The 288,358-nt window shown below is 41.6% G+C and overlaps 4 protein-coding genes and 1 pseudogene across 10 annotated transcripts in view; 2 read left to right on the forward strand and 3 right to left on the reverse strand.

Annotated features, from left to right (window-relative positions):
- Nucleotides 1-4,070: 4,070 nt before the first annotated feature.
- On the forward strand, nucleotides 4,071-87,372 carry UTP20 (UTP20 small subunit processome component). Its single transcript, XM_054029003.1, has 62 exons — nucleotides 4,071-4,220; nucleotides 8,128-8,208; nucleotides 8,915-8,981; nucleotides 9,263-9,395; nucleotides 12,801-12,989; nucleotides 13,146-13,227; nucleotides 14,509-14,646; nucleotides 15,137-15,292; nucleotides 16,132-16,278; nucleotides 16,763-16,897; nucleotides 17,990-18,067; nucleotides 19,450-19,628; nucleotides 21,316-21,471; nucleotides 22,011-22,099; nucleotides 24,175-24,280; nucleotides 25,970-26,120; nucleotides 26,481-26,543; nucleotides 26,871-27,029; nucleotides 28,808-28,884; nucleotides 29,808-29,887; nucleotides 30,791-31,034; nucleotides 32,024-32,227; nucleotides 34,048-34,138; nucleotides 36,382-36,467; nucleotides 37,155-37,280; nucleotides 37,909-38,075; nucleotides 38,892-39,100; nucleotides 43,941-44,084; nucleotides 47,509-47,588; nucleotides 49,314-49,546; nucleotides 51,323-51,467; nucleotides 53,435-53,522; nucleotides 54,787-54,930; nucleotides 55,594-55,644; nucleotides 55,744-55,896; nucleotides 56,581-56,736; nucleotides 57,707-57,847; nucleotides 58,854-58,991; nucleotides 60,095-60,234; nucleotides 60,501-60,580; nucleotides 61,050-61,357; nucleotides 62,986-63,125; nucleotides 63,725-63,881; nucleotides 65,002-65,100; nucleotides 65,403-65,570; nucleotides 66,294-66,460; nucleotides 68,150-68,291; nucleotides 68,645-68,761; nucleotides 70,641-70,811; nucleotides 72,391-72,519; nucleotides 73,126-73,236; nucleotides 75,423-75,502; nucleotides 76,759-76,828; nucleotides 78,318-78,500; nucleotides 79,492-79,623; nucleotides 81,222-81,354; nucleotides 82,603-82,799; nucleotides 83,197-83,268; nucleotides 84,093-84,356; nucleotides 85,576-85,702; nucleotides 86,462-86,607; nucleotides 86,794-87,372. The coding sequence occupies exons 1-62, from the start codon at nucleotides 4,176-4,178 to the stop codon at nucleotides 86,947-86,949; spliced, it is 8,400 nt and encodes a 2,799-aa protein (XP_053884978.1). The 5' UTR covers nucleotides 4,071-4,175; the 3' UTR covers nucleotides 86,950-87,372.
- Nucleotides 22,874-22,976, reverse strand: LOC128830711 (small nucleolar RNA U3; annotated as a pseudogene).
- Nucleotides 87,373-88,468: 1,096 nt separating the features above from the next.
- On the reverse strand, nucleotides 88,469-99,621 carry ARL1 (ADP ribosylation factor like GTPase 1). Its single transcript, XM_054028991.1, has 6 exons — nucleotides 99,314-99,621; nucleotides 92,505-92,642; nucleotides 91,623-91,704; nucleotides 90,403-90,514; nucleotides 88,989-89,167; nucleotides 88,469-88,781 (listed from the first exon to the last, which is right to left on the reverse strand). The coding sequence occupies exons 1-6, from the start codon at nucleotides 99,315-99,317 to the stop codon at nucleotides 88,751-88,753; spliced, it is 546 nt and encodes a 181-aa protein (XP_053884966.1). The 5' UTR covers nucleotides 99,318-99,621; the 3' UTR covers nucleotides 88,469-88,750.
- A 1,716-nt stretch (nucleotides 99,622-101,337) lies between these two features.
- NUP205 (nucleoporin 205) lies at nucleotides 101,338-170,096 on the reverse strand. The gene is made up of 43 exons (XM_054029017.1): nucleotides 170,067-170,096; nucleotides 166,011-166,153; nucleotides 164,666-164,837; nucleotides 163,390-163,534; nucleotides 162,025-162,184; nucleotides 156,347-156,575; nucleotides 153,878-154,042; nucleotides 152,093-152,268; nucleotides 148,833-148,949; nucleotides 147,082-147,219; nucleotides 145,911-146,061; nucleotides 144,620-144,825; nucleotides 142,826-143,008; nucleotides 140,680-140,730; nucleotides 138,427-138,636; nucleotides 137,151-137,250; nucleotides 134,022-134,159; nucleotides 133,339-133,528; nucleotides 132,177-132,297; nucleotides 131,563-131,644; nucleotides 130,943-131,107; nucleotides 127,173-127,297; nucleotides 125,760-125,874; nucleotides 123,998-124,147; nucleotides 123,380-123,454; nucleotides 122,478-122,635; nucleotides 120,820-120,900; nucleotides 119,849-120,040; nucleotides 117,428-117,698; nucleotides 116,921-117,019; nucleotides 115,033-115,181; nucleotides 113,775-113,966; nucleotides 113,363-113,484; nucleotides 112,011-112,149; nucleotides 111,661-111,787; nucleotides 110,492-110,568; nucleotides 108,849-108,977; nucleotides 108,510-108,636; nucleotides 107,235-107,401; nucleotides 106,401-106,524; nucleotides 105,294-105,422; nucleotides 104,477-104,550; nucleotides 101,338-103,187 (listed from the first exon to the last, which is right to left on the reverse strand). Exons 1-43 carry the CDS (start codon nucleotides 170,092-170,094, stop codon nucleotides 103,035-103,037), a joined length of 6,045 nt encoding a protein of 2,014 aa, XP_053884992.1. The 5' UTR covers nucleotides 170,095-170,096; the 3' UTR covers nucleotides 101,338-103,034.
- Nucleotides 170,097-200,569: 30,473 nt separating this feature from the next.
- The window catches only part of CNOT4 (CCR4-NOT transcription complex subunit 4), a 122,255-nt gene continuing 34,466 nt past the window's right edge, over nucleotides 200,570-288,358 (forward strand). For 2 of the 7 annotated variants that reach the window (XM_054029050.1, XM_054029081.1), the window contains exons 1-10: nucleotides 200,571-200,775; nucleotides 250,617-250,883; nucleotides 266,022-266,219; nucleotides 269,764-269,850; nucleotides 270,450-270,551; nucleotides 271,144-271,269; nucleotides 274,622-274,755; nucleotides 283,288-283,345; nucleotides 283,693-283,942; nucleotides 286,309-286,806. In XM_054029050.1, the coding sequence (XP_053885025.1) occupies nucleotides 250,710-250,883; nucleotides 266,022-266,219; nucleotides 269,764-269,850; nucleotides 270,450-270,551; nucleotides 271,144-271,269; nucleotides 274,622-274,755; nucleotides 283,288-283,345; nucleotides 283,693-283,942; nucleotides 286,309-286,806 (1,627 nt within the window). In that variant the 5' untranslated portion in view covers nucleotides 200,571-200,775; nucleotides 250,617-250,709. Of the gene's footprint in view, nucleotides 200,776-250,616; nucleotides 250,884-266,021; nucleotides 266,220-269,763; nucleotides 269,851-270,449; nucleotides 270,552-271,143; nucleotides 271,270-274,621; nucleotides 274,756-279,683; nucleotides 279,840-283,287; nucleotides 283,346-283,692; nucleotides 283,943-286,308; nucleotides 286,807-288,358 lie in introns of all 7 variants that reach the window. The other 5 variants (XM_054029061.1, XM_054029090.1, XM_054029032.1 and 2 more) reach the window with 4 other exon arrangements.

A 288,358-nucleotide genomic window follows, 5' to 3' on the forward strand; every position in this document is an offset into this window, starting at 1 on the left:
AAGACAAAGGAACTGAGACAGGATAAAAAGAACTCTATAGGGAAGAGGCAGTTATTGCTGGGGGCTGTTGTCACGCAGGACATGCTGGAGTGGGTGAAGAAGTTAGGTCTGCCTGGGCCACCATCACAAATAGTGGGGCTTAGGTGAGATAGACATACACAGGCTGGTATTTTAAAATCCTTTTTTCTAGGTGCTTTGTTACCCATTGTTAAAATTAAACAATTGTTTGGTTTAAGAAAGCAGCCTGGTCACTCTATTTACCACTGGTCACAGACTCCTGAAGGCCTGTGGGTGCTGAATGCAATCAGACCTACTAGGTAAGCATGGTTGAAACACAGGGTACTGTAGCCCAGGGCCTGGTCTAACAGTGGGGGAATTGTATGATTCCTCTCCAGGAGAGGTAAATGCACAAGACCTAAGACCTGAGTGGCTGGCACTCAGAAAGGGGACAAAAGTGCAGTTCGCCCTGCAACCTGTAGCCAAGGGTTCCTGTGAAAGGAAAATCATCATTGTTGACCACATGCAACTGATCACCATATTTGGTGTCAGATTGGCGGAGACTCTGGGTTTTGGGGGTTATTTTTTTTGCCTTTCTCTGCAGCATGGTTTAAACTACTGTAAATGATGGATTCTCTGTAACTTGAGGTCTTTAAATCATTAATTAAAGACGTCAGTAACTCAGCCAGAGGTTATGGGTTTATTATAAGAAAGGGTAGGTGAAGTTCTGTGGCTGCAATGTTTAGGTCAGACTAAATGATCATGATGGTCCATTCTGATCTTAAAGTCTATGAGTCTAAATCGGTCACCATTTCCTGTTGGGTTAATATCTGACACGTGTCCAGTTACCAGCTTTAGTGTTAATTAGAGTCTCAGTTGTCAAACTGTGAGTGGGTTACAAGTTTAAAAACGTTAAAATAATATTTGTGACTTTTGAAAACATCTCTTATGTTACAGAACATCCTGCATTCTTGCTGACAGCAGCCAGCAAAGGGTTGAGTTCTTCTCCCTATTGTCTGGTGCAGGGATCGGCAACCTTTGGCATGCGGCTCGCCACTGGCGGGCCGGGCCGGTTTGTTTACCTGCCGCGTCCGCAGGTTCGGCCAGTCGCGGCTCTTACTGGCTGCGATTCATTGCCCCAGGCCAATGGGGGCTGCGGGAAACAGCATGGGCCAAGAGATGTGCTGGCCGTCACTTCCCGCAGCGCCCATTGGCCTGGGATGCCGAACCGCAACCACTGGGAGCCACGATCGGCCAAACCTGTGGACGCACCAGGTAAACAAACCGGCTCGGCCAGCCAGGGTGCTTACCCTGGCGGACCACATGACAAAGGGTCCCGATCCCTGGCCTAGCACAAAGGGGCCCCATTTTTGGTTGGTCTATAGGGTACATCTAAATGACGAACTAGGAGTACATCTCCTGTTCTTGTGCACATATTCACTCTAGCTCTCACTGAGGTAGCACGAATATAAATAGCAGTGTAGCGGCGGTAGCACTGGTAGTGGCAGCAGAGACATGGCTAAGCCTGTCAGAAGCCGATAGGTAGGTACTCAGCATGGCTAAGCTGTGTTTCTGCTGCCACTACCTTGGCTACTCTATTTACACTCGTGCTAGCTGGATGATAGCTAGTGTGAGTAGGTGTAGACAGGCAGGGGAATCACATTCAGCTCATAATGCAAATGTAATCTTAGTCATTACTGTAATAAACACGATTCATAATAATAAACCCCACCTTATATACTGGGATCTGAGGCAGACAGGAAGTCTGTGGGAAGGGAACCCATCTCTCAAATCCCAGGATTACAGTCTAACCACTGGACCATCTTTCCTCCCAGTTGGAGAGGGAGGATAAGGAAACAGAGGTACAGAGAGGTGAAGCGACTTGTACAAAGTTACACAGCAAGCCTATGGCCAAGCTGGGACTAAGAACACAGGTTCCATTGCGCTATCCACAGGACTCAATTGCTTTCCTAAATGAGTGTGTGGTGGGGTTTTTTTGTTATGTTTTGGGAGAGTAGGGGTGTTTTAGCACATCTATCTCAGCAATTTCCAAAAGTTTATTAGCATGGCACAGTGTACAAGTGCAGCCCAAGTTAACATCCCAAGTATCTAGATCTAGGAAAGGTTTCACACTGGAGGTATATGTGTGTGTGTGTGTGGGGGGGGGAATTAAATATTCAGTGTCAGTCTTGCATTACTATACATTTCTGGTTTGATGGCAGGCTGCCATATACTGTGGGTGTTTCAGTAGTGTCTTTCCTTTCTTTCAATGATACCTATAACTCTTCTCTGCTCTTTAGTGGGAAGCAAAAATGCAATGGAAATACTATTATACAAATAGCACGATAACAGTGTCAAACATGGGATACATACACATACAAAAGAGTCTTACATTGAAACACCTGCTTTTATTTGGTAACTACATTTAGCAGCGCCATTATATTATTTCAAATGATCAAGCACTAAGAGACTTATATAGAGAGGGCCAGTGGTTAGTGCACTAGTCTTAGGGAGACCTGGGTTAAGTCCCTGTTCCACCACAGACTTCCTCTACAACCGTGGGTAAGTCACTTAGCCTATCTGTAACTCAGTTCCCCATCTGTAAAATGAGGATAATAGTACTTCCCTACTTCCCAGGGGTGCTGTGAGGATCAGTATGTTAACGATTGTGAGGTATTCAAATACCATAACTATGGGGGCCATATAAGTACCTAAGATGGATAGAAATAAACATAACTTTAATTTATCTTCACTAAAACTGTACAAAGTAAATATGGTAGGTATGCTTACCAACTAACTATCCCACTAATACTTATTATGTAATAGTGGTGTATATATATTTTGAGGGTTTGAAAAATCCACCTGCCCAGGATGAATAAGAAGCTCTCAAGTGAGTACATGAACTTAATTTTTTATTTAAAACAAAACAAAAAACAACCCAAGTTTCTAGCTCGTATTGATTACAAAGATGACCTTCTATAACCAAGCATAAGCCTGTGCTGCACAGCACAACTTCAGAATTACAAACACCACAGTTATGAACTGACCAGTCCACCACATGCCTCATTTGGAACCGGAAGTTCGCAATCAGGCAGCACCAGAGGCAAAAAAAAAAAAAAAGGCAATACAGGACAGTATTGAGTTAAACGTAAACTACTAAAAAAATAAAGGGAAAGCAGCATTTTTCTCCTGCATAGTAAAGTTTCAAAGCTGTATTAAGTCAATGTTCAGTTGGAAACTTTTGGAAGAACACCCATAATGCTCTGTTCAGGATTATGAACATTTCAGAGTTAGGAACAACCCCCATTCCCGAGGTGTTCGTAACTCTGAGGTTCTACTGTATTTGTCTTTTGAAGGCCTGGTGTACACTTAAAAATTCAATTGACCCAGGTACGTTGCTCAGGGCTGTGAAAAATTTCTGTGCCCTCATCACTGTAGTTAGGTCAACGTAACCACCCATGTCGATGCAACTAGGTAGACAGAAGAATCCTGTATCAGAGGGGTAGCCGTGTTAGTCTGAATCTGTAAAAAGCAACAGAGGGTCCTGTGGCACCTTTGAGACTAACAGAAGAATCCTGTTGATTCTCGGACAAATGGTCAACTCGCACTGCAGCTATTAAGAAACTGGGAGGAACATGGAGATGTCGGGGAAAGCCAGGACACCCAGGCACTGGAGCTCAGCATGGGGGAGGCAGAGCCGGAGGCTGGCACAAGACAGGGCCGCACAGGTATTTTCAAGCTAGCTTCGATCTGGGGCTACGCCCAGTTCAAGTCCTGCCGGATTCTGGTCTTGCCAATGTGCCAGTGTATCCGGCACGAGACCAGCCGCCAGCAGCTCCAGCTCCAGCCCGGGGGAGGCCCGGACTCCGGGGCCAGAAGACGCATCAGGCTGGACTCTCCTCGGGCCAGGGAAGCAGCTTTGCAGGGTAGAGGCGGAGCTGCAGGGCCCCCTATGGCCGGCCCGCCCCCAGCGCCTCCCCCGCCCGGAGCACACGTGGCTTGGCAGCAGCAGCAGCTCCCCGCCGCCTCCAGCCCGGCCCCTCGCCAGCAGTCCCCGCCTCCCTCGGCCAAGATGGCGGCGCCCAGCAGCTAGGCCCGCACGTGTGTTTGGTTCCCGGCGCTCCGCGGAGGAGGCCCCGGCTGCTGCGCCCGGACTCGGAGCCCGCCCGCTCGGGGCCATGAAGCCCAAATCCTCCTCGCACAAGTCCGAGAACACGCACAGGGTGAGTGCCTGAGCCCCCGGCCGAGCCGCGGGGAGACGCCTGGTCATCGGACACAGTCCCGGAGAGTGGGGCCGCCCCCCCCCCCCCCCCCCCCGAGCGCTGCCCTGGCCGGGGGTTGCAGCACAACTGTCCCCGGGCTGGGAACACACGTCTCGGGGGTGATTCCTTCTCTTCCTCAAACAGTCCCCCCCTCGCTGTTTTGGGCTCCCTAGTTATTGTTTTAAGGCCCACATGCTGGGCTGGGCCCTGAAGACACAGTTGTGAAGAGGTTATAATCTAATCGCACTGTTCAAATGATTTTTCTGTTCAGAGTCCAGATATTACCCCGATCCCTCTTTGCATTTCCTGTTAGAATGAGTTTCCGTTCATTTGACCCTCTGCTATTCACAACAGGCCTTATCAGACTTCCTCCTCTCCTTTCCCCTCACTGTGTGGAGTAAAGGAAACCAAAAGCAAAAATCCTACTTTGGGGTCCTCACACTAAATGTTAGAGGACAGGAGAGCAAAAGCAGTAGCTTCCTCCCTGTTTCTGAGTTCATGGAAACTTCTTCAAATGAGCACAGTTTTGCCTACGCTAGGGAAAAGCGAGTACCACATGTTATTTGGGAATCTGCAGATTCACCTATGCTAGGGAAATTTGTGTAAAAAATTCTTACCATTGCCAATATTAGTTCGACTGGCTCCACCAGTGCTAGCAACGTTAGCTAATGCCGATGGTTGCTGGGAGCCGCCAGACACCACACGGGCCCTCCATACAGTTTCGGAACCCCGATGTGGCTCTCAGGCCAAAAAGTTTGCAGGGGTTCTCAAACTGGGAGTCGGGACTCCTCAGAGGGTCGCAAGGTTATTACATGGGGGTCGCGAGCTGTCAACCTCCACCCCAACCCCGCTTTGCCTCCAGCATTTATAATGGTGTAAATATATTAAAAAGTGTTTTTAATGTATAAAGGGGGTCACACTCAGAGGCTTGCTATGTGAAAGGGGTCACTAGTAAAAAAGTTTGAGAACCACTGCTCTAGAGGAAATCACACTGCCTGGGAATGGCTGGAGGGATTCCCTGTCTGTCTGATTTGATGTTATGAGTGTCAATGATTTCCTCCAGGGTTCTGGGATATCTGCATCATTAGAGCATCCTACCTAGATAACATATAGAACACTCTGCAAGTGCCAATAACATTTTTCTCTCCTGTATATTTTTCTGCTATAGGGCATGATTTGGCCCTATGAAACCTTTCAGATACATCTTTCTGCACTGGTATAGCAAACCTTGTATTTTGCTGAGGTTTTTTGCTGGAATATCTAATAGCCCCTATAATCTCTTTAACATGACTATCCCAAAAAAGGGTTCCTAAGTCAGTGTTTCCCAAACTTGGGACGCCGCTTGTATAGGGAAAGCCCCTGCCGGGCTGGGCCGGTTTGTTTACCTGCCCCGTCCGCAGGTTCTGCCGATCGCGGCTCCCACTGGCCACAGTTTGCTGCTCCAGGCCAATGGGGGCTGCGGGAAGCGGCGGCCAGTACGTCCCTCGGCTCACGCCGCTTGCTGGAAGCGGCGTGGGCCGAGGGACGTACTGGCTGCCGCTTCCCGCAGGATGCTCTAATCATGCAGATATTCCCGGCATCCCAAGTTTGGGAAACACTGTTCTAAGTGGTGTAACTGATGTTTAAAGAAACAGCATTAACTCAATTATTATATTTCTGTCTGAGGGTTTTGTATTTGTTATAGTTACAAGTAATACTCAACACTGGTATAACTGAAAGGAGATAGCAAAAAAAAAAAAAAAAGTTCTCCTAATTTTTTAGTTTGTTTACTTTGTGTATTGGACGACATTTCGCATGTAGTAATTTTCACTGTTTCCCAAGTCAGTCAATGTGCCTCCCTTGCTGAAAAGAGGCTAGAAACCCCTTGACAGGGTAGGACGAGAAAACCCCCAATAAAATACTTTAGAAAGGCATTTACAAAAAATGAATCGAGGGCATGTTATTTAAAGACTTCTCAATCAGAAATTGTGTTTTAAAATAAATCCAAATAGTGTCTGCTTAAAACAATGTTTAGTTGAATGATGCAAAATGTTTGCTGTAATTCTTTGTTTTGGAAAGACTCCTTATACTGAAATATAACTAGTGTTCTGTCAGTCATTAATATTTTTATAGACACCTGTAGATGAGCAATGCTCTGATAATTGAAGACAATTAGGAACATGAAGATAATACATCTTTTTTTAAAAGTTCTTGTGTTACTTATAAAACTTCAGACTGTTAATAATCAATCTTCCATTGTGATCATGCAAGCTAACTGGCACTTGTGTGCACATCCCCTTTCTTCCCCCTATCCTTTACCTACCCTATTTCTACCCATCCATTGAAGACGATGGGGCGCTGAATGGGCATTACTTAAAGCCAGGATCAAGCTCTATGGCAGGGGTGGCCAAATGTACTGATCCTCTGAGCTGCATACGATAAACTTCAGAAGTTCAAGAGCTGGGCGCACCTGCCAGGATGGTGGGGCTAGGGGCTTCAGCCCCACGGGAGGCGCAGTTCGGGGCTTCAGCAAGAGCAGGGCTCAAGCGCCTGCGGGTGCCTCCTGTGGGGCTGATGTCCCTAGACCCTCCCCTCCCCTCTGGGTAGAAGCCCCTAGCACCACCCCACCACAGGGGAGAAGGCCCAAGCTTTCCCGCCGGTCTGGTAGGTGGAAAATGGGGGGGCATGTGGGTTTCGTGAGCCGCACGGGGGTTTCATGAGCCGCACTTTAACAGTAAAAGAGCTGCATGTGGATCGCAAGCCACGGTTTGGCCACCCCGCTCTGTGGTATGTGTTAGAACAGCTATGCACTGAAAACTGTAATCATTTTAAAAATCTAATATTTACCTTCTTTCCCACCCTCCATTTATGCTCTTAGCTTACTTAAGTGTGCTTCACCCCACTTAGGCTTTGTCTACACTGGCACTTGGTCGGCAAAACTTTTGTTGTTCAGGTGTTAAAAAAACACGCACACCCGAACGACAAAAGTATTACTGATGAAAAACGCTGGTGAGTGCTTTGTCGGAGAGCTCCTGACGACAAAACTGCTGCCGCTTGTGCGGGGTGGAAGTTTTTTGTCGACAGGCGAGCTCTCTCCTGCCGACAAACAGCAGCTACACTGCCTTCCTTTTAGTGGCACAGCTGTAGCGGCACAGCCGTGTCGCTAAAAGCCTTGTAGTGTAGCCATAGCCTTAGAAAATAAAACTCAAGTGTCTGCTTTAGATCTTTGTTTTTGTTCTCCTGCATTAACAGGTGCTGCAGTGTTTGGCTGTAAACACCCCAGGCGGACATTTCTATCCACTCCCCCAATTAACTAAAAAACAAACAAAGAAAAAGACTGATTTCATTGACATAAAACCAGAAAATCTCTCTCTCTGTATGAACAGCTTTATTTACACAATCTGAACTATTTGACAATGTTTCCTTTAAAAGCAACGTCTGCAGTTATATAGTGCATGTCATTTGGGCCTTGGCTACACTTGGCAATTCACAGAGCTGCACGCTCACTCGCAGCGCTGCACGCTACTCCCTTCAGAGAGGTGGAGTACTTACAGCACTGCAAGAGAGCTCTCGCAGCTGCGGCAGCGCTGTGAAGCGCGAGTGTAGTCGCGCCGCCAGCGCTGCGAGAGCTCTCTCGCAGTGCTGTGAGTACTCCACCTCTCCGAAGGGAGTAGCGTGCAGCGCTGCGAGCGAGCGTGCAGCCCTGCAGGCGCTGATTACACTGGTGCTTTACAGCGCTGCGCTTGGGGGGGCGTTTTCACACCCCTGAGCACAGCAAGTTGCAGCGCTGTACAGCGCCAGTGTAGCCAAGGCCTGAGTCTCATTTAAAAGGGATAATTCTGAAATAAACAGCAAAGGAAACATTTGACTTTAGTTTTTGTTTTTACAGTTTCTCACCTTCTCTGAACGCTTAGGCAATGTTAATATCGATATTATTCATCGGATTGACAGGACTGGGAGCTACGCTGAGGTGAGAAGAATGTAATAATTTGGCAATTCTATAACATCTTTCGACCAAGGATCTCAGAGCACTTTAGAAATGTATATTCACCAAGGTTCAGATTTTTCTAAAGGTATTTAGGCATTGCTCCATTTAGACAGCTAAGTCCCATTTTCAAAAGTGACTTAAGATTTAGGAGCCTAAGTCTCATTGAAAGTCAGTGGTCAGATTTGTTTGTAAGGAAAGAAAAACAATGGATCAAGTGAGGTCCCGATCCTGCAAAGCCATACACACATGCTTAACTTTATGCACAGCGTATAGCCCCATTGATTTTAATGGGACTAACTCCCAGTGTTTACATGTAAGCACTTATGTAAGTCTGTGCGGGATCATGGATTTAATTAGTTAATACATTGAGAAATTGCAGTAAAATCTCGAAGTATGTTTTGCACATATCAGTAGTGTTACTTTTTAAAGATACTGTCTGATAACAAAACATTCAGGAGCTTATATGGCTTTGCACTTCGCATTATCTGGCCATATATTTTAAGCATTAAATGTGTTTCAGTAACTCAAGCTGTTTTAAAGTGAAGTCATCAGCATTTCTTTAAATTGAGGCATGGCATGAGGCATTTGATCGTACTTCATCTATTGAGCCTTCTACCTAATCTTTACATTGAAAGAATAGTTTTTATTTAGGGCTGTTTGGCTAATGCATGATCTTTATTTCTGACAGGAGGTTGAAACCTATTTTTATGAAGGACTGCAGAAATGGAGAGAACTGAACCTCACACAGCACTTTGGTATCTCGTTATAGTAAATAGTTTATAATTCATTTGCACAATTTGGGGCTTGCATAATGAGGTCAAGCTTTACAAGGTGGAATTTGTTTACCTAGAATACCATCCTGACACAGGGGGATTAGGGTCCTGATTCAAAGCTCATTGAAATCACTGGGAGTCTTTCCATCAACTTCAGTGGGTTTTGGATTGGGCTGTAGAGGAGCTGTTGTTCTCTTGAAAGTCCTTTATGTTTACCAATAACTGGGACACAGTTCTTATGTGTTCCTTTGTTTTTTAAACAGTGAAATTCTACAAAGAAGTGGCTGGCAAATGCCAGTCATTCAACCAGTTGGTGTATTATCAAGATGCCATAGTGCAGAGCTTGAAGACTCATCTGCAAGTCAAAAACAGTCTTGCGTATCAGCCCCTTTTGGAGTGAGTACACACTGTAAAATAAACTCAGTGCCTTTGTGTCAATGTAGGGTGAAAAGTGTGTAAATCACGTCAAAAACATTGTGTATGTATCCTTGTTGTCACTGAAGAAAGAATTGCACTGAACGCATGTTACTGAGGCCTGGGCTACGCTGGGGGGGGAAGCAAGCTAAGTCGGTCTAAATTACGCAACTTCAGTTAGGAAAATAGCGTAGCTGAAGTCGATGTACTCAGAGCTACTTACTGCGGTGTCTTCACTGCGGTAGGTAGACTGCTGACGCTCCCCCATCGACTCCGCCTACACTTCTCACTCCGGTGGAGTACCGGAGTCAACAGGAGAGCGTTCAGCGGTCGATTTATTGCGTCTTCACTAGACGCGATAAATCGACCACCGCTGGATCAATTGCTCTGCGGGTAAGTGTAGACGTGCCCTGAGAGAGAGCCATACCAGTGATATTTCTAGGTCTTTTATAACACTGCTCTACAGCCAAAATGCTTCTGAAATAAATGTAGTCAAACTTTACTAATTCTGGGTCACTGAAAACGAAAATAATGCTTAAAATTGTTGATTGGCTCTAGTTTTCAGGATATGCTATTGGGTCAGATATGCAACCCTTGACTTGGGAATGGCAGAGGATAAGTGAGTTATAAAGGGAAGGGATCTCAGTTTAAACCAGAAATGACTAAAATACATCTTGACTGGATCTATGAATAAATCTATGACTGGGATTGGACAGTACTTGCTTTTTAGGGAAAACAATGAATGATGCAATCTGAAGCTGGTATTGCATCATACCTGATATGAATTGCGTCATGTTATTCCTAGAATTCATGGATGATGCAATCATAACGAAGCTTACATCACTCTGCTGAACAAATTGCCCTGTATCAGCTCTAGAAATCATACAGTGTCGTGCTCTCTTATTTGTCAGTGTTTGATTTTGCAAAGGGACACATTTCTGTTTAGCCAAAGTGAGCAGAGATGCCTCATACTTGTGTGAACAGTGCAGATAACTTCTGCTATGTTTGTGGTGAAGTGACTTTTGCATCCCAAAAGCGCAGTATAACCACTATGGTTAAGAAAGCCTATCACCTTTATTTTGGCTGCAAAATTGGAGATCAGGACAAGAGGTGGGCCCCACACATACGCTGCAACACTTGTGCAACAAATCTTCGCCAGTGGTTGAACAGGAAAAGGAAATCTATGCCTTTTGCAGTGCCAATGATTTGGAGAGAGCCAACAGATCATACCAGCAATTGTTACTTCTGCATGGTGCCTCCAGTTGGGAAAGGTGGGTCAAAGAAGAAAAAGTGGACTGTGCATTATCCAAACATTCCATCAGCTAGACGCCCAGTACCCCATGGAGAAGGACTGCCGGTTCCTGATGCACCAGAATCATTCTCACTTGAGTCAGACAAGGAAGAGGATGAAACTTCTGGTCCTGAACCATCAATGTCACGGAACCCACATTTTCTCCCATCCTCCTCCTCTGAACCACACCTCATAACACAAGGTGAACTGAATGACCTTGTCAGGGATTTGGAACTACCCAAGAGTAAGGCAGAGCTGTTGGGCTCCAGACTACAGCAGTGGAATCTCCTGGCAGGTGATGTTAGGGTTTCCATGTTCCGTGACCGTCAAAAGGATCTTGTCCCATTCTTCTTCATGGAGCCTGCAACAACGTCGATGGTATGATAGCAGCCCTCAACATCGTTCACGATCCAGATGAGTGGAGACTGTTCATTGATTCATCGAAGATGAGTCTTAAAGCTGTTTTACTGCATAATGGCAATGTTTTGCCATCAATTCCAGTTGGTCATGCAGTCCATAGGAAGGAAACCTATGACAGCATGAAACAACTTTTGAGGTGCATAAACTATGACAAACATCAGTGGCAGCTTTGTGGCAATTTGAAGGTTGTTGCTCTCTTGCTTGGTCTGCAGACTGGATACACAAAGTACTGCTGTTTTCTCTGCGAATGGGACAGTCGTGCAAGAGATTCCCACTACATCAAGAAAGATTGGCCACTGCGACAGTCATTGGAGCCTGGGAGGAAAAGTGTTCAGCATCCACCACTTGTTGAATCAAGGAAGATTTTGTTACCACCCTTACACATCAAGCTGGGTCTGATGAAGAACTTTGTCAAGGCCATTGACAAAACACAAGCAGCTTTCAAGTACCTTCGTGGAAAATTTCCAAGGTTAAGTGAAGCTAAGATAAAGGAAGGTGTCTTTGTTGGTCCTCAGATTCGTGAATTTCTTCGAGATGATGCATTTGACCATGCACTGCGTGGCAAGGAAAAGACGGCATGGAAAGCCTTCCAGTTAGTGGCAATAAATTTTCTCGGAAACAACAAGGCAGACAACTACAGTTTGTTGGTGGAAAACCTCCTCAAGGCATACAAGGCAACATGTCACTAAAGATACATTTTTTGCACTCTTCTAGATTTTTTTCCACCGAACTGCGGAGCAGTGAGCAATGAGCACGGCAAGCGATTTCACCAGGACATTGCAACAATGGAGAAACGCTATCAGGGCAAATGGAGCCCATCAATGCTTGCAGACTATTGCTGGACAGTGACAAGAGATGCTCCATTTAATGAATACAAGAGACAAGCCAAGAAGCGCCGAGTAGACCCTGAATAGGACTAAACTATGTACATAGTAGTTTTTTGCCTTTTGTTTCATAATAAATTTTATTGATATAACCCTTTTGCTGATTTTTAAAGTGTTACATAAACAGGACAGGTGAAATATTATCATGTAAAGCAACCATAAACACATGAAAAGACCTAGGTTTACAATTTATGATTAAAACTCTACTATCTACACAATATATGTAGACATAAAATGTAAAAACTTAAATATCTTAGAAACAGTAACCAATCAGTTGTTTTAATTGTCATATTTGAATTCAGCACATCAAAATACATAATAAATAGCACATTTTATCTCTGAAGCAGACAGCTTCTCAAAAATTGTAGACCAGTGTAATAGCATTCTAATTCTAAGGTTTACTTTTAAAAATACTCCTAGAATATAACCAAACAAATCTCTACCACAACCCAAGAAGCATGTTGGTGTGAGCTCATATGGTGTCATTGATGTGTTCATGACTGCTCTTGGTTTTGAGTCTCACTCTTAATGTTACCTAAACGTAAAATTATTTGAGGTTGTTTGGTTGGTTTGTTTTCATTTCAGAAACCCCTTTCATCCAAGGTAACATCATGTGTGGTGTTCACATAAGAGACAGTGACAGCTTTATGTCCAATGAATCTGCATACTGTACACCCACTAGAGCCATTTTAATTTGCAGTGTAGTTGCACAATCAGGCAGTGAGCTATAGTTTATTTAGGTATTTGGCATTTTAAACATACGAACATTGACATTTTTTGTCTGAAATCTAGCCTAGTGGTACAGCTGGCTCGAGATCTCCAGACAGACTTCTACCCTCACTTTCAAGACTTTTTTCTGACCATTACCATGTTATTGGATACCCAAGACACAGAGCTGCTAGAATGGGCTTTTACCGCTCTTTCCTACCTTTACAAATACCTGTGGAGACTGATGGTGAAGGATATGGCCAATATATATAGGTAAGATTTATTGGTCTGCAGTCACTAGATTATATTTTAATATAAATGCCTCTCTAACTCTTCAGAATTAATTGTCTTTTTAACAAAGTAATTATTGATGAGTTCTTTCTGGCTGAGTGTGAGTTGAATGGTTTTAATTGCCTGTTGTATTTGTAGTTTATACAGTACCTTGTTGGCACACAACAAACCACACATCAGAAACTTTGCCGCAGAAAGCTTCACCTTTCTAATGAGGAAGGTAGGTGATGTGTTACTAACATGACTTTAACAACTTTCCACCGGGGCCTTGGCTTCAAGCTAACCAATACTGAACAAAGTTGTAATGTGTAATGACAGTGGGTGCCCTCTAGAGAATAAAGGAGCTAACAAAACACAAACTAGCATTCTATCCATTTTGAGGGGTTTGGTTTGGATTGTGCAGTGACAAAGGTTTTATAGGAGACTTTATATGTAGAACAGCCAGAACAGAATGTGTTCATCACCTCACAGGATCAGGCCCTGACTATATATGTACTATGGATGTGGGTTTTTTTTAAGAGCAATGAAACTGAAGTGCCCATGGTCATCTTTCCAATATTTCTACAGAATCCCTGATAAGGAGAAAGGAGCTCTGTTGGACCTGGCTGGATTGGGCCCTTAGTTTTTATACTTCATGTTGGGTCAATGCATTTTTGAAATAATGGTTTGAGACTTTTTGCTGCATTGTTTACAATTTCTTGTGCATCTTCATTTGAGCGCAGAAAATCTGAGTACATAATTTTTCTAGCCAAATTAATCAACACTAAACTGCAATCATTTTGGTGGAGTAGGAAATGGAATGTATAGCCATTTGGTGTTGATTAAGCCAATACGTGCAGAAGCCAGGTTCTCTAAAGTGACTGGTGAATTTGGCTGCCTTGAATTTTGGACGTCCAACCTGAGATACTTTAATGGAGCCTGATTTTCAGAAAGTGCTGATCCCTAATCCCTACAGTTCAGGCCCCTTTAAGGAGCCACAGGTTGGGCACCCAAAAACAGGATTTTGAAAATCTTGGGCAGAAATTCAAGCCACGTTCTCCCATCTGTTTGCAGCATCAGAGTACTTAATTACTGAATTCTGACTTAAAATGGGCCAGTCCTTTTCTTAGATCCTAGTACAGTCCTTAGTGGTGTTCCAGTGACTAGGTTACTACCCCTTATTCAGTGTGACATCTCATTATGGTCCCAGTTCAGCAAAGCACTTAGCATGTACTTAACGTTAAGCATGTGAGTAATCCCATCCTTGTTCTTCAGCATGTGCTTACGTCCCATTGATCTGAATGGGCATTGTTAGTGAAACCACACGGAGCGACACCAGCTGAGGATCCGACTCTTCCTTTCCATTCTATTGACATGCCTTACTGTAGAGAGAACAAGTTTGAATTGTTGGAGGGTGGAGTAGAGGAGTAAGATGGCACTGTCTGGAGTCATTGAATGATTTCTTTCCATTTGATAGGTTTGAACGGACGATTACTTTTTCTCTGTGGATTTTGTTTTGTAGGTTTCTGATAAAAATGCACTCTTCAATTTAATGTTTCTTGACCTGGGGGAGCACCCAGAAAAAGTAGAAGGCGTGGGACAATTACTCTTTGAGATGTGCAAGGGGGTTCGGAATATGTTTCACTCCTGTGCAGAGAAGGTAAATAGCCTGAGCATATAAACCAAGTGGAGAATGACAACGTTTTAAAGTTCCTAATACAGGACATCGCTATAATAGAGCCTGATATCACACTCCTTGAAGGCAATCGGTGTCTTTCTGTTTGCTTCAGTGGATTTTGGATGTAAAATTGTGCTGTTTATTGTAAGGTAATACATGTAATGATATCTCTTTAAAGGTGGCTTTTCAAGCTTTTTGCTTTTAGTAATTCCAGAGCAATATTTATGTGTTTCGAAATTATTGCGTTGGGTGATAACCTGTATTTCTGTGGATTTATTTAGAGGCTATAAAACAATTTTGGATTTAAATATTAACTTCAGTACGGGGCAAAAAAAGATAATTTTATAGGGGATTGAAATCCCCATAATATTTTTAAAAAGCATCACATTGTCATTTTAAAAAAAAAATTCTAAAGCTAAAGGGTTTTAGAATTTTTTGGTCTCTTTTCTAAGCTGGCCTTTTCCTTCCACAGGCTATAAAGTTCATTCTGCTAAAGCTGGGGCCCATTACCGAGATTGAAGCTAAACTCCCATGGATTATTGTTGGAGAAGCTTTCAAACATATGGTAAAATCGGCTGCAGTGCATATCTACAAGGAGCATTTTGAGGTTCTTTTCAAATGTTTGGAAGTAAGTTTTCATTGCCAAGAAGCTGAAAAAAAGACGATCTCCCCCCAAGAATAACATTTTGTGTGTGTTAAAGGAAAGGTGTGTAGTGTGTGTTTTTTCTGCAGTGGGAACATTAAAATAAATGTCGCACTAAGGAGGAAAGCCTGGCCTTTCATCTGTAGGGACAGAGGGCCTGATGGTTGTTGAACTGGTGTAGTTATGCTGTGCAGTTTGGGGTGGGATTTGGGGAAGGTAACCACTGCTTTCCTGCCATGGTTTTAGCTGCCAGTGAAAATCCTTCTCATCCTCTCTTCCCACCCAGGCCAGTATAATAGCAATTCTTCGCCTTCTGCTATTAGGAGTTGTTTTATGTAATTAGTTCTTTTGCATTCCCTGGACTAGATTCTGATCTCACACTAGTATACAACAGGGGTGAAGTCATGGCCCCACTGAAATCAATTACAAAACATGGACTTCAATAGGACCATGATTTCACCACAGGAGTCAGTGGAGTTACTGAGATCAGTTGTGGTCAGAATCTGGCTCCAAGTGTTCACGTAAAGCTAAGCACAAAGTATTTGTTTCTTCTCCTGTTTTTTGCTATGCAATCTGTAAACCTTCTGTGAAGGAGCACTTCACCTTGCAAGACATTTGTTTTTCCATCCAAGAGATGTGAGATGTTCATTATTGGAACCATTTGGCTACATTTTTTCCTTTCCTGGAAGGGTTAATTTGTTGGATCAGAATAAGAAAGCTGGCAATAGTTTATCAGGCCAGTGGAACGTGCAGTTACCAGAATTGCTTCAGTTTAGCGTAATCCATGACAGATCTGATCATTCATGTGAAACTGTCTCTTGCAGGAATCAGTGTTAGAATTGCAGGAGAAAATAACGAAGGCCAACTGTTGCGAAAGCTCAGAACAGATTGAAAAGATATTGCAAGTGTATTTGATTCTAGCAGAACATGCAAATGGGTCCAAAATCCCTCAACCTGAAGCAGTTTGTAAGGTGGGTCAGACCATCCTTTTGGCTACTGTGCACACAGGTGGAGGGTGGGAAACCAGAGCATCTGCAGTGTGCTCACCTGTTTTCTCTGGTTGTGGGTGTGTGCTGAGGTCTAGAAGTTGGGTCGGGGAAAGTCAGTTTGGCAACCTTTAGGAGCCACCCCAGCAAATCTATGGGAATTCCCCTGTGAAATATAATGATCACTCTGTCATCGTGATCTTATGGGTGTCCTTCTCTAAATGAATCCTCAGCTGAGAGCAGGGGAGGAGGAGAAGTGGTCATGGACAATTGCTGCTGGGGACCATGTGAGGGTATGATTCCTGAAGGAACTGTGCTGCTGTGGGGAAGGCAGCAGCCTGAGCAGCTGTGAAAGAGCATTTCCATGGGGGTCCTCATCCCCTCTGGCATGGCTGGGACGAGTCATTGTCCTGCGGTGCATGTGACATTGCCTTTCTCTCTCTCTCTCTCTCTCTCTCTCATTCCTCAGACGTTAGCAAAAATGTTACAAACACCTGATCTCTCAGCGCCTTGCTGTAAGACCCTGCTTAAAACGATTTCTGTTTTGCTGCTTGCTGAGAATGTTTTCCTGCCAGATGCTGTGACCAAGGAAACCATTGAGAAGGTAATGCAGTTCATTTTGCAACAGAAGAACCACGGATCAGTCTCTTTTGAATGAGTGGATTGCCACACACCGCACTTCTGTTCTAGGAAATGTGTTACTCAGGGCTACTCTCATCCTTTTTGTGCAGACAAAGTACAAGCCAATCCCTGCCTCAGGATATGGTGAATTTAGGGGCTGATGCAAAGCCCAAGTCTGTTTGTTTATTTGTATGACAGTCGTGCCTTAGAAGTCCCATTATGCCAGTCCCTGTACAAACATACTCTGAGCATCAGTCCCTGTCTAAGCAGACAAGGAGCGGGAAAGGAAATGGAAGTGAAGTGATTTGCCCAAGGTTGTACAGCAGGTCAGTGGTAGAGCTGAGATTAGAGCCCAGGTCCCCTGACTGCAAGTCTAGTGACTGTCCAGTAGACTGTGCTGCCTCTTGACCTCCAGGACCTTTTTATCAGGCCCTTTGGCAAGCCTGGCAGTATTTTCTAAAGCAGGTTACAGGTCTATTTTAACACCCTTGCTGCTGCTGCTGGACCCAAACACAATGCTGCTTTGCTAGTGTTTGCTTATTTTTAATCTGTTCTGTTGATTGAGGTGTATGTGGGATGGTAGTATTTATTTTGGACATTTCAGTTTTCACGTGTTACTGAACATATTTATAATATAATTAATATGGGCAACTAGTGCTGTAGGAAAAATAGATTTGCAGAGCTAAACTAAGCAATGGAAGTACATCTCTTGTATTTCTTGCAAAAGATGAAACCAAAAAATGTTTTCACAATAATTAAATAAGGCTGGAGGAGTTATTAATTCTGTCCGGTCTTTAGTGTTGATCTCTGGCTTAGTAGTATTAATTCTCTGCTTATCTACTTGAGTAATCCCATTAAACTCGATGGGGCTACTCATGTACATTGGAGTTATCTATGTGTGTAAGTGTTTGCAGGGTCAGGAAGGGGGTCGGTATTTATATGTAACTCCTTTTAGCACAAAGGAAACACGGTGTGCTCTGAAGGAACATAGCTCATATGTCTTGATTCCCTTCATGAACAAATAAAGCTCTTGTTGCTTATATGCCCCTCCTAACCCTTCATTTGCACTTGACAGGCATTTGGAAGTGGGTTTGAAAGGTGCCTCCTTCTGGATTTCTCCCAAACAGTGTTTTCAATGAACCAGTTTGAGCAGGTAGGTGAAGTTTTCATTCATTTATTTATTTTATAGTCAGATGAGCAATGGAGGAATTGTGTTTCTGGGTGGGGAAAATGAGTCTGATTGTTTTGAGTGCTGACCATAGAAATGCCATTACACTTGGCAAATTCATAATATATCTATTTCCTACGATGAGTGATTTTTATTTGACATATATTTGAACTATCCATCTTCTGTGTCTTCAATGTGACCTGATGGGAGTGAAAGGGGCTGTTAGTCAATATCAAAAGAATGAAAATGGCAATGCAAAAAATGTCTTTTCTTTACAATTTCATAGATTTTTAAGAGTCAGAAGGGACCATTGTAGTTATCTAATTTGAACTCCCACATAACACAGCTCAGGGGATTCCTGCTGGGTTACTGAAGGGGCAGACATTGTCCAGGAGTCAAGGAGATGTCAGTGGTCTGTAGTTAGTGTTGTGTTGCAGCTTTGCATCTGACAGGGGCTGAACGCCCATTGTGGCTGCACACCTTCAATCCCTACCCCCCAACACATGCTCGCCAATATCTTGTCTCTGGTATTAGTGACTTTTTCATGGTAGATTGGTTAACAGGGGATGTGTCTCAATGGAGGTATCAGTAGTCTGGGGATTTCAGGGTGTCTCTCTCACCTCTTCCCAGATCCTTTTTACACCCATAGCACAGCCCCGAGAGAGATGGGAAAATTGCAAGGAGTGTGCAGAAAGGCTCTCGGTTTGAGCCAGTTCCCCTTTTGAATGTGTAAAAGACAGTAAATGGGGAGGATAAAAGAGGGTTCCTACCATAACGAGTCATATCTCCTCCAAAAGCTGCTGGCCAGCTTCCTCAGCTGAGGTCTGGTCTCTGATACCATGATGCAGAAGCAGTGAAGAGGCCAGCAGATCTCTGTGTTGATGGAAGGAAAGTGGGGAGAGGGAACAAGTGTGAAGATGTTTGGATTTGTATTGAAGGGGGGGGGGGGGGGGCGGAAGAGATGAATTTCTGTTGGGGGGTGGCGAAGGCTGAAATGGAGAACCAGGGATGTCTGGTGGGTGGGACCTGAGCATGGTGGCCCAGGGCTCTGAGGAAAGGCATGGAGTTGAGGGAAGTAGGTTCTCTGCATGCTGTGAGGGGCTGTGCTTGGGGATCCTCAGCTCTGTTGGGAGCCTGGAGTTGGGATAGGCCAGGGTCTTTGTGTCAAATCACTGGCTCTTCAAGGGCTCCCTGGTACTGATGCCTCATGTCTTGGTGATCTGATGCATCAGGACTGGAGGAAACCTCGGTACTGCAACAGCTCACCCCAAAGAGCTTGGCTTCCCTGGCACCAGTGTCTTGGATCCCTGATTTGCTTGGTCAGAATTGGAGAGGCATGTTAAATCTCGATTTCTTTTTCCTTTCAGCATTTTCTTCCGTGCTTTCTAGAGTACATTGAGGACTGCTTCTCTGAAGAAGACGTTCTAGCTAGGGATGAGGCCATGGCAATTTTGGCTAAACTCATTCTGGAGAAAGCAGAACCTCCCACTGTTGGCTCAATGGCTTTTGAAAAATATCCCCTTGTTTTTACAGAACCACCGATAGGGTAAGTCTCCTCACGCTCCACAGACACTGTTACCTCAGAGCTCTCTTTCGAAAGGTTTGGAGATGGCGTCAGAATTGCCACTTCACCTAGTGTTCACTTTTTCTTTGAGGACTTGGAATAATCTCTGCAGAGCTTGGCATTTAAATACTTGCTGCGTTTCGGTCATAGAAGGGGTGAATATTTGTCCCTTGTATAGGATTTTGTCTCATCTCAAAACAACATAGAAATACTTTTGCTTCCTAGCATTCTTTGCTCCTGAGAATATGGACATCAAGGGCAAGAGAATAGGAAGAAGCAAATCAAATTGTATCTGATTGTATCTCTCTCTCCTCAGCTTGTCTTTCATATGTCACACTTTTAGTCTTTAAGCTCTTTGGGTTTAGAGACCATGTCTTCCTAAACGTTTTGTTCAGCACAGGCGGGCCCCCATCCCGATTTGGATGTCTGGGTGGCACTGCAATATAAATACCCAAAAATGATTAGGAAGGAACAGCAGCAGCAGTCAAAATAAATATTCTGCTGGGATGAATTCCACGTGCTCCTACAGTCTATTTTTGTTTTAATCACGTTTCTATTTAGATGGTATCCAAGTGTAAGCAGGATTCTCCCAGTCAGGAGCTATTTTTGTACAATTCATCATTTCTCATAATAATAGCAGGGGAGTGCTGATTTTTACCTGTGGAGAGAGGAGGGAATTATTCCCCTTCTACACCCCCCAAGCTTCATTTCCCTGAAATTTCATAAACATTTATTCTTCTCTACAGTAATAGTGAACTCTTTCTCCATTGGCCTTTGTGATTATTAAGGATTCAGTTATGAGTACGCTCCCCTGCACAGGCTACCCACATCACGGATGATCAAAGAAGGGGCAAGAGGAGAGCACCACCCACTCGGTCACAAACTACTTCCTTGTCTGGTGCAGATTGGTGGGGAGTGGGAAGAACCAAGGGCCTCCCTGTCCCAATGCACTTACCAGTACAGCTGAGTCAGCAACATAGGGGAAGTAATTTGCACCAGAAAACAGGCTGCTGCAGTCACATACTCCCTATGGAGCAAGGGGGAGGTAGTCAGTTGAGTCCTAGCTCTGCATCTGGGATAACACAGCTACATACTGCTCTCCAATTGGGGCAAATGGCAGGGCCCTTAGGTATCAAAAGGAAAACTTTCCTTATGACTAACTTCATCTTGAGCATTAGATTGATTTGTAGATGATTGCAAAGTCAGATGTATATGCAGTTGTTTTGGAGGAAAGTTAGTTTATTTTCCAGGAGCTGCATCAGTTTGCTTGAGAACCACTTGCTGTAGAGCAGGTCTGACAGCGGTGTTGGAAATGTGGAGGAATCCCTTTGATGAACACAGAGCAGCATCAAGAAAGACACCATTCTTTTATACTTGAAAATCAATGGAATAACAATGTTTACAGTACAGGAACAGATTCTGCTGGACTGCTGAATGCTGAGATGTAACCTTTTATGGACCATTTTCTGCCTTCCACATTAGAAATGACTGCGTGGTACTTTGTGCCGGGGAAATAGTGAAGATCCCATCAGAAAGTGTACTATCCAAGTCAATGTGAAGCTTAGCCTTTTCTTAAAAGGAGCCAACTTAATTTTAAATGTCATAGGAAGGAAAGGTTCAACTGCTGTTGTTAAACTAGGTTACTGATTAAGCTTGATTTTATTTTTAGATCCAATACAAGACAGAAAATGAGTAAGAGAAATGGAGAAAGGAAACAAATGCCAGTGTTGGATCATATTCTGTCTCTAATCCACTTACCAGAAAATGAAGACATTATTGATCTTTCACACCCCTGGGCTGCCCTTGTTGTACTTCCGCATGTTAGGTGAGGTTGCTAACCATTCTGTTACTGTTGTCTTGTGTCTGAATAGTAATGCTACTTCGCTCATGTCTGATGTTTTTCACATATCGCTCTCCGTTCAGAGTGTTTGCAAAGGAAAAGGAAAGTATCGTTACCCCCATTGTACAGATGGGGAAACTGAAGCACAGAGCCATGATGAGACTTGCCCATGGTTGCCCAGCAGGTCTGTGGCAGAGTTGGTAACAAAATGCAGGTTTCCTGCTTTCCTGTTCCGAAGGTCACATTTGCTGGCATGAAACGGAGCCCTTAGAATTTTGTTGTTTCAGTCCCTAGGAGGAGAGCATGCTCAGTCAGTGCAGTGACATTTTGTTGAAGAAAGGGCTTAGAACGTAATCATTGGTGATATGATTTAGGTTGTGAAATTGACTTAGCAAAAGAGTTTACTAATCATCAATTTGTGTGAAATCTATATTTAACATAAGAGAAATATGAGAGAAAACCCAATGTTATCGAGTGTCTGACTTTAACAAAGAAGTAAACATTTGTACCTTTATTTTTGGCAGACCAATAGACAAAGAAAAAATCCTGCTACCAGTTACAAGTTTTATAGAATCTCTCTTCCTGGGTATTGACAGAGGAAGGCTCCGCAAAGGTCAGTTACAGTCATCTATTGTTCATTAACTTTTTACTGGCACATAAAAAGACATAACTCTGCAATTATACTAGAGACACAAGACATAACAATGAATAATAACTGCATTGTATCCTGATTTAATAAGCAGCACAATGAAACATGAAAGGCAAGATGGAAAAAATAACATGCAGGAAATAATATACCAAACACCATCTATAGTAATAATGGAATGGTGAAGTAAATGTCATGCCAGGGATACGTAATTGGACAAGAAGCCCACAAAAGTATAGACTCAAAATCTGACTGACTGAGATGTTTAGAAAGATAGAATTTGAGAGAGAGATTGTGAAGAAAAGGAAGGGGGAGTAAAAGAAATGAAAACTAAACCAAGCTGGGTTATCAAAGTCAAGCTTATAGCAAAAAGATAGTGATACATTTTTACATGTGTTCTTTGACTGCATTGTTCACAATCTTTGGCTCCAGGTCTGGAATTTTTCTCTCGACATCCTGGGTCTTGGCAGTAATTCTAAAACTAAATAGCTTGCCTACATGTACAGCTTCACATATTAACAAATTGGTAGCTCTCTCTATAACCATTGCCCAGAGGAATTTTATGATTTAATTGGGAGTATGCATCAAAATTATAACACCGAGCGGCTTAAAAAATTCAGCTTCTTAGAGAAGTGTGAAAAAGTATCCAAACTTCCCTTAGAAAAGGGCTTTGAGGTCTATGGATGAAAAGGACTATATAAGAGGTAGGAATTCTTATTGGTTATTAAATCCATTATAATTACTATCAATCTGCATAGAAATAGCCAAAGTAGTAAGGTCAGACACTTTCAGCTACAATTCTCTAGTTACAAACTGTAGAAATGATCCCTGAAAGTACAGTCTTAGAAATATCCAAAGTAGTATACTACATTCTGCTTTTCTTCTCTAATATTGCTTAGTCTGTGTCAGGAACAGCCCCTGTCCTTCCTAACCTCTTTTTTTTCTATGTGGCATCCAGCTGTTTTAATCTATTGTAATTTAAGGGGGGGAAAACAACCAACTTTCTAAATGGATATGTAAAGCCTAGTTCTGCCATCAGTTTCTGGTTTTAAATGGAGAGCTTCCCATTTATTTCAGCAGGGAATTCCCTACACGCACTAATGGTAAGAAAGAATCCCCAAGTAGCTGGGGAATCAAAGCAAATCAAAATGTGGGAGACCGAGATTCCTCAACTCCCATTCATTTTCGGTGAGAGTTGGGTGTTTAACTGTGCTTTGTGCCATTGTAAGTCTCCCATGATGTCCCTGGCATCGGGACAGTGACTCTTCTGTAAGGGAAGAAGGAAGGGAGTGAACGTTGTGGCCAATTTAGGAGTGGCATTGGCAGGAACAGCGCTTCCCCATTCTTGGCTGAGAGGATTTTGGCTGCAGTTTGGTGTTGATTGTGATGGGATTGGACCTGCGAGAGGTAGAGAAACTCTCTAACGCTAAAGAAGGGGCGCAGAAAGGAAACTAATTTCAGAGTTATCTTGGTAAATGAAAGCCCTGTCCCATAAATGTTTAATGGGAATTGAGCCTCTGAATCATGTAGATGGGTTTGCAAATCCCACCCTGCATTTCCAAGGTGTTAAGGATATATGGATGCTTGTGCAATTATCGGGTCCCCCTTCTGCCCCCCTTTCCTTTCAGTAATGCATTTGACAGCTCTTTCTGGTTTCCCAAGCACCATTTGTTGAGCAAAATTCTCTGAGACCCACACAGCAGAGTTTAATGTCAGTACTGTGCTCTCCCCGTGTGCCCAGACTTCTCATAGACACGAACTGAGCATTCTGCATGTTCAGGGACAGCAGCGTTTCAAGATGGAGATCTACCACGATGATCAGAGTAGAATTCTCCTCTGAACTTTCATCGTCGGTGGTGATAAATGTTGAATTGCTGCAGTTAGCCCACAAATGACATTTTTATTTCTATAGCATGTGAAATTACATTATAATCCTGTACACCTCTGTGGCACCTCTCATTTGAGGATCCCAAAGCACTTTACAAACAGGAATTCAATGTGAATGAATAATTACAGTTTGTTCCCATTCCCTCTGTCCCTAGGAAGCTTGTTTGTGGCCTGTCAAGCTGTGAGCACGCTACTTAGTTTAGCAGAATCTTCTGAAATTCTCCATTTGTTACCTGTGGAACGTGTGAAGAACTTGGTGACGTAAGTGAACTCTTGACTCTCTGGTGTTCCACTTAATGTAGTGAAGAGATAACTTTGCCTTTATTTAAAGGCTATTAAGCAAAACAAACATGCTTGCTTTGTTTGTTTCCTGTTGTCTTACACCAGCATGTTTCTTCAGGTTTTTAGCCATCCGGGGTAGGGATGTTGTCAGGCACTGCCAGCTTACTGTACTGTATGGCGTACGCTTTATAGCCCTGTCTCCATAATAACAATCTGCTCCTTTGAATTTTGTGAAAACTGCAGATTAACTTTTGTTGCTGTTGAATGTGTGAATGCAACAATGCTGGTTTTATCTTGCGGGATTGCAGCCAGGAATCTTGTATTTTGTTTTATTTACAAATAAAAAGTAAAGTGAAAATAGTCTCGGCTAAACATAAATATCACATTTTAATTCTTGTTGTGGTCTAGAGGATTCTCCTACAGTATTAGGAGGATTCCATTCCCCCATTAGATACTGATTTTAGGCATTATTTTGTACTCTTCCGCAGTAAGAGGGAGCACCTCGCTTTTGATCTCCGCATTTTAATAAACACTTATGAAAACTGACTATTCCATTAACCCTCTTCAACTAATAATTAACATATATAATAACTAGGGGCCTACCAAATTCACAGTCCATTTTGGTCAATTTTATGGTCATAGGATTTTAAAAATAGTAAATTTCATGATTTCAGCTATTTAAATCTGAAATTTCACAGTGTTGTAATTGTAGGGGTCCTGACCCAAAAAGGAGTTGATGGGGGAGGTGCCCAAAGTTATTGTAGGGGGGGTTGCGGTACTGCTACCCTTACTTCTGCGCTGCTGTTGGCACTGGCGCTGCCTTCAGAGCTGGGCAGCTGCAGAGCAGCTGCTGTTGGCCAGGAGCCCAACTCTGAAGGCAGAGCCGTCGCCAGCAGCAGTGCAGAAGTAAGGGTGGCATGGTATGGTATTGCCACCCTTATTTCTGCAATGCTGCTGGCGGGGCGCTGCCTTCAGAGCTGGGCGTCTGGCCAACAGCCGCCACTCTCCGGCCGCCCAGCTCTGGAAGGCAGTGGAGAAGTAAGGGTAACAATACCGTGATCCTCCTAAAATAACTTGTGACCCTCCTGCAACTCTCTTTTTGGTCAGAACTCCCAATTTGAGAAATGCTGGTCTCCCCCATGAAATTTGTATAGTATAGGGTAAAAGCACACACAAGATCAGATTTCACGGTCCGTGATGTGTTTTTCATGGCCATGAATTTGGTAGGGCCCTAATAATAACTGAGCAATTACAGAAAGTGTTTAAGATCTGTATGATCTCCCAACATAGTTCTCCCAATCCAGCCAGAGAAAACAAATTGGGACTTGCAGCATTACTACTTATATGGGCCTCCATCACCACTGTATCTGAGTGCTTGACAATCATTAATGGATTTTATCCTCATAGCACCCCTGTGCAGGTCCCTGCTCATTCAGGATCTCTGCATGCACACGCTTAACCTTCCAGCCACAGAGCTGCAGATCCAGTTACAGGCAGAGAGGGAAATGAAAGACCCTCACATGTCTCATTTGCCCTGCGTAATTTAGACCTTACTGGTGTATAATGTGCTAGCAGAATCCTGATTTGGGGGAAGAGGGTTCCACCATATGAGATTTTTTTTTTATCGTGGTTCACCTTGTACAATAATAAACAAATATTTTGTTTCAGCACCTTTCCTTCAGACCCATCGGTCTTGCTACTGGCTGATCTCTATTATACGAGGTTGGCTTTGTGTGGTTGCCAGGATCCTCTTTCCCATGAGAACTTAATGGATTTGTTTGATAAACTGAAAACAAATATTTCCTCCAGCACCTCTAAGGTAATCTTCTTTTCTAACGGTTTCCAGTATGTGCAAGATGATTTGTGTTTTAATGGAAAAAAGTTTTTAGAGTAGCAGCCGTGTTAGTCTGTATCCGCAAAAAGAACAGGAGTACTTGTGGCAACTTAGAGACTAACAAATGTTTGTCTCTAAGGTGCCACAAGTACTCCTGTTCTTTTTAATGGAAAAATGAATTCTTAACTAGCGGTGTTGGAAATAAGCTAAATAAAAAAGGCCTAAAGGTGAAATGTGCAATTATGTGCAAGAGTGAATGCCCTTCATCTCTTTAAAATTGTGCCATTTTCAATGGCCTTTCACCATTTGCAGTACGCCTCTAAAACATGCTTTCACTTTTAATAGGTCCGACTCTTGACAATAAGGATTTTAAATCATTTTGAGGCTCAGCTTCCTACATCAACCAAGGTAGTATTACAATTTCTGCTTTAACATTTCAAAACCACGGGGGTGTTGTTTTTAATATAAGCGGTTTTCTTGACACTGACTTTATTTGCCAGTTACACATGCTAGTCTCTGTTCTTTAGCTAAAGTGGGCTCCCTTTATACTTGTTTTTTCAGACTGTAATTTTATGGGCCCGATCCTCAGCCGGTGGAAATCTCTGTAGCTCCATCAAATTCAGTGGAGCTATGCCAGTTTACAGCAGCTGAGCCTGTGCCTTTAAATAGTGAATTATGACAAAACAATTGTCTAGAGGAATCCTCTAACAAAAGGCATTTCACTGGTTTGTTCAGGATGATGGAACAGGAGAGCGTCAGTCCGTGTTTGCCATATTACTTCAAGCTGAACTCGTGCCAGCCAGTGTGAATGATTATAGAGAAAAACTTCTTCATTTAAGGAAACTGAGGCATGATGTGGTGCAGTCTACAGTACCAGATGGACCTTTACATGAGGTGAGAAGTTACTGCCGAAAGGTACAATGGATTGTTTCCTTTTTATAAGGCAAGAAAATTTTGCATTTTACTTCATCATGAGTTTTTTCAGTGACTTGTGAAGGCTTCAGTAAATGCAGGCTGGAAAGAAACTAATCATCATGAGTGAGTTAGGAGCTCAACTTTCATTACTAGTCACTGGGACTTTGCTGCTCCCGACTCCCTTTAGTTTGCAGCACCAGAGCTCAAAGACGTGGGGCTTTCCCCTGAAGATTAATGGTGAGTAAGGTGGAAAGACATCAGCATCCCGAACAAACACCTCATCAAGCACCCAACCAAAGACCCATACGGGTTTTCGCTCCCATGGAAAATATGGTTCACTTTAAATCACATCCGCACATTGCATGGTATTACGCGCCTGACTTCTCCATAGGTGGGGGCATACAAATGTATGTCGGTATAACTACATCACTCCGGTGTGGAAAATCCACACCCCTGAGTGACATAGTTATATTGATGTGACTCCCAGTGTAGACAATGCTGTGTTGACAGGAGGACTTCTCCCGTTGCCATAGCTACCACCTCTTGGGAGTTGGAGAAGCTCTCCCTTTAGCGTAGGTAGCATCTTCATTAAGATCTGCAGCGCTGTAAGTGTAAACAAGCCCTCAGGCACAGTCCTATTTGTGACTGCCAAAAACAGAGGTCAAACTCTAGAACAGTGCCCAAAACCACCGTATTCCAGTGGTATCTCTGCTATCCACTCCACATCACTGGAAGCAATCAATTGGATTGCCAGCCTAGGCTTGGACAGCTGACATTGCTGTTTTTAAGCCAAAAGAAGACAATGGCTTGAGTGCTTTTGAAAGTCCCACCTGAGCAATCGTCTCTCTAGCCTTTCTCCAATGGCCCAGTGCTCGATGCTTCAGAGGAAAGGATAAGGTGCCATAATGCATTTAAATGTGCAGTATTGCACTAAGTTGGGAAATATCTTTGATTCCAATTGGTGATCAGCATGTCTTGTTGTTGGGTGTTTTTATCCTGAACTGACTAAACTATATTTGCCTCAATATCTAGCAGGGGCAAAAACCGAAAAAAAGTGATGGTATTTCGATAAACGTTCTAAACACATCTGTAAAGAGTAATGAGAGGAAAGCAGGTGGAGGTGATGCGAAGGGCTGGGGTGAGCTGTTAGCAATTTATCCCCTGACCTGGCAACAAACTCTGTGTCATTGGACCTCAGTGGAGCTCTGCATGGGCTCAGGGGTCTGCCTACTTGGAGCTCATTGCAGGATTGAGGCCTTATAGATTGCAGGGACATCCCTCTATGGTTGCTGAATCTGACCATGCTGCTGTGGGCTGTCAAGGCTGCTAGGATCAGGATTTTTCCTGTACTAGCTAAATATTAACTTATTACTACTGATACTTAAGTGCTTTTATAACGTTCCTTCTTGAGTTGTAAACTCCTTGGGGCAGGGATTGTGTGTGTGTCTATGTCACTTAGCTCAATGAGGAGCCGAATCCAGATGGGCCCTGGGTCTAATGCAATGTAAGCACTTCAGGGCAGGGAATACTCTCCTTGTTTATATGTTTGTGTAGTGCCTAGCACAATGTGGCCTTGGCACTACCAGAGTACACATAATAATCTAAATGTCTTAATTATGGGTGTTGATTCTGAGAGATTTTAACTTGACTTTATTGCTTTTTCTTGCAGTTCATCAATCAGTGAAGCTGTTTTTATACTTACTTTAAATATCATTGTTAGCTTTTTAAAACAAAAGTTTTCTTGTGTGTCACTGTAGGTGCCTCTTCAGTATTTACTGGGAATGCTCTATATTAACTTCAGCCCTCTCTGGGATCCTGTTGTTGAGCTCATAACGTAAGTATGTGCTAGTGGATGGTGGGAGCCTCAGTTGTATTGTTGCAGCTGCTCCCAGGCCTTTAAAAAACTAAATAAAAATGTGTCGCATCCCTAAAAATAAATGTAAATACACACAAGCAAGACGTACGTTTACATGAGGTACCATAGAAATGCCTCTGATCTGTCAAGTAAATCTTGCTCTTTATAGACTGCTACTTTTTAACTTGTTTTTGTGATGCACAAATATTAAAGACGACTCATAGGCAAAAGTATTGTTAAATTACATCTAGGGTTGGGACGTAAAGGTAACAGGCTCGAATCCAAGATAGCCAACTCCTGATCTCACACTATTATGACCATCATATGATAGGTGTTATAGAAATAACAAATCAGTCCATCTCTCCTTCCTCCCCTCACTAAGGGTCTGGTGCAAAACCTACTTGCGTCAATGGAAGAGCTCCCGTTGATTTGAATGGGCACTGGATTGAGCCCTAAGTTTGGAATGTCAGCTTTCAGGGTGAATTGCCTGGCTTGTGACCACTTAGCTTTTTCTCTGTACATTCTGTGATATAATGTGTCATTTTCCCTATCGGAGAAGAGAAATCATGAAAATGTTAAACTACATCTTCAGTGGGTGAATCCTCGCTGACTCTTTGTGTTGGTTTTAAGTGCTATGTTATTGCATAGGCAATATTGAAAGACTTGAAAACATCTGTACCAAAGAGTCCCTTTGTATTCACAAGCTATAACCAGGATATTCTGATAACAATGAACCTTTGGGATCTTCAGATGAAGGCAAAGAAATGTTATAACTGCACACAGCAAATGTCTTGCCTTCATGCTGCGTGGGGCTGGACACCAAGTCTTTGAACATACTAGCAGTATAACTGGCTAATATCACATGGAATTTTTTACTTAATTACTGTCTTGTTTATTGTTAGGTCTCATGCAAATGAAATGGAGAATAAACAGTTTTGGAAAGTCTATTATGAGCACTTGGAGAAAGCGGCTGTCTATGCTGGTAATTCATGTTTTGTAGATGTTTAGACACTAGCTTAGCTATGGTCCAGGTGGTTCATGAACAGGGCTGGTTTTATGCTCTGGTGTGCTCCAAACTGGCAAAAGGGGAAAAATCAGGACATAAGTTTTTCCCCTCCCTTCTGGCCTCATTTCTCGAGGGAGAGAGCGGAGATCTGTCAGAATTGTTGCCTTCCCATGGTTTGAGCATTGGCCTGCTAAACCCAGGGTTGTGAGCTCAATCCTTGAGGGGACCACTTAGGGTTCTGGGGCAAAATCAGTACTTGGTCCTGCTAGTGAAGGCAGGGGGCTGGACTCGATGACCTTTCAGGGTCCCTTCCATTTCTATGAGATAGGTATATCTCCATATATTATTTCTACTTCCCATGAGGTAAATAGGGGCAATCCATGGGTTGCAGAGTCATCCTAGCATATGGGGCACCAGGCAGTGCTTGCTTTGTGCCGAAACTGGTTCTTCCCATGATGATGATGAGGGACTGTAGGAGTCTGTGAGGATTTTCAGTAATGTCTAGTCTCTAGAGAATCTTTCTTCGCCACCCTGTTCAACATGGAATCAGTAGAATTTCTGCCAAATGTATCTGTTTTCCTTGACCCTGCTCTTGAATGTGAATACTGGGTTCACTGTATGGCACAAGGACAGCCATTTATTGGGGCTACTTGTGCTTAAAGTTAGGCCCCTTGCTGAAGTTCTGACATCCCAGGTACCTTCTAACCTGTATTGCAGTCAGATCAATATTAAGTAGAATTTGCTAGATAGATGGCAAACATTAATATAAACGGTTGCTGTTATTTATCCCAGGGCACTGACCCCACCACCAGTAATTACTGAATAAGCTCTTTGAAGTTTTCTTGAAGTAATGAGGACCATGGTTTGTTTCCTATATAGAGAGGGAGCTGCAAGACGAGCTGAGTGAAGAGCAGGCAGGCACTACAGATGCTGAGAGTGAGAAGATCCGAGAAGGAAATGTGGGAAGCCTGTATCTTGAGCAGCTGAGGTTTAGAACGGATTGCAGTGAGCGGATAGATTACGCAAACTTCCGGTTTCTGCTTTGGAAGGCGTTGGCCAAGTTTCCAGACAGAGTGGAGCCCAGGTCAAGGGAGCTTTCCCCACTTCTCTTGAGATTCATTAGGTAAGTGACATGTTCGGCGATGAGACATGTTGCTTGGAAATGTCATAAATGAAGGCAGAGTTACTAGGGTCCCTATAAGACAACTGATGGGTGGTTTGTTTTTTTTTAATGGATTTTATTTCCTGAGACCTGAATTTTATATTGAAGTTGGTCCTTCGTTTCGGTTAAACATGGCTCATGCTAGAGAGAGTGGAAAAAATAAAGCAACCTGAAATGTAAGCTGTCAGTTGTCTGCTGTGTTGAGCCCCAGTTTACTAATGAGTTCTGGTGAGACAGCCTCGCTACTGCTACGGAGGGTGTAGTTTCAATGGAAGTAAAGTGTCTTGGAAATAGACTTGACGATGAGGCTCCTCCTTGTCTCCCCTGTTGTAAAATGAAAGCATGTATTTTTATTCAGCCAGAAATAGGAAAATACCTTTTAGTGTATCTAGGGCCTGGTTCGGTGCCCACTAAAATCACTTTCTATTCACTCCAGCAGGCTGTGAATTAGGCCCTCACTCTATTTCCCCTGCCAGCCCTTGACTCTTCTTTACAGTGTATTTCCTACAGTGCTTTGTCTAGATTGCTTTTAACTGTTTTCAAGTAAGAGGGCTTCTACTATGTAATACATCATCGATTCCTACACTTCCTAACTTACATTTTCACACATCCCTGCCAACTTTTTAAAAAAATTCTCCCATTCTACTTAGATTCACTTTCTCTTCTTTTTCCTCACCACATTTTTCTGATCTTAGTCCTTTAATTTTTTTTCCCTTTCATTGTCTTTTTCCTTTCCATTTGCTCACTTCCTTTAATATCTCTGCCATTCCCAATAGAAGAAATGCCCATCTGCATGCTGAAATGAACCGCTTTTGGGGATCTTGAACTGTACAGCGTCACCAGGCACAACTCTGTGGATAATTGGAACTTCCAATTGTGAACAGCTTCAAACAAACCTCACACCAGCAGATACTGTTCTATTGATTTGATTTGATTTATTTTTAATATAGCAATGAGTATTACCCAGCAGATTCTCTGGTGGCTCCAATCCAGGATCTTAGAAAGAAAAACAGAGGTGCAGTAGAAGAGGAAGAAAAACCCACTGAAGAGATGCACCAAGCTACCCAGGAGGTGGAGAAAGAGGAGGTGGAGGGAATGGTAGAACCGGTGGTTGAAGGGTTGCAAAAAAAGAAAACGAGAAGAGCTGCAGCAAAGTGAGTTTTGCTTTTGTTTGATTGGGCAGGGAGCAAGTGAAATGCAAACATTAACCGTTTGGTGTTTTAAAAGGCTTCAGAGGAATGGGGTGACTCACTTGGTTATGATCACTGGGCTTATGTGCATCCCTTTCCCCTTCCTTCATCTGTTCCAGTCTTTTGTGAGCTCTTTGGGGGGGGGGAGGGAGGAGATCCTGTCCCCATGCGACACCTAGCACTAGTGGGGGACCCTGACCGGAGCCTCTGGGCACTACCGTAAGATGGGTAGTAGGCCATAGCTTTGCATAATTTGAAGCAAAAATAGTGTGGGGTCTAGGGATCCCAATTTTGGTTGGATGTATTCCTGGAGGTTTCATCACTAACCTTTAATTCCTGGAGACTCAGGACAGTCCTGTGGGGGTTGGCAGCCCAAGCAGGATTCCAAAGTTACTGTTTGTGGGGGGGGAATAACTGTTGCCTCTGTGTGTGTCTGCTTTTCTTTTAAAGTCAGTGGGAGCTGATGGGCATGCAGGCCTTTTGAAAATCATTGTAGGCACCCAATTACAGATTTCAGAGTCTAGCTTTAGACACCCATTTTTGAAAATCTTGGCCCTGATGTCCTTGTTCTGGACAGGTTTTCTGGTATTTCTTGCTATAAATATATGCTATTGTGACATCATTGTTCAACAATATCAAGTTATTTTGTGAGTAAATTGTCTATGGCTTGTGTCTTAAAACACAGTTTTGAAACTTCTTGATTATGGCCTTTTTACCCTGCTGATATCTGTCAAATACACATTTTAGGTGATTCAAATGAACTATTTTTGCCTGTTTAAGAATGACATTTGTAGCAACAAAGAACTTTAAAAATGTCATCTTGCACATTAAGATGCAATAAATTCTAGTCTATATTCTGGCTTAGTTGTAGGTGTTCTATCAGTTCTATTATTTTATTCTGTTCCCTGAGCTGAGTGGTTCAGATCTGTGAATTAGTAATAATTACAAGAATCAGATTGTCACCAGATTTGAACTTCTGCTTCAAAATGTTCTTGTTCCTAAATGGAAACTTTTAAAATGCTGGTAGCAATAACTAAGGTGCAAAAGGTTTACTGGCTTGTTGTTAATGAATTCTTTAGTGAACACTTTTCCTCTTGACCCTGGACGACTCATTATACTGTCAGATTTGCACCACTGTAGTTTAGGTTCTTACAAAATGTGTATTACAAACTCCTCCTTGAAAATGATGGGGAAAAAAAGAGCTAGGCGTGACCTGAGAGACTAGTGTGTGCCTGGTAACGCGTATTGTGCACAACTCCATCATGAGTCCTCATTCAGCGGAGACCATATTACAGTACTGTCTGTGGAGGGTAGGTAATGGTTACAGCACCTCCCTTTGCTAGGGTTAGACAGGGTGGAGGAAATTCAAATCACGTGGCAGATTCAGTAGAAATTTTTTGGTGTGAACCTCTGCAGGTAGCTGCTGAATCAGTGTAGACTCGTGCTGTTCTGCACGTGTACCTTTTTGACCAGTCCTGATCATTTTTGGCACGGTTGATTTCCCTTCTCCTCCCCTTCCCCCCACTTCTCCCTTTCCCCAGCAAGTGGAGATGTGTCTGTTCTTGGGTGGTGCAGTCCTGTCCCCAGGTCCAGTTTATCCCTACCACTCTTTTGCACTGGTATACATCAAATCCTTCCACTGCCATTTGAGCCTGTTGGTAAGTGTAGCCCTACATACTGACGTTCAGAAACTCAGAATCTTGGTGCCATTCTCCTGCCCGTTGGCAATAACACAGGGTGTGTATCTGTTTCATTGTTAAAAGCGTGTTTTGTTTTTGTTTCAGGCAGCTAATAGCCCATTTGCAAGTTTTCTCCAAGTTTTTGAATCCACGTGCGCTGTATCTGGAATCAAAGTTAAATGAGTTGTACAATCAGGTAATAATACTTAACATTTTTGTATTGCTTAATAAACAAATATATTCCTGTCTTATCTGAACACCACGCCAAAGGGTCCTTCTTTGTAAAGAGAATGACTGACTGTTGCAGTGCAGTGTACAGCAGTTATGTCTTAAAGGGACACAGTCAACTTGAATATCAATATCTGAAAATTTTGCACTGTGTTAAAAGTGACTCCTAACATTACCATAGCTCAGCAGTTCTTGACCTTTTCTGTATTGTAGCCCCATGGTACAAAGGAAAGTTTCAGGATCCCCTTTCCATCTAGCCATGGAGAAAGAAAACTTGGTCATGACCATCAGTCTAAGCCCTGGTCTACACCTAAAATTCAGATTGACCTAGTATGTCACTCAGGGGTGTGAGAAATTCACACTCTTCGAGTGCTGTAGTTAAGCCAGCCTCACTGCCTCTTGGGGAAGTGGATTACCTGCATTGACAGGAAAATCTCTTCCATCAGTGTTGGGAAGCGTCAATGGGCGCTACAGTGGCATAGCTGTGCTTCTGTAGTGTACACGTGCCCTGAGAAACCATGCCAGATAGCTGAGAGAGATTGGAGAGAAAAATGCCTTTCTCTTTATTTTTCTGTTTCTTCCCTTTTGTTCTTTGATAGTGTCCATCCTTCCCCAGGCTCTGCATAGGGGTTTTACCAGTAACAGCAGGCTGCAACGCTGAAACTGAATGTAAACAGGCAGCAAGCGGTAGCCAGAGGTGTGAAGAGAGGTGTGGTTTGTCTCTGCCTAAAAGTCCCCGTCTAAACATAAATGGGGAGAAGGGGAAAAAGTAATTTTTAAGGGAAATTATAAATCCAAGATATGCTATTTAAAGGGTGCTCCCTCAGGAAACCGGACTGAGTTTATCAACTTGAATTTTTTGGAAATAAGTCCCTGTAAAAGTGTTGTGCCAAAAGGAATTGCCAAAATCTTGTCGTCTTTAACAACACGTGTTGAATGATCATCCATGAGACATGAACTTAACTTTGATCATTCAAGACATACATTCATACATCCTTTGGCATATACCAGCTAACCATTCATTCTGTGTTACTGCTTTAGTTCCCCAGTGTTCAGTCCATCTCAGATCACCAGCTTCTGCTCTAATGGAATGCTTCAGCATTCATTGTACTCCTGTAAACCTCTGAACTTTGCTTAGGAAAGAGCTGCTCTCTGTGGGTTCGATTGCTTGTCTGTGTTTTTTAGGAAAATATTGACCAGACTTGTAAATTTTAAAAACGTTTTATTTAACCAACATTTTTAAAGAGTGCAGAACAACCAAATATGGCAAAACGGATGTGCTATTTGTTAGCTCCGTGCTGCAGCACAACTGCTGGATTGATACCATGCCTTCCGAATGCTGGGTGGGTTAAAACAGATCCCATCAAAAATGGGGATTTTGCTATGTGCTGTTTACCATGGAACTGAAGAACTAGGTGGGGGAAAGGTGAGGTTTTTGGTAATGTTCCGTATTCCTCTTAGCCTGGCCATTGGCAGGATTCACCCCTTAATGCTATTGTTGATGGGTTTTTGATTATTCCCCTTGTATTTCTCTTTTTAACAAGTCTAATGTTCTATGTGCGTTTTCGTAACTTGGATGTATGTGGCGCAAACATTTTGGAATGGTTTGGCTGATACATTATTTTACCCAGTGTGACACAAATACAATGCTGGCCCGAAAGTGATCTTGCAAAAGACACTCTATAAAAATAACTTGTTAAAACACAAGTTGATGATTGCGTTGTTTAATTGCTGTACCCATCAAACGGGCTTTGGAACAATTTGTGTAGTGGGGGTGCTGAGAGCCATTGAACCAAACTGTAAACCCTGGATATGATGGAAACCACTTCAAGCCCGGGGGTGCGGCAGCACCCCAGCACCTCTAGTTCCAGCAGCTATGCCATCAAATACCAGTAATGATGTCCTGGATTTTTGTTTTTGTTTTTTCTTTTTAGAAACAAGTAACTAATGTGTTCTGTAACTATCTCTCTTAGATGTATAGTGGTAGGAAATATTTGCTGCTTGGTGTCTTTTAAATGACTGTTCTAAAATGAAATTCCCTTTATTGTGGATCCCTTTAGGTTAGATAATTACTCTCTATTTCCCCCGCCCCCCATTTAAGGGCTGAATTCTCTCTTGAGTAAATCATCTTGATCTAGTGGTATAAGGAGAAGTGTATATATTATTTGGGCTTTCTCCTAATTTTCATTTCTTGTAAAATGTTACCTTCAGCTGTTGTCCCATCAAGACCAGAATGTGCAAAAAGTAGCCCTTGACTGCATCATGACTTACAAGCATCCGCACCTACTGCCATACAAGTAAGAGCTTTAAAATTCTTCCAACACAGATAAATCATTAGGTAGCACATCAAACATGTATTTATGATATTTGGCATCATCTGCTTCTAAGAGAAATATCCACAACTTTCTGAACCCAAGAAAAATTAATATTCCTATTCCAAATCTGAATTTGGAAATGGACAGAATTAAAAAAAAGCTTCTCCTATTTATATTTAAATTAAAATGGAAAAAGCTTTTGTAGACGATAAAGAAGAAAAGAGGTTGTCACCTACATGCCATTGTGCCTGAGATCTAGCTACAGTCACAGAAGGTAACCTAGACTAGTCTTGAAAAGCAGATATCTGAGAAGAGGAATTGCTGATTTTGTTTTAGAGAAGGCAGAGGAGTGCAGCAGGGTCATGTTCATTCAGAAATGGAAAAACTGAAATCTTATATCTATCAGATTTGAACTCTTTCTCAAAACAAAACAAACCTTTTCCCTCGTCCAGACCCACCATGGTATGTAGTGGCCAATTGCGTTCTTTTCATTAAAGGATTTTTGTAGTTCTTTATAACCATTATGCACCCACTTGGATAGCCTTTACAGAACTCTGTATGAAAAGTAGCAGTCTATGTAATGAAGTTGAGCTAGTTGATTTACTTACCCTTTTGTTAAAAGGGTAAGGATGTGATCCTTTAATAAATAACTGTGTTTAATATTTGCAGGGAGAACTTGCAAAGGTTACTGGAAGATAAGAGCTTTAAAGAAGAAATAGTTCATTTCAGCATATCCGAGGAGAACACTATAGTTAAAATGCAACACCGACCAGATCTTGTTCCTGTTCTTATGAGGTGTGTGGATGAAACACTGCATAAACTCTGCATATTAAAATAAAACGATGGCTATAGAAGAAACATAATGCAGCCTCTGGTTGATATTTTAAAGAGACGATACAAACATATGGCTCTCACAGCAACTAAGGCCTCCTTGTTCATTACTGTACATGGTATTCTCCTGTGTGTGTGTGTGTGTGTAGTATTGTTGAATGCATTAGTTAAGCTCATATTTTCCAAACAATATGCTTAAGAAGAAATCTGAGAGATTTTCACCCTCAGGGTATTACATTTATTTGATAAATACATGGAAATAGCATTTTACAATGAAAGTGCTTCCTCAGTTATAACTCTGTCTTCATACTAGCATGATGCTTTGCTAATTCATACTTAAGCTGTGCTCCCATTCAGATCACTAGCAAAATTTCCAGTGACCTTGTTGGGAGCAAGAGCACACCCTTTCTGGTAGTGTTACTGGGTGTCAAGCAGCAATAGAGGTAATCGCGGGGAGTATTAGTTAAGCCATGTAGTTCAGATTAAACTTTCTGAACAAAGATTGTGAACCAGCCAAACTGCTCCTGCAATGCTTCAGAAACAGGCAGCTAGTGGAGAACTCACGAATACTATTTCTTTTTGGCTTTTGAAGAATTCTCTATGGGCGGATGAGAAACAAAACTGGAAGCAGAACTCAGGGCAGATCTGCTGCGGGCACTCGTATGTCAATTGTTCTGAGATTCCTTGCTGGCTCGCTGCCTGAAGAGATTAGAATGTTCCTGGACCTGCTCTTTGAACCTGTGAAGCACTTCAGTGTTGGTATGCTTCTGCCATTAGAAACTGGGGATAATAGTTCTTCCCTACTTCATGGATGTGGGGAGGATAAATATTTTGAGGACTGTGAGGGGCTTAGATATGGAAATGGGGGCCGTGTAAATTAAAGCACCCATGGCACTGGTTTTGGGGGTTTTTTTTGTTTTTAAATAAGAGTCAAGGTTTCCCCTGAGCCCTTGGCCACAGTTTCCCTTCTGTGCTGTACAATATACTATTATTCCTGTACCGTTATTACAGAACTGAGGCACAGAGACACTGAGTGACTTACCCAGGGTCACAGGAAGTCTGTGGCAGAGCAGGGAATCATACCCAGAACGCCAGAGTCCCAGGTTGGCATCCTAACTAGGGTGACCAGTCAGCAAGTGTGAAAAATCAGGACAGTGGGTGGGGAGTAATAGGAGCCTATATAAGAAAAGGACCCAAAAATCGGGACTATACCTATAAAATCAGGACATCTGGTCAGCCTAATCCTAACTACTGTGTTGTCCTTCCTTTCTGAAGGGCTGGTGAGCACAGTGCCACATTGGCATTATGAGGATAAGTTGATTGTGAGGCACTCCGACACTACAGCAATGAGGGCTATATAAAAACCATGATAGACAGCTGGAGCTGTTAGTTAATTTTACGTAAGAAGCTGAATTAGGAGCATTTAAAGGGCTTATAATTTAGGACCAGATTTGCCACCCTTTCTCACATTGAGAGGAACCTCAGACCTTGACATTTGGCCTATTGAAATCAAGTCCTTACTTACCAAGGTAAAGATGAACTGATATATTTTCACTGTCCTCCTTCCTTCTGTAGGACCTTGCCAGGTTGCAGTACTCCAAACAATATCAGAACTGGATTTATCTAAAGTCCTGCCTCTAGGCCGCCAACACAGTCTGTTCAACAGCCTTGAGGTTGTACTGAAAAACATGGGCCATCTGATCACTCAGTACTTACCTGAGATTTTACAGATTTTACTTTGTATGACAGCAACAGTATCCCACATCCTTCAACAAAGAGAGAAGGTAAGGAACATGAGAGAGTGTGAGTGTGTGTGTGTTTCAACTCTTGGTTCAAACTACGCTTAGTGCCAATAAGGAGTAAAGCTTTAGAAACCAGTGAATAATAGAAAGATGGATAAAAGTATAGGCCAGCAACATTGGTCTTAAAATGCCCTAGTGTTTATATAGAACTAGTATATTGCTGTTAAATAGTTGTTTAAAATGCTGTTAAATTGTTGGCATTTCAGTCAGTCACAGTGTTGAATTTATTTAATAAAATATGCATTTTAAAACATTGCGTGTAACAATTCATACAAACAAGAATTTGAATGGCAAATACATTTTTTTAAAAACACTGCATTTCATTAAGCCAAAGTGCACACACTAACTAGAAGTTTGGGGCAACTAGAGTCCTTTCTGGACTTGAATCAAACAGGGAAAGAAAAATTCTGTCTTTCTTTTTTTTGGTTTTAATATCATGGTTTCCCTTGTGCTCCTCTAAGTGCTGTAGCAGTGGCCAGCAACAAGGGAAGGGTAATTTTAGGATGGTTACAGTCCATAATCCAGTTTACAGTAGTGCAAAAGTAATTTTATTTATCTCTAGAGTAATCACTTTTGTACTGCAAAGTTATTCAAGTAATGCCGTCTCTCACCATCAGTTGTGACTGAGTAACTCTTGGAGAGGTATTTGTGGTGCCATGCTGTCACTTGTTAAACTTAATTTAACACTTCATTAGCTAGTGAGGTGTTGAGAGTTCAGAGAAGGATATGAGAAATCTGTTTATCTTGGATAATTATTACAAGAAATTCCTGTGGGTTTGAGAGTCATTTATTGCAAGATGATATTGCCCAAAGAGTTAAATATCTACTTTTGTTCTGAGCTCAGTTACAGTTTTACTGTTTCCTACTGTTCACTTTCAATATGGAATCTGTCCATGTCCATAAAGCATGCCCCTTGAGAAGAGGCCTATGTACCTCCTTCCTCTCGCTTGAGTAGATGGGGAATCTGATTCAGTTTATTTGGTGTAAAAATTATCATCTGTCATTCTGATTTTTAGTAGCAAAAATCATGTCTCTTGTGATAAAGATTGCGGTTGAACATTGGGACAAGGAGGGAACTAAGCTCAAAAGAAACAAGATTAAAGCACGGGCCCTTAAGGGGAAGGACAGCAGAGAAGTTTGTACAAGCAGTGAGTAAGTGCCTGGAAACAGGTTTGGTATCGGCTGGGGAAGAGTGGAACCACATCAAAAGAGTGAAGATTGCAGCATCAAAAGAGGTGTATGGACAGTACAGCTGTGGGAAATCTAGGGAAAGAGAGGAGTTGTGGTGGACTGACGAAGTGAAGGTAGCGATCTGAAATAAGAAAATGGTGCATAAAGAAAAAGACACAAGCCCATCGAGTGTGAATGAAAGCAAATACAAAGAAGCAAAGTATGCTGCTAAGTAGGCAGTGAAGAAGGCCAAAGACAGTGCCATAGATGACCTGTATGCTGAGCTTGTAAACCACCCACATCTGGCTGGCCAAAAGATCTATAGCATTGCAAAAATCAGATACAAAGGGAAGGAGGATGGTATTGCAGCACCATTTCTAAATGATGACCAGGAGAAACTGCTAGTAACACCTAAAAAAATGAAGGTGAGATGGAAACAATAATTTGAGAGTCTCTTAAATGAGGCAAACCCCTTTTTGGAAGAGTTGCCAGTATCCTAATGACCTGGTGCCTGACTCTGACACAATGGAGGAAGGTGAGAAATGCAGTCCGGATAATGAAGAACAGTGAGGTGGTAGGACTGATGAAGTGACAGCGGACCTGGAGAAAGTCCTGTGTGAGAGAGGCATAAAATGGATGAACAGAGTGGGTCAGCAAGCTTCAGCACACAGCCCATCAGGGTAATCGGCTGGCAGGCCATGAGATGTTTTGTTTACATTGACCGTCCATAGGCATGGCCCCCCGCAGCTCCCAGTGGCCGCGGTTCGCCGTTCCTGGCCAATGGGAGTTGCGGGAAGCGGCGTGGGCTGCAGAGACGTGCTGGCCGCCGCTTCCTGCAGTTCCCATTGGTTGGGAACAGCGAACTGCGGCAACTGGGAGCTGCAGGGGGCTAGGCCTGTAGATGGTCAACATAAAATGTCTTGTGGCCTGCCAGTGGGTTACCCTGATGGGCCACGTGTCGAAGGTTGCTGACCCCTGGTTAAAGCCATATGGCAAGATATGTGAATATCCAAAGATTTCTGCTGGTCTATCTTGGTCTAAGTACATAAACAGGGGAGCGTCCACGAATGTGGAAACTGTTGAAGGATAAAGTTACTGTTACGTTGAATGAAAGTACTGGAACACGTCTTGGATGCTAGAATTAGGAGAATGCTGGAACCCGTCCTCAGACAAAAACAACTCAGCTTTAGGAGAGGATGAGGAACCACAGATGCCGTGTTTGTAATTCAGCAAGTGATCGAGAGGCAGTTAAGTACCAACAGGATCACTTCTGGGCACTTAGAGCCCTAGAAAAGGCATAGTATAGCATGGACAGAAAGATGCTCACACTAGTGCTGAGGAAATATGGCGTGTCTGAGGATTTAATATCACCTAAAACAGCGATCTGAACATGTTTTGGAATGACCAGCCCTTTTGACGTGAAAGTCTGACTGCACCTGGGGCCCTTAGTCTGCTGCTGTTTATCATGTTGATGGAAGATCTCAATGGGAAAGGTGAGAAGCTGCTATATGCAGATGACATAGCTATAAGTGTGTCCTCAGAAAAAGAGCTAGAGTAAAGAGTAAATCAGTGGTATGGCCAGATAAGCTGGCATGGGAAGAAAATGGATATGACTAAGACCGAGGTAATATGAGTCGGTAGATGTGCCTCGGGGAAACTGAATATAGAGATTAATGGAGTATGACTAAACCAGACTGAGCAGTTCAGGTATCTGGACAGCTGGGTTGCGGATGACAGTGAGCATGAATGCGAGATACAGTCCAGACCGGGGAATTCTGGAAGACAGTGGAATAACATCTCACTGACACTGAAAGCCCAACTGTATGTAACAATGGTGTGCCCCGCAGTGCTGTATTGTGCAGAAGCATGGGCAGTAAAGAGACGGCAAGTTCAACGCCTGAAGATGTTCGAGATGAGATGTCTTTGTGCAATATAGTCCCACGAAGGGATGGATTGTGATATGAAAGCGGTAGGATGGAAGTCTCAGTCCGTGATGTGTCTGACAAAATCCAGGAAGTGCAACTTTGCTAGTTCAGACATACAGAGTGAATGAAGAGGACCTGGGGAAGATGGTGTGGCGGGAGAGGGTGGTAGGAAAGAAACCCCGAGGAAGCGATGGTGGATTGCATCAAAGAAGATGGTAAGCTGATGGACCTTAGTGCTGCCTCGGACAGACGAAGATGGCAGATGTTTGCATGGTGAGCCGACCCTAGATGGTGGGATAAGAGGAAGTAGTAGTAGTTTCTAAGTCACTTAGGAGCTTTTGAAAGTGTTACCTAGAGGCCTTGTCTACGCTTTGTGGCGTGTAGGGTACATGTAGCTACACACCGCAGCAAAAGGCAGGCTGCAGCCACACTCGTTGCAGTGTGTAGCTACGTGTGACAGTGAAAGGCTCTGGCAGGGGGAAGCAGCGGGATGCTACACTGGTAAAAATAGCATTGTAGACAGGGGAGGCACTGCGTGGGTGTGCAGAGAGCCGTGTAGGGTACGTATCCACAGGGTCCTGGTGTGTCTATATTCCACTCACCTAAGCAGAGCCTTGCCATCTGCCCTGCTGTTTATACCCATGCTAGGGAGGCATGCAGTGTCTGTACTCCTCATGTCGCCGTAAGTGTAGCCCTCCCAGAGGAGCCCAGCAGAAAAGGCTGTAATATTATAAACAGATGCCTGATTAGCCTGTTGAATATCTTCCCTAAGGAAAGCTAGAGAATGTAACGTGGTTAACGTTAAATGCATGGGTAGCGTAAGTCTTGTTACTACATTCTAGCCCTCCCCTCACTCTGTCTTTGCCGGATTCCTCTCTCTCCTCTAAGCACGTTTTCATGTGCTAAGAGGAAACTCACCTTTGGTCACTGGTTTTGGTTGTGCTTTTTGGGGGGTGGGGGGGGTAATTTATTTAATATATTTTCATACAGAAACAGACAAAGAAAAGTACCAAAAAAATGTATGTGAGCTCCAATAGAATTATGCAATTGCAAGATTTTACAGTTTGTCAACACTGCAAGACCAGGCAATGCTACATAGACATGGCATGTTAGGGTGGGGTAACCGATGTAAAGAAGGAGGGAAGGAGGGGACATGGGAAAAAGAGGAGGGGTTAGGCGGCATGGAGGTTTGGCATTCCTTGAACCATCTCAATATTTTTTTATTCAAATGTATCTAGAAATGGGGTCCCCATTTCTCTGACTTCATATAATTGCTCTCTGTAGCAATAAGTTATTCTGTACTTGGCTGCTAATTGAGACAGGGTCAAATACCACTGCTTTTGAAGATGTGTAAAGTGGTACTGTTTGAATATTGGGATTGGGGTATTAGATCTATTAAGGGCAGTGCTAAGAGCTGTAGTATCCGCTTACAGCAGTTTTGGCCCCAGTCCTTCAGCGAGCTATGTGCGAGTAGGCTCTCGTGCCCGTGCAGAGTCCCTGTTAAGCCTTGTGACTCGGTGCAGGATTGGGACCTTAGTCAGAAAGTTAAAATCATCTTTACAAGATAACGGTAACTTGTTCACGGTAGAAAACAGGAGGAAACAGTGCAGTAGTTCAAGCAAGAGTCCCTCATATCCATATTGATTAAATACAGTATTTCATTGCAGGGTAACTAGCTTGTTGTGTATTGCAGCAAGAATAGGTATTTTTGTCTTTATTTTTTCCAGATCCAGCTAAGGTTTATTAACCCACTGAAAAATTTGAGGCGTCTTGGGATCAAACTTGTAGCTGAGTTTTTTTCTGATTTTGAGACCTACCGCTTTACAGTGGACGAGATTGATGCCATTTTTGAGGCAGTGATATGGCCCCAGGTAATGTTGACAGAATAATACATTTTATTCTGAGTTATCTAGTATGTAAAGATAAGCAAAGTCTGGAAAGAGATTGAAATACTTCTCTGATTAATTGTATATACGTGGGACAGTCTATCCTAAATTCTCAATTATTGTGGGACAATCTACACTCATCGCTATACACCTCTACCATGATATAACGCGACCTGATATAACACGAATTTGGATATAACACGGTAAAGCAGCGCTCTGGGGGGGCAGGGCTATGCACTCCGGCGGATCAAAGCAAGTTCGATATAATGCGGTTTCACCTATAACGCGGTAAGATTTTTTTGGCTCCCGAGGACAGCGTTCTATCGGGGTAGAGGTGTACTTGCTTTCCACAAACTATTCTTAGTATAACTTTTTATGAGTGATGCATCCGAATATTTGGATGCTGGTATTTAAACTATATCATTAAATGTATTAACCTTAATTTGGGATACTGCAGATTATGTACTATATGTTTTGTATGGTTTTTTAAACCAAACGTTGTACTTTTGGATAATTTAAGCATTATATCCAGATGTATAGAAACTCTTTTTTTTTAACCTGAATACTAGATAATTTTAACACTTTTTCTGCCTAGAAATCTCTAATTTCATTTGCTTGTATTACGTGTGTGAAGGGCCGATCTTGGGTCTTAATAAGAGGGTCAAGCATCTGATTAATGCTGGGGCTGCTTCTACATTCAAGCCATAATCAAAAATACTTACAGATTAATCTGAATCAAGTTAAAACTGTATCTCTCTTCTTTTACCATTGAAGGCTCTGTTCTGATGCTTCTTGGGGAACAAAATTGTACTGTTGGTATCTGTTATGTGCCTAATCTGTCTAATCTAAAATGCCTGAGTATTTACACTTGAAAAACATCTAAATAGTATCAAACAGTACCTTGGTGGGCTAGCTGTTCTTGTTCTGTGGTCAGTCTTAACCTATAATATTCCCCCTTCATCCATTTTTGTTCTTTTGCTTATTTATTCCTTCCATGTTTCTTTCATCTACCTGTATGGCACCTTACATGTGGCCAAATGACAGATGAACTAGCTGTATGCAAAGCACATAACTTTGCACCTCAGTTGATTAGGTAGAAGAGAATTTTGGTTTATTGTCTCTCTTAGCCTTTCAGCTCTCTCTTTCTATGCCCCCAACTATCCCAGCATTGGGAAACGAAGACTCCGGTTCAGCAAAGTTCCATAGAAGTCAAAGCACGTGCCTCAATTCAGGATGTGATTAAATGCTTTGCTGAATCAGTGTCTCGGAGCATTGTGTTTGGAAAGCACTGTGTACATAAGAATGGCCATAACTGGGTCAGACCAGAGGTCCATCTAGCCCAGTATCCTGTCTTCCGATAGTGGCCAGTGCCAGGTGCCCCAGAGGGAATTAACAGAACATTCCCAGCTTCTGGCAAACAGAGGCTAGGGACACCATCCCTGCCCATCCTGTCTATTAGCCATTGAGGGACCTATCCTCCATGAATTTATCTAGTTCTTTTTTGACGCCTGTTACAGTCTTGGCCTTCACAACATCCCCAGGCAAAGGGTTTCACAGGTTGACTGTGCCTTGTGTTGTCCTTGTCTGAACCTTTTCCAATTCCATTATATCTTTTTTGAGATGGGGAGACCACCTCTTCACGCAGTATTCAGGATGTGGGTGTACCATGGATTTATATAGAGGCAATATGGTATTTTCAGTCTTATTATCTATCTTAATGATAGTCTTAATGATTCCCAACATTCTGTTCGCTTTTTTGACTGCTGCTGCACATTGAGTAGATGTTTTCAGAGAACTATCCACAATGACTCCTAAGATCTCTTTCTTGAGCAGTAACAGCTAATTTAGACCCCATCATTTTATATGTACAGTTGGGATTATGTTTTCCAATGTGCATTACTTTGCATTTATCAGCATTGAATTTCATCTGCCATTTTGTTGCCCAGTCACCCAGTTTTGTGAGAACCTTTTGTAGCTCTTCGCAGTCTGCTTTGGACTTAACGATCTTGAGTAGTTTTGTATCATCTGCAGATTTTGCCACCTCCCTGTTTACCCTTTTTTTCCTGATCATTTATGAATATGTTGAATAAGACTGGTCCCATTTGACAATGCTGTATAATTTCTGTAAATAGGAATGATAACTGGTTTAAAGAAATAATGCTCATTTCCTGCATGACCTAGTGTATCCCAGGGATGTCCACACTGTAATTAAAAACCCACAGCTGGCCTGTGCTAGTTGACTCAGGCTCATGGGGCTCAGGCTAAGAGGCTGTTTAACTGCAGTGTAGACATTCAGGCTCAGACTGGAGCCTGGGGTCTGGGACCCTGAGAGGTGGGAGGGACCCAGAGCTTGGGCTAGGCCTTAATGCCTGCACTGCAATTAAACAGCCTCTTAGCCTGAATCCTGTGAGCCTGAGTCAGCTGGCACGGGCCTCTGTCAGTGTCTAACTGCAGTGTAGACCTACCTCCAGAGAGCAGCACTATACGATAGGATACCGGCTCCAAAAATAATCCAGTAGCTCCCTCTAGGGGAATTTCAGCCATTGATCCTCTCTCGGAGATATTTTTTGCAGAAGACTCATTTGATTTTGTGCATTATTTTAAAGGCTGTGAAACACCATGAGGCTTGTGAGATGATGCGGGAGGAGGGAGAATTCTAATCCTTTTGTGCTTGGAATTGGAGTTTCCTAATGTTAACTGCACAAAAATCTACTACTGGGACTTGGTGGTAGTAGTCAGCATAGCAGACTTGCTTGCCATAGGATTGCATTAAAGATGCCTTTGTTTCTGATATGTTCAGAAAAGCGCTGGTTTATACAGAGCCGTGGGGCACTCAATCATTTTGGGCAACTGAACAAGCTTTCTGAGACTTATCGGTAGATCTGTTCCCCACCATTGCCTCAATTTCAGTTTTGCACAGTCCAATCTGCAGTGCAGACTGAGCAACCCTAAACCCCACTCTTACCATCCTGGTGCATTAAACCGAAAGAACGTGGACGATCTCCTGGCTGCTCAGTAGCAGCCAACACGTAACAGAGGCGTTCTCAGTCAGATTGATGCTGCTGATCCTGCTGCAGACAGGAATATAAGTGTGAGACCGTCACTTTGGCTGCAGCTGTGTGCAAAGCACAAGGGGAGGGAAAATAACACCCAAGTGAAGGACAAAAATAGTAGGTGGGATAATTTTGTTTCCAAGCTTTTAAGGTGTAACAAAAGATGCTCCATTAGTAGCTATCAGCAGTATTGAAGGGATTAGAAAGTGAGCAGTGATTTTTTATTTATTTATTTTAGATAATTTATCATTCACAGAGAATTCTTTAAACTTTGTTTTCTGTCAAATTTGATGTTTTAAATAGTGATGCGTGGTCACACTGTTTGTTTTATGATTTATCCTCTCTTTGTCTTCTAGATCAGCAGGCTCGCTTCTGAGAGCCAGTATTCTCCTACTCTGTTACTCAAACTCATTCACATCTGGAGCAAGAATCCCAGGTAAACTTTTCCTTTGGGGAGAAGCAAGATGAATGCACAGTGTCTGCTGTGAATAACACACACCACGGAAAGACAGATAGTCACACATTATTCCTCCTTGCATCCTCAAAGAAGTTATAGGATACAAAAAGGCTGCAAAGAGCAGTATTTTTATCAGCATGTAAACTTCATAGATCCCAAGGCCAGAAAGGATCATTATGATCACTTAGTCTGACCTCCTGTATAATCCGGGCCAGAGAACTTCCTCAAGATAATTCCTAGAGCAGATCTTTTAGAAAAACATCCAATCTTGATTTTAAAATGGTCAGCGATGGAGAATCCACCGCAACCCTGGGTAAATTGTTCGATTGGTTAATTACTCTCACCATTAAAGAAGGTGATTGTGCACTTCATTTAATGTTATTTAGATCTTTTTCATCGTAGCTCACAAAGCCATGACAAAGGACGGTGTCGTTATTCCTTTGGTACATATGGGGAAATAGAATCTCAGAGTGGGGAATTGATTTGCACAAGGTCTAAAACAGGTCAGTGAGAGCACCTGGACTAGAATCCAGGTCTCCAGGCTCCCCAGTCTAGGGCTGTATCCACTGGACCAAGCAGCTGTGCTTGTTTGCTTTTTTTTTTTTTTTTAAAGGAGTGTAATACTATACTTTCATGTTATTGCTTAACAGTATTTTACATAGGGTATTGAGCCTGAGGGGAAGAAGTGTACAATAGGAAATGTATCAAATACCTGAGTTCCAGCCACTCTATTTTAAGTGGTGGACTTCGATTTTCAGTTATGTTTTCTGACAATATAAGTAGAAACTTGGGCCTCAACTGTGCAGACGCATATGCATGTGCTTAACTTCAAATGCATGAGTAGTCCTATTACCAATTGTCTTGTCAATGGGATGATTTGCATGCTCAAAAGTTAAACGTTTACCTAAGTGTTCGCAGGACTGGGGTCTTAATTCTGATTTATTTCCCCAAGGAATAAACAGGGTATAAAATAACTATAGCTATGTTGTGTCAAGACCCCTCTGTCCCCAGACTATGACTCTAATAATCCAAATGCAACTCCCGATCTTTCCAATTTTTGGAGATTATTCTCCGTAAATATCAGGCCATTTTCCCCACACATGAACAGCCAGGCAGGTTTGTAGCCAACATCTAGCTCAGATTTTGAGGGGAGAGGGATGAGTTAATGGAAAGTGGTAGCCAATCCAGTTTTAAATAAAAATCTTGTGTCCTTCCCCTTTGAACTGTATTGGTTTGTTAATGTTCTATAGTGTCCGCTAGATCCCTGTTTACTATTCATTTACAGAATAACGTGTGTAAATTGGATGCAGCTCAGATATATTATAAAACGAGTCAGAAGGAGTTGGCCTTTAGATATCTGGGGTGAAATCCTGGCTCTACTGAAGTCAATAGGGCCCGGATTTCACCGTGGACATTTAACTCCCCACCTACTCTCATTTGGTCCCATCACCATAGTATTTCAGTGCTTACCTCAAGATTTACCGTTGTCAGAAATGAAGAATGTATTTTCTGTTTATGTACTAAACTGGTCTTGACTCATAAGAATTTTTCCTTTTTAATGGTATCCCCCAGAAGGTGGAAGAACATCTCTTTACCTTCAGTCTTTTTGTATGTGACTTTATGGAGAAAATGTTTGTAAAAGTTTTAATTAAAAAAAAAAAAAAGTGAACTGTGAATTTTTCTTGTTCTGTGTCTGTTACGCAGGTATTTCCCTTTGCTGGCCAAGCAGAGACCAGGGCACCCAGAATACGATACACTGTTGAATGTCTTTGCTCTGCTGTCCGCCAAGAATCTCTGCGAGGCAACAGCTGGTGTTGTGATGGATGTGGCTGACAACCTCCTCAACAGTCCCGATTTTGAACCCACAGACCTGGTTTCCAGCTTGACAGTGGCTGACTGCGTTTGTATAGAATCTGACACCGATGGAATGACAGAAGGTATGAATGAATAGTAATCCAAAGAGGGAGGAACTCAACTGTAAGCATGAGTGGAGGTTTTTGGATCCTGATGGGATGTTCTGCGCCTTTGGCAAGAATGCCTTTTTAGAAGGAAAATCCCCTGCTAAGGCTTGTCTTCCCTTAGCACGTTCATTCATCCGCGTGCAGACAAGTTCCATATTTGTGTGCCAGGGCCCAGAAAGGTTTATTCTCTGTTAAAGGGGATGGGGAGAACGTTCATAGTAATGGGTGCACACCCTTGGTTAAGTTATAACCCAGAGGGCAGCCTTGGCAATTAGGACAAGTGATTTGCACAAACGTCCACTTAATTTTTTTCTTGAAAAATAAATTCACCCAGCCATAATCTCCTGGCCATTCATTTTAATTGGCACTCCCTTGCAATAAAGACTTGCGGTTCATCACCTTTACCCTTCACCTGCAGTAACAGGCAGAAGGTGACCGTGCACTTCCTTTAACATTGGGTAGCTCTTTTTCAGCAGTTGCTCTCAAAGCCATGACAAAGGAAGGCAGGGATTGTTATCCCCTTGGTACAGATGGGGAAACTGAGGCTCAGAGTGGGGAATTGATTTGCACAAGATCACACAACAGGTCACTGTCAGAACTGGGACTAGAACCCAGTCTCTAGACTTCCCAGTCTAGGGCTCTGTCCACTGGACCACAATGCAAGAGACTGGCTAAGCCAGAGGTAGGCAAACTATAGTCCGTGGGCCACATCTGGCCCAGCTCCTGCTCTGGGAGGCTAGCTCCTGGCCCCTCCCCTGCTGTTCCTCCTCCCCCACAGCCTCAGCGCACTGTGCTGCTGGCGCAGTGCTTTGGGCAGCAGGGTGGCAAGCTCCTGTCAGGCAGCGCAGCTGCAGAGCCCAGCCTGACCCATGCAGCACAGAGCACCGGTGGCATGGCTGGCTCCAACTGGGTGGCGCGGCTGCCTGTCCTGGTGCTCTGGGTGGCACAGCTGTATCACTGCCAGCCACTGGTGCTCCAGGCAGCACGGTAAGGGGGCAGGGAGCAGAGGAGGTAGGATATTGGGCAGGGGAGTTCGGGGTGGTGGGCAGGGGTGTGGATAGGGGTCGGGGCGGTCAGAGGGCAGGGAACGGGGGTTGAATGAGGGCAGCAGTCCTGGGAAGGGGAGGGGCAGTCAGGAAGGAGAGAGGGGGTTGGATGGAGCGGTGGGGGGCAGTTAAGGGGAGGGGGTTCTGGGGGTGGTTAGGGAGCAGGGGATGTGGATGGGGTAGGGGTTTGGGGAGGGCATCAGTGAACAGGGGGGGTTGGATGGGGCAGGAGTCCCGGGGGGGCCATCAGGGGGTGAGAAGCGGGGGGGGTCGGATAGGGGGCAGGGGCTGGGCCATGCCTGGCTGTTCGGGGGAGGGGCAGCCTCTGCTAACTGTCCCTCCATACAACTTGGGAAACCCGATGCGGCCCTCAGGCCAAAAAGTTTGCCCGCCCCTGGGCTAAGCCCTCGTGTCACAGACTTGTTAGTGAACTAATGAGGAGGGGAGCTCTTGAGGTTTTTGTTTTTTTGGGGGTGGGGGGGGCAGTTGTAATAGCCTTCAGTCACATAGAATTTTAAACTCCTGCAGAGCTGGTTTTCAGAGGCGTTGAGTGCTGCAGCTCCCGTTGACTTCCTTTGGAGTGGAGGATGCTCAGCACTTCTGAACATCAGGCCTCCGAGTTCATCGTTTTCCCCATGTTTGTGTAGAATTGGATCTCTCCTTTTTGCTATAAAACGCCCTGGTAACCGCCTTGTATCCATTACAGAGTCCCCCAGCTTGGGTGCACGGTTAATTCTGCCTCACGTTCCTGCAGTACTTCAGTATCTCAGCAAAACCATGTTAAATATAGAAAAGGTGAAAAAGAAAAAGTTTAGAGCGCAAGTCAGCAAAGAGCTCAACATTCTTTCCAAGTAAGTGATTCCTCAGGGTTCAAAAGAGATAAGCTTTGAAACAATGATCCCTCAGGATGGACTGCAAATATAGAAGCAGTTGCTTTGAATTTAAATTAGTTGTGACCAAGTCATTTAAAACGTGTGAACTTGTCACTCGACTTCCAGGTCACTGGTGGTCAATTCCCATCACTGCTGACTGAATTTTAAAAGCGTCCGTAAGCGAAACTGGCACTGTGACAGTGGTGAGACAGCCTTAGGCTACACACACTATCTGTGCATTGGTGAGTGTCCCCATGAGGAGATAATTGGTTAAGGACTGGATGATTAACGAATTAACAAAGTGAATCAGCTCCTCAGCTGAGGAGAAAAAAAGAGGGGCCTGGAGAAGTCAGGAAGGAAGAGCTGGCGAAGCCCAGGAGCTCAGAGGGTATGTCTATGCTGCAGTTAAAAAACGTGACAGGGCCGAGTCAGAAGATTCAGGCTCGCGAGACTGTTTAATTGCTGTGTAGACATTCGGGCTTGGGTTGGAGCCCAGGCTGTAGGATCCTGTGAGGTGAGAGGGTCCCAGAACTCGGGCTGCAACCCGAGCCCAAATGTCTACACGTAAATGGTCCCTTAGCTTGAACTCAATTCAGCTGGCACGGGCCAGCCGCGAGTGTCTCACTGCAGTGTAGACATACCCTGAGCGCTGAGATTTCTCCCCCCCCCTTGCCTTGTGCCTTGGGAGAAGGTAAAAGCCTTATGTGGTGGGGAAACAAGTACTTGTATAGCACACTAAGTAAAGCAGTTGGCGTTGAACTTGTTGCTGGTTTGCATGAGGACTGTTTGCGGTAAGAATCCAGGGTGAGGGAACCCCGTCCTGTGACAGGCACTCTAGATATTAATACTAGGAGCAATATGAGACTGCTCCCCTTGGGGCTATAAAAATATTGAAGTGGTCAAAAGTTGCTGCAGCAGTCTGGCTTGCATGGATACAGTAAACTTATATGTCGGGTTCTTTGTAACTCTCTTCCCAAAGTAGGAGACAAATCATGAATTCACAGGGCAAACAGTTATACTGTGTTTCCAGCAAAGGAGAAATACAGAGTACATATCCACACAGGCACAGAGTGGATCCAGTTGCCAGATCAAGGCCTTTGTTCCCAGACGTAGAAAATTCAAAATCATAGTCTGAGTGCAGATGTCAGCCTTGACTTTGAATTTCTTGCCTTTCACCAATTTGTGTCTCAAACTTCAGGTTTAAATGTACTTTTAAATGACGAAGAACAATCAGTGAGGGCTGTAAAACAAGGGAGTCGTTGGACTTTTTAATCCAGGCAGATAACTTACCCAGGACTGATTGATTGTCTGTTACACAACTTTGTGTTGAGGACGTTATTTAAATGTATTAAAATGATCAGAAAAAATCTTTATGGAAAATAGTTTAACAAATCCACATTGTTTAGTTTTTTATTCTTTTTAAAATTCAAAATACTAACGACTGTTTTACAGGAGACATATTCTGCCCTCGTATGGCAACTCCTACCTGACTGAAGGCAGAATTTGGCCCTCAGTGACATGTTAGGGATTAGTTTTAAAATTGACCCTTGTGCAATTTAAAATGGGCTGGTCCCATTTGATATTTGAATATTCTCTTTAAAAAATCTTCTCTTCACCCGATTCATCCTAAAAGCTAAATTGCATCCTACTGTTAATGTAAATGTTCGAGGCCCTGATCCTGCCTCTGAGTGTATGGGCCTTATGCCCAGAGAGTCCTTTTGAAGTCAGTGGCTCTATGTGACTTCAAGGATGCATTCACATGGATCCAATGGCAGCATCAGGGCCTGAGCTTGTAACAGGTTCAGAATGGATGTGCTGACATAATTTTCTATTCTAGCACCAAAGTTTCACAGCCTTTATTGCAGCCTATGAAATCCCTGTTCACTTTGTATGGGTGAGTATGCGGATGCAAGATTAACAAATTAACCTTTTTTTAAATAATGTAGGATCAGCAAGTTTATACAGGACAAAGGTCAGAGTTCTGTACTCATCAGCCTCCTCCTCCCTTTCCTTCACCAGAGTAGCATTGTGCAGGTAGGTGTTAATTCTTTCAGTGAAACACATATATTTTCTTTAGTAAATGGGATTATTTTTATGATGCAGTTAAAAATCTAGTAATTACATGCGAGTTCTTGCAGTCATTCTTAACCATTTGAACCTGTGTAATAATAAAATCTGTAGCATATTTCTAGAATGCAACTCTTGGTGCCATGTGCAAGACTACGATAACACCATGTTTGTCCCGGAAAGGCCTTCTGTTTAATCCCCCTTCTATTCCCCACACAGGCTAGTCCGTCATATTAAGCTGCCTTCCCCAACAGAATCTGTCTCGGTGGTTGTCTTGCAAGAGAAAACATAGCTGAGGTGGTTGTGCCCCCTCTTTTGCTAAGGGAAGATTTGCCGAAGTACTTCTGTGATTTCTAATGCTTTGACCATTCTCACCACTGAGATGTAGTTTATTTCCCAAGTAGCAGGAGCCCATGAAACACTCACACTTCTTATTGTGACAATATTAGAGCTGCTGTGATCCATCAGTTGCAGCCACTGAAGAGCAATATAAACACACACCTGAGTAGGTCTGACATTCCTTCAGGTATCCACCAATGGTGCATAAGTACATTGTGAGAGGACAGATAAAGGTAACATAGTATTATACACAGGGTCCCGCTTGTTTGCTAAGCCTCATTTTTCAAAGCAAAACTCCATCCCCGGTGAATGAAGTTCACAGGCCATCCAGCTGCGGGCCCAAGTCATTAAATCAAGCTATGGATGCCTTTCTAAAGGGTGTGCTGGAGTTCAGTTAGAAATTATGGGCTTGATGTAGGAATTACTTGGTGAAATTCTATAGCCTGTGCTATACAGGAGGTCAGACTAGATTTATGATAATAGTCCCTCTGGCCTGAAAATCTACAAATCTATAAGGAAATGTATAAAGTTTCGTTAGGAAGACAGTATAACTACATGCTGCTGTTTGACTAGCAGATTAACAAAGACTTCATTGCTAGGCTCTGCCAGTCCTACTTGCCTTTCATTCGAGAAAGGATCCAAAAGAAATCACCATAGGCATGATTAGTCTTACCTGCTCACACTGTGTGATTAATAGCTAATTAAAACACAGTTATTTCTCCAAGTGCTTATAGGAAATCTGTAATGAGGGAGTTGATTGTATGCTTCCAGTCACTAATTCTCATTTAATATTTGTAATGTGCATAAATCAAATCAAAAGCTTAAGATCACACTATGGCATGAGACACTTGTCAAGGAAACTAAATGATCTAACAACTGTCTCTTTCTTCAGGATACAGAGATTGACATCCTGGTGACAGTGCAGAACTTGCTGAGGCATTGCTTAAACCCCACAAGCTTCCTTAAGCCTCTGGCAAAACTGTTTTCGGTTATCCAGAACAAATTATCTCGACAGACACTCTGTGTGGTTTTTCAGGTATTACATTTTTAAGTGCCTTTCTGTGATTTTCTTATCCTTCTAGTTCTGACAGATAAGGAACAATCATAAGCAAATTCATCTGCATTGTTCCATATAGACTTATAGATCTTTAAACCTACATCAAGTTATTTAGTATAATAAAAATAATTGTGCCTGACAGCTGTTTTGGCCTGCTGCATTCCGATTGATGTGCGAATCTATTTAGATCTATTGCATTTTAAACCAATCAAAGAGCACCTTATCTATAACGAATCCTCTACATGTATGAGCAAAGCTGGATTTTGACTGCTGAAGTAGATATTATTTTTACTCCCCCACCCCAGCTTGACAGGAATCACCCAAGCTGTTGTCCCTGGAATGGCACACATTACATTTGTTTTCAGCAGGAAATCTGTGAAAGATTCAGCATAGATCCAGAAATTAGAAATGTGCACCTTTGATATCCGAGGAGGAGAGGCACTGGTGTTAAAATGACAAAATGTCAGTTACTCTCCTTCACACTCTCCTGTAATTTTTTAACCTACTTTCTAAAGGAGCCAAAATTAAGAGCCTGATTCTGCTCCAAATTATAGCAGGAAGAGACTCTAAGGTTCTAGTATTTATTTGCTGCATATGATTTAACTAATTTTGGTTTTAACTTTGCTTTTTTTTTTTTTTTAGACTTTATCTGATCTGGAAGGTGAATTGAAATACATTACTGAGGTAGTTAAGGTATGTACATTTTTTCGTTTACTTTTTTATTCAATGTTTGTGTGGAATCGTTTTTTAAAAATTCTTTTAAATTGATGATTTATTGTTCGTCTCTGTTAGTTGAATGCCTTTGATCAACGACATCTCGATGATATCAATTTTGATGTTCGCTTGTCAGCGTTCCAAGCAATCACTTCTCAGATCAAAGCAATGCAAAGAGTGGACATCAACTTTCTTATTCCAGTTATGCATAACTGTTTCTACACCATACAGGTTAGTGGAAAGTTTCTCCTCTTGTGTTAGCATAGGGTTTGTGTAATTAATGTTACTTTCCAGTTCTTTTGCTAGTTTTTGGTGCCAAGAAATAGCCTCTGTAAAATGGTTTCCTTTTCACAAAAGCCAAGATTTGACTCTTCCCTAGCGATGTCCGTGCTGCGTTTTCTATGAATGTTCTGACAGGCAAGCACAGTGCAGCAAGAGGAATACGAAGAGCCTAACACTGGCCGAAGGTGCCTCTTCAGGACAGAGCCAAGGACCTCTGTGATGAGTCTGGGCTGCACAGCCACAGAGGCACACTGGGAATCTTGAAAAGCGATTTTTCCCTCAGTGGCAGCTACATGGGTCCCATTCTAACACTCAATGAAGTCCAATGAGAGTCTTTCCATTGAGTTCAACGGGCCATTGGATCTGGTCCATAGCTTCTCCTGGGAAGGGGATAGGAAGTTTTGTATAACTTCTGGATCCATGGTGGGCATCGTTATAATATTTCAAATGGTACCACCCAGTCTAGACTTGTGGAGAGTAGATGTTCTTTCTGAAACAGGTGTGTTGGGGTGGAGGAGGGGGAGAATGGTAATCAAGTTTTGAAGCTGTAGCTCATGGTGCAATATGGAGATTTAGTCATCCATTGTGGTGTTGTTTCTAGACTTATGTGATATGATCTTTTTACCATCTCAGTTAGGGGACATGTCTTTAAGTGACAGTGCCAGCCTGTGCTTGACCAGTATTATCCATCGAATAGCAGAAATAAGCCACACAGAAGATGAATACAAAGAAATAATCCAGCACACTCTCCTGCTGTCTTTGAGAAAAGGACTGAAGAGCAAGACTGAGGTAAGCACTTGAGGTCATAATGATTATCCTCTGGTTATGCTGATGATTAGGGCCCTACCAAATTTATGGTCCATTTTGATCAATTTCATGGCCAGAGGGTTTTAAAATGGGCCAGTTTCACATTTTCAGGTGTTTACATCTGAAATTTCAGGGTGTTGTAACCCTGGGGGTCCCAACCCAAAAGGTACGTGGAGGTGGGTCTCATCTCCCTCCCCTCCCACCCCCAGCAGCCCTGCCAGGGAAGAACAAGACCTGTCCCTCCCCAGCCCAGCAGGGACTCGGGCTTTGGAGCCTGCTGGCTGGGGCTCTTGCAGCAGCAGGGGGAGATTGGACCCACCTCCACAAGCCTCTTCCAGCTACAGGAACCTCCAGAGCTGCTGCCCAGCACTGGAGCTTCCTGTAGCAGTGGGTGGCACTCGGAGGTGGGCCTCATCTCCCTCCAAGAGTGGCTGTGCAAGGAAAGGACAAGTCCTGTCCTTCCCCAGCCCGGCAGGGACATGCAGTTAGGATCCCCCTGCTGGGGCGCTCCCAGCAACAAGGGAGAGATCAGATTTCACGAGGAAGGGCTTATGCCGTGAAATTGATAGGGTCGCGGTGCTGATATTAGAATCCATGAGACGTTTGATTATCTTTACCATTGTAATGGCAATCAGGAGTGGTTTAATGCACAGAAAATGTATTCTTGGATTTAAATCTTAAAAAAATAAAAACACCCCACCCTCTTTTCTGTATTTCCCTGCATAGCTTAACTTGCCTCTAGGTAGCCCTTTGGGGCAGGGATTTTCTTTGTTTAGCTTTGTGCAGTGTACACAAAAATAATCTAAACTAAAACAATCTGTACTAAACAAATAATAAAAGGCATGACTGTGTCAAACTTGTTTGTAAGTAGCATTGACGTGATTAGCTGTTCTACACCAGGGATTACTGCATTTCCTATCAACGCTAACCTCTGGTCACTTGCTGTTTGTAGAGCATTCAACAAGACTATACTTCATTACTTTCCTGCTTGATTCGAACTTTTCCAAAGCACCCAGAGTTTCAAGACTTGGTCCAGCTAACTGACTGTCATGATCCTGAGATGGATTTCTTTGAGAACATGAAACATATTCAGGTAAAACACAGTGTGCTCCTTTTCCATTGTAAAACATTAGCATTTGTTCAAGAGTTAAATTTTCAAAACTGACTTAGGCTTATAAGACTCTTTGAAAGTAAATGGGACTTAGATTCGTAACTACTTCCGAAAATGGGACGGGGTGCCTTATTACTTCAGTGATTAATTATTTTTTTTATCTCAACTCTCTTTTATAAATCTAAGTAAAGTTTGAATTTACATAAAATTGTTCATACTTTAGTTACAGTATCTTGTATTGTCTGTATTTATATTCTCCATCATTTGGCTGAAAGGTGTGATCTGTTCAGTATTCATTAGTAAAATGTCATAGATTCTAATGTTCTCATTTCTTAGCAGCCCCATATAGGGCTTTGTCTTGCTTTGTCCCTTCTTAACCGTATGAATAAAACTAGCAAGGGTTTGTTGTACAAACACTATCCATGTATGTTGGTATTGAATAAATTGATTAATAGTCTTTGAAAATATTTTAGCATGTAGGGCCTGACCTGGATGGGCATTGGATCAGGTCTTGAATTTCATCATCTCTGCTGCCTCTCTTCTTCCTTTTTAAATACACCCATCTGAATGTTTCAATTTCCCCTTTGTGCTTAGAGTAAATATGTGACATACAGCATTCCTTTTCAGAGAGAGCATTTCTTACATCCCTAGCTACATGCTGCCTATGTTTTTTCTAAATTTCCTTTCTCACTTATAATTTCTCATCCACTTTTCCCCCATTATAATCAATTACCTTCTCCTGTCTGATGCCTTGAGGATACCGTAAGCCACTGTTTGTGATTTATTTACTGAATCGTGACATTTATAAAGGAGCAAAGCTAGAGAAGGTTCAGAGATGGAGGGGGGGAAATGTGACCCTTCGATAGAAATGACACGTATTTATTTCATTGTGTTTAAGCTTTGGGCACTCTTACAATTGCTACATCAAAAATTATTAAACGCAAATGTTCTGTTGTTAAATGTTCATGAATTTGCCAATCTCTCCCAGATCCACAGAAGAGCTCGAGCCTTAAAGAAATTGGCGAAGCAGCTGACTGAAGACAAAATCATACTGTCCTCCAAATCTTTGCAGAACTACATCATGCCTTATGCAACTACTACTATTTTTGATGAGAAAATGCTTAAAGTAGGTTTTTAACATAAAGCTAATTTAATACTAAGGTATCCATCTTTGTCACAGTGTTCTACCTGCAGTGCTTGTCACCTTAAAAGGGTGACAGATGTGGAGTATTTTGCTTTTTAGATGACAGTACTGTGCCTCTTTCCATTGGTGAAGGAGGATTAAGAAGGCACAGATGTAGCTAGGATCCAGTCCTGTCAGAGGCAAAGCACTTCCTGTGTCTGAGAGAATTTGGTCCCTTTATTACTTTCCATGCTGCTAATTTCCCATCATACAGATGATTCATTTATGAAGTGTCTTGGGTGGAAATTTTTCCCTCTGTCTCCAAAATTCCCAGAAGCTCCATTGCAGAGAGTTTGTCAGATTAGCTTCTCGAGGAGGCAGTATGCACCTGGTATGGAGTGTGTACAGAGAGAGATGGGTATGACATCAATAAAAAACTCAGATCCTCCAAAGTCAGCAGCGATTTTGTAATTGAAATAGACAACTTGAAACATGATGACATCTAGTCTGTCATTCTTGTTTAAAAGATTATTTCTTGTACAAAATATATGAAACAAAACTACTTTTTGGGCCAGGGTTACATCATCTCACAACACTATGTCTGGTTGGTATTTAGAAAGCCAGAGGTGGGTTTTTTGCTTGCTTGTTTGTTTTTTGTATGAAGAGCTGTTCTGTACTGCCTGACAGATTTCAATGTTTTAGAGATAAACAGGAAAGGATCCAGCAGGGAATCACAACAAGTAAATAGGATCTGTTCAATTTTTGTAATGTGAGAAATCCTTTTAGGCCTGGACGCTGAAAATGCTTACGTCTGTTTATCTTTACACAAGTGGTCCCATTGACTCTGATGGGATTACTCATGTGAGCAAAGTTTAATATGTGGATAAGTATTTGCAGGATTGGCACCTTAGAAATCGATTTCTTAGTCCATTCTGTGACTATTTGATTCATTTTCAGGGACTTGGGAAAATCTGAAAGAGTTAAAAAGAAATCCCCCATGTATTGACTTAGTTTATTTTAGTCCTGTGTTTCATTGATTTAAATATGTTTATATCTTTATTTAAAATATATTAATAGTGATGATTTTTTTGTTTGTGTTTTGGCAGCATGAAAATATGATAACTGCTTCAGTTGAAGTTGTAGGTGCTGTTTGCAGGCGTCTCTCTTGGTCAGCATATATGTACCATTTAAAACATTTCATACATGTTTTGCAAACTGGACAGATCAATCAAAAACTGGCTGTCAGGTACAGTAATGCTTGTTTTCAGTGCTCACTGTCATGCTACAAATAAAAGATTCAGCAAGTTAATGGATGGTTTTAGGATTTTAGTGTTGTCACTGTTTTGGGGGCAATTGCTCTCTGAGTTGGAGTTCTGTAATTGAAAATCAGTTGGAAAAAAAAAATAATCCCAGAAAATGGTGGCTTCAAGTTTTTTTGACCAACGATCAGTCTAAACACTCTTTTCCGTATATGAAAAGAACTGACCTTTTATTCAATCTGTTGTTTGACAGCTTGTTAGTGACTGTGCTAGAAGCTTTTCATTTTGACCATGAAACCCTTGAAAAGCAACTCGAGACTCTTCAGAATGAAGGTGAGTTTTCAGATTCCTAATGATGGAACCTCACGTGCTAGTTGCTCAGTCTAGATGCTTAAAGTTTTCTATCGTTTTACACTTCAGGTTAGCTCCTTCAGGCTTTTAAGATGTACTAATTGGAAGGCCTGTTTTGACTAATCAACTCTGTCTATCTTCATAATTAGCACTGGTCCTGGTGCTTCCACAGACCAAAATAGCCTTGGCATAACTTAGACTGGGCTAAGGAATGGTCTAACTTTCACTGGCTGGAGCAGCCGTCTTGCAGGGATTTCTTTGCTAGCCAAAGATTGGGTAGAGTGCTGTGTGCTCCACCCTGCCCCACTGCAGCTACAATGAAGGAACTTGTGTCTGTGGCATATTCACATTTGTGATTATCTGTTTAGTGACTTTGGGCTTTTCTGGAAGTGGTGTGGGGACATCTCACATGCTGCCTCCACGTGGTCTGTAATTTGATTTTGCCCAACAGATGCAGAGGCCATGGATGCTGAGGAAGCAGCAGAGAACGAAGCCATGGAATTGGAGCAGAGTGAGGAGGAGGACGCTGAGGGAGAGAAAAGGAAGAACCTGCTGGAGGACAGTGAGAAGCAGAGGGATCCTGCACTGATTCAGCATGAACAGGCAGGCACCGGAGAATCTGAGGAGACCCAGAAAGCCACAAAATCCATTTCTTCCCTTCCCAGAAATAAGGAGGAACTGGAGTGTCTGATTGAACACATTCAAGGAACAGTAACTGGCAGCATCTTGCCCAAATTACACAGGTGTCTTGCCGCAAAGGTGCGTGTTCAGCACTGAAAAGATGGTTTGTAAATGTACGTGGCTGTAAGTGACTCTTGTGCTGGTACCAAGAGTCAGGCTGAAGGGTTCTATCCAGAGAACAGGTACAACATGTGCAGGAGAATTGCAAATTGCCTAGACTCATGATTTCAACCCTGACCTGGAGAGAGGCCACCTCGAAGCATGAGAGGGAGCTCACTCTCCTTTGCATGTCATTGGGATTGCTGACAAGCCCTCCAATTCACCTCAGTTGTGCATTCATCTGCCTGCTATGAATGGGTTTGGAACCACTTATTTCATGCAGGCCTCTCAACGGCCCTCGGCTGATTATAAACACCCAGTTTAGTTTCAGTGTTACAGATGCAGAAAAAAGATGGTCCAGTGTTTAGGGTGCTCGCCAGAGACCTGGGTTCAGTTCCCTGCTCTGTCAGACTTCTAGTATGGCCTTGGGAAAGTCACTTAGTTTCTCCATGCCTCAGGTCTGTAAAATGGGGATTCCCTGCCTCATGGGGGAGTTTGGAGGATCAGTATATTTCATACCGTGAGGTGCTTGGTAAAGGGCACTATATAGGAACCTAAGACAGATGGGTTTAGCTCAGTGGTTCTCAACGCGCAGCCCGTGGGCTGCATGCGACCCAGTTAGCACACAGCTGCAGCCCTGCTGTGTGCTAAAGGCCACAGGGCCTACGAGGCTGGGGTCCGGGCTGCCCCGCTCGCATGGCGGGGTCCGGAATCGCCAGGGTTGTCCTGCCCTTCCCTGTCCCGCATGGTGGGATCTGGGGCCGCCAGGGCTGCCCTGCCCCGTGTGGCGGGGTCTGGTGTTGCTGGGTGCGGTGGTGGCCGGGGCTGCCCTGCCCTTTCCTGACCCGCGCATCTGAGTCTGGGGCTGCCCTGCCACCCCGCCCTGCAGTGGGGTCTGCTCCTGGCCCCACTCTATGGAGGGGTCTCTTCCCTGGGCAGGTGCTGGGCATAGGCGGCATGTGGTGGGGGTAGTTCTCAACCCGTAGCCCAGATAACACATTGTGGGCCGCATATGTGGCCCACAATGATAAGTAGGTTGAGAACCATTGGTTTAGCTAAGCACTACGTTCTATTGAAAAAACAGTTGTGATGTTTAACACTGAAGTATACAGTTGAAGTTCTCTAGTGTGTACTTGTACAGCACTTGCTCTCCATATCATGCATATTCTCCCTATTTCCCTTTTGTCCCACTCTGCTGCATTTGGGAAATTGGGTGAACCCAGGAGCTAGGGATTCTTCTCAGCGGGAACACAGGGAAAGGAGTGCAAGTTCATTCAGATGCACTGAATCAGTTTGTGAGGGAAACTCCACTCTAAGCAGTGTGTCACTGTAACAGAGTCCCCTGATAAACAGCTTCCACAGGACATAGTCTATGAAGTGCTCTGGGGTCCTTCAGGATGGATAAGGTGTTAGGCTCATATACAATAATGTTTGTTAAAAGGTAGTTACTGGACTGTCCAGTTTACTAAAGATTTTAAAATACAGACTGCTGGCTGAGCATGTCAGCCTACTCTTCATGGGGTTAAGAACTGGGTATTTGAAAAAGTTGTTCATTTGCGTCACCAGTGTAGTTGTTAAAAGGGATTTGTGTCTGCCCCATGTTCCAGGTGAAAAGAGATGAGGAACACAAGCTTGTGAAATCCAAAGCTGTGAACGATGAAGAGGTGGTTCGGGTGCCATTGGCGTTTGCCATGGTCAAGGTGATGCAGTCTCTCCCACAAGAGGTCATGGAAGCTAACCTGCCAAGGTACGGGGGCAAAGTCGCTCCTCAAATATCAGTTATTGCACTAAAAAGATTAAGGGACAGATTTTTAAAAGCCTGCAGTTTTGCATCTGGCTAAAACCAGGCTGGAGGAGAAAAGGGCCCTTAAAACACCTTGCAATTTTTTTTAGAAACATATGTTTTTGCAATGTCTTTGGCTTTAATGTTGATGCCCTTTTGCCCTTGACTTTTTCCTTATATAGGGCCCAGCTACATGTGAAAAGTGCTTGATAAATCCTTAAGTAGTAATCAGAACTACGGGGTGAAGCGCCCAGAGGTTAAGAGGTGACAGAGCTGGGGTTAGAATCCGGACTCTCGGTCCTGTAATTTAACCACCTTTCCTGTCTGTACAGTAGCACCATTTGAGGATGATACATTTGTGTATGATAAACACATGGTCTTAAGGCCATATATGAAAACAAGAGGGCCTCAGTGCCTGGTTTTGAGGCTAGCTCAACTATTCCCTATGTAAAGCTATCAGAGAAAATCCATGAAATTGCCCTGGAAAGCAGCCAGGGCATTACTGTAGTGTTTGGTTCTGTGCTGGTTTGTGGCTGTGCTGAGCTGTTGATCTCTGGTTCCAGCATTCTTCTCAAAGTCTGCTCGCTTCTGAGGAATCGGGCGCAGGAAATCCGGGACATCGCACGGAACACCCTGACCAAAATAATGGAGGCTTTGGGAGCACGGTACCTGCAGTACGTCTTAAGAGAGATGCAGTCGACTCTCGTCCATGGCTACCAGGTAATCCCATGGTTCTTCCTCTCGTTCTCTATAGCTTTTTATAATTAAGAACATAAGAATGGCCATAGTGGGTCAGTCCAAAGGTCCATCTAGCCCAGTATCCTGTCTTCCGACAGTGGCCAATGCCAGGTGCCCCAGAGGGAATGAACAGAACAGGTAATCATCAAGTGATCCATCCCCTGTCGCCCATTCCCAGCTTCTGGCAAACAGAGGCTAGGGATACTGTGGCATGGTTTTGCTGGGAATAGACTTCAATGGGAAATTAGAATCAGGATTTACTTTGCTTTGTGCTGTGGAAAAATAACTTGGCATTAATTTGTAGTACAGTAGTGGCTGCGGGCCCCAACTGAGAATCAGTCCTCATTGTGCTAGGCACTATGCAGACATAAAGGCAGTCCTGAAAGATAGACAAGATAGGGAAAGGAAGTGATATTGTCCCCAATTTACAGAAGGGTTAAGGGTGAAATCCTGTCCCAACTGAAGTTTTCCCTGGGCCAGGATTTCACCCTCAATTACTTGCCCAAGGTCACACAGTGAGTGTGTGACAGAGCTGGGAGAATAGAAACCCAATTTCTTGAGTCCCAGTCCAGTGCCTTAACCACAAGGTCATTGTACCTCTCACTGTAACCTATGATAAGAATGGCTTTTCAGATGAGCTGTCCTAGTGGAGAGATGCTCGCTTTCTGCTACTGGACTCTGGCAGATGAAAAGTGCTGGTCTTAGATGTGAGAAGAGAACAATCTCTAAGAGCTCTATCTGTGTGTATCACCGTCTGCCCAGAACAGTGCTGGTATGGTTCTGGACATGCTGGTGTACCATTCCAGCTGTCTGAAATGTGCTGCTGGCCAAACAGGCATCTTGGGATATGCTGAAATGGGTAAAAAATACACATTTTGAAAAAAGTGACTCATTTTGAATTGAGTTGTGGGAGAGCGGGTAAATCCTTTCCAGCTGTGGGTTTTTGGACAGTTCTCAGTAGTTTTCCTGTTGAGAGTATTCGAGTATATTGTTTGAGAAATGTGAGAGCTCTGCTGTGGGAATCCTCAAGTCTGATTATTTCCAAAACAACAAAAATCCCAGCTTGGGAATGGTAAATGTAATGCTGATTGTTTGTCTCTAGGTCCACGTGCTGACATTCACTGTGCACCTGTTACTGAAAGGTCTGACCAGCAGGCTTAGCCCTGGCGAGTTGGACACCTGCTTAGACATTATGATTGAGGTAGGAGTTAATTGCAATGGAAGTCAAGACACTTGTCAAATGCCAAGGGAACGTGCTTGGATAAAGAGACGTGTTGCAAGAGATGACGCTGGCAACCCCAGCCTTCTGAAAGGGGGATCTTTGACTTCAGTATACGTTGATTGTAAACTACAGAAATCCTGTTCTTAGCACAAGTAACTGGCTGTGTGTGTGGTGGGGGGAGAGGGGAGATAACTCTCCACACATAGCTTGTGCTCTTCTACTGCAGAATCTATTAGTGATTCTGCTGTTCTCATTCGTTTCTCTCCACTGCATTTCAAAAGATTTTCAATCAGGAGCTGTTTGGGGATGTTGCTGAGGAAAAGGAAGTGAAGGGGATAGTCTCCAAGGTCATGGAGGCTCGCAGAAGCAAGAGTTACGATTCTTACGAAATTCTTGGCAAGTACGTAGGGAAGGACCAAGTGACGAAGCTCATTCTTCCGTTGAAAGAGGTAAGCACATCCAGTAGGAGCCCTGCCTTTAACACTGAATGCGATCAAATGGGCCGCGTGAAAGGAAGAGCTCTGAGGGGATAAGATGGCATAGCTGCACAGGTGGGATCTGACTGTTCGTTTTTCCCTTGCTGGAAATCAGTATTCTTGCAGAGGATAAAATAGGGATTTACTATTTATATCTATAGCAAGAGGTAACTTACCTGTTCTTCTCCCCATCCTGTGCAAAGGAAGTATCCACTCTGGATGTTTTCTGCTCCACCTCTCAGATGTGATTTGCCTCTGATTACATTATTTATACCAGAGCTCATAAAGGCCCCGATCCTGCAAGCTCTTCTGCCTGGGTGGAAACCTGTGTGTGCATGGAACCCTGCTGAAATCAGGGACTCCAGACATGGGGAAATACCCACCCATGCAGCACTCTAGTGACTTGAGTGGAGCTCTCCACATGAGTGGACCTCTGCCCATGTAGAACACTGTCAGGAATGGAGTCCCATAAGCTCTGAGGCCCCACTGTACTTTTAGATCCTTCATTTGCTGATTAATGTGGAGGTGGGTGGGGAGAATGTGAAGGGACTTCTCTGTCCTGGTGAGGCGGGTGGGCAGCAGGATTCTGCTTGTGCTGGAGGCAATTTGGATTGGCCGTTCTTGTAACTTCCTCCTGCTGCCCACAGAGAGCTGCCCTGCTGTGTTACAGCTTAACGTGACTCTTGTGCTGTCTAGGTTTTAGAGAGCACCATGAGCCTGAAAATATCCCGCAAGGTGCACGAAACATTACGTCGCATCATGTCAGGGTTGATCCTAAATCCGGAAATGAGCGCGGAATCCATTCTCGTGCTCAGCCACGGCCTGATCAGTGAAAATCTGCCTCTGCTAACGGAAAAAGCCAAGTAAGTTACAGAGAATGACTCAGTCCATATGCTATTGATTGGTCTTTGCTGTCTGAGAGTCCTGGTTTCTTGAGATTTTGCTCTTGGAGTGATTCTATGAAATCTGCGAAGTGAACTGTTAGAGTGGAGGAGGGAGGTCTCCTATGTTTAAGAAAGTTGAATTCAGACTGGAATAAGTGCAGAGAAGGGCTGCTAGGATGATCCGAGGAATGGAAAAACCTACCTTAGGAGAGGAGACTCAAAGTGCTTTGCTTGTTTTGCCTAACCAAACGAAGGCTAAGGGGAGATATGATTGCTGTCTATAAATACATCAGAGGGATAAATACCAGGGAGGGAGAGGAGTTATTTAAGATAAGCGCCAGTGTGGACACAAGAACAAATGGCTATAAACTGGCCGTCAACAAGTTTAGGCTTGAAATTAGACAAACGTTTCTAACCCCCAGAGCAGTAAAGTTCTGGAACAGCCTTCCATGGGGAGCAGTGGGGGGGCAAAAAACCTAGCTGGCTTCAAGACTGAGCTTGATAAGTTTTTTTTTTTTTTATGGAGTGTATGGATGATGAGACTGCCTACAATGGCTTGTAGCCGATCTGTGACTGGCATCCGCAAATCTCTAATGGCCAGTGATAGGACACTAGATGGGGAGGGCTCTGAGTTACTACAGAGAATTCTTTCCTAGGTATCTGCCTGGTGAGTCTTGCCCACATGCTCAGGGTCTAACTTATCACCAGATTTGGGTTTGGGAAGGAATTTTCTCCCAAGTCAGATTGGCAGAGACCCTGGGGGTTTTCGCCTTCCTCTGCAGCATGGGGCATGGATCACTTGCAGGTTTAAACTAGTGTAAATGGTCGATTCTCTGTAACTTGAAGTCTTTAAACCATGCTTTGTAGACTTCAGTAACTCAGCCAGAGGTGAGGGATCTATTATGGGAGTGGCTGAGGTTCTGTGGCCTGCAACTTGCAGGAGGTCAGATTAAATGATCACGATGGTTCCTTCTGGCTTTAAAGTCTTAAGAGTTTCCCCAAACACATTAGGGTTTCTCCCTCATGCTCCTCACAGCCTTAAATTTACACTTCATCCCTGGTTTGAACAGATTATACTGAGCCTCTGAAAGCAGGGCTGCCAAAGTCTGAAGATGCAGGGTTAGGAGATGGTAGATTCCCTCAGGAGTCTGTACTTGTATCCCGTGGGCTGCTCTCCTGTTGGAACAGTGTTTGATTTCGATGGCTTCCCTAATTACGTTTTTGTTCCAGGTGTTTTAGTTTTCTCATTTTAGCTAGACGTTTCTCCAATACAGGGAAGGGCCGTTTATAAATGAGATGAAAGCTGCGATTATTGTGGATCAGGTGTGGAAATTGAAATGCCTTTCCATCTGGACAGTTTTTGAAAAGAAATTTCAAATTTGCATTGCGCTAACTGTTGGATTTTTGCCTGCCTTGGAGGGTGTTTATCAATGATAAACTTAAACGTGAGAAAACAGCAGAAATGTTACATGAAGCAAAACACACTTGTTAGTCTTCGTAGAAGTAAAAATGCTCTTCAGTTTGTTCCATTGACTCTTTCACTGCCAGGACCTGGATGTGCTCCATGCAGTGTCTGTTGTCAGCAGTAGAGGCAGTGAAATTCTCTCCACTGCCAGCAGTGAGTCTCCAATTACATCAAAGTCTAAATGTACCTTTCGCCTCATGCAGAACAAAAGCCCCAGCTCCTCCAGATCCTCGTCTGCAACCAGAAAGCTGCCTGTTACTCCCACCAGTTCCAGCGCGAGGCGGGCAGAAAGCACCTGTTAGCAGCAAGACTAACATGCATATCTTGGTTGAATCGGGACTTAGGGTAAGGGTCTCCCCAGATGTGAAACAAGTGCTGTGGGGTCAATTGTTCTGCTTTCCTTAAAAAAAAAAAAAAAAAAAAAAAAAAAAAAAAAAAAAGAAATATTCCCTCTGTTCCTGTCTGGTATTAATGACAATCCCTGATCCTGGGCGTCTGGCTGCCCATAGTAACTTCAGGGCGGGGCTTCCAGGGTGTTGCTAAGAGCACTTCCATTTGTTAAAGACTTAACATGCTGTTGCATGGTTTCTACTGTGTCTTGAAATTGTGTTTTGGGATTTTTTTACCCCTTTGAGTTACATGATAATGTCCTCGTCCTCTCTTTGTGACTAATGAAAAATGTGTTTTCAACACTGTAGCTACTGCACATGAGCCTGAAGAGATCCAAAATAAATTCCTCAGATGAGCATGTTTTAGAAATGTTGGATCCTTTTGTTCAGCTACTTATAGACTGTCTGCAATCCACGGATGTTAAGGTAGGGGGTCTAAGCTCAATATACCACTTGCCTCTTCTACCCAGCTCCATTGCAGAATACAAGCTAACCATGGATTCCAAAGACTTCCCTTCATTGTCCTTGAACTATAAAGCATAGTTTTCAAACCTGATTTCTTAGCTGTTAAGGTAAATAGTTGGGGGTCTGATACCTTGGGAGGTTTGTAATCCAGGGGATATTGAATGTTTTGCCTCTGAATTGCTGGTTGAAACATGGCCAAAGTCAGCAGTGAGAGGTTCTTACCATGCAGGTGCTGCTAGACAGCTGCGAAACACATGGCTGCTCTTGATCTGGTTCTAGCAATTGTCACTGTCCCCATCATAACTAGCCTCCTTGTTGGGAATCTCAGCAGAGTCCAAGGATCGAATGGGCCTAGAAACAGAACCTGCCCAGTTGCTCCTAGATGAGAGGGTCCCTTCAGGTTCAAGTTGAAGGGCAGTGTAGGGAGCTGACACGGTCTCTGCACACCTTGTGCTGTGGCTGTTCTGTAGATCGGGCTGTTTGCATCTAGTGGTATTACTATGACACCTTTGTGACTGTAGTTCACTTACAATAATAATATTAAAAGGGAAACTCTAAATTTTTCTTCCCCTGTAGAGAAAAGATAACAAGATCCCTCTGTGAAACTTTTCCTTTCGTTTCCTTTTCTTCCCCCTCCCCTTCTTTGTTCCTGTTCAGATTGTAGAAACTACCTAGGAGCAGAACCTGCTCTTGATGGTGCTGCAGTGGCGCTCTTCTGCCTGTGGGACAGCCGCACTCAGTACTGGCTTACCCGGCCCTGGGAGGGGAGCCTCCCGAAGTTTTCTTGTGCTGCCTTGGGCCCACCCTAATTGGCTAAACTTGGGTTCTTTGGGATTTCCCTAACTCCTTAGCTTGATTTCTCCCCTCTCACTACCAGCCACTCTGTTCCCTTTGCAGTGCATAGGTATAAAATCCTGGATTCCCAGTGCCAAGGGATCAACCTGCATCCCTTTCCTTCACCTGAATGCACTGCTGACTGAGTAATGTAGTCTGACAAAAGCCTTATGCGGTGCTTCATAACTGGCTTAATCTCGCTAAGTGCTGGGCATGCCTATCTCACTAAATCCATGGGATTTGAGGGCACTCAGCACCTCTCACAGGATCAGGCCCAATAGGACATTTAAAGCTTCAGAAGCAGAATGGTCTCGTAGCAAAGTACCAATGTTTTGTGCTCAGTAGCAGGGAGGTTCTAAGCGAGGTGAGAGCCGTGAGGTTCTCGTGTGTATGCCAATGTGCGGGGCAGACATCAGGTTAATTGTTGCCTTCTCGCCAGTCACCAGCCAGCCCAGCAGTACTGTATACAAGTGAGCAAAGTGGCCACATAAACCCCTCCCTCTGCAGATTTTGGTGTGTTCAGGAATGCAGCGTCTGACCTGGGCACTCTTTTCACCACAACAGAAGGCACCTGAGACACTGGCTCTGGTGGCTTGACTAATTTGGCAACAAACACTGGGGCCAAGATTTTCACGTGACTGGTGATTTTTGGGAGACAAAAATGGGAGTCCTTAACAGAGCCTGGTTTTCAGAAAATGCTGAGCACCCACCCTCTGAAAATCAGACCCTTTAGAGGTGTCTCAGGCTAGACACCAGAAATCAGTAGCCCCATCTGAAAATCTTGGCCATAGATTGGTTTGTGTGTGTGTGTATTACCTTTCCCATCAGGTTGACTAGCCATTTCTATTTCACGTAAAAGGTTTGGGAAAGCTTATCTTCCATGTTAATTCCAGCTGTAGATAGTCACCCGAGCCTGCTAGTAATTATAAACTCGGGGGGGGGGGGGGGGCAAATGCTCTTTAAATCCTGTTAATCCCACATGCTGTTCTTTGGCTCCTATTCCCAGGTGATCACTGGCGCTCTGCAGTCTTTGGTGTGGATTTTAAAGTTCCCTTTGCCTTCTATTGAAAAGAATACAGAGCAACTAACCAAGCAGCTTTTCCTGCTGCTGAAGGACTTTGCCAAGCCAGGAGCAGCCAAGGGCCAGAACTTCCATTTGGTGGTGAACTGTTTCAAAGTAAGCGGAGCCAAATAGAACAGTTCATAGGTGACTCATGGGGAAGGAAGGGTCGAATGCTCCCCACCCCCGCAACAGCCAGCCCGGGCAGGGGAGTGGAAGGGGTGGGGCCAGAGCTGGAAGAGATGAGATGGGGCCAGAGCCTCTTCCAGCCACACTGCCTGAGATGCTGCCCGGTGCAGCGTAGTGGCTGACTGTGACTGGGAGAGCAGCAGGTTGTCCCCTGCCCAGGCTCAGCTTTCAGGGACAGAGGCCGAGGCAGTCGGAACCTCCTCCTGGCATGCTCAAAGTCGGCTTCTGGGCACGGAGCGGGCTGCTGCTTCACCCCTCCCCTGCAAGGCCCTTGCTGCTACGCGCAGAGCATGGTGAGTGGGCTCCAGTTTGCTCAGCTGCTGTCCCAGAAGCCACGCCTGGGCGATAGGCAGACAGCTGCTGCTGCTGCAGCCAGGCATTCTCCCAGGCAGCTGTTGGGCTGCACCAGGCAGTGTCCGGGAGTGGCTCGGTCCCGCTCTCTGCCTGGGTCTTGCTGCCAGGAAGAGCAGACGAATGTGCCCAAGGGGGGAAGGGGAACCGGCGCAGTGGGAGGACAGAGACATCTCCCTCCTCCTCCCAGGTAACATGGGCTGGGGAGAGCGTGAGGGCCCGGCTGGGTGGGGAGGAGACACATAGGGAGGTCCTGTGTCCTCTTTAGGTGGTGGAATCAGGAAAGTCCAGTTATAGATCCCTCAACCCTGCAGTCTGTGCCTGCACAGAACCTCTTATGCCCGTCTGCATGATTTAGGACGCTAGGGAGGGAAAGAAATTGTCTTGCTATTGGTGTCTTCACTGAAAACCTAGTAAAAGTCACCTGAGTGAACACAGGTCTCTGTGTTAGCAAAGTGTTTTACAGAAGCATGTTTGTTGGACACTTTTGTTTCACTGACAGTTTTTTTGTTCTCATTGTCTCACTTGATAGATGTCACTTCTGTTTGAGCAGTTGGTTTGCTTTTAAATTAAATGGGTTTAAAAAAACAGCAGCTGAAATGAGCTTAGGAAAACAGGTCAATTAATAGCAATAATAATAATAGCTTTATTTTGTGTAGTGTCCTTCTGACAGATATATATCCAAAATGCTTTATCAAATTATGGTTACCTTATCCTGGGGGTAGTTGCAGGATAAATAACGCTAAATAGAAGTGTGGAAGGATTTTTTTCTCAATGTGGTTCCCATTCCACAAACCTTTTTGTTCCCGTGAATAGCCCCATTGGATTCAGGGGCCGATGTTTTGTTGAATGTGTTGGCATATATTTGGTCTCCAACCTTGGTTATGCTTTTTGTCTCGAATTTGCCAGCTGTAAACATGCTAATGTTTGCTTTCTATGGGAAGAAGGCTAGCTTGTAAGCTCCAGGGTTAAAATTTGTGTATTACCACACCAGTGCTATCCACTGAATCAGGCTTCTGACAGATTTTAGATTTTTAGGAAGAGTGTGGGTTGCTGAATGTAGCAGTTATTGATTTTATCACAGTATGGAAGTGCAAGTTGATCTGCTGGAACATGCCGTTCTAGTCCTGTTACAATACCTGATTTTAATTTGCAGTGCGTAACTAGACTTGTGAGGAACACAAACAGTCACATAACAGAGAAACAGCTCCAAGTGTTGCTAGGATATGCTGAAGAAGATATCTATGATTCCTCGCGTCAAGCCACTGCCTTCGGCCTTTTAAAGGTATTACTAAAGAGCATGTGTCTGGTTTACAATTTCCGAATTGTAGAAATGAAAGTGCTTATATTTTCTACCTGTTACTACAAATCAGGTGAAAGATTACAGAATGTCTGTTAAAAGTGTCCTTGCTATAAAGAAGGCCATGAAGCTTTTCTGCTTGACCTTAACATTAGAAGTTCAGGTTCTTTCAAGGTTACACCAATCTACAATGACCGGAGAACTAGTGAAATGATGAGATCACAGGAGTTCTTAGAGTAACAGTAGAGCAATCTGGAGTTTAAAACTGTTTCTTGGAGTTGTTTTGTTACCACATTTAACTTCAAAGACTAATGAATGTTTTGGATAAGTGATGCCTGTGTTAAAGACTTGTCAATTCCCGCCCCTTCAACTGAGCTGTGAGAGCTCACCATGAACATGCTGCAGGTTCTCCAGCAAAAGCAGACCTGACTTTGCAGGCCACCTCCTTTAAAAGGAGTTACTCTACCAATAAAGACATTCAAAGGCGGATGTTAAAATTAACACCAAAGTTGTTTTGTGGTGCTGTTGTATCTGACAATGCGCAAGCAGAATGAGAATGACTCGGGTTGTACTTTTACATGTTTTTTTAAGGCTATTTTATCCAGAAAGCTAATTGTTCCTGAAATCGATGCCGTCATGCAGAAGGTTGCCAAGTTTGCCATCACAGGCCAGAGTGAGCCAGTGCGAGTCCAGTGCAGGCAGGTTAGTAGAAGGTGGTTTCTTTCCTTAAGCTCTGTGCTCTATTTTAATAAAACCCTCTTAACAGAATTTTTTATTAACGACGATAAGCATGTTTAACAGCCCAGCTTCTAGCACGCAACCCAAAACTGGCCTCATGTCTTAGGAGTTGCCGGACTGGATCAGACTTCAAGTCCATCTAGTCCAGTATCCTGTCTCAGATAGTGGTCAGTACCAGATGCTTCAGAAGAAGATGTAAGTGAAGAGGATCCTATGAACATAGTTCCAAAGGTTAATTACCTTTACTGTTAAAAAAGGATGCCTTAGCCTTGGTTTAAGTTTATATGGGTGGTGTTGTAAAGGTCGCAGTAGGCATCAGACGCATCACATTACAGAAAATAAATAAAAATATCCAAGTGGTCAGCCTGGATGCAAATGATTTCTTAAGAAAACATTTTCATTTCTTGAGAGCCAGATAAAGTAGGGCAAACCCACATCATCCCAGGTGGCAAATTTCTTTGCTGTGTCTTGATGCTCCAGTGATTTCAAAAGGGCTCATGTGCAGAGCATGGTGGTTTTTTTTTAATTCTATTTTCAGCCCCACAATCTGGAACCATGTTCCCCTGATAATGATTGCCATCCAATTCTACCTCTTAAATACTACCCCTTCCTTTTCCAAACACAACTTGGGAACCCTTCCAGATACTGCAGAGAGCCAACCAGTTTGATCTCTGAGAGGAAGTAGATTCACCTTGCACTTTAAGATATTTATTCCTTCTTTCCTCTGTAACTCAGGTCCTAATTCAGCAAAGCATTGAAGGATGTACGGTCTTTAAGCATGTTAGAAATAACGTCCTGGGACTGTTCTTGTGCTTCAGGTTAAGCACATAATTGGGCATTTAGCTGAGTCAGGGCTGTAATGCTGTTCCTTATCAGACAGTAAATATCCTAAATGTGAGAGGGAGTTCAGAGAAGGGAAACAAGAATAACTGAGAGATTGGGCTTCTTTACCGTAGAAAGGAGATGAATAAGAGGGGACAAGTATATAAAATAATGAATGGCTTAGAGAAGGTAGGTTGGAAGCTTCTGCTCTCCCTATCTCATACAACTAGAAAAAGGGGGCATGCAGCAAAATTAAATGTGGGAAATTCAAAAGGAAATACTTTTCATACAACATGTAATGAGACTGTGGAACTCTCTGTATCATGAACTCATCAAGGCTGAGAAATAAGAGATTCAAAAAGGGACTCAACATTTATAGCGATAGCAAGACTATCTAGAGTTATAAACAGATATTGCTAACAAAAAAAGTTGTAAAAGATCTTAAACATCCTGCTCAGCACTTAAACTGATCTTGAACTATTAGCGATCAAGAGGAGACTTAATGGTGGAGGGGGCAGATTATCCTATATTTGCCTGCTGCAGGATGTCTTTACATCAAGACTGGATGAGTTTCTACAAATTCTGCTCTAGCTGATATAGGAATTACTGTGGGAAATTCTAAGGCCTGTGTTGTGAAGGTGGTGAGGCTAGATGTTCACAATGGTCCCTTCTGAGTCTGTTACTATAAATGGGGCAGATTTATAATGGAAGCAGCTGATGATTTTAGCATTAGGGACCATATTAAAATGAGCTTTAGTTTAATATTTTGAGGTTTGTTGAGCCTGTCATTTTAAACAGAGACATCATAAATTCATAAGTGCTAGCTACATAGTCATTGCCAAGACTAAAGGCTTGTCTACACTGTGGGGGCCATAGCAGCGTAGCTATGCCATTATAACCCCACAATGTAGACACATCCTACAGCAGTGGAAGGGGTTCCATTGCTCTAGGAACTCCACCTCCCAGAGCGACACTAGCTAGGCTGACTGAAGCATTCTTCCAGTGACTTACTGCATCTACAGGGGGGGCTAGGTTGGCCTAGCAACACGTTCAGAGGTGTGGATTTTTCACACCACTGAGGGCCTTAGCTATGTTGACTTTAAGTTTTTAAGGGGCTAATTTTGTAAGGTGCTGAGTGCCTGTAACTCCTATCCAAGTCAATGGACATTGAGACAGCTTGGCCCTTTGCAAGATAAGGCTTTACGTACACATGAAAGGGAGGTGTGTATCTTGTTCATAGTTTGTTGCAAAAAGCTTTGCTCTCACCATTACATTTTCACAAGCTGATCCCATTGTTTCTGGTAATTCTTGCTTCTCTATTTTTTCAGATTTACCTGAAATACATTCTCGACTATCCCCTTGGTGACAAGCTGAAACCCAATTTGGAGTTCATATTTGCTCAGCTCAAGTGAGTTTGTAATCCTTGTTGTGTGCGTGGCTTTTCAAAAAGAGCAGTGTTCTAAATCCTTTCTCATGCAAGTGTTCCATTGATCCCAGTGGCGCTGCTCATGAGAATAAGGGTATGCAGGGTCTGCACCACATTTTCCTAGCTGTAAAAGTAAAATGTTCACTTTGTTAGAAGCAAATGAAAGAACATTTATGGCAAATAGATACTGCACCTATCCATCTTTTCTTAATTTCTGTACTGTTTTTGCCTGTTGCTGTTATATAACCAAAATATGGTTTTAATTGTTTGCTGTTAATGGTTAGTCAGCTGCGCTGCCGACTTGTATACACAACACTGTCAGCCGCACTGTGACAGTGAATTACAGAGCACACCAGAGTGTTGTGTGCTAACTGCCCCTTGTGGACCCTGGTAACGTAGCTCTCTTCACCGGATTATGTTAACACAGACTTAGGTACCTTTTAGTTTGCGTCAGCAGCATCTGCCTAGGGCAGTTACAACACATTCTGGTGCATTCTGCAAATATCCCTGTATAATTTACTCACGGTGCCAGTTGCATATTCCAATACCTGCCATGCTGACTCGGTGGCGTTGGGGGGGTAGAGCCAACAGACTGCCCATTCCTGTCCCTGTACATGTGCTCTGGGAGGTGGAGTAAGTGGTCACCATAGTTGCTTACTCCTAATGCCAAGACCCAAGTCCCAGATAGCCTGCACTGGGGTGCAAGGGAGGTTTTTGTCCCCCCTCCCTCCCTTGCATGGATAGGTAACATAAGTCGTTCTAACCCCAACTAGTTTATTTTTTGTAAGATTCCATTCATCTTTCCACTTGGGCAGTGGTCCTTTGGGCCAGGATGTGCATGCAGTCTCCATTGACACTGCATTCATCAGTGGGTCCTCTTGTATACTGTGAATTCTGCCGATAGAACCCATAACATGGAGGGCTGAATCCTGCTACCCTACCCCACTCAGAAGTATCTTACTCCTCCAGTAGTCTGTGGGGTGCCAGAAGAGAAAGGTACTTCTGTAGGTGAGTAAGGCTGGCTCTTAGTTACAGTTCAAATGTGTTAGTCTTTTGTTAAGCAAGTTGAGCACATTGTTTGTCTCCACTACGGAACAGGCATTGATTATAAAGATCTGTTTGTTCTAAGATCCGTGGTGCATATATTTGGAGAAACCCAAAATGTTTACAGTTTTCTGAATTTCTTGCAATTTTGGAAGATACTAACCCACTCCATCTTGTTAATTATTTTCTTTCAGTTATGACTATGAGACTGGAAGAGAGTCTGCGTTGGAGATGATTGCTTACCTCTTTGAAATGTTCCCTCAGGTAACATGTCTTAGTTTCAATCATCAAATAATCAGTGCTTTTCAGTTATATCCAGTAACTTGATTTGCAGATTTATTAGAACTGGATGCACTTGGCTGTTCACATCCTCTCCTATCACAAACGTATGGCACAGTTCTCAGAGCATTAGTGTTGGTTCTGCTCTAAAAAGTGACAGTTGAAATGACAGACTGGAGTTTCACACGGATTGTCTTTCCATGGTTCCATGTCAGATTTGCTTATTTTACAAACAAAATGGTGTTGCTGCATGCGCTAGAACCTGTTTAAACCAACTTGGAGACGTTTGAGTTAGTGAGAAATGCTAAAAGAGCAGAAATGAAACACCGCAGGATTGGGGAGTGCATTCAGATGCAGTCACTGTATAATGGAGTAGCAGTAGCTGTTCCATAGTTAAGGTGCAAGTAGCCTTCTATGAGCTTCCTTTTCCCTTCAACTTTGGGGAACATTTTCCAGAACTGTTAGGAAAAAAGTCAGCATTGGAATTTTAAAGCTAGGTTGTTTCAAGAATTTCCCTGTTCTTTAGATTTTCTTAACTTTTTTTGGACTTCCCATCTCTAAACTGATTTGGCCAACAATCTCCAGACTTGTGTCTTGGCTTTTCTGGGGAGAGATTGTGCTTTAGACGAGGTCTAAAGAACTGGTCTCGGGTCTGTACAGAGCAAACATTTATGCAGATGGGCAGGAGGGGGAATGGGAAGAAAGAGACCATCATGCATAATGAGATGTGAATTTCCGTCTATCACAGTGGTGCCCAAGCTTTTGCTAACACGCCCCATTTTACCAATAATGGAATCTGTCACAACCCCCTTCCATTACTGCACAGTTGGCTCAGCAAAGGAACTTGGGCTGAAGGCGGAGCTGGGGGCAGAACTAGGGATGGGGGAGGAGCTAGCCTGGGGGCAGAGAAGGAATGAGGGCAGAGCTGGGCTGGGGACAGGACGGGGTGGAGTGAAACTGCGGCTGGAGTCAGAACTGATCTGGGGGCAGAGTGGGGCTGGGTGGTGCTCCCTCCCCACTCCCCATGAGGGTTGGCCTGGGCCCCGCCATGCCTGCCTCCTCCCCCAAATGTTCCTCTGCACCCCTCTAGGTTTGGGGACCACAGTTTGGGCACCACTGATCTATTGTTTGTAGATTGCTCCCATTCCAACAATGTCCAAGCACCTCACAATCTTTACTATATTTATCACCCCAACATCCCTGTGAGGTAGGGATTAAATAGGGAAGCAAAGCACGAGGCCAAGGTTGCATGAAAAGTCTGTGGCAGACCAGCAGGTACAGGTCTCCGAAGTCCAAACCTTGTTCGCCAACAACTGGATCACCCGTCCTCTGTCTGGCTTCCTCTGTTTGGGCCCAGAGTTGGGTCTCGGGAATCCTCCTGTTTGCATGTGGGGTAAAATAAAACCTCTTTTTTTTTTTTTAAATGCGGAAAGCCTTCTGGAGATTGCCAAGTGATTGATTTGTTTCCTTTCAGGGATTACTTCATCAATACTGCGGGCTGTTCTTTGTCCCTCTCTGTATGATGATGGTAAATGATGACTCTGCCAAGTGCAAGAAAATGGCAGCCATGGCAAACAAATCTCTGCTCATTAAAGTAAACTCTGCAAACCGAGATCTGATGTTCTCACTAGTCACCACGTGGTTTAACAGCGAGAAGGTATTGTTCGTTTCAGTGCACCCCAGCTCTTTTCATTGGGAGAATGGAATTGGAGCAAATCAGGGGGTTATAAATGTTTAATCTCGGTGGGTAGGTGGTGTGTTTAGTTAAACTTGTGTGGTGGTGCAGGGATGAGATTGTGGAGCATACCAGTCCTAGAGTCGCAGCTTCTTAAAACTCCACTGTCCTGCACAGTCCTCCCTTGCAAGGAGAGGAAGAAGCTATGTAGATTCATTCTTGAATAGGTCCAGCAAAAGTGGCTGCTGTAGCTAAGGTTATAAAACAATTTCCATTAGAGCCTGCCTTGTTTTACATGCTTATGGTTTTCTGAAAGTTCACCATTTGGGTTGAACAATGTTCAGTGTTTGCCCAAAGCTAAATGTTTTGGTGGTGAAATTTGAGCAAAATCCCTTTGAACTTGAGCTTAGTAACTGGCTGATGGTGCTATTTTTGTTCATCTGCTGCTTAGTCCATCCTCTCTATTACTGGGATCTAGCAGATTTAAGACCTTTTGGGTCCAGTCCTGATTTGAATGGTTCTGTTGACTTTTTGAATAGGCAAAGTGTGTCTCCATTTGAGCTCTCTCATCTACAATATGCTAACCAAAAAAATGGTCTGAAACTATGGGCAACATTGTGTGGTGCTTCAAAACCCTGTAGTTTTGGAAACTTGCTAAAAATTAGCATTCTTGAAAGTTCAGCTTTATGATGTGAGAAATCGTAGGCTCACATGACGAGGGATACTGTGTGTCTTAGGCTCCCAATCTTAGGCCTAAAAAGGTCTGATTTTCAGAGTTTGGATTGGTACCACACACTCTGGAAATAAATTTCCTTTAAAATTGTCCCAGTTTGGGTACGCAGAAGAGGCACCCAAAACCACTAGTGACGTCTGAAAATGTAGTGCCTTATTCACTGAGTTGTATTACAGAGTGATGGGTTCTTCATATTAAATCAAGAAATAATGATTGCTCTGTCCTCCTCTCTGTTGGCAGAGCTCACACAAGCGGCTAGCCGCCCAGGCCTGTGGTTTGTTCGTTGAAGCCGAGGGAGTGGCGTTTGAAAGACAACTTGGAGCCATTCTCCCACTGATCGAAAAAGAAATTGAACCTCTGAAATTTGAAGATGTAAGTCATTAGTCCAGGGATGAAACTTCGGGAAAGAGACAGGTTTAGCTGGGGAAATTGCAATAAATAAGTGAGACGGGGGAAAGAAAAGGAGAATGCGGGCAAGAATAAAAGCGGGAAAGATTAAACCCTTTGGGCCTATTACTTGACCAGGATGACTAATGAGACATGTGCTGAATACATAAGTTCTTAAAGGGACACTGTCAACTTAAAAATCACACTGTGTCTGTAAATGAAAACCTTCTCATGCGACATGTCACAGTCTACATGGGGGTTGGTCTGCGTATGTGTGTGAGAATCTAATAGAACCACCAAAATATACGCATACCTATGCTGAGTGACCAAATGATCTTCTTGCCCCAGCCTCTCTCCAACTTTTGTCACCCTTGCTCATTGTCACATCTGAAATTTCTATTGTTAGCTCATCAGGACAGGTCTGCTCCGAGGTGCCCAGCCTGCTCTTGGGGACTATAAAATAATGGTAGTAAGATGACTGGAACCGAAAGAGATAAGAGAGAAAGCATCTGACCTTCTCTTTTTTGACTTTGTTGACTTTGTGCATTTGAGAACACTTGATGTGTAGCATGTCAGCTCTCCCTGTCTGGATGAGGCTTTCCCACAGCAGTAGGAGAGAAGAAACACTTCTTTAAACAAAATGGTGATTGTAAAACCACAACAATGGGCAGGGGGCTGATGTCACATCTGACACTTCTTGGGATCCATTTATTTAAAAACAGACTAAGTATCAAGTTGATGGTGTCCTTGTAACTAAGAAATCCATAGGTTTACATGGATATGAAAGGACAGAAATACATCACTATGATTCTTAGTTTAACATATAGAAAATATTAAAGTATTCAATACAATTCCCTTCCTGTAATTCAGTCACTGGTTTATTTGATGAAAGTCAGTTCAGTGCACGTTTTGGCTTCAGATTACATGGCTTCTACTAATTCTGATAAGTTGGTGAGCACTCTGTGATATGAATCGCTGGTCATAAAGAAGCTGCCATGTATTTAATAAGCAATACCAAAAGACTGAACAAGATAGAAGAGCTCAAGGAAGGCACAGGTGATGTGAGACGACTATAGCTGCAACTGGCATCATTCTGACGTGGTTGCTGACACTGTAATCACTACATGTACATCCCTAATGATCCTGTGGATAAACAGGCTGACTACAGTCGAGCTTATCAAAAGCAGGAAGCAGTTTAATACTATGCAGTTTACACTGTGTCACTCTAACAGTAACACGGTGCTTCACAGCTACTATCGATAAAGTCAAACCTCATTCATGAGAAGATTTAAGTACTAGTTATAAATGATATAGTGTGTGTGTGTACAAATGCCTGCATGTACATATATACAGAGACAAGTGACATGGCACTCTTCCTTTGGAAACTATGAATCCTTGTGAAACAGTTTTAATGGACTCATTTCCCTTACACTAAATTCATATAGTAAATATAAAGTGGTCATAGGGGTCGATGTGGAAGACTTCAGCTATCAGTTAGATATTAAACATACAAAATAAGCCCTTCTGTACAATTCTAGCCAGCCATTGTAATTGTCTCTTTGTTGATTTATGGTTCTTTTTAGATAACAGAAGAGACTGAAGAAAAGGCAGCAGATAGATTGTTGTTCAGTTTTCTTACTCTGATAACAAAATTAATCAAGGAATGCAACATTATTCTGTTAACCAAACATAATGAGATTTTGAGCAATATCTGGCGTAAGTATGAATAGTATTTTCTACTGTATTAGAACTAAGATGATTGGTAATTTGTGTAGTTGTGATTGCCCTAATGCAAACAGACAAAGATCTGTGCAGGAAGATTTGCACTTGGAAGAGGCATCTATAATATAAGGCAGTTCCTACTGAAAGCACAGATGCTAATAGAAAAGGTTAGACCATCAGTGAAAACGATCTCCCTCTCTGTTCTGGTTGCTGGGAACTATTTTGGGTAACCCAAAGGCTGCAAACTGGTGCCTGTGTGGCTTTAATTAAATCCCTTTAGATTACAGCTTTCAGTTCTCTGAGTGATCATAAATAGCAGCCAGTGAACAGGTGACACATGGCAAAGCAGCTCTTAAACAGGGTGCTTGTTTAGAAGGTCCATCTCAAAACCATTTTATTGATTGGCTATAAGTGATGCAGTCACATGTTAAGCTAACTCATTTGGGTGTGCAGTGTTGGTGGGTTGTATTTTTTTTTTAATTGCTTCTCTTGCTGTCTGCAAAGGGCTTGCATCTGATTGATTGTGTCTTTAAAGAACAGCAGGCTTCCCAAGTGTCTTTTTAAAAATCCCAGCAGGTGTCAGATTGACAGGACTGGAGGTCCTGAATTCATCCCTGGAACAGATGCAGCATGGGCAGAGGTGATACAAACTTCCCCATGCTGCGCCGCTGTTGTCCCTCAATGTGTAGCTGGAGATACAAGCTCTAGGGAAGAGAGGGCAACTCACTCTGCTTACTGGGGCAATCACTGGCTTCTTTGCTGAGCTTGTCTATAAGATTGCCAGTGGTGATGGGTTTTAGAACATGGGTACCTGTCCCCTGAGAACCGGACTGAGACCTTCAACACAGCTCACAGGAGGAGTCACTGAACAGCCCCTTGTTTAAAAAAATACTCAACACCAGTGTTCCAAACCATAGCACTTAGACTAATGTAGGCAATCATGTATGGGAGCATTGCTGTAGCCTACTGGAGTGTTGTTTTTATGTAGGGAAGGGGGCTCTCAGATGGCCACAGCTTTTGTTCCCTGCCAACCTGGGCTGGATTGGAATTGCTGGTGGCCCAGAAGCCTGCAGTCAAACTCAAAACAAATCTGCCATTTACCGTACTCTCCTCCTGACTGTAGAATGAATAGTGATGACTCCAGTCCCCATAACTGTATAACCTTGCTGAGGTGCCTGGGTACGTTCCCCTCTCGTATGGAAAGGGTTATGTTGGTTGAAAAGCTTTTTCTTTCCCCTGAAGGTCACGTTCAGTCCCATTTGTGGTACCCGCACAGCTGGGTGTGGCTGACTGCTGCTCAGATTTTTGGCTTGTTGTTTGCTTCTCACAAGCCAGAGGAACTTGTTAGCAAATGGAATGAGAGCAAGGCAGGCAAGAAGAAAAAGACCACGTTGGAGCCAGCAGCAACCAGGTTCTTCACAGATGAGCTGGACAAAAAGGTAAGGATGTTCCTGCTAGTTCCCCCCCGTGCCAGTGTCTGTTGCCTTGTTTGGGGTTTGTGGTTGTCGCAATGCAAAGTAGCATTAGTTGCTGGTCTCTCCATTTGTCTTTAATATTCGGACGTCCTCCACTGCTCTGTGCTGATTGTTGGCAGGCTTCTCCCATAGGATTGCAGACTGCCTCCCTTGAGTCTCGCCCTCATCAGCAAAAAGGCTCCCCATGGCTCCTATGAAGATCAGTATCTCTAAGCAAGAATTCTAGCCCCATCTAAGTGTTTGGGCCTCCTTTTAGCCTTTGGGAACTGTCTCTGTAGGATGAAAAAATAACCCCTTGGGCTACATCATCCTGCATGTTCCCTGTTGTGTAAAGAATTCCAACTCCCTTTTCTCTCCACAGATGAAGGAACTTGCTTTAGCGTTCTGCCACCAGCTGCAGTCCAAGTTCCTGGATCAGTCTCTGGGAGAGCAGGTATGAGGTTTCATACTGCTGGGGGTATAGACCAAACTATGGGATAATCCACTATCCCTACAGAGCGTGCACGAGTGCTCTTGGCTAGAAAGTGGAACATGTGGCAAGTGCGATACCAGATCCTTCATCGGCAGAACGTTCCTGAGCGCTCCCATGGCTGTCCTGTGCAGCCCTCACATGGTGGGCTGGGTAACTCTGAATCGTGGAGTCACAGCTAGCTTCCCTGCAGCCAGCTCACCTCACTCCCCCCCCTTGCAAGTACAGCTCAGAGAGTGTGGAGAATCGAAGCCTGACTGCTTGCTGTGAACCGATCCTTCTGCACTCAGCTCGGGTTATAGGGCTGAGCTGGAGTTCTGATGTCAGTTGGAATTGGCTTAGATCCACCCAGTGCGAGCCAGATTCTGTTCCAGGTTGGGCAGGCCACAAGGAGCACTCCTACTGCAGGCCCTGGCTAGACATAGAGCCTGCATCCCCACCAGCTCCCGGGGCAGCCTCGGTAACGGCGGTGGAGTTAACTCTGGGCTGTGCTATGGCATAATTCTGAACTATAGGGCCTTAATACATTTTCCTCTCAAAGGGCCTGATCCCAAAACCCACTGAAGTCCATGGGAATTTTCCATTGGCTTCCATGGTCTTTGGATTGGGCCCAAAGGGGGGTGTCCATATTCTACGTGCAAAACTTGCTTCGCCGTGTGCGGCGGTCTACGTGAATTGCACTCCCTTGGGTTTGATAATCCTGACCTGTTTAAAACCTCTCACCTGCCTCCTTCATGCCCCAGGGTCCGTACTGGCAGCTTAATTGGTTTTTCTTTATGCTGTTGAAGGTTATAAAGAACTTGTTGTTTGTGGCCAGAGTTCTCTACCTTCTGGTCCCGGATTCAGAGGAGGGGGAGGAGACCAAAGATCATGAAATGGGAGGTCAGGAGGATGCTTCTGAAGACGAAGGTGAAAAGGCAGCATCTGCTCAGGAAGAGAAGGAAGGCGAAGCAGAAGAGAAAAGCAGTCCAGCCACAGTGTTGTGGGTGATGAAAAGACTTTCTCTGATGGCAAAGCGAGAAGCAGCATATTCCCCTAAAAACCCTGTGAAGGTAAGAACTGTGTTGTCCCTCCCTCCCTTTGGCAGCACTGGGAGCTGCACAATGGGAAAGCCCACACATGCTGTCCTTTAGCCCCTCAGGAACTAGCTTGGGGTGCCTGCTGGGAGGCAGGTGCTGGAGATGGAGGTTGGTGCTAGGCTAAGGAGGAATAAAAGTTTCATTAGTGAGAGATGGAGCTTGCTGCTGTAGAGAGTCTCAGCCTGTTTCTCAGCCCTGCCTTCCCTCCCCTCTGCTTCCTGCTCCTTTCACTCTCAGGCCTCCACCTTCTCTATATTAGTGTTTTTTAACTTTGAGTGAATTGGCCAGTCAGGATGCTCCACAAATGTTTGTTCTTTATGCTGGAAGCAATGCTCAGTGTCCAGACAGGCATATAGGGGAAAGTGCTATCTTCCTCTTTCTGCCTGGGGCACTAGGCTCTTCCCTCCTCTCTCACATGCATTCTCCACTCCCATGAAGCACCAGAACACACCCCCTCTCTTAGCAAGGGTCACAAGCGTTACCTTCCCCACTGGTCTGCTGCCACACAGCTCATGGTGACAGTTCAGTAGGGCTCTCAAACTGTGGCCCACGAGCTCCATTCAGGTGGTCCGCCGGTAGTTCCCTTTAAGGTGCGCACCTGGGCGGTCGCACACAAGAGAATGAAGGGCCACCCACCTGCGTGGCTCTACTAATTAGGTGCCTGGACTGTGGAGAAGATGCTGAGGAATAAGGGGTTAGATGGGAGGGGGCAGTAGGGTGAGAAGAGGGGGTGGGTGGAATTTGGGACGTGCAGGGCTGCGGTGGCGACTTTTCCCCAGCTCCAGGAGAGAGACTACCCCTCCTTCCCCGCCCCAGCTCTGTGGCATGGTAGAGACCCCCTTCTTCCCCGCCCCAGCTCTGGGGGCTGCTTCAGCGAGGGAAAGAGGGCACATCCATTGCATTAGAAAGGTAAGACTACTGATATCAAAATGAGCTGTATGCTTTTATTTGTAGAACAAAAAATGTTTATTATTAAGGTTTTTTATATATAGCGCTTTTATCCAAAGCGCTTTACAATAGTTAACTAGCGGTACAAACAACATTTGAAAAGATTAAGTGGTCGGCCGAGACCCTCACCAATTTTCAGGTGGTCCGTGGGGGGGAAAAAAAAAAATTGAGAACCACTGCTGTACGTTTTTTTCCCCTTCCAGTCTCTCTCTCTCATATATTTCTGGCATGTCTGTACTTTCAGAGAACTTGCATCTTTAAGTTCCTTGGAGCTGTAGCAGTGGATCTTGGGAAAGACAGGATCAAGCCATACCTTCCAACAATCATCACCCCTCTGTACAGAGAGCTGAGTAGCACCTATGCAGAACAAGGTAACTGCCAAACCCCACTAAGGAAATGGAGCTGGATCTGTTCTGGTTTGTGCTGTCCATACAGACAGCCCCAATCCAGTCATTCACATTGTCTCCTCAGACCCAGCTGCCTTCATTCAGGGAGTGACAGCTAATTAAAATATAGTCAGCATATATGACTAGTGCCTCAGTGGTGATTTAGATGGGGAGGGCAGTGATGCAAGCCTTTGAAGGTGAGAACATGTGATGGAGGAAGGGTGATAGAACCAGACAAAGAAGGTGACCAAGAGGCATGAGACACAAAGTGCTAAGATGGTGAGTTGGGAATAGGCAAGCTTATTACAAGTGTGAAGTGGTAAGATCTGGAGGCAGGTAGAATGGGGAGGAGTACACATCTTGAAGTGTATGAAACATTCCTTGTTTATGCTCTTGTTAGCTGTTTCTCCCTCTCTCCCATGACATTCCTGAATGAGTACTGTCCATTGTGGCCCACTGATAATGGCCATGAAAAGACATTAGTGCAACTCCTGTTTAAGCAGTGTTCAGGAAGGCGTTAATGTGCATGTGTGCAATTCATTTCTACAGAAAACATGCTGTCTGGGGGTGTTCCAATGTTACATGCAGGTTAGGCCATTGGAAAATAAGCACCAGAGACACATCTTTGCTTTTAAGAGTTTGTGTTTTCATGCAAATGGAAGAGAAATCAGTAATATACAAGCAGAGTCCTCTAAGTAGACTGTTTCAGAGTGAGGACTTAAAGTCATCTCTTTATTTTACTAGATCCAACACTGAAGAACCTATCCCAGGAAATCATAGAACTGCTCAAGAAACTAGTTGGGCTGGAGATTTTTTCACTTGCCTTTGCTTCTGTGCAGAAACAGGCTAGTCAGAAGAGGGCTATCAGAAAAAAACAGAGAGCCCTGCAGGTAAGACTTTATTCTCAACTGTGATTGTTTTTAGTATTGTTTTCTACTGAAAGGGCAACATTAAAGGTAGGACACATTACTTCAGAGGTACTTGATCAGATTTTTTTTTTTAATTAAAGGGACAATGTCAGCTTTAAACATCACCATATTCTTGAAAAGCAAAAATTAATTTCTGCTTTTTATTAGACTGTAGCAAACCCTGACATTGCTGCCAGGAAGAAGCTGAAGAAACACAAGAATAAAATAGAAGCAAGGAAGAGAAAAATAGAATTCCTGCGCCCTGGCTACAAGGCCAAGAAACCAAGGAGCCATGCACTAAAAGACTTAGCAATGGTGGAATGAAACATACTTAGAAACAGCTGTATGGTCATGTGTATATTTGATGCATAAACCTGATTGTGCAGTACTAGAAGCCAAGAGGACTCTACTTGCTGAGAAATTCAGTGCTCTGAATATCTTTCCAACATTAACATAGGGTAGAGAGCTACATTTGTCACTCCTGATGCAGTAGCCTGACTAAACTCAGTATCTCTTTTTTTACAAAATGTATTTATTTGTAATTAATTTTAAAGTCTGCACAGATCCTATCGGTTACCTAGGATTTTATGTAAAACCATCAAGCCGTTTGCTCTCCTTTCATGCAGAGAATGTAACAAGCCAACTTGCTCTGCATGAGTAAAATATGGAACCTATGAATGTACAGTTTAATGTATTAAGACATTGCATTTTTCTAATTAAATGTGCTTGAAAGCACACTGATGTTCAGTGTTCCTCCCTATTTTATGAAAGATATGATTAAAAAAGGTCTGTGCCCTGATGTTAAGCACATGAAATCTACCATAAACAGCTGTGCAAGTCCCTTAAGTATTCCATGGGTTAAGGATAAATAACTCTGCTGTTATCTCTGTTCTCTATAGTTTTCCATTTTCTTACCAGCATGTTCCACTTATGAGTACTGGATGCAGCTGCTGTGCTTAACTACCACATTTAACTCTGAGGGTACGTCTACACTTACCTCTGGATCCAGCAGCAGGCAATCGATGTTCTGGGATCGATTTATCGTGTCTGGTCTAGACGCGATAAATTGATCCCGGAAGTGCTTGCTGTTGACGCTGGTTCTCCAGCTCGGCGAGAGGAGTACGCGGCATCGACGGGGAAGCCTGCCTGCCGCGTCTGGACCCGCGGTAAGTTCGGACTAAGGTACTTCGAATTCAGCTACGTTATTAACGTAGCTGAATTTGCGTACTTTAGTTCGAAGTGGGGGGTTAGTGTGGACCAGGCCTGAGTGGTAGGGGAGGGGGAGAAGTACTCCTGAACACAGAGAACTGAAGGGGGATGGGTGAAGTAGCTTCCAACTTGAAATGGTATACAGTAGGGTAATGACTCCTATAGTATGGACATCACATTAAATACTTAAACTCCCTATAGCTGTGCACACTATCACTTACCCAAGGTGACATTCAATCCTAGCCCCTAGAACTGAGCAATAGTAACATTTCTGGGAAAGCATCTTTAGAAAATACTTTATCTGCTCAAACAAAACTTGTTACCATCATGTGTTAAAATATGAACCCTGCACTGGCTTCAAATCTGCTAGATATATCCTGCAGCTGTGTTTCTAGTTTTGAAATTAGTATCAAGGTGTTCAGAGCTGGGCTTTTCAACTCATGATTAAGAATTGGGCATGTTTTGTGAGTGAGCACTAATGCTCAGTTGAGTTTCCAACCAATAGCACTTTAGGGTAGCTCAAAACCAGTGACAGGCTTCTAGTGTGGGATATGCACATAACAGAAATATTTAGACAAGTGACATTTCAAAGATTTTAGTGTTTACATGAATAAAATAGGTGATGCCACTAAAATTCAAAACAAAAAGATTTATTCTAGCCTGTCTCGGTCTATTTTCAATTAAGTCTTCCATACAAATTAACATAAGTACATACCTTGATACAGGAGAGCAAGGAAGGAGTATTTTAATATAATACAGACACATTCAGTTGCTTCAGTGTATGTTTACAAGACAAGTCAGCCCCCTTTACAAGAGTCAGTTCCATCAGTCCTATTTACAGTGTGTGGCATTAACTTGCTTGACTGTAAAGAAAGGGATGCTTGGATGTGTTTGACCATCATGTGGCAAGGTTGATTTACTGCCTGTTCTTCAAGGCCTCCACCAACCTAAGGAAAAAATTAAGCAAGTTTATTTACTGCAGACTCCATTTCCAAGATGCATAGTGCACTGGAATAATCATGTAGCCTATAGGCCCATGCTTTGTTCATTTGGAAAAAAGCTAAAATTAGCACCAAAAATATCAAATGTTAGATCCTTTTGAGGAACATAATAACAGCATTAGTTATCAAGACTTGAGTTAAACAGTTACTTACCATTCCATTGCCTCATCAAGCCCAGTGCCTTTGGTTGCAGAGGTTTTGAAAATCTGCCACTTTTTGTCCTTCAAAGCTGGTAGGCCCAGTGAGTTTGCCATTTCTGTGGGCGTCATGGCCTGCTCCATGTCCTGTTTGTTTGCAAACACCACTAAAATGGCTTTTTTCAGCTCTTCTTCCTAAAAAAGAAATCTATGCAAGTAACACTGTTCTTCCCCTGACCTGAGAATTTAAAGCAAACTACAGGTTTATTTATGTAGAGAAAACATTGGTTTTCAAAAACAACAAGGAGTCTGGTGGCACCTTAAAGACTAACAGATTTATTTGGGCATGAGCTTTCGTGAGTAAAAACCTGGTTTTCAGTCTTTTCTATACAGTAAATCCTTCAAAAGTAAGGAGCTAGGCTTACTGGTAAACCTAAACTAAAATTTGATGCCAGTTCGTTTGAAACTGCTTCCTAAGGGAAACTGACCAAGAGCAGACGGATTTAAAGTATTCTGTAAAACTTTTATCATTCATTGGGCCAATAAAGGTATTCAAAGTTTATTAAATTCAATTACTTAGGGCACAATTCTGCCACCCTTGCATTGTAAGATACTAAACTTTATAATAGGATTACTTACAATCACAGATATTACTCAGCTTAAGGCTGGCAGAACTGGACCCTGAATAATGACAAAGCACTAAGAAGCTATGCTAGTAACAGATTATATTCAGTCTGGTGCCCACACAAAGGCTTATCTGAACTGACATGAAACATGAAAGATTGACAAAAGCATTAAACATATTGCAAATATTCTGCAGTCAAAAGCTTTGTACAGTATCTCCTCAGTTTGTCATCCCGTTGCTGATCAATTAGAGAACATGCTTGTTTAAAGTTGCGCAATGCTCCCTTATAAAGTTGTTGGGCAGCTCCCTGCTTTGTCCACTGCTTGCAGAAAGAGCAGCCCATTGGAGCTAGCTGGTGGGGGCTTGGAACCAGCGTGGACCAGTTTCCCTAAGTTGCCTGTGCAGCAGCTACCCAGCAGCTGGGCTACCAATTGCCTGGCAGTTCAGCTGTCCCTCCCTCCCACTGCTGTGTGTGTGTGGGGAGGGGGGTTCAAGTGTCAGGAGGCCTGCTGCCCCCCCACTTGTTTAAAACTTATGCTGTGTGTGTGTACAGTCTTTTGTCTGGCAAAAAAAATTCCCTGGACCCTAACCCCTCATTTACATTAATTCTTATGGGGAAATTGGATTCACTTAAAGTAGCATTTTTCAGGAACAAATCTACATTAAGTAAGGAGTTACTGTAATACGATACTTGATTCCAAGCAGAGTTCATTGTGGTAGGTGCTGGTTTGTTTTAGATTTACTTTAAGAGGAAAGATCTGCAATTAGTATTTTGATTATCTAAACAGTATCTTTGTTTTCTTACCTCCAACATAGCAACAAGTTCTGATTTTGAAATGCCAATTCTGTCTCGATCACAGCTGTCTACTACATAAATGACTGCATCTGTATTTGAATAGTAACACCGCCAATATGGCCTAGAAAAGAAGAACAAGCTAGTTGAGTTCATATGAAGTTAAGTTTAATTTTATTAAGTGAAAGGAACCAAACACAATGGCAATTATAACTGTGATGGCCAGTGCTTGAAAAAACCACTTGCTCAGGGAAAGTAGAGTTGTCCCCCTCCAGGTAATTGGCCTAAAGGCAACTGGTGTCTTAAAAGGGGAGGAAAGGAGCAGACCACTCCAAACACTATTGCTCAAAAAAGAAGTGAGTAAAACTACCTGGGGACAACTATTTATTGGGGGAATTAAGATGTGCCAAAGTTAAATTCATGGATTTGAGGGGCAGTGCTGCAGCTATTTCAGTTAAGTGTTTCTTAGCCATATCTTTTACCATAAAACTCTAGTTAAAGCTTAATTTAAGTTTCACAAAACTGGTTGTGTGAAAAGCATCTGCCATGGATTTTACTATTAAGGCAAAAAAATTAATCAAGCAAAAAATAAGACCTGATTTGATTCTTTAAACTGACTAGTAAGTAACAATTAAATCTTCATTTTAGAAGAATTGTGCCTGCTGAAGTATTTTATTCAGAATCAAAAGTGAGGTTTGCACCTGAGGAAAGTAGTTCTTGATCTTTAGCAACGAAAGTTTGTAAAAATCTATTTTCGAAAAACATGGCAAACAAGAGAAGATATACTGCAAGAGGTGACCATATTCCCACTGTTGTACTATATCATTACTCATTAAAATTTTCAAAGGAATTTGTTACCCATTCCTAAATTTAAGATTAGGGCTGTCAAAAAGTAATTGTGTGATTAATCGCACCGTTAAACAATAATACCACCATTTATTTAAATATTTGTGGATGTTTTCTACATTTTCAATTACAACATAGAATACGAAGTGTACGCTGCTCACTTTATATTTTTTTTATTACAAGTATTTGCACTGTAAAAAAACGATAGTATTTTTCAATTCATTTATCACAAGTACTGTAGTGCAATCTGTCCCTAATGAAAGTTGAACCCACAAATGTAGAATTATGTACAAAAAACTGCATTCAAAAACAAGACAGTGCAAAACCTCAGAGCCAAATCAACCTTCTGCTGGTGACATCTGACTCAGTAATCTGAAATTTCTTACCTGATACTTGTCTGTCCTCCCAAGTCCCAGACTTGAAACTTTAGATTCTTGTACGTTACTGTCTCAACATTGAAACCAATTGCTGAAATATATAAAGAGAGACTACCTTAGAGCTGCTCTCAGGGAAGAACATTCCAGCAAGAGAGGAGCTGTAATACATTCTAACTTCAGTTAGAATCTTTAATCCTCACAAGTGTAATTAAACCCTACACAGCTAGTTAAGTCCATACTTCTTCATAGATCATCTTACTAGCTGCTTTTTTGATGATCAAATAAATGCACTATGCTTTGACTGAAAGACAAGATGCAGTATTTTAAATGAAATAAAAGCAACTTTAAAATTTTTTTTGGAGTTACAAAAGTATATATATGGTTGTTTTAAATAGGAGTGTTGTTTATAACAAAGGCTTAGGCCCAGAGACCCCTGACTTCCCTGTGAGAATGAACATAAACAGAGCAAAAATGAATTTAGCATTGACTTACTCTTTCCTGTCTAGAGTCTGATGTGTAGACAAACAGAGCCTTCACAGAGTTCATGTTAAAGATACATTTGAGACCCTGACTTTGCTGCACTGCCATCATTAGTGCACATTAACACCATAATAAGAACCTACCAAACTCATGGTAACAAAATTCAAATGTGTGGCTACACACTTCTAGTGTGTAGTTAGCAGCATTAAATACTTTCTTTCCCAGTACTTCTACAGCACACAATAGTAGCTGCATATGGGAAGACACACAAACAAGGATGCATGAGGTTCCAGCAACTTCTAAAGACTGCAGATTAACTAAACCAAACTTTGTGTGCACACACTTCATAAACAAAGGAAGTGTATGTATTAGATCTTCACTGGATCAGTTATTCTTTAGAGAAGCACTTACTGGGGATGGTGGTAACAACTTCACCAACTTGTAGCCTGTACAGAATTGTTGTTTTTCCTGCCCCATCTAGTCCCAATATTAAGATTCTCATCTCCCGAGTGCCAAACAAACTGGAAAAGATAGTGGAAAAAAAGCCACCTGAAAAACAGAACAGAAACAAAATTTCAGTACCATGTTGCAGTAGCACCTACACTAAGAAGTAAGAGAGCAATAGGACACGTTGTCAAAGAACACCAGGAAGTATATCTGCTTTAAAAATATCCACTAGTCTGAACAACTGGATTGTTCCCTTCAGTGGAACTAAAAATAGCTCAAGCTGTTGATTATTAACATACCTGCCCCTTCCTGTTCTCCAAAAGTTTGACCTCAGTCAGCAAGATCAGGTGGCAGAAGCAATCTTTCCTGCTGTTTGCATTTGCTTCTCTATCAGCAGATAGTGAACTAATTCATTTTTCTATTGCCCTCTATGTTTCTGGTGCATTAAATTACACAGGGACCTTCAAAACCTGATGATGTTAGAAAGGAAATTAAGTTGTCCTTCAGTATGACTACATGTACATTTATTGGTTTAATAGGGTACATGCTGTAGAGGAGAGGCAGGCAAACTTTTTGGCCTGAGGGCCACATCAGGTTTCCAAAATTGTATGGAGGCCCGGTTAGCGGAGGCTGTGCCTCCCCGAACAGCCAGGCGTGGCCTGGCCCAGGCCCCTATCCGACCCCTCCTGCTTCTCGCCTCCTGACAGCCCCCACCCCGGGACTCCTGCCCCATCCAATCCCTTCTGTTACCTGTCCCCTGACCGCCCCCTGGGGATCCCTGCCCCATCCAACCGCCCCTTCTCCCTATCCCCTGACTGCCCCCAAAACCCTTGCCCACCCCCTGCCGCCCCATCCAACCCCTCCTCTCATTCCTGACCGCCCCGACCCCTATCCACACCCCCACCCCCTGACCACCATCCCGAACTCCCCTGCCCTCTATCCAACCCCCCCGCCCCTCCTTACCACGCTGCCTGGAGCGCCGGTGGCTGGACACTCAGACCACCAGGACAGGCAGCTGCGCCGCCTGGCTGGAGCCAGCCACGCCACTGCGCAGCACAGAGCACCGAGTCAGGCCCAGGCTCTGCAGCCCTGCCACCCAGAGCATTGCACCAGCGGCACAGTGAGCTGAAGCTGCAGGGGAGGGGCCGGGGGCTAGCCTCCTGGGGCAGGAGCTCAGGGGCCGGGCAGGAGGGTCCTGCGGGCCATAGTTTGCCCACCTCTGCTGTAGAGTCTGATACATGCTAACTGAGGCCAGGTCTACCTATTAGGTCTACACTATAATCTTACAGCAGTATAACTGCGTCACCCGGGTGTGAAATAACTGCATCACTAGAGTGTGGGTTTTACCGACCTAACCTCCTGCTGTAGACAGTGCTATGTTGACAGGAGAGGCTCAACAGATGTAGACAATGCTGTCAACAGGACGTAGCTATTGCCTCTTGCAGAGGTGGATTAACTACACCGATGGAAGCAGCTCTCCTGTCAGCCTAATAGCATCTTCACTGAAGCATTACAGTGGTGCAGCTGCACTGCTGCAGTGTTTTAAGTGTAGTCACGTCTTTAAGTTTAAAGATTATGAAAGTGCACTGACAAATGTAAACAAACAGGTGTCTAGCCCACCTTCAGAAATGTTCACCGAGGCTGGGACAGGAATAGGAAAAGGGTGGCTGAACAGTCAGATTGTTAAGCAACAGCTTCAACTATCTTCATTGCCACTGTAGAGGAAGACAGTAGAATTCTGAAAACTAGTGGAGACGTTAATTACCTGACTTCCTTTTGGAGACGAGTTTTTTAATCCATGTGGAGTACATTCTAGTCAGTCATTAGTTTAAATTCAGAGCTTTAAAGAGATGGGCTAGGTTCAAAATTTGACCTTATCTGATAGGAGACACCTCCAAATCAAATTAATGAGAAAACTTTACATCAAACTGTTATGATTAGAATAGGCATGCTTGTAGGACTAAAGAGTCCACCCCCAGGCCAAGTTTTGTTACACAAGCAATAAAATTATTTTTGAAGTGAGTCCTTAGTTCATGACACCATTCCAGTTAACTTTGTGTCAATCGTCTAATATGCAACATCCTTATTTGGTATTCCACAGCCAATCCGTCCAGCACACTGTTTGCTGCTAGCTATATAACAAGCATATCTGTGAGAGAACTGTCCCAGTTCAATGCTGTAGGAGCAGCAGACCTGAAACAGTCTCCTACTTAAATAGGGTTTGTCCCAACATCTCATTCTGGTGCACATTAAGGAAATGTACCTGTGGTCAGACACTGCTTTTATATTCATTGCACACTAAGCAAACAAGAACATAATGTATTAAAATTTTAGACTAGTAGGGGAAAGACTGACAGATATGGCAACTTCCTGCCATATGCTCAGGTGACCATATTGAAATAAGTTAAATATCTTTGTGGTTCATTATTTTAAATGAATGATTGTGGTCTACTCCATGAGGGTGGGCTACCACAGTTCCTACACCAATAGGAAACAGTGGGTGGTGACTAAGGCAAATCACGTAGTTGTAATACCCGCAGAGAAGTACCATCTCCTGGGAAGGCTCGCAATACTTGTTCAACCTGGATTCTCCAAAGACCAACAGACAAAGAAAGGATTTTTGGATAAATAGCGTAAGTTTAAAATGACTTGGGGCTTTTCTACTTAATCTAGCAGACACACAGGATCTTCTGTGCCATGGAGGTCACCAACCCTTGCAGAAGGGTTGGTAAGATATTAGCCTGCCAGGGCTCCACAAGACTGATGGGTAATCTCTTGTGAGATTGTTGCATGTGCACAGGAATGTTTATTGTTTTTGTATACATTTTCTCTGTAATGTTTTTAGCCAAGGAATAAATGTGTTTGTTTAACTTGTAACTTGTTGTCAATACATTAGTCAGAGCCCTTGGAAAGAAAGCAAAACACAGGTGCTGCCTTTTAAGCAGAATGGCTTTCTGGAGATAACACAGTGTAAATCAGGGAGCTAGGCAACCTTAAAACCCCCCAGTCAACAGGGAATGAGACACGAGTCTCCAACCAGGAGAGAGGTATGGCAGGGCATTTAAGTGGGTGCCCTCGTCGGACCAGTGGGGAAATACAGTTACAGTTACTTGGAAATTGTGACAGGGTCATTTAAAACAAAACAAAACGTGACACCGTACAATATTACATCCCGACCCACAAATGTTAACAGCCAAACATGTAAAAGGTAAACCATACTGGACAAATATCAGTTAGGATCCTAAATACCTGACAGAACCCAAGTTGGCAGTTACATAGTAAAAATATCCTATTCAAATAGCTTGTTTGTTATAAATGTGTGTTTGTGTTATGTTTTTCTACGGAGGGGAGAGGAATAGTGTACTTATGTAGAAAAGGGATGGAAACTACGTGCCAGTCTCACTTTTTCCTCTCTAAGCCTGCTCCATTAAAAAGTGGAGCACATCACTGACTTTGGAAATACAGGAGCAGGTATGGGGCTGGCCTCTAAAATCCCTGGGGCAGGAACCATTGCTATTATATTTGTACAACTCCTAGCTCAATGGACTTACGGCACTATTGTAGTACAAATAATAATAGTAATAGGACATGGCTGATCTGAATGAAGTGTAACGGCAAAGTGGCAAATGGCACAACGTGAAAAAGGTATTTCAGGAGACACGCTTTGACAGAAAATCTTACATGAAAAGCTCAGAGGATTTTCTCTCATCTTAATCCATAAAACTGGTTAGTGGAATTAGCCTCCTGATTCTCCCACTCCCTTTTCAAAAAGATGTGCCCCCATCTAAAGAGAGAACCCTAGTAAATTGATGTGCTCTGCAGACTTTCAGCTGCAGTAATTTGTTCTACCCTCACCCTCTGCAGGTGTTTTACATTATTTACCTGCTAGATTTATGCCTCTCTTCACCTCCCCCTACTATCTACCTTATCTCATTATCTTAATTCTCTTCAACAGCCCATTTATATAATTACATTTGTGTTATATCATTGCAATTTGCCAGTGGAAAGAATGCTGAATACCTAATGTTTCTGAGTGACTTTTCGTAAATAAAAGTGGATTATAATCTTTGGCTAGTTATGGATTTCTGGGTGTAGTGGTTGTACAATTTGCAGTTTTGGAAAATTTATAAACTGTTGAAAAATAGGTGTCACCTTTGAGAGACCTCAACATTGTTAACACAGAGTAACTTCCAAAATACATGGAACATGTGACAGTCAGATGTGTTGATATAATTGATATCAAAGCATATGAAGTCACTATTGAAGTTTTGCATTCTGAATGCAAGGTTGATGATACTGGGTTCTTTTGCATCTGTTGGAGATGTAAGTGAAAGCCCTACAGAGCACTGGAGTGTGTTATTGACAGTGTCACAGGCAATGTGAAGGTGGACAGGAATGCACAACTCTTTTCCCTTAACTTTAAAAGCCCAACAATAAGAAGTTTTGGGTGCATGGGACATGTCCTCCTGCAACCTCAACTGTCAACAATTTTGCAAATATCCTGCCTAAAAAGACATCAGAATTACACACAATATTCTAGATGTGGTACAGCTTTAAATCTAATTTTATTTCCAGTTGATATTTCTTAAGTGTCCAGCCCAAAATGATTTCATAGACTCCAAGGCCAGAAGTGGCCACTGGTGTCACATGATCTGACCTTAGGGTGACCAGACAGCAAATGTGAAAAATTGGGATGGGGGTGGGGGGTTATAGGAGCCTATATAAGAAAAAGACCCAAAAATCGTGACTGTCCCTCGAAAATCGGGACATCTGGTCACCTTATCTGACCTCTTGTACAACACAGACCACAGAACTTCCCCAATATAATTCCTCGAGCAGCTCTTTCAGTGAAAACATTCAATCTGGATTTAAAAATTGTCAGTGATGGAGAAACCACCACAACCCTTGGTAAATTGGTCCAGTGGTTAATTACCCTCACTGTTAAAAATCTACACCTTCTAATTTCAAATTTACCTAGTTTCAATTTCCAGCTGGTCCTGCTATACCTTTCTCTGCTAGATTGAAGATCACATTATCAAATATTTGTTCCCCATGTAGGTACTTATAGACTGTAATCAAGTCACCACTTAATCTTTTCTTTGTTAAACTAAATAGATTGAGCTCGAGTTTCTCACTTTAATCATTCTTGTGGCTCTTCCCTGAATCCTCTCCAATTTCATTCTTCTTGAATTGTGGACATCAGATCTAGACACAATATTCCAGCAGTAGTCACACCCCAGTGCCAAATGCAGAGGTAAAATAACCTGTCCACTCCTGAGACTCCTGTTCATGCATCCAAGGATTACATTAGCCCTTTTGGCCACCAAGATGCATTGCAAGCTCATGTTCAGCTGATTATCCACTAGAACACCCAAATCTTCAGAGTCATTACTTCCAGGACAGGTCCCCATCCTGTAAATACAGCCTACATTCTTTGTTCCTAGAGGTGTACATTTGCATTTAGCTGTATTAAAACACATACTGATTGCTTGTGCCCAACTTACCAAGCTGTCTAGATCATTCTGTATAGTGACCTGTCCTCTTCAATATTTACCACTCCCCCAATTTGTGTATCATCTAAAAACTTTATCAACTAAGATTTTGTTTTCTTCCAGATCACTGATAAAATTAAATAGCATAGGGCCAAGAGCCAATCCCTGGAGGACCCCACTAGAAACACACCCACTTTGAGGAAGTGTGATCAACAGAAAAGTAAGATTGATTGGAAACTGCTTCACAACCAGAGCTATAGCAATAACTAACCACAAAAAGTAGTGTCTGCATAAATCCTACCAGATTCTACTTCAGTCCAATATATCCATCTCAGATTCTCTTTGTATTTTTACACCCATAGTATTAAGTACTGAGTTCACAGCTCTAATAAAGTCATCAACACTTTGAAGAACATTCCTGGTGGTTAGCTGTACAGAGTAGAACATATAAAGCTGCATTTAACTTTGTTTTCCTTCAAATAGATGCTGTATTGCATTAGGTAAATGGCAATGTCTCAAGTATGGTTTAAGAGAACACATCAGATGAAGTTATTTGAGAGATCAGGGGAGACTGTGGCACTGGGACCAGACGGAGATTACAGCGCTTTACACCCATAGCTCTAAGTGCTTTACAAAGGAGATCTGTATCATTATCCTCATTTTAACGGATAGGGAAATGGAGGCACAGGTAAGGAACTGACTTGGCCAGGTCACCCTGTAAAGTGGTGGTAGAGCTGGGAACTGAACCCATGGCTCCGGGCCCCAGTCCAGTCAGTGCCTCACCCACTGGGCTTCTCTAACCAACTCCTAACCGCCTCTGCCCTAGCTTTACCTTTGTAGGGTGCTTTCATCGGTTTAACAAAGGCCTTTGTAAAGACACGACTGGTGTTTACACTGGCGTGTCCCCCGCTGCTGGGGGGCTCCGGGGAGGGCAGCGTTGCCTGCTCCCACCTGATCCTGGCCAGGGACCGCGCCCTGAAGTGGCGACAATGGCACAATCTGCCACAGGACCGACCCACGCACAGCCGCCCTCGCCTCAGGCCGGGACTTCCCACTCTCTCCCCACCGCGCGGCTGCTGCGGCTCCGCCCCCGCCCCCGGAGAACAGGCCGCCCGTGTGCCGCTCCCCTAGGGGCGCTGCTGCCGGGGCCGGGGTGCCGGCTCCCCGCCCCCGAGCAGCAGCACGGCCCGGGCCCGGGCCCGGTACGTCGGGGCCGAGTCTCGCGCTGCCCCCGCCGGCAAAGCGCCAGCCGGACCCGTCCCCGCAGCCCCCGGTCCTCACCCATGGTGCCGCCGCTACCCGGTCCTCACTGCCCCAGGCCGCCGCCGCCACCAGCTTCCACGTCGACTCAGTCGCTTCTACCGGGGGAAGTAAATGAGGCGCCGCCCGCAGCCTCCCACTTTCGGCACGGAGCCGAGATTTAGGCCGTTGGAGCCGGGGGGAGGGGCCGCGTGCCCCCGCCACCGACGGGTGCAGGGGCCGAGCGCGCGCAGGGTTCCCGAATCCCGCGGGCCGGAGACGCTCCCCCCCTCCTCCGCCGGGACTTCTTCCCACCAATGCGAAGCGACGAATCTGCGGCCGCGGACCCAGGCGCTAGAGCCGCTACGACGCAGCGGATGGGGCGAAGTGCCGAAGAGGTGAGGGGTGACTCAGCGGGAAATGGGGCGGGGCCTGTTAGCGCGAAGGGGCGGAGCTACCCGCGTTCCTCCTCCTCCACTTGCCCCTGCCCCGTGGCCGGCGCAGAGGGCTGCAGCTACCCGAGCAGGGGAGGAGGGATGCAAGGGCAGAGTAGCACCTTCTTCCACAGAGGCACTCCTTCCCTTAATTATCCTGTCAGAACAACAGAGCACGGGGACAAAAGGATTGAAAGATAAAACATTAAGCAGCAAAGGCCCCACTCTAAATTTGGTCTACCGCCTTTAAAGCCCTGGAAGGGCGCAACAAAAACATGGAGAGGGTTGTTGGTGGTTGTTTTTTTTTTTAAGAAGTGTAATTTTGCAAACAGTATTTCTACTACAGTGTATCTTGCCAGGATTGTAGTTTTATCCTCCAAGGTACACCTCTACCAGTTGCAAAGCAGGAGAGAATCTATTCTCCCCTCCCTCAGCTCATTATATAAACAGTGCCATGTGCCTTGTCTCCTCTCAACAACCGTTACTAGGCTACTGTTAGAGGTCCAATACCAAATGAGATTAATCAAAATTGCTGAGGACAGATTCACCTCTCTTCTTGAGCAGATATTCCTCTGTACACAAGCATCCATGTCAGCAAGAATGTATAACCTAATGGAACAGTGAGGAAGTTATATAATAGATACAGAATAGTAGGGTACAATAACACGGGCTGCCTAGAGGGGAGGCAAGTGGGGCAATTTGCCCCAGGCCCCGCAGGGGCCCCCAAAAGAATATAGTATTCTACAGTATTGCAACTTTTTGTAATGGAAGGGGCCCCTGAAATTGCTTTGGCCCGGGCCCCCTGAATCCTCTGGGCAGCCCTGACAATAACTGTACAAGACCAAAAGAAAGCTTTAAAGAAGTTATTTTTCAGAGGAGTTGCATCACCCTATTGCAATAAATTTATTCAACAAATGATCCATTAGAAGAATAAAAATCTAAAGAATACTGTGTAACCCACGTAAACATCCCCTCATTTAACCATTCTTAAGGGGCATTGAACCATTCAATACCAGAATCTTCACTAATATTAAATTAGGTTATTAATAGCAGTTATTGCTACTTACATTTATTTCCCTCATTTATTAGCAGCAAGAATTCCAGTTAATTAAACTGAAATGTTTATTGCAGTGGAGTATATGAACAATACTTTTACAGCTTAATAAACATCATAGAAAAGCTTAGATATTAACTAATTACAAGCCATGTTTTTTTTTTCCACAGCTATTCATATTATTCTTTTTTTAACAGGACAAAACTAAAGCATATAGCAAACAAAAAGTAAAACAAAACCCACTGCTTTTCTGCCCCTGCGTGGGTTTTAAAAGATGTCTCAGTAGTGTAAACATGGAAGTTTAACTAATATGATTAAATAACTATGGACACAGATTAAAATGAATTGTTCATTTTTTCCATGTAGGTCATTCCTGAAATCACTATGACCGGTCAGTATAGTGTTAGGCTTGCAGCCCAGAAAAAGCTACTATATATTTGTACAGCATTAACAGTATGGTAGGTGCTCTACAAACACCTATCTTCATAAGGTTCCCTGACCTATTTCTAATCTAAATAACATAATTACTGTTGATTTGGTACATAAGAATATTAATAATATAGGTGCATTTATCAGGATTTTTAAATACATGCAGGGTGGCCAGATATAAAACAGGAAAAATGGATGCATGCCTCTGTTTTTTAATTGAGAGAACAAAGAGGAATGGTTTCAGATAATGCATACTATAGGTCCTTGGGCAACAGGGTCTAATATTTTATAAAACATGGTAAAAATGTGGCAGATTATTACAAAATTTATTATCCAAAGAGTAAATCAGAATTTGAAAAGTTACAGCACCACCTATTTATGTTGGTATAGTAGAAAGTTAATTTCCTTGGCATTCAGGAGTCCTGACCCAATAGGGAATTATTATTGGCAAAAATTAAAGAATTCCCTTAATCTGTTCTTGAAGTACTGAACAAATACTAGTCAGTTACCATATCACAGTTTTCCAAGGTGCAGTAAAGTACATTAAACCAGCAGATTTCCAGAATTATATTTTTGAATTCTCTTCATAGGGAGTCCTGTCCACTTACTTCCTTCATTTTGTGGGATAGGATAGATGTGTGTATGAGGAAGGGAAGGGAAAGTGGTTGAGAATCACCAAGACTTCACTAAAGAATAAACCATTTGTATCTAACATATTCTTTCAAAACCACTAATAACCACAAATTGAAAGACTGGACCATAAAATAATCCCAGCCAGACAAATATACCAATCTCCTATACAACACAAACTGATGACAAAGTGAGAAATTATTAATTGTGAATAAAAAAAATATACTAGGCAGTGGACATTTAGAAAAGACAGAACTCACCTGCAAATATGAACAGTCTGTGTAAAAGACAATATATGGAAAGTATTAAAAAGTTCCAATGGCAACGTAGACCAGAGTTGATTTACTACTCTTCTCTGTGTAAAAGAAGATTTTGGTATCTCTCTTTTTCCTCTTACGGGCCAAACCCAATGTTCAAGTGTGTTTCCTCTTTTGTCACAAATTTCATTCTGTCCCTTATGTATCTTTAAGCCCAATGCCTGGCACGCTAGCAAATAGTAATGAACCCAAAAGGAGGCCTAACACGTACAACAGACCACATAGGAGAAGCAAGTGAATAGACCTCAGCTTTTCTGATCACATTTCCCAGCACGGGTCAGCCTCCCCCCACGTTCTTCACCATTTCCTCAGCACCTAGAATTGTACAAATGCATATATACACATTCATGTCTGTTGGAAGGGAACAAGACAAGAAGTGAACAGAAGCAGGCTAGACATGGATGGAATAATGGCCTTCCACCAAGCAATCCATTTTGAGAAGGACACGCACATCTTGTCCTCAAGAACCGGACCAAGAAATCAGCATTTCCATTAAGCGTGTGATCCACAGCGAGGAGGCAGCATCAGTGAGAACACCATAAATGGGGCCTGGCAGTTCGCATTTCTTTCAAATCATCACATGGATGTGTGCAGATTTCCCAAATACAAAGCTCAAGATTCTTGTTAAATTTTCCGCTGTATTTCCAGTGTTTTCTGTCTATTCTCTTACAGTGACCATAACGCACCTTTAAAAAAATCCTTTATTTTTCCTGTGAGGATGGCAGTAGGCAAGAAAGAATACACAAACTGATTAATTAGTGATAAGAAAAAAAAAAAAAAAAAGGTAACAAAATATTTTTGGCCATAATTTAGAAAAGGTAAGTTCTATAAAATCTGAGTTTAAGGCAGTTTGCCCAGGTTCGTTACTTGTGGAGGCAAGCAGCATGAGGAGGAATCCTTTAAGTCCTTGATACCCTTAGTAGACCACGGATACGTCTGACAAGTGCTTGGATGAAAGTATAGCGTGACCGGACTTTCGAGTATAACCCTTCAATGTCAAGGAGCTTCTTCTGCAGAGATTCACCAAAGCTGTTGGTGGCTTCAATCTGAAGCTGAGGAAGAGAAGAAATTTGGTGAAACGGACAGTGGTGTCTGGTCCTCTTGTTAAAGGAGGTCTTTTCATCACTAATCACCACCAATCGCCCTTACCCACACCGCACCCACTTCCATTGCTTCAAGCCCCCTCTTAGAAGAATATAAATATTGGGGGGGAGGGGAAATCTCGTTTGGCAAATATTAAACAGGTCCTTATGTTTATCTATCTAAATCATACACTGGAAAGTATTTCTGTGAGGGTTTTTTGGTGAAGTACTTAACATTTTAAACACGTATATGTTTTGACTTTAAAAATACTACTTGTGTGCTGTAATCTAAGCACATGCATGTTTGGCAAATCAGAGCCTTACTGTTATATAACATGACTTCTTAAATTAAGGAATTGTAGAAGAGAGTTGCCCTTATAGGCAAGATTCTCAATATATGTTATAGGCTATATAACAAAAATCCATGTATTGAAAAACATGTTTTGTTATTACTGATGGAAAAGGCTATTTAAAAAAAGAGCTGAATTCTAGACATTATTATAGGATGTTATTGTATATATTCTCTTGAGTGGTTGGCTATAGTCACAAAAGTGTATGCTCCTTATTTTACAACTCTGTATACTGTTAATCATGATTGAAACGAAAAGTTTTTATTTTCTTATTTGCATACAAACATCAAGGATACATGTTCGCATAGTTCTGAGAACAGATCATTAATTAACCTGTGCTGGTTTTGCTGGCTGTACCTCCAAGCAGCACAAATTATTTTAGGTTCTACATAAGCAGTGGCAATTTCTTAGCTACGTCACAGTCAGCTCCCCTTCCTCTCTCTTTACTATGGTCCATCTGCAGCTGACCAAAAATGAACAGCTGCAGCATCACACAAAACTAGGAACCCTGTCTTCAATTCACCAAACTAGCCATCCCCAAGGATCACTGACAATTTATTTCAGAAGCAAATTATTAAACAGCTGCAGCTTATTAGTCTAATTTACAAGACAATAAGAAAAAATATTTTTTTCAGTAATTTGGACCTTGGTATTTCATTTGCAATGTTCTAGATTTTGTGCATTAACATGGTTGTGTGCACGATTCAAAAATACATGTATAGCAGTGCAACTGATACATGATTTTTCAAAAGGTTACACCCTATTTGTAGTTCAACTAAGCATTTAGCAGCAAGGTTTCGCAGATCACTTCTAAACATGGAAACTATAGACAGACTGCTGACAATAACTTCATGTTAGCAACACATCAGGTATGCTGTAATTAAGAATATTTTATCTGCTGCATCTCACCTGATCTATGTCATGCTGGCTCACTCGATTCTTCCCATTTCTGAAATCCAAGTTAGGCTCCGAACTGAAGGAATCTTGGAATAATATGCACAAATTTAAATTCTACATTCCACCTGCTGGTGAATACCATATATGTGCAGGTATAAAGCAAGGTTAACACACCAAATGCCTATTTTGTACACAACAAAAAGTTAAACAAGGATGAAGAGAAAATCACAATTGAACTTTCTTGACCTATTGATGAATTCTCTCTCAACCATTAGTATAGCAACTTCATATAGCCCTGGATTACACAACATGGCATGGTCAACAACAATAACCTCCCCGTATTATCTTTCCTTCCCTCTCCAAATCCACTGGTGAGTTAATACTGTATCAAGTTAAAAATATTTTTAGAAAACAAATGTCCTTACATCTGTTCTTAATATCACCTTCAATTATTACATTTGAAAACTTTTTAAAAATATATAATTTACTTTTCACATTACTTGTTTACTTTTTCCAATTTCACTCAGTTTGACCAACAGAAAAAAAGACTAGTCGGTTTCACTTGTTTCTAGACAAACTCACTTTTTACTTCTCATCCACTACTACAATGCTGCAATATTTGGGCTGCAAATACTGCATGGGTATGTTAAAAGTTTTGGTTTGGATTTATATTACAAACAAATTAGTAAAACATTATTAATGTTAAGTTTTGTAAAAATCTATTTTAGAAAAACTAAATTTTGATGTTCAATCTCTTGATATTGTCAGATATTTTTATGTTTAATTTACAAACTAATGAAAAGGCACCTTGGGGGTTGAGAAATATTACCTTGTAGCCTTCTGCTCTTAAATGAAGTCCTGGAGGCCAGCAGCGAATCTTGGGAATCAGTAGGGGTGCAATGCAATAGATAGTATTCCAGGTGACGCCAAAGAATAAAGAGGCATGTTTCTATGATATCTGTAGACATGCTTAGTGAAGGAGACTAAAGTTAATTTATGCTGATTTTAGATTGTAGCCCTATTAGAGGTTTCAAAAGAAAGCTCTGATGTTGCAAAAAGCTCCATGCATGTTTAACTCGGTGCATATGATAGTGATTGCAATGAGCCTACTCATATGGGTAAAGTTAAGCATGTATTTGCAAGACTGGGGACCAAGGTCTCTGTTTCTTGGGGACCAAAATGACTCTGATAGACAGCTCCTACCCTGTTTCCCCGAAAATAAGACATCCTCCGAAAATAAGGCCTACTTACAGTTTTGCCTCTCGTTGTAATATAAGGCATCCCCCCGATAATAAGACCTCCCCGATAATAAGGCATCCACCGATAATAAGGCATTTTTCATTTCTGAAAAATAAGACATCCCCTGAAAATAAGACCTAGCGCATCTTTGGGAGCAAAAATTAATATAAGACACTGTCTTATTTTCGGGGAAACAGGGTAGTTGCCACGGCCCTCCATTTTTTTCCACAACAGTAGTTCCAAGTTACTTGCATGGCTTGTACATCCTGACAGCATGCTTGGTGGACCTATACACTTGATTCTTTTTACTGTTGCCTGCTTCCAGCTCTAAGGGCTTTGTTGTTCAGCTGTATTTCCACTTCACCACAATGGAGGAGAATCACCATCCTAATCAGGTCAATTAACTTTATTTGTTGTTGACTTCTATGGAGAGCATGCTATGTTACTATTGACTTTCCTTCAGAGCTGCTATCACAACTAGAAAATAAATGTTTAAATGCTGAGTGTAGAGGAACATGTGCCTCCTATCAACTGATTTAATTATCAATATCTTCTTTCCTAGGATTGGTGTTGTTTAAAGTGGTCTGAAACCCAATTGATGGCTAGGCAATAAAACAAACTACTCCCATTTCTCAGCTGACTTTTTCAATTTTTCTGGAGTGTCACCATTGGAGCGGTCATAAATCCAAAAGGATACAGGAACATAGGGAAAGCAACTTGGCCCGATTGTTTATCAGCTTCACCAGACGCCGTCTTGCCAAAACATATTTTTGGGCAGTGGAAATTTTGTCTACCCCAGCTGGCATCACTGACTGACACAGCTATGGCAAGAAGAAAAGATGCACAAAGATTCAACATTATGCAGCAAACCAGAACAAAGTGTTAAATGTCAAGAAAATATCCATAACAGCCTTGTAGAATTTTGTCTCCTGGGGAAGTTCTCTCTCTCTTCTTATCTCCCCCCCCCTCCCCCCAGTCACCACAAAAACAAAGAAACCAAGTCCTACCTCACACCTTTCTGGCAAAATCTGGTGTTCCTTCAGGATCAAAACTTATTTTATCAGTTCATGTTGGTGAAACAACGGTCACTTATCTTCAGTTCAATTATCCCTCCCCTCTGTAACCCAATCATCGCTGCAGAAACTGATGGGAAACTCACTCCTGTTTAATGTCTACTTATTTTGTCTGGCTGGCCAGTCATGAGATATGTGGTGACCAGTCTCATAATGTATGTCATGCTGATCTTTAGGAGTGCCAGTAGTAATGGTTTCCAATATAATTTGCAGTAAATATCCATTCAGTACCCTCCCCAAAACTTAACCTGACATTTTTTTATCTCAATATAAAGGACCACTTCCATGGCCATTTAATTCCCCCTTCGTCAACTCCAACACTACCCCACTCCCCAACAGTAAAAAGGAACAAGTACAAGATTGTCACAGCTCAATACTACAGATGCTTCTACATCTAGTTTATTTACAGGCAACAGATACTTCTGACTGTTCATAATAAAGCCTACAGAATCGGTTACCTCCTTTATCTCATCTGGTGGGAGTTGCTCCACATTCTGTAGCTTGTTAACATTCTGACGGTGGCTATCATAGTAACTGAAGAAATCATTAGCATTCTGTTTCAGCAGATAGACAATGATGCCCAAGCCAGGCAGGCGCCAATACGGGACCACTGGTGCTTGTGTATCTAGGGGAGATCACCATCGAAGTTAAAACAAGTTCTCTGAAGCCCCACAGCTATGCAGCTTATCCTCTACTATTTGTCACCACCATAGTGTCAAGGATATGTAAGTACTGGTAAACTTTATTTTGGATATGTGGGCCACACTTATTACACATGAGATCCTAGGACAAAACTCGGTGATTTCATTTCTTGCTGACACATGGCAGGCAAGCAGACAGCTGTTAGCATTCAATGCCCCACATTTTCTTTTGTGATGAAACCTTATAATTTTTGCTTTGTGCAGAGCTCACATCCAGTCTCCCTTCCTGTTAATCAGTGGCAACAAAAAGAGCTTAACGCTGTATGCCCTACAAGGGGAAATTTCAGCTGTGGTGCAGATCATTATTCCAAGCCATAGTAGGAGCACTGGGCCTATACATTAGCCACAAAAGATTACTTCCATGCTTTGCACAACAGCTCAGGGTGATTAAACCCTAGAATTCTGAGTGTCCTCTGACACTCATTCTGGGATGCTGAAAGGATAAAAAACAAATGACTTCACAGAAACCCAATCCATTTATCACTCCGGCTTTCCACCATAGATCACTCTCAATAGTGAACATGCCACCTATAATTTTTCACTGAACTAACTCAGGCTTCAAAGATCTCAAAAAGCTAATTTCTATAGTAATAGTAATTCTACACCTTTTAAGATGTCTGCTCTAACAGGAGAAGAGGAGAATTCTTGAAAAACATGTTCTCACACATATAAGATAATCAAATGGAAAATAAAAGTCACTGGTTGGATCAAGGCATATGTATCACAATGACAACTTAGAGATAACACAGTACCATTTCTTTCTAAAAACACTGCAAAATATTTACTGCCAAGAAAAACATTAATTTCCACTGTTGGGATTGGTGGTGTATTGTTTTAATACACTAAATTTTCCGCCAGTCAATCTCATGCCACCCCCATCCTCCAATTTGTTGCAATTTGGCACAATTAACATCTCCAATAAGTTAGAAAAGGCACGTTGCACACGTCATGAATGAGGTGTATTACCTGCTATCAGTCCAACTTTCACAATTCAGTCTCGGATACATACAAAGAAGTCAACCACAAACTCACCTTGGCGGGGTCCATCTCGGTTGGTTGACTCTGACAGACTAGGAGTGAACAGACAAACTGTGTGCTGAAAGGTGGGGGCACACTGTAACATAAGTGACTGGCAGTATTCCATTACATTTGCACAGATCTATAGAAGAGGAATCACAACAAGTCAATACAATTAAGACTGATGAAATATTGGGCAGACAATTAATACTATTTTCAGAACTCTTCAAATTGAATACATCAGTAGGATGACTAGAAATGGCTACAAATCAACCAGGCCAGGTATCTTACAATTCTCAATTGATGATTTTAGCAGTGCTGTGAAGATGCAACTTTGTTCCCCAATTTCCTCACCTGTTGCATGGCCAACTCAATCTCATCCCTCTTGCTCACTCTGTCTCCCTCAGCATTATCATCTTGCAGTTTAAACTGATGCAGTCTGTCTGAACCTCCAAACCGACTTAGAAGTCCTAAGCACTGGCGCTGCGACAGGAAGCAAACTTAGGTTAGTGTCTTAGCCAAAGAGTTAAAAAATTCCTTTGATATTTACAGGCAATAAAAATGATACATTTTCATTAATAATAATCATCTTACAGCTCTCATTAACCCTTTACTATCTATTTTATCACACAAGAAGCAGTAATACAAATTAAGCATTTCACATCACAGGAGTAATTTTGTAAGCTAAATTTAAACTCATATTTACCTTAAAATGTTTAAATCAAAGAATATAAATTTACTTTTTGTCTGTCCTTAAATCAATTTGAAAGCAAATGGTACTTTTAAAGGACCCCAATGGGACCCAATCTTAAATTTTGAGAAATTACCACAGTTCAAAAATGTTCAATTTTGTTAGACTATATCCAGTATGTCATCTGAAAACACATTGGAGAGAAATGTCTTCAAACCCTTCTCATGTTTTCAGTTTCCTGAAAAAGGCCCAATGTTACCACAATGGATTGTGATTAGCACCAATCATTTTAAAATTCTAAAACTAAGATTAGAGAAGAAGATACTAAACTGTGTAAATTTGAAGTAAACAAACCATTTCCAAGTCAAATACATTGTATACTGCATGGTTTGACAGGACGGCAGTAACAACTACCTACCAGGATGGTTGTGTTCTTAGTTTAAGTAGGGCCATTATGCTCACCAAATATACCTCAAACACTGAACCAGTTCCACATGGCAATTATTAAAATACTCCTTAGAAATAATTATTGCTAAATACTTTTGGGGGGAGGGAGGTGTAGAGAGAAAATTAAATCAAATCATCTTTTTTTACTTGATGACCACAATGGCATATGGACTAGAATACATAAGCATATTATTCAGGCCACCCAATTTTCAAATTAATAAAGAAATTAAATTGCACAAAACAGGAACCCTTCCTTTGGTTTTCCAGGGGGACTCATGCTGAGGGATGCAGAAGTTGAGCATTCAGTCCCATCAGTACTACAGCAGCTACTTACTGCTTGCAAGCCCACTTTTGGCTCATCTATGGATTAGCAATAATCAGGGGTTCAAGAGAACATATTATCTTACTCTCTGGTACTGCTCTGCACCGTATATCTGGTTTCTCCTTAAAAGGGACAAAGAAAGAAATAAGACTTTGGAGTGTGTCAGATACATCAACAAGTGGAGCTGAGGATGTCCCTATGATAACAGAGTGGTAGCGGAATACTTCTAAATTACTTCATTTTGGTGTTGGCCTCAAAATTCCTCCCCCTTCTTCACAACTAGTAGATGAATCCTACAGATCTCTGCTGGCTCGACTGTAAAATGAAAGTCTCTAACCTAATTTTCCTTTTGCCAAAGACTTCAATTCTTTTTTTTTTGGGGGGGGGGGGGAAGGAGGGAGGAGATAAGATTTTCAATTCTTAGTTAGAGAGAAACAGTTGCATGTTCTATGAGAACTGGTACAAAATTAGGATGCAATTCTCATTTCAATATGAAATTCCAAACAGACATGGGACTAAAAGATAAAACTCAGTTACCTGAAATCGTCCTATATGTCCTTGTAGCTCCATTTGCGTCCCTTCGTTAAGATCAATATCGAATTCACCTAACACACCTAACAAAACAGACATGAGAGGATACAATACCTGGGGGTGGGGGTGGGGGGGGCTAAAATTAAAAACACTTATGGTTTAGTATTTTACATTTAACTAATAGAGCTGGTCAGAAAATTTCCATCAAAATGAAATTTTGACAAAAAACTTTTGCACAAACATTTTTGTGAAGAATGTGTTCTGATCTAGCTGTAGCTACTAGGAGATATAGGATTATGGAATTACATTATTTATTGAGTAATACTATATGCATTTTTTTAAATAAAGTTTTGGGGTGAATTTCAGCACTTATGAAAAAAATGAAGCTGTGGCACAGAACTGGCAGTGTTGTGCAAGTTTTTCCACATAGCTAAACCAATAAACTTCAGTCACGACCTACAGCACTGTACGGCCATTGTTATTCTAGTCATAGGCCCCTTGTGAGGAAATACTGCCAGTCATGACAAAACATAGTATGGTGAATTTGGGAGGAGCCCAACTATGTCCACAAGGATCTAGAGCAGATCACCAAACCCAGCACAATAGTGAATAGATACTTTCATGAAGGTAGATCCCCAGAGAGAGGAGATTAGTGCACTAACCTACAGTATCTCCCCCAAAAAACTTTTTAATATATAAAAATGTACGAAACATTAAATATTACCAATTAGGAAATAAACTAGATTATTTTAGGCAAATAATTTACTGTGCCTCAGTTTTCTCAGTTGTAAAGTGGCTGGCTGAACAATCCCCTTGTATCTACCTCAGAGTTGCACTGTGAAGATGAATTGTAGTAGACTAATATTAGAAGACTGAAAACACTGTATAAGTATTAGGTATTATTATGCAAATGCAGCAGGCAAGTCGAGCCTACATCAACATATTGTGGATTCCACATCCACTGCCCCCTACCATTCTTTGCCTCAATAACAATTATTTATTATTTCCCATGTCTCTTTCCAAAGCTATACATTCTAATAAGATACAATTTTTAACAGATTTTCCATGGTGCATTTTATTCCTTTGACAGTATATCAAAAAGAATCAAGCTTATGTGACTAAGTCAGACAAGTGTAACAAAATTGGAATTTTTGCAATCTAAGATATAACCCTACCAGGCAGAGCTGCTTTGCTGATTATTCCAGTCAGAAAGGCTAGTTCCTGAAGTGATCCTGCACTGACATCTTGACACCGCAGGATCGTCTGGATAGTATCTGAATGGGATATTAGAAACTGCAAAACCTGAACCACAGAAAGGAGGAAGGAAAACATGAGTGATGAAAAAATTGAATAGTAATTAATAAATAAAATCAGAATTATTACTATAAGAACTTTAGTGCAATTTCTCATATGGGTGAAGACATTATAAAGAAAATGTTACTGACAGAACAAATATTACACATAATCTGGCAACAAACAGTATCATCAGCCAATGTTGGACACCGGAAGATAATTCTTAGTTTACCTGTCCAGCTGCCTGCAGATGTTGTGCCATGCTGGATGTGAGGATCACCTGGCACAGCTGGAGGGCTGGGAGAAGAATCTGGCGATAGCGCTCCACAGGAGCAGGAATGAAGACAGGGGGATCTCTCATTCCAAACATTCTGAAGAGGTTTAAGATGAAAAGTATCAATAGTTGAAGGAAACTGGAGGCTACAAAAACAGACACTTTACAAGTACCCTAAAGAACATGGAAACATCACAATAGTCAATAATAGCTCCTTATTTAAGGCAGTTATAAGGCTCCAGTATGAGGCCAATTTCACACAGATCCCTTTTTAACTTCCTCAGAAAGCTGCTTTAGATCTGAAGTTTCCCATCCATTCTCTAGCTAGAACACAAGGTTTCTTTGTCCTCATTGAAAACAAATGGCTTCTAAAACACTCCTTTCAGGTTCCAACAGGGCTTGTAAACTCCAGCTGATATATTTAGACCTCAGTGCTTATTGAAGCCCACCCACCCCCTTTTTAAAAAAAAAAATTTAGCTCTTGTTGCAAAGATTGCTTGGAAATCTAAAGTGAGTATTAGGGTTGGAAATTAGTCAAGATGATTTTTTCCTAAACACACAAGTTATTCCTTTTCTTCCCCCAGCCACCTCACAACCAAAAGTTGCACATTGTGTCCCCACCCCCAAAAGACACTGGCCATCTGAGCTCCTGCTCCTGGTTGCTAGCACCTTAAAAATAATTAGACACATTAGCTTCCTGCTAGGAAAGTTAGACAGTGTCTAGGTTACTCTAACTAACCAATTTAACAATACTGTACAACTCCATGGAGTTGCTGTGCCACATATAATTACAAATATCATGAAACAACTTGGAAATTAAATGTTACTTTAATATTATATGTTCCGTGTGTTATTACAGGAAGGAAGGAAGGACGGAATGCATCAAATATGGGCTCTAAACACACCCTTCAAACCACCTCCAATCCCTCAAAAATTAAGTCTACAATATATAGAAAAATGGTTTAAACAACACTAATTTTCGCTGCTGTAGATTTCAGCAACTTCAGCTCTAAACTAGAAGAACCTAATTTATGTTTAAAAAATTATGGACTACTTTCCACAGCATCAGATAAGCTAGACGGCTTTATATCCTGGAGCCAACTGGAAAGTACCATAATTTACCCTTTTATGCCTGGTAAACCGGGATTTTCTATGCCAACAAGACAGCTTGAATTTAGCTACTGAAAAGTTAAGCAGAGCAAACATTTTTGACACAAGGATGAAAGACTTCAGAAATCAGTGATTTTTGCCTCCTCCAAGAATGGGTTTTATAGCATTCAGTTAAAAGAACCAACTCTATGGACACCTACCCCTGACGATCTGTCTCTGGTCGCATGTCATATACCTGACACTGTGCAAGCCTCACAATCACTCCAGACCTCAGCAACTCTAATGCCCCCTGTTGGATTTTAGCCACTCTGGTCAAGAATGCCTAGAGTATAGAAGAGAACAGGGAAAAAAAGAGTCATGCAAACTTACAGTGAGACTCCATTTATATTCATGTTCTCACCCTCCTTGCTTTCAACACTATCCCAAAACATATCTACTTTATGCAGAACAACTTTTGCTGTTGTTGAAAAACCATATATTGAAGAAACAGAAAGGCCCATATGGTTTTTAAAATGTGTAATATGTTAACTGGACATGCGCACTTATTAAGAATGTGAAGCTCAAGAAAGTAACTTTAGTTTGTGAAGAAAACAGTCCCAGGTGAACTCTTACCATTTTGGATTCATAGGTGTAAAGAGCTTTAAGTAAAGGAGGCTGAGGTGTGAGTAAGCTCTGAAGAGTGAAGTCATCATCTGCCAGGCTATCCACAAGCACCTTCAGGTAGCCACTGTTGGAGAGATACAAGAGCCATTGCTGCTGCTTGTCTACTGAGACAATGCGATCAAGTAAAGCCAGTGCTAGCATCTAAAAATAATAAACAAACAAAAAAATAATTAAATCAATTAGCCAGAATGCTGAGCTTTCTAATACATGCCTAGAGACAGGTAACATGTTTATACATTGAAATTCAGACCTTATTTTGGTCCATTGTTTGTAGAAACCTCTTAACAAAACTGAATTTTTTTTTCCTCCATACACTAACATGTTCTTTTATTTGGAAGTTATTGCACCATCTAGTTTGTGGGGGTTTATTGACTCCTTTTGTTGTTTATTGCTATATCTAGCAAAACTTATACTTAGAATATCTTCAAAATGCTTCCAAACAGTGCAGGGACACTTATCTACTTGAAAATAAAAAATAAAAAATAAAAAAAATAAAAATTAAGAGTCTTCTCTTGTTACAAGTAGCATGTAACCTCACTATATCTGAAAAATAAGTGAAAACATTATTCTCTCTCTTCAGTTTGTTTACTGGCGCATCTGACAAAACTACCTGTCTTGTCAATTTCACTCCTTCCCCTGGAAGAGAGGATCTTTCATACAGCAAGAGGAGAAAGAGAAATGTTTTTAAAAATTGAAAATATGATGGTATAAATCACAAAAGTTAGGACAGTGAAATACCTGAAACTATCTTTAAACACAGGTTTGAAAACAATGATGTCGCTGTGAGGATTTTATTCACATTTTACAAGTAAGGAAAGGGTCGCAAGGAAATCAAGAGATTTGCCCAAGATCAAACAGCAGGTCAATATCAGATCCAGACATTGGATTCAGCAAGTTCTAGCTTCCAGTCCTATGCTTTGTCCTCTAGACCATACTACCTCTGCAACAGCATTAACAATGGCCCTGCTTCTGCACAGCTAGCAGGGTGAGTTCACACATTACTTTTCAATGGAACATACCAAAATAATGGTTTTAAAAATATATACATCTAAATTGTCAAGTGTTTTTTTTTTTATTTCAGTAGATATTTGTAATACTCACCAAATTAGAATAAAAAAATTATCAAATGTTTACCGAAATAGTTGAAAAGCATCCCTTTTAAAACAACAGCAACAACTTTAGGCTACAAGGGAATAGACTCATTTACCCGGCCTATTTCATGACCATCACAGGCATCTCTGCAGACCACCTCCATGAGGGCAGCTCCGTAGCTTTCAATAATTGCCATGTTTTCTCGCTGCAGTTTACTGAACGCATCTTCTGGAGCTGTCAGACGTTCCCACATTGTTTTCTTGGCTATAAAAAGTGAGAAAAATAGAATTAAAGGAGATGCAGAAGGATGAAGTGGTTTGATGCAGCAAAACAGCAACCTAGATGCAGCAAAACAGCCGCCACTTCTTTCAGGACATTAAAGTAGTCACAATCCATATATAATCTCAGTAAGCGTTGGGAGGGGGGGGGGGTAGGAAAGAGAGAGGTTATGTTGGTTATGTTGAAGTGAAAAGGTTCCGGTACAAATATGTTTGGTCCAAAAATCAGTTACGCTGGCCAGAACATCCAAGTGGGGTGCGTGTGTATACATGTATGTATATATCCCCTCCCCTCAGATGGTCTGGTCAGGAAAATTTACTGTAGGATAAAATATATATAACATGCATAGGTGCTGGAACTAGAGATGTGGGGGGGTGCTGCTGCTGCATCCCACCCTGGCTTGAAGTGGTTTCTATTATATCAGGGGTGGCCAACCTGTGGCTCTGGAGCTGCATGCAGCTCTTCAGAAGTTAATATGCGTCTCCTTACCTAGGCACTGATTCCAGGGCTGGAGCTATAAATGCTAACTTTCCAATGGGCTGGGGGGTGCTCACTGCTCAACCCCCTGCTCTGCCCCAAGCCCTGCCCCCACTCCACCCCTTCCCCCAAGGCTTCTGCCCCTTCCCCAGAGCCTTGCATGCCCTTGTTCCATCCCCTCTCCCCCTCATAGCCTCCCGCACACGTGAAACAGCTAACTGCGGTGAGCAGGGGGAGTAGGCGCTGATTGTTGGGGGCTGGCAGGAGGCGCTGGGGAGTAGATGAGGGGCTGCTGACGTATTACTGTGGCTCTTTGGCGATGTACATTGGTAAATTCTGGCTCCTTCTCAGGCTCAGGTTGGCCACCCCTGCGTTATATACAGGATTTACAGTTTTGTTCAATGGCTCACAGCATCCCCACTACAAAAATTGTTCCAGCACCCCTGTATATATGCAAACTCTTTCAATTGAACCTAACAAACTTCCACTGAGATCAAAGCAATCAATCCTAAGGGAAGCAAACAAGATGAATCCAGTGGAAAAGAGTTATTTCCAAATCAATGAATAAATTGTAAAGGAATTGTAACCATTTTACTGACACTTCCAATCACTGCAATTCCCAGCACTAATAAAATCATAGTGGTGGTAGTCTGAATGACCATACATGAGACCCAAGTTTGATTTCTGATCCTGATCCCTTGCTCTGAGATTCAGCAGTGGCTAGGAATACTGACGAGGCAAAGAATTCAGCTCTTAAACAGAAAGAGTGTGGCTGGCAACAGTAGCCCTGCTGGTTGCTTAAGGAGCAGTCTCGACTAGCTTTGAAAACTAGTTCCCTTCAAGTCATCTTCCGCTAGACGAATAGTAGCAGTGCAAAAAAGCATTAAGAGGTTCTGTAGTTCCAAATGAAACGTAGAGAGTGCATAAGCAGGAGTGCAAAGAATGTTTTCCAACAGCTTCCAACAATTTTAACAGATTTAATAATTTCCAACTGGCCCTGAGCCCTTTAACAGATTTGTAATTATGGTTCCTACTTATTAAATGGACACTGAATAACAGATCACACATTTTAGTCCTTGATATCAGGAAATCCTATGCTCATGGCACATAATACATTTTGAATTAACACTTAGAAATGGCCGTTGACAATTCTCTGACCTGACTTAATTCTGACAGTGAGATAACAAACAGCACTGAGTTTGTTACCCAACTGGCCTTCTTTTTCTCAAAACACAATTGTATCCTACCTGCTTCTAAGGTGTCTGGTTCATCTGGTCTTTGGGCAATCTGTAAGTAATAAAGCAGTGATCCATACAGGTGTGTTCTCACTCGTTGGAATCCACCACCTGGCCATAGGAAACAGTTATTTGTAATGGAACAAAATGATACAAGTCATATCATTATTCTATTAATACCATCTGTGCCTCCCACTTAATTTATCTTCACACTGCTAATGCTGGCAGTAGCAAAACAAATGAAAAATTATGTTTTCTTATACGAGAGCTTTGCCTTTGGTGTACCAATCCAGAGTTATGAGAATGAGTTTGGCAAAGCAAGGTCTTGTCTGATAAGCTATAACCATTTCAATATTCAATCCCCTTATATATATATACTCTGAAAGGTGCACCTGTATTAATGTCATAAAGAAGTTCAATCCAGTGATTTAAGGGGGGTTCACGGTGCATTTATGCAGTCTCGGCATGTTAGAATCCATTCACAGACAGTGCAATTGTTTTATGCTTTTAACTGCATACCTGTTTTCAAAATGAAATCCAGTAGTTTTTTTAAGATGATATGGAGGGAAGAGTCACCAATGGAAGCAAAACCCACAGATATGCCCTCTGAACCAGGTGATGAGGTGAAAGAACCATCCAGCATCAAGAAATACTGGGAGTGTCCAGGTACAGGGACTGCAAGTGGCCGCTTTTGCTCAGTGCGCACAGACTGACTCAGGTGGGCAGTAAGGGTAAACACAGCCCCTGCCACCACTGGCATTAACTCCTGAGCTGCATCATCATCCAGGATCTTAAGAGGACGGGGGGGAAAAAAAGAGCAAATGTATGATTTCAGGAGGTAACAGACCACTTATTCAGCTGCCCACATCTACATAATTTCTGCAAGCAAAAGGAACACATCTTAATGTTACATTATTTGACATTTTTATTTCATGAAATTAGAAATAGAATATTTTCTATACAAAATAAATCAATATCTGAACACAGTGTCTCTTTTCAGAAATAGTGTAATATAATATTTTGGACTAGACTATTAGCCTTTTGGTTCTCACTTCCCCAAACTACAAACATAATGACACTTGTATTTGGGTAGGGAAACAGAAGGAGAAGAGTGTAGTGGATGTATTAAAGCCTGATTTTAAATAGTTCACATATAAACAAACAAGTTAGAGAAAGAACAATTCAGCCATGTTACATTTAAATATTTAAAAAAAAATTCATATTAGAAAAAGGAAAAAAAAGTTAAACAAGACACAATTTAGAAAAACTTGGCACCAATCTGAGAGCAGCCATAAGAATTCTTCAGGAAGGGGACAAAGTCAGTACAGCTCTATCTCGATATAACAGTGTCCTCGAGAGCCAAAAAATCTTACTGCGTTATAGGTGCGCAGCCCCCCCAGAGCACTGCTTTTACCACGTTATATCCGAATTCATGTTATGTCGGGTCGCATTATATCGGGGTAGAGGTGTATGTCATTAGTCTCGTTTCATCTGACTATTTAAATGGTAAAATTACCTTCTCAGTTACCTGTTTATATAAATACCCTTTGCAACCAAAGTTCTTTTCCTAACTTGCCTTTGTATACCTATAAAATGATTTGGCACAATTATTTCTTTGTCTTTACAAACTGGTAAAAATTATTCATTTGCCAAAGTTAATAAAAGCGTTAGTTAAAAAAAAAAATTGCTCTTCACAAGACCAATAATATTTACATTTCAAAGAAGCAGATAGTTTAGCTGTTGATCTCCAAAAACTCTGGAAATTCACAAAAAGAACAGGAGTACTTGTGGCACCTTAGAGACTAACAAATTTATCAGAGCATAAATTTATTAGATGCATCTGAAGAAGTGGGCTGTAGCCCACGAAAGCTTATGCTCTAATAAATTTGTTAGTCTCTAAGGTGCCACAAGTACTCCTGTTCTTTTTGCGGATACAGACTAACACGGCTGCTACTCTGAAATCTGGAAATTCAGTGTGCTTTGGCCATGGGAGGCCTCACTTATGTTTCCTTTACTGTAACAAACATATTGGGAATTTAAAAAAAAAAACAAAAAAAAAAAAACCTCATACAATTTTTCTTTAAAATAATTCCTACCAAACTAACACAGATGGATAAATGTAATAAAATCAGACAATTTGTATTTTTACCTGGACAAAAATTAGAATAATATTTTTTCTAAAATTCTGCTATAAATTTCTCCATAAATAGGACACCTAATAAAATGATTGTGTATGACATGTCAGAAATTAGGTCTCTGCAAGAAAACCAAAAATAAAGTTCTAATACTTCAATGCTCTGACAACCACAATATTCCTCATCAAACACTGTCCTGGATAGACAGTAATGGTAGTGGCTCGTTGTCCAGCTAGTCACAAATTACTGAAACAATTCAGTGGTAAAACATCCCAAGAGATTTTAGTTACAAAACAATCCACGTTTTTAAAAGTCACTCCCTACTGTAAAATCAAATTTTTGCATTTGCATGTGACATTTTTTTTCTCCCCAAGAAACCAAAAATGGAATATGCAGCTAATCATCCAAATGGACTGAATTAACATCTGAGGTGTTTATTTTTCCCTGCTGGGGGTCCACTATGTCCCTGAGGATTCTCCCTTCCCAAAACATTATTTTTCCTTTTATCACATTCCTAACAGTCACTGTCTTTCTAGCTTTCATAATCAGATTGGAACCTCTTTGGTGTTTGTCAACAAGTTGTTCTATCGTCAACATAGTTCTTAATGAATGATACAAAGCATTCCCTCTCTCTATAGCACATGCAATTTTTGCTAGCATAGTGATAGTAATGGAGGAAAACAGGAATATGAACATAGCCCAGTAGGTGTTTTGTAAAATAGTAAAAAGATGAAATTTTACCTTTAATGCAAAATCAAGTACCATCACAGTTCAAAAAGATGGTTGGTTTCCAAAAGACCATTACCTTGTCATGCACATCGTGTAAGAGGTCCCGGATAATCAGCTGTCTGTCTTCAGCCTGTATGAGGTCTTGAGGGCAGGCAGTCAGTATAATTTCCACCAGCTGTCTCCAGGACTCCAGTGCATGCCGCTTTGCGTGGAGACACTGCAGCAGCTTGTTCCGCTCTACCACATACTGCAGAATTGTGTTGATCTCCTGGACTCCCAAGAAAAGGAAATTTTAGTTAGATTATATAGCACAAGAAAATGATGACAGACTGCTGGTGGCGTGTCTTATTTTTTGGTCATAGTCTTTGAAAAAAATAAACCACTTAAATATCTTTAGTTGATCAGAAAAAGCAATGGAATTGTTCATTCAATTCAATGGGACTAGGGACTTTTCCAAGCAGGGTGTAAATCTACAGTGCTCTAGAGTGCCGTACACTAACTGGCCATATGGACCCTCCTACCAAGCATTAAAAGTTCCCTCATGTGCTTTGACCGTCTCCCATTTCAAACATCAGTAAGTCAAAGCACACAAGGGAACTTTTAGTGCATAGAGGCAGGTTCCACACAATTAGTGCACAGCAATCTAGTGTGCTGTAGATTTACACCCCGGTTTGCCGCATACTAACTCTCTACCTAGACATGCCCTAGGTCAGGAGTAGGCAACCTATGGCACGCGTGCCAAAGGCGGCACACGAGCTGATTTTCAGTGGCACTCACACTGCCCGTGTCCTGGCCACCGGTCCAGGGGGCTTTACATTTTAATTTAATTTTAAATGAAGCTTCTTAAACATTTTAAAAACCTTATTTACTTTACATACAGCAATAGTTTAGTTATATATTATAGACTTGTAGAAAGAGACCTTCTAAAAACATTAAAATGTATTACTGGCATGTGAAACCTTAAATTAGAGTGAATAAATGAAGACTTGGCCCACCACTTCTGAAAGGTTGTCAACCCTTGCCCTAGGTTATTTTGACTAGGCTTACCTCCATAAGTAAAGGTCTCTGTCCTATGGCTGCCATTCCTGGAAGGGCATTAACTTCTGCAACCAGAACTCTATGAAGATACTGGAATTGAAAGAGCAGGGGAAAAAAAAAATAAAAATCAAACTAATAGAATGAAAGGGGGTACCAGTACGCCTAAATACTGCCGTGTCTAGATTGTGAACTTCCCTGCTGTCTGGAAATGTTTGCAAACACATAAGCATAGTGGATTCAGCCTAGGAAACAGCTGCACACTTAGGCCTTGTCTACACTACCAGGGTAAGTCGACCTAAGTTATGTTACTCCAGCTATGAGAATAACATAGTTGGAGTCAACGGAGCTTAGTGTCTATACCACGCTGCGTCGACAGGAGATGCTCTCCCGTTGATTTACCTTACTCCTCTCGTTCCGGTGGAGTACCGGAGTTGACAGGAGAGCGCTTTGCGGTCGATTTAGCAGGTCTTCACTAGACCCACTAACTAAATCAACCCCCCACTGCATCGATCACAGCAGCAGCAATTCCCAGTAAGCGTAGACATGGCCTTAGTTTCCTTGATTTTGCACGTTCCCCGCTTATCTCACCCCTCTCCTATTACTGCAGCCCTTCAACTGCCCAATTCACTCTGCTTCACACCCTCCTCTCATCACTTCCCGCTTTGCTTTTCCCAAACAGTTTTCCTCTTCCTTTATCCACCCCGTCTTAGTCCCACAATCCCTTCCTCTTCCCACTTCAATTTCAACTGCTCCACACTCCAAAAAAAGTATAAAGATTTTTAAAACAATTATATTTTAAAAAGACATGGAACAACTTTGTATCAACATGGCCAAGTTCTTACCATCACCCAGATAACTGCTTATATGTTGTATCCTTTCCCCAACCCTTTATCTGCTCTTTGACTTACAGACTTTAAAGTCTTTAAGGCAGGGATTGGGTCTTCCTATATGTTCATACAGCACCCTGCACAATGAACCATGATCCTGACTGCAGCCTTTGCATGCTACTCCATTACATATGTATATAAATAAGTGACAATTTAAGTCACATTATTAATAAAATTTGGGGGGGGAGAGAGTTTAAAATGGAAAAACATTGCAGAGCACAAAAACTCTCCTGAGAGCATCCATCATCAGTAGAACACAGATGGAGTACCAATAGCTCTTATACAATATATGGACATTAAAAAGAAAATCAGGTTTAAGTTTAAGTAGCTCACACGATGAAACATCTTCAGAACTTTCTACTCTACAATAAAAGGGGAACAACAATAGCAGATGAAGTTGCTCAGAAGGTCCATAGGTAATCAAGACTCTGGAGCACTTGGTAGAGGTGGTGGTTCTGCTCCTGGCCCTACTGTAACTGATCACAGCTCAGAGTAGTTGGGGGTGATAGACAATACCTTAATTGCCAATTGTTGCATGCTTGTAACATGCTACTGAGCTGGATCAGTCTTAAACTAAAAATATCTTTATTAGTTCAAAGTGTCCACTATCTGAACCTCATTGGGAAGGTAAATCCCAACATGGGGGCCAGGGCACTATCAGTGTGTACAATGACCAGTAATAACAGAACCTAAACCCCAACAGCCATTTTTTTTAAATTACAAAATCAAATTTTAGACACCTTGCCTAGCTTGAGACAGCACTCTCCAAACACTGCTTACCTTGACGTTGCAGATAACTTGCCCACGTGCATTCTTGTGCTCACAGTTAGCAATGACCAGTTCAATCTGAGCACGGTCAAAAAAATCCAGTTGCAAAGGTTCAGGGATCTCCTGGCTGAAGTCAATGGAATCCAGAATACTCAAGATCTTCCTGCGTACTGTGAAAGAAAATGAACTATTATCCTATTCAGAAATACCAAGGACCTACTGGGACCTTAACTGACATTTATAAAGTACAATTCTTCACTTTAACATGCCTCACAGTAACAGCTTTCTGACCAGATAAGGCTATGAATCTGTTAACAGAATAGATTTTTGGTTTTTATGATTTAGATTAGATTAACTCATTTCTACAATGTTATTTCTCATTTTATATATGCACATGGGCCAAAATTTTCAGGTGTCTAAAATTCAGCTCCTAAATAAAAAACAGCCTGATTTTCAGAGGCGAAGAGAACTTGAGGCAACTTTTGAGTGCCTGACATGGATTTAGGAGTTCAACTTTAGTCACCTAAGTTCTAAAAAAAACAAAAACAAAAAAACTAACACAAATACAAATATTTTCAGTCACAGAAACTTAATGATACTATTTAGGGGTGTGTGTCACAGTAAGTCTCAAAATGGTTACTGTGCCGGTTCACTTACGGACTGCCTTTTGCCCTCCCTCGTGCATTACTCTTTTACCTCTTCTCCTATTGCAGTATTTTTCCCTCATTATAAAACTCACTTTGCTTTCTAAAATCCATTATTTCATGCTAGATAATAGTGTTCTGCATACTGTAGTTGTTGCTGTTGCTTATGTCTGCCATTTTTCATGCTGAAATCGATCTGCTAGAGGCAGCCTTTCCTGTTCATCAGTAGAAAATCCTTATTAAGAAATAATGAATCTCCAGAGCATTTACCTTTGGAGGCGGTGTCAACGTGAAGAAATGCACTGATTGATCGACTTTCATCTTCCATTCCTCCTTCACCATCAGCTAAGAGTATTGAAATACAATAAAACAGAAAACTAAGATAGAGAAAAATGTAAACGATTTGACCAAGCCTGAAAGGGCACATGACACGACTGCCGACCAGTCAATTTCTCACTTTTAGGTCACTGGTTCAAATCCAGACCAGGATGGTAGAAAGTGAAAACAATTATTGTCTGTTCACTGGTGGCTAATGATTCTATCCAGGTTGGAGAGGTAATGTCTGTAGAATATTTTACAGAGACATTTCAAACAAACCAACAGGCAAACAAAAAAGAATGAAAGGAAGAAAGAGTATAATCCTGTGTTCCATACATTGCAGTCCACATTCCTCACTCCTGCAGTGCCAATACCAAACTAAATACCAGAAAGGTTTTCAAATGTTAAACAAGAATTAAAGTGTGTGTGTGTGTGTGTGTGTGTGTGTGTGTGTGTGTGTGTGTGTGTGTGTGAGAGAAAAAGAGGAGTAATTTAAGTAAGGAAAGAGGACTTTCTCACTAGTTCAAATCTTGGTTTCCCTATTCTCCCCCAAAACATACCCCATTTTACCTAAGTAAGGTTTTACAGGCATGTCATCCAGCAGCAGATGCAAGAGTCTCTGTGTGTGGGAACGCTGGCGGTTCAGTGATGTCACACGCAGTTCTATAGATGCTGTTTTCATCAGCCAAGACATCTGGTTTAGTGCTGAAATCTCATGTTCTAGATAAGGGAAAGAATCACACAGCTGAGTAAAAATAATGCTTCGTATTACAATAAAATTGTTTTTTGTTTGGGTGGGGTTTTTTTGGATGATGCGTGTGAGAGAAGTGATTTTCAACTTAATTGAACCTGGCTAAATTGTTTCCTTACTTCTTGCTCATGAAAGCTAAGGACTGACAGAACTGTCCAATGCCAGGAATAGTTGCAGTGTGCAGTGGTCACACATGTATGTACCAACTACACTGCACAGTACTCTGCCTTTTCTGAGCAAAGATGGTCAATTCTGATCAATTATGGTGCCTTTATGATCTGAATGAATATCAACTAGGCACTCAGCTGAGATAGAATGTACTCAGCCTAAGTCTACACTTGCAGCAGCATGTAGAGCAGACACTAGACACCCAGTTAGCATGGGTGTAAACAGCAGTGTAGATGGTGAGGCATGTCTTAAATGAGTAGAGGAGTACAGCAGACCACCCTACATGCCTGAACCCCATAGATATATACCCTACATGGGCTCTCTACAAGCCCAAGCAGTGCCTCCCACATCTGCAGTGTCCCACTGCCTCCGGATTGCCAGAGCCTTTCCCTGTCACAATGTGAAAGACTCTGGAAGCAGGGATAGGCTCCGACAAGGGGGAAACAGTAGGGAAAGGCTCTAGCAGAGAGAAGCTGTCGGAGCCTTTCCCCACAGCCTCCCCGCTGCTGGAACCTTTCATTCTGGCATGCAGCTACACATGTAATGCCTCTACTCTACACACTGCCATTAGTCAAACTTAACCAGGCTTGAACTGTCGCCTCCAGAAATCTTCATGTTCTATGTTCATCTAATTTAGGATTGTAAAATCTTTGAGGTAGACACTGTTTTTAATCTCTGTAAAGGATTATCCAAAGTCATGGCACTATATAGTCATTTACTAACAAATAGTAAGTTAATACATTGCATCACCTAGACCAGCCTTTGTTACATCCAATTAATTTTTAAACTTATTCTCATTATTACAACTGAAAAATATCTTTAGAAACATTAAAATGCACCTATTAATTATTCAAAAATTAATGCCAGCATTAGAAATAATCTCAGGCAATTATTCATAACAAGGATATGACATTTCATACTATTCGCATACAATTCTTCACTTCCCTGGCTCTACCTGGATCCAAAAGCCTTCCCCACTTTTCAAAATGTAGAATTCCACAGTAGCATCTAACAAATTTGTAATGGAAGTGAAACTTACAAATACTCTAGACTTTTGTGGGATTCGCAAATTAAACAGGGATGAATTGCAAACCACAATAATAAAGTATTTTGAGAAAAAAAAATGTATCTTGAAATGTATCTCTCTCTTCCATGTCCCCTCTTACCCATGCCTACTCAGTCTGCAAATTCGATATGATGGTATACAACAGCTTTCACAATTACAGTTTGGATTTCAGACTAGTAAATCCAAGGAGATTACTTTGCTAAAATCAACAAATTAGCTGACAGACTGGATTTAATCCATTCAATCAAGAACTCACCTAGAACCTTGACACCTCCCAGTATCAAAGGGATAAGCAATTTTAAATTAACATGAATTTTTCTTCTAAATATTTTTTTTTTTTTTTTTACCTTTGATAGAAAATGGCAAATGCTGCAACTGAGAGAATAAGAAATCCTGGCTGGTCCTCAAATATCTCATAGTTGGACCTGATGTATCTGAGCACGCACACAACTGATAGATCACCTGATAATTGGAACAAAAATAAGGTTTTAATTTCTGTTCCAAATTTAAAAGACACCAATTCAAAAGAAAAATAAGATACACACAAAAATATATGACTTAACTAATACCGTGTCTGTGTTTAAAACAAACATCCCATTGGTCTACTCCAAGGCTGAATAAATCACTTATATCAGATTGTCACACCACTGAAGGACTAGATGAATAGGTAGATGATTAGCTTCTATTCATACATGCTGTGGCACCATCCTGTTCTCTTAGCTGGAAAGGTATGGAGCTTTCTCAATCCTTGGATGCACCATAGGAAGGAAATATACTCCATGTCACTTTCCTTCTGTGGCATGTCTTCCTTCCTGACTTTAGAACCAATTTGAATGAATTCCATTTGAAGTCATTTTTATTTCGAAAGGCTTTTAGCATGACATGATGACTTATTTATATTTTTATCTGATTTGATTTTATATGCAAGGCGCCTAGCTCATCAATGATGCATACATGCCTAATTAAATTATGTCCATTTAGAATATAATTATTTGTCATTGCTGCAAAGTTAAGGGGAGACACTCCACACTAGATTTTGAGAGTTCTTTACAAGTACGGATTATTCATATTTTTTATTCTCTAGGCCAGTGGTTCTCAAACTAGGGCCACCACCTGTTCAGGGAAAGCCCCTGGTGGGCCAGGCCGGTTTGTTTACCTGCCGCGTCCGCAGGTGCGGCCGATCGCAGCTCCCAGTGGCCGCGGTTCGCCGCTTCAGGCCAATGGGGGCTGCAGGAAGCGGTGCAGGACGTGCTAGCCGCCCTTCCTGCAGCCCCCATTGGCCTGGAGCGGCGAACCACGGCCAGTGGGAGCCGCGATCGGCCGAACCTGCGGACGCGGCAGGTAAACAAACCGGCCCGGCCTGGCCCACCAGGGGCTTTCCCTGAACAAGCGGCGGCCCTAGTTTGAGAACCACTGCTCTAGGCAAACAATGGATGGTGCAAAAATAGAACAACACACTCCTTGTTTAATTAACAAGCCACACATTAGTAGGAGAAACACAAAGCAAAGGTTGCTTTATAAAGAGTATCCATTTACTAACTTTGGCGTGATTGCAGATTCTTTATATTGTAAATGCGCAGTAATCCATTTTTACATAAGGGAAGGATAGAGGAGTAAAAGTTTTAGTATGTAAAAAAATGTAGCATAAACATATGGAACAAAAAACTATCCAATCACAACCACCTCTGTGCTCATTACTAACCAAGAAGTGGAAACCCTGTTTCAGATTCTGCCAACAGGAAATATTCTGTATACAATACCTGATAACACAGTTCTGCAAGATGGGGAGATTCTTGCACTGCTGTAGGGCCCGTCCTTGTTTCAGTACCTTTCTCCAGTATATTCAAAATAGCATGAAGGCAAGTTCGTGGGCAACCCAAGACACCTTAAAAGAAGATTAATTATTTTTGTTTAGCACTGGTTGACTTTCATAAATATCATTAACATGCATAGCTTACATATACACCATTATAGAAACCAGATCCCTCACACAGATCGTGCACTGTACACACAGCTGTGTTCCACGTATCAGCTTCACAAAATCTGGCAGAGATTTCGGTATGGTGGGAATTGCACCTTATTAAAATTCATAAGAAAGTGTTTGACACACTTTTTTTTGCATTAGTAAAGAGAGAGAACAAATAGTCCCGTATCTGTCACAGTTTATTTAGGACCCTTTTTCTTCAATTCTATTAAAAAACAACAGTGAATTCAATAAGTTTTTTTCATATTCTTGATAAACTGCATAACAATTTTGGATTCCTGCTCTCTACTAAGCTTTGAAATTATTGTCAATACTCCATTAAAAGGAGAGATTAATACTCTTGTCTTCCAATGATTATATCATGAAATTTACATGGTTAAACTTGCACACTAACCAAGAAAAAATGATTCAATGTGAAAATGGAGCCCTTTCTTTTTATTCTTTTTTTAATCATTATCTCCTTCAAATGATGAACAGAACAAGTTCCATGCTTGTAGTGTTTCAGAATCTGGTTGAAGAGTAGGATGGCCAGAAATCATCAATAATTATATTTGTTAATCTATGGCATGATAATCACCCAACTTGTAAAATGATGAATAATATTTAAATAATAATAAACGCTCTATGGAGAGATAAGAAATTAATTCCTGCAAGGATTTCACATGGCAACATAAGCCATGAGAGCAAAGCATCATAAGAATCCCAATGTGAAATGTTTTGTTTAACTGCCGCACACAGATATGCGCTTCTACCACTTCCTACCAGAAGAACTGAAATAAAACAAACCTAAAGATCCGAAATATATTCAAGTATTCTCTTGAAAACCATTCTTTCAATATCTCCATTCATCAGAACACACAGAAAAAATTGTTTTCCATCCTAGAGTCAGATTCAACACAATTTACTTAAATCATTAAACCAAAAATATAATGTTCACCTGGACTGAAATCTCCATATCTGTTTTCAATGATAAACGAGTTTTAGAAAGTCAAACATATAAATACTTGTGTAGTGTCATAATAAATTGAAGATCTACTTAATGTCATAATGATGTAAAGTACTTTGCAGCTAGGTCAGAATGGAGACATTCAAGATTACTATATTAAGTGCCTCTAGCTTTCCTGGTAAGGCTACCTGTGGATAAGAGCAAGTAGTTTACATACTTGCCACTGTTAAGCTATTACATAGTGGATGCTTGTTTGCAGAGCCGCCACCACATACAAGCAACAATTCGCTTGGAATACTTTCCGTACTATGTCAATGCTCCCCGTAACAGCAACAGCCGCTTAGGAGCAACATAGCAAAAGGGCACCAATATGTTGCTACTAATGAGAGTCTACTGTATTTTGAAACTGCCAAACCACTATCAGCAAGTAAAAGTGATCTGTAAGTGGGGAAAAAAGGACTCGTTTCCTTTTGTATGTCTTTTTGGTGCATAAAGGCAGCCTGAATTTTTTTTTTTTTTTAATTATTATTTTTTCACATTATAAATTCAGGTTCCATCCACCTCACTCTTCCTGGAAGGTTATGGACAACTGGAAATTTGCTGGGATTATATCCAATATCAAGCAATTGTAAGCTGATTGGGAGGGGTATTCGGTTTTGTTCAGAGTATTTAAAACAGGCATTTATATTTGTTTCTTCTTCAAGGCTTTGTCCCATCTATCTGGGGTTGGTTCTTCGAGTCTTTCTCCATTCCAGTCTGTCTTAAAACAGTTCCTTGGAAACTCTGCAGCTAATCAAATATTTTTGTACATCTCTCTATCTAGTTTTGGGTCTTCCAACATCTCTTTTAAACTTACAAGTGGAGGGTAACACTCTATTTCCTATATATTCTTCTGATTTTTTTTTTCACCTAATCACTTAAACCTGAATTCCTTCAGCTTTTCTATAATTAGTACCACCACACTTCCCTAATGCCTTTGTTCTGAACATAGTCCTTCCTTCTAACTCTAATCATCTATCTTAACATTTTCATTTTCACTGTATTCAATATCTGCTCCTATTTCTTCCTCTGTGCCCAGCATTCAGTGCCATGCAAAAGTACAGGCTCAATTACCATTGTGTAGATCTTACTTTCAATTTGATAGGCATTCTCCTATTGCAGATAATGAAAACAACTAAAAACATGTTTGGAGTTAACACCTATATATCTAAAACATTCTATAAAAGAGGTGGAAGAAAAAGTCTGTTTCAGAAATATACCTCACAACTAGGGCTGTCAAGCGATTAAAAAAAATAATCGTGATTAATCGTGTGATTAAAAAAATTAATCACGATTAAATCACACTGTTAATAAGAATACCATTTATTTAAATATTTTTGGGTGTTTTCTAAATTTTCAAAGATATTATTTCAATTACAACACAGAATACAAAGTGTACAGTGCTCACTTTATATTTATTTTTGATTACAAGTACTTGCACTGTAAAAAAAATAGTATTTCTGAATTCACCTAATACAAGTATGAAGAATGAAGGGGCATATGAATGTTTAGCATATCTGACACGTAAATACCTTGCAACGCTGGCTACAAAAGTGCCATGCGAACGCCTGTTCTCACTTTCAGGTGACATTGTAAACAAGAAGCGGGCAGCATTATCTCCCACAAATTATAACCAAACTTGTTTGTCTGAGTGATTGGCTGAAGTAGGACTGAGTGGACTTGAAGGCTCTAAAATTTTACATTGTTTTATTTTTGAATGCAGTTTTTTTGTACATAATTCTACATTTGTAAGTTCAACTTTCATGATAAAGAGATTGCACTACAGTACTTGTATTAGGTGAATTGAAAAATACTATTTCTTTTGTTTTTTTACAGTGCAAATTTTTGTAATCAAAAATAATATAGTGAGCACTGTACACTTAGTATTCTGTGCTGTAATTGAAATCAATATATTTGAAAATGTAGAAAACATCCAAAAATATTTAATAAATTTCAATTGGCATTCTATTGTTTAACAGTGCGATTAATCACGATTGATTTTTTTTTAGTTAATCATATGAGTTAACTGCGATTGACAGCCCTACTCACAACCCTTTCAACTAAGAGTTGAGAAAGCTAACAAATTCAGACAAACCCGCACCCAGTTTTCCAGCAAAGTCAAGTAACACCAGAGACTTGCCATTCTTGACACTTCTAAAAGGTTTCTAAGAAACAAAAATAAAAGAAAATCCACCCATGCACAAACACACTTTACAGGCCTTCTTTACACACCTTACAAGGCTAAAATTCACTTTCTTCTTCCAAAGATCACCTTGAGGAAAGAAAGGCGAACTTCTACATGATATAACTGGTTCAAACCAGATTAGCATCTGTGTATCTCCAGGTTCTCCTTACTGTGTAAAAGAATGTGTCCTGTGGTAGCTTACACTTCGTAAGTGAGTATCAATATACTTTTAAAATCCAATTCTTCAAGGTTAAGGCCATTTCCCTTGATGTCATGAACGAGGAATCAGGATTTTTTCCACTAAGCTTTCCAATACATTTTCTCAACATTGATACAAAAGCTAGATAAACACTAGATCCCCTTTTCATCCATGTACCTGGGTCTTGCAGATTTGTGGTGCTGACAGGTTTCTTCAGTTCAAACCCCAAAAAGTACAGGGCCAGATTGGGTGGACTGCACTCCAGAGAGGTGATGAGAAGATTCAGGATGTGGATTTTTGTTTCATGGTGGATCCGAGACTGCTTCTTTTCAGATTCCAGATCTTATTAAAAAGTGAAAAAAGGTCAGATGAAAACTGAAACGAAGATAATGTAACTACTGCATGGCCTTCCCTAGCCACAACATACAAACCAAATAAAAGAAAGCTACGGGTAAAACTCAGATCACTCTAGAAATTTCCAGGAATTAATTCCAAATAACTATTGAATATAATCCTGCAGTTTGTCCAGAGCAATTTATAATTTTTCTCTTAAGAACTGGTTCGATTTTGAATAGGTTGTTCTTACAGTATCTTCTTAATTTAAAATAAATGAAGAATACTCTTCATCCAACCATGGGGCCCTCTGTGCAACTGCGGTGCCAAAACCATAACGGTTTCAGGGTTTACTTGCTCAGTAATTTGAAAGCTGTTCTTGCATGTATTTCCTTAGCTCGCTTTCAGCAATTTGAATCTACACAAAAGATAATCATGTAAATAAAATGTGACCAGCCACATACCATCTTCTGGATTAATTAATTCCTCTGCATCTTCATTGTCCAAACACTCCACAAACCCAGCCATCAGCTTCTGGCTTATACTCTGGATTCAGAAATGGAAGGTTGGGAATGAAAAACAGAGAGAAGTTTGGTGAAGATAAAACACTGATTTAAGTACAAGATGATTTTAAAAAATGAAATTTTATAGTTTCACACACAGGTGTAAATTTCACTGACAAAAATGTGATCAAACTAGTGAGCATTAATTATTGGGGTCTTAACTGTTCTAAGCATAGGTCAACTGGTAAGCCACATGATAAATAATATTTTAAACTCTAGTGTCTTAAAAATATGCTACATTAACCTCTCATACGGAGGACAGTCTAACCAAAGAAAAGGGTTAGTATGTCATACAAAACTGTCCTGTTCTTATCGTGGTAACTGTTTCATTAAAAATGTAATGCCATGAATAAGTAGCCAATCTTTATGGTGCTATGGAAAAATAATCTGTTCTTTTGTAGAGACAAGGCACTATGTAGCCTTACCACATATAATCTAGGTTTGTTTTAAGTAGTAAAAATACTGTTTTCCCATCACTACTTTCTTTCCCCAAATTCAAACAGAATGGTGGTTACCTGATCATGTGTGAAATCTCCTACTAGCTTTATCTGAATGTTGGAATTACAAGAAATGCAACAGAGGATCTTGGCACTTTCAAAAGCCAGTTCAGGATTGCTGTTGCCATGATAAAGATACCTGTAAAAAATTTCAAGAATAATGTAATTAAATTGTTGATCACTCCAGAGTCTCCAGAGAATACTACCCAGAGGAAAAAAGAACATTTGTAAACTAAAAAATTTAAAATAAAATCTGAATAATCCAGTATATATAGAAAACTTTTTAAATTATAGATTTAAATTTTTGTCTACAGAGGTACACAGCAGCTAAACCCTCTCACCGCCAGTAATAAAGACTGACCAGGAGAGAGATCACTCCCAGAAATTTTTCTGTTGTTTCCTCTACCCTATATCCAACCTAAAGGGGTCAATATAAATGAAAGAAGGCATTGGGACACACCCTCAGGAAATAAGTGGACAAAGAGCAATGGTCTGAAAGACTTCTATCTGAAACTGTACACTTACTATTGTTATATGTAACATCTGATATAACAACTAAAGGATTAGAGAAAAAACTATTTACACACTTTGTTTTTACAGGGCTGTGTGTGTAATGATTTCACTGTTTCTCCTATGTAGTCCGTTTTCCAGTTGTTTGTATTGGCCTGCCTATAGTAAAATGTCATTGTAAACCACAAACATTGGCAGAGGGACTCAAGTGTTGTACCTGAAACTGCATTGCTCTCTGTTTGAAAATCAAGTTGACAGTGTCCCTTTAATGGGAATAATTAACGGTCAGTTCTGCAAAAGGCTAGGGTAGCAGATTGGGTCAAAGGAACTTTTACTGGCCCAATCTACAGCTATCATGAAAAAGTCCAGGTTGGAGAAATGAAGGTTATACACAGGTAAGCAATGAATTTAAAAGTTCTGAATTTCACAGAAAGGATGTGTAACTTTGAAATTTCCGTTCTGAGGAATTCTTCTAAGGAGAAAATACAAACATAGGCCCCACTCTTGCAATCGGATGTATGCAGGTGGACTCTTCGGGCTGTGCAGAGTTCACTGTTCAGCGAGGCTCTGAGCAAGCAGAAGAGCCTGCTGTGTGACGCCAATTGAAGAATTGCCTCTCCACTTTCCAACACAGCCAAAGTGCCTGCTCCCCAAAGTAATTTGTGCCTACCTGGCAATGTTTACCACATTGTCTGCCTTTTTAGTGCGGGGGTTGATTCCTTGCAGCAGCTGTTCCAGAGGTGTGACAATTAGGGATAGGTGACTCTCACGTAAGAGATCCATAAAGAGGTTCTCCTTCTGTAGGGTCAGATTAAGAAGTGCAAGGCAATATTGCACTGCTTTCTCCAAATGCATCTTCCCTACAGAACATAGGCAAAAAAGCAAACATATACAACAGTTACACAGCAAGCCACAATTCCTGGAGCCTCTACAAAAAGGTAATACTTGAACAGCTCATCAAAATACTCCGTCAGAAAAGTACCTTGAGATCTGAACTTTTTTCAGTTAACTTCCCTCAAAACATAACTTTATATATTTGAGAAACAAAAGATATATAAAAAGCAACAGAGGGTCCTGTGGCACCTTTAAGACTAACAGAAGTATTGGGAGCATAAGCTTTGGTGGGTAAGAACCTCACTTCTTCAGATGCAAGAAGTGAGGTTCTTACCCACCAAAGCTTATGCTCCCAATACGTCAGTTAGTCTTAAAGGTGCCACAGGACCCTCTGTTGCTTTTTACAGATTCAGACTAACACGGCTACCCCTCTGATAAAAGATATATAGAAATATCAGTGTCACATTGCTGTTGGTAAACTCTTCACTAATATCTTAAAAATAAACGAATGGTACATACCAGGAAAGGGGGCATATGTATCAAGCTGTTTAACCCCTTCTTCCAGCAGACTAAGGGACAGTTCCAACATCGGTGACTCATTCAACAAATGATACATCAGACTGAATCCAGGTGGTTTATGTGCTATTATTTCTTCTCCTAAAAAAGAAAAAAAAAAATGGGGGAAATTACTTACTAGTAACGGTTTGTCAGAGGAATCCTCTTACTCCATTCCATACCGGAAAACATCTCAATGACAGCTGCTGTAGCAAGCAACACCTCAATGCAATGTGAGATATCACAGGAAAATTCCTTGGAGCACTCTCCAGCCAAAAGCCATGTAAGCAGATGGCAGCTCATAAAAGCTAGGAAAAAATAGTGGTGGTGACTGCCACAAGACAGCCTTTGAAATATAAAAGCTGAATTTTAGCTTTCACCAGGTGTACTCTTCCTGGAAATATCCAACCTTTACATTTAAATCAGTAAAGGATGTCCAAGCCACAATCTCTTCAGAATCACCTACTCTGGGTTTTTCAGAATGTTTTTAGATCACAGAAACAAATTTGCATGACTTTAGATTCCTCTGAAGACCTTGTGTGAGGAAAAAAGAAAACTGAAGATGGACTAAATGTTTGATATACATATTATAAATATCTGCTGCAATGAACTAGAGCAGTGGTTCTCAAACTAGGGCTGCCGCTTGTTCAGGGAAAGCCCCTAGCAGGCCGAGCCAGTTTGTTTACCTGCCGTGTCCACAGGTTCGGCTGATCGCGGCTCCACTGGACGCGGTTCGCCGCTCCAGGCGGATGGGGGCTTCAGGAAGCGGCGCAGGGCAAGGGACATGCTGGCCACCCTTCCTGCAGCCCCCATTGGCCTGGATTGGGAAACCGCGGCCAGTGGGAGCGATCGGCCGAACCTGCGGACGCGGCAGGTAAACCAACCGGCCCGGCCCGCCAGGGGCTTTCCCTGAACAAGCGGCAGCCCTAGTTTGAGAACCACTGAACCAGAGCATAGAAGAAAACTATTGTTGGTATAATACTCAAACATCATCAGAAAACAAAATCAGGAGGCAAAAGAAAAAACTTTTCAAATAAGAAAAAGTCTATATTAACATTCGTAGTTTACTTATCCTCCTAAACAAGACAAAGGAAGATGATGTAGGACACAAATACTGGAGCTGAAAGGATCCTTTTTACTGTGTGATCTAGAGGCCTTCCAGACTGTGCCAAACTTACTAGAAAGACATTTCTGCCTGGCTCTCCACTTAAGCATGGTTTCTAAAGGCTCTTTGAGCCTGTTGCAAATTAACAAGCATCACTTAGTGAGAAACTTTAAGAGGAAGCCTCACATTAAAAAATGTGCAGTACAAGACACCAAGAAACAAAACTAAGATGAATAAATTCAACCGTAGCCTCAAACTCACTATAATGCATCAACTGCCTTCTTAGTGGGCCTCAGAAGAGTAGTATCCCTCATTAAACCAGAGTTCAGCAAGTACTCATCTTAACTTCCTAGAATGAATCATTTCTAAACTTTAGGTAAGCTTCTCTGTTCAGTAACATCAATCGAAAATTGACTAGAGAACACATCAAGTAAGCATCCTTAACTGGCTGTGTGATTACAATGGAGCTTTAGATATAAGCCATAGAAACAGAAATTCAGGCCCAAGAATAAGATATTTACAATCTCTAAATAAAAATAAATTGTTAAACGCTGCTTTTTAATGAGACAATTATAGTTACTAGAAAATCTAATGAAAGTCACAATAAATATAATGCATTCTTCTCATGAAGTAGCAATGCCTATGTTCTAAGGCCGAAAGATTCCCCTCAAACCAGCTGCCAACTGGATATTGGTAAACCACAGAAGACAGTAAGCAAATGACTGATGTCTGCCCATATATCCAGTAATTAATAAATTAAGATCCAGTCCTAAAAGGTGCACCAATTACCATTTCCCCAATCTGGCTGCCATGTCATGGAGACAAGACATAAAGGTTTAAAGCCTAGACCCATAAGTTCAAGGTTGGCATTTCCACCAACTCCCACCTTTTCAAATATGTGGCTCCTTTAAGGACTATAAGCACCTATTTTCAGTCAGGCCCATACCCCACCTGTGAGAGCAAGCAGTTGGACTAGAAGAAAAGATCATCTCTCACAAAAGGACAGGATCATGCCATAGTAAGTCTGCAATACAAAGGAAACAGCACCTACTAATTAGGATCAGCAAAGGGCAAGAACTGAGTCCTGTAAAGTTGGTTTGGCGCTTTTGATGCACAGGGTAAGCTTTACCCTGATGCCTCTTCCTTCTACAACTAAGAAGCCTGTTCTTTTCCCTACTGCCTTTCTGCCTGTCTCATTTCTTTCTTCATTCTTTTCTTCTACCTTCTATAGAGAAAGAGCTAGAAGAAAACACAAAGACTCAAACTAAAGGAATCTGGATGCTAGTATGCAAGGAGGAAAAGACTGAGTAAATGAGTGGGTGGTGCCTTTCTACCAATCTTGATAGACAGTTCATTTGCCTCCTTGGGTCCTGGTAACTGCTGATTTATTGCTGTATGGCAGGATGTTTTCTGCTGTGATATGCGGGGGCAAGGGAGTAGAAAATATACAACAAAAAAAGTGCTCAAACATCTTATATTATACAGTCTTTCTGAAGGAATGCAAAGTGCTTCACAAATTATACATATGGAGAAAATCACTTCACCCACCATCCAGAGTGAAAGGAAGCAGCTGTTTAACAGTATAGAACATGCATACTACAATATCTAAATGAAACTGCAGGACAAGTTCTGGTCAACAAAACGTAGCTTCCTAACTCGATTTGGCCAGGATGCTCCTAATCTTCCGAGTGTGCTATGGGATCTTCAATGACCACAAATGTGCAGGATGTCCGTTTTATATCTCATCTGAAAGACAGCACCTCCTGAAGCACATTGCATTCTAGTCCCATGCTGGAGCATTGATTCATTATTGATTCAGAAAAGAGTGCAGCCTACTGAATCAGCAGCACATTAGAGTTCCTTGGATATTTCCTATCTAAGCATTGACTCAGGTTGCTTGAAAAATGTGATAAGATCACATTACAGAGGTATGGAAGCAGAGTGAAAGTAATAATCTTGTTTGACAGTAAATAAATGAACAAGTTAACCTTGTAACTCCACATATTGATCCGCAAAGTCTTCAAGTTGAGGTTCGTAGTCTCTCAGCAACTTGTAAAAAACCTCTAGAACCACCTCAGCTACCTCCCACTGTGGACAACCATAAAAACAAAACAAACAAAATCACAAAAATCATACACAGGATATTATTAATACTATAATACAAAACCAGGATGACAGAACAATATAAACTAGAAGGGAAAGTGAAGCAATTCAACAATGGATTGGGCAAGACTTCAAGAAAAATGTGTCTGCTTTTAAAATTACCGTCCCACAGCACTAGGAAATTGCTAAAGTCAGAGAATTTGAAATACTCTCAGTGTCATTTTTTGAACTAAAAAGAACATCTGCAAACATAACGATAGTGTATTTTTTGTATATTCAAAGCCAGATGCTAACATTCTGAAATGTATAAAAGAATGAATATGCTGGTAAACTTGACTGTTTGCCCTGCCTGGGTCACTCCACTTTCAATGTAAATGCATTTTCATCAAAAAGAATCATATCGAGGAACTCAAATTCCATGTTTCAAGAAGCTAAAATACTATATTAACACTATTTTTGGTTAAATAATCTTCTGAAATGGTCATGATGAAAGAACTCTAACTGGTGGATGAAGGTTCTAATTATTCAGGTTTATGAAAGCTACTTAGGTTTAGCAATCATTAGCCAAACTGGTAAAATTATGATAAAGCAATTTATAAAATATCATAATATAACAACTACAGATAGCTAACTCCATGTATTTCTCATGTGGCTGGAGACACTTTGCCTTCAGAAATAGAGTTCTTATCATACCAGAGGAGTATGGAAGCCCAATACAACTCTGATCCCTACTGTTTACTATTTTAGCCTGCTTTTGACAATGCAAACAGTGGTGTTTAAAAATGCTCTTTCCAGTCTACATTCTGTGCTCCACATTTTGAACGTGGAAGGTGCTCATGCACACATCAGTGGCAAACTTCAATGTCTCCTTGCTGGCTGTTGAAAGGCTATCACATCCTGTCCATTTAAATGTGTTAGTATCAATAAGCTCAGTGCTTCTAGCCCTTTAAGGACAACCTTCATTGAACAATGAAGATATATACTGTAAATCTCTCCGCAATCTGCTTTTCAGGAGTGGAGGATATCATTTGGCTACAGCTTTGATTTAAAGAATCCATGGACTTATCACGGCTGCATCAAACTTGCACGTCACAGCTCTTCCAAGGCCAGGGACTAAAGTGCTTTAGTCCCAAAAGAACTATTTTCACAACTAAAAATTACCTTTTCAGCAGCAATCCGGTAAGCTCTGGTGCGAAATCGGAGAAACACAGTGTCCCTGAGGAACTGCAGATAGGGGTCAAAGCCTGGTGGGCGCAGTCCTGCCCCCAAGTTAGAAGGGAATGAACTCTCCACCAGCGTGCTGATTAGCCGACAGAAGGCACGGGTTAAAGGGTACTCCTCACACCGAGATTCAACCTCATTCAGTTCAACCTTCCCAAGAGGGGAAAAAAACATCAAGGACTCAACTTAAGAAATAACACTAAAGAAACAGACAACAGTAACAAGATTCCACCTCAGTAGATTTGTAATTAAAATCAAAATACATTCAAAATAATAAGGCTGAAATACAACCAACAAAAAGGAGGGGAATGTTGATTGAAGGTTGAAATGACGGAAATTCATTCTCATTGACTTCAGTGGGAGTCAGGGTGCACAAGGAAAGTAAGATGGGGCCCAATTTTTTTTTTTTTTTAATTTAAGAAGTTACCTACTTTGACAAGTCATTATTTGAAAAGCAATTAGCATAATAATGTGGTGATTGCTCACACTCTTATTAAATTCAACTGTTGCTTTATCTACCATTCTTTTTAATAGCAATACCATTTTCTTCGCCACCTCCCACCACAAAAACAAGCAAACAAACAAGTTAGGCCCGAACCTACAATATGATGCACGTGTGCTGGCTCCAACATCACATCCAATTCACTTCAGTGGGGCTCTGCACAGGCACAGAAGTCCTCTTACATGCATCACATTTCAGGATTGTAGCCTAAAATATATTCTAAGCTGCCACCAGTTTTCAGTTGACCATTAGGTGTTTTTAAAAACCATGTTGGAAAGGAGGACAGATAATAGTTTATAATACATTCACTGCTTAAAATTGTTGTTTACACAGAATTAAGATTGACTGGCAGTGCCTCATACCATTCTAAGATGTTAAATGCACCTGTACTTAAACCACTGAAAACCAGCAAATACAGAACTACAGTACACAACTGCCCAGCCCTACAACATCTACTCTGCCCTCTGGAAGTGGCAATGGACATTGGGGATATACGGTAAGTACGAATCAGTCTGGGCTGATGAGCAGACATGAGGAACGACTCAGTGTTCTGGGAGGACACAAGGCTTTCAAACTGCACAAAGCTCTTTGTCAGGTCTGGGACACGCTTGTCAGTTTGGCTCAAGCCACACTGTAAATTCAGCTTTAACTCCAAATAACTTTTTAAATATTGTTTTTCCCAAGAAAAAAAAATGAGTGTTAGACACTAGCTAAAAATCAATTCTGAGTGGGTGAGATCAGTTTGGGGAGGATCAGAACTAGAATAAGAATCACAGATGGGTCCAAAAAAAGTTATAAGAACTTAAGAACTGCAAAAAAATTGATGTGGTATTTATTTGGGGGACACCCCTCTGAGTGATGCAAGTTACATCACATTAAAGCGGTGTCCACACTGCACTATGTCGGCAGGAGACACTCTCCTGTGGCCATAGCTTCCACCTCTTGTAGAGGTGGAATAATTATGCTGACGGGAGAACGCTCTCCTGTCGGAATAGCACATCTACACCAGATGGGCTAGAGCAGCGCAGATGCATCGGTGTAGTTGTGCCGATGTAGCAGGGTAGTGTAGACTTGCCCTTAAACCACCTGTTAAACAGTAAACAAGTTTCAACCTTAGCTATAGTGGAACTACTGCCCCACTATAATGATATACATTGCATGTCTGATTAGAATGTAACCTTTATGCGTGTTTTGTTTAAAGGGGGGCGGGGAGAGAGGAAAAGTCTGAAAACAAATAAGAGAACACTTATAAAACTCTGATGCACTAAGACATACTAGTAAGCGTAAATAAGTGACTCCTTTTTCTAGCTAAATCACAACGGATTTATGTGACTTAAACTGAGTGATAACGCAGAAAAAAATGAAATACAGGAAACAATAAGCAGTCAAGTAATTCTAGGGAAAAAATGTACATAACATGCAAGCAGTGAGGAAAGAAGGGCAAAGACATCCATTCCATACATAGTAGAAAGCTGCTAGGCATGACCAAACAAATTTTAAGAACTCCATTAGATTTACAAAGCAAGAAAAAACAAACTTCTAGGAGCCATGAGCAGGTATGGGAATAATAGATGCAAAGCAAAGAGGGATTTTATTCCAAGACTCAATAGCAGGCACAGCCTCTACATTTTCCCCCTTGCACTCATCTGTATATAAATCAAAGTGGCTTCCTAAAGGAGAAGAACCCTTACCTCAATGCCAGCTGCTTGCCTCTGACCTGGAGCTCTTACAGTCTGTAATATCTTAAAAAACAGAAAGTGAAAACAATGCGTTTCTACACAGCTACTGACAGAAATAAGAACATAAGAATTGCCCTACTGGGTCAGACCAAGGGTCCATCTAGCCCAATATCCTGTCTTCCGGCCCAGTGCAAGATGCCCCAGAGGGAATGAACAGAACAGGTAATCATCAAATGATCCATCCCCTGTTGCTCATTCCCAGCTTCTGGCAAACAGAGGATAGGGACACCATTCCTGCCCATCCTGGCTAGTAGCCACTGATGGACCTATTCTCCATGAATTTATCTAGTTCTTTTTTGAAACCTGTTATGGTCTTGGCCTTCACAACATCCTCTGGCAAGAAGTTCCACAGGTTGACTGTGTGCTGTGTGAAGAAATACTTCTTTTTGTTTGTTTTAAACCTGCTGCCTATTAATTTCATTTGGTGACCCCTAGTTCTTGTGTTATAAGTAGTAAACACTTCCTTATCTACTTTCTCTATACCAGTAATGATTTTATAGACCTCAATCATATCTCCCTTTAGCCATCTCTTTTCCAAGCTAAAAAGTCCCAGTCTTATTAATCCGTTCCATACCCCTAATCATTTTTGTTGCCCTTTTCTGAACCTTTTCCAATTCCAATATATCTTTTTTGAGATGGGGCAACCACATGTGCACACATTATTCAAGATGTGGGCGTAGCATGGATTTATATAGAGGCAACAGGATATTTTCTGTCCTATTATCTATCCTTTTCTTAATGATTCCCAGCATTCTGTTAGCTTTTTTGACAGCCACTGCACATTGAATGGATGTTTTCAGAGAAACATCCACAATGACTCCAAGATCTCTTTCTTGAGTTGTAACAGCAAATTTAGACCCCATCATTTTATATGTATAGTTGGGATTATGCTTTCCAATGTGCATTACTTTGCATTAATCAACATTAAATTTCATCTTCCATTTTGTTGCCTAGTTGCCCAGTTTTGAGAGATCCTTTTGTAGCTTTTCGCAGTCTGCCTGGGTCTTAACCATCTTTAGTAATTTTGTATCATTTGCAAATTTTGCCACCTTGCTGTTTACCCCTTTTTCCAGATAATTTATGATTATGTTGAATTGGACTGGTCCCAGAACAGACCCCTGGGGGACACCCTTATTTACCTCTCTCCATTCTGAAAACTGACCATTTATACCTACCATTTGTTTCCTATCTTTTAGCCAGTTACCAATTCATGAGAGCACCTTCCCTTTTATCCCGTGGCAGCTTACTTTGCTTAAGAGCCTTTGGTGAGGGACCTTGTCAAAGGCTTTCTGAAAATCTAAGTGCACTATATCCAATGGATCCCCTTGGTCTACATGATTGTTGACCCCCTCAAAGAATTCTAATAGATTGGTGAGGCATGATTTCCCTTTACTAAAACCACGTTGACTCTTCCTCAACAAATTATGTTCATCTGTATGTCTGACAATATTTTTCTTTATTATAGTTTCAACCAGTTTGCCCGGTACTGAAGTGATGTTTACTGAAGTAATGGCTGATGTTACATTGTACTAAAAATGCTTACTGTATTCCCTACCCATCATTTCTTGCAGATTTTTTTTTAAAAAATCTCTTATCTGCCGACAGAATAATGGACTGCACATCTCCGAGAGCCATACAAATCCTCCACATTCACTTTTACCCCGCCAACCCTCAAAGGGCTACATCATGTTGCTTCTTCATTTCAGCGAAGGACTGTACAGAACTCCTTCCAGTGCAGTGATGTCACTCCTATATTGTCTAGAGAAGTAAAACTCGATCTTGTGATCTCTTACAGTAGCATTACTTAGGGGTTCACAGATCTTTAGGTCTCCCATAGTATGTGAGCAAAGGACCGGTTTCTCCCCATTCCCTTTCCTTGAGCAATAAGAACACACCACTATTATCAGTGCACAGGCCCTTTTTACAGTAAGAAACTGTGAATTTGATAATCAGCAATGGAAATAAGTGATTAAAAGAATATTTAGGAAAAGTGTGTCATATTACCACTAAGATTTAAGTATGTAATGTTAAAATATATTACAATTCAGCCAGGACTCAGATATTACAGTTCTAAGCAGTATACAAAATCCTAAAATACCTGTGCGTATTCCAGTGATTGCCAGAGTGAAGCCGCTATCTCAGGAGATTTTCCAAAGGCAGTAAGAGTCTCTAATAGTTCTGCTTTCAAAATGGGAGGGATGCTACATTGCAGGAGTCCCAAAATGACTATTACTGGAGTCCACTGGGGGTGCTCACAGAGGGCCAAACGAGCATTCTCACTCTGCAAAATGATACACAACAAAATGATACACAAAACAAGGGAGGGGGTGGGAGGAGTACACATTGTCACTCTGAAAGGTCTTGGAGTTTTGAAACACCTAACTCAAATGATTCAAAGTCTAAGCAATGGTGATGCCATTTTCTAGTCCAACACACCTTTGAGATGGGAAGAATGGAAGACTGCCCAACTTAAAGCATCAGTTTTAACTGATTTAAAACATTTTTGATTAAAAAGCTTATTTTTAAAAATAATTGAATACAATTACCAAGTATTTCACCCTCTTTTTTCTTCTTTCAACATGTATTAAAGGAACTGTGCATATATACGTTGGAAGCTCAAGTCTCTTCTGTAACTCCAAAGTATATACTAGCAGGGAACAGACTCACACAACTGTCTCTAGAGCAGTGGTTGGCAATCTTTCAGAAGTTGTGCGCCGAGTCTTCATTTATTCACTCTAATTTAAGGTTTCGCGTGCCAGTCATACATTTTAATGTTTTTAGAAGGTCTCTTTCTATAAGTCTATAATATATAACTAAACTATTGCTGTATGTGAAGTAAATAAGGTTATTAAAATGTTTAAGAAGCTTCATTTAAAATTAAAGTAAAATGCAGAGCCCCCGGGACCGGTGGCCAGGACCCGGGCAGTGAGAGTGCCACTGAAAATCAGCTCACGTGCCGCCGTCGGCACGCGTACCATAGGTTGCTTACCTCTGCTCTAGAGAAATCAAGTGCTTATACTTCAACAGCCCCTTCACACCAGAGTAGATAAGGGCTCTGTCACTATTTCTATTACAAGCCTGTATTATCTATTTTTAACATTCACTAAGTTGAAATTAAACTTGTTAAGATCTAAAAGCTGGGTAGGGCTAGTTAAAGCATATCTGAGACCTCTTGCTAAGCTATTCAACTGGCATACAGTTCTAGTATAGCTAGATAATTCTAAGAATACTTAATACAGAATTACCCTCTCCTCAGGTGGGTATTCAGTAACTGAACTAAAGCTGTACCACCTATGTAAAGCCTGCACTGAAGCATTATTTTTATAACCATTGCTTAGGGTTCCCACCCCTTTAACTCAAGGTGCCTTTTCAGCTATAGGACTGGCAGCCATTTAAATCCAGCCTGGAGGCAAGTTTCACTGGCAGTTTGTTTCCCCTGCCCATTTTCTCTCTTACTTTAGTTTACTTCTTCTGGATTTTCCCCTCTCAAATTATTAAATGTAAATGCTCAGAGTTCTTCAGCTCTGACTTGATTTCTTTTAAACTTGTCATAGCTGTGAAAGAAAGAGACAACAACTCCACAACAGGGAAGGAAGAGAGTCATGAAAGTTAAAAATCAGCAATTTGCAATACCAATAACAGACCCTGCCCCTTCTTGCTTTATCATGTGCTTGTCCAACTCAGTCATTCCTGCTATCACTTATGAAGTCCAGAAATCAAATCACAGCAACTGCTAGCTGACTCTGCCCAGCATGCCATTTTGGTCAAATGTGGCATAGGTCACCACTACTGACTTGTGTGCAAACTCAAATCTATAAGTCAGTTCAAATGTCATCTTGCAAGAGATTCAGAAATGTATTAGCGAGACACAAGAGAGAAAAGTGTTACCTACCCACTTCACTATAGTAGTTGTAAGCTGTAAAAAGGAAATCAATCCATCCTGTTCTTTCTGGGTGATTCCTCGGAGAGGGAGGGGACGGTATTGGACACTATCTGCACTTGGCAAGTCCTTCCTTAAGTGCTCATGATACAGCATCAAGGAGCGGAAGAAATGCTCCCAGGAGACAGGGCTGCCACCGGTCCCTTGGATGTTTTCAGCTAGAAAAGAAAAATGATTAAACTGATTACAAAGTAATTTTGCTCTTTTACAGAGTGGCAAAGGGGATACCAAACTTTAAAAAACGGCCCTAACTTGTACTCAGCACATTATTCTAGAAGCTGAAGTAGTAAGAAATTCTTCTCACCATGTATGAGAGGTTGTGCGCTTTTATTATTATTTATGTTCATGCCCACAACATGCGAGTTGCTTTCCAAACATTCAAAACATTCTCACTGAGAGTTGAGGAGGGAAAGTGCCTATTGGCATCTGTAAAACAAACACACACACACACACACTTCTCCTTAACTGTCAGTACTCTGCAATGGCAAACCAGAATTAAAGAGATAATCAGTGAGCTCAACTTTCAGTTCAGATTCAAAGTGGGACAGAGAGGAAAATAAAGTTTATGACAAAAGCCTGGTGTTGGTGACCTTTGTGCTCTTATGGTCTTTTTGAAGAGCTATGACATTACTAATATGATAATCAGGTGTAAAATAGGTTTACTGTTTTAATCATGCTCTCATATGGGTTTATGAATCAGAACCTTTGTAATGCTGAATGTGTAAAGACAATGTTAATCTAGTAATTTTTTCCCCCTGACAAGTTAGTATGAAAATAAGACAGAAACTAGTCTATTATATTACCTGTGTTACAAATGATGGCACTTTCTCAGGACGCCTCTAAAAGCAAGCTCAGAAATGCCAGCCATCATTTAAAAATGTATTTGCAAATACATAGCCTGGCTATTTTATGCTAAGAAGTGACTCTTCAACATGCTGTACTGAGCAAAAGTGATATACTGAAGCGCTCATTGATTCTAAAATAGGTTATAGCTTCTGTTAAACACATTAGGAATTCAGCCACTCCCATAATCAGGACACTCAAATATTTAAATTAACATATATAAACCAGTATCTTTATGCAGCTGAAAGTGAAAATGAGTTACCTCTGTACTAAAGGTGTAAGACTAATAGTAGCTAACTAAGTAATAAACTATAATTAATCTCATCTAGATCTAAATTCTTGTCCACCTTGTCTAGGAGAAGAGTTGGGAGGTGAGCCTACTGTCAATCACCGTTCTTACCATGACTGCTGCCATTGACCTTCAGCAAACTGAAGCAATAATGAGCACACTGGGGCCCACTGGCCAATCCCTGAAGCATTTTCAAATATGGGATGTAAATTGTGGAGGGGAGTAGGTCTCCCATTTGTCTAACAAACTTTGACAAGACGACCTGCAACAAAAAAAGGTAAATGTTTAAAAAGAAATCTAACCTTATTTTGGGGTGACAAGAGACACCAAAATGATAAAGTATATACAAAACCCCCATAACTCCAAAATAAATATATTTGTGAACTGCTTGTTCTGTTTCATTGAACAGAAAATATCTACATTTTGAAGTGAAAAAGGATATACAAAATACTCAGAATATTGCAAAGGAACACGTTAATCAATAAGGGCGCAATAATCTTTCCTAACATTAGCTGCAGTGATGCCAAAAGGGCAAAACTGTGAAGAAAATCTAATATATGTCTTTAAAAATAAATCTAATCTGAAACCAAAAACTCTAAATAATTGCATGGTAATTACATGTTACTACAGGGCACAGCTAAGGTTGTTTGGATGCCTTAACTGTGCATTTCTTACCTTAACATATTTGGATTGTTTTTAATCCTAATCTTATATCCTTGGGTTTTAGATAATTACAACATCCTTGTAATGTTTTCTACCCTTAAGAAACTTTAACTGCACCTTAACAGAGTTTTTCCTCTGGGAATATCAATAAAACACTTTGTACCTTCTGTCTGATTATATCAATGTAAGTGCAAAGCATTATTATTAGTAATGTTTACTGAGAAAATGTAGCCGCTTGTGTAGAAGTCTTCGATTAGGTAGCTCAAGCACAAACAAGAGTTTTGAAAGAGGTTAGATTCTGTCCCATTAATACCCACCGAAACCCCAGAGAACAATCTACAGCCAAGGACAACTGGTAAAAGTTCCCTTCAATGGTGCCCGTATAACACAGGGTGGGAGCACTGCACTAATATCTTGGCAATGGATAACAGGTTCTTAAGACCATATGAGAGTGGCTCTACCAGTTCCTCAAAAAAACATCTTTACTCCTCTCGATTCCAGGAGCTATTGCTGCTCCAGCCTGCAGCTTTTAATACCATGACACTAAGGTAAATGACAAGTTTAACAAAAAAAAATTTCCACTGCAAACAATGGAGGAAAAAAGTTGAATTTGGCTAACCTGGCGCTGAGGAGGTCGCTGATGGGCTACTCCAAGATAAGATCCCATAATGGTGGAGCTTTGCAGAGGTTCTGAAGGACACCAATACTCAAGAGCAAGTTCCAGATTAAAGGGATCCTTCCTGTACAACTCAGCAATCTGTAGGGGGACAGAAAATAAGTTTCTAGATGGAAAAATGTCAATGCAAATAAAAAGGCCAAGATTTTAACAATGAACACTACTTCAGCACAACCTGGAAATACAGGGAAAAAAATAAATCTCATTGTTAATACATAAATTTTTAAATATTCCCTTCCTGAAAATGGCAGCTTCTATGCAGTAATGTGAGAACAATCCATAGCTAAAAAACCCTGAAATTTCCAGATTTTTAAAATAATTTTTATTTGTAAATTTCAATGGTATTCTCCCTCTGTTGCCTATACAACCCTGGATATCAACACACTGGGTATTTCCTTTAAATGAGCATTTGGGTATTTGTGCCGCAATTAGTTTAAAATAAATGAGACAGTGTTGGGATTGAAAGCTTTTAACTGTTCTTTGACTGCTCAAATTTCCTTCAGAATAATTTCTGTTTCAAGTTCTTCATTTTATAGGTGTGTTATAGCTTTGTATGAGAGCCATAACAAGTTTTGGTTAAGAAGGTTTTTCATTTTGAGCCCCTTTTTCAGTGGTTTATAAAATTGTCTAATTGTTTTTGTGGATAAAAATATTTTTAATGTGTCTCTAGCTTTAAAATGGTTAGAATTTAAAATTTCAAACTTGCCTTGTACACTGTATTTAAGGAGAAATTTGTATACTTCACCAAATTCTTTTTATTATAACATTTATTTCCTAACAATGATGGAAAAAATGTACACTACCCACATGCAATATTTGAATACGTTATCTAACTTTAAAAATCACAAATTGAAATAAACACACAGGACCAACTTTATTTCTTTCAAAACAAAGAAATAGAATGGAAAAAGACCCTTTTATATAGAGGCAACATTATGGTTGAAATTTTACACTAATGAAACACAGGAAATGTAGTTATAATTCCCATATCAGCTGTAACTTGGTCTTTTTGCATTTAGTATCTCAACACCTTGTATATAGCAGCCTTGAAAAACTGTCATGAAAAATTAGAAGATCAGATGCAATAATCTACACCCACACCCTTTACCATAATGGGTAACGATCATGTAAAAATTAATGATATTTTATTCACCAAGGTGAGTAGATAGAATTTTGCTAGGATGATGCAGAAACACAAACACACTACATAAGCACAAAGTGGCTGAAATACTGTTAGATAGGAACCATAGTTTTGTAAACTTGGAATTTCAATTTTAAAGTTGTGTTAACATGGGGGGAGGAGGGGGAAGAGTTACATTTAAAATACTGCAAAAATGTATGTACAGTCATATGTCAAAAGATATTCAGGTATCTAAACTGTAGCACCACTGTACTTTAAATGCAACAAATGGTGCAATATTTATATGTTGAACAAAAATAAACTGACATTTATTAGCAGGGGGAAGTCAGGTCAGCAAATGATTTCAACTACATGACTAGTTAATGAAAATGTCTACATCTAATTTAACCAAAAATATGAAGATTTCCACTTACAAATAAAAATAGGTAAGATATGCCCCACACAGTATCTTATTATTCAAATAATGTGTTTTACTGTTAAGGTATCAGAAGTTTTCAATCGGAAAACCTCCAAACAATCCCTTTTTACAAACATAATTAAAAGCAGGGCTTACTAAAAGCATAAGATGTTCCAGATCCCGCCGAAGGGAAACAGGTGGCTCATTACCCATCTGCATACTCATGTGGATCATACGAGCGTCTTCATCTGCACGGTTTCTTAGCTGTTTCACCTACACAATTTATGAAGTGGAGAAGAATGTTGGTCTATTTTTAGCCAACAAAAAAATTATCTTAAAGATTACAAAGAGCAACCTAGTCTTATCTATTTTTATAAAACAGATTTTAACACTCCTGAGCATGTCCTTAATAAAGAATTTCAATCTATTACAATAGCATTTTTGTTTATCAAATTGCAGGGTTTTATTTTAAATTTGCTGTTTAAATTGTTACCATATCATCCAATAGTAGAAAGAAATTCTCAGCGGTTCAAGATATAAATCAAATAACTGATAACCAAGAATATGATAACATTGTGATTATGTCTACATGGATCCCTTCTTCCCTGCTACTATGGAGTCTCTCTCCTCTAGGACAGTGGTTCTCAACCAGGGGTTCGCAGAGGTCTTCCAGGGGGTACATCAACTCATCTAAATATTTGCCTAGTTTTACAACAGGCTACATAAAAGCACTAGCAAAGTCAGTACAAACTAAAATTTCATATTGCACACAATGACTTGTTTATACTACTCTATATACTATACACTGAAATATTTATATTCCAATTGATTTATTTTACAATTATATGGTAAAAACGAGAAAGTAAGCAATTTGTCAGTAACAGTGTGCTGTGATACCTTTGTATTTTTATGTTTGATTTTGTAAGGAAGTAGTTTTTAAGTGAGGTGAAACTTGGGGATACACAAGACAAATCCGACTTCTGAAAGGGGTACAGTAGTCTGGAAAGGTTGAGAGCCACTGCTCTAGGATTCTGTATTGGTGAAGGAACTGAGGGATGATTGGACCTGCCCCGCCCATTATGCCCTCAGGTGAAGGGGCACACGGTTCAGGCACGATTCCAACAGATACTGCCAGGCAAAAGAATTCCATCGTGTGTGCATGGAGAGCATGTACACCAAGAGCTGGATCCATGTGGACAAATACCTGAAGAACCACCAATAATTCGTGGAGCCAATAATCAAGAAAGAAATATTTAACCACTTCCTTTCTCTCAAGGCTCTTAGCACCTGCAACGAGAGCCTGATCCAAGTCAATGGGAGTATTTCCATTGACTTCAGTGTGATTTGGATCAGCCCCAAAACTACATCCTCTAATATTTTCAATTTGGATAGATTAAATGAACTTTTGTACCAAAATCAAAAATTTAAGTTAATTATACTAGTTTGTGTATGTGGAGTGTAGAGAGAGAAAACAGAGGTAGCATTATAGGATAGTGCCTTGTATGAACAGAATTGAGAAGAACTAAATTCCTCAAGGAATCAGCTACTATACTGAATGGTAGCAAATGTCTTCTTTATCTTTTTGAAGAGTTCTGGGGTGACCTAGGGAATTACATGCCAGTTAGCATTGCTTCAATATCAAGAAAATTGTTTGCTATAATTAAAGTATTAAAATGGCTAGATGAATGCAATATGATGGGGGAAAGAAAAAAACAAATTCTGGAAAATTGTGCCTCTCTAATCTACTAGAATTCTCTGAATCTGTCAACAAATTATTGGATAAAAGAAAACCAGCTGACAATTTTTTTGAATTTCAAAAAGCCTTTGACAAAATACCTCACCAGTGACAACCACTGTTATCAGTGCACTGGCCCAAAACATAATTAACCTGCAGAACTCTCTACCAAAATATATAATTGAGGAAAAGAGTTTAGTAGGATTAAAAAATAAGACGGATCATTTATGTGGATAATAAGAACATTCAAAGTTCTATAATGTAACAAGGCATATAAATTCCATGATCCAACCATTAACTAACAGGGATTGGAAAAGATTCTTTTACAAGCAGGAATTCTCCAACTGTCTGCTACAAGGTTTTTTCCTCTGAAGCAACTGTTACTGGCCACCGACAGAAACGGGATACCAGAATAGATGGAGACCATTGTTCTGATCCTATATGACAATATTCTGTTCCTAAATAGAATCCCTTTGCACCTCTACGTCATCACTTTAATCCAATCCAGGGCTGTAGCTAATGGAAAGACATTACTATACTATGACTATTCAATGGATTACATGAAATGAGCCTATTTTCTAAGGGAATACGTCTGCATCAGATAAACCACTTTTGTTCTCAGCCTTAGCAGAAAGGCCAAAGCCTGTTACAGCATGTTACTCTCCTCTAAGTGTTTGTTGTGGTCCCTACAGAAGTGGACTGATGCACACTGGTGAGGCTGTGTACACAGGATACTTGCATTGACATTGTTAGTGTTGTACCTGCTGTGAATTCAGAAAAGCTTTTAAATCAGTTCAGCAATTAACATAATAAACAAGAGAATTTTAATTAAACAGTTTACAATATGTTTATATGTGCACTCAAAAAGATTCTTAAAGCTGAAGGAATGATTTTTTTCCCCAGACGTTCTCATGCCAGTCTAAAATGAATAGAGATACCTTTAAGGTATGCACATAAGAAAGAATTAAAATTATGACTGCGCAGTCATTATTTGGCAACTCAAATGTACACACAACTGCTCGACACTACACAAAATAAAGCTTTCGCCAATTATTAAAAAAGAAACTACACTTTCCCAGAGCTGTTGCTTTCAATGCATGGATACAAGTTCTTGCACAAATGAAATAGCTCACACTGCTACAAACATATCCTTTTCATTTTTGCAGCACAAGTGTTTCAATTCCTGGTAAATCAAATTGTTATTTCCATAAGAACAGTATTCTGCTGAAAGGAAGGATAGCACCCCTCCCCGACACATATGCAAAAGTCTATTCCTGGCAAAAAATTAAGAAGTACTGACAGTACGGTGGGATTACTGATCTTTTCCCATTCACAAATGACTTCAGTTGCAATACTATATCTATAGAAAAAACTGGCATTTACTAAAATTGTAAGTACTACCAAATGAACAGTTTGCTTTTAAAATTTCACTATACTCATGTAAACTTTGATTTTTAGAGCATCGTTATTTGGAAACTAAACTGAAAACTGTATTAATTCCATAAATCAAATACATAATTAATTGGTAGTTTTCTGAATCCTAGCACTTCAAGACCATGGTGATAGATGCCTTATCTGGATCTCCATATTATCCAAAATTGCTATCTTGTCCTGTACATGAAATTTGGATTATACATCCAAAATGCTCATCAACTGCCGGTCCACATGTTTAACAACTTACTTTCATCGGCATGAGTGCAAGAAAGTCTGTGACAAGGTTATGAATTTTGCGGATGTAAAATTCTTCCTGGTAGAAGTTTTCAGACCCCACCACAGATTCAGTAAGGAACAGGAAGACGTCATCAGCAATTGCTAGCTCTGCCATTGCCTCATCTGCCTCAGTGAATTCTGCAAGAGCTAGAAAGAATGAAGAAGGGGGAAAGGAAGAAAGAATGCAATTATCTCACTTACCAAAGTACGCATCTTTCAAAGTTCCTGGCTTACTTGCAAATCAACATAAATGTATATCACCTAAGTCTTTTGGATGTTCAAAAGAACAGTGGACTGTAAAGGTTATGCCAATACAGTGGGATAGCCAGTACTTGAACTCTGACCAAAGAGGAAAGAAGTGCATAATCCACTTAGTTCTCTGAATAAGTGTGACCAAATCCAGTTATGCAGGGCTGTAAGCCCCTATTATTTATAACAATCGAAAACTATCCTTTAAAGACTGTTAGTACTGTGAAGTTTAATTATGATTTAACTTCACAGAAAGGATATTCTGAAACTGATCTGAGGGCTTGGCTACACTTGCGAGTTAGAGCGCATTAAAGCAGCTCCAGGCGCCCTAGCTCACTACCCATCCACACTGGCAAGGCACGGAGAGTGCTCTGACTCCACGGCTAGAGCGCTCCTGGTACTCCACCTCGGCGAGAAGATTAACGCTTGGTGTGCCTTGGCTGAAACGCCCGGGAGTCAGTGTGAACGAGGTGTTGCATTACTGCGCTCTGATCAGCCTCTGGAAACGTCCCATAATCCCCTTAAATCAAGTGGCCACTCTTGTCATTGTTTTTGAATCACTGCAGGAATGCGGATATGCCCTTTGACAGCTCCATTTCTGACAGCTGGCTGCTTATCTGCTCCGAGACAAAACAACCATTAGTATGAAATGCTGTGTGAGAGAGAGAGAGAGAGAGAGAGAGAGAGAGAGGCGGGTCTGCTGCTGTCTGAGCTTACAAGACAGCATGCGGACATGCTCTCAGTCCCCCAAAAACCCACTCTCTCTCCCCCCACATACACAAAACACACTCCCTGTCACACTCCACCCCACCCCCATTTGAAAAGCACGTTGCAGTCACTTGCATGCTGGGATAGCTGCCCAGAATGCACTGCTCCCAATGCCACTGCAAGTGCCGAAAATGTGGCCACGCCAGTGCACTTGAAGCTGTCAGTGTGGACAGACTGCAGCGCTTTCCCTACTGCGCTCTCCGAAGGCTGGTTTAACTCAAAGCGCTCTACATCTGCAAGTGTAGCCATGCCCTAATTCTAATCCACTACAGCACTTCAGAAGTCCACATCTTTTGGAAGAAAACTATCCACTGTTCTCAAATATCCTTTCAGCAGACAATGTGTGTTACAATACCCAGCTACAATGGAGCTGCCTTTAAATCAAAGGCTTTTGCACAAATTGGAATCTATTTTTTGTTTTTTATTGGTAGAGTTACCAGCATAGGGCACCAACTAGTATTAAATGAAATTTTACGCATTTTTTCAGCACAATATTAATTTGTTATTGAAATGAAGGGATATTATGGAGTTTATATCATGAAACAGTAAGCATTTCTAAACCTGTGAATTTTTCAGACTAATATAATTCTCAGTCAAACTCTCAAATACAAGTTATCAGTGGCACAGTTCTGTGATAGAGGGCAGTTACTGTACCCCTAAAAAGTAACAGCTGCTCTGACTTGTAATATTAAGGAGCCCTGAAGACTTAGCATAGCAGTTCCACTTTGGATTCATTTACCTGTCACATCAGACAGTTGGGATATTCCTCGCAATGCTAGTGCCCATGCTAATCTAACAGTAGCTTGCAGCCCTGGTAGTTTCCATGGTTGAGAATCCTGAAGGCGAGTGTGGATTGTTGCTATGTACTGTCTCTCTGTTAACAGAGGCAGCTGGTGCATCAAATCTGGAAAAACAAAGTGACTCATCATTATATAAAAAAGTGAAATAGTAAATTTTCATTTCCATTAAAACAAATATGAACGATTCCTGAAACGTATAACCTTGGAGAACAAATGTAGCTTCCTTCTCCAAATAGCTATTACAATAATTGTCACTTTTTGTATCTCTTTAAACTGATCAGTTGATTCTTTCAAATAGTCTGAAGCCCAAACAGTATACAATAACTCCTCATTTAAGATTGTAGTTATGTTCCTGAAAAATGCTACTTTAAGCAAAACAATGTTAAGCGAATCCAATTTCCCCATAAGAATTAATGTAAATGGGGGGGAGGGGTTAGGTTCCACGGAAATTTTTTTCAATCAGACAAAAGACTATATTTTATATATACATATATACGCACATACATATATATAGACACACACACACACACAGAGTATAAGTTTTAAACAATTTAATACTGTTAACAGCAATGATGATTGTGAAGCTTGGTTGAGGTGGTAAAGTCAGAGGGTGGAAGAGGGTGGGATATTTCCCAGGGAATGCCTTACTGCTAAATGATGAACTAGCACTCGGATGATTCCTCAAGGGTTAACACATTGTTGTTAATGTAGCCTCACACTCTACAAGGCAGCATGAATGGAGGGAGGGGAGACAGCATGGCAGAGAGAGACAGACACACACACACCGTATGTGTGTGTGTGTGTGAGAGAGAGAGACGCGCATTGCCCCTTTAAGTACGCTGACCCCACTCTAAGTACACTGCCCTTTTAAGTAGGTCAGCAAGTTGAGACAGCAGCTGCTGCCAGCAAGCTCCCTCCATCCTGAGCCCTGTCATGTCCTCCCCCCCACCCCACTGTGGAGATGGGGTAAAGAAGCGGGGGACGGAGGGAGGGGGACTCCCTGACATTAGCACCCCTCTCCCGCCCCCGCACAGCAAGCAGGAGGCTCCCAGGAGCAGCTCCAAAGCAGAGGGCAGGAGCAGCACACGGCAGCTGGGGGAGGTACAGCTGAACTGCCCGACAATTGATAGCCTGCTGGGCAGCTGCAGCACAGGGAACTTAGGGGAGCAGGGAGCTGATAGGGGGGCTGCCGGTCCACCCTGGTTCCAAGCCCCCACCAGCTAGCTCCAATGGGCTGCTTTTTCTGCAAGCAGTGAACAAAGCAGGCAGCTGCCAAATGATGTTATAAGGGAGCATTGAGCAACTTTAAACGAGCATGTTCTCTAATTGATCAGCAACGCAACAATGAAACAATGTTAACCAGGATGACATAAAGTGAGGAGTTACTATACCATATGCATTCATTTAAAAGTTTTTTGACTCAACATACATTTTATACTATTTCTTTCTCTATGTAATAAAAAAAAACAGCCATCATTCTCTGGATGCATTTACAAAGCTATGAAAAAGACCACTACCACCACCAAATTCAACCTAAATGACTCCCTTCCAAAAACCAAAATTTCACTCTGTCAATCTCCCTTCCTCAAGCAGAAGCCCGCATAAATCAATAGGCCTTGCAACAAACTCTGAAACTTAAAAATGTCAGACTCCATCAATATAAAAGGGAAACAGAATCTCGCACCTTCCCCAGCTTAAAAAAAAAAGACTGTCCCATTGCACATTGAAATAAATACACTAATGTGCAATTACTTACTCCTCCCTTATTTAAAAAAGGAGAGAAATTCCATACAATTACTTTACTGCACTGTTAGAGGTGAAAATTTACATGAACAAGTCAGAAAAGTTGAGTCAACTGTAACTGCACCATTTTGTGTGTGCGTGTGTGTATATGTAAACAGCATAATGAATCTTAGAACATTACAGTTGTTCATCTTCAAAACTCTTTCAACATGAATGAATTAAACCTCAACATCCCTGTCAGGGTATTCTCAGCCCCATTTTACATGAGGAAATTGAGCCATAAATAATTTAATTGATTTACCCAAAGCCACAAAGGAAATCAGTGTAAAAATTCAGGATTACAACTCAAGAAGATTCAGGATTAAAACTCCAGCCCCATACTCAGACCAGGCCCTTCCTCTATTACCCACATAACTGAACCCAGTTTTTTTTCATCTAGTATCAAGTACAGCACTATAAGTAGGTTTCAAGTCAACCTTTACCCCACTGAAGTATTTTCACTGTATCAAGAAATTTTCTACTTAAAATGTATACCCCACTCAAGTATGATGCCTTACTGTAGTAAACAATTATTAAAATGTTAGTGATAGTAAAAATTAAAGCTAATATATTTTGTGGAATAATAAAATACTTATCTCCACAACTTAAGAAAACTCTCCCATTACCTTCCCGATCCTCTGTGCTCTGTTCTAGAAAGCTGACATCAAAGCAGTAAAGAAGAGCCATGAGGAGGGACAAGTTCACACAGTCCAATAAGCCATCAGCTTCAACTGTCACTTTCTCCAGATAACTAATAAGGATTAAAGTATCATCCTTGCTCAGTGGAGACTGGCAGGTCCAGACAAACAGGCTTTCAGCCAATGACTGTCGGCATTCTTTGATAAGATCAGAAACCTAGTTTTAAAAAAGAATTAAAAAAAAAATAATCAAGTTTACAGTTATTTTCATACAATTATCTTCAAATTGTTCAAGCTTGTCTTGCTCAGTCAGTCAACATGACTCGGACCGATTATATAAGCTTATTTGGAATCCCAAATGAACTTGTGAAACTGCTGTTCTTTAAAACATGATTGAATCAATTAGGATTTATTCTTGGCTTGATCGCCATTAACATGAATAGGATTTACACATGCATATAGATAGGGCCTTACCAAATTCACGATTCATTTTGGTCAATTTCATGGCCAGGAGGGTTTAAAATTAGTTAACTTCATGTTTTCAGATCTCTACATATGAAACTTCACAGTGTTGTAACCGTGGGGGTCCTGACCCAAAAGGCAGACAGGTTGGGAGAGTTGCAAGGCTATTGTAGCGGTGTCATGGGATTGTCACCCTTACTTCTGCCCTGCTACTGGCAGAGGCACTGTCTTCAGAGCTGGGCAGCCAGAGAGGAAGGCTGCTGGCCGGGCACCCAGCTCTAAAGCTATCACCACCACCAGCAGCAGTGCAGAAGTGAGAGTTGTAGGCTATGGGGCTGAGAGGGGACTTTGCCATATGTCTGGTTTTCCCAGCAGTCTCCCGCCTATGTAGGGAGTTAACAGCTGGCGCCACCATCTCCCCGAGCAAGGAGGTGACAGCTGGCACCGAGGAGCTTCCTGCAGCTGGGGTTGATCCCCGAGGTGGGTCTGTCTCACCCCAGAAGCAGCCCTTGCAGGGGAACAGGAAGTCTGGTCCCTTCAAATCTCTGGCCAGAGCTAGCAGCTGGACTCCTGTATAGGGTAGGAGCCCCTGGCTGGGCACCAGATTTCACAGGGAAGATCAGATTCCACGTCCATGACACATTTTTCACGACCATGAATTAGTCCACGAATAGGGCCCTACATATAGGCAACCCTGAGAGTCTGAATCTGTGTACTTTTTCAGTCTCCATTAATGTATGGAATAAAGTGTGTAAACCCATTTTTTCTTTCTAACGCACACAGTCATTTTCTAAGCATGTTCTAAACCTATATTAGTATTCAAAGCCTTGGTAAAATCTCAAACTAAAAAGACCCCTCTCACAAAGCCAATACTTTAATTTATCCTAACACTAAACTCATAAATAAGATTGTTCAAGGACCTAAGATATGTAAAATGGTTGCTATTTATCATAAATTAATTTTTAACATATTATAGATGGAGCAAGCAGCATGGCCTATATAAAGGTTGACCAAGCATTTCCATGCTAAAGGCATGATTTTCAGTTTATTATTTTCCAAAAATGTATTTGTTAGACTGAAATTGTATATCTTGCTCTCTGACAGGGATCAGTTTGTTTGTTTTTCCTGAAAGTTCCAACAAAAGTAAGTACAAAGTGATAAAATCCTACTGAGGAAAACAGAAAGGAGCGTAAACTCTGGCAAGTCAAGTGTAAAAATATAATTAGGCAGGCCAAAAAAGAATTTGAAGAGCAACTAGCAAAAGACACAAAAACTAAACCAGAAAAACTTTTTAAAAGTAGGCTCAAAGCAGGAAGCCTTCCAAAAAAAAAATCACTACGGCCACTGGACAATCAAGACGCTGAAGAAGCACCCAAGGCTGTTGTGTTGAAGATAAGTGAATTCTTTCCATTGCACAGAATGTGAGGGAATTTTCCACACCTGAGCCATTCTTTTTAGCTGACAAATCTGAGGAACTGTCTCAGATTGAGGTGTCAATACAGGTGGTTTTGGAACAAAGTGATAAATTAAACAGTAGTAAGTCACCAGGACCAGAAGGTATTCACCCAGAGTTCTGAAGGAATACAAAATTACTAATAACTATGGTGTGTAACCTATCACTTACACCAGCTCTGTACCAAATGACTGGTAACTAAGTGGGGATATATAGAGATCTATAAAATCATGACTGGTGTGGAGAAAGTGAATAAAGTGTTATTTACTCCTTCACATAACACAAGAACCAGGGGTCAAATAAAATTAATAGGCAGCAAGTTTAAAACAAACATAAGGAAGTCTTTCACACAATGTAATCCACCTGTGGAACTTGTTGCCAGGGGATGTTGTTAAGGGCAAAAATATAACCAGGTTAAAAAAATTATACAAGTTCATAGAGGATAGGTCAGCAATAGCTAAGATGGTCTGGGACGCAACCCCACGCTCTGGGTATCCCTAAATCTCTGACTACCAGAAGCTGGGACTGGACAACGGAGGATGGATCACTCTGTAATTTCCCTGTTCTGTTCATTCGCTCTGAAGCATCTGGCACTGGCCACTGTGGAAAGACAGGATACTGGGCTAGATGGACCATTGGTCTGACCCTGTATGGCCATTCTTTATGTTCTTATGCATTTCATCTGTTAACAGATTCTCTTCCTTTCCCGTTCTCCACTCCTCCAAAGTCCATCCTGTATTTGAACAGCTTTTGTATATCAGCTAAAGGGGACATAGTTCAAACCTGGAATATTCCCCCTACATCACTGATTTGGTGCCTTTGGGTGACTCAGTAAAAAGCAGATGTCATTTGGCTGTATTTTAAGTTTCTAAACTGTACTTGACACATGCTCACCATTTCTGATAAAATATAAAAACTAACCATCTGCCAACGTCCCATTTCTATTGTGCATGTTTTTTTATTAATAGAGTGAAAAACTGATTAGATAATCTTTCAATCTTCCAATGGATTTGTACGTGTATGCATATTACAGTTGAGTATAGTATCAGTTTTAATTAATATGTAGAATATTCTGGAGTATCATCTGTAAAATTGCATATGGAAGGAAGCAAAGGTCTGAAATAAATTTTCTAATCTGCTTTAATGTTGGTTTAACATTCATACACAAAAATGTAATGTAAATACACCTCTACCCCGATATAACACGAATTCGGATATAACGCTGTGACGTTGTGCAGTCTACATGGTTTTATAAAAACTTGATAATAAGTCAATATAATGTAACTGAGATGGTTTTAGAGAAAATACGGTAATAAGTGAATGTAACGTAACTGGGATATGCTTCATGCAAAAGGTCTCTTGTAAGGTATCATTACAAAGCTTATAACCTACTGAGTATGATCATCTGATTTGTATAAATGTACCACTCTTGTATCCAAAACTAGAAATATAAAATGTAACTCTGAGGGCCTATTGTAATTGTGTAAAGTGTGGACCATTAATGATGGTTTGGAATCTTGATGACTCCCATTGTCTGCAGATGGCTGTATTTACCTGTGAGTCTTCCTGTATATGTGTGTGCTGGCAAGTGAGTAATGAAGTCTTGCAGTGACATGTGATCATGTCACCTGAACTGGAATCCATCTTTAACCTGGTGCTTTTCCAGTGAGGTGGGGGTGGAAACCCAGAGAGACAAAGAGTTCCCGCCTTATGCAAAAGATATATAAAGGGGAGAAGAGAACAGAGAGGGAGAGAAGCCATCATGAAGAATCCCCTAGCTATCACCTGAGCTGCAACAAGAGCTGCACCAGGGGAAAGAATTGTGCCCAGGCCTGGAAGGTGTCCAGCCTGAGAAAAACTTACTGAAGCATCTCTGAGGGTGAGATTATCTGTATTCAGTTTGATTAGGCATAGATTTGCGCATTTTATTTTATTTTGCTTGTGACTTACTTTGTTCTGTCTGTTACTACTTTGAACCACTTAAATCCTACTGTCTGTATTTAATAAAATCGCTTTCTATTTAGTAATTCACTCAGAGTATGTATTAATACCTGGGGGAGCAAACAACTGTGCATATCTCTCTATCAGTGTTATAGAGGGCGAACAATTTATGAGTTTGCCCTGCATAAACTTTATGCAGGGTAAAACGGATTTATCTGGGTTTAGACCCCATTGGGAGTTGGGCATCTGAGTGCTAAAGACAAGCACTCTACTGTGAGCTGTTTTCAGGTAAACTTGCAGCTTTGGGACAAGTGATTCAGACCCTGGATCTGTGTCTGGAGCCAAACGGGAGTGTCTGGCTCAGCAAGACAGGGTGCTGGAGTCCTGAGCTGGCAGGGAAAACAGAAGCAGGGGTAGTCTTTGCACATCTGGTGGCAGCTCCCAAGGGGGTTTCTGTGATCCAACCCGTCACAGTAACGCGATAAAGCAACACTCGGGGGGGGGGGGGGGGGGGAGGCTGCGCGCAAGTTCGACATAACGTGGTTTCACCTATAACGCGATAAGATATTTTGGCTCCCGAGGACAGCGTTATATCGGGGTAGAGGTGTATCATTGTTCTTTACATGATTCCTGGAGTAACATCAAAGTAGTTGAGAGACTAGCTCCTCACTATGAGCTGTAAGCACAGAAAAAAAATTGTGATGTTAAAGTTTGGGTCTGACCTACTTCCCATTGCAGACAGTGGCTACATGCACAATCACTTTAAAGGGTGCAGAAATTAGCACTCTATTTTCAAGTACTTTTCAGTATTTACTATTTATTAGAGGTATGTCTTGCCATATTAAATTTAACACAGATGGATATACAAAATATGCTTAAGTGACTGGACCCTACTTTGTCCTGTTTTGTTTATTTTTGAAATTTAGTTCTCCATTTTTAATCCCCCTCCTTTTTATTTGTAGTTCTTAAAGTAAAATAAAAATTACTTTGTGTTTTAGATTTTACGCTATATCTTTATATTTAATTTGCTCTTCTGTTGTCCTTGCTTCTGTTTCTTTGCTGAAGGCAGAGAGGGGCTGCTCTGGTAAAGAGTTGGGGAATTCAAGCAGAACAAGCATGCAGAAACTCACCCCCTGAACTGGGGAAGAGAAGTTAATCATAATATTTCATCCAGTGACAAAAGATGCAGAAGTAGAGAGGAGGAAAATAAAAATAATCTCATGGGTAATTTTGGAGACGGGGAAAGATGCCACTACAACCCACCAGCAGATCTGAAGGAAGGAAAGAAGTCAGAATCACAAGCAAGGGAAGGAGATGACAAGAGTATCAATAGTGGATCAGCAGGCTGAGAGAGAGCTTTTGATTTACCTGAGCAGTCCCTGTCTGAAACTACTATCAGAAACCAGAATTTTATTTTTTACTCCTGAAAGGTGCAGCATACAGCCTTCATTGGTTCTTTCCTCACCATCCAAACACAACTACGGGCACAAGTTCTTGCTTCCTCAAACTGAATCCTCTCTTTTATTTGATGAACTGTCCCAGCCTAAAAGCTGGAACCGTCTGGTTGATACATTTCTGCTCACTATCTAATACACAGAATGTCCTGGACCCTGCCCTCAATCAGTATGTGGAAGAAATAGCAGATGAGGAGAAAATTATCTAAAACCAGAGTATAACTTAAAAAGAAATAAACAAACGGCCGATGACATTTTATTCCAGAGAAGAGAGTCACATTTGAAACAAAATATTCTCCAGGAGATTATAACCACATTTTAATCTTTGCAGTAATTTGGCAAAGTGATTTTCTTACCTCTTTGCGATGTTTCTCACTGCCCAGACCTCGCTCCCTCTGTAGTTTCTCAAACTCATTGTTCACATCAATATGAGATACCAGAGTTAGGATCTTCTGAGTCAAACCCTGCTCCATCAGCTCATCTGTAAAGCGTGTTGTCATGGACACCAACTCTGTGCTGTAATGAAGAGACAAAACGTATTAACAACTGAAACAACAAATAATGCTATTCCTGATCACAGTAGAAGAAATGTGATGAATAAGGCTACGATTTAGTCAACGGAAGTCACAGCAGTAATGGATTCCGTGCCTTTACCAGACCTCCATGACTTCTACGCTTCAGGAGGCAGAGGCGGGACTGTGCGCCCCTGCCTGCAACTGGGGCTGGCAGGAACCAGGACCCTGCAGTCCCAGCCCCGGGGCTTCCACCGGGGACATGCACCCCAGCCCCACGTCATCCCGGGCCTGGCGGGGGCTGCAACCGCGGCCGTATGCCTCAGCCCCCCAGTTTCCGCCGGGGCTGCAACCGGGGCCATGAGCTATAGCCCCCCAGCATAACAGGCTTGGTGGAGGCTGCAGCCAGGGCTGCGTGCCCCACTTGCAGCTTCCCAGGGCCGTGCACCTTTCTAATTCCTCCATTACCTTCACTGTAAGTAACAATGCCCACACTCACATTCTAGAGACTTCTCTTCCTCAACAATCCTTGCAACTGGGCAAATTTCCATAGCTCCACCACTCCAGTGAGATATCCATAAATTGATCATCCCTATTACACTAGGGTATTTGTGATTACACTATATCCCAACTCAATACAAACTATATTAGTATAATCTATTTACATGGAGTCAACCAGCCAAGGTATGCTTCTACTGTATACTGTGTTTGTTTTGTATTTTACCAAGAGCACCTCACATGCACATATACATTTCTACAGTAAAATTTGCATTTAAATAAAAATAAGTTAAAACTTCTCAGCTTCCCAGATTGTAAGAGCTAGGAGTCTTGCAAAGGCAGAGAACTCAGTCTCTGTAGTGGACACAAGCACTTCACATCATGCTTGAGTGACTACTGCTTGTCAGTGCTTGGAGCAGCATTAACTGGCTCTGCAGGGAGCAGCACCTGCCACAACACAGAGCCAGACAGTGAAGGGGTATGCAGGAGCAGAAGAAAAGGGGACTCCCAGGTAAACAATAAAATGTATTTAAAATATGGAAGGATACTGTGCTGAAAAGACAAGAAAGCAACACCATCAAGTTATAGTGAACGAATCTGAAAATTCTTACATCCCCCAAAACTAACCCACCTAGAATCCATCAGTGGCCAACACAGGGAGCGATTTAGCGTGCCTCATATCCAAGTCCCAAACGTAACTAAAAGACAGACCTGAGTTCCAATGTCCATGTCTTGCCCCGTCGTGACTGGATGAGGGCTCGAAGTGAATTGGCAATGCATCTCTTTCCATCCCAATACAAAAGAACTGCCACTAAACCCCTTGTAAGGCCAGGAAAATGAGGTTGCTGGTGCTCCCCTACAGAATGAAAAATACAGAAGCACAAAAAACAAACAAACAGAAAAAAAAACACAACCCTCAACATACATAATCAATCATATCTTTGCATTTGATCATATTTTTTTTAAAAAAGAGAAGTACAACAAGCCTATAACAAAGCTCTGAGTCCAAATTATATTTACCAACAAATGTTTATCTTAGCCTCATACACTGCACAAGCAAAGGCCAATAACAATTTAATTGTACTTAAAAGTCAGTTTTTCAGTGCTCATTCAGACAGAAAACCTTAATTTCCAATTTTGTTTAACTTGCTTCAGGACGACCAACATGGTCATATCCACATTTAATAAAAATAGGCATATTCCAAAAACTCATATCAGATGTGACAAAGTAGCTGATAATGATTCCTAATGGAATATCTTTTTTAAAAGACAGACTTTAAAGTCAGAAGGGACTATCATGATCATCTAGTCTGCCTTCCTGCACATTGCAAGCCACAGAACCCTCACCCACTCTCTCATATAATAGACCCATAACCTCTGGCTGAATTACTGACATCCTCAAATCATGATTTAAAGACTTCAAGTTACAGAGAATTCACAAACATCATCACTTTTCTGCCTGCCAGATAATGTGGATTACTTGCAATCACATTATTCATATCCTGAGCATCAGTTTCTATGTCATGGCACATAGTACAGCCATAAGCTCATAGTACAATTAATACATACTTCACAAAATGAATCACTACTACATTGTTTTATGAAGAAATTAATAATCAGCTATAAAAAAAATAATCAATTTATTTCTTGAATCCAGTGATAAATTACTTGTTCAAAGTAACTAACAATATTGTCAGCTCCCTACAGAATATTCCCCCTTTTACAATGACTGACTAAAATAATTTAATGGAATCAAAATAATATTTTTCTACTGTATTACAGTACCAGGAATAATTTTAGATCTTTATGAACATCTTACAGAGTTGGATACTAAAGCCCTAGTCTAACAGAGCATTTAAACATGTGATTAGCTCTAAGTAAATGACTAGGTCCAATAAGAAGCCTATAAGAATTAAATTTCCCCAACTCTCAGGACGCATTTAGTGTTCAATGAAACTATTGTCCCCACAGTTCAGTGTCTCCTTACCAGCTAGAAGGAGTTCAACAGCTGCCAGCTCTCCAATATCAAAGAGGTCACTCAGGATAAAGGCTTCTCTGATGAGCTGCTCTGGCAAAAGTCTGGTACCCTGCTGACCCTGGATGGCAACCCCTTCAGTACTTGCCTTCTGAATCTTCTCGTGCTGTTGCACATTCTTTGGCTATAAAAAAAATAAGTAACAGAAGTTCCCAAAAGGGCAAGATGCTGAACAATTATTCATTTCTGTCAAAGCTGATCAAAGAGCAAGAAAAGCTGGTCACATTAATTCTTATTTACAACTACCACTCTGGCATGTTAGGCTTTCATCACAAGCATTGCCTATATTTTTTACATGTAGATAGTAAAGGTGTCCTCAAAGTTATTTCACAGTGTAATGCAGAACAGGGCTTCTTGTGAGGCTATACCAAAAATGATCTTATATCATCAGGGCTGGAGCTTACTTTACTTAGAATAATTTAAGGTCTCAAAATAGCTTTTGATATATTCCCAACAGGAATTTTCCAATCAGAAACGGATCTAACCTTGATGAAAGACATCATGAATGTTGATGAGAAACTGTTAAAGAATAAATTGTTTTACAAATAATACATTATTCCTTTTTTGGATGTCGGTCAACTGCTAAAATGTAGAGAAACAAGATCCTATACGTGCCTGAAGCCTTCAACCTATCAACTTTACAAATAAAAATGAAAACTTCTACTATAAATGTTGCAGGAACGGTATTTTTTCCTTACTGTAATGTTATTTCTAAACGGATATCTACTCCTCCATCAGTCAAGTGCTAAATGGGTTTTTCCCCCTCATCCCACAATCTTCAGAAAGAGCATCCTGGATGCTTTTTGTTTTCAGATGCTTACCTGCTTTGCCTGCTGGCATGCTTAAATAACTGCATCATAAGCATGGAAAAAACACAAGCAGAAATAATTATGTGCTCTAGCTCAGAAGCCTGGATCAAGTAGAAAAACCCATCAGCACTTGATTGACTGAGCAGAGGGTATCATGATGGATAAATAAATTATTCCTCTCCAAACAGTCTGTGTGAAAACCAATGAGGCAAAATTCTGATCAACATCAAATTATTTAAGTGTTCAATTGCAAAAGAAGCCAGATAAATAATAAAACTCTTTCAAGTAATTTTTATTCTTATAGCACCTAAGGGTTCCAACCAAAATTGCGACCTCATTTTGCGAGGCACTGGATAAACATAAAACATAAGATTATAACTCTGTAAGGTAGGGGCTAATTTTAAAAATGAAAAAAAAAATGTCAAGACAAACAAAACACACTAGTCTCTCCCCAACCCATTACAGAAGAGAAAAAGTTAGTTAATTACCGGATTTCTGTACAGTGAGATAAAGTCAGGCTTGTGTTTCTTTAAAACCTGGTCCAGGAGATGAATGGCTTCAGGTTGCCTTTTCCAGATAGCATTTACCACTGTTTGCCAAATGTCCTTGTATGGACCCCACAAACTGGCAGCTAAAAAGAAAAATTTGAAAAAAAAAAAAAAAAAAAAAAAAAATCATATTGAAAGTGGGAAGAGTAAAGGAAAGATTATTTCTCCACAAATTACATTCTAGAAACAGATTACTATTTAGATTTACTGCATAGTCTCAATGTGAAAACACAGGAAGTTATGCACACAAATCTTTTACATCCAAAATGAGAATATGCCACTGAATAAAGACAATGCTTTTCTTATTTTGGGAGGTGGAAATCTCCTTGGATTGGGCAGGGAGGAAGCAGGGAGTGGAGAAGAGATGAAGGTGATAGCTGATAAATTCTGGAACCATATTTTCTTTACACAGACATATTTGTTACAAATATAGGCCTCATCCTGCATCCTATCAACTTCAGTAGGACTACTGGGATAAGTAAGAGTTGAAGAGTGTACCAGAATCAGGTGAGGCAAGGCAAGCTTCCTGATTTCAGCTGTTGATATAACAGACCAAAATGGAACAAAATCAACAATATCAGAAACTATACGTGAACAACAATGCTCTGTCATACTTGATTTATCATTACATCTGTCTATGTACAACATTTTGTTAAGCTACTAAGTTATATATCAAAGCAACAGAGTCTCCTGTGGCACCTTTAAGACTAACAGATGTATACATCTCTGTTGCTTTTTACAGATCCAGACTAACACGGCTACCCCTCTGATACTTAAGTTATATATATATATATACCTTTCAAATGTAATCATCCTTTTCTGATTTTAACAGAAGTACAGTTTAAAAGGTGATTTTTATTCACCAGATCGTACTATATTAATAAGATTTTCCCCCATGTTTGTTGCTGCCATACCACATAATGACAGGAGAGTGAGAAATACAGTAAACAAAAACAAAGAATACTGAATAAAGCATTGCATTGATAAACATCTTACAGAAGTGCAAATTCTGGCTATTAATATTTTATACATAGATTCATAATACATGTTCATCCTCTACAGCAATAAAAGTCAGTTATAGAAATATGAATTTGTTTTACAATACAAAAAAATTAATGAACCAGCATGAAATTAGTACACTGAGATGCTTTTCACAAGGATTATTTTTGGAAGCTACCCAGCGTCACCAATTGTTATTTAAGCCAAGTCTCAGACCCTACTCTATAATCCAACTCTCCTCCTTCACTTGTCGCCACTGGCACAAGTTTTTGCTTGGAAATGCTATATTTGAATTTAGCTCTGAGGATGAACAATCTCTCCACATTAAAAAGGATATCATTCTGGATCAAAGTTTCTTTGCCCAGGAAGGAATTTAGGGAAGCTTACACTAAAAGTTTACAGAGTAGCAGCCATGTTAGTCTGTATCCGCAAAAAGAAGAACAGGATGCATCCGAAGAAGTGGGCTGTAGTCCACGAAAGCTTATGCTCTAATAAATTTGTTAGTCTCTAAGGTGCCACAAGTACTCCTGTTCTTCTTTTTACTAAAAGTTTACTTATTTTCTTTCACCAGCACATACACAAGAACAGCATCCTACATTATCAACAGCAACCTTAATATTCAAACACTGATACCGTAATGCAGAATCATTCTTCAATCTAGATAGTATAACTGACAAAAGTATGAAGGCATGATATTTGGTAAATAATTCCTGCCTACAGAGTATAATCTAGTATTCTGATGGTTTACAAAAAAACTCTCCAAATAACCAGCCACCAATCTAACACAGAAATGCCAAAGTTTTGTTTGCTGGATATGTCTGATATTACTGAAACAACTTTCATATTCTTCCCAAAACAAATCACCACCAAGAGTACCTACTGTATTATTATTTGTATTGCAGTATGCCTAGAGACCACCAAATCAAGGATCAGGGCCCCACTATGCTAGGTACTGCACAACACATATAACATAAAGATGGTCTCTGCCCCAAAGAGCTTTCAATCTAAGGCCTTGTCTACACACACAACTTGAAATACTTTAACTAAAACTGGGTTAGGCTTAGTTAAACTTTTTTGCAGTGAAAACAATCTCAGGATAAACTCATAGTGGAGACAAGGCACAGATAGTTTTTAAACTCAGTGTTACTAGTAGAGGTCAACTTTATATTGGCAACCTGGGGTTTACCTCGACTAACTGCTCGAGGAATGAACTACCCTTGCCTTGTCTCCACCATGAGTTTACACTGAGATAGTCATACTTCTCTGCAGTGAAGACATAGCTTTAGTTAAATCAATGCAACCTCTATATACATGTTCATAAGTCAGTTTACACAAGGCCTATATCAATTTAGTTTAAGTCCAACTAGCAATTCCCCCTAGCCAACCAGTGAAAATAGTAGCAGAGTGAAACTGACAATTCTGGATCTGTTTCATTGTTTCTAAACAGTCTTGGAAACAGCAGCAAATGGAGCAGCAATCATGTCTATTTCACTCAGCCAGAGGAAGACACCAACATTTGTGAAAATGGGAAAGAAACTGGGGAAGACAAAAAAGAGAAGCTCAAAAAAGAGGGAAGACAAAAAAGGGGAAGGGAACAAAAAACCTTTGGAGAGTGAAGCGCTTTCCACTCTATAGCATCTAAAAGATGAAAGAGACTGGACACATTTCCACCATTTATTAGCTAAGCCTGGATTCTCTGAGCAGGGTCCAACAATATTACCCTGGTGGGAATTACAGCACATCCTCCCACCAAGCTGGATTGAAGATAGTATTGTATGCACATGTTCATGTGCATGCAGCACTCAATTACCAAAAGTTCATTTGGCTCCAGCTGCAGCCCCATCATTCTCTCCCATAATCTCAAGGGTGTTTTAGTAGTTTATTTCAAGCCACAGCAAAGATTCTTCCTCATGAAGAATAAGCCACATGCTATGGCCTCAATTCTCAAAACACATACATGCTTCATTTTATGTGGGGGAGTACTGCCATTGGCTTCAAGTGTTCATAGGATGGGGCTAAATCTGGTTCCGCTATTTCCAATTTATGAGCAGGGCTGTTTCTAAAAGGTTAGGGTTTAGATGTTGGAAATATAGGGGCTGGAAGGAAACTCGCTGCACCCACTAGGCAGGCATGAACACACCAGATGGCACCACAGAGCAAGGAGTTCTGCCTCCCAAAGCCTTATCTTCCTCATGTTACCTAGGTTGCCAACACTCACAATTTCATTATTTATATTGCTGTAGTGGCTAGGAGCCCTAGTCTTGGACCAAAACCTAAATGTGCCAGGCACTGTGCAAAAGAACAAAGAGTCCCTGCACCAAGCAATTTACAGGCCAAGAGTGAGACAAGAAATGAGAGATGGATTCAGCAGACGGGGGACTATAGGGAAATAAGACAGCATTGATCAGCACCATAAGCTGTGGGCTCAGCTCACCAGCAGCCTAACTGTTGTCATAGGATTTGCTGACTCGGAACACATTTTGTTTTTCTTAGAGCTCCAGCTCCTGGACTCCTGTGACTACACGAGACTCGGAGTTTTCATTCCCATGTTGGGGATGCGTTTCTAGCCTTGGCGGCTGCAGACAACAACTAGGGAGGGGGGGGGACGAGAGCCCCTAGGGGCTCAGAAACCAAAAGGCAAAGAACAAGCCCCCATTTATTCCTTTGACTTCCTCGGGGGGCCGCTGGCGCACGCGCTTTACCAGCTGGGGCCACGGCGCCCGGCAGCCGCCGCCGCACCCAGACTCCGAGAAACGGGCGGGGCAGGAACAGCCGGGGCCTCCAACACGCCCGTCGGGCCCGGGCCGGAGCCGAGGGGCCCCGCGCGGGAACAGGGGCCGCAGACGGCGCCTGTTCCACTCCCCCCTGGAGCTCCTGGCCCCGCGCGCTGGGAGAGGGGCCGACGGGGCGCCCCCACCTGCCGATAGAGGCGAGGGGCGCACGAGCCGGTGCCGCTCCGCCCCCCGAATACTGGCCTCGCTCTCAGGCTCATTTTACCTGAATTTACCGCCAACAGCGCCGCCATCTTGGAAATCAACGAACAGGCAGGCGCCGCTGCCGCAGAGAGGCCCGGAAAGAGTTGGGGGCGACGGAGGCGCTGCCTGCCTAGAAATATCGCTCTCCTCGCCGCCTACAGGGTACGCTACTCCCCATAAAACCCTAGTGGGAAGGTCCCTAATATGTTTGTAAACTATACGCCCCCTCCCAGGTAGTGAGTCTCTTTGAAACAGGCAGGGCTGCCTTTGGCAAGCCGGGGTCTTCATGGGCAGAGCGCGATGCATGCTGGGAATTGTAGTTCATTTCTGGATCGTATGAAGTTATGTAAACGACTGAACTAAAATTCCCACGTAGCCCATCTGCCCCACATTCTTTATCCAGGGTGAAACAGGATGGATGGATGTGTTCAGGAACTTTATTCTGCTCAATACAAAACCACATTACTAGTGAGCCCACTGTCGTGTGCAAAAAAATTCATATGCACCAGGACCACACTAGAGACAAACTCTACTCACCCACCCACACTTGAATGGGGGGAAAAGTGTGATCTTACTGTCCTGCTTAATAAATAAATAAACTATTTGCTTAAAAAAAACTAGAATTTCCAAAGGTTATATTAATATAACCTATTTAAGTAGTCACAATGACCAACCTTGCCTTCTCTATGTGACCCTTTATCATTTTCTCAGGAAAGTTCTTTTTTTACTAGAATGTATATTAATAAGCTGAATTGCAATGTGTTACATACTAGATTAATGTCTGAAAGGGAAACAGACCTCATGTCCCCCGACTCCTGGTTTTCCTACTGGAAGCCGGTGGAGATACATTTACAAAAATGACACAACTGTAATAAAAACAAGTATTAACAGTGTCCAACTTAGTTTATATTATAGTCTGTGAAGTGAGTTCTATAGCAATTATAGTCTTAATAGGAGAAGTTATTTGGAAGCGTTAGTTAGGGTGACCAGATATCCCGATTTTATAGGGACAGTCCCAATTTTTGGGTCTTTTTCTTATATAGGCTCCTATTACTCCCCATCCCCACTTGCTGTCTGGCCTTTGTTCTGGAAAAAAATTCATGTACCAAAACCCCCCCCCAAATTTTAATTTTAACAAATCCTAAAATTTTTGACCAATTCTAAAAACAGTTGTATTGGATTTGGAATTATATGTCTTGTAGTCTTTGATTATGGGGCAAGGAACATTTAAATTGTAACAAGATCAGTAGTCTCAAAAGAAAGTTGAGGAAAGGACTGTCCGATATTAAGAGGAGAAGAGACTTGAACATCTATCTAGAGCTAAGGAAGGTGTACTAATGTCTGACAAGTCTCCCACATCTGAATATCACCTACTGCCTTCCTGCTTTGAAATAATATCTTTTGCAAGGCTCTTCCAGCCATTATAATGATTGCAACTTTTCTTCAGCATATTCCCATAGAGATAGGAGATGCCTTCAAGAGACACATTTATGTCAGTGGCCAATAGCCTAACACTTTCACACTTGAACTTTATTAAAATTAAGTTTCTCTTGCTGCAAAACCATGTTGTACAAACTATATCCATGAAGAGCAGACAGCAAATACTAACGAAGAAAGACAACAGGATAGGAGAGGAAAGAAAAGAGACAATACAGAGAAAGCAGAAACTCTGGAGAGTCAGGATGAATTAGGGAGAGACAAAAGCCAGAAGAAAGGGAATTACAGTGGAGAGTAGTCAAAGCAGAAAGAGGAGAGATGGAAAGAAAGGAAAAGAAAGCAAGAACGAGAAAATCCATCCTGCCAGAATGAATTCCTCTCACAGAGCTTGAAGAGTAAATATTTGAGAAAGGGATATCTTTTTTTTTAGACCATTGCTTATATTAAACTAATTTGTTTATTTTAATGAAAGGAATTGTATTCCCCTAAACTCTTTCTCATTCTGGTCCTGGCCATTTGTCAATCATAGATCTAGCCCATTCAGAGGTCAGAAATGACAGAGGTAACAGGAGACTCAAATTGTTTGATCTCAGGTAGGAAAAAATGGAGCAAGAGAGGGAGTGGAAATTGAAAGTAAAAAAGATAAAGGAGAAAACAAAAATAGGAAACAGATCTCTTTTGGCAGAAGGGAAAGTTGTCATATTTCTTTTGGCATTAAGATGTTTCCAGATTGTATACATTTAAAAAAAATCCCATTGGAAGAGGAGATCCTGTGTAACCCGCACAGATCAAACATTTAAAACTTCCAGATAATTCATCGACTTGCTCTGCCAATAGCTTAGATAGCAGCAGCAACAACAAAATACAATGAAAAATGGGTAGGAGAGGAGGTCCTTGAGGAAGAACAAACGGATTGGCCGGATCTATTTACAGTTTTTATACCAGTTCAACTTTGTGTGTGGGTATGATTTTTTTACCAAAATAATTATATCAATACAACTCCTTGGGTGAATTCAGTTATACTGGTAGAGTAGTGCCTAATAGCACTATAGCTTATTCCCTTTCACGTATGCAAATAAGTTATATTGGTATAAGCACCGTTGTAGAGTTCAAACTAGGGAAATTGTAACGCTTTATCTATACTGATATAGTCCACACCAGGGAGGTTGTACTGCTTTAACTATACTAATATAGTTAAAGTAGTACAACTTTTGGTGTAGACAAGCCCTTAGGCAATGATCCTCTGCTTATTCCTATTTTATTTGTTATCTTGTAATTTATGATCCCATTGTTCATCCAGAATCACAGAAAGGTGGAATATGTCTTAGGGTATGTCTACACTACAAAATTAGGTCAAATTTATAGAAGCCGGTTTTATAGAAATCGGTTTTATACAGTTGATTGTGTGTGTCTCCACATAAAATGCTCTAAGTGCACTAAGTCGGCGGACCGCGTCCACAGTACCGAGGCTAGCGTCGACTTCCGGAGCGTTGCACTGTGAGTAGCCATCCCACAGTTTCCGCAGTCTAGACATAGCCTAAGACTCATTGATCCTGCTGTCTTGGAGGGCTCAAGTCATCCCTGGTTTAGCCAGTGGAGCATGACCAGAGATGGATTTGATGGATTGTGCTTTAATGATATTCTGAGATAGAGTTTAGACACAAAACAAGAAAAACAGTCAGTTCTGTGGCTTTTACTGGGTATTACATATTTGGTTGTGATATATGAGATCCTCATATGAAAGGTACTATATATTGTAAGTGGAAATAATTATTCCTAATAATTAAAATTATTAGCACAGTGGACCCTGATTGGCATTCTAGGAGCTACCTACTATAATACAAATAAATAATAATAATATATATAGACATCATGGTTGTAAGCTAAACCACACATTTAAAACAATGGAGTTAATTTAGTATCTTTTTCAATTTACCATAATTTCTTTCCTAGGCTTAACTTATAGTGGCCTTGTTATCACCTGCAGCTTGATGAGCTAGAGTGAAAATTAAAAGGCATTTCTGCATTGTAGCAGACAAAAATGGTTTGTAAAAGAGGTGCTCCTTTATGTAAGTACAGTACATTCTTTAAATTGTGAAATGTGCTTGTGCATCCCAAATGTTGCAAGAGATGCAGTGTTGACTACTGATCAAAGCAGAAGAATTTCTGAGACCTGTCCCTGCTCTGACACTGTCTGTGACTCAGGTGTGTATACATTATGCAGATTATGCCAGCAAAGCTATGTCAGCGTAGCTGTGCCAGCATAACCCCATTGTATAGACACAGCCTACACCAACGGATGGGGTTTTTCTATCCCTGTAAGGATGCCACCTCTGAACAACTATAATTATGTTGACAGAAGCATTTTCCCATCGCCAAAGCAGCATCTACACTTGTAGTTAGGTTGGCATCGCTCCGGCATTCAGGGCTGTGTTTTTTCATACCCCTGACTGACATAGCTATGTAGATCTAACTTTTAAGTGTAGATCAAGTCTCAGTTTACTCATCTGTAAATAACTGGTATAATATTTTACAGTAGGTCTGGACTGCTGAGCAATTGGGTGATTATTATGGTAGAGTTTGTGTCCCTGCCTAGCCTTGCAAAAAGGGTGTATTTTTCAATTGTGTTAGCTCAATTGGATGAAAAAAACCCTTACCACTTGTTAACATGCAGGCTAACATATCTGAAATCATGTTAGCTGACTATGGCTATGTCTTCTCTGAAAAAAAGCTATGTTTTATACGTCAGCTGTTTCAAAGTAAAATATTAGCGGGGGCAAGACACAGGTAGTTTTTACCTTGATGTATCTAGATCAGCTGGAGGTATAGGGCTACAATGAGGCAATGACTACAGTGCCTTGTCTCTAGTAAGATTTTACATGAGTTGGGGCTTGTCTGCACGTAAAATGCTGCAGCTGTGCTGCTATAGTACTTCAGTGTAAATGCTATCTATCTAAGGCCTTGTCTACACTACGAGAGTAGTTCGATTTTACTTAAATCGAATTTTTGGAATCGATATTGCAAAGTCGAATGTGTGTGTCCACACTAAGGACAGTAATTCGACTTTGTGAGTCCACACTAACGGGGAAAGCGTCGACATTGGAAGTGGTGCACTGTGGTCAGCTATCCCACAGTTCCCGGAGTCCCCGCTGCCCATTGGAATTCTGGGTGGAGCCGCAAATGCCTTCTGGGTAAAAAAAATGTGTCCAGGGTGCTTTTGGGTAACTGTCGTCATCCGTCCATCACTCCCGCCCTCCCTCCCTGAAAGCGCCGGCGGGAAATCAGTTTGCGCACTTTTCTAGTCAGTGACAGCGCAGACGCCACAGCACTGCGAGCATGGAGCCTGCTGCAACCATCACTGCAGTTGTGGCCGCTCTCAACGCCTCGCAACTTATCATACACCTTTCCCTGAGGCAGATGCAGAAAAGTCAGGCGAGGAGGCTACGTCAACGCGGTGATGGCCTGAAGTCTGAGAGTAGCACAGACCTCTCAGAAAGCAGGGGACCCAGCGCCGAGAACATCACGGTGGCAATGGGTCATGTTGATGCCGTGGAAAGGAGATTCTGGGCACGGGAAACAAGCACTGAGTGGTGGGACCGCATAGTGCTGCAGGTCTGGGATGAATCCCAGTGGCTGCGAAACTTTCGCATGCGGAAGGGAACTTTCCTGGAACTTTGTGAGTTGCTGTCCCCTGCCCTGAAGCGCAATGACACCCGGATGCGAGCAGCCCTGACTGTCCAGAAGCGAGTGGCCATAGCCCTGTGGAAGCTTGCAACACCAGACAGCTACCGGTCAGTCGCGAACCAGTTTGGGGTGGGCAAATCTACCGTGGGGGTTGTTGTGATGCAAGTAGCCAAGGCAATCGTTGATGTACTGCTGCCAAAGGTAGTGACCCTGGGAAACGTGGAGGCGATCATAGATGGCTTCGCAGCGATGGGATTCCCAAACTGCGGTGGGGCCATAGATGGAACTCACATCCCTATCCTGGCACCGGAACACCAGGCCAGCCAGTACATTAACAGAAAGGGCTACTTTTCCATGGTGCTGCAAGCACTGGTGGACCACAGGGGACGTTTTACCAACATCTACGTGGGATGGCCGGGCAAGGTTCATGACGCTCGTGTTTTCAGGAACTCTGGTCTGTTTAGACGGCTGCAGCAAGGTATTTACTTCCCGGACCACAAAATAACTCTTGGGGATGTGGAGATGCCTATAGTCATCCTCGGGGACCCAGCCTACCCGCTAATGCCCTGGCTCATGAAGCCCTATACTGGCGCCCTGGACACTGAAAAAGAACTCTTCAACTACCGGCTGAGCAAGTGCAGAATGGTGGTGGAGTGTGCTTTTGGACGTCTCAAGGGGAGATGGAGAAGCTTACTGACTCGCTGTGATCTCAGCGAAACCAATATCCCCATTGTTATTGCAGCTTGCTGTGTGCTCCACAATCTCTGTGAGAGCAAGGGGGAGACCTTTATGGCGGGGTGGGAGGTTGAGGAAAATAGCCTGGCTGCTGATTACTCACAGCCAGACAGCCGGGCGATTAGAAGAGACCAGCGGGAAGCGCTGTGCATCCGGAAGGCTTTGAAAGCAAAGTTCCTGAGTGAGCAGGGTAACCTGTGACTTTAAAGTTTGTGTATTGAGAAGCTAAACCTGCCCCCGTTTCTTTACCCAGTTAATGTTGACTATCCTATCCAGTTACATACCCCCTTCACCCCACTTCCAACACATGTTTCAAAATAAAAATAGTTCTACTTTGTTAAAGCACACCGTTTTCTTTAATACTGTATTCGCGGGAATTTTTTAAAACTGGGACGCAGACTGTGGTGCGGAGCGGGTGTACTGTAGTGGCGCGAATGCAGCTTCTAAACTCAAGGATTGACAGGCTCCGCTGCGGTGGGATGGTTGTTTCAACGGAGCCTGTCACCCCTCCTGATAGGGACTGTGTGTATGGGGGGGTCTATGTGACTTTGTGGCAGGGGGAGGACGGTTACAGATCCCCTGCTGTGTGGCTCTGTGATCCTGCCTAAGGACCGCTGCTTAAGATCTGTAACTGCCCTCCCCTGCCACAAAGTCACAGAGCAACCCACCCCCCACCACATAACATGAAAACAACCTCCCAGACTAACCAGGGTAACTAGTCACTGCATCACTGCACTATGTATGTGCCCTGCTGCTGTGCCTGCCCCCGACTATATACCCTGCCAAAGGTGACTGTCCTGTCGAATTACCAACCCCCTATCCCCCCCTCCTCCAAAAGAACATGATGGAAACAGTAGTTAACAGAAACGTATTTTTTATTATCAACCAAACATGGAACTGGGAAAGTGAAACTTGGACGGGGGCTTGTGTCAGGCGGGAAGGAAAGAACTTGTCAAATTTTGGGGAATGAGAGCCTTCTGCTGCTCGAGCTCTCTGCAGGGGTGGAGTGAGAGTTAGCAGGGACTCTGCCGCCTCTCCTTCTGTGCACTTTGGGTGAGGGGAGTATGGGACTTGGTGGCGGGGGAGGGCGGTTAGAGATGGACTGCAGCGGGGCTCTGTCCTCCTGCCTCCGTTCCTGCAGAACATCCACAAGGCGCCGGAGCGTGTCCGTTTGCTCCCTCATTAGTCCAAGCAGGGTTTGAGTCGCCTGCTGGTCTTCCTGACGCCACCTCTCCTCCCGATCCATGTTGGCTTGGTGCATTCGGGTCAAGTTCTCCCGCCACTGGGTCTGCTGTGCTGCCTGGGCTCTGGAGCAGGCTATAAGCTCCGAGAACATGTCCTCCCGTGTCCTCTTCTTCTTATGCCTAATCCGCGCTAGCCTCTGGGAGTGTGATGACAGGCTAGGTTGTGAGACAGTCGCAGATGGGGCTGTGGGAATGGGAAAAAGGGAGTGAATTCCTCAGAAAGATAAATGTAGTTGTGAACAAAGAACATAGTCTTTCTCTGTTAACAAGACCATGCACAGCACCTATCACATGCGCACTCAGCACAAGGTCGAATTCTCGGCCTTCGCATTCAGTGCCTGGGGTCTTCTACAGCACATTTGAGAAGCCTCTCAGGAGAACGGAATTTCTGTTGCAGGCAGACATGGTAAGCCGTAGACTTGTGGCAGCTTAAAACTTTAATATTAGCAATGGCCTCATTTCACATTGAAATCAATGTCGGTCCCTGCTGCCAGCAATTCGGCAAGCAGGAAGTCTGCTCCTGTCCCACACCCTCGCGGCTGTCCCCGGGAACGATCCCTTTCGGCTGCCCCTCTCCCGCCTCCACCGCGTGGCTGCAAACCAGCGGTTACAGTTCTGTAAAGGAACGGCAAAGCAGTCCCAACACTAACATTCCCCTACCTCATTCAAAGCAGGTCATCATGAGCGACATCACCCTCATGAGGATCTCTGACAGCGAGAAAGAGAGAATGCTCCGGGAAAGCCTGCAAAGACCAGGGCCGTATGCCGCCATGCTGTGCAGAGCAATGATTCCAGAGTACTTGATAGTCTCGTGGCGTGGCAACGTGTCCTACTACGGAGGACCCAATAAGGCCGCTCTCCCCAAGAACCTAATGCAGCGGATTTCCAATTACCTCCAGGAGAGCTTCCTCGAGATGTCACAGGAGGATTTCTGCTCCATCCCCGGACATATAGACCGCATTTTACTGTAGCTGCTGTAGCAGTGACTAACCAGTAGAGCGGCTTGGGCAGGACAATCATGCAAAACCGGACATTGCTAGATTTTTTTTCAATAGTTGCACTGCCCATGACTGAACCGTTAAGCTAATCAAACTAATCATGAGAAACCCATTTTTTAAATTGTTAATATTCCTGTTCTGTTACAAATAAATGTTTAGATTTTTACAACACTTACTGGCTGATCCTTCCCCAGATTCTGTGTCCGGGGTAACGGCTGGGGAGGGTTGGTAGGGGATCTCTGTAAGGGTGATGAAGAGATCCTGGCTGTCGGGGAAATCAGCGTTGTGAGCGCTGTCGACTGCCTCGTCCTCCTCATCTCCTTCCTCATCTTCCCCGTCCGCTAACATGTCCGAGGATCCAGCCGTGGACACTATCCCATCCTCAGAGTCCACGGTCACTGGTGGGGTAGTGGTGGCGGCCGCACCGAGGATGGAATGCAGTGCCTCGTAGAAACGGGATGTCTGGGGATGGGATCCGGAGCGTCCGTTTGCCTCTTTGGTCTTCTGGTAGCCTTGTCTCAGCTCCTTGATTTTCACGCGGCACTGCGTTACATCCCGGCTGTATCCTCTCTCTGCCATGTCTTTAGAGATCTTCTCGTAGATCTTTGCATTCCGTCTTTTGGATCGCAGCTCGGAAAGCACGGACTCATCGCCCCACACAGCGATGAGATCCAAGACTTCCCGATCAGTCCATGCTGGGGCCCTCTTTCTATTCTGAGATTGCACGGCCATCACTGCTGGAGAGCTCTGCATCGTTGCCAGTGCTGCTGAGCTCGCCACGATGTCCAGACAGGAAATGAGATTCAAACTGGCCAGACAGGAAAAGGAATTCAAATTCAAATTTTCCCGGGACTTTTCCTGTGTGGCAGTTCAGAGCATCCGAGCTCGTACTGCTGTCCAGAGCGTCAACAGAGTGGTGCACTGTGGGATAGCTCCCGGAGCTATTAGCGTCGATTTCCATCCACACCTAGCCTAATTCGACATGGCCATGTCGAATTTAGCGCTACTCCCCTCGTCGGGGAGGAGTACAGAAGTCGAATTAAAGAGACCTCTATGTCGAACTAAATACCTTCGCGGTGTGGACGGGTGCAGGGTTAATTCGATGTAACGGCGCTAACTTCGACATAAACGCCTAGTGTAGACCAGGCCTAAGTAATCCATCTCCACAAGGGGCAGTAGCTAGGTTGATCAAATAATTCTTCCATTGATCTAGCACTGTCTACATAGGGACTTGGGTCAGCTTAACTATGCTACTCAGAGGGGTGGATTTTTCACACCCTGACCAACGTAATTATGCCCATATAGTTTTCTAGTGTAGATGGAAAAAACACAGCTTTTTTGCAGTGATGACATTACCTGTGCTGTCACTTAGGGAGGAGCATAGATTTTAACTTCATCAGTTTAGCAATTACAATTTCTATGTTGTGACTAGAGTTTTAGAAGGTGTTAATCACACCTCTGAATCCTAGTTTAGACAAGACCTTTAGCTAAATAGGTTTTCAAAAAACAACATATTTCTATCTGGCTTCCTATCCTAGGTACTTCCCATGATACCTAGACTAGTCAGGAAAACCATACTAGGTTGTTGCTAGTACAGTTTCAACTGTAGTAAGGAGATGGGTTCTTTCTACTCCAAGGCAAAAAATGGGCTGAAAGGTCTCAGCATTTCTTGAATACCTGCCTCAGAATCTGTGTGGGTGAACACTGACATCAATTGGCCCTCTTACCATAGTTGCAACAATTAGCAATTATTATACTAATAATATCTTTTTGAAATAATTATTTATTTGTTTGATAAATAATATCAATAATCTTTTCTTCTCAAAGGCTGGATCTCTCCAATCATACATTCATGCTACAGTGGTCAAATGAATTGGTCAGATGATGCATCCTGATTTGTGTGGAGAATGGGACTTTTCATTAGATAATTCCTGCTGGCTGGCCTACTGGTCTGTCGATCTTTTTAATCTTTGTTCCCTGGCATGAAGTTAAGAATATGTTTTGCTCCCCCTTCAGAAATAACTTCTGATTTTAGCTTCTAAAGGGAATAGGGGTGGGCCCAGGTCATAGCTTCTAAAGGGGCAGGGGGAGGGATAGCTCAGTGGTTTGAGCATTGGCCTGCTAAACCCAGGGTTGTAAGTTCAATCCTTGAGGGGGCCACTTGGGGATCTGGGACAAAATCAGTACTTAGTCTTGCTAGTGAAGGCAGGGGGCTGGACTCAATGTCCCTTCCAGTTCTAGGAGATAGGATATCTCCATTAATTTATTTATTTTTAGAAATAATCTAATGATTGTGACAATTTATCAGCTGGTAGCTGATGAAAGAAAACATAGTTAACATCTCCCTGTTACCACATAAACTGGGATTCTACCATAAAAAGTGACCCTAAAAATGTCAGTGTGGAGTTCTATATTACTATTAGTAATTTGTATTGTAGTTGTGCCTAGGCCCAGGCCCCATTGTGCTAGGCACTGTACATATGTAAATAAAAAGACAGTCCATGCCCCGAAGAGTTTGCAATCCTAGCATGTTGCGAGAGATAATATTTGGGTAAAACAGACAAAAGGGAGAATGAAGCAGGTGATCAAGGTACCAGGTAATTATAGGCCTATCAACCTGACATTGACCCTGGGCAAGATAATCAAGCATGAAGCATCTGTGTGAAGTCATAAGGGATACTGTTCCCCTGGGTCAGAGGCCTGCAGCTGGCTAGCTGGCTAATTAGCCCAGCCACTGCACCTGGGAAAAGACCACCAAACTTAATTTGCTGATCTTCATATACAGAGGAGCAGGAACTGGAAGGTGGTTGCAGTATCTGCCAGAGGTTGGAGTAAATGTTAGGCAGAAGAGTACAGACAGGTAGAAAGAAAATGGGGGAAAGTTCTGGTATCACAAAGACTCTAAGATAAGAACCAGGAACTTTTGGGTTGATGAACTTGTTGGGTGAGGGACAAACTTGGGGTAAGGGATTTAATCCCTACAGACTCTGAGGGGAGAGGCTGTGAAACTTTGGTCTTGTTTTTGTTAAGAAGGTTGAAATAAAACCCACAGCAATTAATCTGTGTGGAAACAACCCTCCCTGGATTCTGTGAAAGGGCTCCAGGCAGAATTTGCCTGGGGAAGAGAGTGGGCTCAGCTGGAACATATCTAGGCCCAGCTGGAAGAGGGTGCTAAAAGGTAAGCCCCAATCCTTTACTAATCAAGTCCCATGCCAGACTGTAAAGAATTAAAGTAGGTTAATGTAATTTAATGCAAATCAACATGGGTTTATGGAAAATGGATCCTATCAAACTAGCTTGATACCTTTTTTGATGAGATTTCAAGTTTGGTTGATCAAGTTGATAGTGTTGACATAATATACTTAAATTTCTGTACCACATTTTGATAAATTAGACCAATATAAAATGAACATGCCACATGTTACATGGATTTAAAAACTGGCTAACTGATAGCTTGTGAACTTACTCATAGCTCTGCTAGACACCAAAAACCATGGACACTGGTTTTATGGCTCATTACAACAATTTGTAACTCACCCCAATGCCTGCACCTTAATTGCCCACTTCAAACTCCTTATGCATAACTATCTAATCCTCAATTGCTCACTTCTTTTCAAGTGGCATCCTACAACATATTAGCCCTTATGCTTAACTATCTGTCTCAACTTGTATTTAGCTCAGACACTATTTATTCCTTTCCCCAGACCTGAAGAAGAGCTCTGTGTAGCTCAAAAGCTTTTACCTACCAACAGAAGTAGGTCCAGTAAAAGATTTTTATCTCACCTACCCTGCCTCTCTCAAATACAAATAGGCATATAGACCCATCTGAAAAGAGCTTAAAAGAAGAAAGTGGTTTTCAAGTGGATTTGAAGAAGGAATAGGAGGAAGTTTGGCACAAGGAAAATGGGGGACTTCACCATGCAGGAGGGGCAATATGGAAGAGGTTATAAGACCAAGAATAAGAGGAGGAGAGGAAAAGGGAATAGAGCAGTGAGGGGAAGTGTAGTGGGGATTGTGCAGAGGCTTGAAACTAGTAAAGTGACTTGAAAAGAGTGGTGCATTGAAAGCAGCAGGAAGTACCTTTGTCTTGTCCGCTTGACCTGCATGCTAAAGTTGGTTTGAGTTTTGTAGAAGGAAAGGATTCTCTATAACAACTCTTAGAATGTCAAACTGCAAATATGCTTATATCAGATGATTCCATAGTCCTCTTGGAACTAAAATTGGAAGCAGAGATTAGAAACTTCTATAAATGAAGAGCTAATTGGTTTCTTCTACAGACTCGATGAATAATTCAGGATCTTTAAAGAAGAGAGCTCAAACTGAGCCCATCCTTGCATTCCCATTTCCTTGTTTTTCTGTAGATACTAAGCCTACTTAGCATCATTTAGATATCATCATAGTCATTATAGGCCTGTTAGCCTGACCTAGATCCTGGGCAAGATAATGGAACCACTGCTATGAGACTGGATTGATTAAGAGCTAAAGGAGGGCAATGTAATTAATTCAAATCAACATGGGTTTATGAAAAATATATCCTAGCAAACTAACTTGATAGCTATCTTTGAGATTACAAGTTTGGCTGATAAAGGTAATAGTGTTGACATAATATACTTACATTTCTGCAAGGTGTTTGACTTGGTACCACATGACACTTTGATTAAAAAAACCTAGAATATCATCAGATTAACATGGCATATGTTAAATGGATTAAAAACTGGCTAACTGAGAAGTTTCAGACTAACTGTAAATGGGAATTGTCATTGAGCGGGTCTGCAAGGATTGTTCCTTATGATAGTTAGCATTTTTATTAATGACCTGGAAGAAAACAAAATCATTGATAGTGTGCAGATGACACACAAAATGGGAGAGTGGTAAATAATGAAGAGAACAGGTCACTGATTCAGACCAATCTGGATGGCTTGGTAAACTGGGCATAAGTAAACAATATTGTATACATATTAAAACATATATAGGTGCAAATGTAGGCCATACTTATAAAATAGGGGACTCTTCTCTAGGAAGCAGTGACTCTGAAAAAGATTTGGGGGTTGTGGTGGATAAACAGCTTAACATGCTCTCCCCGTGTGAGGCTGTGGCCAAAAGAGCTGATGCGATCCTGGAATGCATAAACAGAAGAATCTCAAGTAGGAGTAGAAAGGTTGTTTTACTTCTGTGTTTGTCATAGATGTGACTGCTGCTGGAACACTGTGTCCAGTTCTGGTGCTCACAATTCAAAAGATGTTGATTAAATTGGAGAGGGTTCAGAGAAGAGTCATGAGAATGATCAAAGGATTAGAAAACATGCCTTCTAGTGATAGACTCAAGAAGCTCACTCTAGTTAGCTTAGCAAAAAGGATAAGGGGTGACTTTATTACAGTTTATAAGTAGCTACATGGGAATAAATATTTAATAATGAACAGTTCAATTTAGCAGAGAAAGGTAAAACACAATCCAATGGCTGGGAGTTGAAGATAGACAAATTCAGGCTGGGATTAAGGTGTACACTTTTAATAGTGAGTAATTAACCATTGGAGCTATTTACCAAGGGTCCTTGTGATTTCTACATCACTGACAATTTTTAAATCAGGATTGGATGTTTTTCTAAAAGATATACCCTAGGAATTAATTGGGGTAAATTCTCTGGCCAGTACAGGAAGTCAGACTAGATTATCACAATGGTTCCTTCTGGCCTTGGAATGTGTTTGGTATAATAAATTGCAGTGTCAGCAAATCAACTGCCTTATTGGCATTCACTGTGTTCAGTAGTTTCCATATCTCATTTGCAGGCAGTAGATGTTTTTTCTAACTGACAGCCCCACAAACTCAGTCTGGGTTTGGACAATTGAGCTGGGTTCTTTATATGTTGCATATCATTTTGCATCAGTTGTATAGCTTCTGCAGACTAAAATATGCCCTCAGTTACATTTGTGCAATCCCATTGATTCCAGATTATGAATTTGGTGAAATGGCTGTGACCCGACATAAAGGTAAGGGGATTGCACAGGAGACGAGGGTATAATCAGAAGGTAATAGGATGCAAAAGCATATCTGTGGTCACAAGATAACCTAGAGGGTCTCTATTACTGCAGGAGATGGGGAGGGGGAACCCAGCTTGATAGAGCCCACGCTAAATTGGCAGAACTGGCCATTTAATACGTGCAAACTAAGCACACTTCCTATGGGAATAGGTGAGATTCAGTGAATATGAACCCCACATTTTAGGGTAGAGCCATGTATTAAATACTTCACACAGGGCCGCCAAGAGCGGGTTCGGGCCCTGGTGAAAAAAAATTTTCGGGGTCCCCCAGCAAGGGCAGACCAGCTAAACAGGGCCAACGAGACGGGGGGGGGGGAAGCCAGCCCCCCTTCTGGGCCCTCATAATTTGTACCAGCTTCCCCCCCTCTTGTCGGCCTTGACTTCACAAATTATATTGCTATACCATTCATTATTTTGCAAGGTGCAGGTTTCTTTAGTGTTCTGCATGTATTCCTATTCCAGTAGGAAATTAGAAACAAAGCCTTATTTGAACAGTCAGCAAAATCCGTACATGGGTAGGAAACTGTAAATGGAAGGAGCAGCTTTCTGCTCAGATGTTTAGCACCTACTGGCTTGGCTATAGGGAGGCTCCATTTTGGTTCCCCTGAACCTGTCTATGTACCACAAGGGTCTCTTTGTTCATGCCTTGGCAGCAATAATTTGAAGGACACACTAGTACTGAATCTAGTCACTGATGCGACAACTCTGTTAGTTGAAAGAACAGGAGTACTTGTGGCACCTTAGAGACTAACAAATTTATTTGAGCATAAGCTTTCGTGAATACTGTATTTTCCACTACATGCATTCGATAAAGTGGGCTGTAGCCCACAAAAGCTTATGCTCTGATAAATTTGTTAGTCTCTAAGGTGCCACAAGTACTCCTGTTCTTTTTGTGGATACAGACTAACACGGCTGCTACTCTGAAATCTGTTAGTTGACTGAGTCTACTCCAGTGTCTGACCTCCAGTTAACAACATGGTTACAACAACACTGCACACTCGGTTAAAAAGCATTGATTTGCAAACCACATCTGTTACAGTTCCCTCTTTCCTTGTCACATGGTCTGTGTGTGGAAAGATAGTGAGAAGCAATCTCCGCTACTATGGGGCTATTGTTGAGACTACAGGCTCAATAATTTCTAGTGAGGTGACACCTTAGATGTTGGGAACATTGAACTACCTGATGTGCTTGGGTGATGAAGGCTGAAGTTTATGGTTCATGCTCACTCAGTTGCTCAACTGCTTATTAGTGGGGTAGGGGAAAAGATTTTTCTTAAGTGCAGGTTTCTTGAGCTGCTTGGCATTTGTAACTCATAAATCTCCTCTGAACAATGTAGGTTAGGTGGTCAAAATACATGATTGTGACCCTCCCTAATACTAGAGAACTTTCCTATCCTACAACAGCCTGGTTCAGGAAAGCTAAATCTTTGCCTTCAAAATCTCGGGCTGAAAAACAATTGATAACCAGACCGAACACTAAAATAAAATGAGCACCAGCCATTAAACAAGATTAAATTCTCAGTGTTAAATTTATATGCTTGAATTAGCAGGAAAAGAAAGAATGGCTCATTGATGTAGATAGCAATTATATGAATTAGAAGAAATATGGACCCTGTTTCTTGATACATTTGGATAAAGAATGCTGCAATGGGTCAAATAATGCTATTCCACCTGACGTCTCTGCTTTTTCCCTACCTCTTCCCAGCTCTCTCCTTTCCTTTTTTGCCTTTGTGTCTTTTTTTTTATTGTTTTCTTAATTGTTACCCCCTTGGTCTTTGTCAAGTTGTATATTGCATAATTGCTATAATTTTATTAACTATCCTGTGAAATGTTATTTGTTGTTTACCGCTTTGTATTTTTTATTTTTGTTTCTAAAGTAAAATTAATAAATTATTTACAAAAATGTATGTCTTACAGTAACAAGCATACTGGAGTGCCAATCACTGACTGGGACTGCTAGGCTCTTCTGCAACCCAGATAAATAATAATAATAATAATTAATAATAAGAGTGAAACTTGGGGGCAGCATAAAGGAGGATAAAACTTACTTGGGAGGCTATCCTTGTATCTGTTTTTTGTCTTCAGTAGAAGATATCAATTTGTATATAAGACACTGGTTTGAGAAGCAAGGTTTCAGAGCTTAAGAAAACTCACATCAAACAGTGACCCACTTCAATTGTGGGCTTGTGTCTGCACAGAGACATCACACCACTTGTCTTGTAATATTGTGGTAGCTGCAGCTTGTGAATATGACGTCAGTAAATATAAGATCATAAGTGTTTTATTGTCTTTATAGAACTCAATCAATACTTGCCTGACGTGACTTTTCTAAGCACTCAGTAAACATCACTGTGTTGCATCCCTAGGTGACATGATCTCATTAATTACATCATTTCATAGCTTTTTTTTATGTGTCATAGTTTTAGCATTATTAATGTACAACAAGGCTGTACAGTTTAAAGGTCAGGGCGAGTAGAAGCTGGGAAAATCTTGAGTTACTGATTCATTGTACAACACTGGGGATGAGGCTTGCTTTATGCCCACTCAAAACAAGCAGCCATACAGGGAGAACCAAGCTGTAAGAGGCCATCAGAGAGGGCTTGGACTTCTTTGTAACAAAGACTTCAGTGTGCCTTTATTTAGGTTACAGTGCTTTGTTTACAATGCGCTATTCTGTAGATTCTCCAGGTTTTGCTTCCATGAACAACCTTATTACAGAAGGATCCTCCCAAAAACCCAATCCCTTGCTGTTTGGTTTTCTAACATCTCATTCTGTGTAGCACCAAAAAAAGGCCCCAGAGACCTATTTGAGAACCACTCCTCTAGACTAACTCACCTGGTAGTGGTCCTGATTTATATGCACCTGCCTCCCCATTAAACCCATGTTAAAGAATACACATCTGTAGTAACTTTTGTAACAGTTGCCACTAGAGGTAGTGGATACTGACCTGTCAAGTGTCAGAGGTACTCATCCTTTTTGTAACCTTAAGCTATGTCAGGTTCCTGGATCCAAGAAACAAAGTTTAGGTTTTTATCAGTGCTCCTGTGGGTCACACCTTATTAAGCTTTACCTCCAGGCCACTGCACTGCAGCCATTAGCCCTCTACCCCTTATATTTGTCTCCCACTAAAATAGTCATGGCTCACTTTTAGTGTGTTTATTTGAATAGCTGCTGTTGGTCAGGCCTATAATTTTAACAGGGGCAGTGTTCTTACTTTTGAATGTCAAAACAATGAATTTCTCTGTCAATCAGTGGGACCAGGAAACATAGTGCTTTCTCTTTGTTCTTATGTTCTTTACAGATTTTCTTTAATATTAAGTCTTAAAGCTTTAATTTTGTTAGTAAAAACTCCCTTGCCTTTGACCCCTTATGGAGCACTAACAGTTCACTTTAGGTGCTGGGGTTGAGATCCTCGGACCTGCTCCAGCCTCTCAGTGGCAGGTAAAAGGGCTGACGTGGTGTAAAAGGGTTCTAAAATCCTTGGATCCAGTTAGGGTAGAATTCCCCAAGTGGAAGCACTGAGCAAGACCACCTCCAGCTCAGGCTGACTTCTGAGTCCTCCTTCACAAGCCCTGCCACAGAGGGTGTTTTGGGAGCAAAACATAGACCTCCTCTGATCATAATCATAGCTCTGTCACATACCTCAAGGTAATCCACACACATCCTCATGTCACAATATACCTTTACCAAGCAGGCCCAACTACTGCCTCCACCATTTAGTGTAGGTATACCGAACACCCAACATGCTGACTGAACCTATGTGTATTCAAATAATTCCCATTGGCTGCTGCCAGGGGAACTAAAGAAAGGTGGTGCATACCCTGGATAGACAATATCCTGTAATATACTGAACACTCCTTATGGAGTTAGGATAAACCTTTACTGAATGAAGATAAACCTTACTGACTTAGGGTTAACACCTTTGGCATTCATTGTATGACAAATGCAAATGTTTATGTACTGTTGCGAGATTGTATGACACTTCTTTAGCAGGAAGACCAGACTAATGCAATCTCTGGAAGGTATGAGGGAGTTCAAAAGACTGTTTGAAACAATATGTGAAGTGGATTTCCTTAGGACATACATTGAGGTGAGGGGAAGAATTTGTGTTCCCCTCTGAAGTCAGTCTTTTGAAGCTATGTCCTAGGGTAAGAGCCCCTTTGTATACAAACTACCTGCTTCTGAAAACTCCAGTTCAAAGACTCTTGAATTGTATGAAAAGGAAATTGAACATGTTATGAGGGTGCTTGTTTTGAGCTGAAAATCTGAATGTGTAACCTCTAGAATACCCCTAGGGTGGGGCATTTAGACAGCACTTGCCAGAGCTCTTGTGAGAATTGGAGCTTACTAGCATGTGTGTAGGTTCTTTTTTTGTTTTGTTTTGTTTTTGTTTTGTTTTCTCTGTAATGCTTTGTACCTTAAGAATAAAGTAAGCTTGCTTAGAAAACTGTGTGGTAACTTTTGGCTGTAACAATTACATGATCAGTCTCTGGAGAGAAAGCAAGCAGGGCAACCTGTCTGTGCTGGGAATGAGTGAAAGCAGGGAACTGTTCAGCCTGAGAATGCCATGGTCAGAAAGGAGTGAGGTGCATGTTTCCACCCAAGAGAGGCAAGAGCTGGAAGCCTGAGAGTGGGTACCCTTGCTGAAGCCTGAGGGGAAATACATATGCAGTTGACCTCAGCTATGACACCATGAACTATCTTTTTTGGGGGGGGGGTCCCTTTAATAGTGTTAGATGGAATCCTGTGGGTGAGCGTGAATGGGCTGTAAAAGGAGGCAAAGAGTTTGTACATTTCAGCAACTGTGGGGTTGGCAGAGTAAAGGTATAGGTGGTGTTGGGGCATACTGGGGAGTTGCTGAAAGAGAGGAGAGTTAAATTTGCATGGGCAACCTGAACTCTGCATTTCCTGGTTTTCAGAAGTTGTTTTGCTCAAATCCATGTTCTGCAAAGGGGATGACATGCAACCTGAACTTTGTTACTGTTTTTTTGCCATTGGATTTGTCATTACTTTGCACCTTGGGGAGTCACTTATACCTTTGAATAGAGGGTGTAAAATGCTACCAAATCAGAATGGGAAATGTCTATACAAGATGTAATAAGTGGAGAATCAAGCTTCAGGAACCCTAAGGTGCCCTTGCTTGGGCAAGTTATGTCTTCTTTGTGCCTCAGTCATCCAAGATGGAAAGTTTTTCTACTCAGACTAAATACAGTATGACACATGAGCTTTCCTAGAGAAATAAATTACCCATAAAATCACTTTAAACATTTTTTTGGCTGTTTAGTGACATCAACAATTATAAACTTAATGCATAATAAATCTGAATTAAGCCATTTTTCTGTTGTGTGTAATAGTACAACAGAGCAATTGTTACCCCCTCAATGTTTCTATTTATATATTATGACTCACCAAGAACTGTGTGGTGGTATTCCACCTTTTGTGAAAATAAAAAGGTCTATGCAGCGATCTGCATAGGTTTTTATGCTGCTCCTGATGCAATAGTATCAACACCTAATCAAAGGGTGAATGGGAAACCTGAAACTGAAACATATTTTTCTTTTATTTGTATCGGCTGTTCTTCTTAAATTCCAAGGCCAGAAAGGACTGTTGTGAACATGTAGTCTGATCTCCTGTATAATACAAGCCATAGAACTTCCCTAAAGTAATTTATAGAGCAGATCTTTTAGAAAAACATTTATTACTGTAGTTTAACTAAAAACAAGGCTTAAAGGTCCTGGAAAGGAAACCAAAGCCCAAGGAAACTAATGAGGTCATAGCTTCATTAGCGTGCCACCCCAAGTGTTCTTGCCCCACAGTAATTGACCCAAGGTAAATCCTAGGGAAGAGAACTCAGTTTGTAGTTTTCACATGTTAGCAGGTTGAGGCAAAACCCAGGCTCCCCACTATTGAATGTGGGCTGCTGGTGGCCTGCTTCTTCACTCCTATGCTTGAGAGAGAGTCTATTCACCAGCCTTGATTCCTTCACTAGGGTTTTATCTCATGTTATGGTGAGTTAGCTAACCCAAGATAAGACCACACCTTTTATCCTAGCAATTACAAGGCCTGAGGCTCTTTCCATTGATTTCCATGGCTTTTAATCAGTCCCAAAGTGAGAAAAGGAAGAAAGGCTGGCCAGTAGATTCCATCTCCAAAGCATGCAAGTGAAGAAGCAATCCACCAGCAGTCCATCTTCTTCCATAGCCCTGATTTCTGAAGTAGGAGCAGACTTTCAGCAATCTCTCACTGCAATCCATCTGTTATCCGAGTGGGAAGAGACTCATTCGCAGCTTTCCCCTATGATCTTGATCCTCCTCTTTCCATGTGGGAGGCAGGCGAACTGACCACCAGGATCTCACATGAATTGGTTTTCTCTGAAGGAGACCAGAGCTGTTCAATCACCCTGCAACAGAACCTGCTGGCACACATCACCTTGCAGTATTGTAAATTCTTAATATTTATCTCAGCAGATTTTTAATTACCTAGAATTGACTTTTTTAACCTGAAGTATTTCTAAAATGTATCTGAACACAGGAAAATTAAGCCTGCTAAACTACTAATAGTTTTGTAGATGACATGTTTTATTGTTTGCATCCTCGTACTTACACATTACAGCCAAAATTTTCTGATCTGGATGTTTAAAATTCAGCACATGAATCCATTCCACATAAGTTGAATGACTTTCAGAGGTACTGAGCTCTCACTGACATTACTTGAAATTGCAGCTGGTCAGCACGTTTAAAAAACAGACTTTTTTTATGCCTAAAATATGTATTTGTGTATAAATTAGGCATCCCATTGATAAATGTTGGCCTATAGATATGGAAAAGAAATTACATTTATGAATTATGAGGGCATTTGTATGATTGAAACAAATCTCAGCAATAGAAACTTACTCTAAAAACACCCAGTTGTACGCTACATTTCCTAGGTTTGGCCCAAACTGAGTTTGTACAGACAGTCAAGCTGTCTAGAGTGGCTCCAGAGCATGAGTACCAACCTCAGGGCAGATTGCTACAAACCAGGGTACAAACCCCAAACTGGTTGTGAGTTCCATACAGCGATCTCACCAACCAAGCATCAAGTGTGAATGCCTTAAGCACTATGACAGCCTTAACATGGAGTCACAGTCCCTGTGGGTAGTCTGGTCTATCTTGACACCCAGGGAAGCTGGCCTTTGTGATAGATGGTCTCATACACTGAAAATCACAATATTCAGCTTGTTCTGTCACAAAGGACCAGTCACTCACCCAAGGTCAACAGCACTTTACATCTCACACCACAGACAATGCTTGTAGCTAATCCATAATAATGATCTTAAAGCTTTATTAACTAAGAAAAATAAATGAGTTATTTACAAGGTTTAAAACGGGTAAACATACATACATATATATATACACACACACACACACACACACACACACACACATCAGTTAGTTTTAGGTTCCAAAAGGTGGCAGATGCTTCTATAATAAGCAAGTACTATATGTCCTTTAAGGCTAACCTAGGCCAAGCACTGGGGATCTTTTGCTTATGCTTAGTAATCCTTGCCCCTCAGAGTCCAAGCAGCATAAAAGCTACAGTTTCTCCTTGTCAGGGATTTTTATTCCCTTCCCCTAGAGTTCAAGTTGATGGAACAAGTGCACGGGCATGTCTTCTCTTCGTGGGGGGAGAGGAGCAAAGTCTCTTGTCCTCTGATGTTCCACAATGGTTTGTCCGGTGCCTATGGACCTTGTTTTGTTGGGCAGGAGATACCACCTCCTGTGGCAAACTAGTATTGGTAATGCTTCTCTCCTGTCTGGTGGTTTAGTTTTAGAGCAAACATTTTTACAGTTACAGAGCAAACTTTTAAATATTTACCATATAACATGGGATATAGATATAAGTGAGATTAATACATGCAGCAACATACCAGCATTTTATAGAGGCTAAACACATTCTTAAAAACCTAATCTCTGTTTTAACAATGCTAACACACAGGTGAGCCAAACTGATTTCCAACTACATATTGGTCAGTGTTCACTTTAGGTCTATGGGCCTAGGCAGGAGTTGACACCTGGTCTTCCAGCATCACACAAACCAATTATAAACATCTCAGAAAAGTGTGGCCCGGTACCATGGAAGTGCAATGACAACAACTTTAACTTTAGAGCTGCAAGAGTTGCTATTGTGAAATGGGTTATCAGTCTTATTTACACCTGAAACTTTTATATAGTTATTTATTATAACTGTATAGAAATTTTCTACAAGTAATTCCATTTTGGTTTTTTTAAGATATGATATACTACCACAATCAAATTGCAGCTTATAAATAAAAAACACTAATATTTTATAACCAAGTTATAAACGCGATTAAAAAAAAAAGGCTTCCTCCTGACCTACAATTCAAACTTGGCTATTGAAGGCTAAGAACTGAGGTGTTTTTGTCTATTTTTTAAATCCAGATTAGAGTAATATTTATTAGATCTATTCAACATTTCAAACTTACAATTGGTCCTGTAGCACTGAATTCTGTTATCATATAACATTGCAAATATTTTAAAAATTCTGTAGAGAAAAAACACATTTCCATAATATATTCTCTTAGTTTCCTTGTTTAACGCACATTTTAAAACCCTCCCCTAAAATATAAATTTTTAAATCCGTGGTGGTCATGGTATCAGGCTGGCATCTGTTCCCCTCTGGATATATACCCTGCCAACACCTTCAGTGGCAGTCAATCTGCCCCGTAATGCCAAATGGCACTCAAGGGACATTAATGTAGCAAGAGAACAGACCAGAAAACAGCACATAGCATAACCTTCAGTCTGTCAACATGTCAAACACAGGCTGTAAAAACGAGGAAATGTTGTATCAGAATATAAAGCTCTGGTTCCTTTGTACAGCAACCAAATTTGTATGCCATGTAGTTGTGATTAAGGCTCTGTCTCTATGCAAGACCGATCTTACTATTCTAGGCTCTCTAATCTGTCCTCATTGTAATATGTTTCTTGCAGTTCTGTAGGAACATCTTCATATTCCTGTTTAACATACTTAGGCTTTCTATTTAATCTATTTTAATTATTCAGTCTGTCTAATATCAGGCTGTCTGTCAAACTTCAGGATTTATAAATCAGTTGTGTTATCGAACATTTCTCTGGCAAAGGAAAAATTAAGCCTGGAAAACTGCAAATTATAGCTGGAGCTTGTGTGTTTTTGCTAGTGTGTATGTGCACCACTACCCATTAGTGAAGGCAATGTCAGACCTTCTCTACATGTGGGATCATGTCACACCCGGCCCATGGAGGATGTAAGCCTTAATTCAGGGATCTCAAACTCAAATCACCACGAGGGCCACATGAGGACTAGTACATTGGCCCGAGGGCTGCGTCACTGATGACACCGCCGCTGCCCCTGGCCCGGCCCTGCCTCTTCCCACCCCTTCTCCACACCGATTCCAACCCAGTCCCCACCCCAACTCCGCTCCCTCCCTGCCCCTATTCCAACCCCTTCCCCAAATCCACGCCCCTGCCCTGCCTTTTCTCTGCCTCCTCCCCTGAGCACGTAGCTTCCCGCTCCTCCCCCCTCCCATCTGGAAAGCACTAAGTGCTTGTTTGGCGGCGGGAAACACCTGGAGGTAGGCAGAAGGGCGGGGATGCAGCATCCTGGGGAGGAGAGGGGGCGGGGAGTGAGGGGAGCTTGGTGGCCACAGGAAATAACTCCAGGGGGGAGGAGGAGAGGCAGGGGAGCTTGGCGGGCACAACAAATAACTCTGCGGGCCACGTGTTTGAGATCCCTGCCTTAATGCTTAGAGTTAATGGAAATTCTCCTTTAACTAAAGTGTTCTATTTCCACAATGGCCATGGAATCAATACACTGGGCAAAATATTGCATTTTCCCAGTTCATGCACTTTTTACTTAATCTCAGCAGATCCCTTACATCTGAAGCATTTTTACAAGAGAGCTCCTAAATTGGAAATCTGGAGGAAGTACTACATGCTGTTGAATGCCAGCATGGGGCAGTGGAGAAAAAAAAATAATTTCTTTGACTATAATAATAAATGTACTTAACTAATAAGTTAATACATTATAAGAAGAAAGTATTGTGTATGTTGCACTCTTTTTTTAAAAAACTGATCACTCATCCAAAAACTATAACCAATATTCTGCTTCAGCCTTGTCTAAATGGGAATGTGTTCTTTTTTTAAAGAACGTCAATTTCCCCCCCCACATAAACGGTACTATATCCAAACACAATCTCCCTCCCCCCCCCCCCCCCCGAATTATCTGGCTTTTTATTCCAAATTAATTAATTCACCATGGAAATGAAATATTCTGAGTAATGAGGTTTTTTCCTGCAATAAGGTTTACGTGGCTGCATATGGCAGTTGTCATTTGTGGGATTAACTATTCCACTTGTGGCAGTTCTCCCACTGCTATCCCATGCTGCATTGCTTCTTGCCTGGCCTGTGTGCCCTTTTCTGCTCCAGGATCATCGTGCCCAGAAGTGACCTCCCTATTTCAATGCTAGTACACTGCCAGATGCATCCCTTTTGTGATACCAGCTTGTGGCAACTTCACACATCCAGAATCACATACCCATTATTGCAGCCATGCCCTGTGCTTCTAAGTGGACCCCACAGGAGGTCCTGGACTTCCTTTCCCTCTGGGGAGACGAGCATGTCTAGGCCCCTTAGAATAGCAGTCACCAGAATGCCAAGATCTACAAGCGGCTGGAAGAGCAAATGCAGGAGAAAAGGTACTTCTGGGACATGGACTAATGCTGTATCAAAAAGAACTCCAGCAGAACTACAGGAATACAAGGCACAAGAACAGGCCCTCCAGTAATTCTACCTACCCATACTAGCAGGAGCTGGACTGGATTTTTGCAATGGAAAACTGAACCCTGGCATGTGGTTTTGAATAGTTTGGGAAGGAGGCCCTTGGAAGGCACCCACATGACCCTGAACCTTAACCAGAGGAGATTCTTCCAGACAGCCAAGATCCTTTCAGTACACACCCCACTCTAAGCCAGAGATCCAAGTGCTGGAGATGCTCTCCGAAACCCAAGCAGCAAGCTAGTCTGAAAATGCTGCAGAAAATGGAGCACTACTAGTAATGTGCTGTATTACAACCATATAAGGGGATTTAAACAACTCTGTTCTGGGTTTCTGTTGGGTGCTGCCATTTTGGCTGGATGTGAGCTCTGAGCCTTTCTTCACCTGCTTGGCTTCCCCACCATGAGCATGCTCAAAATGTCATCCCACAGCTATTGGCCAAATGTTCTGCCCCAATAAGCTCCTTCCTGTGTCGTTCAATTCTCCCTCTCTCTCCCAGTCGACCACGGCACCACAGGGGTTAAAAATCAAACACACTGCATGGTACTCATGTTTATTGTAACGGCAGATATAGAAAGAGAAAAAGCAATAGAAAAAGTACTTTGACTCAGTGTTTGATCACTGCCTTGAGCTCTGAGGTATTTTTACATTTTGTGAGGTAAACTGCCAAGATTAGCCACAGAGATTATAGCCATGGCTATTTTTCATCAGAGCCTCAGCATTGCTAACCCCTTGGTTTCAAACTAATTACTTCAAAAGTCTATTTATTTTGTAGTGCACTTTTAAAGAGCATTTAAGGCAAATTTCCATTTTGGCATGAACATTACCAGGTAATGCAGCCTTCCTGGGGCAGGAAGAGCCTCAGCCATTTTGCCAGCCAGAGCATAAAACACCACCTGAGCAGTGGAGCAACAAAAAAGCTTCTCCCCTCCCCACAAAAAGGCTGAATGCAGCAGTTCACTGCCCTCAGGAAGTTGGTTCTGCCATGCGTTGCATGACCTAGAACCATCCCTGCTTCCTGGGGACGCCAAGATCACCAAGACCAGATGGTATTCACTCAAGAGTGTGGATGGAACTCAAATATGAAAGTGCAGAATTACTAACAGTAGTTTGTAACCTATTGCTTAAATCAGACTCTATTCCAGATGACTACTGGCTAGCTAACGTCATGGCAATTTTTAAAAAAGGCTCCAGAGGTGATCCTGGCAAATGAGTCCAAAGCTCATTGTGAAGAATTACAAAGAGATCTCATAGAACTTTGGTGACTGTGCAACAAAATGGCTGATGAAATTCAATGCTGATAAATGCAAAGTAATGCACATTAGAAAATACAATCTCAACTATAAATACAAAATCATTCGGTCTAAATTAACTGTTATCTCTTAAAAGAGAGCTCTAGGAGTCATTGTGGATAGTTCTCTGAAAACACTGCCCATTGTTAACTTTTTTAACTGCCATTGCGCAATGTTGGGAACTATTAGAAAAGGGATCGATAATAAGACAGAAAATATCATCATGTCATTATATAAATCCATGCCATGCTCATACCTTGAATACTGCATGCAGTTCTGGTCAATCCATCTGTATTAGAATTGGAAAAGGTACAGATAAGGGCAACAAAAATTATTAGGCGTATATAACAGCTTCCAGCTGAAGACAGATTTAAAAAAAAATGTTCAGCTTAGAAAAGAGATGACTAAGAGGGGTTATGATAGAGGTCTATAAAATCATGAATGGTGTGGAGAACATGAATAAGGAAATGTTGTTTACTCCTTCACATAACACAAGAACCAGGGCTCATCCAATTAAATTAATAGGCAGCATGTTTAAAACCAACACACAGTCAACCTGTGGCACTCATTATCAGGGGATGTTGTGAAGGCCAAAAGTATAACTGGATTCAAAAAAGAATTAGATAAATTCATGGAGGAGAGGTCCATGAATGGCTATTACCTATGATGGTCAGGAATGCAGCCCAGTGCCAGAAGCATGACGGGGATGGATCGCTCGATAATTGCTCTGTACTGTTAATTCCCTCTAAAGCATCTGGTATTTGCCACTGTAGGAAGACAGGATACTGGGCTAGATGGACCATTGGTCTGACCCAGTATGGCCATTCTTCTATGGCCAGGTGGTTTTTCCCTTCCACTCCTGTACCAGCTAGGTCAAGGCAGGCAAACTTTTTGGCCTGAGGGCCACATTGGGTTTCCAAAATTGTATGGAGGGCTGGTTAGCGGAGGCTGTGCAGCCCCAAACAGCCAGGTGTGGCCTGGCCCCGCCCCCTATCTGACCCCTCCTGCTTCTCGCCCCCTGATGCCCCCCCCCGGGACTCCTGCCCCATCCAACCCCCCCCCCCATTCCCTATCCCCTGATGGCCCCCGGAACCTCTGCCTTTGACTGCCCCCGCCACCCCATCCAACCCCCACACTCATTCCTGACTGGCCCCCCCAGGACCCCTGCCCCATCCAACCACCCCTTCTCCCAGTCCCCTGACTGCCCCCGGAACCCCTGCCACGACTGCCCCCTGCCGTCCCATCTAACCCCCCATCTCCTGCCTGCCTGCCCCCTGGGGACGGCTGCCCTCATTCAACCCCTCTGACCACTCTGACCTCTATCCACATCCCTGCCCCCTGACCACCACCCCAAACTCCCCTGCCCTCTATCCAAACCCCTCTGCTCCCTGCCCCCTTACCGCGCTGCCTGGAGCACCGTGGCTGGCGGCGCTACAGCTGCGCCGCCCAGAGTGCCAGGACAGGCAGCCACGCCACCCGGCTGGAGCCAGCCACGCCACCATGCAGCACCACATCAGGCCCTGGCTCTGCAGCTGCGCTGCCCCAGGAGCTCACAGCCCTGCCACCCAGAGCATTGCGCCCGCGGCGGAGTGAGCTGAGGCTGTGGGGGTGGGGGATAGCCTCCCAGGCCAGGAGTTCAGGGGCTGGGCAGGAGCGTCCCAAGGGCCGGATGTGGCGTGCGGGACGTAGTTTGCCCACCTCTGAGCTAGGTGGGCATCATCCTGGTAAACAGCAGTGCTGCATATCTTCCCAGTTTGCTCACTACCTTTTTGATTAAGACTCTGCCCTACCTCTTGGGGACATGGCTCAGAGTAACATCCTCCAATGTAAGCATAGCGTGCAGAGATACACATGCAATTACTAATCTGCACCCTGCTGCCTCCCCACCTGCCAACACTGACACAGCATTGATTCAGGGATTCTCTAGAAAGGAGAAGTAAGGTAGAAAATGTCTTACATGTCCAAGTGCACTCCATACTGGGAAAATCAGATGGCATTGCAAAATTGAGAAAAAATAAACTTTTCATCATTGTTGACATGAAGACTAGTATTGGGACTCAGGGACTGTGGCAGAAAGAGGAGACTGTTTATAAAGTGGGGAGATTTGTGTGAGGCGCTAGCTAGAGAGAGACAAAAGAAAAAATCAGCTGCCACTGATCACAGGGCAGAGGTATTTTACTGGAGGCTTCTTGCATGAAGGGTGATGTGCAATTTATTACTACCTCTGCTCAAGAAAACAGGACCAGAGTACATTTTGTAATTAAACATATGACACTAAGAAAATACCCCACTCAATGTCACCGATTTCCGTTCCAAATGAGAAACTAACCTGCAAGGCTCTATAAAAATGCTACTGAAATAATTATTTAATTAAAAGGAGAAATAATATTTAAATGATTATTACTATATAATGAGGTCTGTGCACACACAAATGCTCAGCAAAAAAAAAGGGAGGAGGTTTACAGTGATGCTGAGTATGCCAGGCAAGGCAGAATGACAGCTGCCACTGGGGCAGCAGCAAGAAGTGGAGCAGTATCAAAGGCTAGGATGTGGGGCGAGGTGCAGTGAAGACAGTGTGGATGACTAGCAAACTGATTGGTGGAAGAGGAAATCAAATTCTGCAGATTCAGAGGCAGATGTCCTCATGAAGATGGAATCCTGCCCATCAGGAAGTGCTACTTGGTCTCTATTCCCAGAACATCTCTGCAACTGTGGGGACAGATTAGAGGGATGGGGGGGGGGGGGGAGGACACAGAAGGAGACCCACCACAGCTGGGGACTATGGTAGTCAATTAGAGGATATTAAAAATGGAGAGAGTGGTGGCACTGAGTCAAAAAGGTGGCACAGCACCTAGAACTTGCAGGGGGTATAAAGCCATCAGGAGATGGCTTGTGTATTCACTATCCAGAATAAGAAACCACTACAGGCATCCCTAATGTACACTCTAACAGGGTTGGGCAACAGACAATTTGTCAATGGGCGGTCAGGGTGCAAATATCTGTGATCCCTGATAAGGTAGGGCAAACCACTGAAAACATAATCTCACACACCTGAGATGTTATCATAAAGATTTCCCACTAATCTCATGCCTGTAAAATGAGTAGTTGCTATGAAATGTATTTCCATTTAAGTCAATGGCAAAAAAACATTCATTCATATAAGCAGAAATAGGATTGGGCCTATAAAACCCACTGAAATCAATGGGCTCAGCCTCAAAACTATTCACAGTAAGGATTTTAACAGCTTTCCTTAATGAAATTCTATTGCTTGAAATATACCTTATACCCATGAATTTTTAAAAGAGAGTTAACTACATGGACAATCTAAAGGGGTAATTAATAACCAACTGGTTTTGAGCTAGGGGAAAACAAAGGAAAGTTAGACAAAAGCCAAAATTTGAAATCAGCATAACTTTTGAATGAGCTGTAACAAAACAAGAACAGGAGTACTTGTGGCACCTTAGAGACTAACAAATTTATTAGAGCATAAGCTTTCGTGGACTACAGCCCACTTCTTCGGATGCATATCTGAAGAAGTGGGCTGTAGTCCACGAAAGCTTATGCTCTAATAAATTTGTTAGTCTCTAAGGTGCCACAAGTACTCCTGTTCTTCTTTTTGCGGATACAGACTAACACGGCTGTTACTCTGAAACTTGTAACAAAACAGTTTGTTGACTTTTCATCTGACTTCGCAGAAATGTTTCTCCTTTGCCCTCTAAATAAGTGTGGTTAGGTCACCCAGTTTTCAGGTTTGGTGCAAACCATGGCCATGGCAGGTTAGAGTAGGGGTGAAGCTGGAAAGTGGAGCAGGTTAAAGCCCATGGCAGGTTGTGGGGAGGGGCAAGGATGGGAAAAGGAGCGAGTCAAAGTCCATGGCAGGTTAAAGTGACGGGTAAGGCTGGAAGGAACTTGGATGAGTGCAGCACGGAGCAGACGGTGGCAGGGCAGCATGGTGCAGGAGAAGGTGACAGGGCAAAGTAGACACATGGCTATGCAGGGTAGAGGGGTCGCAGTGGGGAAGGGGATGCCGGGGAGGAGGCGGGGGGATGCCGCGGCTTCAGACAGACAGAAGCTAGCGGAGAGCCCCAGATCCGCAGCTGGCAGGGGCAGATTAACGCAGCCCATCGCCACTCATCCCCTCCCCCAGCCGCCTCCGTTTCCTGCCAAACCAGACTACAAGTCCCGTCGTGCCCCAGGCGGCCGCCTCCCTGGCGGCACGTCTCCTCCACCCCGCCCCCGACGGCTGGTGCGCACGCGCGTTGGCGGCGGCGTCTAGGGCAGTCTCCCTAATGTAAGATGGTGGCCGGCCTGGCGGCGGAGCGCACGGAGCCCGGAGATTACCCGTCTCTCACATAAAGGTCGTCGGAGGAGCTACTCCGCCCCCTCCCGCCAGGCCCGGCGCTACTAGAGGTCCCGCCCGACAGCGCTGCTAGCCAGCCGGCCGCCGTGAAGCAGGAGAGACTGCGGGCTGGGAGGGACGAGGAAGGCGGGTGAGTGCGAGCAGGGGCCGGGGGAGCCGGGCTACGAGAGAGCGGAGGCTTCGCAGGCCTCAACCTGGCCCCCGGGAGCGGCGGGACCCTGCTGTCTAGGGAGAGCGGGGACGCCCCTGCCCGGGCGGGCGCGAGGGGCGCCCAGGGGCTGCCCGTTTTCCGTCCCCTCGCGGGGAGGGGAGAGCCCGCTGCGTGAGCCCGGGGCCGTGCTCGGCCCCGAGGGGCTGCCGGAGTGGGACGTGGGAGAGGAGGGGGCTGTGTCCGGGAGGGTCTCACCCCACCCCTCCTGTCTCCGGGGGAGGCCGCCCTGGTTTGGGTTATCTATTTCAGTGTGATTCTCCTATGGCTTGGTGGAAATTTCCTCTCTTTCTCCTCCCCCTCTCCAAAACTGGGCTCCATTTGTTCTGATTCTCACTTTTGTGGGAGACAGATGGTAAATGGCAGCCGCCTCTCTTTTCCAATTATTTTGGACAGTTCATTTAACCTTCTCAGATTTGTCTCTTAGCAAATCAGCATTTAACTTTCCAGGGCTTCTAAAACATGCTTAGTCCTAGAAACCTTTTTATAGGGTGAGTTAGGAGAAGGAAATGACAAGGCTATGGGCTCACATCGTGTTCAACGGATTGCCATATGCTCTACCTGCCAGTTTCAGTGTGAGCTGGTAGTGATTTCATGTACACCTAAAAGGAGGAGATGTCCGCTGGATAGTCATCCTAGAAGACTTCACTGCTATAGCTCAGAGGATTCATATGGCTTTGGCCTGTGTGCTTGGGACAATATTAAATGCGGAGTTATTAGGAGGGAGATGAATGCTATGTAGGGTATATGTTACATTTTACTCTTTAAGCTGGATGTGCAAGTCCTGAAAAAGGTTGGCTTAATTTTACCAAAAAGTTGCAAAGGTTATGTTCGCATGTAGCATGTTTACTGTCTCTGTACTTATTTTTAGCTTACCTGTGCTTATCTGCAATACTACCTGTGTTATATTCTATTTTAGTTTTAAAATATCTGGATTTCAGTGAACAGATATTTTAACATCACACTTACGTGAGCATGATCACAGACATTGACTAAAAGATAAACAGTAATATTGAAAGGCAAATCTGTGGAAGAATCAAATTCTTTTCCCCTCCCTCCTTTGTATCTGGAAATTCAGGCTATGAAAAGGAAGAGAAGAGCGAACAAGCAATGTATCTGAGAGGTTGGATGGAGTTCAGGTGGCCTATGAATACTCCAAATATACAAGCATACTTTTAGTTTCTCAGTAGCATCACTAATAAAAGAAAATAGTAGTAGTGCACAGTCTAGAAGTTAAGTGTATTACACCTCAGGGTTTTTATGATCCTCTAATAGACTTTCAATTCCATAACCAAGACTAACACATGTATGGGTTTAGAAACGTTTGGCAGTCAGACTTGGCTGAATGGCAAGGAAAGTTCATGCTAGGAGAGGATTGTTTTTGTATGGTAAGGGGTGTTGACTATAAAATGCACACTGGTTCTAACTTGCATGTTTTCCTTTTAAGTTCCCATTAAAGTTTTTAGGAGATGTATTTGTGGCTAGCTTAGTTTTTTGTTACAGAAAATGTTGTAGGTGTTTGTCAGGCTTAGGGCTCTAGTTTTTTTAATTTGGAGCTGATCATTTCAAATGGATGACATTGTGTAAACACAGAACTTCAAATTGTCTGATTATAAAATGTATTTTAGGCCTCAGGTAACCAAATCCATCATTTATAGACCTGCCTCAGCTTACAAGACTGTACCTTGCCATATGGTGCAACCAAACATAATTGGTTGGCAAGGCCACTGTATCAGGGGTTCTCAGACTTTCACAAGGGTGAACAACATCTTAATAGACTATATGGACCACCTTTCATCCCACTTGCAATTGCATAACATCCCTGTGACAACTTCTGCAATTGCTTTCTTTGTAAAGTAATATTAGGAAAGTATAAATATTCATACTTTTAGCAGTCTTTAATATGCAGTGTTCTTTTTTGAGACCGTTAATGACACTCTTTAATGACTCTGTCTTTGCTATTCAGTTCAGTATGTCTCCTTCTTTACTATCTGTCTTTTTTCTCTCAGCTGGAAATGACAAGAAGAGTCTGGGCTATAGGACTGCCCATCTCTGTGAAGTGCTACTGCTCCTTTGACCACAGTTTGGGAATCTCCGCAGTAGGTTACAGAAATAATACTCAGTTCTTAAATATTTTCATCCGTAGATGTCAGTGTTTTATAAAGGAAAGTAGTCGTATCCTTGTCTGACCAATGGTGAAATGGAGGCATAGAAGTAAACGATTTGCCCGAGGCCACACGTCCAACGTCGTTGGAGCCAGGAATACAGCTCAGGTCTTCTGTTTCCTCAGCAGTGTGTTGGGCCTTCTATCAGGATCTGTGTGGTTCTGCTGTGCAGGGGGGAGTGCAAGATTTGAGGCACTCTTATGAAGGTTCTTATTCCAGGCAAAATGAAAGGACAACATTGGTGGTAGATAGTGGATTGAATAAAAGCATTTCTGTAAATAAAACTTCATCATTCCAGGGTAAACTATTTGGCTCAAAGATAGCAAAACCATATAATACACACACTTTCTACAGATATTTAGTGAACCAGAAACTTCCAGTATAAATTAGTTATTTTGTAAGATATTTCCCTAGTTCAAAATAAGCAACCTTAAAGCAAAAATTGTCCAGGCCCCACATCATATGTATTTTTGCATAGTTGATGCAGTGGTTTTGAAGCTACTTCAAGTATCAAATAATTAAAAATTATGTTTCTAGTAATGCAAGTGAACATTTACAATCACAGGCTTGACTTCTCACTCTGTTTGGAACTCTGGTCATCCTCACGTTAGTTAGTGGACTGACCTCCTGTCCAGTTTTGAGAGAGAAATTATCTAGTGATTTGTAAATGGCAGAAGAATGAAATTCCATTATTAGAGATCGTTCTGGTGTTCTGGGAACATTGTAACTAAAATGCACTATATAATTTCTCACAGACTTTCTTCACCCAAACTAAGCCCGTAAGTACTTTCTAACCATACAGATGCATCTTATAATGGAGAAGGGTTGTAATATTCTGGAATTACAAAATAGTATGTGTGTGACCTAGCAAGGTTAGGAAGCTTGTATCCAAATTTATACAGGAATTCAGAGGCTGGAGAATGACATTGCTTTCCATCTCCTGCACAATCCATAAGATGTATACACAGTTTTTTGTTTCTAGATGACATCTTAGAACAGTGGTTCCCAAACTTTAACAACCTGTGAACCCCTTTCATTAAAATATCAAGTCTCGCAAACCCCCTCCTAAAAATGAAGTCTTCCAGGGATTTTCTCCTTTACCTGAGTATAAATTATAAAAGCAGTGATCTTGGAAATATAAAATTTGTTTTTATGACATGCTTATTACACTATTTATTTTTAATTATTTATCATTACAGTATTTTTATTACATTATGAAAACGGCAACTGAAAACGGCAACACTCTTCCAAGATCTCACTTTTGTAGCTTGTATCACTTCGAATAAGCCTGTTATAAGATAAGGCTCCAATGTTTCATCAAGGAGTATCAGATTTGAAACATCATGAAGGTATTTAAGAAGTCAACTCAAAGAGTTCCTCCTACACAAGCATTCAGGTCTTGAGTAGTCCAGGCAAACAATGCATGTTACAACGAAGCTTAAACTTGTTCTTCATAATAATTTTAAAAACAATACTAGCTGCCTATTTAATTTTAAAAACAGCAAAAAATACCCACCTCCCTTTCCATTTCTTATAAGGAATCTTGATTGATATGCTGGTTTTGATCTGCTTAGCTCTTGGAAGTCCAGGGGCTCCGGATTGCTGACCCTGTGCTGCCCGGGGTCCCTAGGGACAGCTCTGTCCGCCCTTAGGGAATTTTTTCCCTGAGAACCCCCTGTAACATTTTGTGAACCCCAGGGGTTCACGAACCCCAGTTTGGGAACCACGGTCTTAGAGTTACTTCCATAATCTGTTAAGTATATAAACAACATTTGACAAACCAATCATTAGATCACAAGGCAGAAGACTTAACCTACTTGCTATCAGTACTCAAACTGGGAATTGGGGTTGAGGTGGCGGTGGAAAGGGGGCTGTTATGTCTGAAACAATTTTAGAGTTTAGAGTGGTAAAATGTAGATGGATGCAGAAACTTGAGTAAACACTACTGAGGCGAGTGGAGACAGGTCACACTTGGAGAAATCCTGTTCCCTCAGCAATGTGGTGGGCCTTGTGTCAGGATCTGTGCAGGAGGGAGTGCAAAATTTGGGATACTCTTGTGAGGGTTTCCCATGTGCTGCTGCATAAAAAGGTTTTTGAGCATGGACTGCTGCTATACCTCTCCACGTGGGGGGAGACACAGTGGGAAGACTGCTCCAGCCATAGGCTAAACTACTGGCTATAAGGAGGCTCCACTATTTTATTGTGGTGAAGTTTTCTGGTGGGTGTGAGGAAGGGTAATATATCGCTTCTCCCACTCCAGTGAAATTCCTAGGAATATCTGGGCCTTAAACATTTACACCTGTAGAGTTTCAGGTTGACTGTCCAGATTCATGAAAACAGCACTACATGCATTTGATTGATACTTATGTTTACTTTGCAACTAAGTGCTAGAAATGCAATTATTTTTAAAACTGAAGATTACGTGTTGATGCGTAAGTCTGGAAAGAAATTGGTGGCTAACTGCCTCACTTGCCAGAGAGTGGCAAGTAGAAAACTGGTGAGTAAATTTATCAAATCCTGAACATAATACAAGCAACATTACAGTAATGACCAAAAACTTGTGGTCATCTTGTGATAGCATTGGAAATGAGCAAGTAATTTCGTGAGCATCCAAAAAGTACTTTATTTCTAGTTGTTGGTTCTGCACACTTTAGGCTACAGACCATCTTACTGTAATCTTGTTAGGTCTTCAGTAGCCGAAGATATAATTTGTTTACTAATGTTTGTTAGAGGGAGTGAGATAAGTGGCAATTTAACTTCTCAGTGTAAGAATACTCTAAACTCGTCTGTATTAAACTGGTAATCATAAAAGGAAAGCAGTGATTTAACTTTCGGTAGGATAAAACAGTGACTGCTGCATGAGAAGGTTCATCACAGTTTCTTATCCCCTTGCCTTTGGAGAGCTGCTCTGCTTTACAAAATATTTAACAAAATTTGAGGACTGGAATGCAAAAGGGTAGTGTGTCGAAATAGAGGTACCTTAAATTATTCGCATTAGAAAGGCGGGTGGGGGTTTGGTGTAAGGAAATGCTTGGGGTAAAAAGTGGAAGTGTGTTGTGGCTGTCACTCAAGATTTCTGATTTGCAGTACAATTTAGAACAACAACAAAATGAGGTTGGGAGGGAATTCAGCAATAATGACTGAATGTCAGTAAAGTGTAAAAGGTCTGTTTTTCTGTTTGTTCAGTGCAACAAATAAAAAGGGACGAATTGACGGGCAGTGCTACAGTAAAAGATTTGAAACGTCATTATAAGTAAAAGTTACCCTAGGCTCTCAAATGTATTATCAAGTAGAAATCTCCCTCTCCCTCCATTTGTTTATCTCCTGTTTCTTGGAATTAAATGTAGACTGAAGGCTTGTCTTCATGTACATAGCTACTGTGACATGGGAGAGATCCCATCTGCGTAATTAATCCACCTCTATAAGAGGTGATAGCTATGTTGATGGGAGAAGCTCATAGGTCTGTAGTGTCAACCTGGCCTTAGCTTTCACCATCTATTCATTCTGCCATAGTCTTCTGGTAGTCCCTAAACTAGTAAGAAAACTATGGGTCAAAATTGTCATAGGTCAGTTTACCAGAGCTGTTTACATGTTTTTCCTATTGTATTAATATTATGGGCCTGAATCTCATTTACACTGAGGCTCCTTTATGCCGCCAGAATTATGTAAAGAGGCCTTAGTGTAAATAAGAAATAAGCCTAATAAAACACCCCCAACTTGGCTAGTGACTCAGTCTCTCTGCTGTTGTGGATCCATGCAACTGTTTTTTCTAAAGTATATCAGTTTGTAAGTGTTCTGTTCATATCCTCCCTTTAAGTTGGAACTTTCCTTCCAGCTTTTGATAAAACATAAGGATCAGGGCATTTATAACGGAGAAAACTTGTTTTCAAATGACAGCTCATTTTTGTCCTTGAAAGTAGCAGTAAAGAAATTTTCAGCAGTCATCTGGCAAAGCATATATTAAATTGAAACTTTTTATATGTATAGCTTCATCATTGGTAGCAAACTGGCTCCAGGACAGCAAATTGGAAATCTCTGGGAATTAAATGGTGGAGAATTATACAGTTTACTATGGCACACCAATTCTAGCTCAATCTTTTTGTGTAGTTTAAACGTTATTCTTTTAAAAGACGAAAGTTTGGAAATTCAAGCAACCGTCAGCATTTACAATAATCTGCAGAAGTTTGGAGGGGGAAAAAAGGTAGCTTACAGCTACCTTCCTTCCTATATGGGTGGTAGCTGAGTAGGAATTAATACTAGAACTATCATAGGTGAACAGCTCACAACTATAACAAAAGGATTACTGACATTAAGATTTTTAAAGACTTGTCAATTAAAAGCTGCATGACTTGAAGTCAGCTAACTATGCCCTATGGCAGGCCTGTCCTCCTATCTGTTTGCACTGTGGCTAGTGCACTGGGACCCTAAATCTGATCTGAGGCCTCTAGGTATTACTGTTTATATAAATACATAGCACAGTGAAACTTCATGCAGACCACCTGCCCTCGGCGAGCACCAAAAGATATATTCCCAGATAACACTAAAATGCTAGTTTTAAGAGAACATCTTTCTATGTTCAGCGACAGTCTAGAATTGGTTCCAAATACAACAGTACACTTTTGGGGAAAACAGCTCAACTACTTTTGACTTTGCTGTATGTAAAGTGCAAACTGTGTATAGTCTTTTCAGAGATTTCTGCATTTTCCTTAACTCCGTGTATTGCAGTAAGTGTTTTTTTTGTTTTGTTTTTACACTGAATCGCCAGAAAGCAGTTAAATGTAATAGAAATTGTTTTTATTTCACCTGTGCTGAGTAACTGATGGACAGAGCATTATGGGCTGCAACAAGTAACCTGTAATACACTTAAAAAACAAACAACAAAACCCCCCTCTAAATGCAATATTTGTATTTTATTTTTATAAAATACTTAAATCTAAATGTTGGTAAATTAAGTGACTTGCAAATGATAAAATAAGTTTTGGAATCAAGTGTAATTTGGCTTTGTGGGCTTCCTTTCAGCTTTCTGTGTTAGTTCTTTTTATTAAAAGACCCAACTTTTTATCAGTCCTTGAGTGATCAGTTAATATAGTTTCCACTGTACTTAAAATGTCTTGACTGGGAGGATGGTGGAAGATAACTTCACTGAAAATTGGATTAGCATTTGACAGCACCAGTTCATTGTTTGATGTTTATAGTGGGGTCAGATACTGCTGAAGACCAGAAGGTTGCCAGAGTATAGCAGCATGGAGGGAGGGGGAAGGAAGTGCACGTGCATTGAGGCAACTAATTTTGTTACGTACTCTATTTCAGAGGTGCTTTTCCCCCTCAGTCTAATTTAGCACTAGTAGAAATATTTTGGGGCTTTCTTAGTGTCTACGCCTTTGATTTTAGACTTATGCTTACATTCTCAGTCTTTCTAGCTGTTCTTCTCTTGACCTTATTAAGCCAGCCTTTTGCATGTCATGTGTTTTGGTTAGTATATTTTTTCTATCTGAAGGAATTTGTCAGCTCTATGAGGGCAGTAAAAATGGAAGAACTGTTTTATACTAAGTAGAAAATGACTCAAGGATCCAGCCTTTAAGTAGGCAGATGGCTAAGCCAGTATGTTTGCTGTTAACTTTCTTTTCAGACTAAGGTTTTTTGCAGTATACATTTGTGTGTTCATAGACTAACAGATAACTTGCTCAGGGTGTTAACTCTACTAGTTTTTGTCCTGCAAGAGAGGACTCAAAAATTTTACCTACCCAAATAGACCCAATCAGGTGTAGCTAGATAGTTGGCGTGATGATGGGTAGTGAACTTGTTACTGTTTTTAGATTGTAAAAGACTTTTGATTTAATGCTTTGCTTTTTGGCACTTTCCTAGAATGCTGCCATCGCTGATGCTTCTTAGAAAAGATGATTGAATACACCTCTACCTCGTTGTAACGCTGTCCTCAGGAGCCAAAAAATCTTACAGCGTTATAGGTGAAACCATGTTATATCGAACTTGGTTTGATGCGCTGGAGTGCCCAGCCCCACCCTCCCGGAGTGCTGCCTTACCGCGTTATATCTGAATTCGTGTTATATCGGGTCACGTTATATCAGGGTAGAGGTGTACAAGAAAACCAATTGCATAGGAATTTTTGTCCCCTAATAGTTCAGGTAACTTTTAGGTTTTCTTCCGTTTTCCAGTTCTCATATGATCCTCCCTCCCATAACCTTTAAATCCATGACAATGTCCTGAACGTGGTGGTCTCCAGAATCTTTCAAATCTTTCTAAGATGTCGAAGTGTTTATGCCAAGCAATGATGCACTCCTTTCCGCTAAATGTATTTCCTTGAAAGTGCTCCAAACTTCTTTGACCTTGTGTATTAACACATTTGTATTTCCTGGCATAGCGGAACCAGAGGCTGACATTTGGTGTGCGATCACAGAAATCCCCATTGTTCTTCAGCTTTTGCAGTTTTGAGTGAATCTTACATAAGACCATCATGCTTTTCTGGGTTTCCCACAGGTGTACAGGGAAGCTGCTAAAGCATCCTGCAATCCTTATAAGTTTTACCTGCTTCTGTTACCGTAGTGGTGCATAAGTACACCTCTACCACTATATAACGTGACCCGATATAACACGAATTCGGATATAATGCGGTAAAGCAGTGCTCGGGGGGTTGGGGTGTGTGTGTGTGGGGCTGCGCACTCCGGCGGATCAACGCAAATTCAATATAACACGGTTTCACCCATAACGCGGTAAGATTTTTTTTTTTTTGCTCCCGAGGACAGCATTATATTGGGGTAGAGGTGTATTAAGTGCAAGATTCCCTCATTCAGCACTTATGGGTATGTGACTGTGTAGTGGTGTTGTAATCTTGATCCAAGTTTAAGATAGCCTTCCTAAAATGTTGCTCTTCTCTTTTGTCACAAGACAGAAATGAATGACCAGGCCACACTAAAATTCGCCTTCCTTATATCTAGTCCATTTTTTAAAAAAAAAAATCTAGAGTTGTTTAGACACAAATAGCTATGTCTTGTTTTGTTGTAACCTGGAGGATTCTAACTTCCATTCTCCATCTCCCCTTGAGGTCCTATAAAACCACCATTATTATTGAAGTGTAGGACTATGTGATGCTGTTCTTGGAGCCTGTAAACTTCACCCAGTCAGCCACAGTAACAACATTTGAGTAATACAAAACAGTCCTTCCATCTGAAGAATGATGAGCTTATTTCCCTATGGTAGGACTTTAGCTACTTTAAAGTCTTCTTCTTGTGCATTTATCAGCCTTTGTCTTTGTCTCCGTTCATGTAGAGTTTGTAAATTCCTTACCCCTTATTTCCCTTGGAAATATTATACTATAATTACTAATGTGGGAAGTGTAGATTTTTTCCTCAGGCTGTCCATCTTAGAAAAAGGCTGCCAATGATTTTTGTCAAGGATATTGTGGATGTTAAGACATCTAGACTTGTACTTCTGAGACTTGAATCCAAAAATACCAAAAGTGAGAGATGATGTGACTTGAATATTGTAACTAAGGTTGTAAATCATTTTTATTTAAATTAACCTTAAAATTTAAATCAGACTTGCTTGCATTTTGTTAGTTCTTCATTTTATTTTGCTAAAGCGAATATTTTTTTTTGCTTGTTTTTTTGGAGTTAGTGTCATTAGTAGAATTTCAGATTTTACATAGAGGTTTTCTCTTAAAAAGCTTCTCACTTAATACTTATTTATGCTGAAAATGACCAGCCCATGGTCTAACTACTCTTCCTTACTATGAGAACCAAAATTTTTCCTCCAAAATTGACCCACTTCTCAAAGATATTAATTGCCCCTTTAACCAATTCACTGTAAATTTGCCTTCACATCCAACCTGTATCCCTTTACCCTACCACTTTGGAAAAGTCAGGGAACAGTTTCAGTATATGCTTTTCTCCTTGTATTGCCTCTGGGGGAAGTACTCAGGACAAAGACCAATAGCTCTGGTATGATCCATTGGTGGCATTGTTCTGTAAGACTGTTCTTTCACTGAATTGTGCGAGGAAGATACGGGATTGTGGGTACCCCACACCAAGCTGGTCATAGTTTGTGAGTATGAATCTGCTTGTTTCAGTAGAGGTTTGGAAGTTGTGTTGTCTATTGATGGGCCTATATGAAATGAATGACACGTCCTAGCGTGTGTGAAATGGATTGGTAGCTTTAGCATGAAGAACCTGCTTATTGAATGGAGACAGACTAAAAATACGCTCTCTTCCTTAGAGGTATTTCTTGAAGTGAAGGCTGAAACACACTTGTGTGGTGTAGAGAAATCTGTATTACCGTTGTTGCATCTGATCTGTTGCTAGAAGACTTCAGTTTGTAGCACCGTCAGTCCAGCAGCTTTCAGAAATGGAACATTTCAAATCCAAAATGAAATGCACAGAAGTGGTAGGAAGGGAACCAACTTACTTTCCTATACCCTGTCCATGGTACTTCATGTATGTGTCCTCCCCTTAGCCACTAGAGCAAGTCTGAGAGAGTGTTTGAATTCTGGCTCAACAGCATATCACTTCTGCATCTCAAGGCTGGAGCAGAGAGGTATGTGCATTAGTCACAAACTGTGGCAATGATTTTTTTGTTTTTGGTTGAGATTACATTTCTTATTTGCCCTTCATGGTAGGTGCTAATTTTTAATGCCCCAGGAAATAATAGTGGCCTGGCACATGGTTAATACTATAGATGATGATAGTTTCTTCTCTGTATGGTATATATGAATAACTTAAGTGAGACAGCTTGTTCACTACTTAACCTTAAAATGTATTTTTACAGTAAAAACAACTCCAAAGTAGCTTATACAGTTTATTACTGCAAAAGCATCAGACTGATTTGTTGCAAAATATGAAACTACTTTGTTTTGTGGTTAAACTAAGAAAGCTTTTCATTATGTTGGTCAGCAGTAAGTTTTGAACCAAATTCTAGATAAAAGTTCAAATTGGTTGCTGAAAGTAAATAGAGTAGTTCACTGCTTGTGCAGTGTCCCTTCAGGAAATGCCCAGAAAATGAGGGCTGTCTGGCCTTGGCATATGAATATTTTTTTTGCTTTGGATGGGACCTGCCTGGCAGTGTGAATTATGGCATTCATTATGGATTTGACAGGCACTATTTACAGATTTGAGGATTTGTTTTTTTATGCCATTTAAGAAAATGTTTATAATTAACTTAGTCATGTTAAAAATGTTAGATTATAGAGCTCAAGGATATAGAAATAGCTGCAGTTTTTTTGATACTTGAATTACTGAGTCAGTAATTGAGACTAATAACTCTCTACTCCTTTTACCCAACCTTTTAGTCATACAGAGGCTTAGGGTGGGGTAGTGTTATGGAGAACAAGTTATTTAGGGCCAAAAAGTGTACTAGGGCATTTAAAACAAAACAAAACAAAACAAAACAAAAACGGTCCCAATGTTTAAGAATTCTATTCCATCTTGTGAAAAGTGCTGAAGTGACAGTACTGGATATTGAAGCCCTCTGATTGTCCAGTGAACAAGTACAGTTTGGGTAATGATGATGCAAGGTTCCTCTACCAATGTACTGTGACCTGGAAAGTGAGGATAGCTCAGCCTCCAGGCCGATTTAATCCTTGGCTTCTTTAGATTCCTGCTAGACTGGTGTGTGTGGGTAAGTACTGCCTGTATGGCCTCCTGTCAGCTGAACTGGACTGTGGCTGGCAAATATGTAATAACCTGGATTAGATTTGAATAGGTGTGCTAAAGGTGGAAAACTGTAGAACCCTATTACTAATTCTTGGTGTAAAGTAGCCCTCCAGAGAACACACATTTGAGTTCCTCTCTGAGGAAAGCAATGGAGATGACTTTGCCAGCCTTTTCTGCCTAGATGCATTAACTCTTATTGGAAGTGTTGAACATTGCAGGATTATTCTTTTGTGATTTGTCTACCTCTTTAATTTATTTGTGAATTGCATTTAGCATCTTTTCACATCCAAGGATTTTATTGAAAGTAAGTGTAAAATATCTTCTTAGCCTTTCCTTGTCTAAAAATAAGAATGTAATGTTAATTTTAAAAATTGTAGAAGTTTAATCTTCTAAAAATTTCCTCTCCCGCTTTCCTGAAAGGTCCTTTACTGTCCTCAGTGAGAAGTCTCTCACCTTAACCCCGCAGTTCATGTGTAACAAAGTGGTTGAATATCCCTGCTTTGTTCCCCTCTGGGGAACCTGACATCGGCCACTGCTGGAAGACAGGATACTGGGCTAGATGGACCTTTGGTCTGACCCAGTATGGCTGTTCTTATGTAGTATATTTCTAGGAAAAATATGCTATAATTGTAAATGTCACTTAATTTAAAATACAGTTAGAACATTAGAATTACAAAAAACGGAAACGGTTTCACTGAAATGTTACTTCTGAAAGTGAACATTTTGCCCCCTGACCGGTGTGGTGTGTGTGTGGTTTTTTTTAAATATAATAAACCATGCTAGAGACAAGCCATATTCTTCCTAGTGGCAGGTAGAAGCATATCTTTGGTAGAATTCTATATAATTGGCCTCATTCCCCTGCAGTTATGGTAACAGTGGTTGCCTGAAAAAAAGGCAAGAGACTCTGGCATCTGCTATTTCAAAGACCCATAATGCCAAAGGACAGTAGGGATGGGAAGGGAACACCTATGCTGCTAACATCCTCAAAATGTTCATCCTGCTGGGAGGGGAAGGCTCTTTCTGTGTCCCATAAGTACTATAGATTCTTCAGGAGATACAAGTGCTCACCCATCTTGAGTCTTGTACCTGTGAGTCTTTTGAAGTTGTAGCAGCAGCAAGAGTACCTTTTCTCTAAGCAGCTATTGGTTACCGCTCCCTGTCATGTAATCTTGGGATCTATCTGGGTGGTGCATCTTTCTAAACTTGGGAAGGAGAGTGCAGTTGGGAGTCATACACATCTAAAATTTGCAACTGCATCTTTAAAACAAGAAAGATTTACCACTTAGTCACGCTTGCCCTCCTTCATTACAAAAGTTGCTGTAAGTGCAGCCATATTAAGATTCTTCAGACAACCTTAACTCTGATCCTGTACTAATGTTAATATATTTAGCCATTTGAAACCGCCCTAATCACAACCATTACTCTCATCCACGCTTCCAGTGGTAACCACAAACTTTTCTTTACCTCACAGTGCTGTACTACAGATATAGGACCTGTCAGTCTCATATTGGCCACAAACCCCTTCTCCGGTTCATCCTATTGGTCACGAGGCATTTCTCCATAAAATCTCTCCTTTATACTGCACTGCTTTTCTTTCTACTGAAATAGTAAAAATTGTTTAAAGGCCCAGAATTAAATCTCTGGCAGGGATAATTTAGCAGTATCCTGAGAGGGCATGGCTCTATTAGAGGCAGTAAAACCACACCAACTCTACCTTTATTCTGGTGTTTGAACAGGAACAAGGGCTTCCTGGTTGCCCTTTAAAGTACATTGTTAGTGTTCAACACCTTGCAAGAGAGGTCCCTAAACCCTAACTACATAGTCACTACCGTGGTCTGTAATAGCATAGTATCCTTCACAAAGCTGGGAACGCGTGTTTGACCCATTAGTTTGTTTTTCCACTTCTGTGTACAAAATTTCAGATGAGACCTCCACAGTTTCAAGACTAATTTTGGAAAATGAATGCTTTCATAAAGTTAAGATGAGAAGTAAACTGTGTTCGCTGTCTTTTTCATAGGGAAATGGAATCTGATATTGTTACAGGTAATACCTTTTGCAGTATAGTCACTACGTGATGAACATAGATTTATTTTTACATTCATCGCTTAAAACGGAGAGAAGTTCTACATGATGGTCCCCTGCATTTTGAACTTGCTTGCCGACGAGCTGAAGAGGACAAGAGGTGCAGAAGGAAGGAGAGACTGACTTCCAGTCATGGTCAACAGCCTCCTGCTGAGCCCAAAAACATCTACCCTCATTGCAATAGAACTTGTGGTTCAAGGATTGGCCTTATTAGCCACCTGAGGACCCATAACTCCCATGGAAGATGATCATAATTGGTAATGAGTGATTGCCCAAAAGGCAGTTTTGGAGTAGGTATAACCCCCTTATTCATGGGATAGCATTGCAAAAGTGTTTGGAATGTAAGCAACAAAAGGATTGAATTTAGTACTGACAAGAAAATGGTGGTTAAGAGTGTAATCATAAGTGATTGATCTGCGAAGACCAGAGTGAGGATGTTAAACAGTCTCTCAAGTATCATGAGACATCTTTACATTTAATGGATCACAGCACTTGCGGCTTCTTATATGAATGGGCCTTCATGTTTGGAATCAAACTAACAATGCACATTCCTAGCTTGCACTGTGCTTTGTGATGATATGTGGACATCCTAGCTTAAAATGTTAGTTGCTACATCTGTTCTACACACTTAAATATTATTTGGCTCTACTAAGCTTAATTAAATTCAGGATTTTACCCAGCCGATCCTGGACAGTGAAAATTACCTTCACTAGTGAGCAGAATTTTAGCTAGAAAGATGCTAAGTTTGTAGTCTGGGCCTTAAAGCTTTTAAGGGCTTGGGACTGAGTATTAGCAGTCTACTATACAACTCGTAGAAATTCAGCTTTTTGCTAATAAAAAGCACCGAGCAACAGATGTGGCTCCTTTGCAAATGAAAGATCATCCGTATGTAGTTATAAATTTTTGCATATTTGACAGGTAATTTTGAACTCTACATGCTATCACAAACACAGAGAAGACACATACTAGATCAAACATCAGGAAATATTTTTCAGCTCTTCATCATAATTTCCCAGTGTATAACTATGGGAGAATATAAACTTGCATGACTTACATACCTGTTTCCTGGTTAACTGCTGGTAACTAGCTTCAGAAGTGCTTATGAAGTTACCAGTCATGGAATATTTGTTTTGCATTTTTTAAAATCAAGCTGTGAAGTCTGACGATTCAGCCTTTTGTGTTTATAGCTTATTCATTTTTTTATAAAGTGCATATTTTTGTTTTAGTGTGTAGTGTCTTCGAATAGGAGGGAAGGTGTTTTGTAAACAACTGCTTATGCTTCTGTTCAGTATACCTGCAGACCTCTGACCTTGTGCCACACTTTAGTCATACAGTTTAATCGATTTTACACTAAACAGACAGCCATAGGTGTAGAGTTAGGAAGTGAAATTAAAAGTGTGTGTGTGTGGGACAGCATATCATACAGAAATATTTCCAAATATAGCCTTTAAAATATTTATCACTAAACCTTTATGAAAGTAAACTGTTGTAGGTGTGTATTTCCCAAAAAAGTACTAAGTTTGTTCCCCTTCCCTGCATTGAGTTGGAGAACCCTGCTAAGTTCTATAGCTATTTGCTTTTTGGCTTTGCTTTCATTTAAGCAGTAGGTTATCTCACTTTGAACCTGGAATAACTGAGAACTTGAAAAATTTACCAGATTCCTGGCAGCCAGAGATTGATCTGAAAGATGAGATTGTAGGATCCTGCAATTAAATTCCAGGTTCAGTGTTATGGTAAGAAGCCCATATCCATCTTCTGGGGATGGTGCTGGGATATTTTTAAAGATGTATCTGGATCCTGCTCGGAAACTTTCTTTGTATATCTGCATCAGGCTAGTATTTGTGTAAATTGGAAGTCTCTTAGGGGCTACTGGAAGGGGGGTGGAGTTTCTCTTCCACCTAGAGTATCCTGATTGGAGTGGGGTTGAAGTCTCCGCCATTCTGCTTCTCTGCCAGTCTCCTGGCGGGAATGCACAAAACAGTTTAATTGCTTCCTGCATGGTAATGAATATCAGGAGTGGAATGGACTAGAGGCTTGCTACCTTCATTGCTGATGCTTATAAAAGCTGAGTAGCAGCAGAAACATTACCACTTATTTGTCTGCTGACAGGAAGACTACTGTACAGGTTAATGTCTGGAAGGTAATCCTCACAGGTATTATGACTAGAAACTTAACTTCATGTTGAATGAGGATAACTTTTTTCTATAAAGTTATGGGTTGTTGTGGGTTTTTTCCCCATCCCATCTCACCAGCGATAAATGTTTGCTCACCAGAAGTGATCAAACAAATGAATTTTTCAAGTATTTGAATATCTGTGGTGGCTTTGAAACTTAACTGCAGAGGAACTTGAGGAAATGGTGGTGTGGAATTTTTTTGTACAATAAATGAGAAATCCATAGATTATTTTTCTTTAGGAAAAAACTTCTGTGGAGTAGGATTGTTAACTTGGATTGGCTAAACTGTGCACCTTCTTAAGGGTGCTTGCAGGGTATCCTCAGTATGAATATTTATCCCTTCTTTATAACCACTGTTGAGAAACTTAGAACAGGGATTTTAGCCTAATGTGAGGACCTGAATTGCCGGCACGGTTCTCACTGATGGTAATTATGCACAGAGATAAAGGCTAGTTTGTAAACTCATTTTTGTATTCCTCACTCAGCGAGTAGGGAGGGGAATAATGCAGGACACTTTAGGCCCATAACCATTCTGTCTTTTCCCCTCCTCTCTTTGCCCTTATCTGTTCCGTTCTTCCACATTTCTCATCACTTTTGGTGTCTTTGGTTTCTTCAGTGTGAAGTTTCAGCACTGGAGAGAACTTACTTTATGAATAAAAAAAACGAGGAGTCCTTGTGGCACCTTAGAGACTAACAAATTTATTTGGGCATAAGCTTTCATGGGCTAGACCCTACTTCATCAGATGTATGGAGTAAAAAATACAGGAGCAGGTATAAATACATGAAAGGATGGGGGTGCTTTACCAAGTGTTAGGTCAGTCTAACAAGATAAATCAGTTAACAGCAGGATACCAAGGGAGGAAAAAGAAATTTTGAAGTGGTAAGAGAGTGGCCCATTACAGACAGTTGACAAGAAGGTGTGAGTAACAGTAGGGGGAAATTAGTATTGGGGAAATTAAGTTTAGGTTTTGCAATGAAGCAACCACTCCCAGTCTTTATTCGGGCCTAATCTGATGGTATCTAGTTTGCAAATTAATTCCACTTCTGCAGCTTCACGTTGGAGTCTATTTTTGAAGTTTTTTTGTTGAATTGCCACTTTGAGGTCTGTTATTGAGTGACCAGAGAGATTGAAATGTTCTCCTACTGGTTTTTGAATGTTATGATTCCTGATGTCAGATTTGTGTCCATTTATTCTTTTGTGTAGAGACTGTCTGGTTTGGCCAATGTACATGGCAGAGGGGCATTGCTGGCACATATCACATTGGTAGATGTGCAGGTGAATCAGCCCTGGATGGTGTGGCTGATGTGGCTAGGTCCTATGATGGCGTCCCTTGAATAGATATGTGGACAGAGTTGGCACCGGGATTTGTAGCAGCATTTGGTTCCTGGGTTGGTGTTTTTGTTGTGTGGTGTGTAGTTGCTGGTGAGTATTTGCTTCAGGTTGTGGGGCTGTCTGTAAGTGAGGACTGGCCTGTCTCCCAAGGTCTGTGAGAGTGAGGGATCGTCCTTCAGGATAAGTTGTAGATCCTTGATGATGCTCTGGAGAGATTTTAGTTGGGGGCTGTAGGTGACGGCTAAGAAAGGAACTTTTGCTTCCTGTCCCAGGCTTCACTCCAGTCCCTTTTCCCATGTCATATCTTCAGTGCAGTCCTCAAAGAGTTATCATCTTCAGGGATATTGGGCAATGGATCCTCTCCTTCCTCAATCTTTGATAAGAACAGTTGTTTTACAGTCTCATACCTATCTGACACTAAACTTGATGCATTAGGCTTTATTCTTTTCATGCAAGTTCCACACAGTTCAATGAGCTTGGACCTAGCAAGTTTGTGTATGGAGATGCTGTATCGGTGCCTAAAGACACCTAGATAGCTGCCTGGTATATGGATTGATAGAGTTCAATCCAGTTAAGTGCTGAGTGCCCTCTGTGTCTTACAGGATCAGGCCCCTAATGAGGAGTTGCGAGGAAACTGTTGCCTTTATTATGTTTATCTGTCTGATGAGGACTTATAAAGGACTTTTGGTGGGGTGTGCCCAATTACTGTATCATTATGAATAAAACTCATTCTAGTTTGGCAAAAATGGTTGTATAAGGGAACCAGAGTTTGCTTTTCCCCAATCTTAGCTTCACCTTAACCGAATTGGGTAGGAATTTAAGGCAACAGTGAAAATGGCATTTTACATCTGACCTGCCGAAGTTTGTAGTTTATTCTGTCACAGCATCACGTGCACCAAAAGCCTGTATCTTGTGCTTGCCGTTTAACTGTACTGGTTATGCACACCAAGATGGATTGATTCATTTTGGGGGTGACTAGGGGAGAGAGAAGAGGCAAGTCAACACTATTTTCCCTTCATATATTTTGTATTTTTAATTTGTAATAACTATGTTCTGGTCAGCAAGTGTCACTTGCATCGAACAGATTTATTGCATTCAGATAAAATATACAAGACAACTTGAATAAACAGTTTTCAAAATCCATCTTCAATTGAATTTAATCCTATTTGTTTAACTTCAAATTGGGTGAACATTTCAGTCATTTCTTGGAGGGAATGAGAGTTGCAAAAGGAAGGAACAGAGGATTGTGTGGCTTAAACCAGTTCAAATGCTGTTCCTGGCCTCGTATAGAGTGAAACAAAGTTCGACTCCTGTCACGTGTGGTTATTGAGCCAAAATTGATTTACTTGGGTTTGGAATTTTCTTTAGCAAAATATCCAGGCCTTTAAAAAACCTTCTGTCCAGAAATCAACAAATAACAGATTGACACATTCAGTGTAATTAATTTTGTTTGTCCAATGACCACTTAATATACCTGGCTATACTGACCACTGTATCCAGTTTAGGTTTGAAACTAAAGTTGGTTTCCTTCCTCTGTTTCCTATAGTGTGAAAAGTGTTATATAAGGTACGCCTTCTGTATTCAGAGCCTGAAAATTGGGAGCAGGTTATTTTTCCATATCTGCAGATTCATTCTTGATCTGGTAAGCTGCCCTTAAGAGTATGTTCTTAGAATAAGAAATCGGCTCTGTACAAGTGTGAAATGCAAACTTGCACAACCAAACTTATTTATCTGTGCCTGGATTGAATTTAGACACTTGGTTAAGAAAAAAATGAATAAAACACACTTTTCCCTATGAAAAGAACGGGGAGTTAGATTAACTAGAATCTTTAGTTTGTTTTTTAATGCCCTTTTAACCTGGCTATTTAACTTTGAGAAAACTCAGCAACTTCCATTAAAGTATTTGCAGGTTACCTTTACGTAAAGTTCAAATAACTACAGAGAACAGCTAATTTATGAAGCACAGGATGAGAGGGAAGCTGTATGTTTTGTGTGGTAGGACAACCTACATAAATACATATTAGGCTATAAACCTACAAAAAATTGCTCTAATAAGGTGGGTGGCAGGAGTAGACTTTAAGAAAAATGTTTGATGGGCAGAAGTTGAAAACAAGAGGATGCTGCACACTTTCCCTTTACTTTACATCTGAAATGTCTCTTCCCTATTGTGAATCTACAACACTTCAAAGAAAACAAAGCAGCTTAGTTTCCTTGCATCCTTACCCATTGGCTTATAGGATCAGGGATTCACTTGTAATGTCAGGAATTGATGAATGTTCAGCCTCCAGCCAAGGATCTAACATCCAGATGTTAGATACTTAGTTCTAAATGGAAATTCCCAAGGTAATGAGTGAATCAAGCAGAGGCTGAAGCTATGCAGACTTCCTCCCAGAATTCTAGGTTATCTAAAGTAGATGATAGGACCCTGTTCCCTCCTGAGGGATGAGGAACACAGGCCTGATCTACATTTAAAAATTGGACCAACATAGCTATGTCAGTCAGGGTGTTTTGGTGCTGGGTGTGAGAAGCTACTGCTCTCAGGGATATGGTGTTATGCTGTCTTAACCCCCTGGTGTAGTGCAGCTGTGTCGATGGAAGTATGCTTCCTACACCAATGGAAAAAACTAGGGCTGTCGATTAATTGCAGTTAACTCACGTGAGTGAAAAAAAATCACGATTAAAAAAATTTATTGCGATTAATCGCAGCGCTAAAAGATAGAATACCAATTGAAATTTATTAAATATTTTGGATGTTTTTCTACATTTTCAGTTACAACACAATACAAAGTGTACAGCTCTCACTTTATATATTTTTATTACAAATATTTGAACTGAAAAAAATGATTAAAATAAATAGTATTTTTCAGTTTACCTCATACAGGTACTGTAGTGCGATCTTTGTTGTGAAAGTGCGCCTTACAAATATAGATTGTTTTTGAGTGCAGTTATTTAACAAAACAATGTAAAACTTTAGAACTTACAAGTCCACTCAGTCCTACTTCTCGTTTAGCCAATCGCTAAGAGAAACAAGTTTGTTTACATTTGCGGGAGATAATGCTGCCTGCTTCTTATTTACAATGTCACCTGAAAGTGAGAACAGGCGTTCGCATGGCACTTTTGTAGCTGGCATTGCAAGTTATTTATGTGCGAGATATGCTAAACATTAGAATGCCCTTTGTGCTTCGGCCACCATTCCACAGGACATGCTTCCATGCTGATGATGCTCGTTTCAACAAATGTGTTAATTAAATTTGTGACTGAAATCCTTGGGGGAGAATTGTATGTCTCCTGCTCTGTTTTGTACCTGCATTCTGCCATATATTTCATGTTACAGTAGTCTCGAATGATGACCCAGCACATGTTTATTTTAAGAATACTTTCACTGCAGATTTGACAAAATGCAAAGAAGGTACCAATGTGCGATTTCTAATGATAGCTACAGCACATGACCCAAGGTTTAAGAACCTGAAGTGCCTTCTGAAATATGAGGGACAAGGTGTGGAGCATGCTTTCAGAAGTCTTAAAAGAGCAAAATACTGTTGCGGAAACTATAGAACCTGAACCACCAAAAAAGAAAATCAGCCTTCTGATGGCATCTGACTCATGATGATGAAGATGAACATGCATTGGTTTGGATTGTTAGAACCCATTAGCAGCGTGGACACGCGAATCTTTGGCTTATCTGGCATGTAAATATTTTCCGATGCCAGCTACAACGGTGCCATGCGAACACCTGTTCTCACTTTCAGGTGACGTAAACAAGAAGCGGTCAGCATTATTTCCTGCAAATGTAAACAACTTGTTTGTCTGAGTGGACAAGAAGTAGAAGTGGACTTGTAGGTGCTAAAGTTTTACGTTGTTTTATTTTTGAATGCAGTTTTTTTACATAATTCTACATTTGTAGTTCAACTTTCATGATAGAGATTGCACTACAGTACTTGTATTAGGTGAATTGAAAAATACTATTTATTTTTTTACAGTGCATATATTTGTAATAAAAAATAAATATAAAGTGAGCACTGTACACTGTTGTAATTGAAATCAATATATTTGAAAAGGTAGAAAACACCCACAAATATTTAAATAAATGGTATTCTATTGTTTAACAGTGGAATTAATCGTGATTAATTTTTTTAATCGGTTGACAGCCCTAGGAATAAACCCTTCACTCAGTGTTGGCTGCTTCTACACTATGGAGTTAAAGCAGTGTAGCTACAGTGACCTAGCTATGCCTGTATAATCTCCATAGTGTAGACATACCCTGAGTCACAGTGCTGTCAGTATCCACAGATGGTGTATGATATGCCAAGAGGCTAGAGGATGCTTCTGATAGAAAGTTAAAAGCCAATAGCCCTGCAGGGACTGAAGATCTAAGGGCCTTTTCTCTGTTACATTTGACTGTGAGATTACATACTCTTATGCCTCTGGATAGCTGTCAGAGCACTGAGGACTTCTGAAAAGCCCCCATGATACATTTGAACTCTGTAGGAGTTCGATTTAAAAAAAAAAAAAAAATGAAGAGACTAGATTTCAGAGTAGCAGCTGTGTTGGTCTGTATCCGCAAAAAGAACAGGGGTACTTGTGGCACCTTAGAGATTAACAAATTTATTTGAGCACAAGCTTTCGTGGGCTATAGCCCACTTCTTCGGATGCATAGAATGGAACATATATTGAGGAGATAGATATACACATACAGAGAGCATGAAAAGGTGGGAGTTGTCTTACCAACTCTGAGAGGCCAATTAAGTAAGAGAAAAAACTTGAAGTGATAATCAAGATAGCCCAGTACAGACAGTTTGATAAGAATATAGAGGGTGTCACAATGGGAGATCAGTTGGTTCTATTAATTTCAATAGGGTATTAGCTGAAGCTTAATTTAAAATCTCAATATTAACTATTTCACTGATTTTTTTTTTTTTTTTTAGCAGAAGCTTTTGTCAAAAAAAATTAGTCATTGCTGTACTTTTCTGTCCCTTGTTTAGGGCGTGAGGAGTAAGTGGTATACAGATCTATACCACTTTCCCAGAGTTTTGCTCTCCATCCACAAATCAGTAACCAAAGTAGCCTCATTCGAGCCAACTGAACAGCTAGAAAAGGGAATTTGGAAGAAGACACCGAACAAGTAGACAGAGGCACAGAACCAATGTTCTCTGCTGCACACTATCAAAATTTAACCTTACCAGGTAGGGAAGATGGAAGGATGGCATCTCTACAGAGACAGAGTTAAGGTTACCTAGGTGCCATGACTCTTAAAAGAAATTCAAACTTTCAAAAGTACAGAAATTCATAGGCAAGTCTAACCTTAATTCTGAACTTCTTGAGTTTTGAACATGTGGCTTTTAATTCTCATATATAAAGTTAATGTGCACCAAACCCACTGGTACAGACCCTGCAGCCTTGGTTACACCTTAGCTAAGCGTTATGTATAGGAATAATATAAAGGACAGTCAATACAGCTTTTGTAAGAATTGTGCCTCTCTAACATGAGGATTCCAACATATTAAGAAGAATTTAATAGTCCTTTATAAGAGTAGTAACTGATGAGAGGTAATGATCAGTCAAGCATTTAAAATTCTCTGGGAGAAAAAGCAATAAGAATCAACAGCCTGTTCCTAGTGTAAAAATAGGTTAATAGTGGAGACCTCGTACTAAGATTGCTATTGTATACTTTCTAGAAGAGGGCTGAATAGAGGTGGCAAAAGCTTTTTTGATGACACCATTTGTTTAATCAAAACTAGGAAAAATTAAGTTCCAGAAGGCTCTTTAAGTGTGTGGAGGAACATGGCAAATAAAATTCAGTGTAGGCAAGCATAATGTGATGCACATTAGAGGAAATAACGTCAGGTTTTGAATTAGATTCAACATGTTATGAAGGATCTTTGACTATTCATTGAAGTCTGCTCATTTTAAAATAGCATTCTAAAAAGCAAAGATTAACCTATGAGAGTATGGAAAATGTTATACAAATTCATATGCTGTTGTTTAATACAGTAGTATTTGTCTGCCTCATCTTGATCCTACACAGTAGTAGAAACTGAAAAGCTTCAGGGAAGGGCAATAGAGAGAAAGGTATAGGAGCAGGGCTTTCCGTAGGAGTGACTAGAAGGATGAAGATAAGAGAAGCTATACAAGTGGTCTGTCAACTCTGTTGCTGAAAGGCCAAATAATATGTTCATCTGTTGATCCTACCTTGTAATACAAGAATTAGGCAATACACTTAAGCCAAACTTAAAACTAAACGTAAGAACGGCCATACTGGGTCAGACCAAAGGTCCATCTAACCCAGTATCCTATCTTCTGGCAGTGGCCAATGCCAGGTGTCCCAGATGGAATTAACAGAACCGGTAATCATCAAGTGATCCAGTCCCTGTCTCTCATTCCCAGCTTCTGGCAAACAGAGGCTAGGGACACCATTCCTGGCCATTCTGGTTAATAGCCATTGATGGACCTACCCTCCATGAATTTATCTAGTTCTTTTTGAACCCTGTTACAGTCTTGGCCTTCTCAACATCTTCAGGCAAAGAGTTCCACAGGTTGACTGCGTTGTGTGAAGAAATACTTCCTTTTGTTTGTTTTTAAACCTGCTGCTTATTAATTTCATTTGGGGACCCCCTAGTTCTTGTGTTATGAGAAGGAGTAAATAACACTTCCTTATTTACTTTCTCCACACCAGTCATGATTTTATAGATTTCAATCATATCCCCCCTTGGTCATCTCTTTTCCAAGCTGAAAAGTCCAAGTCTTATTGATCTCTCCTCATACAGAAGCTGGTCCATACCCCTAATTGTTTTTGTTGCCCTTGTCTGAACCTTTTCCAATTCCAATATATCTTTTTTGAGATGGGGTGACCATATCTGCATGCAGTATTCAGGATGTTGGCATTCCATGGATTTATATAGAGGCAATATGGTATTTTTTGTCTTATCTATCCCTTTCTTAACTATGCCCAACATTCTGACTTTTTTGACTGCTGCTGTACATTGAGTGGATGTTTTCAGATAACTATCCTTGAGCCCCACCACAGCATCAGAAGGCAGAAGCCCCGAGCTCCCCTCCCCACCAGTCTGTTAGGCGGAGAAAGGGGGGGGCATGGTGGGCTCCAGGACCCGCACTTTAACTGTAAAAGAGCCATGTGTGGTTCATAAGCCGCAGTTTGGCCACCTCATTCTATAGGGCAATAAAGTATCTGTGGCTAGCCTGAGTCAGCTGGCTCAGGTTTGTGGGGCTTGGGTTGCCGAGCTATCAAATTGCAGGGTAGCTGTTCAGACTCTGGGGCTTACAATATGATGATTACAATAGGATGAACAGCATCAGAAGCAATAAGAGTGCTTTAAAGGCTCTTGCCCATCCTATTACAGCATGCATCGTCTGTTCTTTAGATGTGGGTCTTTGAGGACGGTCCAAAGTCAAATAGCTTTCTAATTTTTTTTAAAAAGGTTAGACAATTAGTTTCAGCATATTTTCTAAGATTAAAATGTCAAGGGCTACCAGTCCTACAGGGAAGCTGTGAGTTTATATGTAGGGTCAAGAAAATGTCACCTAATGTGCAGTATGTTGTTGGATGCATTTTACTAGTTTATATTTTTCCTTGAAACCTCTGGTATCGCCATTGTTGAAGATTCGGTAGATCAGATATATAGTGATATGGTAACTGATTTTTATTACGAGGATTTGTGAGGAGACTAGGGTTCATGACAATGGATCTTAAAGTCCTATACACACAATGTGACACATCTGTTCCAGTTTTTGTGGGCCATTATTCCACAAGATTATGCCAGGAATTATATGAAGCAGCTAGCAAATAAGTGGCTGTACTTGGTATATTCAGATCTTGTAGCTGAATGGATACTATTTTGTATTTCAGTATCCTCTTATCTTTATAAGTTTCTGTGTATTTACAGCCTATATAATATTGTAAATTCAGTCTTCCATAATTACTTCAAGTGTTACATCATGTTAGTTAGCCTATAGCTCAGAATTGCCCGTATTAAGTGTTCAGGTAGATTAATTTGCCAAATTGATGTTCTACTGAGGTGTGCATAATCTTGTGGGATTAATGGCTTTGTGTTATGTAGTTTGATCTGTGTGTGACAAGACTACCAGTCTATTAACCGCTGTCATTTTCACTTTACACTTCAAGACTATGGCAAGTATAAATTATAAATGATCTGGAAAACAGTCATTTGGTTGTCTGAAGAGCAGTCTGAGTTGTGAAATGAAATGGTGCCAGCAGGTGGGGAGAGGACTTGACCTAGCCAATTAACACCAGGAAATGTCCACTCTGAAAATCATTACTGCTATTATAAGCTAAAAATGTAAACAGGGAAATGGATGTACAATAGAACCCCCAATTATCTAAATATCTGACACTTAATATAGACTTGACCGTGCTGGCTGGTTCTCTTGATTAGACAGTTGGTTGACTTCACCAATAATCTTACTCCTTGGGGAATGTTGTACCAATAAATTAAAAATTCTGCGCACAAGATTTTAAAATTCTGCAAATTTTATTTGTCAAAATAACACTATATAATCATACCAGTTTCGATTAGTTTGGTAATTTATTTCAAAGTACCGCCGACGTACATATGTCTGTAACAGTACAGACTCGCACACAATTTCCCCCAGGAGTAGAGAGTTAAAGAAATCCCTATGACAACCCAGTTCCTGTTTCTCTGCCCCCTGTGCTCCCTCTCTCTCCCCCAAGCCCAGCCAGGGGGCCAGACATGGCTCACCCCCCTGAGCCCAGACACTCTCTTCCCTCCTCCTCCCAGAGGTCAGCTGCACCCCCCCCCCCCCAGCCCAGATAGTCTCACCCCCTACCCTCCTAGAGCCTAGGGATCAAGAGGGAGAAACAGCCTGTCTATCCAGATTTTAGAATTAGTAGATCTCATCCTCTCACCTAGTTCTTATTCACAGATTGGAAGAAAACAAGCTTTCTTGCTTTTTCAACTCGTTTAAATGAAGTAGTTGATTAAACTGAAATGAAGAAAATGTTCTCTGCCCCTGCAGAAGAGGCTACTGCTGTCAAAAGCTGTTAGTTCTTCAGCATTCTGGTTCCATGTATTTAGCCCACAACTTCCACCACCAATTCAGTGCTCTGATTTTCTTTAAAACTTCACCAGAAAACTTAGCTAAATCCCATTTTTATTTAATTTAAATTATTTTGATAGATTTAGGAAAACCTGTATTAAGGTCTAACTTCAAATTAAATTTTAAATACTTTTAAAAATAAACCTATTTCATTTAGGTTAAAATCAGACTTAAACTCATTCTTGATTATTTTTTTTTATTTAAGATGGCTTTTTTATCCACCCTGTTAATTTCAGTACACTTTTTCAGACACCTTTTAGTAAAATGTACTAAAGCTTGCATGTGTCCGGCTACTGTGTGTGTGTACACAGATGCTCCCCGGGTTACGCAAGACCCGACTTACGCAAATTTGCACTTATGGAAAAAGTTCCATAAGCCAGAAATAGGATTTTTGAGTTGCGGAAATTTTTGTGTAATGTACGATATACGTTTCCGACTTACGCAAAATTTGAGTTATGCAAGGCTTTCCGGAATGGAATGATTGTATAAGTTGGGGGGCATCTGTATATAGATAGATATTAAATGTGATACTTTTGTTAAGCATATATTGCTTTTGGTGCTCATAATCACTGCTGCCAAGTGAAAATCTGAGTGAATGGGAATCTTTTTCTGGTGAGTGTCATAAAGTAAAATTTAAGCTTTTATTTAAAATGTTTCTTGCCCCGATGATTGCAGAGAAGTCTCTGAATTTGAAGTGGTGCAGTGTTCCTGTTCCTTCAAATAGCTGAGATTGGATTACAGTAATGTCATCTATAGGGGCTACATATTGAGACTTGTAAAGATACTGAACCTAGTGCCAAATGTGTGCCTTCTTTGTTAAGCAACATGTCATATAAAATACTCTGTATTAGTGTCAGTACTGTGCACTGGCTGCCAATAAGTATCCAGGTATAGCTGAAGGCATCAGAGGAGTGCCTAAAATCTCAGCTATTGGTTTTAGTTTTTAAAAGACCTAAATGCTTTACACCCTGGTTGCTTCAGATCAGCAGAAGCACTCAAGTTGGAGCCACACCTCAACTTAAACAGAAATGAGCTGTTGAAAGGGCTTTCTAAATGAAAGCTGCTCGGTTTTGAGGCTTGCTCCCTCTTGATTTAACAGCCTGTATATATTCTTTCATACACTCTACCCAGCCAGCAAATTAAACTGATTGACAAGGAAAGTATGGGGGAAATGATTTGGTTTCTTAATAAAACTGATTTCATGTGTCAACATGTTTTGAATCTGTTGCTTTTTTTAAAGGTGGTCTGCAAAGCACCTTTGTTTTGGATGCTGTATGGTGTAGAAAGGTCAAAGTTTTTAGTTTTTCTTTCTCGCTTATTTTATTTTGGAAGTATCAGGTATTTTCAATATGATCTTATCTGGTCCTCCTGGAGAATCTTTGGAGGAATTGGAGCACACAATAAATATCGTAGTGCCTTAATTGATGAGGAGATAGTGTTGAATCAAAGCTTGGAATAAAGGAAGCCTTTGTCATTTGAAGTTAAATGGATATTAAACAATAAACAAGATTCTTACACTGATTCGTACACTGAAGAATCTCTTCCCCTCTAAATTGCTTAGGTTTCACACTTTGCTTTAGTGACATAGCCATTAGAGCTGGGTGAGACTTTTTGAATGAATAGTTCATTTGTTGAAAAATGTAGTTTGGTCAACCCAAAGGACTATTTGCCTAATAGTTTGTCGGAAAACTTTTTGAGTTAGATTCAAAAGGGGACTTTGCCATTCATAAAACAGGACTCAGGAGATGCTGATGGTAGTGCTCCTTTAACTTTTAGCCCAGTGATTAGGGGCACTCATCGGTGATGTGGGAGACCCAGGTTCAGTTCCCCTTTCTGCCTGATGTGGAGCAAGAATTTAAACTTGGGTCTCGCACCTCCCAAAACAACGTGGGTGTTCTGGGGCAGCACTCTCTTGCCTTTTGAGGCTGCTTCACTTATTATGAAATACTTGAATAGTTATTGAGACAGAGAGTGTATGTGACTCCAGCATGATGGTCAGGACACCTGCCTGTTAGGTGAGAGATCCAAGTTCAGATCCTTGCACCACTAAATATTTAATTTAAACAAAGAGGAATAGTGTCAACAGGAGAGATTGAGACCTACTTCCAAAAACTCCATAGCCCAGTGGCTATAGCACTTTTCTGGGGAAGTAGAAGACCAAAGTCCCTTTGCTGCTGTGGAGCAGAGATTTGGAGGAACTGAACCCATGTCTCCCACTCCGGGTGAGTGCCCTAACCACCAGGCTAACATTACAAGGGTGGCACCTTCTACTTGGCCATTTGTGAACCTAGTTCAAATGTTTGGAAACTAAATTTTTTGGGATCAAACCATGTGCTTCGTTTGACCCAAAATGGCCTCTTTCTATTTGTTGACTTTTTTTGGGGGGGGGAGAGGGAGTTTCAGATTTAGCTTAACCTGCCCTCCCTGCCTCCAAAAAAAGCCTGCAAATCAACCCTCCCTCCCCCCCCCCCCGCCCCCAATGTTATTTGCCAACCTCCAGTGGCTGTAGTCTTCAAACCTAAACAGGACCAAAATTTCTAATGTAAATAAACGAGCATACATCTTTTGGGGAAGCTCTCAGGCCATTATACATTAAAGAAGCAAATGCCACAAGTGCTTTTTTCCTCTTGGGCCCTCTTACGTTTTGGAATGTCAAGAAGTGACCCTGCAAAGACTGAAAAACAGTGTATTCCTTACCTCAAACTCTTGACTGATGGAGTGTGATGTATCTCATTTTACCCTTTCTCTGGCTCCCGGATGCTGCAAAGGTGGAACTTTGGGGCTCTTCACTACACTTCTGTACATCCTCTTCCCTGTCTCCGTTGGTTGGATCTGCCCTCCCCTTTTACTATCTCCACTCCCTTGTCCGGCTTTTGAAGTGCAGCATTAGTGTTTAAGCTGACTCAGTTTTTGGTTTCACTGATGTTGATTGGATTCTGAATAGCAGTATTGAAACTGACCTGGTGCTTTTTTGTCACACTTCCTTGTTTCTTAGAAAAAAATTTACAGCAACAGAAGCATTGGGGCAGCCATCACTGCAGTGGCTCACATTTGGAAGGTTATTTACTTCTATATAAAGTGCTAGAAACTTACTTTGAAAGTTTAGGTTCTTCAGAAATTAATGCCTTGGACCAGGGTTTTCAGATTTCCCTCTTAGTGTGGACTACATTTTAATACTGTCATGTGGACTATCTCCTTCACCTTTCATGATTCTGTAGCATTCCTATGGAAACTACAGTTGTTAAAATATTGTTTAGCTGATTTAATGCATTTAACAGCTGGTCACTGGATTCTGGCTCTTCATTCCAGCTAACTTCCGATCGATTACCAGCAAAATTCTCTATAGGCCAGTTCAGGAGCTTCTGTCTTAGTCCATTCACCTACCCACTTGCTATGGGAAGGTTTCTGCTTGCCTCTGGACAATGGATGTTGCTTTCCATAGGGAGTTGAATGTTTCTGGGACATTGGTAAACAAAACTCTCTAATCATTAATGTGCTAGGGACACTACAAAACTGCTACAGGATTTATGTAGTATGCTAGCTGTCACTGTCCTAAGAACAGAACATAGCGTCCAAGTATATTAAGCTACTTGAGATGAATACTGTCAGCTTCATGTAACTAAATGGAAAAACTTCTGTTATGTAATGCACCTTAATATATTATTATTTTTTGTTGATTGCACCATATGCATGCAGAAAGTGCAGTATGCTATGATTGACTCAGTAAGAGGATACTTAATTTAAAGGAAGGTAGTTAGGTAACTTGATGCTAAAAATAGATATAGGGAGCAGATTGAGGGAAGTCTTCTGGAATTGAAGGTTCTCCAAGTTCATTCAGGGAAGACCATAAGACTGTCACCCCTTCTCCCCTCCTCACGCCGCCGTGCCTCCCACCCCCCCGGAACTAACATGGGAATCTGTGTACTGCATGTGTTTTGGTCCTAAAACAGTGTTTCCTTTGTTATGCTATTTATGGGCTGCAACAGGACTGAGTGGTTTATGTGACTTCTAAAACCACTGTGTCAATCCTGCTCATTGCAGTATCATGAAAATTAAAATTCTTAACTTAAACCTCAAACTATTACCTTACGTAAAAACTGAATTTCACGTAAGTAATTTTTGTTACGTTTTGTTAACTACTTTCTAATAACACTCAGTTGTGTTGCTACATTCCATGTTGCAGTGCTTTTCAGTGATGAAGTGACTCCTTGTGTGTGGGTATCTGTGGAATAATCCCAACTGTAAGATTTGTTTTATGGGATCTATTTCAACTGGATTCAGAGAGTAAACAAAAGTCCCACTGTCCGATTATTTATTGGATAAAATGATGGCTGCTGGTAGGTGGCTCCAAAATGCCAACTATATTTAAATTTTATAGTCCCACATCTCTACATGGGCTGAAGTGCTTCACTTTGTGAATTTCTAGGTTGGCTTTCTGTGCAAAATATAGCTCTCTTCAGAACTGAATGCTGTCTAGAAGTGAATATCGGAATATTGGCTACATTAAAAGTCTAGAGATAAACTAGTGTACAAGAGGACTTTATTACAATTGCGTGTTCTCATGCCTCCCCTTCACTGAAAGAAGGAAGCAGGCTGAATGAAAACCCGAATATGCAGAAGCCGTGGACACCTAGAAGTTGGGTTTTCTGCCTGCTGGACCAGGTGGGAATATGCTGAGTGGCATCTGACTCAGCAACAATGAGATGCCAGTGAGAGGGGTAGAGGAATAAAGAACTGAACTGACTTGGGGAGAGGAGAATGAGCTAGCTGCTAGTCAGAAGGGCCTACTTGGTGTAAGCCACACATATAATGCCTTGGGAGAAGGAGAGCTAGGACCAGAAATGCACTGCTGAACATGTCTTGAGACAGAGCCTCGGTTGGAATATATCGGGGCTTGTCTACGTTAGAAAAACTGTGCTCATGTAATTGGATTTTAAACCTCTCTAAATCATTGTAAACACCTAAAGAAGATGCACTTAAACAGTTTTAACCTTCCTTATATCAATTTAGCTTATATTGGTAAAATACTGAATTAAGCTAAACCAATTTTAAGCAGAACTTAAATATTTGTTTATAATGAGAGTTTGCACCACTATCAGTTGATTCAAAATCAATTTAGTTACACTGGTGCAGTATTTCTAGAGAAGTGCATAGCACTTTGATCAGAGCTCTTTAGGGAGGAGAGCAATTGTTCTGGGCTCTTTAATAGTTCAAAAACCATCTTTTGACAGACAGGCTAATATCAGGTTTCCAGACGAGACAGTTGCTTGTGCAGTAACATAAACTTCAGGTGGATTATTTACTATTTCAGCGAAACGTGATTTAATATTTTTAATAGGGAGATGACCTTTCTCTAACACTTGTAACTGCAAAATAGGGTGGGTGCTGCCTAGCACTGAAACTTAATTTGCAAATTAGTCCTTAATGATATTAAACACATTTTAAAAAACAAAAAATGATATGCACACAGCCTTGTTTGGGTTTTTATTGAAATGTGTGGAACACCTCAAAATACCCAGTTGGGGTTCTTAAAAACAAAACAAAACCAAAAACTCAACCATGAACACTGAGGATTCTGGGTCATATAAGCGTGTAAAACACATGTGGTAAGAGAAATTTAGATGTAAAATTTACTTTCCAGAATTCATGGAAAGCTACATGTTCATGAACCTCATGTCAGAAAGATGAAATATTTTGTATTAATTGTAGAAAGCATGAGAAGCTTTTTTGATACAGGCAACCCTACTATACTTATTGTGGCAGTCCTAAAGGTATGTCTACATAGCCTGTGGCAGTGAGCCTCCCAGCCCAGGTTTACAGACTCAGGCTAGCTGGGCTTGCGCTAATGCTGTAAAAACAACTGTGTGGACAGTGCTTTGAGGTTGCAGCTTGGGCTCTGAAGCCTGGGGATGGAGTAGGGCTTCAGAGCCTGAGATGAAAACTCGAAGGACATTCTACACAGCAATTTTTTAGAGCACTAGTGCAAGCCTGGCTACCCTGAGTTTGTCAGCCTCAGGTGGGTGGCTTGTTGCCATGGGCTTTGTAAACTTGAGAATCCAAGTCATAGACTAGGACTGTGTTGTGCTAGATCAGAGGTGAGCAAACTACAGCCCATGGGCCACATCCAGCCCGCAGGACCGTCCTGCCTGGCCTCTGAGCTCCCGGCCAGGGAGGCTAACTCCTGGCCCCTCCCCTGCTATCCCTTCCCTCCCCTGCAGCCACGCTGCTATGGGGGGAGCACTCTGGCCTGCTTCTCCTGCCAGGCTGCACGGCTTGCGCCCGCCCACCTCCCAGGCTTTCCATTAAGCCAGTCCTGCCGCTCTGAGTGGCATGGTAAGGGGGCGGGGAGTGGTGGGGTTGGATAAAGGGTAAGGGATCCTGGGGGGCATTCAGGGGACAGGGAGCAGGGGGCGGTTGGATAGGGCGAGGGGTCCCGGCGGGCGGTCAGGGGACAGGGAGCAGGGAGCGGTTGGCTGGGGTGGAGGTTCTGGCAGGGGGGTCGAGATGGGGAGCGGGGGGTTGGATAGGCATGGGAGTCCTGCGGGGGGCTGTCGGGGTGGGGCAATCAGGGGACAGGGAGCTGGGGACCGAGTTGGATAGGGGGTGGTCGGGACAAGGAGCAAGGGGGGTTGGATGGGTTGGGGGCTCTGAGGGGGGCAGTCAGGGGGCGGGAAGTGGGAGGCAGCAGATAGGGGTTGGGGGCCAGGCGAGGCCTTCCCTACCCAGCCCTCCATACTGTTTTGCAATCCCTACGTGGCCCTTGGGCCAAAAAGTTTGCCTACTGCTGTGCTAGATGCTATACAAACAGAACAAAATACTCCATTCCCCAAAGACCTTACTATCTGTAAATATAAGACAGGGAACAGATGGATACAGATAGATGGGGGAGTACATAAGACAATAAGAACGGCCATACTGGGTCAGACCAAGGGTCCATCCAGCCCAGCATCCTGTCCCCCAACAGTGGCCAATGCCAGCACTCCAGAGGGAATGAACAGAACAGGCAACAATCAAGTGATCCATCCCCTGTTGCCCATTCCCAGCCTCTGGCAAACAGAGGCTAGGGACACCAGCCCTGCCCATCCTGGCTAATAGGCATTGATGGACTTATCCTCTATAAACTTACCTAGTTATTTTTTGAAACCTGTTACAGTTTTGGCCTTCACAACATCCTCTGGCAAGGAGTTCCACAGGTTGACTGTGCATTGTGTTTAAAAATACTTCCTTTTGTTTGTTTTATATGTGCTGCCTATTTCATTTAGTGACCCTTAGGTCTTGTGTTATGAGAAGGAGTAAATAACACTTCCTTATTTACTTTCTCCACACAAGTCATGATTTTATAGACCTCTATCAGATTCCCCCTTAGTTGTCTCTTTTACAAGCTGAAACGTCCCAGTTCTATTAATCTCTCCTCATATGGAAGCCATTCCATACTCCAAATTATTTTTGTTGCCCTTTTCTGAGCCTTTTCCAATTCCAGTATATAAACTAAGTGACACAATTTTGGCTAGTATGGTGGGCAGTGGTCTCAGTTCATCAACTGCCTCATGGTAGTCAAGTGTAAGACATTTAGAACTGATTTTTTTTTACATGCATATTAGAGCACTGTTCATGTGAAATGCATAGAAATAGCAAATATCACTGTCAAAGTTCCTATTGCTTAATTGCTCCCTAAATAGATCATGAAATCTGTATATTTTCCACCTTGCTTAACACTATTTAGTCACTAAACATGACTTCCATTTGAGAGATTTTTTAAATACTTCAATTTACAGGTCAAAAATTACCTTAATCTTTGATCAAATGATATTACCATTCACAAAGTGAGACTTTATGGAAGCAATTTCAGAATCTCTTAGGTAAATGTCACAAATGTATACCAATAGCTACATTTTGTTGTGCTCTCAGAAGATTCCACTGACTGGGCTGCAGCTGATCAAGAGTCACTGTACATGAGGTTTGTGTAGGAAGAGAAACCTTGTACTTCCATAATATACATGGAAGCTGGGACACTTGATATTGCGTAGAATAAGAACAACTTTAAGGGTTGTAAGGATTAAGGGAAAAGAACCTAATTCAAAATGATTGTCCTGAATTCAGTTGGTCCAGCTTACTGATGTATTTGAGGCAATGGTAAACTATATTGTAGCTATCCACTACATATGTTGGGTTGCTAGTCTGGCCAGACCACTGCTGGTGGTAATAGCAAAAAGTTACTTGAATGTTAGCCATTTAAAACATATATATATATATATATATATATATATATATATAATGTGTATATATATATATACGGTAGAAATTGAGCGTAGGGGCTGATGCTGCCTCAGGGATGGTCTTAAGGCAGACAAACTTGTGAGCACATCATTTCATGATCTTAACTGCCCTTAGGACTGAAGTTTGTTTCCCTCTTCAAGGAAAGGATCTCTTGTTAGAGGCATTGCACAATCTAAAAAAGGGCTATGTTGGAACTCGGAGCAATGAAAGCCTATCTTGGCCATTATGTCTAAATCCTTACTAGGTATGGCACCCTTGAACAAGTACACGTTTTTGAGTCTAAAGGCAAAGATACGGAAGCCCACCTCCCGCACCCCCCCGATGTTTGAAGCTGCTGCTGAACATATGGATGCCAGATTCACCAGGCCACAGTGACCAGTATTTCCACAGAATTTGTGTTGCCATTGTGGCTTAGTGACTAAAAAATATTGGCCAATTATGGTAATGCAGAAACTGACAGTCTGCTGGACTACTTTAAACAGATGTTGAGTGCCCTATGTCAGTGACTGCCTTTACAATTAAATACTGTATTATCCACAACAAATTACTGCACATGCACATTTAAAAAAGCTGTTAACCACTATGCCATCTGCCTTTCAGAATAAATTGTTCTTGGTGGAAATAATGGTGTAATTGTCCTATAGAAGTGGTTTTCAACCTTTGGTCCGCGGACTATGTCTAAGATTTCCAAATGGCTCCGTACCGCCATTACAATTTTTTTAGGAGTCCTCAAATGAAAACCGGTTGAAAACCACTGTCCTTGAGCTCTGCAGTGATAGAATGTGGGTTTTCCCTAGGGAAATCAATACAGATGAGCCTTCACACACAAGTGTAGCAAAATATATGCTAGGGCTTAAGAAAGATAAGTATGAGTGGCGCAAGTACAATGGTCCAAACCTTTCAAACAATTATTTACTGGCTTGGAAAAGGGACCAGAAACAAAACGTCGTAGTGGAATTGTCCCAGTGACCATTTAACAGCAAGCAGCCCTAGGGGAAGATTAAACTAGTGTTACTGTGTGATCAGATCTAGATTTCAAACAGGTGAACATTATAATGATATTTAGATATTGAATTTAAAAACTTGAAATTTAAATTATATAATCTAATTTCTGTCCCTCTCTTGTTGACACTGAGGCATTTTAACTTTAATTAAAAAGATGATGAAATTATATGTAAAAAGCAAGTAAATTGACACAAACACAAGAAAGTAAAAATTAGAAACTCTGGCAGTGTAGTTCAAACCAAGCAGAATCCAGTAAAATTCCTTTAGGCACTCTCATAACACCATTTCACTTAAATTGAGAGAATAATACATGCCAAATACTGGGGCAAGCACATTTCCGTGTTGGACGAGACCTGAAGTTTTGTCTGCTTGTGGACAAGTGGTCAGATTCATTTGTTCCTAGCCTGTAAAGATTATTAATGGAGGTCTTGATACTGTCCATGGCACACAGTGAATCAATTCCTTTAGAATACATAATTTCTTAACAGATGTTTATTTCAAATTATGTGCATTATGTATGGTATGTGCTGTCATCTAGCTGTGCATAATGGGTTAGTCTCAAATTTATTTTTATGTAAGCTTAATGTGGTGGCCAACTTTTGCTTTGATTAATACAAGGGAGAAGATTAATTCTGTGTACATAACTTTTCCTTTATCACATAGCTATCTTAAAATAGTTCTGCTGAATACTAGGTCTGTAAACAGTGATCATGTCACCTCTGATTCAGCAATTGGCCACCTGACACCTCTATTTTGGCTAGCAAGATGCCTTGAGGCCATTCTATTAATTCAACTTTATATAGAGAATTCTCTTCAGGGGCATTGTGCCGACTAGCTTGTGGCTTTCATTTTGCGTGTTGAGTTGCTAGTGGATATTGCCTGGTACTGGGGGATACACTGAGAATCAAGTAGGCATCTCAGTATCTTGCTAACCTTAGTGTCCACCCCTTTGACTCTGACACTTGTGCAATGGTTGTATTGTGGTCAAGTTGTTAATGTAGACCACAATACAGCAATCTGTTCTTCCAGAATGAAGACTGGGGGAGAAGCAAATTGCCTAATTTTAGGGTGGGAATTATGTGAACTTTTCAACTACCAATATGGCTTACTTTAAATGTTAACTGGATTGGTAGCAGAAAAGAAATAGGAAATAAACCTTGTCATCCACAGGACAAATGAAAATAAAGCTGGATGCTTGAAAGGCCCCTTTCCTGCTCACGAGTAGGGAATTTTGCTATCCGTCAGCAACAATAAAGTAAAATTTGAAAAGTCATGATCACTTTTACTGCAGCTACCCACAACCTTCTGATTAGCAGTGTCACTGATCAGATTGTTGTGTAAATCACTGCTGCTTGAATGCTATGAGCCAGAGAAGCAAAATGCCTTGATTTGATATGGGGGTGGGGTAATTGGGAGAGGTGATCTCTTAATCCTCTCTTCACCCTTCCAGTGAGTAATTTGCTTTGCTTTGTTTCAAAAAGTTAAAGGTAACGGGAAGACCAGTGAGCAGGAATGGTCAGCGGGGGGGAGAATGGGAAGTTCCCTTCACTTCTCATCAACTAGGACAGAGTGTGGAGCTCCTGTTTGTAGTCAGGAAAAGCAAAAGTGAAGCTTCATCCCCTAATGATTTCCGTAGTGATAGGTTAAGTTGGGGAAGGGCAAGTTCCAATAGTGTCATTTGGGAGGCAAGGGTCAATACCAGTGAGGTAATCTCAAACCGGCCTAAAGAGAGTGACTCAGTGAGGACATCGTTGCCACTTTGCTAAAATCAGGAAAGGAAACAGACATGTTGGGATCCTCACCAAAGAGCAGTAGCCAGATTCTGTTTGGAGCCTTTATTTTTATCAGCCTTCGTTAGTAGATGTGTGAGGAAACTTCTTCTGTTTCTGGTATTGGCATATTTCTGCTGGTAGAGAGAAAGTTTGTTCAGTATTCATTTGTGAATGCTGTGTGGCAAACCAGAGTTGGCTGGGTGCAGTTTCAGCTCCTTAGACTGTTACCACAGTGTTCCCAGCCATTTCCTCCTTGAACTCCTGAGGAGCCTGAGATCAAAAATCCTCGAGAGATCTATATAAAAAGCCCTTCTCTTTAAGGATCCAAAATAAGGAAATTAGCATACTATTTGAAGTTAAACATTCGCTCTCATTTTGAAATATTTGTAGTATGTACAATTTGTTCTTGAACACATACAAAATTAAATACTGGGGCCTCAACTGATGAACAAGTCTGGGATTCCTCCTTCCCTCGTGACATTCTTCCTTCCCTGCTAACACCAAACTGGGGGGAAGGATAGCTCAGGGGGGAGGGATAGCTCAGTGGTTTGAGCATTGGCCTGCTAAACCCAGGGTTGTGAGTTCAATCCTTTTGAGGGGGCCACTTGGGGATCTGGGGCAAAATCAGTACTTGGCCCTGAAGGCAGGGGGCTGGACTCGATGACCTTTCAAGGTCCCTTCCAGTTCTAGGAGATGGGATATCTCCATTAATTATTATTAAAATCTGGCCCTGTCCAAAAGTGAAATAATAAAATCACTGAAATGTAGGCTTGGAAGGGACCTGGATAGGTCAACTAGCCCAGCCCACTGCACTGAGACAGGACTAATTATTATCTGGGCCATCCCTGATAGGTGTTTGTCTAATCTGTTCTTAAAAACATCTAATGATAGAGATTTCACAGTCTCCCTAGGTAACTTGTTTCAATGCTTAACTGCCCTTACTGTTAGGAAGAGTTTCCTAATGTCTAACCTAAATCTCCTTTGCTGCAAATTAAGCCCCTTTTTACTTATGCTGATCTCAGTGGTAAGGAGAATAATTTATCACCCTCCTCTTTATAACTCAGAGACTTTAAGGTCAGAAGGGACCATTATGATCATCTAGTCTGACCTGCACAATGCAGACCAGAGAATCTCACCCACCCACTCCTGTAACAAACCCCTAATCTATGTGTGAGTTATTGAAGTCCTCAAATCGTGGTTTAAAGACCTCAAGGTGCAGAGAATCCTCCAGCAAGTGACCCAGGCCCCACGCTGCGGAGGAAGGCGAAAAACCTCCAGGGCCTCTGCCAATCTGCCCTGGAGGAAAATTCCTTCCCGACCCCAAATATGGCGATCAGCTAAACCCTGAGCATGTGGGCAAGACTCACCAGCCAGCACTCAGGAAAGAATTCTCTGTAGTAACTCAGATCCCACCCCATCTAACATCCCATCACAGACTGTTGGGCATATTTACCTGCTAATAATCAAAGATCAATTAATTGCCAAAATTAGGCTATCCCATCATACCACCCCCTCCTGTCAAGCTTAGTCTTGAAGCCAGATATGTCTTTTGCCCCCATAACTCCCCTTGGAAGTCTGTTCGAGAACTTCACTCCTCTAATGGTTAGAAACCTTCGTCTAATTTCAAGTCTAAACTTCCTAATGTCCAGTTTATATCCATTTGTTCTTGTGTCCACATTGGTACTAAGATTAAATAATTCCTCTCCCTCCCTGATATTTATCCCTCTGATATATTTATAAAGAGCAATCGTATCTCCCCATAGCCTTCTTTTGGTTAGGCTAAACAAGCCAAGCTCTTTGCGTCTCCTTTCATAAGACAGGTTTTCCATTCCTCAGATCATCCTATTAGCCCTTCTCTGTACCTGATCCAGTTTGAATTCAGCCTTCTTAAACATGGGAGGCCAGAACTGCACACACTATTTCAGATGAGGTCTCACCAGTGCCTTGTATAAAGGTACTTTTATTTACTTAAAGATTGTTTATCATGTACCCCCTCAGTCTTCTCTTCTTCAGACAAAGCAAATCCAATTTTTCCAATCTTTCTTATAGGTCATGTTTTCCACACCTGTAGTCAATTTTGTTGCTCTTCTCTGGACTTTCTCCAATTTGTCCATATTTCCTGAAGAGTAGGGCCCAGAACTGGACACACTACTCTAATTGAGGCCTTATCAGTGCTGAGTGGAAGAATTATTTCTCATGTCTTGCTTACAGCATTCCTGCTAATACATCCCAGAGTGATGTTTACATATTTTTGCAACAGTATTACATTGTTGACTCATTTAATTTGTGATCCACTATAACCCCCAGATCCTTTTCTGCAGTACTCTTTCCTAGGCAGTCATTTCCCCATTTGAGCAATTGATTATTCCTTCCTAAGTGTAGTACTTCGTAGTTTTCTTTATTAAATTTCATCCTATTTCTAACCATATCTCCAGTTTGTCAAGATAATTAGGGTTTCTGATCCTGTCCTCCAAAGTGCTTGATCTCACCCACAAGTTTTATAAGTGTACACTCTGTCATTATCCAAATCATTTAGGAAGATATTAAATAGAACCAGTCTCAGGAAAGATCCTTGTGGCACCCCACTCAATACTACTGAGTATGGTTTTCCAATCAGTTGTGTACCCATCTTATCGTAAGTTTGTCTAGACCAGGGGTCTGCAACCTTTCAGAAGTGGTGTGCCGAGTCTTCATTTATTCACTCTAATTTAAGGTTTTGTGTGCCAGTAATACATTTTAATATTTTTAGAAGGTCTCTTTCTATAAGTCTATAATATATAACTAAACTATTGTTGTATGTAAAGTAAATAAGGTTTTTAAAATGTTTAAGAAGCTTCATTTTAAAATTAAATTAAAATGCAGAGCCCCCCGGACTGCTGGCCAGGACCCGGGCAGTGTGAGTGCCACTGAAAATCAGCTAGTGTGCTGCCTTTGGCACACATGCCATAGGTTGCCTACTTCTGGTCTAGGCTGTATTTCCCTAGTTGGCTATGAAAAGGTCGTGAAACTATCAAAGGCCTTACTGAAGTTGATATACCTGATACCTACTGCTTCCTCGTATCCACAAGGCTTGTTACCCTATCAAAGAAAGGTGGTATTAGATTGGTTTGACATGATTTGTTGTTGACAAATCCATGTTGACTGTTATGTATCACCTTATTTTCTTCTAGATGGCTATAAATTGTTTGCTCTATCATCTTTTAGGGTACTTAGGTTAAGCTCACTATTTATAATTCCCTCAGTTATCCTTATTCCCTTTTTATAGATAGGTACTACATTTTGGCTTTTTCCAGTTCTCTGGGATTTCTCCCATCCTTCATGAGATCTCAAAGCTAATCCCTAATGGCTCAGAGACTCTTCAGGCAGTTCATTGAGTATTCAAGGATGTAGTTTATCAGGCCCTGCCAAATTGAAGACCTCTAACTTATCTAAGTTAATTCTTAACTTGTTCTTTTCCTGTTTTAGCCTCAGATCCTACCTCATTTACACTGATGTTCGCTATGTTAGTTATCCAATCTCTGGTAACTTTTTTTGGTGAAACCTGAAACAAAAAAGGCATCTGACACTTGAGCTATTGCTGCATTTTCTGGTATTGTCTTTCCCTCCTTATTGAGTAGTGGGCCTACCCTGTCCATGGTTTTCCTCTTGCTTCTCATGTATTTGTAAAATGTTTTCTTGTTACTCTTTATGTCCCTAGCTAATTTAATCTTGTTCTGTGACTTGGCCTTTCTAACTTTGTCCCTACATGCTTGTGGTGTTTTTGTTTGTTCATCCTTTTGTATTTTGATCTAGTTTCCACTTTTTTTATGACTCTTCTGAGTTGCAGATGGTTGAAGATCTGTTGATTAAGTCAGGTTGGCCTCTTACCATACATCCTCTTTCCTGCACATTGGGATAATTTGCTCTTTAAAAAAATTGCCAACTCTCCTTCTGAGGTTTTTTCCCATAGACTTGCTTCCTATGGGATCTTACGTACCAGTTCAGTGAATTTACTAAAGTCTGCCTTCTTGAAGTATATTATCTTTATTGTGCTGTTTTCGCTCCTACTATTCCTTAGAATCATGAACTCATCGTTTCATGATCACTTTCACCCAAACTGCCGTCCACCTTCAAATTCTCTACCAGTTCTTCCCTATTTGTGAGACTCAAATCTAGAACATCTTCTCCCCTAGTTACTTATGCACATAAATGAGCATTTATGTCCATAAGCTTAAAAGAGAATTGATAGTTACAATGGATTGAAAATGGGGATTTCCAGTGGAATGGACCTTTTAGTCTATGCTGAGGGTAACTGTAGTGTTACATAGGCAGAATAAGAAATAAGTCCACTGCTCATATTTGAGTCTCTACAGAAGTGGAGTTTCAAAATATAGTAGGGCTTTGTAAAAATCTACTAGTTTGTTTGCCTGCATTTCAGCAGATCTTTTCTGCAGGTTCAGTCCATAGACTTTGTGACCTGCTTCACTTCAAATTACTGGTATGTTAGAGAATTCAGTGAAACATAAACCGAAACTCACCTGGACTTCCCCTTCTAGAGGCCCCTGGTTGCCAGAGGTGTTCTGGAAGGCTAGTATTTTATTCATTTGTCCTCAGCCTCATTTTGATGGAGTTATTGGTTAGTCTGGTTCCTAAGTTTAAAAAAAAACTAGATAAATTAATGGAGGATAGGTCCATCAATGGCTATTAGCCAGGATGAGCAGGGATCGTATTGCTAGCCTCTGTTTGCCAGAAACTGGGAATGAGTGACAGGGAATGGATCACTTGATGATTACCCGTTCAGTTCATTCCCTCTGGGGCACCTGGCATTGGCCACTGTTGGAAGACAGGATACTGGGCTAGATGGACCTTTGGTCTGACCAAGTTTGGCTGTTCTTTTGCTGCTCCCACTGAAGCCTTAGAACATGACAAGCACACTATCTCTTCTCTATCCCCTCCCCCCAAAAGTCCCCAGTATTCTGGGGATTTAGCCCCTTTTCTGCAGGAGAATGTTGAGAATCAGTTCACTCATGCAGCCGCAGAACAAGAGAGCTGCTCCCTTCTGGAAAATGTAAGGTATTGGGGTGTGCAGAAACAAGCCTACCTCTTGCCAGTGCCCTTTAGAAAACAACTAGATTGGGTTACAAGCTGTCAGCTCTGTAAAGAGCTGTGGGGAGTTGGTGAGGTGGTTGCCCCTTGAAAACCTTAAATACAGAAGATAGCACACCACTGCTACCCCTCTTCCCCCAGTCCCAAGTAAAATAGGAGGAAAGGAGTGGCAGGGTCTGTATCCTAACTAAATCCAAAATTGGCCAAAGCCTTCCAGCCAAGTAGAGGGCAGTTTTTGGCCCAGAATGCTAGACTAGCCTTTGTCTTGAGTTTGGTTACAAAAGGTTTGAGACACTGTCAACTTGATTGTTTTGAAACTAGCTGTCTTAACATAAACAAGTAAATAAAATCCAAATTTCAATAGAACACCCTTTCAGTTGCATGCCCTGAATTTTTTTCTCCCAGTTTTCTTAAGGTTTTTTTGCTTTGCTATTATAAGGGTTTTTTAAGGGCTGTCACTTAATCACAGTTAACTCAAGTGATTAACTTAAATTAATCTCGATTAATTGCACTTTTAATCGCACTGTTAAACAATAGAATACCAATTTAAATGTATTAAATATTTTGGATGTTTTTCTACATTTTTATATATACTGTAGTCTGTGTTGTAACTGAAATCAAAGTGTATATTTTATTACAAATATTTGCACTAAAAAGGATAGATTAAAGAAATAGAATTTTCAGTTCACCTCATTCAAATACAGTAGTGAAAGTCGTGAAAGTGCAATTTACAAATGTAGATTTTTTTGTTACATCACTGCACTCAAACAAAAAAATGTAAAATTTCAAAGCCTACAAGACCACTCAGTCCTACTTCTTGTTCAGCCAATTGCTAAGACAAACCAGTTTGTTTACATTTAGAAGAGATAATGCTGCCGTCTTCTTATTTACAACGTCACCAGAAAGTGAGAACAGGCATTTGCCTGGCCCTTTTGTAGCTGGCGTTGCAAGGTATTTATGTGTCAGATATTCTAAACATTCATATGCCCCTTCATGCTTTGGCCACCATTCCAGAGGACATGCTTCCATGCTGCTGATGCTCATTTAAAAAAAAATGCGTTAATTAAATTTGTGACTGAACTCCTTGGGGGAGAATTGTATGTCCCCTGCTGTTTTGCCTGCATTCTGCTATATATTTCATGTTATAACAGTCTCGAATGATGATCCAGCACATGTTGTTCAGTTTAAGAACACTTTCACTGCAGATTTCACAAAACGCAAAGGTGGTACCAATGTGAGATTTCTAATGATAGCTACTGCACTCAACCCAAGGTTTAAGAATCTGAAGTGCCTTCCAGAATCTGAGGGGGGACAAGGTGTGGAGCTTGCTTTCAGAAGTCTTAAAAGAGCAACACTCCAATGCGGAAAATACAGAACCCGAACCACCAAAAAAAGAAAATCAACCTTCTGCTGATGGTGTCTGACTCAGATAATGAAAATGAACGTGCGTCTGTCCACACTGCTTTGGATTGTTATCGAGCAGAACCCATCGTCAGCATGGACGCATGTCCCCTGGAATGGTGGTTGAAGCATGAAGGGACATATGACTCTTTAGCGCATCTGGCACGTAAATATTTTGCGATGCTGGCTACAACAGTGCCATGAGAACATCTGTTCTCATTTTCAAGTGACATTGTAAACAAGAAGTGGGCAGCATTGTCTCTCCTGCAAATGAAAAGAAACTTGAGCGATTGGCTGAACAAGTAAGAGACTGAGTGGACTTGTAAGGCTCTACAATTTTACATTGTTTTATTTTTGAATGCAGTTTTTTGTACATAATTCTACATTTGTAAGTTCAACTTTCATGATAGAGATTGCACTACAGTATTTGTATGAGGTGAATTGAAAAATTATCTCTTGTGTTTTTTACAGTGCAAATACTTGTAATAAAAATAAATATAAATGAACAGTGTACAGTACACTTTGTATTCTGTGTTGAAATTGAAATCAATATATTTGAAAAGGTAGAAAACATCCAAAAATTTCCAAGAGAGAAATGGACTCTATCGACTTGGCAGAACTTTTTTTTTTATTTTATTTTGATGTATAAGATTGGTTTGTTAAGCATTTTTTATTTTGGCTATTTAAATTTTCATAATTGCGGGAAATAGGAGCAGTCAGGCATTTTATTTTATGACCTGTTGAGATTCAAAAAATTAAAGCTTTATCATTAAAACACAAATTGTCAACGTCTGGTGTCAAAATGTGTAAAGTAAATATCTTTATGCCCTTAAACTCTTAAGATCTCAAGTAGTATTTTTCTTTCTTTGTCGATCTGTAAATTTTGATTATTATAAATGAAAATTTTTGTCAGTTTGTGTGTATGGGGAAATCCACTTTTACCATTGTTTTACCAATAAAAATCGAATCCTTCCAAGTCTAACTTTACAATGGAACAGTGAAGCTGGCTAGACACAGCTGTCGAGGGAATCAAGTAAACAAACTGAAAAATGGAGAAACTTTTTCACTTCTTATCTGGATCTTGGGTGTTTAGCTATGGTAGGCACACAGTTTTCAGGTAAGTGTAACTTTCAGGTTGAAGGTGTCCCTGGCAAGCAGCCTATTAATTAGTTTCATATTTCATCTATTTGCTTTTCTTATGCAGACATTCAGCAATCTGGAGGACAGTGCTAGATAGTGTCCAGCTGTGCTGCATCGTTGTGTAATGTTTTAAAAGAAGGTTGGCACCAAGGCTCTCCCAGAAACAGGAAGTGGAACTATTAGAGCCCAATTTGGCTGTCTTGTGTTGTCTGACAGCTTTTACTTTTTGTACCTTTTGAGGCTTTCTCTTCTGAGAAGATGTATTAGGTTTTTTTTACTTTCTTTTGGAACGTGATCCTGAAAACCAGGTACTTTTGATTAAATGCAAGATATTAAAAGTGGATATGATATAGTGGGAAAGCCAAGATGATGGCAACAATCATACAAATATTCTGAACTGCCCTCCAACTGGTATGACCTTATTGCTGACTAAATATCCCTATGTATTTTAGTGGCTCTATATGAATAGTCCACTAATGCTGCTTTGTTCTGCCTTATATTTACTATTCCATTGTGGAAAATGAGCATTGTTCTGATGTGGCAATGGCACAACATCCTGGTGTATTAACATCCCTGCAATGGGGAGAGACTTGGGTGGAATCTCTTTAAAAAACCTTTTTCAGAATAAATAAAAATGTTGCTTTTCTTAGTTTCAAAACCACAGCACACAGCTGCTCTTTATCCTTGGCTGGAATATAAACCAGGCCTATGGCAGACTACGCAGCAATTTATTGGCTTTATTACCAGTAGCTGCTAAACTCTTAGTGCTAACTTAAACAGCTCATAAATGTTAATCACTTTGTAGTTTTGCTAGAGAGCCTGTCTGCATGTCTGAAGCGCTGGCTAATAAGTCACATGTTTTTCATGAACTGGTGACTTTTTTAGCAGAAGGTCCAAATAGCAACTTCAGTTGTCAATAGAATTATTAAATATGTTGGCATCCTTTCGAAATTGTTGGCATTGCTTGATTCAGACATATTTCAATAGTCTTAGATTTGCTGAACATGCAGTGGAATGAGTAGACCGTTCAACGGAATACATTGTTTGCTTACTGGCCTGTTTTGGGACATCTCTGACTAAATTTAATCCAGATCTAATCTGAAGAAATTCCACACACATCTCCCTGCACTTCCTAGATAGAAACTAATTCTACTACTTATTCAGTTTAGGTAGTCTACTTCCAGGAAAACTGATCCGATTAAATACATATGCAATAACTGTATTTAATTTTTGCAAATTTAATGTCAAGAAATGTAAAACTTAAGGTATTAACTGAAGTGTTAACTTGACATTGCACACATTTGCTTAGTAAAACCGTAAACAGCAATGTGTTAAGGTGTCCGTTTTAACAAGAGAAACAACATAATACAGATGCATAAAATAAGGGCAAATTCCAAGGCATGGGGACTCTTATTTATTTATTTATTTTATTTTATTTTATTTTATTTTATTTTTAATTGTTTTGTACAGAACATACTACAGAAGGGCCCTGAATCTGACTGGGGCCTTTGGGTGCTATTGTAATACTGCCACTAATAAAAGAATTGTCTTGTAGCAATCCTAACTCTTACATTTGATTCTTAACTATATCTATATCTATATCTATCTATAAAAAATCCTAAATGTCGTTAGTACGTTTCCCCTTTTTACCTTCCTAGGGAATCAAATAGGAAGGAAAGCGGGGGAAACTGGGAACAGCAGAAATATTACTGGTGCATGCCAACTAGAAACATAGTACCTTTGATGTATCTGCTCCTTTTAACCACATCGTTACATGAGCATTAAAGATAGTGGGCACTTAAATACACACTGTTGCTTTTTTTTTTTTTTTTTTAAACTAGGACTGCACCTGACTTCATGTACTTGAGAGCCAATGTTCTAGTTCATTTTTTCCATCCATGTTCGGAATAAATTTTATGTGCACCAAGGTATCTGTGGCTTTATGCCACCAGTAGAAACACAATATCTAGAGATGTATACTTTTAAAAAGTTACCATAGGGATAATTACTCCAGCCAGGACAGGTTAGGCGTTTTAGAACTCACTACTCAAAGAATTAAATTTAAGTGTAAGAGAAAAAAAATGAAATGCATAGACCAGTCAAAACACTAAAATAATACACTTTGAAAGAATAAAATTATGGTGAATATATGTGCATTGCAGGAAGTACCAAGAAGTAATAACAGTGATACAAGTATGTGTTGGGACGGGAGTGTGAAAGAGACTGCGTGTGATCCAGAGTGTGTGTGCGCGCGCGCTGGCTGCTGGGGAAGTTTCTGAGACACACCGAGCACTGTCTCTTTAAGGCACTCACTGGAAGCTCTCCTGCTCTGTCCTGAGCCCTGTCTCCCCTCCCTTGCTCTGTGGAGATGGGGTACATAGGCAAGGGTGTGTGTGTGTGTGTGTGTGTAAGAGACTGATTGCTGGGGAAGTCTCAAACCATGTGCTGTCTCTTTAAGAAAAGCACTTGCTCATGGTTCAGACCTCAGACCACAGCAGCTCAGAGTCCTGAGGCAGCTCTGTGGAGCTCCCCTGCTCTGTGGAGATGGGGTGCCGGGGGAGGAGGGGGAACACCCTGACATCAGCTTCCACACTCCCCCCTGCTCTGCACAGGCAGCAGGAGGGTCCTGGGAGCAGCTGCAGGACAGAGCAATGTGGCCGCAAAGCAGCAGCAGGAGGGGCACCTGAACACATGCTACCGGATGTGCACACTCTGCTGATCAGCTGCCCAACTGTGCAGCTTACAGGGAACACAGTTGAGGACCCTCCTTTTCACCAGACTAACCAGGGATTGGTTTCAACCCCCCCTTGTCGTCTTCCCCATCTAGGGAGGGGAAGACCTGACAGACCTGCTCCTCAGACATGTGATCTGGGAGCGGCCTGTGGACTTGGCTCCCAGTCATGTATTTTAAGCTTCCTCTATACTCTTCATACAGGCAGTAGGTCCTTCCAGTTCTCTTACGGTGGCCAACCACACTTCTTAGATGGTGCTCAAGTTCCCTGCAATGACAGAAAAATGATTACATGAGATAAATGTGACCTGCACCCATGTGCTGCAGAGGAAGGCGAGCCCTGCCCCTATCCCCTAAAATCACTGCTAATCTGATCTGGGGGGAAATTCCTTCACGACCCACATAATGTGATCATTTAGACCCTGAGTATGTGAGCAAGAACTAGCCAGCCAAGCACCTGAGAGAGAATGAGGTGGTACTGAGCAGAGCCCACCCCACCAGTGTACCATCTCTAGCTGTGGCTGTCCCTGTTACTTCAGAAGGAAGAAGAGAAAAAACCTCCCAGAACACATTGGGGGAATATCTTCCTGGCCCCTGTCAGTGGCTGGCTGAAGCACGAGCTTTGGGAATTTAAGATATAAACCAGAAGTGAGCCCCAGGGCTGTTGAGCCCTGCTCCCCATCCTCACAAACAATATGTTAAAAAGTCTGCCTGCCAAATTTCAAATGTAACAGTTCCCTAATCACAGATTTTAGCAGGAAAAGCTTAATCCAACTCCTCCATCAGCATGCGCACACGAATGGATTTTTCTCTAGGCTTACAAATTTTACATTTGAGCAAAGACCTCCAATTGTTGAAAATCTTTTTTTAAAAACTATCCTTTTGGAAGAAGTTGAGCACTGAAAATGGGTATTATAACAGAAGCTATTTTCAAAACTTAGCTGTAGTATTAGTTATGCAAAATGTAATTAGTTAAGCAAATGCAATAATAGCTTCTGTCAGCATACCAATGTTCGTGTGAATTTGGCATTGATGAAAAGCTCCGGAGTGATGCCACTAGAAAAAAAGTAGTAGGCTGGTGGCCTACAGAAAATGGGTTGATCAGCTGTGGTAAACAGGCATATGTACATATCAAACATAACTTAATGGGCAGCCTTCCCTATTCTCAGCAGTGTCCGAGAATGCAATAGACACAAATTGAATTCTTCTCTCATATAGTTGTTTCAGGTCAGGGTTGAGGAAAAGAGCTTTCACTGCTTTTTTGTTAAAGTTCTGTGCTTAAAAAAAGGTTTCTTAACCTATTGACTGAGACTGGATTTGAATCATTGAGCTTGAAATGATTCCAAATCTCTGCAATATTTTATAAAGCAAGTAAGTTCATTTTTTCACTTCATTGCCAATTCCCGAGTTCAACTTCAGACATTCCCTAAATTGATCCAGGAAGGTTTGCATGTACTCCATGTATTGTTTTAGGTATTTGTGCTCATCTGCAAAATTTCAAACCGAGGGTTTGTTGGGCCAGGGCACTTGGTCAGCAAGAGTCAGAGCAATGCTCCCTTGCTAGGGAGGGAAACACCAATAATAGCACCTTTCCAACAGCTCATATGACTCCGAAGCAGGAGAGGCCCAAGTTTGACTTCGTGAATAACTCGTGTAGGAAAGACTGCGGCGGGGTGTGTGTGGGGGGGGGGGGGGAGAGAAAGAGAGGAAAGGCTATGGAGAATTGAATAGATACAACCAAAAGTCTAAATCTGTCCTTTGGATTTTCTGTGCTGTTAAAATGGGTTTTGCAATATAAACTTGAATACTAACTCAATGACACATTTGTCTTATTTTCTTGCAGATCTTCAAGTTGCTCCATTTTAATTTTCAGTGCAGACCTTTCTGCTCCCTTAAGTTATTATAAACTTTTTTGCTGCTCTGCAAACACGTGAAGATGTCTCGCAGCCCTGATGCGAAGGAAGACCCTGTGGAATGCCCCCTTTGCATGGAGCCCCTGGAGATTGATGACATCAACTTCTTCCCTTGCACCTGTGGCTACCAAATTTGTCGCTTCTGTTGGCACCGTATCCGCACTGATGAGAATGGACTTTGTCCTGCTTGCAGAAAGGTAAATATCCTGGAATAACTGCTTGCCTTGCATATATCATGAGGGTCTTGCATTGGTTAGTACACTCTTTTACATCAGGGAACCTTGCTTCAAATGACAGTGTAGATCTGCTGTGAGCATCCCATCTGTACATATCAAAATCATTATGCAACTAGTAGTCATCTCTGCAGAATAAATCCAGAAGTGGAATAGCAATGGAGCATGCAGGTCAGGACTGAGGTGTGTGGGTAGAGTTGTTAAAGGAGAACTAAAAAAAAAATATGGGAATCGGGATAGTGATGCACTGGTGTATCTGTTTGTGGATAGATGGTGAAGATTGGAACAGCAGAATATGCTGGAAGTGAGCGTTAAGGTCTGGTGGTAGAGCTGTGTGGGAATTCATAAAGCACCCCTTTTTGCTGTACCTGTTGAGCCAGAGCTGCTATTCATTTTTATTGACACCCACTTTACAAGCCATTAATTCTTGGCGAGAGTGCTTGACAGGTGTCTAGTTTCTTCCACCTTTGTCACCAAATGCTCAGATGTACTTTGAGTGCCATACTTATGACTTCGCCCATTCTGTCCAGTCACAACTCCAGTTACTTGACGTATTTTGGTTGTCTGCTACTCTCTTAAACTCTCTAAAACTGATCTTCAAGTCTGCTGACGTTCCTGTCTCCTAGGGTCACAATCTTGGAATCTTTGACTTTTCTCTTTTCTTTCCTCCTCATGTAGTCTCAGCTAAAATCTGTTGCTTCCTTCTGCCTTCATCACCCAACACACCTCTTCAGAAATCCTTGGTAATGTCTCATTTGATTATTATAACTTCCTCTCCTGTCTCCTAGCTTTTCACCTTTTTCCCTCTAAACCCAGTTACAGAGGACCCCTCTTTTCCCCCTGTTCTAAGCATGTCCCTTTTCTCACTGAATCCATTCATTGGCATCTTGTCTCTTATGGCATCAATTCCAGCTCCCTTTCTAGGCCCAAAGTAACCTTGCTATACCTGCATCTGTGCACTTGCTGCCTCATTCTTCCATATGCACCTTCAGTCATGTTACCATGTTGCTCCTTTGGGCCTTGTCTACAGTAAAGAAATTTGGCATGCTAATCACTGTTTGGACTCTCTAGCAAGCCTGAAAAGCACCACACATCGACATACATGTGTAATCAGTGGTGCACAGAAGCTAGCTTCACTGTTTTGGATTGGACTTTCTACAAGGAAGACTAATCAGTGTCATCAGTCACTGTCTGTCTCCACCAGTGCAATGCCATTGTCGACAGTAAGTTCTGTTGTAATAATGCCAATGATATGATTATTCCTTCTGCTACAGTCCCACAGTACCTGTCACTGCTTTTGGAGCCTGTCTGATTTACCTTCTGTACTCTGCTGGCTTGAGGACAAGCTTTCTGGAATCTTTTTGCCTGTACAAATACTGCTTCATGCCCCCGAAATGTTGTTGTACAGTATTTCTTGCCAGTATTCACTCCTTTGTGATTACTGTGTGCTTGCAAGCTGGTTTTGGAGTATGTCTCAGAAGCCACCATAGAAACATGCTGCCAGGTATTCCTCAGCAGACTTCTGGGCACTCGTGAATGTCTGGATTAAGGAAATCGTTACAGCTGACCTCTGTAATTTGAAACAACTTTTGGCTCATGACTGGGTGTCTGAATGCCTTACTGAGCTGGATATCATTTGCTCAGGAAAATAGTGCTGGGAGAAAATAGGAGGACTGGTGGAGCAATATTAATCAGGCTGGGGATGTCAACAGCCATTCCAGGGCAGGGAGGAAAATCTGCCTTTATGATGAACCAGACCATGTTCTTGGCACTCTCCCATCTTTGGAGCACGAGATGCTTTTGGACAGAACTGTGACACCCACCACTGGGCTGTTGAGGAACCTGGAAAGAAGAGAACACCACCTCCTCATGGTGCTTTGTGAAACCAGTTGGGCAGACCAGGACCTAGGAATACCAGAGGCTCTGCCAGGATCCCAGTAACATCTCTGTCTAAAACTCTAGAGATGGTAGCTGCAGCAAAAGCAGTCATGTTGGTTTGTGAAGATGACACCTTTGGAGACTGAAGGGATATCTGCGCAAGGTATATGTGTTTGTGTTTAACTCAGGTTTTTGCATGGTTGGGGTTTGGGAGCAGTTTTCTGGGTTCACATGAACATTCGTATTGGTGTGAAACAGGATGAAGATGTAGCATCATGTGAAGATAGGAGTCCTCTCTTTCCACCTGCCTTTTCTGGTTCCCCTGGTGCATCAGCCCTCTAATTCCCTCATCCTCTGGATATTGCTAGTTTTGGAAGTCCCACCTGTAACCCCCATCACCACCTTTCCACATTCACCTACATGGATCAGTTGTTCTGAGGGCAGAAGTACCCTGCTAGCTGAGCCATGCCTTGTGATCATTTTAAGGCTAAATGCGCTGTACGGCCTGGTGTAGAGTACATTCACTACACACGACACCTCACCAGCACAGGTATAAACCTCTGTGTAGATGGTGAACCATTGCTTAGGTGAACAGAACGTGCCAGAACCTTACGTGTCTCTCTGTGCCCAAGCAGTGCCTCCCCCGTCTACACTGCTGTTTTTAGCAATTTAGTGTCCCACCCTGGAGCCTCTCTCTCTCTCTGCCACAGGGAAAGGCTATGGCGGGAGAGGCAGCAGGCAGAGGCTCATTGACATAAGCATATTGACTCACTCCATATTTCTCATTTCAGAGACCACTTCTGCAACAAGGCAACAAATGGGAAATGTTTGACATATCCATTACATGGCAGGAATGTGACCATGCATCTGGGAATACAAGAAGCAGAGTGCTTGACAGATCCCTTGGCAAGGAACAAAAACTAGATCAGTTTTTCAGCATTCAGAAAAACATGTAAAGGAACAATTAAGTTTGAAGGAAAATACAACTTCTCTTTAAATGCCAAGGGAAATTTATGCAAGAGGACAAAGAATGTGTGAGGAGCTATGTACATCATGATAAAGAAATAAGACTTCAAGACAGAGTTCCCCTGTGAACTTTTGATGGAGTACATGCAGGCCAACAGCAGTTTGCACAGTTAGCCCACATTTCAGCATAAAACAAAAGCTGGCTTGCGGTTTTTTATTACGTATTAGCTACTTTTTTGAAGGTGGCTTCCATGTTTCGTGGTAAAATAAATTATGCAAATCAATCTCAATTAATAGTTCTGCAGGCATAGTTGAATTACTTTAAACAACACTGCTTTACTACCCCTATGTACTTTGTGTCCAAAAGCATCTAAATGCTGGTAATACTTTTATTAAAAACTAATTTTATTCATGGTATCAAACCCACTAGCAACTATAGAATCAGTGATATTAACTTAAACTGCTAACATTTCAGTATGCCACCTTCAAGCATTAAAAGCATCTATCCCTTTGCATTCCTACAATGGCAGAATATGAGCACAAAGCAGCTCTGATTTGGTTCATATACCTGTTGCAGGCAGTGTTCATAATTGTCACACTTTTGGTGGCACACCTTTATTGTCCACCTCATTCTTTGCTGCAAGACTCATACCTTCCTCTGTTCATTGTCAAACACCTCCTTTGCTTTTACAATATTGGACAGAATACAACAAGTGGATATCCCGACACTGTTCACTGTATTCAGTAGGTACTTCCACTTTGCTTTCAGCATTTCAGAGGCACACTTGACCACCTTCCTGCACACAATTTGTAGCTGTACCTCTGTCTGGGCTTGTGTAATCAGGATGTGACTTCTTGACTGAGAGAAGCAATTGATATGCAGTTGCTGAGAATCTGTGGAATGGAAAAAATACCCCTCTGTCCATTCCTGAAAAGTTGTCTTTAAAAATTCTGGTACAGTGCACCCTGCCTTCCCTCGCCCACTCCAATAAACATCTAGGAACTATGCACAATGATCTCGTAAGGCTTTTGCCACCATGGAGCAGTAGACTTTTGTTAGTTTATTCCTGGTCTTGATCACGTGCGCATGGGTTCATCTATAGCTCCAGCAAATCAGGAAACCCATCTGTTCAAATCCATCAGTGGTCTTGCAAATGTTTGCTAGCTTGATTGCGTGCCCCTGAAACACTTGATCTCTGTTGCGATATTCAAGGGTTTCCAGTCCCACTGATGCCTAATTGACTGGCTGCTATCCAGGGTAGACACCTTCCTTGGGACAAAAACTGCTTTTTTTCTACGGAGAATGACGCTCTCATGCAGATGATCTGAAGCTTCCCAAAGAGGTGCAAAAGTCTCCTCCTTCAAGTAGTGTCCCTATGGGTGCTCCACTGTAGGTGTTTGTGTCCCTGTGCCTCTGATCGGAGATCTTGGTAGCAGTGTTCATTCGGCCTGCACATGAGCTCTCCCTACCTTGTGCTCTGCCTTGAGGCTAACTAGTACTGCGTGGTTGAACCATCCCCAGTTCCTCTTTAGCTGCACCTGGTCTGAGACATAGCGAATAGCAGACTGCTTTTTCTTTGTCAGAGTTTTAGAGTTCAGTGTCTTAGTTTCTTTTAGCATTTCCATTAGATTTTTCTTAGTTTGATAGGGTTTCTGGTTTTTTTAACTGTTTAAAAATACTTTTTTCTTTCCCCTGTTTTTTCCCTTTTTCCCATCTGGGGATCGCTCCCAGTAAGGGGCATACCCAACTTCCCCAGGTTTAAACAGTGTCTTTCCTGCAGGGAGGCAGTACCAGTTACAGATGACACTGCTGCTGCGTCCGATGCCTAGGAGAGGCTCACATTCCACAGAAGTGTACCCTCTGTCAGCAATTGAAGGCTAGATCCTGAAAGAACCAGGAATTAAAGTTGAAACTCTTTATGGAGGATGTTTTTAAACCAGCCTTTGACCCTGGTCCCGAATCCCCTCCTAGTGAAGATTGTTCCCAGAGCCTTCTGCGTCTAAGGAGGGAGAACCAAAGAGGAAATCTTTGTACTCTCCTCTCAAAGCCTCCAAAAAGAGAGCTGCAAGTCCTCAAAGTGAGCCCTGGACCAGCCAGAAAGATCTCTGGCATGGTCAGTCATCTCGGTACCGATGGCTCCAAAGCACAGTATCCAGAGGACCCAGGGGTCCTCCAGTGCAGACACCATCTATACGCCTAAAGACCTGAATGGTGGAGGCTCTGAAGCGGCGGCACCACCTGTCAAGGGCAAGAGCAAAGACCGTACTCTCTCTGTGACATTACGTAATGTCCCTCAGTACCAACTACTTCCAAACAACCCTCGGCAGACTGATCATATCGTGCAAGATCTCTGCCGATTTCCTCAGTATCTGTGAATCAGCACCAACAAGCCCTGTTGGTACTGATCACAACGGTACTGCAGGAGTTTCATTTCCCCAGAGATCTCATAGTGGCTGAGACTCCAAGAGTTTCCTGCTTGCTTGATATCAGGGCCCCGGTACCAAGCACGTCTTGATTCCTGGAATCACCACTGGCACCAGGGTGTTCGCTTCCAGTCTCCTTGTCGGTTCCAACACTGTCCAGTGAGGACTCAGTGACCAGGATGATATCCTCTTGCTGCCCTCACACCATGGCCCATCTCTACATCAACCAGCGCCCTTCCAGTTACACCGTCAGTCCGAACCTCAACCTTCTTGGTATGACCACCTGTGGGTACCACCATGCTGGGAACGTGTGCAGCCTACAGACACCATACTTCTTGGGCATCTGGTGTCTCCTACCAAGCATCAATAAGATGGTTTCTTTCAGTCTTGGCATCCAGAGCCCAAGAACCTCAAGAGAAAACTTGAGGAGCAGGAGGCAAGAATAAAGAGGAGGTACTCCATCAACCAATATCTCCTCCTTCTCACCAGGTGAGACAGTGATGGCCCCCTCCACCATCCATGGTGGATGGTTTAAAACTATTTCATGATCTCTCAAAAAGGGTAGCAGACACTACAAATTCCCCTAGAGGAAGTGAGACCTGACAAACCCTCCTGTCCCAACCTGCTGATCCTCTGACTCAAGGCATTGTTCATGGTTCCAACACACAGAGGGATGCTGCTCTGAGAAAGTACAAGAAGTGTTGTTACACAGTAAAAAAAAATTGGCTACCTTCCGCATTTACCTGCAAAAATAGAAAAGATTCCAGATTTGGTATAATTCCAAGCAAGTTACCTCCCCATCATGCTAAACTACATACGAGGCCTCAAGAGGACAGGGCTATCTCTCAGCTCACTCAAAGTACATCTTCCGGCCATAATGGCTTTCTACCAGCCGATAGAGGGATACTCAGTTTTCACTCATCCAACAACAAAAATTCCTCAAAGGCATAGGAAACCTCTTTCCTCAAATCGAGCACCCCATTCCAGCAAGGGACCTAAATCTAGTTTTAAAGAGCCTAACTAAACCACACTTTGAACCTATGGCCCCCTGTTCTCTTACACATCTATCAATGAAGACCGCATTCCTAGTAGCCATCACCTCAGCATGGAGAATAGGGAAAATAGCAGCATTAATGGCACATACACCCCTTCACAATTTTCTTTTAAAGTCCATCTGAGGCCACACCCAACCTTCATCCCCAGGGTCGCCTCGTCTTTTCACTTGAAACAGTTCATTCACCTTCCAACCTTCTATCCAAAGCCTCATCGTGACAACAGGGAGGCCACACTACATACACATGATGTTAGGAGAGCCTTGGCCTTTTATTTGGACAGGACAGGCCTTTAAGAAATCTCCTAAACTCTTTCTCTCAATTGCAGAAAGGTCAAAGATGCAGCAATATCAGCTCAGAGACTCTACAATGGGTCTTGAATTATATTAACTAGTGCTACCATGATCATAATTCACTACCCCCACCTGGAATCCATACACATTCCATGAGAGTGTTTTCCACCTCTGTCACCTCATTAAAAATGTTCCCATGCCAGAAATCTGCAGGGAAGTGACTTGGGTATCTGCTCATACTTTTGCAGAACACGGTGTGATTACTAGATTTTCGGCTCCACAGTATTTTCCTCCATAATAGACTAGACTCGGAAGCTCTGACCCTCCATTGGGGATACTGCTTGGGAGTCCCCTACAGTGGAGCACCCATAGGGATGCTACTCAAAGAGGAGGAAATTACTCACCTTGTGCAGTAACAATGGTTCTTCAAGATGTGTCCCCCTGTGGGTGCTCTACAACCCACCCTCCTCCCTTCTACTTTGGAGTTCTCAATAGGGGCGCTGCAGTAGAGAAGGAACTGATGGTGATTCACCCACATAGTGCTAGATAGCCTCGAGGAAGAGCGCATGTGTGGGCCGAACAGACAGTGCTACCAAAACCTTCAATCGGACGCAGATACACATACAATGGAGCACTCATAGGGACATCGTTACTGCACAAGGTAAGTTCCTCTTCCTCACTTAGTTCTGCAGTTACCTTGGATAAGCAGCTATATCCAGCAACCCTCACACCATTTGTAATCATGCTCCTGACCCCAAAATGGCATGCAATCCACTGAACTTCAGCTTGAAGTAGCTCATGGAGCTGATTACTTTGATCACGGTGGAGAACAGAGCCTTTCACGCAACACGAATCCACTGTTGGTCTCTTCCACTGATTTACTGCGTGTATTGCTAGAATTCGTTCCACTTTCTCTCCTGGGTCACCTGGGATGCTTGGTGATTTAATAGTCAAGATCTCCATTCTGAAAAAAAGAATGCATAGAATCAACACACTACCCATATGCTTTACATTGAGGCAAACTGTTTTAGTTTTAAGTGGTACGGTTACCTATTATAGATGCAACCTTGGTTTCCTTCCGTTCTTAGCCTCATGCCTCAACCCTCATTATCCCCTATAACTGAAAGCCCTCTTGTTGTGTGCCAAACAGCCTTTCCTCCAAGTTCCTCCTAAGAAACTCCCCTACTTCTAGGTAATATTCTTTATCCTCTTCATCGTTATTTAATCTGCATACATCTAGACAAAGAGCTGTTCAAGTTTAAAAAAAAAAAAAAAGTTCCTTACCTCAAAGAGCCAGCTATCTGTGAAATGCCATATAAACTTAATGCTGTGTCCTTATAAAAAGTTTACCCATGTGTGTCGAAGACATAACTTGTGATAAGCATGGCTGTGACCAAGCCTCAAGAGTGGATCATTGATTATGATCCAACAGTTACTCAAGTGAAGTGTGCATGAAGGATTAACTGTTGCATGGGGTTTGTTCTTCAGTTGCAGTGCTACAATACCTTGATTTTGAGCCACATTTCCTTAAAAATCCAAGTTCAAGGGTAGATCAAATCAATATGGTGTTGCTGTGCGTGGAGTTGAATGCATCTTTTCCATTAACTCTAATGGAATGTTTAGACTTTTAAATTCCTGTGCATGGCAATGAAAAAGTATATCCCCTATACTTTAGCACAAACCCTATCCTCTGCATACCAGCTTAGGTACTTCAGATTAGCTGTTTGTCCAGGACCAGCAATGCCCCTCTGCCATGTACATTGGCCAAACCGGACAGTCTCTACGCAAAAGAATTAATGGACACAAATCTGACATCAGGAATCATAATACTCAAAAACCAGTTTCTGTTTGGTATCCTGCCTCTAGCACTGGTCAATATCTTGTGCTTGAGGGGAAGGTTAAATTCTTCTATAATGCACCTAGTCAATAGAGTCTGTTGGGTGTTAGAATGTGGGGAGAGAATTCCCTGTTCTCCATGTAATTGAGTAAGTTTCACATTTTTAAATTGTCAGCCCCAGAGGAAATTCTGTAATACGTGCACCTGTCCTATCTCTAGCATCACTTCAGTAACTTCTTCATTCTCATCAATTTTAAATATTTTTGTCTTAAGATGCAGTGTGTGTGTGTGTGTATATATATATATATATATATATATATATATATATTAATTAGTTATATAAACTTTGTTACTGTATGCCTTGAACTGTTATGAAGACTAGTTATACACTTTATAATTTTGAGTTTTGTTTTCAGAACTGAGAATTGGGCAGGAGTGCCTTGGTGAGCAGCAGGGTGTGGAGGATAAATGTGTAATAGCCTTGACATGCTTTCTGAGTTGTATGCCTTCACTGCAAAAAGGGGTGATTTTACCTCAAGATGGCCATCTCAGTGTAAAGCCCTAGGAGTGATGAATCACTGTAGTTCTTGTTCGAATGTTTGCTCATGTCCATTCCATGTTAGGTATATGTGTGCTGCCTGCACCGTTGCTGCATATTTTTCCCTCAGGCTGGCATCCATCAGGCTGGCCTCTAGTGCCTTCTTGTGTGCCATATGAGTGCCACCAGCCATGGACCCTCTCAGTTCCTTCTTACCATCTGTAATGGTTGCTGAAACATCTCCTCTTGCTGCAGCAAGGTGCCGATCAGTGGTTTTCTTCTCTGTATTGTAAGTTTAGTGTATAGTTTAGTTATAGTGTATATATTGTAAGTAGTGTTGCTGTAGATGGAACCTCCTCCCCTTATCGTTAAGGGGTTCCCATCACCCCTGGAGCTGGGCTTCAAATCTTTTGCCTCCTGTGGCAAGCCTATGCCTGTGAGCAACCCACATTCCAGTTGTCTGAAGTGTCTGGGAGAATCTCATATGAAAGACCACTGCCAAATTTGTTGAGACTTTAAGCCTTGTGCAAAGGACGGAGTGATCAGACTTAAGGCTGTCCTAATGGAAGCCGCTTTTTAGACTGGCTCCATCAACCTCGAGCAAGAGCGAGCATGGTGCTCCGAGCACCTTTCTATCACCTGGTCCTCTGGTACCTTCTAGAGGGAAGCAGTCTTTTTTTTTTTTCTCCTTTTCTGGTTACCAGACCCTCGGCACCAATTGGAGGCAGCAAGAGGTACTGCTCCCCTGTGGTCACCTAGAGAGGACTCTGTCTGAGTCTAACGCGGAACCCTACATTCAGCCTAAGAGCCATCAGTACCCATCCTACATGCCATCGGACCTCAGTGCGGGTTCCCCCGCTGGTGCCTGGCCAGGAGGACAACGGTCTATGCACTGGCCATGCTGGAATCCTTAGGGTTTTCCCCTGGTACTGGGTCCGCCCTCAAACTGATCCTCTGTTGCTTCTGAGAGGCGGATTCCCACTCCTCCACATTCAGCACCGGAAACAGACTCCAGTACTGACCCTAGTACTGATCTACAGGATGTGCCCCCTATGGAGGTTACTGAAGCTGAAAAAGAGAGAGCCCCCTTTTTCCAGTACAGGCCTCTTCCTTTTCCTTTTCCTCCCCGTTTGAGGCCATCTCAGGTCCGAGCAGCTCGCTACCACAAGATGACTTTTGGGCTCATCAACAGCTCCTAAAGCAGATAGTGGCTAACCTGGGGCTAGAGATTGAAGAGCTCAAGGAATCATCCCACAGCCTCATTGACATTCTGGCTTCAGCAGCTCCATCCAAGGTGGTCTTACCCAGTAATCAGGTCTGGTACAGGGCTTTGACCTGACTCATTTTCTCTTTGAAATGAGGGGCAGAGGAGAAATCTGTGCCAGCCAATGGGTATGAGTATCTGTACTCTCACCCACTCCGGGATCCCTCGTATCACTGGCTAATGAAGGGGACAGACAGGGCCAGTTGAGTGCTACTCCCAAACAGAAGGATGCAAAGAAATGTGGTCTATTTGGGAGGAAAATTTATTCAACAGGTGGTCAACAACTACATATCTCAAATCAACAAGCCTTACTGGGATGGTACGACTACAATTTGTGGAACTCCTTGGCCAAATTTAAGAACTCTATGCCCCAGGAATTCTCAGCCCTCTTAGAAGAGGAAAAGAATGTTGCCAGAGCCTCTCTCCAGGTGGCATTGGATGCAGCAGATGCATGGTGAGGACAATGGCCTCTGCTTTCACCATGAGACGATGCTCTTGGCTGCAGCCCTCAGGACTCCCTCACGAGGACCAGTAGTCAATCCAGGGCCTCCTGTTCGAAGGCTTCTCATTATTTTTGGAGCAGATGAACACGAGACTGCACGGCCTGAAGGATTCAAGGGCTAGCCTCATGTCCCTGGGCCTCTATACTCTGTCTATTTCGAGGAAGCATATCAAGCCCCATCAGCCACCACGCTTCCCAGCTCTGTCTGAGAAGGAACCCTGTAAAAGAAAGGGGAGAATTTATAAGCACTGTCAACCACTTCCATCCACCTCAGACTCCCAGCTGGGCTCGTGTAGACACTTTAGTGGGCCTAAGCAGGCCTTTTTGAATGTGTGCCCCAGGGCGCTATACCAGTTCCCCCCTCAGATCCTGCTTCCCCTTTATTTTTGGACTGACTGTCCCACTTCAGTCCGGCATGGTCCCACATAATATCAGATTGCTGGTTGCTAAATACAGTTTTCATCCACTCCTCCCTCCTGCCCCCATCCCCATCCCTCTTCAGGGACCCTTCTCACAAGCATCTCCTCACCCAGGAGGTGCAGACCCTCCTACGGATGGGGGCTGTGGAGGAGGCACTGCAAAACTTGAGGAAAGGAGATTTACTCCCAATATTTCCAAATCCCAAAGGCCAAAAGAGGCCTTTGATCCATCTTGGACCTGTTGCCTCAACAAATATCTCAAGAAACTGAGATTCTGCATGGTCTCCCTGGCTTCCACCATTTCCTCCCTAGATCCAGGGGACTGGTACGCCGCTATCGACTTGAAGGACACTTATTTTCACATTTTTCTATCTTCCAGGGTCACAGAAGATTTCTCAGGTTTATTGTAAATCAGACTCCTTTCCAATTCACTATTCTTCCCTGCAGCCCTTTGGATCTTCATGAAGTGCATGGTGGTGGTAGCTGCCTTCCTCAGACGACGAGGTGTTCTGTACTTCGACAAGTGGGTGATCAAGGGTTGTTCAGAGGCTCACGTAAAGACCAGCATTAGTGTGGTTCAAGCTATTTTCCGAGCACTGGGTCTCTTATTACATGAGAAAAAGTTGACTTATTCCAGTTCAGAGAACAGAGTTTTATCAGGCCAGGGCTTGACTCGACCCAAGCCAAAGCCTTCCTTCCAGAGGTCTGATATCCAAAGTCATGGTCCACCCAATTACGACAGCCTGAGTTTACCTCAAGCAACTGGGTCACATGGCCACATGCAATTGTGATCTGGCATGCAAGGCTACACCTCAGGCCCCTGCAGACATGGCAAGCTTCATTTTACTCCCTGAACAGACACCAGTTGGACTCAGTGCTTGCTGTTCAAACACTGGTCCTCTCTTCCCTCGACTGGTGGAAGGACCCACAGTTGGTAATAATGTGAGTCCCGTTTCTTGCCCCGACTCAGTGTCCCTAGTCTCGGACATGTCAGACCTAAGTTGGGGAGCCCACCTCAACAGACGCAGGGCTTGTGGTCCCAGGAAGAACTCTCCCTGCACATAAACATCAGGGAACTCGGGACAGTTCGCTTAGCTTGCCAGCTGTTGCTTCCCAAGGTCTCAGGCAAGGTGGTGAGAGTTCTCACTGACAACACCGCGGCCATGTTCTACTTCAACTAGCAGGGAGGAGCTCGATCCTCCATCCTGTGTCAGGAGGCTGTCCAGCTGTGGGACTTCTGTATGAAGCACTCAATCCATCTCAAGGCTTCACATCTTCTGGGAGCCCAAAACGCACTGGCAGATCACCTCAGTAGATCCTTTTCCTCTGACCACAAGTGGTCCCTTCACCTGGAGGTCACCAGGTTCATGCCCCAAAGGTGGAGATCTCCCCAGCTGGACCTGTTTGTGATCAAGCAGAACAGAAAATACCATGAGGTTTTTTTTTTTTCTTAACTGCACGGGCATAGTCCAGGTTCGCTTTCTGATGTCGTCCTGATTCCATGGACAGAGTTCCTATTTTGTGCATTCCCACCAGTTCCTCTGGTTCACAAGGTCCTCCTGAAAATCAAACTGGACAAGGCAACAGTTATTATTATAGTTCTGGCATGGCCACAGCAACACTGGTTCAGCATGCTATTAGATCTGTCAGTAGCAACCCTGCTTCCTCTCTGCCTGGACCTAATCTCACAAGATCATGATCAGTTACTCCAGCCAAACCTCTGCTCCCTTCCCCTAGCTGTATGGATGTTACATGGCTGAACCCAGAGGAGCAGGCCTGTTCGGAACAAGTTTGACAGGTTTTGCTGGGTAGTAGGAAGCTGTCCACTAGGGCTACCTGCCTTACCAGTTGGAAGTGTTACTTGATATGGTCATCCCAACGAGACCTCTCTCCAACTTCCCTTCAGTCTATCTTGGACTACTTGCTCCATCTAAAACAACAAGGTCTGACTTGTTTCTATCAAGGTGCATTTAGCAGCAATTTTGGTCTTCCACTGACCAGTGAACAGCAGGTCAGTGTTCTCTCACGAAATTATGGTCCCTTTTCTTACAGGGCTGGAGAGACTTTATCCTTAGGTCTGCAAGCTAAATTCTTCTCCCCTCCCCTCCTCTCCCTGGGGGACTTAAACATGGTTCTGTCAAGGCTCACAGGTCCTCCATTTACATTGCTAATGTCATGCCCTCTACTGCTTCTCTCTTGGAAGGTCACCTTCCTCTTATTGATCACCTCATCCAGAAGGATCTCTAAAGTCAAGAGCCTTGCATCAGAGCCACCATACACGGTGTTCTTCAGGGACAACGTCCAACTGCACCCCCGCCAGGCCTTCCTGCCAAAGGTGGTTTCACAGTTCCATAGCAACCAGGCCATTTCCCTGACCATCTTCTTCCCGAAGCCTCACAAGAACTCAGAAGAGTGGCGACTTCACTCATTGGGTATTAGGCATGCCTATTATTGAGAGGACTAAACCCTTTTTGCAGTTCCACGCAACTCTTCGTAGCTGTAGCAGAAAGGATGAAAAGCCTTTTAGTGTCAGCCCAGAGGATCTCATCCCGGATGACCTCCTGTATTCGGGCATGCTATGAGCATGAGAATGTTCCACCTCCGGCCATCCTGACCACTCTCCACTAGAGCTCAGGTCTTTTCAGCACTGTTCACCGCAGAGGTTCCAAATCCACAACTTGGTTGTTGGTGCCTACTTTTGCATCCTACTATGCCATTACCCAATAGCTTGAGACGATGCCAGGTTCAGGAGAGTAGTGTTGGAGTCTGCATGTCCATGAGCTCCAAGCTCACCTCGTGTGGTACTGCTTGTGAGTCACCTAATGTGGAATGGACATGAGCAAGCACTTGATGAAGAAAAACGGTTACTAACCTTTCCGTAACTGTTGTTCTTCGAGATGTTGCTCATGTCCATTCCATGACCCACCCTCCTACCCCTCTGACAGAGTTGGTCATCAAAAAGAGACTCAAAGGGCGCATGGCCAGCAGCACCCCATACTAGCTCATAAGCACACGGCACCAGAGGGCGCTAGAGCCATTCCGACGGATACCAACTAGGGAAAAATCTTTGGCAATGGTTCACCCGGCACACACATCTAATGTGAAATGGACACAAGGAACATATCTTAAAGAACAACAGTTACAGAAAGGTTAGTAACTTTTTAAAACTCTGTGTAGCTAGTTGGGGTGAACCCACCTTGGGTTTACTTCAACTAACTTCATTGAGGTAAAACCTACAGTGCTTGTCTTCATTGAGAGAGCTATCTTGAAGTAAAAATGTTTGTCGTCACTGCAAAAAGAGTCTGAAACTGCTAGGCAAACAAGTTATCAATACTATGAAATCATCCAATGTAGTAGTAGTTGTAGTAACCTGCCTCTGTACCAAGGGAAGATAACACACACACAATGAGCTATACAAAAGCAAAATTCTCTGATTAGAAAGCTAAGAGGACTCTTGAAAACCCAGAGGTGCACGTTTTGGTTTCATGACAATGACAAATGGATTCTTTTGTTTTATGTTATAGATTGACTTTTAAAATATTCTTCATACATATCACGGAATTAAATTCGATGTGGGATAACAGGGCCCTGCCTTTTTCCATGCTTACTGTGCTGCCGTATCGAAATTCCTTGGGAGGCTTCTGTCGGGGTTGCCAGTGCTTGTAGAATTCTCCAACAGAGTGAGCAGCAGGGTCAATGTAATTCTTGTCAGTTTCAGTATCGCATGAGTGCGAGTAGGGGGATTGTTTGAAAGTAATGTGAGATTCCCCTCTCTCCCTAAGGGGCTGCATACACTGTTTCCACAGAGCTGCCAGCCAGAAAACTACATCACATTAACATCAATTTGAATATCTAATTACTGAGATTAATTGTTCTCAAATATTTAGTCTCTTACCTGGGTTGCATTTAATGGTGTATTTTATGTTCAGCCATATCCAGAAGATCCAGCAGTGTACAAACCACTCTCCCAGGAAGAGCTGCAAAGGATAAAAAATGAAAAGAAACAGAAGCAAAACGAGAGGAAGCAGAAAATATCAGAGAATCGCAAACATCTGGCCAGTGTACGGGTTGTACAGAAGAACCTTGTCTTTGTTGTAGGACTGTCACAGCGCCTAGCAGATCCAGAGGTAAACAGTTCACATGTGCCAGATCTCCCTGTTGCTTAAATATTACCATAATCAAAATATCTAAAGACCACATCTAAAGTGTGGTATCCTTGTGCTTCACTTGGATGACAAACTGTATGTTGGTTTTTACTGATGCCAGATAAGCAAATTCTCTAGAAATGGCTGCTCTGATGTGTAGGGTCCCTTCACTTTAAGGGCGTGGATGAAATTCCTCCCACCTTCAAACCTCATCAGCTGTTCATTGTTTTTGTTTGTGGTAGTACTAGGTGCGCTAACCTTTTTTGGACAAACACGATGTTTGGTTTCTTCAACATAAAATGCGCTGAAGGATTTGGATATATGAGCTTTACCTGTGCTAGACCCACAGCTACAGCACCACTTTCCATTGCAAGTGGCTTCCTCCTACTTTTAGAGTGGTGTCAGTGTCCCTCTTAGTCTCATTTGGTCCAGTCGCCTTCTGTAGCTGGTGTCAGTTGAATACATGCAACTGGAGGCAAGTAGCAGATATTTAACTATTTCAATGCGAAGGTATTAGCTGATAGGGCCAGGGAATCCCCCTGCTGTTCCACTGATAGATCAGACTGGTAGAAGTACTTCCCAGTACTTCCCATTCAGTTGCATTTTCTTATGGCAGCCTTATCTGGGAGGAAAAAAATCCAGAACATAGGGAGGGAAATCTAAGCATCTGGGTCAGGTGGGGGGGACAAAAGAACTGAATTGCCTAAATTGCAGGGCCGTTATCTCATCACTCCACTCCTCATCAAAGATGAGTACAAAATTTTCTGGTTAGTGGAGTGTACCCACCACTTTCTGTAATATTTTTGCTTTAATTTTAAAAAGTTTCTAACCTTCGCAGTTGCAGAGAACCTTCCAAAAGTGACGAATGTAGTTCTGTCTTCCTGAAACTGCAGATGCTTTTTGAGTACAGATGTGAATTACCAAGGCCCAAATCCTGTCCCTAGTATGCAGTCAAACTGCTGAACTGTGCACTGCAGAATTTCTCTGTGGTTTGGGTTGGAGGAAAAGGACCCCCTTCCACTTCTCTCATGCTGTTCCTTAGACGCAGACCCATTCAATAGTTGCATATCCAGCCTCAGAACTGGATATGCAACTTGCTGCTTCATCTCCCTCTACGCTGCCTGGGAGAGGGCAATGGCCAGTGGATTGATATTGCGATTCTCTCTGCAAACTCCATCATTGCACAGGTAGCTACTACACAGCTGGGCGCCTTCTAGTGCATGAGCTCCCTCGATCATGTTCCTCTGCGGATTGGCGCTACACGGATTCTGCTATAAGACAACCCCTTGCTGCGGGGGAGGGGGAAGCTCTTTAAAAAACTGCTCCAAAAGTGATCCTCACAATTGCAGAACCATAGGGTTAGAAGAGGCTGCAAGGTTCATCTAGTTTAACCCCCTTACAAGATGCAGGATTTGTTGTGTCTAAACAATCCAAGACAAATGGTTATTCAGCCTCTTTGAAAACCTCCAGGGAAGGCGATGCCACAACTTCTGTAGGCAGTTTGTTCATTGTCCTACTCATCTTACAGTTAAGTTTTTCCTGAGATTTATTTTAAATCCGCTATGCTGTAGTTTGAAACCACTGCCTCTTGTCCTGCCCTCTGTGGCAACAGGGAACAACTTTTCTCCATCTTTTTTTATGGCAGACTTTTAAGTATTTGAGGACCGCTATCATGTCCCTTAATTTCCTCTTTTTTTCCAAACTAAACATACCCAGTTCCTTCAGCCTTTGCTCATACAGCTTGCATTCCATCCCTTTGATAATCTTTGTTGCTCGCCCCTGGAATCCCACTTGAGACCTCCTTCCCATCTGACATTATTCCATTAGTAGTTACTCTTTTTGTGGCTGTTTAATCAGTTATATATCCATTTAACAGTACTTCTACCAAGCCTGCATTTCTCCAGCTTAATTAGGACAATGTCACATGGGACCATGTCAAAAGCCTTGCTAAAAATCTAGGTATATTATGACCACCACATTCCCCCCCCATCCACCAAACCCGTAACTTTGTCAGAGAAGGAAATCAAGCTGGTTTGGCATGATTTATTCTTAGTAAATCCATGCTGGCTGCTAGTGATTATGCCTTCATCCTCCAGGTATTTGCAAATTGAATGTTTTATACATTGCTCTAGTAGCTTCCCAGGTATCGAGGTCAGGCTGATTGGTCTATAGTTCCCTGGCTCCTCCTTTTTTTCCCCCCTTTTAAAGATGGGCACTACATTAGCCCTTCTCCAATCTTCTGGGTCTTCTTTCAGTGCCAGGCAAATAGGTTGAAACTTTAGTAAAAACAGAATTATCATACACATAGATGAACATATATGTTGGAGAAGAATCAACGTAGAGTTTGTGTAGGGAAATTGTGCTTCATCAGTCTATTAGAATTCTTTGAAGGCATAAACAAGCATGGGGACAAGGGTGAGCCAATGGATATAGTGGTCTTGGACTTGCAAAAAGCCTTTGACAAGATCTCACACCAATGGCTCTTAAGTAAGTAAGCAGTCAGCGGATAAGAGGGAAGATCCTTCTATGGTTCAGTAACTGATTAAAAGATAGGAAACAAAGAGTAGGAATAGATAATCACGTTTCTGGAAAGAGGTAAATAGTGTGGTCCCCCAAGCACCTGTACTGGAACCTGTGCTGTTCAACATATTCATAAATGATCTGGAAGAGGGTGTGAACAATGAGGTGGCAGAATTTGCAGGCAATTCAAAAATGTGGGGGGAGGGGTAGCTCAATGGTTTGAGCATTGGCCTGCTAAACCCAGGGTTGTGAGCTCAATCCTTGAGAGGGCCATTTAGGGAACTGGGGTAAAAAAATCTGTCTGGGGATTGGTCCTGCTTTGAGCAGGGGGTTGGACTAGATGATCTCCTGAGGTCCCTTCCAACCCTGATATTCTGTATTCTACTCAAGATGGCTAAGTCCAAAACTGATTGTGAAGAGTTAAAAAGGAATTTCACAAAATTTTGTCTCAATGTGTCAGTGTCGCCGTAGATGAGTTTTCAAGTTAATTTTTAAAATTAGGACTAATACAGTTGTTTCCTTACTCCAGAAATTACAAAATAGATCTTTAAAACATGGGAAAATATTAGATCAACCTTGGTCACCCATGGGCTAGCTTTGTGCTCCAGTCAAGTTCTGGGGTAGCTATTACGTAATTGTGTGGTGTATGCACTCGGGGGCAACCCTCTGTAGTAGGCTTTGGCTGATTATTGCAGGATTTAGATGTCTTGGGTTCGAAAAGGAGCTAGAAGATGCAAGTGTAAGATATGCTGAGTGCCTGTCATCCTGGCTTTTGGGGGCAGTATTAATGTTACCAAAATTAAGAAAAAGGAATGTAAATCTTTTTTTAATTGAAGGTTCTCAGAACAAACTTATCTATATGATCTTGTCCTCTCTCATTTTCACTAGTTAAGGGTCTTAATTGCAAAACTAAGTAAAGGATTAATTTTTTAATGAATAAGCAATATCATTTGAGTTGCTATTAATTTCCCAATATGTCTGTTTAATTTACTCATTCTTCCTGCAGGTTTTGAAGCGGCCAGAATATTTTGGGAAGTTTGGTAAAATACACAAAGTTGTCATCAACAACAGCACATCATATGCAGGCTCACAGGTAAGCCATGGTAGGAGGCTTTTGTCGCTCTGGTATTGTGGTGGCACAGTTCATGACAGGAGTTGTGGGTTCAAGAAGAATCTGGGCTACATTTTCCTGATTGAGTAGAGACTAATTATCATGGTAGGTTATGGGGCTGGGGATTGGAGAATTAATACTACAGCAACAGAGTACATAGAGTAATATTGATTGTATCCTTAAATGACTTTGCACATGCAATCCTTGGAAAGTGACTGCAAAATAATGGAGGTGGTTATAGGAAGAAAGCAGAAGAGAGCAGGAATTGGGAGATACAGAGAATCTTCAGGCAAGCCTTCTGGAATAATAGTGTGGTATCTATTTCATTTCCAGCTACCAAGTATTTTAATAAGCCATATTTTAATAAGCTTTAACATTTTAATAAACTTTGAGAGCCTTAAGTTTCCTTTTTTCAGACCTTTACATTTACTGCATTTCAAGTAAATTAATTGTTTGATTTCAAACAAATCTAATTTTAAACCTTGTTAAATGTGTAGTTTTGAATTTAGCCAGATAGTAAAGGAATAATTACAAAAAAAAATAACCAGAAAGAATTCCACATTGTTCAATTCTTTTTCTAGGGTCCGAGTGCAAGTGCATACGTAACCTACATCCGATCAGAAGATGCTCTCAGAGCCATACAGTGCGTCAATAATGTGGTGGTAGATGGCAGAACACTTAAGGTAGTATTGTTTTGCATTCTGTGATTGATTAGCACATGCAAGGACATTAACATCTAGTGCAGATTCTAAAAATCTGTTTCAGATATGTTGCTATATTTTACTCAATAAAAACATCCAGTTAGACACAGTATCTAGATAAACCAGCAGAGCTGGTCATAGAATCCAAGTGTCTTGAGTTTGAGCTCTTGTGCTTAGTGTTTTTGTGGGAGGGCTCAGAAATGAATAGGGGATTAACTCAGAAAATACCAGCTAGTAATTGAGATTTTTTTTTCCTTTGGCTTTACCTTTACAAATATAAAAGTAAAACTCTATCCAGCTTTGGTCTTGCTTGCTTTTATTTTGATGTGATGAAAATTGATTTTTGAAGTACATTCTGATTATCCAGACCCTGGATATCTGAGTCTCTCGTGTTACTGATATCCTATTTAGGCCTTATCAAAAAAACTTGTTTCGATGAACTCCAATTTTTATGAATGTATATTGTCTTCTGAGACGTCTGTTAAATTGAGGGGGATATTTTGTGCTTGAAATGTGGCTTCTAGCTTTCTGTGCTTAGCTCAGCTACTCAGTCTCACTTTTCTTTCTCCTTCAGGCATCTTTAGGTACAACAAAATATTGCAGTTATTTCCTAAAGAACATGCAATGTCCAAAACCTGACTGTATGTATCTACATGAGCTGGGGGACGAAGCAGCCAGTTTCACAAAAGAGGAAATGCAGGTAGATGCGCACAAAAAGGAGGATCCTAAACTGTAGCGTAAATGTCTGCTTTTTTCCTGTGTATGACTTCATAGAATATCAGGGTTGGAAGAGACCTCAGGAGGTCATCTAGTCCAACCCCCTGCTCAAAGCAGGACCAATCCCTAACTAAATCATCCCAGCCAGGGCTTTGTCAAGCCTGACCTTAAAAATCTCTAAGGGTGGAGATTCCACCACCTCCCTAGGTAACCCATTCCAGGGCTTCACCACCCTCCTAGTGAAAAAGATTTTCCTAATATCCAACCTAAACCTCCCCCACTGCAACTTGAGACCATTACTCCTTGTTCTGTCATCTGGTACCACTGAGAACAGTCTAGATCCATCTTCTTTGGAACCCCCTTTCAGGTAGTTGAAAGCAGCTATCAAATCCCCCCCCCCAGTCTTCTCTTCTGCAGACAAAACCGTCCCAGTTCCCTCAGCCTTTCCTCATAAGTCATGTGCTCCAGCCCCCTAATCATTTTTGTTGCCCTCTGCTGGACTTTACAATTTTTCCACATCCTCCTTGTAGTGTGGGGCCCAAAACTGGACACACTACTCCAGATGAGGCCTCACCAATGTCGAATAGAGGGGAATGATCACGTCCCTCGATCTGCTGGCAGTGTCCCTACTTATACGGCCCAAAATGCCGTTAGCCTTCTTGGCAACAAGGGCACACTGTTGACTCATATCCAGCTTCTCGTCCACTGTAACCCCTAGGTCCTTTTCTGCAGAACTGCTTCCTAGTCATTCGGTTCCTAGTCTGTAACAGTGCATGGGATTCTTCCGTCCTAAGTGCAGGACTCTGCACTTGTCCTTGTTGAACCTCATCAGATTTCTTTTGGCCCAATCCTCTAATTTGTCTAGGTCCCTTTGTATCCTATCCCTACCCTCCAGCGTATCTACTACTCCTCCCAGTTTAGTGTCATCTGCAAACTTGCTGAGAATGCAGTCCACGCAACCCTCCAGATCATTAATGACTTATATTAAAGTATAGTGAAGCCAGCCTTTAAATATTATCATGGCAAATTATTATTATTATTATTTTTTTTTTTTTACCCAAAAGATACTTAGCCAATTGGGTGCTGGTGTTTTCCAATAAGTACTATTTTTTTACAGGCTCAAAAGGAGTCAGTCCTCCAAGTACTGGATAGTTAAAGGTTTGTAAGACAATTGTGGGATAGTTTTTATGAAATCTTAAACAGTTAAATATATTTCCTACTGTATTTCATGAAATGGGTGCTAAGCATTTGGAAGAATATTAAGATGTTATGAGGGTAATTTATTAGAGCGTAATACATCTGTAGGTTAGGATGCATTAACCAAATGTTAAGTTCATGATTGTCAGGAATTTCTCAGAAAAGTGGCTTTTGTTTAGGGATTGAAAGGAAACCATACAGGTTTCTGTTCCTCCCATAATCCAGTAGCTTGGCTTGCATGACTGAAGGTGTGGGCTTTGAAGGATTGCCTTTTGAGTATAGATCAAAATAATGTGATGGTGTCATAAAAACTGAGTATATTTTTTTTAACTTTGCCTGAATTGGAGACTTTTCTCTAAAGTCTTATGCTACTGAAGAGGTGTATATAAGGTCTCTAGCTCTGATTGGATTACCTATCATACTTAGTGGAAGTGGGATGCATAATCAGTACTGTTTGAGTGAGTCTTAGTAAGGTAAGTAAAGTAAGGACTGTTTTTCCCCTGGTACATTTTAGTTTCGTATGAAATGGTTTAAAATGAGAAACAATACTTCTGCTGTTTTAAAAATGTAAGGCTAAAGATTACTTTTTGATTGAGTTGTAATATAGTACAGTATTTCTGGGATGACTTGACATTGTCATGAATAGTTAAATTGTATTTATCTTTTTTTTAACCTTGATGGGTATAACTGAGGGCTGTTTACATGGGTTGGCAATGTGCACCATGGGGGTGTGATTTGTAAAGTGCCCTAATGCTTTGCACATTAATTGATCTGTGTAGACCCTGCTGGTGCACACTAGGTTTCCTGGTGCATTTCAGCATAATACTGTTTGAAACAGTACTATGTTAAAGTTTACTGGGGAATATTTAGGGTCTACATGGACTGGTTAGTGCACAACAAGTTTGAGCGTTTTAGAAATCACACCCCATAATATGCATTATTAGACATTATGCTATTAGACATACCATTTCGTGACACTATGTACAAAAGAAGTGTTAAAGGTGTAATGAACACTTGATACTTGCGTAATGATATAGCTCCAATTTTACAGGAGCTCTCTTTGCTTCTGTTTCTAAAGTGCCTATCTTAGTGTCGAGGGTCACTGGGCACAAGTGACTAGGAGTTTCAAATTCAATTTGTTTGTATTTTGCAACTTTAGATTTAATTTAAAATTCTTGTAAATATTGAAATATATTACATGCAAGTTGAATGTTACATTGTAACCATTCTAACCCAAGACTCGTACCAAAAACTTCCTTCAAATTTGGACAGCTTTGGTTATTGGAAGAGAGAAAAGGCAAAATGTTTTAATATTTAGTCTAAGTGCCTTCTCTCAAAAAATAAATAAAATGGAGAAAAAGCTACTCTGCATTAGATTGAATAAACATTAGATAAACTGTTCTAATATGTTATAGGAATGCCAAAAGGATAGACTTGGATTGAAAGAATCTCATCCCCTTCCTCACTCAGAAGTAGAGCTTGCGCAGTATGAATAATTCAGGCATAGAAATCTCTGCAGTTCCTGAAAGCAGCGTGCCTGTCTCCCTGTAATACTTTGCTGTACAGAAATCCACTTCTGTATTGAACAATCCCCAGTCACACTAACCAGAGTGCTTTTTCTTACCCTATTGACAGCTGTGTGATGCTTTTGAAATAGTCCTTGGAATGCAGAACTGTTTACAACAGCAAAGAAACTCTTTGAAGTGAAGAGACTATCTCTTTCTTCCCTCTGGACAGCTTAATATACATTAGGGGGATGTAAAATGCAGACTACACACTTCTTGGAAACTTACTTTATTTGGACTGTACTACAGCAAACATTTTTGCTGGAACTGGAGAATAAGTCTTAGGAAGGCTTGAGTAAATTGATTTTCTGCTTTAAAAGGTACCAAAAGAGAAAATGAATTTCATATTAAAAAAACAGCAAGCAATTTGGCAAATTCAGCTGGTTGAGTGTATCTGGGAGCATGAGCCTCTAACTCCTTGGAATAATCTTTTGACTGCAAAATTGGGAGTCCAAATTTTCTATTAGAGAGCCAAGCAAAGCCTTATAGTTTTGTGCCCCAAGATCTTTCAGATCGGGGAGGGAATATGAATTTCAACTCAGGTTGCATTGAAAACTTTAACTCTTTCCCCAGGCGGGTAAACACCAAGAATATGAACAGAAGCTACTGCAAGAATTGTACAAACTAAACCCCAACTTCCTCCAGCTGTCTACGGGTACAGTTGACAAGAACAAAAACAAAGTGACAGCACTGCAGAGGTATGATGTGTAAGTACTGACGCCAGACTGACAACACTTTCCTTTTAAAGTTATTTCCATTAAAATTCCTGGTCCTCTCTCCCATTTCACCCCAATGCTTGCTGTTTAAGATGGAAGATGTGGAATGTTCCATCTCAAATTTTTGCTCACATACACATGCAGGATTATGCAGTACTTCATTCTAGTCATAACATATGCTGGATCTTATTTGATAAATGAAAGGATTCCCCCTTCTTGTACCACATGGATTTGTGCACATTAACTCCAAACAAGCAGTCATCATTTTGAAGCAGGTATCAGAAGGGTTTTATTTAATATTTTCACAATTTTTACAGTAACATTAATGCAATTCAGTGAATATTGTTAAGCAGCAAATTCTTGGTAATTATAGCTAATGTGGCGTTTGCTTTGTGATAAGAGGTCAGTCTCTGCTGTCACGGTGGCTGAAGTGTCCAAATATTTGATTAATGGTTTATTTAATATTTAACATACTTCAGTGTTAAGATTTGAACACAGACTAAGGCCTGGTCTCCACTAGGAAATTAGGTCCGTATAACTGGGTAATTCAGGATTGTGAAAAATCCACATCTCTGAACTATGCAGTTAAATGGACCTAGTTTCTTGTGTAGACAGTGATAGGTCGATGGGTGAATTCTCCTATTGACCTAGTTGCCACCTCTTGGGGAGGTGGAGGACCTAAGTTTACTAGAGAACTCCTCCCATCAGCATAGGTAGCGTCAGCACTGAAGCCCTACAGCAGGACAGTTCAAGTGGTGCAGCTACGCTGCTGCAGTGTTTTAAGGGCATGGCTACACTTGCAGTTGTAGAGTGCTGGGAGTTAAACCAGCCTTCGGAGACCACAGCAGGGAAAATGCTCTCAGCTGGAAGCGCACATTAGCAACTCTTGCAATGCCCCAAAGAGCAGTGCATTGTGATAGCTATCCCAGCATGCAAGTGGCTGCAATGTGCTTTTCAAATATGGGGGGTGGGGTGGAGTGTGACAGGAAGTGTGTTGTGGGTATGTGGCGGGAGAGAGAGTGGGATTTTGGGGGGCTGAGAGCGTGTCAGCATGCGGTCTTGTAAGTTCAGACAGCAGCAGACCTCCCCTCCCCCCATCACTCACAGCAAGTGCCATTCCTTTGTCCCGGAGTAGATAAGCAGCCAGCTGTCAGAAACAGAGCTTTGAAAGGGCATATCCACATTCCTACAGCGAGTTCAAAACAATGACAAGAGTGGCCACTTGATTTAAGGGGATTATGGGACGTTTCCAGAGGTCAATCAGAGCACACTAATGCAACACTTTGTTCACACTGGTGCCACAGCGCTCCAGCTGGGGCACAGCAAATGTTATTCCACTCGCTGAGGTGGAGTACCAGCAGCGCTGTAGCCGCGGAGTCAGAGCGCTCTACGTGCCTTGCCAGTGTGGACGGGTAGTGAGTTAGTGTACCTGGGGCTCCTTTATTGTGCTCTAACTCGCAAGTGTAGCCAAGCCCTAAGTGTACACAAGCCTTAAAAATCAGGGAAATTCAAAGTGAAACAGTTGAACTTTCGTCTTTGCTTTTACCTTTGGCTGAGAAACAGGCACATGGCGTGAAATATCCTTGGCGCTACATCCTAGCAAACTTAAATGGTGGTTTTGGTTAAATATTTGATTTGTAACTTACTTTCTTTTCGTCTGTCTTCTCATTACTGCGTGTTACTAGATATTTTTCAGCTGTGGTCTACTTTCCAAAAGCCACCTCTTAACAGTTTTTTTCATTCAGTAATTTACAACCATACAAAAAATAAATCAAAAGTTAAAACAATTAGCTGGTGTGTTTGCTAAATATGTTAAATTTAAGATGACCAAATGGGAACTATTAACTATTTTCCATTCACGAAGGGACTTTCATACTGGGGGTAAACTTTTAAAATGTGCCTTACATTTTATATAGCACTTCTGGTTCAGGATCAGCGTTTTGTGGGCTTGTTCACCTGCTAATGAAACGAATTCTGGCAGCAGCACTGCACAACAGTTTATGCAAGAAAATGAAGAAAACGATATCAAAAAGAAACAGCCAGGGGAGTTTGGATAGTTACATTCTGTCTACCAGCATTGGAATCTGGCTAAGAGACTAGGATTATCTTTGCCTATTCTTACAGGAAGTCTCATAATCTTTAATGATTGCAAGTGATCGGGATCTCCAGTTTTCTCATCTGAAGCACTGACACCTATTGTCATGCCTTGAGCCTTTGGTTCAATACTAACTTGGAGGGAAGAATGCAACCAAGTTAACCCAACACACCAACTTTTGCAATATTCATGTGTTGATGGGTTTCACATCCAGGGACTGAACCAATTCTCCTTAACTTGAAACCTGATGGGATCCCAGCACAAAATGTTACAGAACAGGAAGTGAAGAATTGCTCCATCTGAAACTGCTGCAGGAATTCAGGTAGTTGGAAAGCAGCTATGAGCATTGGAATCTGGCCAGGCCCCAGAGCTATCATCCTGGCACTTGTGAAAAATGCCATGAGATACTTTGACTGCAAGTGGACTGAACTTCAGTTTGTCATTCATCTGAAATGCATAACTACAGTGGGAAACTGATTCGGTACTGATGTGGAGTGGTGGACAGCATTGTCGGGATTGCCAGTGTCCTTTCAGCAGCGAGGAAGTTGGAGGTCTCCATTCAAATATTAATCAGACATGACCATATGTAGTTTGAGAGCTGATTAAATTATAGACTAATCATATTTAAATTGCTAACCCTTCACAACTTTCAACTTACAAACAGCTTCTCATTTGTCTGATTCTTTGATATGCTACTGTCTTTCTCCTGTTAGATTCTACATCTGAATCAATAGTTTCACAATCATTCTCTTGACTGTCCGATGTTAGGATTTCACTGAGGGATCAAGCAGAAGCTGAACTGTGAGAAATATATGTTCAAATGTAAGCCTGCAGTAATAGTAGAGAACATAATTACTGGGCAAAAACTCTTTGTATAAACATTCTTTCTTTTTCTAAGTTTGTTCCAGTGTGAAAGTCCCTCTTCACGCTATTTTTTCCCTCATTTGTGTGAAAGGTAAATGTTGTAATTTCCACCTGTGTGGGTGCGTATGTTAAAAAAACCTATAGGCACAGCATTCCATAGTTATACAGTAGAGGTAATGACAGTTGTATTTACTTAAAATATAGGGTGCTGATAGTGGGTTGATTTTAAAATGGTTCTGGTCCTCTTTTTTTTATTTTTCTTCCTCCACTTTCCTCAAACTTGCTTTTAATGGGCCAAAATGATTAATGCTTTCTTGTAACACTAAAAATGTTTCACTAGCACGTAGGGTGAGGGATTATTGCTGGAGAACAGCTCTTTGGAAGCCTTTAGCGTTCATGAGCACTTTAAAACATTTGTTTCCACAGGAAAGTCTATGCTATGATTTAAATATTTTGGAATCAGTTAACCCATTAGACCTTTTTTTTTGGAGGGAGGGGAAGGAGGAAATGCCCATTGCAGTCTGAAGTCGCATCTAGACTAGAATGAATTTGAAATTTTGTCTGGATTGAAAATTAGTCTCTTGCATCAGGATAGAATGGTGAAAAGGGCAAAGGAAAATTTTTAATCATAACATGAGATGTAATATAAATTGATTCTCAGTTTGGTGAGAGGGCGTTGATAGGGTGCTGTATTTAACCTCTTCTCTCAAAGGTGTTGAGGTCTAAGATGAATTTTAGGTCAAATCTTTCATTTGTGCATAACTTAAGTGTACGTAGGAGTTGACCCACAAAGAGAGAACAGTAGATGGAGACAAAATAGTAAATCTTGCAATATCTGAGATGTGGGGACAGCCAGGATTATAATGAAATATTGAGGCTGAATAGGAATTTGGAAAACAGTGCTATAGCTAAAGAGCCATAGGAATCTTCCTGGTCTCAATGAGGAACTTGTTAAATCCACCTGTATGTGTGGAATGAATGCTTGGGCATGCAGTAAGTCTTATACTTATGAAGAGAAATCAGAAAGCAGGTGGAAAAGAAGACTCCGCTTTTAGTGTATGCCTTTTTACAATGAAGCACTTGCACACTATGCAATCACTTGCCTCCAACGGGATGCTGTTTTCTGAAGTGGATAGGAAAGAACAATAGGAAAAAGTGAAGGGGGCCAGAAATTAATAGATTTTGTGTTGTGATATTAGCTGATGACAGTTATTATATAAATGTACTTGTACAAATAGACACATGGAAACTGGCTGAAGTGTTGTCTAGTGATGTAATTCCCTGCAGCAGTAAATAACTTCCACTTTGACTACTCGCTCTGAAGTCATTCTTCCAGATCAGATACATTTCATGGAGTGAACTCTACTTTTGTTTTGTAGAGGAAATCATAAAGGTTTTAGATTAAAAGAAGTGAACTGGGCAGTAACTTGGATAGACTGCTTTAAAGTGTGCTGGAGTGGCTAATTTCATGGTCTAGTGATGATGCTGTGGACCATCAGGCAGGCAACCAAATTCAATTTCTGCGCTCTCAGGCCAGCCTGGGAAAATCCTCAGGGATATGGTGGGGTGTGGAAGATCTTCAGGGGGAAAAAAATGTGATCACGGTTTATAAAACTACTAAATACTTCTGGGATACAGTTAAAGCTTCACTGAGAGCAAGCCCATGGGTTTTTGTACTGGAAGCTGTCTAAATGGATATTTTACAGTTGGACAAGTTTGGACTCCAATGTAGGCGGTCCATTTACCTAATCAGTGGGCAGAACTCTGTTTCCTTCAATCTTCTCTCTTGAGGAGCCTTTTTTACCCATCATCATTAAAATCTATTTGAAAGATATGCCCAGATAATTCCATTCCTATGGACTGTCTGGTACAAGGATTCATTTCCTCAGTGTTTAAATTTTTTTAGAACACTTTCTTCATAACTTGAACTCTTCTTTTTTTTACTCTTGCCTTTTTCCAGACCCAACAGTAATAACAAAGATGCCTGGCCATCATTACAGAGTTCAAGTAAATCAGCCAACGGTTTAACAATGGAACACAGGAAAACGCCTCCTATATTAGAAAATGGCACAGACCCAGAACACATGACTCCAGATGGTCCAGACTCAGATTTCGGGTAATTGTGCTGCCTTTTATACTTTAGCTAGCTTGCTTTCTCTCTCACTTAATGGTGTGGAGGGATGGTTCTCCGGCCTCTCTGGTTGGAGAGCTGGATTCAAAATTTGATCAGGTCACATATAGAAACTAGTTTGGGCTCAGCCTAGCCTCTACCCCATGTCAGAAACACTGCATGTGTGACAGTTTGGGAAAATCCTAGAGCTAAGATAATAAGTGATGGTGCAGGTAAGGATTGAAGTGAATTGGCAGCACTACGGTCATAGGAAGCTTATGTAGAAGCTTCCCACACTAAGCATGTCCTAGCCAGAGATAAGTCCCCGACATTTATGAACAACTTCAAAAGTTCTTCAAGAAAACTATAATTCTTGTAGTGCATTAGGAGGCTTTTAGTTGATGTCTTTTGAAAAGTTGGCTTATGATGGCCAAAAAGGTAAATGTTGTAATACTAAATATTTACTTCCATCTCTTCACCTTGATGTGTTCTAGGAACTTAGCCACAATATTCAGCGATTTCCTATGTTTTTGTACACTAGCATGAATGGCAGGGCACCACAGTTTGCTGAAATTCCTTTGTGCCAAGGAGTCTCATCCACTTGGTTGACCGTTTCCTGACATACTATTACACGGGGTCTCTGAATTTCTTTATAGTACTGTTGGTATCCACTTCCATCATAAACCTCGTTGGGCAGATTTTGCTACATCTTGCAATCATATCACCACAGGCTGTGATTCTATTAGATCTCTTGGGCTAAACTGGGTTTGATTAATCCAAATTTTAGAAGGGAGAAGACAAAGGAAAACCCAGAATATCACAGATGTAGTGGTGTCGATTCAGCAGCTATTCTTCCTTTTGGGTCAGTATTGAACCAAACCTTAGCATGGTGATAAGAGAAATTTCACTGTTGAAGGTCATGCCTTTTGGTTGAGATATAAGAGGAGTCATCCTCATTTGTGTTCAGAAATCCTATGGTGCTTCACCCAAGAGTAGGAGTGTTAACTAAAGTGTCTTGGGCAAATTCCAATTAGGTAATTCAGTTTCTAAAATTTCCCCTCTAGTTTCAGTTAACTTTGATATTCTTCACTTCCAGTCATTTATTGCTGTGTGCAGCTAAACAGTTGCTAAGTTTCACTCCAGCTGTGGCTGAATTTCAGTGGTGGACAAGCATATTATAGGCTGTACTGGGATCTTTCTGAATGGAATGCACTACATAAGCGAAATTAAAATGTAGGGATTCATTGATTTGTTTGTTGATGGGGTTGTAATTATAGCTTGTAAAACCTGTTCACTTAAAGACCCTTTGTATAGATCTCAAGTATAATCTGTTTTGCTTCTCAGCAATTGAATTGTCATAAACAGTCACATACTTGCTTCAGGATGCAGCAATACTATTATTGTCAATGTCTTTGTAGGGTTGAAACATCATTTAAGCATTTTTTTTTCTGCCAAGAACTGAATACTTAGGATTTGCTTACATAAGGACATGCAGGAATGTTAATCTGAATTAACTAAAGGTGTGAATTTGAAGTGGATTGGTTAAAACCACATTAAATCCCTGTGTGGATGCTGTTGTTCAGAATTAATGGCCATAATTTGGTTTAGTTTAATTCACTTCAAAGTTAATTAAGATAGTGAAATAAGGCCACTGTAATTCTGAATGAGGGTGCTAGTTAATTTGGATGAATTTTCTGCATGTCTCTGTGTAGACAAGCTTTTAGTGAAGAGTTTGCAACAGAATTCTTGTGCTGTAGATATGCATTAACCTTTGTCATAAATCTCTGTTCGGAACATAAATAGGATAAGTTATTCTTACAGAACTTGATTTTGCTTGAGATGAGCAAGAAATAATTAAGTGGACTACCTTGGAATAGTCATATTCTACATATCTGTTCCTATATGATTTTTGTCTTTAAAAATAACTTAGAAAATACTTGAGGCCCAATTCTAATCTGAGGTAAGGTTTAACCAATGTGCTTAAGCACAGAAATTGCTTTTTACCCAAGTCCTGTGCTCTCTGATTAAGTTTTAAGTTAATTCTAATCTCTTAAATGATGATGTTTTCTGGCTAGCCAAATGGCTTTGTACAATAGGTGCCCAAACTTCACAGCAGCAGGACATTTTAACAACTGGCTAGGATCTAGAGGGCTGCACCCAAATAAAATAACTTTTGCACCAAATACAATGTTTGTAATTTGACCTGTATTGAACTTTGGCTTTCTAATAAAACTGTAATATTCTAAAGTTCTTCATGTTACTTTTGATATTCTTTCTCTGCAGAGGCAAGCACTTGGCTCTGTACAGTCTGACACTTTTACAGGCCTCTGTTGTGCTAGGGGTAGATAAGCTGTACTTGTAGTCATAGCCTGAATTTATGGGACTTTTGCATCTGGACCTACACTGATTCCCTACGCTAGCATGGAATTCAGAGCACTCTGGACTGCTCCTAAATGGCTGTCAGAATGTCTTAGAATGGCTGCAGTGATTCTGAGGTGGCATTTTTGTCATTTTCTCTGTTTTTCATTTTTCTCTGCATTTCTCTTCTGTTTTTAGACCTGGCCTCTTCTCAAATTTTCTGAGTCTGCAGACTTAACTCCCTCTCCACCTTAGTAGTTGTCCAGGCCAAAGTTGAAACACCAGTGATAAGCCATTCTAGGAAACTTGAACTGCCACTGCTTTGTCTGTCTCTTTCCCTAGATGAAGATGTCAATCTTCAAGGCAGTCAATCTCATACCTCTTATAAGCATGAAATACACATTAGGGACAAGGGGGAACTAAGTTCTTTGTGCATCTCAGTAACAAACTCATGGTACTAAATACTTTTTAACCGATGGCGCAGGCAGAATTGAAGGATAACAAATTTGGGATTGCAGATGGACCATTGGATGCTCAATAGAACAATGCACAAGCAGAATAGAGTGTATGAAATACACCTCTATAGCCATAAACTAAAACTTGGCAAATGGTAGAACTGGAACACTTCTGATTTAAGAAGTCCTCAAACAATAGGTGGACTTTTCTTCGTAATCTCTTGAAATTAGTTTTGGGCATTTCTGTTCTAAGCGTTTATACCAAAATAAGGGTACGTCTACACTTACCAGAGGGTCTGGCGGCAGGCAATCGATGTTCTGGGATCGATTTATCGCGTCTGGTTTAGACGCGATAAATCGATCCCGGATCAATCCCGGAAGTGCTCGCGTGACGCTGGTACTCCAGCTCGGTGAGAGGAGTACGCGGCATCGATGGGGGAGCCTCCCTGCCGCGTCTGGACCCGCGGTAAGTTCAGACTAAGGTACTTCAAATTCAGCTACGTTATTAACTTTGCGTACCTTAGTCCGAAGTGGGGGCTTAGTGGGGACCAGGCCTAAGCCAACTTCTGATGTTCATTTTGGTTATTCTGATGTTTGCCTATATCTTATTTGATTTTTTTCCCCCCCTCCCCTTTTTCCAGCCCTATCGACAAACCTTCAGACGCTCTCAGTATAGGAAATGGTGACAACTCACAGCAGGTATGGCCTGAAAGCCAACATAATGTAAATATGAATTGTATTTGTTTGAAGTTCAGTTGCAACTTTTATTTTGAGAGAAACATAATTTTTTTTGTGAAATATCAGTGTGGCATGTTAGTTCTTTTGATAACTGTCAACTAATTTTAAATGCCTTTTGATCCAGAAATGGGCTGCATCGGGCTGATTTGTTTGACATTTAAACTGTGTGCTCACAGAACTAATCTTAATTTATCTGAATTTTTCTAGTCTTCAAACTGAATTTTAAAATGTTTTATTAATAAGGAATGACTTTAAGTCTAAAGATACATATCTTATTCTATTGACTTTTTTTTCTCCCCTGCCACCAGATAACAAACAGTGACACACCTTCACCACCACCTGGTTTATCAAAACCCAATCCAGTCATACCCATCAGTTCATCCAATCACAGTGCGCGGTCTCCTTTTGAAGGGGCTGTAACAGAGTCACAGTCGCTCTTCTCGGACAACTTCCGGCACCCCAACCCCATCCCAAGCGGGCTCCCCCCATTCCCCAGCTCTCCACAGACTTCCAGTGACTGGCCCACAGCACCAGAACCACAGAGCCTCTTCACATCAGGTATGAAAGCCTGGTTAAGGTGTTGGAAGTCACTTATTTTTGAAGTTTATGCCTCTTTATTTTTTTTCTCACCATTATTTTAATTACATTTGAGAGTCAACTAAATACGTTTACTTAATTCTTATCAAGAAATCACTCTTCCCAGATCCTAACTGCTTGTTGGAATTATCAGAGCATCTAGTGCAGTAGTATTCATGTCTGCTTAAATGCTAAAAACACAATTTTTTAGCTTAATGTTGAAAGCATGTTCAAAATCTTTTGCTTAAAATAACAGAACAACAACATAGAGAGGTATGAGTAATATATACCAAAAGCCATATTTGTATTATAATCTGAAGATCCAGCATGCACAGGTTTGTAATTATATTTAGTGAAGTGGTTATGACAGTGTTTTTGGCTGATGGTTATGCAAGCTAGCCTAGTCTCCATCTTTTTTGGCCAGTGTTTGACTACACAATCTAGGGCCAACTACAGCCACTGAAAGGTAACTGCATTGCAGAGATGGTTTTTTAGAATATCCATTCACAGGAATGGGATGTTATGCTGTATCAGGTACATGAACTGAAACTAGACATACTCTGTGGTGGTATCAAGTGTCTAGTGGCTAATGGCACGATATTTTAAAGAATTCTGCCTCATAGATATTTACCAGGCAATATATTACCAAACATGTTTGTTCAAGATCAGAATGCTTTTTGCTTGAGTTAATATATTTTTCATGTTTTATTCTCTACCTGAATTGATCATCCTGTTTAGTCATCAAAATTCATACTAAGGAAATGATTGGTATTGAAGACTGATCATGTAAGGAATAAGCAACTGTGGAGGGTGAACTCCCAGGCAACATAGATCTGGTTTCCACTGCTGTCACTTGTGCTTTATGGATTATGTTGCCACTTATATTTAAGGTTATGTCTAAACTGTGGATCTTGCAGCAGCACAGCTCTACCACTATTGCTGTGCCACTGTAAAGTCACCCATGTAGCTTCTCTTTTCTGGCAGGAGAGTGCTCTCCTGCTGGCCATAATTAAACGACCCCCAGTGAGCGGCGTTAGCTATGTCGGCAGGAGAGCCTCTCCTGCCCACATAGCACTGTCCACACCAACATTTTTGTCTGCGAAACTTGTCAGTCAGGTGTGGGGTTAAAAAACAAAAAGTTTTACTGACAAAAATGGTGGTGTAGACAAAGCCTAAATGTGGAAGATCTACTTTCCTCATGCCTAGTGTCTTTTTAATTCTCATATTGGGGATAAAAGTGGAAGTTTAGATTCTAGTCTTCTGAGAAATGATGCACAGAGCAGTTCCCGTAATTTCTCCACTCTTCTCACAATGGTGTGCACTCCTCTAGGCAGTTGATTCCATCTTCTCCCTGCCAACAGAGGGAGACAATGCAAATGCTCATTTGTGATACTGCCTTATAGAAGGGGTCTTGCTGGCTCAGAATCTGTCTCCAGCCTGATGTCTGTTATACTTTCTCCAAAAACTGAATGACAGCTTCCAATGTTCAGAGACTATGAATTTAATATTTTTAAAACATATATAAACAGTAAGATAGAACTATATATACACAAAGTAAATGAAAATGCAAGGAAGTGTTTTTGGTAACTTGTGTCCACAACAGTGCTTCAAAGCACTTATCAAAATGTACGGTACAGCTATTTTTCTTCAACTTCCTTTGTCTGTCAAGGTGCGTATTTTACTCATTCATGTAATTTTGTTTTGTTTATACTCTGCAAGATATTTCCCAGGGTTGCTCAGAAGTCATCAGTACTTGTTTTCAGAACTACCAGAAGCCAAATCTTTTCCCCTCCTACAAAATTGTTACATATCAGCCCTGAAGTACAACATTAGAACTGAAAGCAGACTATTGAATTTAACAGCAACTTTATTTAATAAGACTAAGGGATTTTTACTTTGTCACTCTGACTAATGCATTATTCAGTGGAAAACTTTTACTAGTAAAAACTCAAACAATATTCTGTGCAAGCACCTGTTTAGCCATCCTATATTTCTGTTCTTTGCTGTTACTGAAGATATTTATTTGGTAAGGGCTTTCGTTTTTTGCACGTTAGATCTGTTTCTGCTTTATCCTGCAGTGAAATCAGTCCTGTCTGTAATATCTCAAATCGCCCCAAATTCCTAGTTAGTTTGTAGTGGGGTGAGATAGAAAGATAAGATGGACTGTGAAAGTGGAAGCACTTGTTCAAATACCAAATGTCTTTGAGGCAATGTCATAAAAATGTATTAATATGAAAGGTGACTGGATGTTGACATTTAATAGTATTGGGTCTGAAAACTGCAGAAATAAGACTAAGGAGGTGAGATTAGTTCAGATGTTAAATGTCATCCCTCTTTTCCTCCAACAGAAACCATCCCAGTATCCTCCTCTACAGACTGGCAAGCGGCATTTGGGTTTGGCTCCTCCAAACAGCAAGAGGATGACTTAGGGTTTGACCCCTTTGATATCACCCGCAAAGCCTTAGCAGACCTGATTGAGAAGGAACTGTCAGTCCAAGACCAGCCTTCCCTCTCGCCCACATCTCTTCAGAACCCTTCCCCGCACACTACAACCGCCAAAGGGTCAGGGTCTGGATTCCTGCATCCTGTTGCGCCCTCAAATGCCAACTCTCTCAGTAGCACCTTTCCAGTCTTGCCACAGAGGTTCCCGCAGTTTCAACAGCACCGAGCAGTTTACAACTCCTTCAGTTTTCCAGGCCAAGCAGCTCGCTATCCTTGGATGGCCTTCCCACGCAATAGCATCATGCACTTGAACCACACAGCAAATCCCACCTCAAATAGTAATTTCTTGGACTTGACTCTCCCGCCACAACACAGCACAGGTCTGGGAGGGATCCCTATATCAGGTAGGTGAATCAAGGCAGCCATGAACATATCACCTGATTCATGCCTTCAGCTTCTCTGAGCCAGGGTGGGAAGAGGGGGATAGCCAGCTACCAGTGCTAGACTGCTACCGTGATTGTCATCCTGGGATTCTTTTGGGGCAACATTGTTTTAAATGGGCCCTCTTTCATTTTTTCAGAAGGTTTAGTTGGATGTTTAGCCTTGTAACATTGAGCTTTATAAGGAAGGTGGAGTATCTTGTGCCCAATTATTTCATTTGAAAAGAGATTGAAGAACTGAAATACCAATCTTGCCAAGGTCTGGCTTTCCATGAAAACTTAAAAGGAAGAGTAGGCCTTGGAATTCCAGTCAGACTCCAGTATCAACATGCAGGTGCTAATCCAAGTTTTAAAAAGATATGCAAAAATTATTTGCAAGCATTAAGGAATCAAGCTACCGGCCAGCTGTCTTGGCTAGGTTGTTCCCTTCCACATGCAAGCAAAACAAACTGCATATTTAACAGTCCATGCTATTTATTTCTGCACTCCAAATGGTTTTAATGTTTTACATGCAATCTTCGATGTCCTAAGAGAGAACAGGCCAGTTCTGCACCATGGCTGGATTGGTGGGATATTGCAACAAACATTGTGACTAGAGGGCTAAATAGCCAGAACGTTGGTCTGGTTCACTTCTGGGATTTGGAGCTCATCCTGTACTCCCAAGCCGTATTTAATAATTTGGCCTCAGCAGGTGTTTTCCAGGAAAAATATATTTATATGGAATTTTGTATTCAAGATGACTAGCAATTTAAGGAAGAAAAAGTCTCCTAAGCTATTTGCAGTCATGGGTTGAGGAAAGCTGCTCTGAGACATTGCCACTATTATTTTCTTTGAGCATTTTGGGGAAATATGTTGCAACTTCCTAACTGTAAGAACAGTAGGACTTGATGACCCTTGTGGTCCTTTCTAACCCTACGATTCTATTACTCTAATGATTAAGAAAATCTAAAGGCGAGCGACCTAGAAACTTTTTACTACATATTTTTGCTACTCAAGTGCAGAAGCTAATTTTGGCAGTTTCTTCCTTCCGCTTTGTCCTCTGAATCCTTGCGGATCATTTCCATGCTTTTCCCTAGACTTCCCAAGGGCAAAACAGATATTTGTAGCCTGGAACAAATGTTGGGAGTTTCCAGACTAGCCTTTATAATGAAGTTGGCTCCCTCAAGTTAAATGATGATTAACTTGAGGTTTAAAAAACAAAAACAAAAAAAAACCCTTTAGGTAAACAAGAGGGCCCCTATTTTTTTTTGCTACTTCATTAAGGTGTTTACACTTACAACCTAACAATGCAAATAGTTCTTTGATCTAATTTAGTGAAAAGTAAAAAATTTATTTGCGCTTTCAGACACTGAAAATTATTCTGAGCTCTGTGACTTGATATATTTTATCCTGGATGAGTGGCTAAAGGTGCCAGTCCAAGGGACCAATGGTAGGGTTGAGGTTAGATATCTTGAGTCATTACAGTTAAAATAAATATTCTGAGGTGTTGCATAGATAACGCCAGCTTTGCAATAAG

This window comes from Malaclemys terrapin, chromosome 1 (assembly GCF_027887155.1).
Source record: "Malaclemys terrapin pileata isolate rMalTer1 chromosome 1, rMalTer1.hap1, whole genome shotgun sequence".
NCBI lineage: Eukaryota > Metazoa > Chordata > Testudines > Emydidae > Malaclemys > Malaclemys terrapin.

Coding starts and splice junctions, on each gene's coding strand:
- NUP205 (XM_054029017.1), bottom strand. CDS start 170,094: ATGGCGGCGCTGTTGGCGGTAAATTCAG. Junction 146,062..147,081: donor AGCGACCTCCTCAGCGCCAG/GTTAGCCAAATT, acceptor TTTTTGTTGCAG/GTCGTCTTGTCAAAGTTTGT. Junction 138,637..140,679: donor GGCAAGCAGCTGGCATTGAG/GTAAGGGTTCTT, acceptor CCTCTTGGGAAG/GTTGAACTGAATGAGGTTGA.
- ARL1 (XM_054028991.1), bottom strand. Junction 90,515..91,622: donor GGAGGACAGACAAGTATCAG/GTAAGAAATTTC, acceptor CTTCTTTTCTAG/GCCATATTGGCGGTGTTACT. Junction 88,782..88,988: donor CTTGATGAGGCAATGGAATG/GTAAGTAACTGT, acceptor TTTTTTCCTTAG/GTTGGTGGAGGCCTTGAAGA.
- UTP20 (XM_054029003.1), top strand. CDS start 4,176: ATGAAGCCCAAATCCTCCTCGCACAAGTCCGAGAACACGCACAGG. Junction 8,209..8,914: donor GGACTGGGAGCTACGCTGAG/GTGAGAAGAATG, acceptor TATTTCTGACAG/GAGGTTGAAACCTATTTTTA. Junction 36,468..37,154: donor CCGCACCTACTGCCATACAA/GTAAGAGCTTTA, acceptor TAATATTTGCAG/GGAGAACTTGCAAAGGTTAC.